Here is a 247,624-nt window from a genome sequence, read left to right as displayed (position 1 = left end):
GAGGGAGGCTGCAGGAACACACACAAAGACACGATAACATGTCAGTGTTGCTAATTTGTGAAAAGAGGAAAAAACCAAAGACGCCAGTACAGCATTTTACAAGCTTTTGAATTTAAAGAAAATGTTTCTTTGCTGAGCTCGTGTTTCTTTTGTCCATTTTGCCATTTTTGGCTTAGTTTTTATACTATTCAATAGTAGCATAGATTTTCCATTATCTAGTTCAAATTGACTGTGAATAGACTCTCAGTAAATATTCTTAAAAGATTCTCCTTTAAAGAACTAAATCTTTGGTGGTGCATTGGTTAGCACTGCCACGTTAGTGCAAAGAGGTCATGGGTTTGAATCCACCAACAAGCAGGGGCCTTTTTGTGTACAGAGCCTTGCATATTCTACCAATGTCTGCCTGAGTTTCCTTCATTTGCTGTCATTAGTTACTCAAGCCGTCTGAGGGGTAGGGGTGAAAAAAATAAAACGGTCAGCTTTATGTGGTGGGGCACCACCACGCTTAAAGTTGTGATGCACTTTATTACATTTTGTCCAGTGGCAGGGCACTCTAGGGGGCATTTGATCGTGTTTTCTCCACTGAAAGACACCCTCAAGGGCACTTTATCATGTTGTCTTGGACACTGGACCACCCTAAAGACACTATATCATGCTTTTTCCACTGGGAGGGCACCCTGGCAGGCACCTCATCATGTTGTCTTGGACACTGGTCCACTCTAGACCGCATTTTATCATATTTTCTTCTGCTAGAAAGCCACTGTAAAGGACACGTTATCATATTTTCTCCACTGGAAGGGAGAAAAATGCAATATTAATCCATAAAAATTATTTTAATTATCCTTTAAAACCTGTTAATGCAGTCAACTCAGTAATCATGTTCAGCTTTTTAAAAGGGTTGATGCAGTATTTCCATAGCTCAACTGTTCCTCTTACTTTTTGACTACAGACACAGTCAAAGAGTACCCCTGTGTTTGTTTACTTTGTCAATTTTCATATCTGTTCCCAAGCAGTTTTTGGATTGGGTAAGAACGTGCGTGCTGTGTTCTTGTCCTCCAGACGAACGTTTCACAAGCCCTGGTAAATACCAGGACAATGTCATTACAGCTATACAGACGGCTCCAGCAGGAACGCGCTGCTGAGCACTGCTGACCTCGGCCACTGACCAACAAGTGTGCTGCATGCTGTCTACAGATGGCCAGTCATGCAAGAACACAACAACAAGATAATTACAAATAGCATGTCTTACTCTAAGGCATGCTGCTGTTTCTGCTGCAGTAAAAAATGTCACACCACGCATTGTTGGGTAGCAGTGGGATCAATTAAGCAGAGAAAATGACTGACTATTGCTTTATTGAGTGTGTAATGATGTCCTCGGGCAGCGGGGCTGCTGCAGTTTGGTTGGTGGAAGGATGGGACTGAGGACATGATTCAGGTAAAGGCTGCCCTCTAGTGGAAAATTGTTAGTGTAATCACTGACTTCGTCCAGTGGACCCACCTTCTGTGAGCATTTTAAAAATAAATCTGTTCCTCCACCTGAAATGCCCCAATTTAAAACCTTATTATACTGAATTATATAAGCCTGAAAATGGTGGATAAATTGAACTTTTGTATATCTGGTGGAGATGATGAAGAAAACCATGTCTGCAGTCAAAAAGTAAGAGGAACAATTGAGCTCTGGAATTACTGCATCAACCCTTTTGAAAAGCTGAACATGATTACTGAGTTGACTGCATTCACAGGTTTTAAATGAGAATTCAAATAATTTTTATGGATTAATATTGCATTTTACTCAGAAAATAAATCCTCTGCCCTAATTATACCTCACCTCAGGATGAAGAGAGAAGTAGACCGCTGCTGAAAGCACATGTGAAACTATGAAAGCAGTACTGGACAACAAATGATATAATATAGATTGCAAATCAGAAACCACAAACCAGAGTAAGATCAAAGATTTTGTAAAATGAAACAGTACAGTAACAAGGATGTTGAATTTAAAAAAACAAAGGCTAGACTAATTGTCAAATTGTCTTTGATGCCAGCCAGAAACAGTGAAAGATCAAATCATTAAAGCAATAGTTTAACACTTGGGGAAAACTCTTTCTTGCCAAGCCTTACATGAGAAGATCAATACCACTCTCATATCTGTGTGTTAACTATAAGGATTGAGCCAGCAGCCAGTTAGCGGAGACTGCAGGCAGTTATTGCTACAGCCAAGATATAGTACGGAACATTATCCCTTGTAAATCTGCAGATTGTTGTTTTAACATTTAAGATTTTCTACAGATTAAACAAACATGATATAAAGTGATACTTTGTGAACTGACAGAGCCAGGCTAGATTTGCTGCCCTGTTTACAGTCTTTGTGCTAAGCTAACCTAACAGCACCTGGCTCTAACTTCACTGCTACATCTTAAATCAGATACCTAGAACGTGTATTATCACTCAACAAACTCTTCTGTAAATAAACGTGTATTTTTTCAGATGCTCTGCTCAGCCCATATCACATAATTTCTAGAAATTTCTTCTAGAAACTTGTTTCTTTTTCCTCTATGTATCAAACATTAGGAGGGGATTTTTGGGGGGAATTTGAACTGTTAGCAACAAAACTGGGGAGAAAAATGAAAAGAAAAATAAATAAAAAATAGTAAGAATAAGAATAAGAATAATATATGTGAGAAATACGGCCCGACCCGACCCAAACCCATCAGTTCCTCTCGGGTTCGGGCACAGACCTCAAGCTCTAATCACTTCCTGAAAGCCTACTCGCCAGTTGAGGACACATAACTTGTTGCAATGACAAACAAATTTTAAAAAGTGAAACCTTACTTACATTTAAATTGAAGCGTAACAGGTGTTACCCCAGAGCTGACTTGCTCGCTGCCTTTGTCTGATGTGTTACTGTTTGTTGTCATCACTTCTGCATTGCACTGTGGGCCATTTGTGCTGGTGTAGTGTCCAGTGCTTGCATACTGTAATATTTCCCTTCAATTAATTAGAACATTACTACTACTGTTTTAGTGTACTACACAGCATGTTACTATGCAATTTCAGACTTTGCCCATAGTTTCAACATAAAGGTATAAAATCTTTTCATCTCTGCCAGAAACTGAATGAACATTATTTCTCAAAATGTCAAACTATTCAAACATACATGTCGAGCCCACAGGAGCAAAAGTAAAAGGAGTAAAATATATAGAATGTATTAGAATGTTGTATTAGCAACACATTTGCCTCAATCAGCTTGTATAACAGCTAGCTTGGTTGGCAGAAAAATACAAAATCAACAGCCACCTAAGGACTATAATTTTAAAAAAAAGTAGGCTATCCACAACTTATGGTCCAACAGGAGGATTTGGAGAGTAGATAAAAGATTCTTGACCAAAAGAAAAAAGGCATGATGTCAGTTAAACTGTAACTGATATGGAACTGTGCCAGGTTGCTACTAGCGACAGAACAATCAATCAACTGAAACCAACTGCTAGTGGTGGCAGGAGAGTCACAGTCGTGAGGACACGTCAACATTGCAGGGTCGTGGTCCAGTGGAGGAAGCAATTCAAGTGAGTCAGCTTATCACACAGGTTGTAAAATAAATTCCCAGTGTAAACATATTATCTACACTACTATTTGATATTGAAACCAAAGGTCAGTGCCCCTGAAATGTCAGCTGATATCATCCATTGCAAAGAAAAACTGTGAGTGCAAAAACTGTGGTATACCTCAAAATTGAACTTCCAAAAAGACAACACAGAGAATAATTTAATTTTTGGCCTCAGTTTGTCTTGGAAATAAGTATCACGAAATTTTGACCACTGGTGTTGCTTACCTTTACTAATGAATTTCATTATGGCAAATGTTGTTGCTGTTTTCCAATTTACTTGTGATTAATTCTGTGAGAATTCTGATTACTAGGACTGGGTGTTGTTTATAAAATACAATACCAGTACTGATCTTGATACCAATAGAATTCTTCATTTGACACTTTTTTTTCTACTTCCATACTTTCAAATGCTTCAGTGGCATCTTGGCACACTAAACTCTGCCAAATACGCTCGACTTCACCACCACAGACTGTATCTGCTAGCTGTTGGCTGTAACTGCAGAAGTGGGCCAATCACACGTCGCATCAAATTGAATGCTTGTTATGACTGGCTGCGAGCAAAACCATACAACAAATTGTCTTTTGTGCAGTATAGGTCATAAATCCCACCCTCCCCGTGTTAGCGGAATGGACATTAGTCAAACTAAAATAAATCAAACTACAGGTCAAGACAAGTTTTCCAAAGATTGTTACCTGCTCGTGATTGAGTCGGCCAGATATATGGGCGAGACCTCGGTACTGCAGCTCCACTATCACCACCGATCACTACTGCTCAGACATCACCAGTGGAAGATGACAGCACTGCATCTTCCATGGCTTCATTTTTGTTCAGTGGGAGGAAGTGTAGATGCGTCGCCCATCTTTATTTTATAATCAGTGGGTCAGTGGTGCAAAATGCTTGAAAGTTTCACACCATGGAGAACTGTGTAGCAGCATAATTTAAACCCTGTGTGGTTTCCTTTTAACTCTAAAAGGCATAAAAACTGATTTCATGCATACATATTCAGATTCAAACTTACTGGCAGCTGCAAATGTGTAACAGCCTACATACTGGTCATGGTCCTCTGGTGGGCTGCTTGTTTTGGGTGAACATTTTTGTCTCCAGAAACACAGACCGCACTGAGCTAAATGATGTGGACAGTCAATATAAATTATTAATTTTGAGGAGGATTGCCTCTTACAGACAGACTCCCACAGCTGTCTAAACTAGGTCAGTGAAACTAGGATAGTGAAAGCTCATTGCTATCAGTGGCACATTCCTAAAATCTGTCCAAATAACACCAGTGAGTTCAGTCAGGCCACGAGATACATTACCACATTTTACTCTGATGTAGCTTTTAGCAGGCAAACAAGTGATAAAGGACATGTGTTGCTGGTATTGTAATAATTATTTATTCATATAAATGAATGATGATTCTGAGCAAAAAATAATAATAATGAATGGCTGCAGCATAGTCGTATAAAATAGCTTATCACTATAATTACAATTTCTTTTTTCCATAAAATGAGCAGTCATATGTGCAGTCTCTAATGTGTTCTTACAAGGAATTCTTATGAACTTCTAAACTAAAATGAGTCATATTAAATCATAAATCAAGATTAACTGCTCTGCTTTAACTGTTTAAGCAAGTCTTTTATTCTTGGCATTAATATTGTGGGTTTATATAAGTATATAAACATTGAAAAAAAGATTAATCCCAATGCTATAATGAACTATTGTCCAGAAAAACAAAATGATTATTTGCATAAACAGCTATTTGGTTTCTGAAATAAGCATGACACTCAAAAAATCAAAACACTGACTTCAGTTAAATTTATTTTGTCAGCAATTTCCACAGATTTGTATTAGGTTAGGTAAGGTCATCTAACCTAACAGACTTGTGTTGTAGTAACACAATGCTTGTGAATTGAGCCAACTAAAAAAGATACTTCAGATAAACAAGATACATTTAAGCTTAAATTAAGTTAATTATATCATATGGAGTCAATATTTTTAAATTCATGTAACTAAAACATTATTTTTTCATCCAATTTATGAATAACTTTTACATAATTCTAGTTTGTCAACAGGTTCCACTCGTATATTTATATTATTGTATAAAGTCCTTTTTCAGTGTCATGCCAAGCTACCATGCCTCTGCTTGGCTACCCCATGGAGTTTGAAAAGGACAACATGAGTGTGTATGGGTTGGCACTGAAGTGGTACAGGTGAACTCACACCTTCAGTCTGCAGCACTGGGACAAAGTTGTATTTGGTTCATTTCCCAGCCCCCAGTAACTTATGAGAAGTGGAATTATTGATGGCTTGTTTATTGGAATGAGTTTTTATAGGCTGCCAGTTACCAAGTCTGGCAAGAGTGAGTCAAAACAAAACTGATTTATGTCCAATACTATAATTTTAGCTGAATATGATGGATTTTCCCGTATTTTTGTGTCCCCAAACGTGGCACAAGAAAGACTAATATGGGCATTACTCCACACTTTCCTGGCATTCAGAACTGGTGTCCTTTAGATGTCAAGGCAAAAAATTACATTCTCATTTCTGACCCAGTCTGGGGGGAAGAAAATGCAATAGCATCCCACAGAGCTCACAAGTTGTGTCCTAGTTTAGATGATACCAAAGGTAAGTCTCTCCAACCACGACCTAGACTGAACTGGTTCAGCACTGCCTCTGTAGCAGATGCTGCTCCTGAACATCAAACATTTCCTATAGCTTATCACCACAATGTTCCAACTTTATCACCTGAATGTCGTTCTCAAACAGCTGACAAATTGCAAACATCTGTGAGAAACTGGGTCAAATTTCCTTGATACACAAGTTTAGAGTATAGGTCATGGTGTCAGCATATTACAGACAGCTGGAAAATAGTGCCCTAGTGTTTATACTTGCCTAGCAGTATTTATATCCTGCTTTTGCAATTTGGTTTGTTCAGTTAACATACTTATCTTGCTATATTGCAGGTTTTATATGACATTACCAGAGGAAATAGTTGGAAACTACTGAGGTAGTATTCAGTATGGCTTGATAAACTGAGGAGAATCACCTGAATGCTTCAATTAACTGACAAATATGCAGCAGATTACACTGAGATTTGCAAAGAAAACAGCTGCATTATCTGACAAATTCAGGCCTAGCATGACATATTCAGTGTAAAATTGCATATTTCATAGAATCCAGGGTTGGTTGCATAAAGCTAGTTAGGCAAAGGTTGCCCTTAAATCTTTATCTAAGGATGCCCTAGAAAAAAACAGTGTTGCATAAAATCACCTAAAGGGTTTCTTGAGGATGTTGTAAGGGAAAACACTTTGATTTCTAAGTGTTCGCCCTTAGCTGCTTCAGAATTCCCTAAAGCAGAGGGTCCTATAGTCACCATGTTTCTAACTTGTAGAACAATGACTGAATTAATGGCAAATGAAGTGGAGGAGAAGACACATTTTTCAGGACAGGAAAAACCTGTTAGAGAAAATAGATTTGATGTTAACACTGTCCACTTTATAACTAGTTAGTCATGTTAACTGTTAACATAACACTGTTTCATCTAACAATGTTAGCAATATCATTTTATTTACACTAACAATTTTTGTCGACTCCTAATAATGTTTAAAGTGATAGTTCACCCAAAAATGACACTTCACTGAATATCTACGCACCCCTGTGCTGATGTGAGGATGGGTGAAGATCTCCAGTTCACAAAACACTCCCATAGCTTCAGCGGAAAACAGCGTTGCAGCCAAATCCAGTACAGTTGAAGTGAACGGTGACCAGTTTTAAAATGTAAAAAAAAAAAGAACACAAAAATACACAAACTGTCTACATACTGCATGTGTGGTGTAATCCACTTGTCCGTAAGAAATGACAATTTGAACCAAAAAGATGCCATTTACAAGGCATCTTTTGATTTTCCGGCCGCGGCTGTCCAATAAAGTTCTAAAATTCAAAATAACTTCCTGGTAGCAACCAGCGCCGTAGCAACGTCCAAATGAATTGTGGGAGTACGAGGCAAGCGCAACACGGCGGAGCCAGGTGATTATCAAAAGCAAGTGATTAAAAACGCACCTAGTGTTTTAAAAATAGATCTCTGGGCACATTTCAGATTGTAAGAACTTGCTGGGAAGCACGAACTGAACACGACACATGTTGTGTGTTAAGTCTGTCACATAAAAATCAAACACCTTGAAAATACCACTAACTTGAGAAACCATGTTAGCCGTTTTCACTCTGAGAAGCTAACGCCCGGTGCGACTAAGAAAACAGTGGACTCAGTCCAGTCAAGAATTGAGGAGACGCTGTCAACTTTGCCGCCCAACTCTAAGAAAGGGAAGAGAATTACCCTGTCTTTCCCTGTCGATTAAACATAAAATTTAATTAATACTAGTCGACTAGTCTATCAGTAAGAAAATACTCGAAAAGCAGTTAAAATTGAACACAGCTTACTAATTGATAATGTTAAAACAGTCTGAAAAATACTGTGCATTATGAGCCATTTGAAGCAGTTGATAACAGTCTGCAGTCGCCGAATCGTATATTAAATGCACTGTGGAATATGTACATTGCACAATAACTTGCAAAACATGACGATATCTCACTAAATGCGACACCTTTTCAGCATCGTTTACCTGGAGCTGACGTTAGCTGCCACACTGTGGCTAATAGTATCAGAAGCTAGCGGCAACAGGTGCTCTGTCTGTAGATTAATGTCAGTGTCTGTGCTTAATGCGGGCACACATCACTCCAGTCGACTGGTTATGTATCAGATTATTCTGTCACAGCCTACATTCAACTTTATTTCCATTTCACGAGCTGTCATCTGTCCGACTATGCTAATTAAAATCAATATTTATATATGAGAAGCTAAAATTAGAAGATTTGGACACTTTATGATTTTAAAAAATGACTCAAAACCATTAATCGATTATCAGAATAGTTGATGATTAATTTAATAATGGAGTAATAATTGATTAATTGTTGCAGCTTTATTAGCAATAACTTGAGCAGAAGAGGGTTGCTAGAAGCTGCAGTTAGACTGCAGAAGTATTATTTTTGTTTTTGAGGATGGAATAATTTCACACAAATACAGGGAGGCTAGACCTATACAATTTATTTATTTATAATGTTAAGACTTTCATGTTACTGATTTCTGAAGCACTTTCTAAACAGTAAAAAAGGGAGTTCATATTTATCTGACTGCTTGTATTCATTGATGAAAAAAGTAGCCATATGCAGTAATACAGAAAATTGAGGATGCAATGCATCATGATGCATCATGAAAACGAATCGAATTGAATCGTTGACAGGATAATTGTAATCGAATCATGTGATCAGTGAAGATGCACAGTCCTACCATTTAAATGGCGTCTTTTTGGGTCAAATTTTAAAGTCGCAGCTTATGGACACTTGGATTACATCACACAAGCAGTATGGAGTCATTTTGTGTTTTTTTTTTTTGTGTGTGTGTTCTTTTTTTACATTTTAAAACTGGTCATCGTTCACTTCAGCTGTACTGGTTTTGGCTGCAACGCTGTTTTCTGCTGAAGCTCCGGGAGTGTTTTGTGAACTGGAGATCTTCACCCATCCTCACATCAGCACAGGGGTGAGTAGATATTGAGTGAAATTTCATTTTTGGGTGAACTGTCGCTTTAACTGTCCTTTCTTGCTATTACAGTAATATTTTCATATTTTATTATTACTTCAATTCTTTTCAGAACAGATTTCTTTGTTAGTTAGCCTAGTTCTTGTCACATCTTCTGTGTAGCCTGTTTGGTATGACTAGCTAAGCTAGCTAACACTGACTAATGCTGTCTAGTTACATAAAAGAATGATGTGAGTGAAGCATATTCATGGTAACTGAAGTGCACATGTGCTGTATTATGACAGTCACTGCCATGAAAGCTCTACACCATCTTAGTGAGTGAATGAACTCAATTCGATGCCAAATGGAGAGTAAAAAGTTACCCGGTGCTGTGTGAATGTGAACGCTGGACACTTCTTACCCTCAACATGAAGTCCAGCTGCAAATGTACACTGCTATGTGCAGATGGACATTTTCACGTAGTGTTGTGAGACAGATCCTCAACATGGCTGTGTGAACTTATCACATCTATCTGTCAGTTAAAGTAAGGTCGATGGAGAAGTTATGTGAGCAACCTTAAAAGCTCCCACAGAGTTCATTGTAAAAACACTGGACTGGTCAGTCACTGACTTCAGTCAAAGCAAGACAGTCCTGCAAAATAGAAATTTGTGTAGTCTTTAAAAGAATTTTAAAGCTTTTACTAAACACATTTTCAAAAAGAAAAAGGCTTCTTAAGCTGCAAGATCATTAAGATCATTTCACTTGTCTGTGCACAATACATATATATTTATATGCAAGACAATATTCCAAAGAATTGCACTTTAAAGACAGAACTTTCTGCAAACCAGTGAAAGATGTATCTCCTGCAAAGTGCATGCATTTATTAAAGTTTACTTTGCTGGAAAGCAGAAAGTTGACCCAGTTAAGTGAGGACAAAGTTCAACTGTGTCCAAGTGTACAGAACGAGTATACTCAAACTATACGAACTTTGATTTGTCTGTATTGGTGTTATCTTATCGCAGGCATTACAGATTTGATTTTCTTTATCAATTCAGCTGTAGAGTCATTATGATTATAACCCAGTGTTCAAGCCAAAGTTGCCAGACATGTGTCTCATGCTGCCCCTCTTTGGCAGGCATTGAAACAACATTAATGATCAGTGTGTTGAGAAATGAAACATGCAGGATATGTGGGTCAGGTTGGGATGCATTAGAGACGGGCAAAGGTTTATTTTGTTGACACTGGTACATTAACATATATAGGTCTGTCACATTTAAAGGGCAGGGCAAACAGTACAAATGGACAGAACGTACAGTACACAGAAGATTGTACGATATCTGATTATGAATGGATGTATATGATTAAAGGGGCAGTAACCAATTCTGGAGACAGATGGCTCATTGTTGAGTCCCATTCCCAGGTCATGAAATACTAACATTTTGTGAATGAGCTGTGATTGGCTAAATTTTCTAAAACCTGAAAGTGTGACAAGTTAAAAAATCAATAATGCACTCACAGTCTGGAACAAGTTAAAACTACAGTAACTCCATGCTCTGTCATAAAGCTGTGGTGAAGTTAAAAAGATAAGCATTCTTGAGGGTTGATTAAAACATTAAAGTCATTCAAAATAGTTAGAATCTGTCAAACATATTTTAAGAAAGGATAGAATTCTATAATTCTTCATTATTTTGCACAGTTTACATTATTTTTATTGTTTAATTCAAGCTGTAATAATATTAAATTGTGATCTACAGAGGGCTCTTAACCTGATCTTAATAAGATTAATTGCTTCTGTCTCCAGAACCAGCCATGTACATACTTATCAACCTCGAGACCTCGAAAATAGTAGGATTTCAAAACCAAAAAATATAAGTTTCAAATACTTTGTGTTTCAGTGACTTTTATAGCATGAATATAACAAACTAATACATACACTCCAACAGCCTTTTTATGTTAAATACTTTTAATTTTACTTTTAATTCTCAGGAAAGAACACAGAATAAGTTACCAAAGGCAATATTCATTAGTCTGCTTTCATTCGTTTATTTTTTGCCCTGCCCCTAAAAGAAATCTGACATTGCAGATTTTACAAAATGCGCGCCCTCCTTTCTCCTTTCCAGGAAGTCTGATTTGGTGTAGCTGTATTGTTCTCCAGGTGGATACAATAGATGACTGGAGTCATGTTATCTTCCTCATTGGAGTGAAGTTCTTGGAGAGGAAACACCACAATATCACCCTTGTGCTTATTTCTCCCCATTCAGGGCCGTAAAAAAAAAGAGCCAAGAGGAGGCCAAGAAGTCTAGTTTTCTCTCAGACCACTTGAATTACATTATTACATTATTAATGAACTTTCGCTCATACAGCGACATCAAGAATAAACTTTCTCCCCCAGATTTAAATGAATGTATGCACGCTGTAAGAAAAAATATCAAATGTTTTGTTGCTGGGTTTCCATGGAACAACATAAAACCAGCAAACCCCATAATAATGTGCTGTATAGGTTGTCACAGTGAATCATGTTCATTAGACTTTGTTTGAGTAACACCAGTGTACCGGCACTAGAGGGCAGTGAAAGCAAACAGAAGATTCTTACACGCCTCAGTATCACACAGCTACAGCTGCATGAGAATTTGAATTTGTATCCGTCTGTGTGAACACAGTGTTAGGGTGAGAGGCCCCCCGTCCCATTTTTATTGTTTGTAACACATGCTGGAGTGTGCTTGTGTTTGTGTGCGTATTAGTGTGTAGGAGTTGCTCAGGGTGCTGCAGCTTGATTACAGCTTTTTCTACGAGTGTGAAAATATCTTGTTTTTCCTCTACATGTCCCACTGTGGTGGCAGCAAACAATTTGTGCCCATCATCGTGCTCAACCAAGCTTAGCGTTTCTGTTTACGATTTGGTTGTTTTGGTGCATTGCAATACAAATGAGAGCAATGTAGGTGGAGGGAATAATGAAGATGCACTGCGAAACGAGAAAAGGAAAAGGAATACATACAAATGCAAAAAAGAAAAATATCTTTTGAGGTTTTCATACCAGGAAAATGTGATTTATTTAACTAATTTACATTTGTTTTTCAAGTGTTAGAACAAGCCTAACAGATGAAAGCCATTATGCATTCATGCACAGCATTGATTTGACAGACGTTTGCTGGGGAACTAAATGTAAACAAGCACAAAATGTTCTGAATATGACGTAAATATTTGATCAAATTTAATATGAACAGCTTTGAAAAGTTACAGCTAAACAGACTGTGGTAAATATCTATCAAAATCATTGCTGGGTGTTCCAGTACACCTATCATTTTACAATGAGACAGCCAAATAACATACACAATTTACAAAATTCACACTATTTTTTCTTCTTTTATATTTTGTATTTTAGTGTTCTGCAGATGAGTAAAGAGCCAGTCTTTCACACTGTGGCTATCATTGTGCATCATTTCTTCACTGCTGCTCTCTCCCATGTGTATTTGATCCTCTGCCTCAGGCTGTGATTGGCCGAGACATTGGGGCCAGGCAGGCCCAAATCCTCCCATTGGCTGGCAAGATATGGCACATAATCCTAAGCCTCTCTCTCACCCTCTGAGGATTAAATTTGCTGTCCAGTCATCTTTAAGAAGTTTGCCCCGCTGGATTGTGAAAAAGTGAAGCACAAACTCTTTACAGGCAATCTCTCATCACAGGAACATGCAGCGCCGAGCTCCAAGTGGTGAGCATTAGTTGGCTGTGAAGGAGATTCAGGCCACGAGTTAAGCCAGGGAAGTAATTACCGTTGTCAGGAAACAGAGGTCTGAACTGTCAAGGCTTGGGCTCATGCACTCCAGCACTTTCCCGTACCATCTCCTTTGCTATTCAACTTCTAACCAAGGCTTTCACTCTTTTTTCTTTTTTTTCTTGAACATATCTTCCGTTCTGCCTCTGTCTGTCTTCCTGGCTGAGGAAACCTGTATTGACTCAGTGTCAGTACCTACCACTGTTTGCCCTCAGCTTTGTTTTAGCTTGCTTTCTATCAGAACCCAGGGTTTATTCACCATGTCTCTCTCATTACTTTCAGTGGAATGGCCATGTCTAATTTTATGGTGGCTCATATGAAAAATGTTGTTTGTGGGCCCCTGTTTTGTGAAACTTCAGCAGGCAGGATTCCAGACTAGTTCATTTACTATTTAAATGTGTCAGTCACTTTCAGAGGGAAAAAGGCTGTAACTCTTTTTTTTTTTTTTTTTTTTCTCAAATTCAAATCAAACATCTCAAGTTGACCCCAGCAACTTAAACCCGCAGAAAACTGTAGGAAACACTGGGGCTCCCGTTCATCAAAACACTTTACAGAATCTGCAATATCACATCTGCCAAATCTGCATAGATGAGACAGATGTAACGTTTCCTTAAAATGTTTATTTTAATTAGTTTTTAACTGGTTATGAAGCAGTTTTTATTTAATACTGATGCCTCTTTATGACTTACATAAGAAAATAAGACCCATAAGTGAAAAGATTGGTCTCTTAATGCTCACCAAGTCAGATTCTCTGTGTAATCAGATGAAATGAGCCTGTGTTTACATTTTACCAGGCAAAGTTACAATAAGTAGTACTTTAGCCAGTTAAAAAGAAGCAGGAGGATATTTTAATTTAGAACATTTTATTTTTATGTGATATTTGCTACTGCTTTTGTCCACGGGGGCCTCCAAAATTAACACAATATGAAAACTGGTAAGACTTTCAATTATTTACGACACAATACGATACGATTTTATACAATACAATATAACATGACACAACACTGTACAACACATTCAGCACAACATGATATAATATGACACAATACAGCTTTATTGTCAGTATACACTGAAATACATTTTGCATCCCTGGGCATCCCGTTCAGAAGATTACACACTAATTCAGTTCACACATGACACTTTGCACAAACATACAAAAACTCAACAAACAACTCAACAGATCTTAGTGAGTTGCACACTGAGTTTAGCAGTGTTCTGCCACTTGTTCATAGAAATGTAGAGGAACTGTCTTTGTCTGCTGCTGCTGCCCCCTTATTAGACCTGAAGTGATTAAATTATATTACTAGATATCCTTTGATGCTTTTTTGCAAACTCTGGATTTAGAAAAAGCTTCTCAGTGACAGATGCTGTAGAAGCCTTTGAGCTCAGGTTAAATACAGCATTTGGACCAAACATGGGAACGAGTTATATAAAATAGGACTCATGGAGGATTGCTGATGTAATAGACTGATTGCTGTGAATGAAGCACGATCTCCATAAATCCATAATGTAGGCGTGGAATATATTTTCAGAGCCTTACATGAATAAAACATGATAAAATATGAAATACGAGAAGCCAAAAGTCTTAAGAACCTGATCGAAATTCTGGCCCAAAAAAAGAAAAAAAAAAAAGAAAGAAAGTATTTAAGCGTTCCTATTTATGATTCACTTGTCCCTGCAGTCGGTGTTTGAAGTGCTGCTTCTTTGATTTATATGCTTGATCTCCTCACTACATTTGTCTCCAGCTTATTTGAAGTTCAAACAGATCAGTGCTTAGCAGCCAATGTACTTTCAACAGCAGCACTTAGGTACTGCTTATAACAATCTCATAGTGAGGACATTATTTCATTATATGGTCTTGTTATTTTTTGGGGGGGTGGGGGTTTACAAGTAAATATGAACTTGTGTTGCAGCCGAACGGTAATTAATAATGTGCTTGACACTAAATGAGGACATGTTTTACCAGGCTGATATTTTTTTTGGAAAAGTATTCTGAGTGGGAAGAAATAAATTAAGGAAGACTGATCTTGTTGTTGGTGCCAGTGGAACTTCTTAAAGTCAGAGCTATACAGGGACTCCTCTCACCTTGTCTGGATAACACCTCTTTAACTTCAAACTGCCTGCAAATCCAATTATGGAAGTTTTATTAGTATGCATGACACCTTGATTGGAGGGCTTTAGGCATTTCTGAGAATAAAACTTGAGGTGTTGATTAATATGAAAACGCTTTAACAACATTCATATCGGCATATGCTCGTAATCATCCTGCTGTGCCTGTGTGCAGGAATGTATCACGAAATGGAGCAAAATGGGAATAGCAATCAATAAAATATTGATTATCTTTAATGGAGGCAAAATAAATGAAGCAGCTGCAGCCAAAAGCATGCAATGAAAGATCTGCCACATCTTGTATTTGTCTAATTTTACGCAGTCTAGAGAGATCAGTTCCATACCGTGCATAAGAGTCCTGATATCTGATCCATTTTATCATCTTATCCAAACAAGCCTTAAACAGGCACACACAAAAACACATTAAAATTGTCTTCTGAAATCTGTTGTGGGCATAAATTATAAAGCTACTGTATATACTGTGTTTCAGAGGCTCAATAAATACCAGCTGGTTACTTTCAGTTATAATCACAGCGTATGAACATGTTAGAATGCACCTATGATCCCCCAAAACTTGATGAATTAATAAATCCTGAGAGAGTTGATCAGTTTACTGCTCTAGTAGATATGCTGTTTTTATGTTTTGTCAGATCAAAATATTATCAGTCATATTACCAGTCTACCAGTCAGTGGAGTTTAGGCAAGGAAGAAAGGTAGGATTAGTTTTAGACAGTTAAATCTTTGGTTATGTTTAGGTTTGACTTGAAAATTAAGGCTTAGACCTGTTTGCAGCAATAAAGATTAATTTAATCTCAGATTACTTCTAATCAGAGTTTAATCTAGGTTTAAAATGATTGAATGTATATTCAAAATAAAGATGAGCTCTGTTGCATAATTAAAAACATTTAATAAATCCAGGTTTATTGATGTATTCCAAAATTAAATAGAATTTAATCAATATGGAGATACCTACTTACCCAAATTAAAATAAACAGATAACATTGTGTGCTGTCAGGATGTAGTAAGTGGAAGGGGGTAGGGTGGGGAGCGGGGACTTTCAGGAACTTTCAGCTGCTCTGTATTCCTTAACAAAATGTTACAATGTTTGCTAGCTAGCTGAAGTATGTAAAAAAAAAATTTACGTTGTTCATTTCCTAGCTATAAAGTTAGCTAGCCTAGTTAGACAATTCATGGCCGGCAGAGAAGCTCCCATTAATCTTCCTGTCTTGATTAATTTAGCAATATGGCCAAATATTTGAAGATTAAACAGATTAAACAGAACATAAATGAACATAGAGATTGCCTGGCATCAACTGGGAGACTTAAATGGATCAACTAGAGAAACTTGGGACAGACAGTTGGGTTTAGTGTGCCCCTTAACTTTCTACGAGGAACTTGATAATTTTGCACAGTCCATCCCAAAAAGGAAGCCATTTTAAAAGTTAAACCTGTAAAGTTTAAAGTCAATACTGGGCTAATTAGGTTTATAAATGAATCCTTGTTAGCGCAGCCCAGCCTAGACTTAAAGTTTTGGTCATGTTTCAATAAGAAAGAAAAATACCTACTCATAGAAGATCTATTATGAGTTGGGGAATTAAAACTTGGCCACCAGAGTCAGAGACCACTCCCACCCATTTATGTGTGACTGCATTTAAAATGGAAATGGCAGGAGCACTTTCCCTGATTGACCAGCGTTAGTGGCCTGCTTGAGAGGAGGGTTCTGCCGCTCACTGTTGTCCTTGTGGATCAGTATTGATTGGTCCTGTCTGGCTTTTTAAAGCCCACCTCCTCTGGGTTAATTATAGCCGTCACTAGAGAATTAGAACAATGGGCATGTTTATTTACAACTTTACAAATTCATTTGTTTTCTACGTGAGCGATGAGGGAGATGTGGGTAAAAATGGATTTAAAAACAATCCGGGCGGCCTGAAACAGCAGCTCTGCCTCTGGAAGCTGCCGTGTTGTCACAGTGTAGTGACTGATTGACGCTGCTGATGAATGCGCATTTACTTGCTCCTGGCTAGTTGTGGCACTCAGCATTTGTTTGGCCAGTCAGAGAGGATGTGTGTCCCTAGTGGCTGGTTGAGAGGGAACATACCAGCAATCAATGTCCATTGCTCAGTCATTATTTCTTTTTAGGTCATTAATATGGTGATGCATCAACATTTTAGAGTAATTAAGGCATGAAGAATTTGGTGCCACTGACTAAGCCCCTCACAGTGGAAGCACTAATCCAGGGTTTGCAGCTACGTCTACTTGGCCACATTCTCTGACACTGAAATACTTGAGTAATTAAGATTGGGCTGTGTCTTGCATTTCAATTTTTACACACACACACAAAAAAATCCTCCCTAGAGTAATTCCCTCAAGCCCACAACTGAAATGTAACCTTCTGCTCTACGCAGCAGAATTGTATCTATGTGACAGGATAAAAAAAGATGCTGGAGAACACAACGCAGCTACAGGGCCCTGTCACTCACTGTTAATTAAATCCCATCGGTTGTTCCGTGGAGAGGTCCTTATCTTTTTTGGACAAACACCATTAGACCAAGCGCGCCGGTAACAGCAGGTGGCCTCAAGTCCATCTACTTGCACAGTCACTCAGTATTTTCCAAAGGAATCCTCACAATTAAATTTTGTTTTTCTCATTTGCTTTGGTGTCTAATGAATCGTCAGGTCATCGAAAGACGAGAGGCAGCCTGCCCGCAGCTGTTGTTAATAGAAACAGAGTTTTGTATAATTCCTCTGCCTTTTAAACTATATTTGGACAACATTAATTGTGAAGGGCTTTTGTACTTTGTGTGTGTGTGTGTGTGTGTGTGTATTGCACATTTGAAGGGAGCGAGTTCTCATTGTTCAGTTCATCCAGAGAAAAAAAATATATTGTTTAATCTCACAGCCGAAAGAACATAAAGGAAAATACAATTAAGCTTTATAGGGGAACTGTATTCAGTAACACAGTGAAGGCTTTAGGGGCCCATTAAGGATTCTTTTTGTATTTTGCAAAGTCCAAATGTTAAGAATAAAGTTTGAATATCATGCAGTGAATAAAGACAAAATGGTTTTTTAACTTTATTCTCAACATTTTGATTTTACTCTCAAAATGCAAAAAAAAAAAAAAAAAAATCTTTCAGTAATTTTTGCCTTTTATGCCCAGCCCTAAATCTTTCCTGCACATTTTACAATAGCCCACAGTAGTGTCTTGGAAACCAATGACTCATAACTTCCTTTGACTTGAGCCTTTTGACTTGAAAACACTGGTACCTTGCACCAAGCCCAAAGAATAAAGAAGTACACTATTTAAAAAGTATTTTCCCTTCATTTGCTGGATCAACAAATGTTAACACTATTCATTCTCAGCAGTCAGTACAGATCCACTCTGTTTGAATCAATCTGACAGCATCCAATAGTGGCAGGAGAGAACGATGAAGAACTTATGTTACATTTCTGAGACCAAATATAATTTCACTTGCTTAAAAAAACCTGCCAAGTGGTTAACAAAAACTAAGTGCAGCATGCAAAACATGGTTGAAAATTAAAGACACAGATGCATCCACTTCCAACTTCGCTTGACATTTAATGTTACACAAAGAATGGTAAATCAAGGCTCTGTTGTTAAAGTGGTATTTAATTTATTGAAGGGCAGATTATTTGTTTAGGACTTGCAGCTCAGAGTTTGGGACTTGGGGACTTTACTTGGAACTTGTCAGTGATGACTTGGGATTGGAAGAGTAAAGACCTGAGACTTGTGACCTCTGCTTTTTTGTGTACCATATTAACCTTATATTATATACTGTCAGAATGCCTTAGTTTTTAAAAGTGTTCAGACATTAAAACTTAGGAAACTTAGGAAAAGGAAATAGTGACTTGATTTTTAGTCATTACTTGGAAGGACTAGTGAAACACTGACCAGACATCAGTCTCTGTGTATCTCTCTTTTCCTGTATACTGGAAGTCTCCCTTGAGTCTGATTGCTAAAATAACCGGCTCCTCTAATCAAATCCTGCCCTGGATAATTTACTTCAATTTGTAATTCACTAAGTGAATTTGGAGAAGAAATATTGTGATAGGAAGGAGCAGCCTGAACATGCTCTCTGGGGTAATCTAGCTTGTATAGTGGCTATTGCTTCTAGGCCTCAAGTGGTAAAAACACACTTTGATTTTTCTTTTACACGTTTATTCATCACAGTGCATCATCAAAATGTCTCTGTAAGATTCTCCTAAAGATTCAAGACACATGGGACTTGTTTTCAATTAGTAGTTCAGTTTGAGTTTTTCAGTGAAGTCATGCATCACATCAGAGTAGGATATGCATCCTGATAGGTGTCAGAAACAAATTATGCACTTTCCTTGGATGAGCTGTGAGTTTACATGCACTGAATGCATTATGTAGGATGTTTTTCAGGATTCTTTCATTTTCTTGTAAGTTGACACCAGGACAACTTCTACTTTGTTTCTCATCCCTCAAGTGATATGGAATTTTCCGTAACTTCCATATGCTGCAAGTTAAACATGTCAGTGAAATGTTATATGTCCTTAGAGGAGCCAGAATCCCTTTGAAAGGCCGAGCATGAAAATCCCAATACTGTATAAGTGTGACAACATCCTCACCTCTCACCTGTCTCCCTGTGTGGCTCGACTTCTACCAGGCTAACTTTAGTAACTGAACTGGTGTATGTTTCCACAGATGCCACTTCCGGAGGGGCTGTATGGGGGGGGGTTGGTGGGAGAGGGTGTCTTAGAGATCAAAGGTCAAGACAACTGTGACGGGCTGCCAACTGTGAAACTGTGTCTGGGTGCTGGGTTAGTTGACTTTGAAAGCAAATAAAATGTCATATCTAAAAAAGCAGGATCATACAGATAGTTTAGCTAGTGAATAAGGCTGCATGATTAGTGCATTCGAAAGAGTATGTCCATGAGTATTAGAGTACATGCATGGGTTTTATGGATTTGGCTTCTCTGTGTACATATGGAGGAAGAGAAGTGCTGCTGGGTCACCCAGTGTGACAGAGAAACTATTTGAGGCCTCAGCCTTTGATGTCTGTCCAGCAACACAGCGTGATCTTCTTCTGTGGGCTGTTGGTTTGCTGGTGGTGTGCTGGCAAACAACATTTCTGTGCAGCCCTCTCATTTCCAATCACATTCAAACTGAAGCTCGCAAAGAATTTCTGCTCTTTTCGTGTTTCATTTTCTCTGCCAGTAAGTTGCTGGCACTCACGAAGAAATCTCATTGAAGTCACACTTCATTTACTGTAAATTGATGAGAAGCTTACAAAAGCCGAACATCTTTCTAAAAATGTAACTGTCTCTTCTTTTACTTTGTTTGTTGAAGCCCTTTTTTATTTCAAAACTTTAAAGGCATCTTCCATCTTTTTAAAAAATATTATTTGCTAAATTGTGATCCCTTACAACAATTACGTGTCCAAAAAAAGGGGGGGGGGAGTATCATACTGCTTAAGAATATTTTCATTATATCTGCTTGCAGTTATTATCTCTGCCAGGCCTCGGGGAGATCATGTGATAGGTTGTGTGTGTGTGTCTGTGCGTGTGTGACCAACAGGGCTGGATCTACTGTCCATGTCTGCAGCTAATCTCACATATTAGTGGACCAATCGGCCTAATAGTTTTACTGGAGCATTCAAGGTCTGCTAGTAAATCAATGCAATGTCTTCAAAATCCACTATTACTCACTTCTGAACACTGAACCAATTGTCATGACATTTGGTTTGTTATAAAAGTGAGAAATAGAACATGATAGTGTGGTGGCATTGCAGTAGGTGCTTCACCACCTGTTTCCAGGCAAAGATCTGTACTGACCTGTTCTAGTTTGTTCATGTGCTTTACAGATTGACTCTTGTGATAAAGATGTACCTCTGCTTACCCTTCGTATCTCCCTCTGAGCCTTGTCTCCTGGTCATGCCCCAGGCCAGCTGATCCTGTGGCCAGCTGGAGGCAGGCAGTCCCTCTTGGAGGACTGACAGTTTGGGAGATTGTTTGGGAGTCATGACAACGAGCGGCCATGACCCTCAGGTTTGGGCAGTGAGAGATGGTCTCCATTAAAAGCCTGTGGGTCCACTAAGTGGGAATGGTGTGGGAAAGAGAAGGTTGGGCAGTCCAGGGCAGACGAGGCGAGCCGCCAGGGAGTTCAAGTTAATGTGCTGTCACTTTGTACCTGCCTCTCTGAGCTCTCACAACCAAACCACTAACAACCAGTGCTCTTTTCCAGCACTGGGCTAAACACCCTGCTGCAGCATTGACTGTTCCAGTCCACATACACACTGCATCTTTTCGCAAGCACCTTATCGCTTGCAGCATAATCTGGGTGTATTGATATCCTATAGGCTCTATGCTTCACTGGAAATGAGTGTACAGCACAATTGAGTGCATTTTCCCACATCCATTTCCTTTCCCCACACCATATACTCTTTCAGCTTGATGATAGCACGGCACACAAAAGCACAGATGTCACATTGGCCATTGTTTTGTCCACATTGATGACCACTCTAATGTACACTGCCTGCCAAGGAGCCATGCAGTCAGAAATTTGTATGAAATAGGATTGTCGCACTACATCAAAAGCATGCAGCTGTATTGTATTTTCAGCTTTTTCTCTGTGTTTTTGGAGAGGAGACCAGGTTTGTTTGAGAACAGAGAGCAAAATGAAAGAGACACACACAGCAGACGCCAAAGTTGATCTTAAATCAAGCAGCACAATATTGCAACACTTGCTTTTCTTTTCAGATTAGGTTGCAGGAACTGGCAAGTTTGCCATCTAAAATGTAAACACACTGAAGAAATATTACGGGTTCATGTGGAAGTGAACATGACTTTTCCTTTTCTTTTTGCTGCAGAGCCACTGCCTCATTTTTGCATTAGAACTGATATAGTATATTTCTGAGGCTGACATTTGTTTTTCCTTAATTTGAAGAGAGCGCTTCACTCACACTTTCCCCTAAAGTGATTTTTACACACGCATCATTTCAGAAATTACCAGTCAGTCATTTTCCTTTCCTCTGTGGGGTCTAGGTTTTCATGTGGATTTACTTTTCTTTTTCTCTGTGTCAGATGTGCGGCAAAAAACATGCATATTCAGTGGATGAAATTGCTCATGTTGATTAAATTCCTCCCAGGAGAGAACGTCCTGGAGTTCAATCGAACAAAAAAATGTGTTTTTATATTAGATAACCTTCATGTTCAGCGTTTAATGTTGAATTCCATACACATGTACACATGAAGGACATGATTAAACTTGCTATTTCAGTCACTGGAGCTTCATCCATTCTCATTGTCAATGATAATGGAAACAACATGAATATATTCAGACTCTCCCATCTGCTGTGAAGCAGCGTGCCCCATCAACAGTGTGGTAGATGTCTGAATATCAGTTTATACGATTCGTGACTGTAAGCGTTCGTAAAAACGACCCTTTCTAAGTACATCCCCTTTTGGAACCTCGTTCAACTTTCTAATTTCCTATTTCATGTATTTAGATATGCAATGTGCTAAGCCTGTCTGTGTTTAAAAGAAAACCAAATTTTGAAGTTGGTGCTAGGGGGACTTGTAAAAGTGATATCTACTATGATTAACTGTCTAATCCTAAAGCTACAATTTTTAGGGAAAGCTACTCTATGTAACATTTCTGAGTTAAAATATATTAAAAAAAATAGTGACATGTTATATATTTTGTCGTGTACTTACATTATCTCAAATGTTTCCAATATTGTTCAAACAGAGAAATATGTTATTTATTCCAGGTAGCAGTGCATTTCCTGCTAGCTGTTGCTAGCTAGTCTCTGGTTGCTATACCTTCAAAGGGAGTGGGCTTAAGGAAGGAACTCGGGTACACGTGACTAAATGTAACACAAAATTTTAATATTACCTTGTCCATGAACAGTCATGTCAGATAGATTTTCAGCCATGGTTGTTGTTTGAAAGTAAAGATAACAACTCTCATAATCCCAGGTCACTTCACTTATCAAACTACATCTTTTTTATTGTTTTAATGAGAGCACGACCCCAAGCAGCAGAATTTGCATACCTGTTTAAGTTAATATTAGAAAAAAAACATACTTACTTATTTTGCTACATCAATCGTTACCGAACTAGTTACATCTGATAGGTAATGTTATCTAATGTTATCTAATCTACAGCTGTGCATCAGTAGTTAGCTTGCTAGTAAGTTAGGTGGTTAACTAGCTTTTTGCTGACATTAGCTAACTTAAGATGTGGCTATATGTCACTTTACCCAGAAACATATACCTTTTGTAAAAGAAATTATTATCATTCAACATATTTTGGCCCAAAGCATATATTATCCAAGTACAGTAAACGGGAAAAGGGGAAAGCTGACTGAAGTTCCACCATCCAAGTTAGCTCACCTGTTACTGGAGCACAGAGCAAAAAGGGTCAGTTGAAGCCACACAGACACCAATGTGAAATGGTCTGTACTTAATCAAGAAAATCACCTTCTTCCCATCAGTTTGTCTCCAATTCTTTGTCCCTATCTCTCCGTCTTTGTCGCTTGGTGCTCCAGCCGTCGCTTCTGTCTGTCACAACTTGCTGGCATTTTCACCCCTATCTGATTCCATCACACTGAGAGCCAAAGCCTTTAAACCCATTAAATCCCTCCCAATTCAATTTCAGGATGGCGACACTGCCTTGTGGGCCACTGCCAACCCGGACTGTGTTGTAGACAGGGCCCCAAGATAATCACAGACCCCTCCAGGTTCCCCTAATCTGGCGATGCTTCCTGGGCAGGCAGGAGCAGATGCTTGGATATTCTGACATGAGACCACCCCCTCAGGCCTCTGCAGATGGGCAAAGTTTTATCTCGTCCTTATGAGGCTGCTGTCTGTCAGGTGCCTTTATGGAGCGATGGCCTGGGACATTTAATTGGTTTGAGAATTAAATGGAAACACTCTGATCTATAACTACCTCTATGGTTTTCATTCTTCAGATGTAAACAAAACACTTACTTGCTTACTTTACTTGGTACAGGGAGATCTGGCTCCCTGAAATCCTAAAATAACCCTTGGATAGAATGGGATACAATGCTGCAGGCTCAACATGTGAGTGTTTATAGAGATATTATTTTATTATTACTTATTATTTTATAGAGATTTATATATTTTAATTGTTCACTTGGGATACAAGGACACAACATAAAGTACTTGTGTAGAAATGCCACATAATCCAAAGCCTACATCAATTCTCACCAAAAATTGTAAACAAAAAATGTGCAAACACCATTTCCTAGATGTGTGTACATGAAAATAAGATTACACAATTGACCCATCCTAAGTCCCACTCTTTTTTCATTAATGTTAGTAATGTTGGTAACTAGCTAGCAAGTTACATCTGATAGTTAATGTTAGCAAAACCGTAGCTAGTTAGCTAGCGTTTTAACTTAAGATGTGACTAAATTCAACATCAAAAGGGACAAAATGAAGACAAAGCGGAAAGTGCTGTAAAGGGGGCAAAAAAAATAGTATTGGTAATGCAGAAGATGAAACAATCTGGTGGTTGTCAAGGATGGGGCCAAAGATTAGACACAGTTAAGAGAAATAATGACTGTTCAACTTACTGACAACAAAAGTATAAAGTAATGGATGGTAATCAGGATTGATCTGAGGGATAAATCTCTGATCTGATGATAAATTTAAAAATCCTTCATTAAATCATGGGTATGCCAATGCATTTTGACTCAACTGAGTTTTCATCAGCACATGCCATATACATATATATGTACTTTATGTCCTGTATATCAGTGAGATGGTTTGTTTCTTTGCCTTTATGTACATTAAGTTGTGTGGTAAAGAGAAATGAGCAGCCTGTAGTCCTGAAATATATCCACCTTCACAAGATTAAACTGAGGAAACCACAGCTGTGGAGTTGTGTCTGAAGCAAATTCAAAACTGAGAAAAGCCTCCAACTCTATTAAGCAGGGACAGATATTTCACACTGATTTTTACCACAAAACTTTACTTTTGCAGAGATGCTATTACTGCTCATGCATTCCTTTCATGGCTGGTGAATCAAAAAATGAATTAAGTTCATTATTTCACAGTTTCCTATGTTTACTTCCAAGTTCAGAGAAGTTAAGGCCGCATCTTCCCAGAACCGCGAACTAGTGGGTTGATCTCTTCCCACCATCTTGTTCCATCCTCACTCACATGCAACACTTTCCCTCCTTCGCTTATTCTTTTTCTTACTTTCGTCTTGTTAGCAGATTATTTTTTCCCTGAGCTACTTTAACTATGCCAGGGTTTTCACGGTTTTTGAGCTTGGTGTACCACCTGCCGAGCACTGCCTTTATCTATCCCACCTCATGTCTCTCTAAATTGTAAGAAACATCCAAATTCCTGTCTGTGCCATATCAGCTTGCAGTTGAACAGGACCATGGTGTATGTCTACAGAAAGCAAGATAACCTTTTCCCAGCTGATGAACCTCCGGGCTAATCTGATTGCAATCTGTGACTAAACAATCCACTTTTTCAACCTTAGTGTTTTTGTGATTTTGTGTATGAGAATTCCCTCCAGTAATGCACATGATAAGACATCTGACCCAAATCTGCAACCATTACAGCAGAAATTCATGTACGTTCCGGGTGAAGGGAGACATTAAATGACTCACATGCTTCAAAGAAGAGCAAGGTGGCAAACATTCTGAGAAAATTCATTGTTCAGTTGGTGCATAAAACAACACACACAAAAAAACCCATAAAATTTAGCATGTAGAGGGGGCCAGGGAGTGTTGTAACAGCGGGCTAGTTGTAACACTGCCAGTCTGACCCAGCACTTTTCTGATGGATCATCAATATCCTACACTCCCATTTTCTTTTTGAACTCACAGAATTGGCATCTTTCTGTAAGCAACATTGTGGATTTTTTGACCCATAAAAAAAAAAAAAAAGATTTTCAGCTCAAAAACATTTTTGTCAAGATTTTGTGCTTAGCATTCATTGTACTGTAGCTGCTATGTATCGACTTACATCATCTAAAGAAGAGGTTTCTCTTGTTTAATTTAATGCTTTGTCTTCATGCTACCTTCGAGCCCACATGATAAATCAGCTATGTAATGGCTGTTTGGGGTGGAGACAGTTCTGCACTGTTTGCATGGAACAGGTTACAAACTCAAGGTCAAAAGAAGTGAGTGAAGTGCGTACGTTGTCAATTAGGGGCCCAAAAAGCCTGCACTCCATGAAACAGCCATCTACATTTGACATAACTGTGACTGTTGGTTAGTATGGATTTTAAGTCGGCAAACAAGCAAACAACTCACCTCAGTGGGACCGGTGAAACAACAGGCTCTTTGTATTTGACATGAACTCATGTGATCTGTGATTGTGTAGTAGACGTCCATGTGAGTTTTATTTGTAGTAGGCACCATTTATCAAAGGTTGAGAGATCTACAATGAATAACCACTTACTGAATTACTGAAGCTCAACCAAAACGTTTTACTACCATCCTTGATTATCCTTTACTTTAGATGTGAAACTGCAGCTCTGTGGCTCCTGGCAGCTCTAAGATGATTTGTTTAACCTGTTAAAATACACTTAGGGACTTCAGTCACAAGTCCTTTTAGTCACTGGCCTTGGGCTTTTCCAGCACTTTTTCTAAAGATGGTTGTCATGTGTATTCTATAGGAATAACTCAACTTGCACCTTAACCTTTTTTTTTATTACATTAGTTTTACAGGCAAAAAAGTGAAGACTTATTGAAAGAGGGGTGAGAGGTCAGGTTTGCAAAACTTCATTTAAAAGACTGTAATTCTTTTTTTTTTTTTTGTCTTCTCCTGTTTCTTTGGCTGACCTGCAGAGTTTCACAGCTGAGGAATCCAAACAGATAAAAAAAAAAAAAAACAGCCCCTGTGGTGCAATAGCTCGGTCTACAGCCACCTGCAAGCAGACGTCTTCCTGTTCAGGCATTCATGAGCTGGTGCGATTGTAGGATTTTATTTGTGGCTGGCTCAGTGTCTGAGAGAAGCGGCTGGACAGCGAGCTGAAACACAGCAGCTGGCAGCAGCTACTTATATTGACACTGATCCTGAAAAACCCCAGACATACATACAGACAGACAGACAACAAACACACGCAAATCCTCAGAGCTGCTTAACAAAGGAATGTTTTTAAAACTTCAACTGCTCAAACATGCACAGATGGAGAGAAAAGATTCAGCCGCTAAGATATTTACATAATGCATGATATACGGTATTATGCGGTTCTTGGAAGCTTCCAATGCGTGTGATGTTGTTACTTTTGTGACTCTTAATTGCTGCTACTTTTCTGAAACTAGGAGCTAACAACTGTCCTCATTTTAAATAAGAATATGTTCACATTTCTCACACAAAAACATATTACATTTTGTCAGTTTAAAAGCTTAAAATGTACAGCATATATGTCCATGCAACATCATGGAATTAACATGTTTTTTTTTCTTTTAATTGACTTTAAACTTACTCATACTCCAAACAACTTCAAAAATGGGTCATTCCCAGTGCCAAAATTTAATAAAGTATCCCATACTGTCCCAACTGCACCCAGCCTCATTAATTATTACTTTTCCCAGCCTCAGTTACCCCTCTCCAATTAACTATTCATGAGCCCTGTAATGATTAACAATATGTTTTGGGCTAATCTGTATGTAAATTAAGCAAGCTTTGTAAGAGATAGTGCAAATTGCCACTTATCTGCATTACTAAATACTCTTTATCAACCTCAAAGGGTTTAGTATTGGTGAAAGTTTGTGTTTTACTGGAAGAACTATATCTGTTTTTTTCTTTTTTACTGTTAAGTGTAAAACTTTAAAGCTACCAGTCAGTGATAGCCTGAGAGAAAGAAAGGTAGGCCTGTGGATAAAGGTTTTTGTGATTCCTTCTGCTGCCTCTAGCGTACCTTACAAGTTTCCTTGGGCAAAGCACAAAACTTGCAACTCCATGCTTAACACAGGGAATATGAAAGTTATGTTTACAGTCAGTATTTTGTCACCAAAACATATTCTGTGCATCTCTTAGCTCTAATAAATGTGTTGAATTCATTTCCCTCCTCATAAAACATTTGGAAAGCTATCTTTTGAATATATTTAACCATGTATTCTTCACACCCACATTTACATGCTATCAGCCTTCTTCTCCACCTGCACAGACTCCTTGCTCTGCTCATTGTACGTTACCATGGATAGATTACTAAACGGGCCTTCTGGGCACAGGCCCAGGGGCCCAAAGGGTTAGGGGTCCCTCTCAGCTTAATCTCCAAAACGTAAAATGGCTATAAAGAGATACAAACTGACTAAGAGACACAAAATGACCCAATTTACCACAAAGACATCAAAATTTACTACACAGAGAAAGAAAACAACCACAAAGAGAAATAATACAACCAGCACAAAATGACCACAGAGATACAAAGTACTCCATAACAAAAACAAAAAGACACAAGAGGACCATAAAGAAGAATAAAACATTTATAAAGAGGCATTTAATGACAAATAGGCACAAAATGACTACAGATGATGCAAAGTGACTTCAAAAAGAGGCAAAACAAATGTGTCGCCTGTGTGTGTGTGTGTGTTCTCTGCGATAAAACTGTTAAAACCAGGAGCAGCAGGAGATGTCATGATAAAGAAGGCAGCAGACTGACAGCTGTGCAACACAATATGATGACCGTAGCTTCGTCAGCAGGGAAAAAAAGAGCGGTGCAGCATTTTCCCTTAATTGTGGCCTTGAGTTTGATAAGATGCTCAATGCTAGAAGGCTGACTTTTTTATTTTTAACATAAAAAAAGCCACCATTCATCACTGTCAAGTTCAGGCTTTTGTAATGATACAAAGTGAGTGAAGCACTGGAGAGGCATGTCTAACAGAGTGTAAGTAACCCTAATCAGGTTCATTGTTTTTGTTGTTGTAGATTAGGAAGATAAAATGTCTCAATTCTGTTTTGTGCCAAAAGACATTCATTATAAAAGGGCACCATCAAATGTTATCCATGTCTATCTTCACACAAGCAAGATAAAGAAGGACATCTCATTCTGAATTGTTTGAAAGGATGAATGCATTTCTTTGACAGTCTTTCAACTGTAGAAAATGTGCTACTGAGGGATGCTGGGATGTGAGAGAGCAGCTCTGCACAGCAGAGTGACATTGTAAGTCAGTGTGGGCTCAGATTTAAAATATTTATTCTTGAAAGCCTCTACGGTATCTTGCTTTGTTGGCATGTATCGCTGAGACATTTAAGACAATGAGATCACAAAATTGGACTCCAAACAGCAGCAAAGCCATTATCAGGTCAGGGGTGCTTTCTCCATCCGACACTGTGTGATGATGTGACTCTTTCCTTGACAGAGATGAATCCCACCTAGCTAGCGATGACATGTCATCAAGGGAATGACCAGTTTGGCAGTCTTCACACGCCGGCGCAAAGATCCACCTGCCAGCTTTGATATTCAGTCCTGCGGGCACGCTCAACCCGGGGGATCTAGTTTATCAACTTCCTGCAGAGACATAAATGCAAGGTGGGAAGGAGTCGCAGCCCCCACCCCCCCACCCCCATGCCCTCATCATCTGCTTTGCCACACGTAATACAGAGTGGTCCCATTTCACAGATCATATGCAAATATTCATATATGCTCTCCGGGCAAGCTGTGAGGAAGATTACTGGGTTTCCCTTTAGCCTCTTTTCACTGCTGTTTCCCAGTGTGGACCACTCCACTGGGGATTTCCTTTATACACCATCTATCTTCCACACCTTTAGAAATAAGGGTTCAAAAAGGGTTCTTCCTAAAGGTCAGAGGTTCTATCCAGAACCATTTGCTTCTGAAGACCCCCATTTTTGAAGAAAGGGTTCTTTGTAAGATCACAGGTTCCATTGAGAACCCTTCTCATTCAAAGAACCATTTTAGGAAGAAAGAGTTTCTTCAAATATTGCAGAAATCCTTTAAGAATTCTTTAATGAAGGGTTGTTTGTACCTTAAAGGTTCTTGGTAGAACCCCCTAGGTGGGTTTTACATAAAACTCTTGGAATATAGGTTCCATACAAACCCTTTCAGTTTTATTTTGTTTTATCCATGGTGTATTTCCCAGGGACGATGCAGAATACATGTATTGTACCAAATATAGTTAAAACCTTTCCGCTGCAGTCCCTGGGTGGAATGAAATATGTATAACAGCAAAACAAAACAACCACCCCAACATAATAACTGTAGCATAGCAAAAATAAATTCCCACTCATCCAAAAAACCCTGTTTGTAAGAAAAAGTTTTTCAAGGACTGCAACAATCCTTGAAAAAACTCTTTAATCATAGGCTTTATTGAACCTCCTGGATGTTTTCTTGTTAGCACCCTTAGAAGGTGGAAAGATTCTGGTCTTGGGTGGAATCATTACACCATGGATGAGTTTTCCTTTAGAATCTCATGTGAGGTTCTTTAAACCTTTCTTTAAACCTTCTAGCTATAACCCTTTATGTTAGGTTCTAGTTAGAACTCTCTGAAGGACTTCCAACTTTTACCTTTACCAGGAACCAAAAAAGGTTTTTCTATGGAGAGAAGTGAAATAATCCTTCATGGTTCTGGCTAACACCTTTATTTCTATGAGTGTAGGATGCTTTTACTGGCCAAATGGAGATTGATCCTTCAGTAGGCCAAATTGAAAAGGCATGTTGGGAAACACTGCAATGTGCACTGAACATGGCACATTCAGTGTATAACAAAATCTAATCAATAAAGATGTGTTAGGGAAAAGGCGACTGGCAGCATGTGTAGGATGGGAGCGGGTGGATGTGACAGAGAGAGACAGACAAAGACCACCAATCAGCTTTGCCTCCAGCATTAAGTTGTCCTTCTCGTCTCCGCTGAATGAGCACCTTGTCACAGAGGAGCTAATTAAGATGGTAACTTGGACGACTGTACAGCTCCGCTACTATTTAACATCTGTCACATTTGCATGTGAGAGCTGTTTGAAGGCAGCAATTCAGTAGACAAATCCTTGTTTCTCAGCAGCACACCCACGTTAGCTCACCTACAGGCCCGAAAAGACAGCTCCTCTCATCTTCATCTTCAGGCCCGTAACCTCGTTTCCAAAGTGCTTCCACACAAACTGAATTAAATGACAGAAAAATTAAGGATGCACACATTTTCCAGCCCCTTTCATGTGGCACTTAAGCACTGATTTGTCTGATCAGTGCTGCCTGGAACAGTAATCACTTTATCCACCTGCAAACACTATGTTGTCATAGAAGGAAATGCTTGACTGGACTCCAGTTTTCAAGCATCTATTCCAGGCCTCCCATCGTCAACACATGTTGGACCTGACAGTTATCATCTTATTATACCAGAGATCCTAGGTTTCCATCACAGAGGCAAGTTGTTCCCATTGTGAGTACAGAGCAGCCGTCGGCAGCGATGCTGTGACAGACGTCTCCTTGCCTGCATGTGCACAGCAGGCTAATGATCCCACATTAGTCCGCTGTTTCCATTTGCCCACCTTCAAAATGTGACCACGGGTACCTGAGGAGACAGGTTTGGCCTAAAGGGTCTCAGGTTGATGCTCTGCTTCATTTGCATTAACCTGCATCTTGTTTGATGTCAGAGTGAAACCTGGTGCGTGTCACACACTGTCAAGCACAGGCAAAATGCAAAATTAATAAGAGGGGTGAACTTTCAACAATTTGACAGCAACGTTTGTTGTGTTGAGAGCTGCTCTGCTAATTGCATTTTCAATTCCTGTTAAGTATATCTGTACTTTTTCTGTTCTTTTTGTTTGTTAGTCTTGGTCAAGACTTTTCTAGCATTTCTGAATATCCTCCAGTTAGCTAGGGCTGGGTACTGAAGTTCAGTGCTTTTATAGCGCCGATCAAATTACTCCAGTCCTATCAAGTATTGAAAATCACCTTGTCATTCTGGAGAAAATTTCGATACCTAAGGAGTGCATCTCATCACTGTCAGTGAGCCATCAAGCACACAGCATGCTCATACCATGTTCATAATGCTGGTGATTTGTACGTTACAGGCTGTAGAGGCATGCAGGAAAAACAAGACGTTAGATGGGGATCATTGTTGGATTTTTACTGCCAGCTTCTTGTAGTATCTGCACCAAATTAATGGAACTTTGTGCTGCTTATTAACTACACAGTGCAGCCTGTTAGCTCGACTGTGAGTCTGTTCATGTATATGTCCACTCAGATGGAAGTCCTGGCACATCCTGGGATAGAGAACCTTGAGGGGAAAAAAATGCTTTAAGTTAATGGTCAGACTTGGGCTAGCTGCTCTTTAGCACTCTGCCACTATTTTCCAGGAACTCAAACATTACCTACACAGCCAATCCCTTCTTCTTCTTCTTCTTCTTCTTCTTCTTCTTCTTCTTCTTCTTCTTCTTCTTCTTCTTCTTCTTCTTTGGATTAGGCAGACCGGTGTTTATTCTTAATGTTCTTTTCAACAGTTCTATATATTTTTATATAGTCCAATACCGTTCAGATATTCCATCAGCTTCTTTATTTTAGTTCAGTTATTAGGTTGAGCGTGTGGTCTTTGCAGAGTAAAATGTTTTTTCCTGCTCTCAGGTTTTTGTGCAGCTTCCTCCTCTGAAGACAGTAATTGCAGTGTAATGTGCAACGTAATTTTCCTTTTGTTAAAATTGATTTTATAAAATGAGTATAGAAAAAGTAGTGTTCAGGAACTGGTATTGAAGTCAAAATATTGGCACTGAAAAACTGACCCATACCCAACTATAGTCATGACTAAAGCCTGGAACAGCATCTGCAAACTGGCACACAGGTAGTGGGAACCCAAAATATGAGACAAATACTTTTTTAAAAAAGAACAAAAAATGATTCTCAATGTTAGTGGATTTTTTTCTATTTGTTTAGCTGTTAGCCAAACTGTATCACTAATGACGCTCAGCATAAGTTCAATCAAGAAGACTATCTTTATGCCTCATTCACCCTAACTGTCTTTCTCTCCTCCTCTCTCTTTCCCCACTTATCCTCAATCAGCTATCTATGGGAGTTCACTCTTTAAGTTAACCAACCAGATTTAGCCACAGTCTCCATCAGCCAATCATGTCAATGTGTCAAGACTTCAAATTTGTTCTCCTTTCTGCTGCTTTCAGACGTCATTTCTGCACAGAATTGTTGCAACCCTCCTCCACCCCATTCTCCTCCAGTTCTTCTAATCCAGTGGCCAGTCTAACTGCCAAATACTTTTCACATTTTCAATCAATTTTACACATGTCAAATGTTCTCTCTAAACCAATCAGCATTTGATGCAAAGGACCACAGGGATTTTGTTCACATCAGCTCCTCTGGAAACATGCCATGCTTTCTGAGGAGCCTAAACTCTGCATCCCTTCTTAGGGTTGTTTACATACTGTTTATCTTTAAAGAATGTGCCGTCCCTCAAAATGCTGCAATTTTGCATGCTGATATATGAGATATTTAGCCAACGGATTATGGTCACCTCCAATGTCAAATGGAAGAGGAAGCCATACTCTCTCACTGGATGCTGCAACATATTGACGTTTCACTTTCGGCGATTCAATACTGTATGTGGACGTGGACAATTAGAGTCAACCTCAACAACAGTGTCCAGTGTTTGTTCTAGATTTATTCTGGGTTGGTTACCCAAGAGATCTTGTTTATGGTTAAACTTAAAAGAGTTTACAGTTGTACTGCTGAAAATCCTTTAATGCTGCTTGACAAGCAGGTTTCTCCATCTGTCTGCTGGTCTAAATTGTGTTAGTCAGCCACAAATATGTGTAGTAAGTCCAGTTTAACCTACAGGGGTTTCTGCTGACTCATGATCTGCCATCACAGAGAAAACCACAAGTGCAAAGAAGGGAGGAGCATCTCCTTATGCAGACATGGACCAGCAGAGGTATCATCCTGTGGCCAAAGATGAGGTGCCATGCAGGCTAATTCCATCTTAGAGGTTCATGTGACCCCAAAAAAACAACTATGGCCACAAAAAACATCAATGTCTGCTTCCAACAGGAGTGTGTGGGAGTATTAGGGCTGAATGATTAAAAAAAAGACATATTGTGATTATTTTGACAGATGTTGTGATTGCAATTAAAGTCACGATTTTAGTGGGAATTATATTGTTTTGCATTTAATTTTCACAGAAAAATAAAAATAAACATGTTGATGTGATTTTTGCTTTGGTGTGAAACAAACATGTTTCTTCATGCCTGTGGAATATGATTTGTAGGCTGAGGCACAATGCTTCATTTATAATGATACGTTGTCACACATTTTACCTTTATGAAAAAATGCTGCTCCTGTGATTTGAATATTGCACCTGGCCATTTTGAGATTTGGATAATATTAAAATAGTTGCTCAGCCCCAGTGAATATGTGACTGAAAAGCAAAATGATGCCTTTTAAGCCAACTTGAAATAATATCATTGGACAAGCCACAGACAAGTTAATTTTATACTCTATTCAAAGTGTTTTTAAACACTGTTTAAATAAAGAGTGGAGCAACCCGACACACCACTAGAGTAAACTGGGTGTTAGACAGGAGTTAGTCCAGCCTTTATATCAGATGATTGTTTTTTAAAGCCCCTGAAAACTTGGTTTCAAGTCTCATGTATTATAACATCAAATATTTCTGGAAACATCTTTAAGCACTATTTATCAAGAGTTAAATACTGAAAATCTCAGTTAATCTGGTTTATCAGGACCTGTAAATTGGTTAAGAATGATCAAATTTGATTTGATTGACAGAGGCCTGGCAACATAACACCAGGTGCAGACTGCACAATATTTTTGAGATTTTTTAGACAGTTATACAGAAGATTTCGCTGTGTCTTGGCAGAGAGACATGGCAGACTCCATGTTACTCTCTGACCTGTCATCACTAGCTCATGATGTGTGTGATATCACTGGGAAGCAGGTGGCAGGGACTGACTTCTAGGAACTACTTTGTAAACAAACAGTGGAGGTGCGTATGATACTGGTTGCCTCGTGTTTGGAAAAGGCTAAAAAACAAAGAGAAGGTGACAGAGACCTTTCTGCTGTTTCACAGTTCCTCCTCGCAGCACCGCTGACATCGTTCCTCATTAGCTTTGCCATGTTTACAGCTCTGCACAGAGGAGCTTCTGTGCTCCTGTCGGTCCATGTTTGGAACATGTTGGGGAATTCATTATGGATGGCAAAATATTTTTAACATGCTAGTCTTTTTGTTGCAACATTAGGTGTCTTAGATGCAGCCATGGTTGTCACACTACACAGGGTAAAATAATCAGTTGTCGCACCTGATGACAATAATCATTCCCGATCAATTGTCCTTTACGTCGGCCATATTGGCCTATAACGGGGCTGACATCATGTTGTTTGAATTAAGCATTAGAAAATAAATGTCACATAAATGTTCACATTATGATTGAAATGTTACAAAACTGCAAAACTGCACTGGAAACACATGACATCGCATTTTGGTTTGATATTTATTTATTTATATATTTTTATATATATAAAATGCTATATGTACATAGAAGGAGTCAGCCAAAGTGTTTTCTATTTAAAATTACTTTTATAATAATTTAATAGTTTTATTATACTAACGATTTTATGAGTCGAGAAAGGTATTTTCACACAAATCTTGTGGATCTTAATGACAGCGACACCATGAGGCCACAGGGGATGATGGGAGGGCGGGAGGAGGGTGGAGGAGGAGTATGGGTGCGCACAGCTCGGGTTTGTTACGCGGGCACTGGAGCAGCGGTGTAACCGATCCCAGCTGCTGCTGCCGTGGGGGGGAATAAGAGCTATTCCCGTCCCCCGTGGGTTGGTCACATGTCCTTGGGGAGCGTTCAGATTGGGGACCGCGTTAGTCAGTTGGAGCGCGCCGTTGCGCACAGCCGAGTTGGACAGCAGCAACATCTTTACCACGCGTTAACGATCGGCGGCGAATCAAGCAGATCAGTTTTGTTTAGGGGCGTTGTCATATATCCACTTCACAGCGGTGTGTGTGTGTGATACACAGATCTGTCAGGCGCTGACAGCTCGTGTGTGTGTGGTTGTGATCCGTCCGTCACTGACTCGTCAAAACTTCTGCGCTCACCAACTGTGATCTGTACTGCCGCTGCTAGAAGTCGACACACGGAGCTGTCACGGCGGACGGAGGTAGGCTGAGCTTCTTTCCTCTGGTTTATAGAAGGAATACAGAGTAATGTGCACACGGGCTAAATAAAAACACTGTTAGTTTGTGCGCTGCGCAGGCTGATCAATGTCAGGCACTGGATAACTGCGCTGCCAGCGGATAATCAACCGTCTCAGCTGTTTACCAGTGTGTGAGAAGCTTTCCTTCATGCCGGATGAAAACAAAGAGTGTGTGACTGATCTGGTGATTTGGAAAAGCGAGGGAGCAAAGGTGCCCTCGCAGATCTGGTGCGTCAGCATTACATCATGGACTTAATATTTATGCAGTTATGTTTATTTCAAAAGGGCCTACACATGCACCATCAGAGCTGTGAAGGAGTGCTGAAACTACACTTTAAGTGTGAGACGAACAGCTTCTCTCTCCTCTCTGGATGATGCTGCCATGAGGCGTTTTTGCTGAGTGAGATCTTGTCATGGCTCGCTGAGCGTCACTGGGTGATTTTGAGGTTTGCTGAAACTATTTTCACGCCTCCTACAACCATAATAGTGTAGTACTACTATAGGATCATAAGACTGACCTGAGCTGACTCCCAGCCACGCCCCTGATGATAGCCAGAGCAACAGTAAGACACACTGTAGATTCTGTAGGTTAAGTATGTTCCTCATCCATGAGTGACAGTTAGGTTATTAATTCATGTTGTTTTTTACATTCTGGGTGGTGTGGCTTATGAATAATATCTCAATATTTTTAATATATACATATATTTAACATATATATCTACATAAACAAATTTTCTCTAAAACAACATACCATAAATGATCAAATACTGCAACGACATGATGATCTTATTGAATTACGTACCGGTGATATGGATAAAATGAATTTCACAATATTTTTTACCAAATACCCTAATACTGTGACAATATTTTAGGGATGACCATTAGTGCTTTGACAAAAGTATTATACATGCAATAAAAATAAAACAAGTTTTTTGTCAAACAGCCAAAACAGTCTTGTAAGTTCAGGAAATGACATCACTTTCCTGTAATGCAGCCTTTAAGTGCAGGAAAAGACAACACATATACCATAACAACAATAAACAAGATTCAAAATGATATTGTCATATCTCAGTATCAGTATAATATTGATGTATCGCCCAGCCCTAATATGCTATAAAGAAAATACAATATCAGTGCTATAGTAGTGCTGAAGAAGACAGAATAGAGTGAAAGCACATCACCATAAACTCACTAACAAACACAATAGGATCTCCACACAGTGCCCATGGGGAAGTCACATCATTTTGTGGCTCTGACAGTGTGTCACCGTGAGTATTGTGGAGACAGTGCTGCAGGTGACAGTGGAGGCACTGTGGCTGTGGAGTGTAAAATGTCAGCTCCACATCAATAATGCACAACACCAAAACAATAGGAACCAAGAGAGTGGGGCCCAGCGTCGGCAAGTGTCAGCACCTCCCTGTCCCTTTTCTCCAAATGTGCATTCTAACTAGCAGGGCTGTGTGATGGCAAGAATCTGGTGATGTGATATGTATCACCATACAAGAGTTGCAATGTGTTGCAATATACTGTGATACTGTAAATGAGGTGATATACTGCTATTTTTAAATCTAAGTTTAGGAAAACTTTAATAAACGACATTACACCATAGGTATAAAATCTGAGTTCAAAAGTTTACTTTTATATGCAAACAGAACAGTGAAAATAGATAACACTGCTTTCTAGCAGTTGGGGGTTTAAACAAAACACAACATGAACTACATCCATGTTTTTTTTCCTAGTATCACAACATCACGACACATTCATCAGTACGATATCACAAAATATAATATCATAATAATAGTGAATTGATATTTTCTTACACCAATATTAACTAGAACCAGAAAGATATATCAGCTGACTGTTATTGGCTCTATATTGGCCTGGCACAGATACAGCGGTTTAAAGTGGTTTGTGAATTTTATAGGCAGCATCTTATGTATATCTGATCCTTTCTCTTAATTCAAGTTATTTTATTTTGTGTTTAATTTCTTGTTATCGATAATTATTAAAAACACAGGTGAAAGTTTACTGTATCAGTGCCCTGATATCACTTTGGATTTTATACATATGAATAAAGAATATTGGCCCATATGTCAATATTGGAATTTTAAATTTATTTTTAAAAATGTACTTAAAAATCCAAATATTATGTTCTAAGGTTGATATACATCAAACAGTGTGCCAGTACATGTGCTCCTGTCAGATTCATGTTGACCGGCAGTGAAACTACATTTGATGCACAGAGAGGAATATTATACTTTGAAAAACTGGTGGTTCTTCCATCTTATAGAAAATGATTTATTGTCCCCCTCTCTCTCTCTCTCTGTCGCTCTCTTGTTAATGCATGATCACTGTGGTTAATGAGACAGGTCTCAGCGCATGGGGCCCGACCCTCTCTGAGACAGCGCTGCTAGTTGGGTGAATACAGCTGACACCCTCATTCATCATGCATCTACAGGGTGCTGCCTGCTCTCGCAGTCTGCCCATACCCGCCTCTCTCTGTCTCTCTCTTTCTCGTCCTAACCCCCCGGTTGCAGCCTTCGATGATAATTATTAAGACATTATAATGACAAGAGCGTGCCTTTTTCTCAGTGAAAGACAAGGCGTCAGCTTCTGCGTGCTGGGATGATTATAGCTGTGACTGAGGGTTAGCATTCTGTGTTGCAGCTGCGATGATTTCCCAGAATAGATGTGAACACCTACTGTACACAGCGGTATACCTGGTTTATTGTCTGCAGTTTGAAGTTTACGTCTTTACTAAAATATTATAGGAGCTGTTGCTCCTTCAAGTCAAAAACAGGCCAACTGATGACTTTACTTTGGAGCAGTTTCACGAGCGCATTTATATTTTGCTGTTTTTCATGCATTTATAACCATCAAGTGAAATGAAAACAAATCAAACTAGATACTCTACTGCTGCTATAACATCTCAGAGCTTTAAGTATCCTGCCTGAAGATTTAACTCTTTTTCGGATTGTACCAAAACTTTAAATCTCACTATTGCGTGCCATAGCAAAGCCACCATGCAATATTAAAATGTTTGCTGACCTACATATAGTGAAAATTAACACCCATGCATAATTGGCTTCTCTTTGGATTTACTCTGTTAAATGTTCTCTGTCAAATATTGATGAGCAAGTTGTAGAGATCATTTACTCTCTGATAGAAACAGGAAGTATCTTAATACTAGTTTTGCTGTGACTGTCTAGAACAACAAAGTAAATCCTTAAAAAGATATTGGTTTGTTCTTTGTTTTGCTTAGAGAGTTTCTCTGTACATTTTAATGACTTTATCTTCACAGATCAGTGTAGGCCAGAAAGGATACCCATCACAGGGATGTTTTTATTCTGGGCTGTCTGTCAACAGCTGATGCCAGTTTGAGTCTGAATGAGGCATTTCTCTAAGAGTCAGCCTCTTGGCTTTCACAGGGAGGCTCTTGAAACAGCGGGGGGGTTGGCATGTTGTTTCAGCTTCGATAAAGTTGGGTGAAGGGTAGAACTCCAACTTCCTGTGGGGAAAAAAAGCACTTTTTTTCTTGTCATGGACGTTGTGGTGTGATTTGTTTTGAGTACACATTTTTATGATAGCCTTAATTAGGTGCAGTGTTGGTGCAAACATGATGAATTGGCTTGTGATTGTTGATAGATTGTGTCAAATCATTAAAGGGCAACTTTGGTATTTTATAACCAACCCTTTCCTATGTTTTTGTGCCTGAGTGACTAGTGAGGACATCATTTTTTGAAATTGGTCCAGTATTGAGAGAGAGCACTGCAGCTGTCACAGGCGAAACTGAGCTGCAACATAATCCCTCTGGGCAACTGCAAACCATCAAAATAAGCCCACTAACAGGCTCAGGCTGTTATTGTAAGTGTCTGACAACAGGAACTGCCCTCTGATGGTCAACTAAACCATTAGTCAGTGAGAAGAGTCTTTCTTTACCAAGTTTTAATTTATTGGTTAGTCGCAGAAAAAAAAACCCACCTCCAACTCCATTTGGGAGCTTCTCCTTGCTGTTCATTGGATAGTAAGCTCAGTTAGCAGTCAGTGATACAGCCTGGTGGAGGCCAATCTGAAGACTTGGAATACAGCACTGAGGTGATTGACAGTGGCTCCGACCAGGACTGTTGGTGCTTTTCATTCAATAAATACATTTCCTCCACTCACTTCCTCTCCTCGTGTCTTAGCTCCACTCAGCGAGGACATGAGAGAGAGATGCAAGGAAGAGAGGACAGAGGAGACAAAGTCGTGAAATGAAAGATGCTTGGCTCCTTTTAGCGTCAGTCTGAAGCTACGTCAGTTAATGTTGACGTGCTGACTGGCATGAATGTCTGCAGAAACACTTATTTAATAACAATTCCAACATCTGACGGTATTCATTTAGATCTGTAAACTGTTTAATATAGCCTATTATTAGTAGTATTCTTTCTGATGTTGATTTAGTCATCATTTAATAATCCTTTTAAATCCCCAAATTTATATAGATCAGTGTTATTTGTTTACTTAGCCATCATTATTTACTTACATCATTGCTAAATGCACAATAATACACACAGCTGTGTAAGAGTGTGTGACAAAATGCTGCTTTCTGTGATGCCACAACTCTTCACTATGAAATTATCTCATTATAAAGTGTTAGATGCCGACACATGATGGTGCATTATACCGCATCTCATCATGTAGCTGTGTTTTACTATCTGTACATCCTGTACTTGACACTACAAAGTAAACACGCCACTGCAAGTATTTTCCCTGATTAGTCCATTAAAAAGTGTGTGACAGTGATTCCACACTAATAATCTCTGAATCATCACTGTACCAGATGCATTTTAATCGTGTTTCTACTTTGTGTCATTTTTCAGAACATGCGGCAATTTGCAGTCTAATAATACTAATAACGCTTTCAATCACTGATTTCTTCATGAGCTCTTTGTGACACCAAAGGACAAAAATATTCAGAGTCATCAATGTTGCTGTTATTCAGAATTTGATTTCCCTGCATGCCCTGATGATGCAGGATGACAATCGCCGAAAGTGTCCGATCAGCATCACTCCTCACGTCTCTCTGAGCTCCTCCAGGAGCGTCCTCTCTCCTCACTCCTCGTCTCCTCCAGGTGCATTTAAGCAATTGGAAGATCCTTCATCGTGGCGGAGGGGAAACAACATCCAGGTTGAAGGAGGAGAGGGGAGACGAGGAGGCATAATTCAATGTAATGAAAAGCACCATGTGACTCCACTGATGATGAAAGTATGGTGGGTTCAGGCAGGAACAGGAATCGTGAGCCTGGTGAGGAGTGAGATTGTAGCAAGTTCATTTATGAGTATATATCATACACCGTGTTGATTAATCTGTATTAGTTTTTTGTCTTGGCAGTTATTTATTACTGTCTTGAACACTGAGCCTTTTTTTATTTTAAGATAATTTTGGGGTATTTTTGCCTTTAGGGACAGCTGAAGATATGACAGGAATGGGGGTAGAGAGAGAGAGAGAGGGAATGACACGCAGCAAATGGGCCGCTGGTGGGAGTCAAACCAACAGCCTCTGCAGATGACTGACAGTCTCAGCACACGCTCTACCAACTGAGCTGCAGGGACGCCCCTTGAACAATGAGACTTGTGTGAAGTTACAGTGCTGAAATAAATTACTAAAATGTTCAGTCTCTTTGGTGGTTGTTTAGACACATTAAGCATCATTACAGCTTTTGTCATCAATACAGGTGGCTGGCTTCATGCCATATATATGTATATATATATTTATTTATTTAATTTAGTCTCAGGTGGTATAAAGGTATTACAGTGTACCAGGGTATAAAGAAATCCTGACTATGGTGGCAGAGGGTGATGGTGAATGCATGCTCTGTGGAGAGGAAGGTGAGCAGTGCAGTTGTCAGTCTGGCAGTAAACGTACAGTTTAGATTTGAGTTTCTCGGTGAAGAAAAGCTGCAGCTTCTCAAGAGAGAAGCAGAGAACTGTGTGTGTGTGTGTGTGTTATTTCCCAGCTGTGGGAATGGTGTTGCCATGACGATCAACCCCATGTACGCTTAGCAAGGACGGTGGCAGTGGAGTACAGTCAAGTAATTGAATTGATGTCATTGAGACAACTGGTCAACTAATGACTTGCAATAATGACTACTGGTCAACAAGGAAAATCTTTTGGTGGCGGCAGCCCTACTTACAGCATTATGGAAAAGATCACTGCACTCTAAACTAGATCTTTAAAGAATAAGAACTTTTTGTTGAATGAGAAACCGGCACTATATCGCTCTGTTCAAAGTCACCAGACTCCATTAACAGAATGAGTAATTTTACGTCTCTGATCTATCGCTGTCTCAATCAGTCAGTTTGTGTTATTGTGTGGCTTTTGTTTTTTTTTTAGTTGTAACAAACACTGTTTGTTCTCCAGAAACACAGTGGCTGCATCTCTGGTGCTGAATCTGTTTTTACTTTCAGAGAATCCAAATTTGTAACAGTACACAAAGCATCCTTTGAACTTTTCAAGAGTGCCTCCCCACATCGTGTTTCGCCTCAGCATCCATTTCATACATCAGATTATGTGGGCAAGACACCAGAAAAATACAATTTCCTTCTTAACTCCATGTGTCTCCTCACCATTTTGCTTTTATGCCTCTGAGAAACACAATTAAATTTGCACTGCAGAGTCACGGGTTGCTCCTTAATCTTCAGTCTGATCTGTTGCTGTCTAAAGATTCCTTCCTGCCTGTTATAACTCAGCATGCTGCTTTAAACAAGGACCAAAATGAAAAAAAACAAATTCATTTCTCCACTTAACTAAATAAAAGGCACATGTCTACAGCTTCCCTGCACTGCCGCCATTGATTTAAAGCAAGCTGTGTTTATGTATGTGTGTGCCAAGTACATTTATGCCTGTGTGCATCTGTGGACCCCTGTGTGAGTGTGAGTGTGGATGTCTGTCTGTAGATACATTTCTTATCCAAAAGATTGAAATTATGACAGTGTGACAGAATAACCGCGGGGCAGGCACGATGCGACTGACACCACACGTATCTGTGCCAGCACAACGACAGCAACACATCACAGCCTCCGGTCGGTATCGCAGTAGCTCTCCTTGCCACTCATCGGGGGTCTAATATTCAATTATGAGGGTCCTCTAGTTCAAGCTGCGTTGGATGGCTTGTGGAACAGCCCCACTGATTGATGAGTGGGCATCTAAGCTAAACAGACTCACAGTTTGCCCCTGAAGGAGGAGGAAAACATGGCAGATGGCTTGTGGGGGTGTTTTTTTACTGACGTGGCTGGAGTTTCGTGTACTTTTGCCTTATTAGTGGTATACACAGTAACAGGAGCATGGCAGTGACTCAGTCTTCAGGCGGATCAAGCATTAGTGAAATGGATTTAAAGTGTAATTCTGTTGATTTATTCTGCTTTTACAGTGTAAACATACTGGCTTTTTCTGAAATTGTGAACCTTTTTCTCTTCCCCTGCTGCTCCTTTTGAGTTAATGCAAAACAAAAACATTTAAAGCTGGAGCAGGCAGTATATATTTGGTGTCAGTGGGCAAAAGTTCCAGAATAACCATTACGGTTTATGTCACTGAAGTTGTTTGAGAGAAAACTAGACTTTTACTCCTCTTCTTGGCTTTTGTTTTTTTCAGGCTGAAGAAAATATAGCCCATGACAGGAGACTTTGGCCAATCACAGCCTCAGTAAGATGGTTGATTGTTGAGTCTTATTCCTGAAACCAGTTTGTCTAGAAGGGAACCCCAGAACTGTGAAAGAGCTCACATACAACAGTCTGAACAGAAGCAGGTACAAATCTGGCAAGAGTTTAATAAATCAAGGCTCTCCTTGTAGACATGACCACTTTTCACTCCTGATATTAAGTTATTTATGCACGAAATCTAGTGACACTTTTCAACAACAAATATAAACAAGACAAAAATGTTAGGAAGGGACGAGCAGAATCTGATATGACTTGGGGTGTTTATTTTTCCAAAAGCTCTATTTAGCATCTCAGCAGTTCTGCGGCTGTCTGTGGGTGAGTGTCCCTCTGCTTTTCCCTGAAAAACAACGTAGAATATTTTCAATTTTTTTCAGCTTGTGCTTAATACACTGCCACCTGCAACATTACATCTATAATCTACAGTTATTTCGGGTTCTCGTTTTGGTGCTTTTTAATAGCTAAAGTGCACAGCAGTAGCTACATGTCACTTGTCTGGCTCTGTAGTGTCAGTCAGAACGTCCACTGTAAATTTAGAGACTGTAATAGTGCGCATAATGCCTCAAAAAGTGACTGGGTTACTAGAGTAATGTTTTAGTGTAAATGGCCTGTTGGTAGAATCTTGGTTTGTAGTTGGAACTATTCACAGAGTAAATACGTGGGCATTGTGTATAGCAGGTCTACAATATATTAACATTTGACCCAATAAATATACCATATATTAGCAGTTTGCCCTCATATGTATGAAACAAATATGTCACAAAATGAAGAATGCATGTTTGAAGAAATGTAATGAACACTTGACCTGTTAATGAGACCCAACAATGAACCATCTTTGAGCCAAAAGCATTAGAAATATGACAACCTGGTAATGAGACTCAACAATTATCTTTCTCCAAAACTGCAACTGCACCTTCAGTATAGATGTATGTACAGTATGCATACAAAAATGAAACATCAAGCGTGAAGCTTTAAAGGTGTCCTTTCAGAATGCCTGCAGAAGGGTAATATGACAGTGTCATCAACCCGCTGCCTTTTAGTTTGCTGCTGTGACAGCCTGTCAAGCTGTCACATCCAGCTGAGTCCGGAGAAGTGCAGGGTCTTACAGTGTTGTGCTGACAAACAACAAGCAGGCAGACAAAGAGGCGGAGAGTGAGACAGGCGGCTCAGCATTTGCTTGGGAACAGTGTGGGGAGAGCAGCTTCCCCTCTGTCATCTCATGGCAGATAAGATTCTTCAGCAGGTATTTGGACCTTGCTGGTGGGCTGTTTTCTGGCTGAAAGCTGGACCAAGCTGTCATTCAGATTAGCGCTATGAGCCATCGGTGGGAGTACAGTCCTATCCTCGGGGGGGACAGCCGTTAGAAAGATCTGCAAATCCCCAATGCTGAGCATGCACACACACACAGACACACACATACAGTGTATGCGCACACAACCCCCACCGAAGAATGAAGGGAAGAGATCAAGCCAGGTCATGGGAGGCTCTTTTCAAATAAATTCCTCCTTCGGGAGACTGCTGCCTCCTCCGTGCCCTTCATGCACATGTGCATGCATTTACCCCCAAACATACACACACGCTCTCAGATATCCTGTCCCCTCCTCCGAAGAGTGACAGCAAAAACACTGACAAATGGTTGGCTGTCCAATGTTTAGGGGTCACTGATTCTAACTGCAGTTGGTATGGACTGTAGTGCGGTGCTGCCTCTGTAGAAAAATACTTTTAAGTAAGTTATATTTCATATCAAAAAGCACAATCTCCATCCAAAACACCAAACTATACAAAACACAGGACTTGACCATGCAACTAATGATTATCATTATAATCAATCTGTTACTTCCAGTCTAATGTGATGTCATCAAATTTAAAAAATGTATTCATTAATCAATTAACAAAACAGTTACTTTCTAGTCACTTAACTTTTTAGTTGATTGGCTAATTAATAAGTCAAGTAATCATTGCATTATCAGTCCCACAATAATTTGCAGTCATTTGCAATATGTTATATGTTTGCAAGGGTTATGAATTATAATTAATAATTAATAAGTTAATCATATTTTCTTTGGGTTCATTTACACTGGTGATGTTTTTAAAGTCTAGATTTTCAAATCTTTTGAGAAACAAAATGTTAATATTTCACTGGTACATCAAACAATACACTGTGTATGTGAATATATTAGTGATGTACATCTCCATCACTGAGGTCGGTGTGATACACATCTCCATTCCTTATCAACAATCCAGTTCATTAAAGATACATATGAAGCAACTACAGCACCAATATAATACAATACAATTCAGCCCTATTGTGATGCAGTATGATCTGACACTATTTAATACAATCTGAAATGACGCAATGCAAAACAATCTGATGCTATGCAGTTCAATTTTATTTTCTTTGTTTCCTATGTTAGATCAGCTGCTAGGGGTCTCTCTTACATTAAAACAATACCAAATGACGTAGTTTGTTTACATCTGAAGTAGTGTGGGATCATGGGAATTGTTTTCTTCAGTGTTAAACAACCACCATTGCAGATGAAAATCTATCTGACGTGACTCAGGCAGAAACTGTGTTCACAGACAAGGCAAAATGAAAGTGTTATTACACTATGTTCATCCTACGTCTCCTCTGTTTTTCCAGAAGTTATCAGTTATTATCTCGCAGCTAGTAAGGACATGCACAGCTACCTTGAATAAATGTACAGATTTGTGTGGGTCTAAACATTGTTGGAAACATTTGGGATAATGTGAATACACAACTCAATAAAATATGTGGCATATGTTAAGTGTTTTTAAACATTTAATGCTAAAAAAAAGTTTCATATAGCAATAGCTTTAACTAAAAAGCACCATTTTTTACATCAAATATGTTTTTCTCTAGCACTGTTGGTAAGAAAGCATCTAATTTCTGCTGTTCCTTTTTGACCTCTAAAAACACTTGGCCCTTTCACAAACAGCTGTTTTCACAAGTCCTTTGTAGTGCAAAAAAAAAGTCTCAGACAAAAGATCAAATAAAACCAGGCCTGAGCCTTGCCTTAAACCAGTCCTTCTTTCACAAACATGTCTTTCATAACTGCTTTCAAAAGAAAAAAGCTTAACTGTCACAGGATGCCGGAAATGCCTGTCTCACCGTCATAACACAGCACACGCTAAATTTAAGTCTTAGGTCCTACTAACAAATGTCCACTTCTGATGACTTTTTAAGACTGTGTACTCTTCCTCTTCCATGTCAAAATTTAATGTGACTCGCCTGGTCTGCCTGCGGCCTCTGTAGTATAGTCTGCCAGTGACAGCAGTGGAGATGAGAGAAAATTAACCACAAATTATTGGTTACATGTCTGAATAACAAGGGTGTAGGCCCTCTACAAATGTTCTACAAATAAATTGGATTTGACCAATGCAAAGTTGGTAGAAACAAATCATCACAAGTTCATCTTAAACTGTATCTGATGCACACTTTTTAAATCACATCGGGGCAGTCACATCGTTAACTTTTATGCTGGTGCACGGATGCAAATCAGCGAATCTCACCATCCCTAGAGAATAATGTAATAATGGTACCTTCATTATTGTCTTGGTTTCTATTATCTCTGTTGCCTTCACAGAAGCAGCTCAATGACACAAAGTCAGGCCCCGTGATATTATCGCCCTAACTCCCTTGGCGTAATTTTATTAGAGGCAGATTGCATGACCGAGGCGACATGTCCTGCATGTAGAACAGGGAGGGTGAGGCTTTGTATGACCGTGTGATCCATCCAACACAGGGGACAGAGATGTTGACTGTTGTGATGCTCAGCAGGGACCGACTTGAAATAATCCGGTGTTTACCCATGGGAGGAAAACAGCTGTCAGACATTTTTGGCATAAATACCCTGTGGCCTTTAACTGTATAATATTGAGAAATGAAAAGGTTTCATTTCCAACTGCTTCTCCGCCTGGTGATTGCTTTACTTAAAGGGACAGTTATTTGATGTGGGGTTGTATGAGGTACTTATCAATAGTCAGTGTATAACTTGCAAGTTGACTCATCTTAATCAGGAGAAACAGCGGACTGTGGACAGAGTCAGCAATAAATAAAATAATAAAATTGCTGACCAAATATCCCTTTAATTCTACAACAAGTCATCTACACATTACTGTGAAATACCAGGATCATGTGGCTAGATTCCATCTCGATTATAGGCCTTTTGATTCTGACAGTGCACAGATGTGGAGAAAAAAAAAACAATGCAGCCTGCTTGGATTAAGCTTAATCCAATTTTTACACCCTCCCTTTACTTAAACCTGTCTGCAGTGCAAGTTGAGTTTGTTTGTGAAGCCATCACTTATGTATGGCATAATATATTTAAGATATGTGAAATGCTTGGACCTTCTTTTTATATCATCCTGGTGGTAATTGTAAAACTTTTAATTTCAATTTGATGCAGGGTAGTTCTTTATTCTCTTGCTATGCAGTACTATCTTATCACTGGGTGATCACATACTGTATTAGTGGCGCTGTGCAGAGGTTGTAGAGGCTGTAGTAGTTGGAGTGGAAGCTGAATCGAAGATGACAGCGACCTCCGGTTGTCCTCTGTCACCACTTGTTCTATCACAGCAGGGGAGGAGGAGGCACTGCAACCGTGAGATCTTCTTTACTTAATTCGCTGTGATAAATTACTCCTAACCTCTCAGTGTCTGGCTGACCTCTGCTGCCAAACTGCAATGTAAGGATTTCCACATACATGCATAAGCATACTCAATTCCCTTTCCTGCTCCTCTCTCCTTTCCTTTGTATCCCCCTCCCCTCTGCCTTTCCCTCTTATTGTGCACCTCGCTTTCAGATTCAGATTCATTCGACACACACACACACGCACGGACACGCAGACACGTACACACACACTGCCTACAAACACGATCTAAATCTTTCCTTTGTAGTTTCTAATCACCTCCCTAGCAGCCCCACATCCGTTCTCCATGCACTATTGCCAGTCTCCAGCCAGATTATCTGTTACGTGTCCTCTGCTGTGTTGATAGGAATGTTAATTATTAGGTTTATAGGGAGAAGAAACAATTTGTCACAAGCATATGGTGCCAAATTAGAAGGTCACGTATGTTTTTTTCACTGACCCCTGCTAATTGCTTCACCTCATAGTCAGCCAATTCAGCTGCCAGAACAGCTGACCAACCAGTCGTCCTCATTTTAACTGGCACTCCTCTGAATCTGAAGCGAGGGTGGCTGTAATCAACTTATGTCTTATACATTTACATTAATGAATAATGGCCTATGTTCTACAGTTTCACAGAAAATCGAGCCATAAGTAACGTGATAAACTGAGCTGTTTATGAGCTGCTATCTGATTTTCTCTGTCTGCGTTCCACGTCGTCAAATACTTGCATAATGATAGTTGCATGAATGCATTTGGAGGGACTCACATTCCACACTCACCGCTTTGTAATTTTGAGACGTAAAGATGCTCGTTTAGTGAAGCTGTGTCATCAGCATCATAAATCAGTGTATGTTATCTTCTTACACATTGTAAAAATTAGAGTACTTGTTTTAACTTTAAAAAAGATAGCGTCCAGGCAGCCTTAAAATTTTAAGTTTCCCGAATTTGAATAAGGTAATTAAAAACAAATAAACTTTTCTTGTCAATAAAACTTGATATTAATTCAAACAAGAAACCATGACTCATCTTCAAATATATTAGAGACACACAGCAAGTTTTTATGATATGCTTTCTTTAAGCTTAAAAAAAGAAGGGTCTCAAGAGAGTTTTAACTGTGCATGCTGGGAAATCTGCTAATACGATGCATTTCTTTAGAAATTTAATTTAATGAGGTGATTGAACTTTCTACAGTACATTCATTCAACTCATAATTTCAAGCCAAAAGCCTTTAAAAGAACTCATATAGGTTCTGAAAGTAAATACTAGAAATGTATCATTTTTATTTTAAAAAAAGATTAAATTAAATTTTTAATTAAAAGGTTTAATTAATTTCAGTAAATAAAACATTATTTGCATTACGTTGACGAGAAAACAGTTGATTCCACTAAATTTCTGTATTATTTTTAAAGGAGAAATCTGTAATATATTTTCTTAATAATTCATAAAATGACCATGATATGTCATCAGAGAATAAGGAAACATGTTAAGTTGAAATTCTTGCTTCTCTGTCGACGGCGCTACAACTGCAGCGTCCTCCTATGAAATTTCTGTTTCGGCCTGTGACTTGTATTATTGTTTCATGTTATTCAGAGTTTAAATTAATGTCAAATGTTTGCAGAATAAGTAAGTATCTGTGTTAATATACAGTCTATGGCTCCAATTTGCTATTTGGACTGTAGTAGTCTTTTTGTGAACATGCTTATTGTTACGTATTGCACCTTTAAGGCCAGGATGAGAAATTATCGGGCTGCAAGGAATAATACCTCTCCTACACTTTGTATGGGGAGCGAGTTGGCATGGCGTGACTTGATGACAGAAATAGAACTTTTACTTTAAAAATACAGAGCAAGAGAGTCTCCCTCTCTAACCTGATGTGACATCTTTTCACAGTGATTGCCAAGCTAAACCTGAGAGTGCTGAAAGCTTTAATGCTGAGCCGTAGGATCATATGATCTGGTCAGATACAGTAACTCCATAAAACTCAATAGGACTCAGGGGCTGTACAAGTCAGATTATCACTTTTATTTTAAGGATCCCGTCACTCTGAGATTAAGGAGCTGACCTCTTGATCAAAAATAAATTACGGAAAGACTAGTGAAAAGTGTTAATGGAAAAAAGTTGTTTCTTTTGTACAATATTGGATATGAAACTCTGTTCTGTGTTTAAAACTTTCAAACTCTGACTGAATGTTATAAATCAAAGATGACAGTACTTCATAAAGAAAGGCTCTGGGTGATCTAGTGGAGTCACTGCCAAAGACTGGTCAGGTCAGCTGCAGGCTTTGACAATGGTCTTGCTCTCGGAGGCTGGACAAGCTCCAGCATTCTTGCCCTCCTCCTCCGCCGCCGCCACCATTTGGATTTTTCACATACAAAGTAACAACTCACTGTTGCATCATATCTTTTTTTCAGATCCCATGGTAAAATGCCTTGACTAATGAGAGAGGAAAACCTATCCTCAAAAAACCCTTTAACAAAGCAAAGTCGCATAACCCGCACAGCCTAGGCATCCTGGGAAAATGCAGCCTGCATACCCCACCTCCTCTCCACCGCCCCCTGGCATTCTACAGTCGAGATGAGGATGTGATCTAAGATAACAACAACAAAAATATGCTTTCATTCTGGCAGTGTGTTTGTTTAGTTATCAGAAAACTGCCATACAGCAGTCTGAATGTGGCAGGGTGTTGTCTGTCTTTCATATGTGCTGAAATACAAATCTATGGTGACAATGATGGTGTTTGAATGGGCCGAGATAATGAAATGGAGCCTTTATGTTAAATTTTTTATCACAGCACCGTTGCCTGTGTGACTACATAATCTCACCCTTTACACATTTGAGAGACCCAGGTGGATTGGTTCAAGGCTATTTTCCTTGTGATAGTCTTTGATATCCATATAGATTTTACGCAGTTCTGCTCATCTCATCTCCTGCAGGCAACGGGATAGAAAAGCTATTTTCATTTTGCTCAAAGCGGTTTGAACTGAATCTTTCTGGATCTAACACACACTTTACTCTGTGGACGGAGACATTTTTGACAAAACATTGCATCAACATCTAACACATTTTTACTTGATGTTAACCTTAATATTGGTGGCTGTAACTTTGGCTGTATATATTACAGATTATATAAATTAAAGTGGCAATAAATCCCCAATAACTGTCAGAGAATATTGGATTGGTCAGTAAAAAGTACTTAGCACTATTTCTCATTGTGATTTTACACTGACTCTACTCTCATAAGCCAGTATTCATATATTGTATGCCTGGGGCAATTCTGTGTAATTTGCACTGTGTTATGTTTTAGAATTAGAGCTGCAAATATTTAATTCTGTCAATTAATGTCAGAATAATTGAATCTTGAAATTACTTTTTTGATTCATTGTTTAATCAAAACAATGTCAGGAAATGATCAAAACTGCTCAGCACCCAAGAAGTTGTCTTCAGCTTCAGCGTCATGCTTGTGTTGTCCAACCAACAAGTCAAACCTCCAAAATATGAAATTTCCATTTACAGAAAAACTACGTCTGAGTAGCTGGAAACAGCATTTGTTCAGAGTTTTTGCTTGATGAATTACCTCAATTATTAATCAGTTATCAAATTTGTTTAATCAATCAACTGATTACATAAGAGATTAAGTATTTCAGCACAGGAACCCCAGAACCTATTATAGTGTGCATTGGACCTTTGCAGAATTGACAAAGAGACAATTATAGTGCTTAGTCGGATCCTTTCTGGTATGAAGTGCTGCTTTTGCTCATGAATATATTGAGGAAATTCTCAAAGGAAGTGTTATTGTGTTAGTTTGTATTGATCTCTGGTAACATCAGTTTTGCTCAACAATTTCCCTGTTTCATTTGTGAGAAACCTAATCAGATTTTTTTTCTTCTTTTATTATCTGTAATGGAGCACCATAAATGAGAAAATCTAGGGACAACAATATTCACGTTCTATGCAGAATTTAAGCAAGTGTGCATCACTAAGTTCGTGAGTCGTTACTCGATCACTGTATCAAGCCATCAGTTCTCCTTGACAGGAAGTCTCTTTAGAATGACAGCGTTTGAAAGAGGAGTGGACAGCATATTGAGCCCGAGTTTCTCTTGTCATTCCCAAGGGATCTCGTCCGCGCCTCCGATTGGAGCCTGGCATACAGTATCCAGCCCCGCTCTGCCTCGTAATTAGATCCTTACTGCTTTGAATTAAACTGCGGTCCAGAGGCGGCGTGATCTATCTGCCCCCTCACAGAGCGCTGGTGGTACATTTCTCACAGAGGCTTCACTTTGTCCTCAAAGACATGTTCCCTTTCTGTCCGTACTGGTCATATACTGTATCTCTTTCTTGCTGAAAGCTAGATGAGAAGTGTAATACCACTTTTGACTATATGATAAATATAAAGCTATTGACAGCAGCTTGTTAGCTTAGCTTAGCACAAAGACTGGAAACGGAAAAACAGATTGCTAAACTATTGTGTTTTATCTTGTTTGTTTAATTTGTGCAAAAACTCACCAGTAAAACAAGAAGCTGCAGTTTTATGAGAAGTTATGTGACTATTTCTTGGCTGGCAGCAATGACTTCTTGCCATCATTATGAGGTTGCCCAGCAACCAGTGGAAACTCTATGGAGTTAGTGTGTTTATGGTTTGTTTTTCTGCAGATTAAACATGGGCTTTGGAGGTTCTGGTAGGTGGCTTTTGTTACAGTTAGACACAAAAAGACTGGCTGTGTCCCTCTGTTTCTGTTCTTTATGCTAAACTAAGCTAACGGTCTCCTGGAAATAGCTCAATTTTTATCATACAGATTTGAGAGTGGTATCAATCTTCTCATTTATCTCTCAGCAAGAAAGTGAAAAAGTGTATATCCCAAAATGTTGGCTTGTTTGTTAAGATTCTCAGTCACTCAGGTCATGGCATTCACAGAGAATAGACCACATATAGTGAATCAAGCTTTCTCCAGGTTGAGGAGTCATTGTTGGATTTTCACTTTAAAGGGAAAATTCAGCACTTTTCATGTGGATGTCCAGTCTCTGTTGATTATAAATGTGATCATTTGAAGCAATGCATTTCTCAGTCGCGCTGAATTTGTCCTGCATACAGAGCCACGCTGGCAGTGCCTATATGTACAAGGGTGCACTGCATGCAAGCTTCTGACCATCCTGTCAATGTTGTTGTTCATCACTACCCTAAAGCTACTGTTTCGTAGACCAAAACATAGCGTTAGGTGACAAAAATACTGATCTAACACACCTCTTGGCTACCTAGAGGCTCGGATTAGAATCTAGTTCTTCCTCATCACCAATGACATCACTGTGACATCACTGAATACAGGAAGAAGAATAGATTTTGCAGCAAGAGAACTGCAGACCAACATCCTTATGAAAAGTGCCAAATTTGCCCTTTAAGGTTAAACTAATGAGTGATTGAGATGGTTTTTGTAGCAGTGACCATGTCTGGCCATGAAATTTGCCTAACTGAATTAAGTATGGAAAAACTAATTAACTAAAACTGTTCACATCAAAGAGAACAGGCCTCAAAGGGTGCATGATTAATTCCCTTTGCTAGGCAACTATCCGACAGCTTTAGCTAACCTTAGGTAACAATGGAGATAACACTGCTGGGAAAAAAAACTACCTAGAATATGCAGGTTTTGTACTCTGGAGTTAGACTATGGGGAGCCCATTTCCAAAGCCACATATATAGCCCAAACTAGAATTACTCAATTAATCTTATGCCTCATTTTGTGTGTCACTGTGTGTGTGTGTGTGTGTGTGTGACCTTGTAGGAGGACTGTGCTATCACTACTTCATCAGCCAACCAGGTGCTCTAGTAACAACAGAGTGCATATGAAAAAAACTGCTCTGCAACACTGTTATTAACTGGAAGAATCTTTTACAGAAGGTGCAGAACACAGCGTACATACAGCAAACGCTACAAGAAAGCTGAATGTTTCTCTGTGATCCAGTAAGCGAGAATTACAGTTTGTCTTTATTGGGAACAAAATAGTGAAATGAGTTTCTTGTCACTGAGGATTTAACAGTTTGAAGTTTCAGTACTGATCAAGGTGAATCAACCTGAATGGATCCAAACAGATTTCCCTCCCAGTGTTTGCTTCTACTGTAATATCTTGCACTTGTTCACAGCGTCCCTTGGCATATAACATTTTGATTTAATAATCAGATAATGTTTTCACACATTTCTTCACCAGCCTCCTTTTGAAGCATGTTTTTGCCTCAGTTTCTTGCAGTGACAGACTGAAATATCCCCTGGTGTGTCGAGTTCCTTTATTCTTGAATTAGGGTAGAGTTTTTTTTGTTGTTTACCAATCACTGCTGGCCCACAAGAGATGCAGACCTATTCTCTATCTCTCACACTGAAGTCTGCTGACAAGGGAGATGCTAATAATTAATGACATTTTTTGAAATCTCTTTCAAGATGCTCTAGGAAACTGCACAACGGGGAAAAGGCAGAACATAAAAATGGTGTGGAGCTTGAAGCAAAAATACAAATTCAGCCAGAGAATCAAATGGGAGGTTTTTTAGCAAGAGAATCAAATTGGAGGGTTTATTCCAATAAAATATATTTGTGACCCATATTGGGTTCCAGCTATGATTGAACAGACACCAGTATAAAAAGAAATCCATGAAAGATGTGATTACAGGAAAAGGTAATGACACAAAATCTAATTAAAAGAATTCAAACATCTTATGCAAAAGATAAGGAAGACAAATTTAGCTGCTTACTGATGAAAGCCAAAAATCTTATCCACTGAACCCGCAATCATTATGAGCCTCATGTCAGAGCTAATGGCATGGTTAACCTGCAGTGTATTACAGTGTGTGCTGTTTGTCTGTTTGTTAGTAGATTTATGGAACTACTGGCACGATTTTCATGGAAATTGGTGGAAGGGTGTAACATAGGCCAAGGAAGAACCCATTAAATCTTGGATTTTGGATTCAAGGGGGATACACAAATATCCAGTAGATAGTAGTAACGATCAGTAGTTACAAATCATACCCAACTGACCCTCTCCAAGTCCCGCCCCTTTTGCTCCAATAGCAGTTGAGCAAGCAGTCAAATTTTTCCTTTCCTGCAAAAGACACATATAATCACATATGTTAGCAAAATGCTAGCTAATTCACCAGATAACAATTTATGCAGATTAACTAGCTAGCTAGCTAGCATTTTGCTAACATGAGCTAACTTAACATATGGGACTTTTACAGGTCCTCCAGGAACATCTTTTAACCATCCTCAAAATTTGTTTTCTTTTCATCATTGACATATCTATGTAGGAAACAGAAAGGAGAAAGTTGACTGAGGTACCAAGCATGATCAACTGTTGAGCCACGGAGTAAAAAGAGGTAGGAATTATGAATGGACAGTTGCAGAGGTGGGGTACTTGAGTAACATATTTTGACTTAAGTCAGACTTAATTAATCAATTTGAGGACTTGAAACTTCCTTGACTAACATCATTAAAAGACTCGACTTAACTTCGACCTGGTTTTTAATGACTTGAGACCTGACTTAGGCTTGAGACAAAAATAAATTTAAATAAAAATTAAATGTTTGCATTTTTCTAGGCAGACCAGCAAAGACATTTATCATGGGGTGGCTAGTCCAAAAATAATTTGAATTCAAAGGATTATGTTGTCAATGCCAGTAGTAAGAAGAGAACAGTGGTGTGCAGTGTTATGTGAGAAGCACCAGACAGATGTGGTAAATAGGCCACAGAGAAATGGTGTGATCCTCCTGAAAAAGACCCAGAACCATTTCTGTTTTTTTTACTTTAGAGCCCTTTAGGGCTGTAGAGCTTTTCTCCATTGTTGTTCATTAAAGGGGGCTTGTTATTGATCGGCACAAAATATCAAATATCACAAAAATTTATAAGGTATGAGCAGGATGCATTAGTTTTCATTGAGAGACTTGAGACTTAAGCATTAGTGACTTATTCCCACCTCTTGTCAGTTGTAGCAATACAACAACTCCACATGACAATCCATATTCAGAGATACCAGTAATACGAAGGGGTAGCATGTAGTTGGAATGGAAAGATAAATGCACATATCATGAAACTAATTATATTCTTACTCATATCCAAGTGTGACTAGTCTGCAATAAACTCTACAAGAGATATTAAAGAAAAATGTTCAAACTTTGCACTTCTCCATAACAAGCAACACTGATTGTGAAGTATGCAAATGCAGATTTGCATATTATAAAAGACTGGACTGCTGGCCTTGAGGGAGGTCTGCGCTCTCCGAGTGCCCTTCTAGTTAAGTATATATTCAAGGCTAAATACTGTAATTAACAGCGATAGGTTCATTGAAGAAGTGTGACGTTTTATACCAGAAAAGATCAGAGACAACTTCAATCCCGTGCAGGTCAGACAGTATGTGCAGGAAGCATTTAATTTAGCTGAAAACAGCGCAGCCATCGAAGTCATTTAAATCCTGGAGGGAGTGATGAAGTAGAGTGGAGTGGACACTGGAGAGTGATGCAGCCTGGAGGACAGTGGAGAGATGAAACAGATGGAAGGAGAACCAGACGAGCAGGGACGACGCTGATAGGAAGACAGAGGGAGGGCTGGGGAGTAAGGGGCAGTTTGGTACACAGTGGGTGACCCCCATGAGCCCAATGTCCTCAGCAGCAATTTCACTGAATACACACACACACACACATACACACACGCACGCACATACACACACGCACGCACATGCATACACACACATATGCAAAGCTGTGGCCTTTGTACTCCTAAGTAGAAACCTGGTTCATAATGGATTTCATAGGTTCCTGCAACCGAGGTATATTGAATTTCAGCAGCAACAGCAACAACAGCTCCTATAGCCCCGCTATTCAATACTGCAGTGGAACAGAGCCGAATGTGGCTCATTTTATCGGTTTCTCTGCTCCATCAGTATAGTGTAATTTCTTTTCCTGCTGTTATAGCTGCTATAGCAGTGCTGTAGGTGGCATGTTTAGGAAGCTTCCTGTTTAGTATACATTGCAGCAAGCCTGTGTGGGCATGCATGTTGGTATGTGAGTGCAGCATTACATGAGATGTTCTATTTTAGCTTGTAGGTTGACAGGAATATTCTTGTCAATGTCAGAAAAATATTTTAACAATTAGGAATATCTGACAGAATCACGACCAAATGTAATTGGAAATTAATTTTTCATGGTCTCTGTGTAGCTAGAAACCTTTCCTCTGTCTCATGGTGTTTTAATTAGGGAGGGATTAAAATTTATTTCTGTACATATGTGAAAGGTTAATTTTTACAGTCACTACAAGAAAACGGTAAAACAGTATGAACCTGAAAAAGACATAAACTGTTGTTCAGGCATTCACACATCTTTTCTGTTCCTGTCAGGGTGTTAAAAGAATGAAAGTTGTCACAAATAAATATGTTTTGCTGCTTTCTGTTTTTACTTTTACCTGACTTTATTTGTTTATTTGATTAAAAAAAATGAGGGACAGCACACATGAATGAACGCTATAAAATTACAAGATATAAACATGATGGCAAAATATTGCAAAAATGCTCGTTTTCATCTGAAGTCCCTAGGTAGGTCACAAAAGACAGAGCCATTACTGCTCTTAAAATCTATTAGAACACCTGTATTTTATGACATTAAGAGCAAATTTATCAACTAATGTGTAATGTGATTACACATTTTTCTACTTTTGCTGGAATTCTATTTAAGGCAGACGTGTTTAATATTTAAACAATGCCCCTAACTAACTGTAATAAATTATTAGTGTAATTATAATCATGACACACAGAGATCAAATAACAAGACATAATAACTTACATAATGAGTCACATTATGTAAGTTATGAATCATTTACTAATATGATGATGTTAATTATTTCTGTTAATATGTGGTTAATCTCTTATGAGGACTGTCGATGGTTCTTCTTCTTTGAAGTCATTACAGCTGCTCTCCATAACTGTTTCTCATGTCTGCTTCTTTAATTTGCCCCTCTTTTTTTTTGTGGATACACACACTTTAAGTGGCCTTTTAACATATTATGTTGTTCCATACTTAATACGTTTTGTTCGTCAGCTTCCATGAAGACTTAACCATAGAAACAGTCCACTGTCTGGGGCATAATCACAGCTGGAATCTCGTGTGTGTTTGTGTGTGTTTTTCCAGGAGACACTAGATGGCACTATGGATATACAATCCTTGGGAAATCTTATTGCCTCTCTCTCTCACACACACAATCACAATGGTTTTGTTGTCTCATGTATAAAGAGGACAATTAGAAAGCATTTTCATATGTTTTATAGAGGGAAATTAGAATCTGTAACTGCCATCTGTCTGTGTGAGTGTCTGTGTGTGTGTGTGTGTGTGTGTGTGTGTGTGTGTGTTTGTTTCCCATCTAGCACCCAATTTCTGTATTTGATTTATTCTGCAATAGACTGAACATAACCGCATCGTCATGTAATACTCATAATACACCTACTCTTTTATTAGATGTTTGATTTGCAGCAAGAACTTTGTAAATTTTACAAATGAATGTTTTACTTGGTTATGACATTACCAAAGGTTGTGTGTGTGTGTGTGTGCTAGGTGTTCATAACATTACTGGGACAAAATATATGTGTGTGTTTGTCTGCTCTCGATCCCTTTAAGCAGATTGTTCCTCAGCGAAGGGATGTGCCTCATAAACATGCGTTTTGTGTCATGCACTTAATCTGCTCCATGTTTGGGATTAGCCTTCCCATCCACAGAGAGGAGGCTGCCCTCTCCTCTCCTCTCATTTCCCCTGCATGTATCTCCTTTCTCTCACCCTCCTGAGTTTTTCTTCTTTCCATATAAATCTCACTTTCATGCCCAGTGCTGTCCTCATCTATGACCCCCCTCTCCTCCTCTATTTTCTCTTTTTCCCTCTTGCTCTCCTCTCCTCTCTTCCATATGGTTCCCCTCAGTAATAATCAATGCAATCTAGCATGCCCTGCCTTGATGCAGCTGTAAGCATTCTGAACTCCAATATATTACAATATAAATAGTGCCCAGCCAAATTGTTAAATGCACTGAAAAATCTATCTGATGAGCAATTGTGCTGGAATATGATAAAAAGTGAATCTCTGATGGGCTCGTGGCTTATTTTTCAGATAAACATTCCTGACTCTTGGCTAAGCATTTTCCCAACAAGCTTAATTTTTGATAGTTTAGAGGATTTAATCGCATGAAAATTGCACCACCTGCAGTTTCAGTAAAATTTCACACAATGAAACTTTTATACTCTGATAGAGCAATTAAAGTTTTTCTTCAGACAGCAAAAAATCTGATGCAGGCAGACTTTAAAGGAAACATCGATCAAGGCCATGACCAGGGGAAAAGCACTGCATCCTTTTGCTAATGATCCAATTGTTATCCTATTGCTTATCCTCTTGTGATGTGTTCAGGGACTGCATGTTTTCATTCACACGGCACAGGAAGACCTGTGGCTTAGTGAAGTCGATGAGGTATGCGTAATGTGACAACCTCGTTTGGTTTTTGTGTTGTCTGTTCCATCTTGTCCCGTTCTCCTGAATGTAATATCTCAGGGATGCCTTCAGGGAATTTCTTCAAATTTGGCACAAATGTCCGCTCGGACTCAAGGATGGACATATTAGAATTTAGTGTCAAAAGTCACTGTGGCCTCACAAACACATTGACTGAGCAAACAGAGCAGCTGCACCCCCCAGCTAATTATTAACTAATTCTACTCAGTTTCATATGGCAGTATGAGGTAAATGGTTATCCTTTCTGTCTGTTTATCTGCCACTCACTACTGCAACTACAGAACATGATGAAAAACTAATATTTTTATACATAATAGTACACAATAACCTGAGCTGTACAATGAAAGAGCAGCTTTGTTGGTCATGATTAAAGGCTGTATATTCCAAGACATTGCATTTCAGGCGTTGATGAAAATCTTCCTGCCATCCTAATCTTGCACTCCCACTTGTATCTAACACCAGGCACCAATGGAAGTGATGACATTTTATATCCAAAATGTCAACTTCACTATGATATCATGTTTTTCTGCAAGCTGTTCAGTAGCTTGGGTGCCCAGCTTGAAAATGTGATGATTGTATAGATCTTCTTTGCTGTTGGGTTGAAGATGAGTGTGAAGCATCTGTGTTTTAGAAGTTGTAGCTTCTTTGCAGCACCATATTTGAATAACTGTAGTCAACCTCAAGCTAATTAGTCTTGCTAATATTGAGGTTCTTTTGTTGTTCCACCACTTGATGAAGCTTTTTACCTCTGTAAAAATAGTCTCTACAAGACCTTAATTCCATCAAAGTCTTCTCTACATGAAGTATATTCTATGAGTCTGGACAGACGTGTAAAAATGCATGTAAAATTCAGCTTTACTAGTTGGTGACAGCATACAACTGTAAGGCAGTTCTAGTTTTGGCAGGGTCTTTTTGTTTTAGACCCCAAGAGATCATTATGAAATATATAACTACGGATGTGCTGATCTGATACTGTAGTATACTAGGCAAAAGACATCAGAAATAATGTACAAATAGACATAAACTACTAGCAAATATGCATTGAAATGTCGTGTAAGTGGCAACAAACCACGAGAGCTGCCAGCCGACATCCTGTCAAATGTGTGGCTGTATTTTCTGTTACATATAGTAATAAAGCCAAATAGCATTTTGGGATTGCTGGGATGATTGTCGGAAGCTTCAACACCACAAATTTGATAAACACTTCAAAATCAAATCTCATGCAAAGGATTATGACACACTCCTTCAAGCAACTAGTGTGATCTTTGTGCCAAAGCAAAACTGTTTGAGACACTGAAGAAGTGAGAAACTTCCTCCAGACAGCAACAAAACAAAAACGATAACAAAGAAAATGGTGAAATTTTGTGTGGATGACCAACCCTTTTCCTCGGTTGAAATTGTTGTGTTTCAACTTTTAATTGAACATCTCCAGCCTCGCTAAAAGCTGCCAAACCGACAGGAAACGGTCGGCTCACATCTGTGCACGCTAGTTTGTGGATCCCTTTTAAATCACTGTTGGTGAATTTAACATCTGACATATGGACCTCAAACATGCTTCACATGACATTATATATAGTCTGATAGCTCACTGTACACTGTGTGTATTGCAAAAATCAACTATAGAGACTAAGCGTGTTTTTCCCTTATCATCTCAATTGTCTGTACGTTTTAGCCAGCAGTGTGGCTCGAGGCAGTATCTGTCAGCAGACCAGTCACTTTGGTCCAGACTCAGATTTCTCAGCAACTATTGAATGGACTGCCTTAAAAGTTTGTATAGACACTCGAGGGCCCCAGAGGAGGAGGCCTCCTGACGTTGGTGATCCCCTGACCTTTTCTCTAGCTCTTTCAGGAGGTTGGCATTTCTACTTTTTAGTGAAATGTCTTGATAGCTACTGGATGGATTGGCATGCATACATTTTATTCCAACTGCAAATACAGCTTGGTTCCCAATGCATTATAGTAAACAAGCAATGATCACACTGTGCCATCTAGGATCATGCATGTTTTTTACATTTGCAGTGACTATATAGTTCTATATCTTCATTTGCTGTTGCAACATTATTCCCTTCTTTCTTATCCTCATCCTCCATCATACAAAAGTTACTAAACTATATCAGATATTGCCATGTTGTGCCAAATACTTTCAGTACACTAACCTTGAAACCTGAAACTCACATGTACCTAGACCTGGTTTGCGTTTCCACTGCAGATTTTTTTTTTTCTCAAATGGAGGCAGGGTCGTTGCAGACGCTTCACTTCTCCAGCAGATAAGAAACAACAGGCATGACTTTTTGAGTCTTTAGAAGCTGAAGCATTTATAAAGTGACTCTCTGTAGGCAACATTTCCTGCCAGATTGACAACCAACCGCTAACCTTTTCCTCTGCTCCACTCACATGCGTTTTATTTTTCTGTCACTTGCTCAGATTCATTGGACTTTTAATGCAGGCATAAGTTACACTCAAAAGTTTTTTGAATTAACTTTATTAAATCGTGGCACATATTTCAATATGTTTAAATAGCTTTTCTACTTCAGGTGAACCAACTTCATTTAGTGGTATTTATTACTTTAAAATTATTTCAGTTCTATCTCAGTTCTATCAAATTTAGTCAGACCCAACCATAGTAAATTTAATTAAAGTTGAATTAACCGTAATAAAGTTGAATAAGTTGAACCTACCCAAGAAAAATGAGGTTGGATTACAGAATTGAGTATTTATTTCATTTAATGTCCATTTAATTTTTTTCTTTTTTTTTTTTCTTTAAGCTTTTTGGAGCAGCACTCACTATGAAACACACGGAGAGTTTGGTCAGTACTACAGCAGAATGCAGATGATGAGACAACTCTGTTTTTACAGTTTTCTCTGACCAAGTGGTCTGCAGTGTTTGAACTCCACCTTTATAGTATTGGTCCAGCTCGCCTTGACCCTTGACCTTACTGGGGGTAATGGAAAAACAATAAGGAATGGAGTGGTTTCATTGGCACCACCGACAATGGAAAAAAACAAAAATACTCATTCTAATGTGTGACCAACTGAATTGAACTGGACTACTTAAAGGAGACAAAGGTTTATGTGCCTAATTTGTGATTGACGTATTGTTTTATATTGCATCCAAAGTGATCATACATACAACACTTGCCAAAACTGTTGTTTTTTTTGCCTCTCTGTGACCTTTTCTCAAACAAAGCTAACAGATCAATGGCAGAGGAAGCTCTGTTAGCTTTAGCAAGCACAGTGTTATCAACTCCAGTGTTTATTCACACTAATTAGAGCACTTCATAGTCAAGAGAGTTGTCTGGCAGTGTCTATGTCTGCATGCGTGTGTGTGTGTAGATTGATGATGCCCGTTAAGCCCACAACAAGGCCACTAGAACTGACACAACAACAGAGGAATAGCTTATCCACTCGCCACAGAAAGAGAAGAAAAATCAGTAATTGATTTTATTTCAGTCAATGATGACTCACAAGAAGGAACTTTATACTCCGATTAGTGACAGAGCGGCTTGTTGTAAGTGATTTATAAAGTCTCATACAGATGGCTATTAGAAGTGTGCTTGAGGCAGCTGCACTCTTCAAGGTGTCTTGGAGTAAAGTTGCCAGCACAGCGATATTTTAAAGATGGGAGTATTGGGAAAAAGGCCTTGGAGAAAAACTATGACATGGCAACTTCTCCCCCCTCTAACAAGGAATGAAAATTGCACCTAATGTAGTGTAAGGCTTCACCAGACTTTTAATGCAAGCACAGAATTCAATCCCCCAGTTGAAAAGACAGAGATTAGATGTGGTTAATGGAAAAGTGAATTTAAAAAGCAGAGAATGCTCAACAGCAATAATGGCTGAACCCTTTCATCATATTCACCCTCTCCAGAAAGCAAGATGAATACATTTACTGCAGGTATCAGGGGTGTGCAGTTTACTCATATTCAAGTCCTGACTTTTAGAATTCACAGCGCTCCTCTGATGGTCTAGGACTGTCCAATCAATAATTGTGATCATGAACAAATCTCTTTCAAATCCAGACACTAGAGAACCAAGATTAGACTCTGTGATCCAATCATTCTGTCTCTGAGATAGAGATATGCATGGTCACAAATGGTAATTAGACCATTCTAGAAGAGGTAACCCTACCCAGTATTATTTTATATGTTCATAGTTTGAGTGCAAGTCATGGGGGTAACAAAGGAGGTGTGTTACTGGTGACACCCACACTCACCCACAACACAGATTTTGCATGTTTGTTGCATGTTTTAGCAAATTAAAATGAACATGCTTTCCTGTGGCCTGCAGGTAGAGGGTTATACAGTAGGGATCAATATTCTTCACAAAAATGAGAAATTTTCTAATCCTGAACAGAAGCAGAGTTAAGGGTAAAACCTTAGTTGCCCACTTGAAACACAGCTGGGTATTATAACACTAAAACCTCACCAGCACAAGCTGGTGCTCTAATAATGAACTTAGTAAACAACATGAAGTAACGAAGCGAATGGGGCTAATAGCTTGTAGTAAAAGTTCACGTAATAGGCAAAAACTGCAATCCACTTCACCAGGGCTGAAGTTCATAACTGTCCCTCCCTAAATTTGCACCCTAGGTCATAGGGGCTATGAATTTTAATGATTGCAAGGTGTATATTATCATATTCTTCATGTACTGCTGTCAGAGTCTAATTTTAGTTGTAAGTTTTAACCAGAAAGATGCATTCCATTGCTGTTTCTTTGTGAAGTTAGCCTAGTCGGTGCCTGTGGGACTTTGAGTGGTGATTACTCTCACATAATCATAGTTTTATGGCACCCTAGAGGCACTGTGTCACAGAAAATCTTAAGATGGCTGTAAGTAGAAGTAAGCCAAAACCATTGCACCCAGAAATGCTTTACTGTTCCATTGCGTGATGTGGATGCTTGGTCAGGCTCTATGAAGATGCATCAGTATTAATGTGGAGTAATGGCTTCAACATTTCCAACATGCTTGTCAGCACTATTGGCATGTTAAAACTAACAGGCCAATGTGAGCCTTTCATCCATTGTGTAGCCTATACACAATTCAGTTTCTCACTTTAAGCATTTAAGTCAAAGTGGACAGATGGTTCCAGCGATATGTTCCTTTCTAGACATACAAGACAGCACTTTCTAAAAAGCAGCAGCGTTTTAATCAAATATTAATTTTCAGTTCTGGAAGACCACTTTTCAATATCTCTCCATGGCCTGGGTCTTCAGTAGTGTCCGTTTGGTTTGCTGGTAGTTCGGATGGGCGGAGTAGAGTTTTTTTGTTGGAATGTGTCCGTCTGTCTGTGTGTGTATAGTACTGGACTGTGCGTGCATTCACCACATGCTTGTGCAAATACATGTGGGCTCGGCTTTGCGTGTGTGTAACCACCATTTCAAAAGAGTCGTAGTTGTAGCTGTGGCCTTTTTTTCAAAAGGCCCTTTGATAATAGATGTAAGATCTCCTGCTCGGGCTGTTTGGCTGCTCTCCTCATGCTGCTATGAAGGACAGTCCATTTATTCATGTCCGTTCCCAGAGCCCCAGCAGCCTGGCTCCCCAACGCTCCCTCAAAGAACATGAACAAAGGGCATATTCTGTCACAAGAGAGTGAAGGGGAGAGAAAAAAAAAGTGTGTGCGTGTGCATGTGAGTGAGAGAACATTAAATATGAAGTGTGGAGACACTCTATGCATGCATCCAGTTGAATGGGCCTTGTGTGTTAGCATCTTTTTGTCCATCTATGTGTGTGTTTGTGTCTGTGTGTGTGTCATGTGCATATGTGGCTTCCCCTAACTCAAGGGGAATACCCACCAGATATTACGCCACTGTTCTCTGTAAAACTTTGTTCTACACAAAGGGCCCGTTTCATGCTTGGCTCTTTAGAAACTTCTACATCAAAAATGCGACTGGGTGGGTAATAGATTGCATTGTGACAGATTCGCTTGGGGCTTTTGTCCTTGGTTTGACTCATGGGAACCAGGTACTGTTGTGACTTGTGAGTCTCATGTTTCTGGTGTCAGTCATATCATAGTGTATAATCCCACATTATGAACAGACAGCATATGTGTGAAGTCATTGCAGGTCATTTAAGCATCAGTCTTGATTGCTTCATGTCCCAAAGGAGGAGATTTCTATTGCACTCAGTTCAGATATTTAAGATGGATCTCTTTCCCATTAAGTAGATGACGTAGTCCCATGTGGCGAAACCGTGCCAAGACCACTAACCTCTTAATACAGGAGCAAAACGGGTACATATTTTATTAAATGTAAAATATGAACTGTCATGTTCACCTCCAGAGGTCCCCTCCCAGAGGGTGTCCCTATAGTTTGATGTGAACACTGATGATAGATTTTGAAATGACTTCGATCTTTGCACGCATGCCCATATCTGTTTTCCAACCTTTTAAGATTATTGGAACAAAAGTAAAAATAAGACTCCAACGGTGACTAAATTCCCTTCAAAATATTCCTTTCATCAAATGAAAACAGCGAAGAATGATGATAGCCCCGTAACCAGACATGAGGATGAGCCGCAACATTTTTTTCACTATTAATTTGCCAATTATTTTCTCTTTTAATAGATTAACTGACTTGTCCACAGAATGTCAGAAAATAGTAAAAAAAAAAATGCTGTCACAGTTTCCCAAAGCCCAAGATAATGTGTTCAAATAGCACCTTTTGATCAGCCAACAGTCCAAAACCCACAGATATTCAGTTTAGGCACTATCATAGAAGACTGTAAAGCCAGCAAAAACAAAAAAAATCATCACATTTTTAAATGTTTAAGCAATGAAATTTTGTAATTGACTCACAATGTAGGTGCTGTTGCAGCTATAGTGATAACATCCAGAATTGTGAATGGCCAGTTTGGGATTTTTTTTTTCTTGAGTGTTAATAGTGAAGAGAAAATGAAGTAAATAAAAACCTTTGTGATCTACCAAAGCATATCCCACTACAAACTATTTTCTAGCTTCAATAGTTGCTATCACAAAGTGAATAAAAGAATGTCAACATGATTACTTCTGCTTTTGATCATTAGTAGGTCAACAAGGCACGTAATTGTTTCTTTGGGATGTGTAATCAGATCTTATAACTTAAATCATCTTGTGTTGGTGCTATGATAATCAGTGGGTCAAATCCTACACTGAATTATAAATCATTTTCTATGCTGGAGGCATCTTTGGTTGGACCTCTCTGCACTTTGATGCAGAATCAGGAATCTGGCTTATATCTCAGTGGAATCAGCCTTGACTCCACCACATTGTCCCAAAAGTCTGTCTTCATCTATTGTTAATAGAACAACTCTGTGCTTAACCTCATGGGGACATCACAAAAAAAAAAGAGTTTAAACTCTACTTGAGGCCTCTTGAGAGGCATGTTCATGTTTCAAAATCTAGACTGAACCTGAAATTGCAGTGAAAACATGAAGTCTGTAAAAAGAGAAGATTTTAACTTTCTCCTGCTGGGATCTCAACTCTACTGGGCCAATTTCAACTGAACTTCTGTTAACACATTTTAAGAAATGGGACACTAGTTAAAAATAGCTTGTCCCTACAATTTATGCCCATTTTGAAGGCGACATTATACCACCACTTTCCAATTTCTCAGTCCATTTACTGGATCCCATCCTTTTTTCCTTTTTTAAAATTTAATTTTGGTACGCTCTTTGGTATTTGGCACTCCCTCTTTATCTGTACCATGGCAGAATTGAAATTAAAGCCTGTTCTGAGTTTATGTCATAAATCCTAAAACCGTGACTCATTACAGCTACTTTCAAAGTCCAGCAATTTTCAGTCTAGTGGAGAAATTCACGTTGCATTCGCAGTTTAGATCAAATTACCCAAAGCATTGTGTTGTGCATCATTGGCAGTGCATGCATGCATGCTCCAGCATCACTCAGTCTCATTTTTGCTGAACCTCATCACGTCTTCTTTCTGCCTACATGTCCGCTCTGCTTGGCCCTCCTCTCCATCCACCACATGGCTCCATGCCTCATTCTGACCCTTCACAGGCTGCGTGCCCATGGATAAAGGGAGAAAATTACACTGAAATGAGCCTGAAAACATGCTCAAGCACCCCTACACAAAGCCAGCCATCTGTAATCTTCTACTTGGCATTGTTCGCCACTGTTGCACCCTCTCTTTTTCATCTCTCCTTTTTTTTCATCTCCCTTGTGCTGTTTTTGCAACACCACACTAAGTAAATTTAAAGGTGTGCCACTCGTGACTGTTTCACATGAGTCGTTTTTTTTGCTGGAGGTTGGAGTAAGTCGTTTGAATAGCTGTCGTGTTCCGGAAGAAGTGCAGAAAATGTTCACATCAGTCCCTGCGCCCCAGCGAGTGACTGTAAATTGGGGGATTTTTCAAGGACACGCAGAACAGCATTCGTATTCATGCATGGTGATCAAATGTAAACGATTACCCATAGGATTATGGCAGCAGCGACGTTTCCTCTTACTCCTAGATTTTAGGACCCGTTTTTAGAACACTTTTTTTTTTTCCTGGCTGTGCAGGACTGCAGTTTCAACATCAAAGCCAGAGCGACAGTGGGTTTCGGCTCAGTTAATGCAACAAGAGCTGATGTGATTTTGTAGTATACAGCTCATCTTCTCTGACTCAGAACACTGTCCTTCTGTAATTGCTGCTGCATTTGTTGTTAGATGTTTAGCACTTTCAAGATTTACAATGCAGAATGTTGAACTTAAAGGGGCAGTTCAGCCCAAAATCAGAACTTTATATTTTTTGTATATATCTTTCCTGTAGTGCTGTTTATCCATCTACATTTTTTATATGTGAGTTGCAGAGTTTTGTCGATATCAACCACAGAGATGTCTGACTTTTCTCCAATATAATGGGACCAAATGGCAGTTGGCTTGTGGTGCTCAAAGTACCAAAAAATAAATTTGAAAGATTCTGACAAATTTGGACTTGATGAAGCTCAGACAGACGCACTGCAGGAGCATAAGATGAGCGCAAGCTTGTACTTGGACAATAACAAGTGACAACAAGTCCTACACTGTTAGTTGATCAGCTGTTACTAACTGTCAGTACGTCAATGTAAAGTTCAGCCTGTTATCCTGAAAACAAAAGTCCACTGCTCTGCAAATACACTTTCTGCAGTTTGAGTTCAATGACTGCCAGACTCCATTAACATGTTGCTCGATTTAACCGTTACAAATGTTTACTCATTCTAAGAGATTATTAATTATTTCACACAACTCATAAACAGACACTTACTCATTTGGCAAACATTCAGCATTAATTTTAAATCCAATTAAAATTAAAGTGAGTAAATCATAACACAAGTTATGGGATGGAATAGGAAAGGAGGGCACCATGGCTGCAGCGTTGTTGTTGAAGAAGCTGGTATTTCAACACAGCTCTTTTCCTTAATCTCTGGTGACATATCCTGGTCATTTTATGATTCAGTACAATATATTGCAGATTTCTCCTTTAACTATAAAAGCAGTATATTTATATATTCAGTGCATGTACAGACAAGAAGCTATTTACAGCAACGCAGCTTTCAAGTTGGTTTGAAACTGGAACACCAGTTACAATATCATGTACTCACAAATTGGTTGCATTTTACTGGTGGCACAGTATGTGATGGTGGGATGGCACTGTATTGGCCCCTTAATGATTGATAAAACAGCAGAAGACAAGCTGATGATGCATTATTTATTGATTTGTCTTTGTTCACTGAGCCTGTCTTCATTGCCTCTTCCTCTGTGATGAAACAGTCAATGCTTTACTCTGCTCCAGCAACAAATCAATGACAAGTCTTCCTGATCAAAGAGTGGGACACATCCCTAACACAACATCAGGCTACATATAAAATATTTAGATGGCGCAGAGGAAGACAGTAGAGCGAGAACAGAGCAAAACGGGAGCCGCAGGAAGCGCTGCAGAAGAGGAACGAGATGACTCCCACTCAGCAAACCTTCCCCTCCTGGTGGTGCTTTTTTTGATGTGGGCTCTTATACACTGTTTAAATAGGTTTCTTTTAATGTCTATTTCTCCCCTTTTCCTTTTGAGCCTATTTCTTAGTATTTATCTCCATCCTCTTATACTTACTCTTCATCTCTCTCATTAATGTTAGACATCTGTCTATCCCATAAGTCATATTGGCCCAAATACGACTCTAATGTTCAGTGTGATGGCTCACAAATCCATGTGTTCTCTCCCTTCTTTCCTTTTTTAGGTCTAGTCCTGTGCTATTTTTTAAATAGCACACTCACATTGGAGTTTTTTCAGAAGATGAGAAACTAGTTGGACTTATTTTGCTGCACAAAGTCTGGTTTGCACATCAAAAAAGGAGGGCTATTAGATGTTCTTTACAAATAAGAAGCTTATTAATAATGGAATAGAACTGAGCCAATGTTAGCATGTTGCATTCAGGCTATGCTTTCATCTGTTATGAGATACTGTTCACTAGAGCTGTTTGCTCCCTCACCAAGGAAATAAACAATGATTCATTTCAAAGTCACACTAAATTTACATGAAATTAACATTGCATTGTAAAACAAAGTGTGAAACATGAATCTTATGTGTTTTGGACAATATGGTGACATTATTAGATTTGTGTGAAATCTGATTGTGAGATGAAGAAACCATTTTTGTAGCATCTCATGTACTTTGACTTCATCAGAAGAAGAGAAACTCTTTTCTTCATTAGAGGAAGAGAAACTCCAAACGAAGTAGCAGGATGTAATCATGAACTGGAGCACGCTGAGAACATGTGTTTAATTTAAAAGATCCAGCAGTTGAAGATGAGCCGATGGCGTTTCTTTTGAGAAAGATCCTGTTTGAAAGATCCTATGTGAAAAGATTCCAGTTCTGCAGCCCAGCAGCTAACAAGGCTCAGCTCCGAGTGACACCTGACTAGCTGAGCTCCGGCTTAATGATTATCTGACACAGCGGTAGAGGGAAGAACAGCCAATGGCTCGAAGATGCCGATCCAGCTGGGTTACCTGCTTAATAAAACATCGACTGACCCAGCAAGATTATCTGCCAAACTCGCTGTGCTGCCATACTGGTTCAGCAGCTCCCCCAAAAACCTGTGCTGTGTTTCCAGAACACCAGTGACCCAATTAGTAAAGTTTAGTTTGGTAAGTGAGTGCAGATGAAGATTTTGAGGGGTTTTTTGTTTTTCAATATGCAATGGAGACAAAAAATGACATTTTTTAGGGGACCTCATTCTCTCCACAAACTCTGAAAGTGATTAAACTAGCTTCAGGAGCAGCCTGAGAGAAATGCTGGGCTTATGATCTAGTGGTTATTAAGTATTAGAGACTAACTGAATGAAATGTTGAGAGACATGTTTACTTTGTCAATCAGTCTCAATGTCTGATTGAGAGTAAAATGTTAAAGAAATGCAGGATGGTGGAAAAAAAGTGATTTAGCTACCTGATTGTCACCAGAGTGGATCTACTTTTTCTGTCATTTATAGGAATAGTTTGGATTATTTAATGAGGGGTTATATTATGAACTTGTCTGTTGTCAGTGTATTACCAGACGGCACGTCCCCCGTGAGGACAGTACCAGCATGGAAGCTAAGCAATGAATTGTGTGGACAGCACATATTTTAGTCACTTAAAAAAGGTCCACCTAAAAAAATCTGTCACTGCTTTTCCTTGCTGTCAGACAACCTTTTTCCAACAGATAACTGCTGTTATACAAGCCAAATATCGTTCTCTCAAACTCCATAGGTGAAATCAGTCATTTTGCTGACCCTGGCCTCAGCAGTACATTGCTTTCTTTATGTGGTGCTACTTCTCTCTGCTTCTCCTTCGCGATATTTACAGATCATGTATACCACGAAGTGTTTTTGTGAGAAAAAATTATATGTAACGTATATATTTTCATAAATCCTTAATGATTAATCATTTGTGTTGTATTTAAACAAGATATTTTTGTGTATTTACATAGCATGACAGTTGAAATTAGACTCATTTGAGAAGCTCTTCTATAAACTGATGCTTCATTCAGAAGCTGATGAAAGAAAATGTGCTCTGCAATAATGATGCCCCAGTGAGAGTTGCAGCAGGGAGAGAGGAACAGCTGTTTGGTAGAAAGCCATTGTTGCTGTGTGTTTGGGTGAAGCACAGAAATAGGCAAAATATGCACAATCTGCAGCGGGCTACCAGCAGCATTCTGTTTGTGCAGCCTAATTAGGCCTCCGTTTGTCTCAAGGAAGTCCTCTGCACATGACTGACACATCAGATCCTGATAAAAATCTGTCGCATGTAGTATTATCTCATTGTTGGCTAGAAGGACGTGTGCCTATGCGCTAAGATTACAAATTCCAGGAGAGTCTGTGATGTAGGTACAGTGTGTTTCGAGAGGCTGATGCTGAAATAATTTATTTTTGGGGGGCAATTTAGCATTAAAGCTGCTCTCCCAACCAACCCCTCAAGGTCATACTGCTCTAAGACAGAATAACAAATTTGGCAGAGGCTTTTCTCATTAGTATTAAAAATGTGTGTACAGACACCTAAACTGGAAGCATTTCTCCTCAAATTTAGATCAAGGCTGTCATTACTTGTCACAGGTCATTTGTCATAGTCGCTGGCTTTCTCAGGACACACTGCTGCTCATAGAATAAACACCAGCTCAGCAACTGTCCTATTAGTTTAGCAGCCAGACTAAAGATGACACCACCATGAAAGGGTTACTGCGGTCCTGCTGCTGCATGGCTGAATTCAGCAATGCTAACAGATTTTGAGCCTGACTTTGAGCCAACTCTGTAAAGTTGGAGGTTCTTAGTTAAAAGGCAAGCTCCGTCCTCTGAGTACAGATGCTATGGAGAGCCTTGGAGCTGATAATTAAAAGTGCATCCGACTGAGGAAAAAAGTCGACAGTCATTAAGGTGAGAGCTTCAGCTGCATTGAAGAGTCTACATAGGGACTGAGACCCGGACATAGCTGGCGCCTCCTTACAAAGAAGGCTGGTTATGAGCCACGAGTGCACACCACAGTCCAGGTTCATTAAATCACTGAGTCCCTCTCAGTAGTTTCACAATGCTGAACTTGTAATGTGATTTTGTTTATATGTCAAACTGAAGTGCTGTGTAGCCGCCACTCATTCATTAATTCGTTCAGGGACAAAAATGCACAGGATGAGACAGGGTGGGTGTTACTACATTTACTGTTCAGCTCTTTTTTCATGCATGCTGACGCTTGAGAATAAATCTCTCAAAAACCTCTATTCACATCCAAAGAAAAAAAATCTTTGTAAGCTTTTAAGTCAGACTGTGAAGGTGATCCATCAGTGTGAATGAGTGAGCACTCAATCCGATTTCACCATGTTGCATCTTGTCAAAGTAGGGCTAGACTAAAGCAACTGACCACAAAGCAATGGCAGAAATGTCTTTTACATGCAAAGGTGAAAGACTTCACCAGCAGCAGGACACCAGGGACACATGAAGGGTTGAGCTGTTGAGAGTGAGCAGAACTTTTTAAGCAGAGATTATTCTTCTTCTCCTTCTCCTTTAGTGCGCCACACTTTCTCCCCATTTTAGAAACAGACAGAATTCGGAGCTAGCTCACACACTACACAAGTCAAAGAAATGACATGCTGCACCTGCACTGCAGAGACAGGCAGGCTGACATTGTAACGATGATGTCATGTCAGTTCTTGATTGTTTCAGAAACACTCTGATCCAGACCTTTTTTGAACACTGTTTTCTTATGAAAAACAGACAACTTTAAAACAAAGTCGCAAAGTCAAATTACTACTGCTAAGGTGCCAAGGGGGTGAAATCAGTGACAACACGAACAAGCCACAGTGCCCCATTGCTGTTTTTTGCTGCATAAGCAGAAACAAACACAGACGTGCTCTGAGTCTGACTTTTTGTTTCTTGCCACGATCAAGACACACAAACCAACTTTATTCAACTAAACAAAATTGCAGGTTCAGTCAGGCAGATTTGGTGGGCCCCTTTAGCGCAATAGGTCTGAGGTGAACACTCCCTCTGCCCCCCTCCCACTTGCTCCACTACAGGTGATAATGTTAATTATACCCACAGTGCAGCTACAACAAGAGGTGCATATGCCCCTGTGCCCGCAAACTGTGCACACATGGTGTAAAATGAGTTGACTGATAATTAACTTTTACATATTTCCTCATTTAAAAATAAAAACTAAAATACTTGAAGGGGTTTATGCAGGTTTGTGCCCCGGTATGGCGCCATGCCTGATAAATTAACTCAAAGTGAGTAGCAAAATAGTTGGCAATTAATTTAATAGTTTACAACTAATCAATTAATTGTTGCAGCTAATCATTAAATTCTACTTGACTATTTCCATTGTGCACAACCTAATACTTAAACCAGAAATATTGTCATGTTTACTCTATTTACTACATTTGTCTGACAGCTTCAGTTTCATACCCTTCCTGATCAGTGATGTATTGAACGATGTATCTCCAAATTTGGTTACTTTGAATCAGTTTTTTTTCTGATAAACCGAATGATTAAGTTTTTGTTTATGGTTTGATAAAATTATCCTGCTGTTTAAGCTGAATAAACTATTAAACGTTGAAAATAAACTATGAAAAGTTGACCTTTAAGAGAAACATGATTCTTATGGGACAGTGACGCTACAAACACAGGATGGTTAAAATGATGAACTGCTGTAGGTTAAACTTCCCAACAGTATATACGATAAAAAAAGAAGGCAAAAAAAGCCCTTTAAACTTTGATTTAAGGTCCTGTTGAAACCTGCAGTGGTCAAAACATGTTGGCATTTTAAATGGTTTCAGTACAACAAGAAATACTTTTATTCATTTTTTTTCCTTTTTCATTGTTTACTTTTTGGAGCGCCTGGATTGCCTTCGTGTCCAGTAAATAGTAAAGGATCTGAATACGTCTTCCATTCTTAGTGTTTTGACAAGACAGCAGGAAATGTCTTGTACTTGTGTTTAAGCATTTTCCTAAAATACCGCTTAATGTCAGTCATAATTCACTCACACAGCAGAAAAATACAGGACAATTCCACCTGATAGTTTCTGATATAGTCTGTAGTGGCCGAGGGTGTTGGAAAACAGTGAGGGGATGATCTGAATGAGCAAAATGAATGATTGGAAACATAACAGTCCAGAACAGTGTTGCTCAGAAAAGACCTATTAGTGCTTTCCTCACGCTGGGAAAAATGCTGAAGGTTGACGCACAATGTTTGTATTCTGCTCTGTGAGTGAGGTCATACCAGGAAACGCGGCGAGGATGTGTGAGTTTCCCTGGCGATACAAAGTGGCTCCTGTGTGTTGTGGTGTAGCTGATAATGAGCGCAGATGTGTGTGCTGAGCTAATTCTGGAAGAGGCAACCAACGCCCTTTTTCATAAAACGCTCGCCCCAAGACATGAAAAGTTTTGTGTTTCCTAAAAAGTTCCCACCAAAACTATATTTAACTGCACTCTTTTGACACTGTGTCCAAACAAAACATAGATGAAGCGAACTGTTTTTGTGATTTGTGTAACACCAGCAGTATCATCTGATATCAACCATGTGTAAAGCTGATGAACTAAAGAAAAAAACTGACACAATCTTGAGGAATATTGATAATGTTTGTTAGCTTTTGGTCTGTCCTGTGCCATCAAAGCCTTGACAGTTAATTTACTCTCTTTATTTGAGAATGAATGAGTTGACCGAGCACAGCAGCAGCTCCTGTTCAAGCAGGATAATTGAATATAGTGAACTAGTCATCACTCTTGTCCTTTGTGTTTTATTTGAGCCAAACTGTGTCAACGGTGTTCAAAACTCATTAGCCTGTGTACATTGCACCACTGACATTTATCTGCGTGTGATGCTCCCTTCTGGCATATTAATAGTCGATTTGCGATGGCCTAGAAAAAGGAGTCATTTTAATTTGATCAAGATAGATAGGCTGTTGGTGGAATATTTAATGGTATTTGTCAGGTATTAAGTGGGTTTGTGACCAGAGAGTGGTCACCTCCGGCCCTTAGATCAGCTAGAAGAACGCAGGCAGGAAGATGAAGGATGGCTAATGTCAAAGCGCTTTTGTGAGATTTGCACTGCTGCTGAGGAGGCAACAGTAGAGGACTGTGGTTGTACTGGGCGGATCCCAGTGGCCAACAGTAGGAAACTGTGGTTCTGAGTGCTAGAGAAGGAGTGCTGTGCTGACTTTTCTTTAAGATAAAAATTAATATATGTCACACAGTCAGGGCTATTAATTATAATGGGTAGGTATGTTTTTTGTTAAACGTTTGGTGACTAGTCTCTGTAAATTGATTAGGCTGTGCTTAGTCTTTTAAAGGGATAGTTTGGCTTTTCTGAAGTTGGGTCATCCAGTGTATTACCTACAGCAGATGGCGGTTGGCATGCCCCCAGGGGATCAGCAACAAAACAATCAATATCACTTTAAATGTAATCTTACTTCATTCAATATATTAACTTTACTTTTCCGACAGACAGCATTTTCTGGTGGGAAAGCGCAATTATGCTTATTATTCTCCAAACCAGCCAAACCCATCCATCCATTTTCTGTAACCGCTCATTCCTGAAGGGTTGCGGGCTGCTGGAGCCTATCCCAGCTGACACTGGGCGAGAGGCGGGGTTCACCCTGAACAAGTCGCCAGTTCATCGCAGGGCTGACACATAGAGACAGACAACTACTCACACTCACATTCACACCTACGGGCAATTTAGAGTCACCAGTTAACCTAGCATGCATGTCTTGGACTGTGGGAGGAAGCCGGAGAACCCGGAGAGAACCCATGCGGACACGGGGAGAACATGCAAACTCCGCACAGAAAGGTCCTGCCCCAACCAGCTGGGGGATTTGAACTCAGGACCTTCTTGCTCTGAGGCGGCCGCCCCCAGCCAAACCCCATAGTCGAAATCAGTCATTTTACCTCATGTAACACAGGAGTTGCTGGTCTACTGCTGCCTCGATCAGGTAGTTCGTTTGTGTTATTGTGTGACTTTGGTGAATCCAAATGAATCCTTTAAAACAAAGAAGTCACACAATAACACAAACAAACACATCTAGGCAGCAGGAAAGAAGAAACCCCTGTGTTCTGCAAGGGAGAGGGCGATATTATATAACGGTGGTTTCTCCTTGGTGAAGGCTGTCCGACAGCAAGGTGAAGCTGTAAAAATATTCTAAATATAGCGTGTACATTGACTGTTTTAAGATTGTTAAGGTAGACCTTGTGCTGCTGATCCTGTCAACAGAAGCACATTGCTTTGCTTACTTCACCAGTACTCCTGCTGCCTCTCCAAAGTGAGGGTGTGGTGGCCACCGTCTATTGTAGAACCACTACCATCGATTAGTCCCTCATACAACCCTACGTGAAAAAAAATCTGACTCTCTCTCTTTAAGATATACTTGAATAATTGACTTTCTAAATAAACCTGACTTTACTTGATAAAAATGTTGACATGCTCACAGCAATGGGGTCAGACAGATCTAATTCACAAACACTCTGTTGAAATTTTATGGTAACGTCTTATCTGTTTGCCAAACCAGTTTGTGGTCATGAAAGGCCTTTTATCCACATCAAAGGCTTGTTGTTGTTCAGCACATGTTGCTCACACAAGGTTGGCTTTATTTTCTCACAATAATCACCGGCTGATGTGGAAAAAAAAAAAAAACATCAGTTTTCTGACACCAATTTAGCGTTTTCCTTTTGAAGCAGTGCTTCTGCAAGAAGTGAAGTCGGAGAATTTAAAGTGTAACCTGTGGGCAAATGACAGAAAACAAAACAAGATGATTTGTGAACCACTCGTATTACATCTGAGCTTTTAACCACATGAATCCCTTCACACTTGGTCTCATGCTGCGTTCCCAATTATCCCAGTCACCTTCCGATGTCTGGGTTTTTTTCAGCGGGGAAAGTGACAGAAGCATATCAACATGCTGAAATTTGATGCTTGGATTCTTATTTAAATTCACACACAGGTTGGATATTTTCTCAGGGTGTCGTCCTGATTACGCTCCTTTTCTGATTCCCCCTGGAAGAGAATTACAGACTGATAAATGAAGTGAAAGAGAAAGAGAAAAGCACATCGGAAAAAGGGAGAGATGAACGAATGAGGAAGCCACATTGTTATTTCGTTCACAGGTCGATGACAAACCTGTTTCCTAGTTACAGGCAGTATTTCCCTATGAAGAGAGAGGGACCTCTTTGGCATCACCAGCCCTATAATGTATGAATGTACTGGCCCCAGGTTTTCACTGCTGCACCTGTTTCTATTCAGAGGATCCAAATGTTCCACTCAGAGTTTCCTTTTGTAAAAACGTTGTGACGAATAATGGACAGAGCCACTGTTTACAATGTTAGGTAGATGTCATCAATCTATCCATTTTACATGTGTTTTAGAGTCTTGAAGTAGGCTTATGTCTAGGATTGCCCAGATCTATAATCCATCACTGGCCGATATTCAGTCAAAAAATAAGTGATTGGGAGATCTGGATTATTATTTCTATGTGGTAGGTTCGTCTATGTTGAAAAGATGGATGGTTTAAAGATGTTGCTGGAGGACCTGTAAAAACAACATACATTCACATCTTAAGTTAGCTAATGTACTAGCTAGCTAACTAGCTAACTAGCTAGCTAATCTACATCAATCATTAGGTAGCTAGTAAGTGTTTTGCTAACATTATCTAGCTCGGTAGTTTGCATCTTGTTGACATTAGCAAACTTTAGATGTTACTTTTACCGGAAAAAGACAAAGCTGACTGAGGTACCAAGTTTGCTCAATTGTTACTGGAGCACAGAGCGAAAAAGGGTGGGACTTAGGAAGAGTTAATTCTCAGCTGAGTTGGTGTCATTGCCACATGCTAACCAACCAAAAGGAGCATCTCACCCCCAACATGATTTGTACATCAGCTGCTCACCCCATGTTGTCTTGAGTTACCTCCTCAGGAATGTAGAATGAATCCTAAACATGCTATCCAGACTTGCTGAAGGTGACACACCCCATCATTGCCCCTTTCACCATAACATATATATATATGTAACCCTTTCCCTTATAACCATTATCACATCTGTTTGCCATATTATCGAGGCAGCTACACTTTGTCAGTATGGTAACTTAGCAGAAGCACAAAACCTTAGTTTGAGCCCTTCACTTGTCCTGTTAAAATTACTGCATTAAGACAAACTCAGCATTTCCTAAATCTGTTTCAAATTAAAACCCCTCTATCATTTCAGTGGAAAGCCTTAAATTTCTTAGCAAGGTTTTTATTGTGAGACATCTGCAGGAACATGTTGTGGAAAACTCACTGACATTCTCGTCACATGCTGAGTCACTTGCGATACCTAGTGGCTTAATATCAAACTGACCTACAATACTGCTATACCACCTGCTGTAACAAAACAAAAAACTGTTATTGGCTGTGTAGTCACCAGTTTGGCTTATAGCCGATTGGCAGCTGTGATCAGCTACAAAAAAAATGAGATGCCTATTTACAACCCTGTCTGTCTGACATTGCCATATACAATTCGGCTAATATATAATTGGAGTGAGAGGTGGGTCTGTATTCCCAGGAGGAAGTCATGCATGTTTTCAGTGGCTGTTGGACTCAGGATGCCAGGGTTGCCACATCTCACAGGTCTTCTGTGTGGTCTTCATGGATCTGAAGGTGCAGTTCAGGTCTCTAGAGTGCCCAGTTTGGGGACCTAAGAATCACTTCGACACTCTCTACACATGATGTGGTGCTCTTATATTTATTAGACCATGACAAGCAAGCAGTGAGCCAGTTTGCAGCCATGTGTGAAGCAGATGGGGTGAGAGACAGTGTCTCTGAGTGTGAGGCCATGGTCGTCTACCAGAAAGCATAATGTGGGTGTTGCACTGGACCTTTGAGCTGAAGAGGGGGCTGAGCCTGAAGGCAAAGCTCTGGATTTATGGGTCAGTCTACTTTCAGGCACTCACCTGTGGTCATGAGCTTTGGGTAATGACTGAAAGAATGAGATTGTGAAAACAAGCAGATGAAGTAAGTTTCTTCTGTAGAGTGGCTGGGCTCACCCTGACAGAAACAGTTTAGACATCCGGAGGGACCTCAGAGTAAAGCTGCTGCTCCTTCGCATGAAAAGGAGCCAGCTGGTTTGGGGCTCTGATAAGGATCCCTCCTGGGTGCCTTCTGGAGGTTTTCCTGGACTAACTGGTAGGAGACCCTGGGAAGGACCCAGAACACACTAGAGGAATTATATATCTCATCTGGCTTGGGAATACCTGAGGATTCCCCAGGAGGAGCTGGAAGACGTTGCTGGGGTGAAGGATATTTACACGACCTTGCTTAGCCTGTTGCCATCACAACCCAGCTCCACATAAACTGCGGAATATAGAGGGATGCCAGTCATCATCCAGTGATGCATTCTACGAGTTATTTTGAAATCATATGAATTATCATATAGATTGTATAGCAGAGAGAGTTTCTCATAAATAATTTTATCCTGACACTGAACCAACCACTTTAACCTGGGTCCAGTTCTGTCATTGCTGTGATGGCTATCTTTGATCAGATTGACATGTGGTGGTGTAAACATGCTTATGTCTTTTTTGAATTTTCTTCTTGTCAACCTACTTGCATCTGTTTTAGTCTACACCGTCCAAAATGCCTTTCTACAGCTCCTAGTGAATGATAGCTTAACACTTTTAGGTATAAATATAACTCCTTAGGTAGATATATTAGTGAACAATCTGGCATTTTGATGATCACAGGCACCCCCCTAATTAAACACATCTGGTTGGATTTCATTCTGTTCTGTTGAGGGAGGTGATGATGGCGTTTCCTTACATCGGCGTAGGTGCAAATTGGCTGCACTGCAAAGGCAGAAACTTAAATTTTACCTTTGATTTTTTGCTGAAAAATATTCGACTAACAAAGTCTAACAAAGCAAAGTATCACATTGTCTTGGATTGACTAGGGAACATGGAAAACATATCACTAAACTAAAAATGTGCCTAGAAATGCAAAATCTATTGTCAGAATGTATTCACAAGAGGGTAAAAGAGTTTGGATTTGTGCTTTAAACATGAACTCCAAATGTCTTTTGACCTCGTTGCTTTAGTTTAACATCAGAACATTTAGGTGGTTTCTTATAAGATATTAAATAGCAATGCAGCCTGACTACATCTGTCATAATTCTCAAAGCCAAAACTAAAAATATACTATATGCTGTCACAGGGTGGTATGGGCTGAAAATGTTTGCAGGGTGGAAAAACATATGGCATTCCTTTAATCCGTATCATCTGTGTAAGGCTGTAAGATTTGTTGTTCATTACTGCATGATTGCATTTTCTTTTTATAGCTGCTAATTGATATTACAGCTCAAATAGGCCATTCTCTGTGGTCATCATTTAGCAGTAGGAGATGGTTAATTTATGCTGGTCTAGACACTAATCTCACATTTACATTTGGATATTAGAAACACTAACATCCAGAGAGGGTGAAAATGAGTATGGTGCAATTGATTATGTATCAGAATGAAACGTAGAGCTCTGGAAACAAAATATGTTTTAAAGACGCCATAAACACCAGACATTATGTGTGTGCATTTTGAATTTAAATCAGTTTAGACCTCTCTTAACAATCATAAAACATGTTTCTCATATTTACTACATGCTTTATAATTTAATGTTTTTGTCAGGGTTTTGACTGTTCATTCCTACAAAATTTAAATTGGTTTTCTCAAAGTGCATACTAGCGATATAACAATACCAAAAATTCAAGGTATGATAATACCACAAAAAAGGCACATCTCCACTCTGGTGTCCTTATGCTGCTTTCAGGTTTCCTTGAAAATAATTGTCTTCCCAACTCATTACTGTATTCCCTTTCGTCAACTGGCCTTAATACATTTCATGGCTTCTTCATGACAAGCCCAAATCATACCCCTCTCTTCTTCCTGTCACCTGTGTGTACATGAGGACAGTATTGGACCGATACCTGATGCTGTTATCTGTAATGGCTCATGCGTCTTGTAAACAGCCTGAACAATGTGCTTCATGTGGGGTATGATATTTATAACAATATTGAAAAACAAAGGAAAATGACAACTTGAAAAAAAAATATCCCTTTTTAAATAATAAATCTGATGGGATGGAATTTTTGCTTGCATTTTAAATTTTTCCTTTCAACTGCTTTCCTTCATGCATGTGCAAAAAATTGCCCTGGATTGTCTTGGTAATGAATGTTTGAATTATGTGTGTATGACTGCAAAACTAAAACAATGCAGCACTCAGCAGCAGTCTTTTTATAAGATAAAACAAAAAATAAAATGATTCACATTAAATATTACAGTAGATATGGCCAGTATGGTGCCGTATCAGGACTTTTCATTGTGATATTGCAATGTTTGATATATTGTTACATCTACAGTAAGTATGTCTCAGTAGACGGTTAAGTAAACTAAAAATGGATTTGAATTAATAGGTTTTGCTTTTGGGTGACAACTTACTTTATTGGCATTCAGAGGAGCTAAAAACTTGTTGACACCACTTTGTCATTCATTGACAGGCCTTTTCTCCTCTTATTGTCTCTTATTAGGCAATCATTATGGTGAACTGTGGCACATTGATGCACATCAGTGATTAAGAGACGGTGATGGTGGACGACAGAAGGGGGAGAGATTGGCAGCATGCAGACACTTTGTTCATAATTAACCATGGTTTTGTTAGCACACCTCATGTGAATTAGTTAATATGCTAAATAATGAGCTGTGTTGAAAATTAATGAACACTTTCAGAATGATTTATAACCATAATTCATTATACAGTGTGCAGCAAATAAACCTAATTGAAAAATGTGAATTAAGTGATCACACAAATGTAGCCAGTTTATTGTTAGAATAGCTTGTAACTCTGATTCTCATTATTTTAGTGCCACAGAGACCATGAAATCAATTCAAAACTCACCATAAAATTCAAATCATGGGGCGTCATAAATAATAGTAGAACAGACATATTATAATAAACCAGACCAGTGAGTGTTATTGGTTTTTATCATGTTTCCTTTGTGTATTTAACTGCATTCAGGTCATTGAGTTATTTTTGAGAAACTATAGACTATCAACAAGATCAAAGTAATGCCAAAGCAAAGAAAAAATTGATATGCATGAGCATGAAAAGGCTCAAGTGTAGCAAACATTTTCTTAAATTTTAGTGAATGCTACAAAATCCCCAGTATCCAGGTATTAAGCTTCAGGATCTGGAGGTATTTTCAATACAGCTGCTCGGCACAGTCTCTCTTGCCAAGACTTCGTCTCTGATGGTTGCGAATGACTCATTGGAATCCCTCCTGAACCGGCTGGGAACAATAGCTTATTAGCAACCAAATGATGGGCCATGTGTTCTGTTTTCTGAGATTATTTAACGCTGACAAAAAGTAACACTGCACCTGTCTGGCCCTCGAGTAAACAATGCCCTGATTGTCCAAGGCAGGGCTTACTCTGTTGATTGCCGCCTGTTGCCTCTGCTTAGCTGCATTCTGGTGAAAATACTTAACATTACTCTGTCCGAGGCCAGATCTCACTTGATTTGCTTTTATTCCTAATATAAAATATGAGCGAGAGGTCTGAGAAAAAAAGAGTTTGCATCATATTCAAAAATATGTATTTTTACTTTTACCTGTAGTGCTATTCATCCATCTAGATTGTTTTGGTGTGAGTTTTGCAGGATGCCTGCCTTCTCTCAAATATGGAACTAAATGGCTCTCAGCTGGTGCTCAAAGCACAAAAACAAAAACATTTGTAAAACTTAAAAGCGATGTGTCTTTTCAGAAAATCATGACCCGATTATGGAAGATAATTTGCAGACTTTGTTGTGAACAGTTTCAGCTTCTCTCCTCTGCCTCTTGCGCTATTTTACTGCTTCGTGTTTGCTTCCAGCTGGACAGGAGTTGTGTTAAGTTACTGTTAATGAAAACCAATTTGCTGATTTTGCTCCTTCATAATAAAAACTTTAAATAACAAAATAATGAGGGACTTTTATTGTGAAGAAGCTGGAACTAGTTGACTAGTTCTCAGCCATGACATGACCTAATACGTTATTCCATATGGCTGTTTTGTCTCTACCTAGGCTTAGCTTTTGTAAGGATTATTTATGAAGCCCCCACCTCTGGCACCTACAGTATGACAATGTAACACCCTGTATGTGTGTTTGTGTGTGTGTAAGAGACATTTGTACGTTCAGCATGTGCATCTGTCGCGGACTATTGCTAGTCATTGTTTTCATCCGCAGCCTACTGTGAAATTATTGTCTGTTTTCGACTCAAACATGGGGTTTCACGGTAGTCTGACTTGTTCTCTCATTATCCCCCCACCCAACCAACCCCAACCCCCTCAAGCCTTCCCCTCTCTGCCTTTTGGCTCATTATATGTCGTCTGGTTGGTTTTTGCCTCACTTTATCCTCATTTTTTCTCTCATTTGTCTCCACCCCCTCTTTCTTTCTTTCCTTCTCTCTCTCTGTCTTCCTCTCCAGCCCATCGTCGTCCACACTGGTGCTGCTCGTTGCTAAATAGGCTGCCTCCAAGCCCACAGGTACGTCCCCCTCCCACTCCTCTTCCTCCCCCTCCTCCACTTCATGCTCTATTTTTAACTCCACTCTGCAGGATCCTTCCCCATGATTCTCCCTCTTCAACCCAAACTCACAACTCCATCAGCACCTCTTCACCATTCCAGCCAAGTGGTGGAAGACTGTACACCAGTACCTCTGTATTCATTTATGCCCATGCTTACTCTTCTATTTTTTTTGTTGACAAAGCACCGCCTCAACTTCATTTTTACTCTGAAAAGTGAATGACAAGGCATAATCTTTGTTTCCTTAACAACATCAGATGCTCTTTTCAGCTCTTTTTTTCCCCAAGATATTATTCACATAAATTAAAGGGATAGTTCAGATTATTTAATGTGGGACTGTATGAGATATTTATCAGTTATCAGTGTGTTACCTACAGTAGATGGTGGTTGGCAAGCCACCAGTTTGGAAAAGCAGAGAGGAGCACCAGCAGAGAAGCTAAGCAATTTCCTGCTGTGGACAGGGTCAGCAGCAAAAAGGTAATTTAGCCACTTAAAAAGTTGTTAAAGTGTACGCCATATTTAGAATATTTTCACCACTTTCTGACAGGAAACTGCTGTTATATAAGTCAAATCTCGCTTTCTCCAAATCAACCAAACTCCATAGGTGAAATCAGTCATTTTACCTTAGTTTGTGTTATTGTGTGATTTGAGTGACTTTCAAACTATGCTTTTAAAATAATGTAGTCACACAATAACACAAACAAACAGTTGGCAGTTCTCCATCAGAAAAGATGTCTGACAACAAAGCAAAGCTGAAAATATGCTTGTATTACTGAAAATATTTTTAAAGTGACCTCTTGACCCCGTTCACAGCAGTGTATTGCTTAGCTTCTATGCTGGTGCCGCTCTCTTCTCCAAAAAAGAGGGCGTGTCAACCGGCATCTACAGTAGGTTTTACACTGACTATGAAGAAGTACCCCATACAACCCCACATCAAAGATCCAAACTATCCCTTTAAAGTCCATGTAATACATCAAAACCTGCTGAGAGCCACACTGATTTAAATTACTGGCCAACACCAATGTTTGTTTTCACTGGATATGTTCATTCAGTTCTAAAATGTTTTGCTTTGTTAAGCTGCCACTTTGCCTCACGTGGAGCCTGGCAGTCATCTCAGCCGCCCCACTGAGAGGAAACATAATGCACTTGTTGGACTGTATAGCTGAAGTCCGGGGCCTTGTCAGCCTCTTGTCTTTTAAGACTGCTCAACTGGCTTTTTCCCCATGCATATCCTCCTCACAAGAGCTTACAGCACATAACCTCCTCCAGCGGATGAGCACCACGTTCACGAAGCTGTGTGTGTGTGCGTGTGTGTGTGTGTGTAGAAAGCACGATGACTTTATTATGTACAGGCTGAGTGGGTGTGCAGATCTCTCATGTAAACAATTGTTGTTATTTACGCTCCTGTGGTAGTGAGAAAGAGCTTTAAATGTACTGAACTCTGAGCATAGCCCTGGTAGCTAGACTTTTCATTAGCATTGGCTGTCTTATTGTAGAGACTTGTGTAAATATATATATATTTTTAAAGATTCACTCGTAAAAATGGGTCAAAGGATCTTCATTGTAGAAAATAAATGTATTTCCATTGCAACCATCACTACAATACAGCTTACAGATACAGGTGGTTTGAGCCATCACAATGGATGCTGTAATGGACATAATATAAGTCAGTTCATGCAGCATTGATCCACAGTGATATACTTTGTATTTAGTGTAGCCTTGAGGCTTAATGGAGGACGACAGACAAAAAAACAATCTATTTTTCTTATGAACTCAGGATTTGGTTCCCATGGTTACATTTGTCTTTGATGTGAAGCATTTACATCTAATATGAACTTGATCAAGGTTGTCTTTGATACAAAAGGGAGGAGGGACAGACAGAGAGAGAAAAAGAGCATAAACAAGGCTAGATTGAGGCTCATTTAAAAGTCATTGAAGCCAGGCTTTCACCTTTTGAAGAGCATTGTTTGCTTTTAACGTTGGCCTCTCAGGAGCAGATTGCACTTTAAATACCTGCTGACTTAAACGATGAATTTCCATTTTTCTGTTGTGTGATACAGACATTTGAGAGGGCTGGCCATGACTGAGATAAACAACACTTTGTCAGGCTTAACCACACGGTCTGACTCGATAATGATCCTCGTCTATGTTCCCAGACATGGCATTTAGGACTAAGGACAGACCTGCCTTGCAGCATTCCTCCCTGATTTTCCCATGCAGAACCTGCGCAGGTAGACAGCTATGAGACAATCCATTTGTCAAACTCACAGTCCTTCACGGCTATAGACAGCCGCTGTCAATGGCAGGCTTTTGAATTATTATGTGCCTTAGTAAAAGAAGCATGCAACCTGTTTTTAGAGAGAGGTTTCAGAGGGATTTAGTGCACATAGATACTCAAAAGCACACACACACACACACACTTTCCCTTCTTCTCGTCTGCCTCCTGTCGAGGCACATCACACACTCTTGAAGTACTCAGTCTTTGCCTGTCAAGGAGGCACACTCTGCAGCAGATGCAATAGGCCAAGCAGTGGCATGCTGAGATAATGTACACAGTAACACTGCCAAAGTTGCGATGTTCCATGCAGCACTGAGTCTCTGCTTTGAATGAGAAGCAATCATTTCAGTGCGCTCCCATGCTTTTGGCTTTCAAATTTTAAAAACTGCTCAGTTGGAGCATGCCGCATAAACATGCCCTTTAATAATCCAGTGTAGGATGTTTTTAGCATGTCAACTACCTCTCATTTCCCTGTGCTGCTTCGTTATGCTTATTAATCAATACAGCAGAAATGCCACTTTTAATCAGACATAATCAGTTTCAGTAGGATTGGGAATGACCAGTGGCCCCATGATATCATGATACTTGAGTCCCCATATGATATTATTGTAATTTTGCAGTAGCATTTGTGACCTAAATTGCGAACATCTTGAAAGCCTGTTTAGTGTTTATGTTGCTAAACTGATGCCCCAAAGCCTTAAAGTTGTGGAATGGTATCTAACCATTGTGCGGCTCTGTGGTGATATTCACATGTCCTGCAGAAAAAAATTCTCTTAAATATGATTCTTTTTTTTTTTTTTTTTACAATTCCTGAATTGATTTTTTTTATATAGATTTTATGTATATAGTGTATATAAAACAGCATGTGTGCTCATACATTTTGTTAGTAGCTGCTGATTTTATATTATCAACTCAGTCTGTTACTCTGGCTCCAGCTACAGCAACCTCAAAAGATAAAAACTCAGACTCAAAATTCACAGTTTAAAAATTCAATTTTACATGTGAAGGATGTTCATTTAAAGGCTCACATTTGTGCTGTGAGCAGTTTTCAGAGTTCTACTCATTTTGACTTAACATCTTATTTTATTTATTAATTTCTCATGGCACCAGCTTGATGAGCAGAAGCAGCTAAATTTTACTTTGAAAAGTATTTCACTTACTACTTTTATGTGCAGCATAGCAATGATGTTGCTAAAATAAAACTCATAGACTGACTGATATGTGATATGCATTGTTTTCAGAATTATGACTCATGATAAACAGTCTCTACACATATGATTCAACTTTTGTCCCATGGTCTAGTTTTAAAAAACATTATATGATGCTGTATCATTTTTCCATCGACCCCTAATTTTATGTTTTGACTGATTTTATCTTGAACATATTTTTGGTAAATGCATGAGACCCAAGTGGCTGCATTAGGAGGAGCTTTATAAATTGGCTCTCCTCTATGAGCCACAAGGGTCCCTGTCTCTCATCTTTCTGCTCCACTTCTGTTTCCCCCTTCTCTGCTCTCCATCTTTTTCCTCTGATGTGTTTCTCACTCATCTTCATTTACTCCCTCTTATTTGGGCCTGGCAAAAGCATAAATAGATTATTAATACTGGAGAGGCACTTTTTTTTTTTGCCTTTTTCTCTTTCCTGTTCATTGCATTTCATTTCCCTACCTCTTCTCTAGTCTCAGCCCTCCTCCCTCCTCTGGCGTATGCCTTCTGACAGCCGAGCAACCCTGTAGCCTGCCTTGGCCAGGTATATAGCACTAGATGAAAGATCTCCATGGGCACTCGGTTGTCCCTGCCAGGCAGATGGAGAGAAAGAGGACAAGGGAAAGAGACTAAGGAGAGACGTAAGGGGAAAGAGTGAAGGAATGATTACTCGAGACAAGCAGCAACAGAAATCTTGAGGCATGCCTTACTCCAGATCCGGAAGTTGCACCTGGCCTCTGTAGATGATCAAAGAAGCACAGCATCCAGGTGCGTGCAGCCAAGGGAAGTGCTGTGCCCCTGTTTTCACTTCACTTCCAGTTTGAAGCTCCTCTTATTTATGCTTACTCAGTCTGGAGGCTGCCACAGGACATGAGGGGGGTTTTTGAAAGTGTTCCCTGACATGTTTTCATCATCCAATGTCTTGGAGTCACACTGAGGCCTGAGTTCAGATGAAGAAGTAACATCTTGTGCCTTCAACGAAATCCATGGAACTTCATCCCCTCAAGGTGAAATTTAAATAGCTTGTTCATCCTCGGTGCCCATTCAAGTCAGAATTAATGTTCCTTGTATATTTAGTCTGGATTTTAGTTTACCAGTTTGCTTCAATGTGAGCAAGTTGTTCTCTTGTCAGGCCTGGTTGTATGAGGGTAAATAAGCATACATTGAATCCTCAGTGTAATATTTTGCACCATAAGTTGAAATTTGAATAATAAATGCAAAGTGCAAGGTGCAACATGGACAGACTAGGTGCAGATGAATATAGATCAGGGAGTGTGGTGATTAAATACTCTGTCCACCAGTCACATCACTGGTCTCATAGCACAGAAACAGCTGTGCTAATCAATCACAGTTAAACGTGTTAACAACAGCTGACCAAACAGAAAATGTCTGGATGGTTCAGTGTCACAACATGAACACACATAACCACAAATCTGCACCCAAAGGCAGTTGGAGTATTCAGTAGTCATAATCACAGTAGGAATACAAAAATAGAGAAAATAAAGTGACTGGTTGCTCCCTGATGATGACCAATAGCCGGCACAATGGCACTGACTTAGGTGTGTCAAGCGAAATGCCCATGCAGCAGGTACACCTGCCTACAGTTACATCTGGTGATGATTTTGTTGGACAGATGCTGTTTCAACAATAATTCTAATGTATCTTACTTCATACATGGTCATATAGTTTAGTAATTAATGTTACTCAACAGTGTTTGTACTGCAGCATATTTCAAGGATAACACATGAGCTACTTTTGCTCAAAAGAACAAAATGGAATTCGATCCCATGGAGGTGTTGGTCGAAGAGGCAAATAAACATACTGTTGAGCTACAGCAAAAAAAAAGTCAAGAACAACAGATGAAATTAAGGAAGGATTACAAGATACAAGGTGAAGAACAAAGGGAAAATTGGCTCATAATAAAAACTTCTTCAACTATTTTCAATAAATAAATAATAATAATAAATAAATAAGCAAATCTGTTGCACTGGAGGTGCGAGCTGTGTCCTCTGTGGCCTGAGCGCTCAAGTGGGACGCTCAGGCCACTGTCGCGCACACCAGGCAGCTGGTCAGTGCTGTGTCTGGTCTGACAACAGCTGTAAATGACTTGGCAAGAGGGATCGTAGACAGGTTACAGGAAGTAAGTCTTTCAATGCAAGTGTGCACCGCTTGGAGAGGAGTGCAGTGGATGACAGGAGTGCGCTGGGGCAGAGACGCACAATGTGCCACAAAACACCAGTTGAAAAATTGGCAAAGATAAAGAAATAGGAAGATATAATAAAGGTCAGTGTTAATTTTCTTTAGGATACAGTAGCTGTGAATGGTCAGTTTTGTTTGGCTGCAGTAAATTTATTTTTAATAATTGTGCTTTTCTGCATTAAAGATTATTGAATGGAAATAAAAATAAATGCGTACCTCAAACATCTGATGAGAAATTACTTTAAATCGGAGTGTTCCCTCCTTGTCACAGTAAGTCATCTGTGTGCACCGCTGGGCTGATAGCACCTTCTTTTCAAACGTATTAAATTCAGACGCAGTCACAGCAAATTATTTCCAGATTTGGTAAATCACAGTGCATCTGCTAAATTAACCTTTTAGTATTTTCTCCTCCTAGTATTTTGCACACTAGGGTAGAAACACGCCATACTGCATATTCATCAAGGCAAATGTACTAAATGGACAGTATATGCTGTCTTGCACAATTGAAAGATGCAATCCTCAGTGCTCACCATTAGAAGATCAGCTTGCACATTTGTTGGCAGTTGATATCAGGTTAGCACGTTTCTGCACACACAGACCTACCAAAGTAAATCAGGCCCACAAATAGAAAAACACAACCTTTTTGTCTCTGTCAAAGAGAAGTTTGATTTTGATAAAAAACACTTCTTTCAAAAAAAGAACACATGGAGATGGCATTCACTTGTTGTAACATGTTGTTCTGAGATCAGTTCTAAATCCTGTCTTTTCAAACTAATCAATAGGACATGCCGAGGCCCTACTTATGATGATATTGGCTTGCCGCACAGGAAATATGTTTTGCCAGTATTCTGTTATGTGGGCAGAGCTCGAGAGTTACCATTTCATTCTACTCAAAATAGTTTGCTGCCTCAGCTCCCAAACTGTTTTACAAGCCGTTACCAGACCGGATCAAAACACAGCATCGTGCTCGAAAGTCCAAACAGACATTTATTAACTTCTGTCAGAAAAGTCATTGCCTGAGAATAATTGAAAACTTTAAGCGTAAAAGAGATATTGCGTTTGCCTTCAGAATATAAACAATTTCTTTCTTTAGAACAACCCTCCTTGATACCATTCCCCTCTGTGATTGGACAGAGGACAGGCTCTGACTCTATGGTATACCTACATAAATCTTATCTGAAGACAAGCTAGATAATGCACTGTAGGTCTGAGCGGAGAGATTTAGCTCCTGGATGCTGCAGTGACAGGAGATACTGAGGGGAGGCAGTGCGGGCAGTAAAACAACTGACAGTTGGTCATTACGAAAGACGCAGGTGGGCAAAAAAATCAATCACACCGAGACTGGCCTGGACTCTGACAGATGCCTGACGTCTGCCTGATGAAGAGCTCTCCTGTTCCTCTGAGTGATGAGGAGGAGCAGAAGAGGGGAATAGAAGGGGAATGGGGGCGAGTGAATTAGGATGAGCTGGATGATAAGGAAGAGGAAGAGCTGCAGAGGAGGAGGTGCGAAGACAGTAATGAACCACTGAATCAGAGAATCAGCAGGAAAGAACCAAAAGAGTTGAGGTGTTGTATATGTTGATGAAGAGATACGGGGGGAAAAGTTGAGGAAACAGGAGGTGGTCAGCATTTCATAGAAGGGAAAAGAAGATAAAGACAAAAAGGGGAAGAAAAGATAAGACAAGGAGAACAAGGCTCAAGACACCTGATGTCAAACTGTCATTTGATGTGGCCACAGTTACCGTAACAGCACTTTAACAACACTGCACGCAGGTTTTAGAGCCAGCCAGAGCTCCTGTTTTGACAACACCTTTATAGGCTATTTCATGGTGTCTGCTCAAACTGTATGAGAAAGTATCTCAAGTGTGAAATGCCACTGCATTATTGGCCCACACTCAATAACTGGGAGCACTTGATTTAATTTTTTTGGTCAATTTTCTGCTCATTTTAAAAAAAAATGTATATATCAAGGGAAATTTTCTACTTCAGAATTACATCTGGGTTGTAGTTTTAAAGGCTGGCCAAAGTCCAATACGATTCATTTCAAACAAGCTCTGCTGCGACAGTTTCCAAAGCATTTACTGAGAAATAACTGGGGCTTTTTATCATACATATAGCAGCCTGCTCAACAGATGTCATCTTTATGGCTTATGTGTGAAATGAAGGGGTCAGAAAGTGGTAGCGTACACCTGTTTTTGCAGTCCACAAACCACTGTGTCTAGCACAATACAAAACATACCCTTGCTTATGCTAATATCCTCTGTTGCAATCTGTCTCAGCAGATGGAGAATCTTTATAATATACAGAATGCATTGTTGAGCTCATATCTGTGTGGGAACCCCTTTCCTCTTCTGTAGCAGAATGAAATGAAACTGCAGCAAATGGAGGGAAATGAAGTGTAGCAGCAAGCGACACTCCTGTCGCATGTTTACAGAGCATTAAGAGTACTTATCCATTGCATCAGTGTCAGCCTAAGGATTTCACAGCAAGCTCAGCTGACAACATATGAACAAACAACTAGTTTCAGATTAGTGTCTGGGCTGTCAGGGTAGAACAGAAAAGGACTTAAGCCTTGTTACTCCCTGTGGACTTGGCCACATGGCATTGAGTCACAAATCTGAAGACTTGTATGTTATCTTAAGAGTACGCCACAAAACAATTAATTTCGCTTTTCCCATTTCCTGAATCAACTAACAACAACCCTTGATCCCCAGATTGACGTTTTTTAAACCAATACGAGCAATCAATCAAGCTGCCAGAGAGAATCATGAAGAACTAACGTTACATTATTGGGTTCCAGTTGAAAAAAAATATATATACCAAAGATCACACAGAAAAACTACAATGTGACCAACAAAAAAAATGAAAAGTATGCACTATGTGCAGGTTGAAAATTACCATCAGGCATGCAATAAGTTCCAACTTTATCTGACATTTGAAACAGTAAGCCGAAGTTAATATCAACATAGATAGCAAGCTGATGCTAATCTAACATCAGCTTAATAACTAAAAGCTCATTTATGCTCAACATTAGAAACGCGTATGGATATGGATGGAGCTTTCTGTCTGTATTATATGCTCATTTCATACATTTGTGCATGTACAGTAGTCAGCAGTCAGGAGGGCACTGTAGACAATACCTCAAGCGACAGGTCACAATGAAAACGTTCACATCAAAGTTTATGACACCACAGACCATCTACAGTGCTCCCTCTGCTTATGCCTCCTTCTCAAGAAGCATATTATTACAGCCTCCTTCACTGTCGACATGTTTGTTGTTATCAGAAACGTTTGACTCTTCTTCTTCCCTCAGGCAACTTTGGACTCTGAACGGGAGCCTCTAATGAATATGTTGCTTAACGTACATACCAACGTAAAGCAGACCTGGAAGTATGTGGACAGTGACAGTTACATCTTTGTGCATAAAGGGGGGCATAAATGAGCCTTGAGTAACTTTGTAAATCAATGAGGCTGTAGCCTCACTGTTACATTATAACTTGTTTAAGACTCAAAACTCAAAGTTTGGGACTTGGGACTAGCTTGTCTTGACTTGGAACTTGACTTGGAGCTTGAATGCAAAGACTTGAGACTTAACAAAACAAAACGATGACTTGGTCCCACCTCTAGCTGCTTGTGCACAGTCATGGTGCTGCTGTCCTGAAACACCACTCCACCATACAGGTTAACTAACAGCTTCTTTGTCTTCATACTTCAGAGTTGCCCCATGCGTGCACAGGAACATTAGCAGTTCATTTTCAGAATTATTGATTTTGACAGTCTTTGTCACGCCTTCCTGTCAAAGCTCCTTAATCTCTAGTAAATAGGCGGGACCACACCCCACCCTGGCAGGTGCTCAGGACTCCCAAAAGGGAGATGTTCAGGTCAAGCAGAATTATTATTGGCTTCTCACACACCACACAAACAGCACGACGTGCATGTCAAAAGAAAATGCCTCAAACCCAGAGCTGCCTAACATCTCTTTAAAAAGTCATGAGGTCATTTGCTGCTGAACCAAGAATTATGCAATTTAAAGAAAGTGAGTAGGACATGCAATCAGAGCTTAACATGAATAATAAATTGGGGGAAAGATTGTGGAGGTTTTGAGCTGCTTATCCCTGTGGTTTAAAGTATGCATAAATCATCCTTTTACTACTACTACTACTGCTACTGTATGTTACAGTTGATACTTTCTTATTGGCACTTTTCTCCTTACAGAAAATGACAAGTAAAACTTAACTTTACATGAGCTGATTACCGTCACTTTGATCTTAAACCCTCACTGATCATATCAGACAGTCCTGAGCTGAAAGAGAGACGGGAAAGGCAGGAGTAAGAGAGGATGGATGAAGTGCAGGTTCCACTCTGATTTGGATATATCCATTATATTCTTGGCTTATTCTCAAGACTTTACCAATTATACCTGGTTATGGTTTTTCTTAAATTGATTTCTACCAGTTGTTCCCATTATGCAGTCACAGTGCTGTTTTATAGAAATCATTTTGACAAAGTTAACATGATTTTTTTATGCTTATAGTCCATTTGTTTAAGAAAAAGTATGATCACACATGATTAATACTCACGTCCACATAGAGGAGCCCACATGTACTTCAGTAGTCTCACATATGAAAATGTAATTCAAGTAAGGTATTATGTGCTATGCAGTTTAACATAAGCTCTGTATTTGGTTTCAATATGCTGCAGATACTTTTTCATTTTGTTTATGTTAATGAGTGCTGCACAGCTCTTACACCGTGTAGAGGCTTTACAGCACATGTTACCTGCTGCATACTATCTCTTAATCTGTTTATTTCTTCTCTATAGCATACTCAATCCATCCTGTATCTCCTATCCCTGCCTCTTACCTCTGTCTCTGTCCTCTACCGCTCTTCTTTTATCTCTTGCTTTAATCAAGCATCTGATCACAGGCCCAGGAGGACAAGGAATAATTAGATTAGGCCCGTACATGTTTACACATTCTGATTTACACTGAGCCTTCCCTGTCTTTCTCTGTCTGACCCATATTTTCTCTCTGTGCCTCCTCCGTATTTTTGCTTTTTATGTCTTCCTCTCAGGCTCCGTCTCTCTTTCTTTCCCACTTCTGTTGGCTGCCTCTTGCTGCAGTAGCAGTGTGGATGCAGGCTTTGTTCACCACCAACAACCAGTAATGTCATCCACCCGACACCAGTGAGGTTTTAATTCCAACACCACCGTGTCAGATCTGATTATTTCAGTTCAGTTGATGGTTTCGTGCATAATCTGTGCGTCTCTTTGTTTTGCTTGTTTTGCAGGGGCTGCGTTGTGGGTTATGTAAGAAACATTCACAGGGCGACTTTCATGGTAGAGCCAATGCCATTAGACAAGCGCGCGCGTGTGTGTGATATATACAGTGACTGATCATGTTGAGCACTGCTCCTCCAGTCATCTGTCATCGAAACTGTCCTTCGTGCAGCCTCCCTTCATGTCACCTGATAGTCTGAGAACCACTCAATTGCACAGTGGAGCTATTCAAACGGAGGAAAAAAATGTTACTGAGGCTACAACTAATAAGAGTCCTGAGTTGTAGCAGCAAGGCCTTGAGAGGAAGCATAAGGTCTTTGCAATAGGGGAAATGAAATTTTAAGTGCTTAGCAGGAGGGCCCTATTGATCCACTGTGACAGAGATAAGGTGAGCGAGCCAGTTCCAGATGTCTGTAATCCTAAACGACTTCTGCAGTACCCAGGGGAGGTGAGATACTCATTTTACATAATTGACCATATCTGCATAATTGACCAACACTAAGCAGTGCTCTAATTTAGAATGTCTTCCAAAGGCCTGATCCGTGATCCAAATATAATCAAAAGTGACGCGCCGACGCCACACATCAAAGCACTGAAACCTGTTACCGCCCTCAGATTGACTGAACTTTTAATCAAGTTTTTGAGTTCTCTTATGCTAGTTTGTTTACCTCAGTAATATTTGTAAAGATGGAAGTAAAGCTGAATCAGCTGCATAACAAAAAAAAAAAAAAAAGATTTTCCATCTATGTAGAACTAAAACACCTGAATTATGAATGTGAATCTGAGTGTAGATAACAAAGTATGTCCTGTAAAATGGCTCTAAGCGACAAGTGGTAGTTTCATTCAGCGGGAGGTATTATAAAATCTCAACCATTTCTTCTGTTTTCTTATAAATAACAGGAATGTGCTTGTTCACCAAATCTTGTAATTTGGTTTGGATTTTAGATACAATTTAGATGGACTTTTTTAGTGGTGGAAGAAGTATTTAGATCCTTTACTTAAGTAAGAAATCAATACCACACTGTCAGAATACTACACTGAAGAATGAAGTATAAGTTGAATAAAAAGGAAATACTCAAGTAAAATACCACTACCTGAAATTTGTTTAAAGTGCTGTACTTGACTAAATGAATTTATTTGCATTCCACCACTGTTTGGAGGAAGACTGACTATCAGTAATGATGTAGTAATGTTTGCTGGCTGCCATCAAATAATCTAGTGCTGTACAAAACTCCCCTTGCCTTTTAAGTGTGGTTCACAGACATTAATAGGTTGTTTTCTGTACCATTACTTCACACTGTGTTTCAGTGAGCCCTTTTAAATCCGCCTTTGCAGTTCATCAGGGTCACTATAAAGTAAAAAACATAGCATTAATGGTTCTGTGACAGACAGCAGCAGCAGAGTAATGTAGCAGCAGTGTGGGATCCATTAACTGTTAGGAACTAATGTGTATGTGTCCCAGTTGGGCTGTTTTTGAAACTAACTGCAACACACACAGACACGTCATCCCCCGGCCTCTGGAAACAAACCACTCTGCTAACTGTGATACCGTCTGGTGTAGTAAACCAAAACTCAACTTGTTGCATCATTAGAGAAGAAAAAAAGCGGCTCTCCGTGATCGTACAGATTCTGACAGCTGACAACGAGCTGCGTGTTCCCATGCCGGGCAGCTACTCGAGCAGAAAACACGAACGTGACATTATGGAAGTTGTATTTGACTCCAGATTCCTTTTAGAGTTTTCAGACAGCCATGCTGATATGGAAGCCTATCAGATGAAGTTACATAAGTGTTGCAGTGTTGTCATGAAACATTGGTTTGGCTTACAAAGATAAAGCTTGGTGTTGGACAGCCTTGCTGGATTTCTTCTGAATTCTTTTAGCAAATAAGTTTGTCCATCTGCTCTTTTTTTATTTTTATTGTTTAACTTCTCTTTTATGGCTCTATTGACCCTTTTAATTTACATGCACAATGATTCAAATTTCAAGGTTGCATCAGTGACACATTACAGCATATTTCAGTATTTACCATAAAGTACATGTGTGGAATGGTAAGGTCATCCCAAAATGTACAGACTGACTTTATGTTTCAAGCTTGAGTCTCCATCAGACAGCCAACTATTTTTGTCAAATTGGTTGTGCACGGTTTTAGTCTGCTAATCCTAATGAGGTGCCCCAAAGCCCCTAATTGCGTCTGAGTTCTATAATGTCCCAATATTATCTAATATAAATTATGGCGTGGATACGACACTGGGTAGATAAGCTCTGCAATTATGATAAATAGTGTTAAGGGGCTATGAAAGCTATTACAATATCTGTTTATATTCGTCAATGGGCCTTTTCTCACCAGAAAGTCCAAACCAAGGTTCACATGTTTTGTTGTATTGTATACATGTGATCTGATTAGTTTTGGTTTCACACTGTAATTATGAAAGTAAAGTAAAGAACTATTCATGACATACCTAAATTCTTGGTTGCTGGTTTATAGATGGGCATGGATCTGATGTCAGTGTTATCAAATCCATTTTTCTCGCTCTGATGATAGCCTGATATTAGCGATCAGATGTACCTAGCTAGCTAACTATTGATGTAGATTAGTTAGTTAGGAAACAATAGATGTAGATAGCATAATTAGCATATTAGCTACAGTTTGGCTAAGATTAGCACCGTAAGATGTCACTATACTTACAGGTCCCCCTGCAACACGTTTTAACCATCTTCAACATTCGGTTTTCTTTTCAACATAGTCTAGTACGTAGCATATTTTAAATACAGGAAACAGGAAAGTTGACCAAAGCTCTGCCAGGTACCAAGCTTGCTGTTATTGGAGCATAGAGCCAAGAGGGGTGGGACTTAGGAAGGGTGAACTAGTCTGGAAGTTCAAACCATCCACAACAAAAAAAAAAGTTTCCACACAAGAAACAAACCAAACAATGGTTCAATTTGACCATGGAGACCAATTTTGGTTGGATCAAGGTTCAGCTGTTTGGTCTGGACAATGGTCTCGGGGAGGTTTCACATCTGTAATTTTGGTTTGGAACAAACTGAAAGTCTTGACTAAATGAGATAGGCGTGAAAGGGCCCAATGTGTAGCCTACTATAAAGTCCAGGCTCACAATTCAGCTGCAAGGTCAAGTGCGGTTAGAGGTATCGTTTGTGTATTCTAATCCTTTTAAGTGAAATTCTTTGTGTCGAACGGTGAGATGCATTTATTTCAAAATCTGATTAAAATGGAAATGGGTTTTACGGATGAAAACACTGTTACGGTTCGTGCTTCCAAATGACCTTATAAAGAATGGGTGAACAGGTGGAAAGCGGACATTTTGTTGTCAGTATATTTTGGTTTGTTTTTTTCTCTCTCTCTCTGTTGGTACAAACAAACACTGTAGTAGTCACTCCTCAGACTTGGCTCGGTGTCTGTGGACAGCCTGCGTTCGGCTCCAGCCTGTCTTGGTGTGGAGCCAGAGGGTGAAGAAGGCAATGTGACTATGATAAGAAAGTCTGGGCATTCCCTCTGCGGAGCACGCATTCACACACACACACACACACACACACACACACACACACACACACACACACACGCAGACACACATGCGCACACACACACACCATTACCATTCAAAGGACACAGTGTTATTTCATCAGACAGAGGTCACCATGTCTTCAGTTTGGTTTACACTGCCAGCCCCAATCTAGTTTTCTCATACCAACTATATATCTGAACCTGTCGCCACTGCGACACCGACCTGACCTGCTCACCGTCTAAATATATGCACCTCTACACAGTTAAGCTTCCCTTCAATATCTGTGTCAAGCTAAGTCCGGGAGGAAGCAGAAATGTCTGCACTCAGCCATTAAAGCAGTAACAGAGCTCACAGTTTGGGCACCAGTAGCTACAGTAGATAGTTGAAATTCAGCTACGTGACCACGTAGAATTCTGCACATGTTTAAAGGGATAGTTCAGGTCTTTTGAAGTGGGTTTATATGAGTTACTTATTCAGAGTCGGTGTAGAAGGCAGTTGGCATGTCTCCAGAAGCAGAGAGGAGTACCATAAGAAAAGCTAAGCAATGAACTGCTGTGGACAGGGTCAGTAAGTAAAACATGTTAAAAAATCAATATCACTTCAACTGTATACTATATATAGAATGTTTTTGCTGCTTTACCTTGCCATCAGACAATTGTCTCTGATGGGAATCTGCTGTTTTACACGTCAAATGTCACTTTATCTACACCAACCAGACTGCATGACAGAAATGAGTAATTTTACCTTGCAGTACACAGGAGTTGCAGATCTACCGTTGCCTTGATCTGTTAGTTTGTTTGTGTTATTGAGTTACTGCTTTATTTAAAAAAAAAAAACAGCTTGGATTCACCAAAGTCACACAATAGCACAGAGATCAGCAGCACACATGTTCTGCAAGGTAAAATGACTAATTTTGTCCATGGACTTTGGTTGGTTTGCAGAGTGATATCTGGCTTATATAAAAGGGGTTTCCATTGAAAAAAGGGTGTCTGATGTCAAAATAAAGCAGTGCTAAATATTCTAAAGATATATGTAGTGTACACTTAAACAGCTTGTCAATTGGCATCTATTGTGGGTAATATATTATTATCATATTGGGTACACTCACTATGTGACACCCGCACATCAAATTATCTGAACTATCCCTTTGAGTGTGACTTTCAGGACTTCAGAGGGAAAACACACCCCCCTGGTTGTATAAAGGTGAACATGCCAACATTCAACAACCCACAGTGCCCTCAATTCTCCACTTGAATCAGTTTTGAAGATCTGAACCGGTCTATTTCAAAATATAAAAAAACAAAACAGAAATCTTTCTCAACTGTATTGGTGAAAAATATCAGCTTTGAGGTGGCGAGACTAATGGAAAGCTGATGGAGCGACACCACACCCAGCAACTTTATGTCCTCTGAGTGTTTTATTGATCTGTTTATGAGGGCATCAATTTTAAATGAAGAAAAGGGATGGCCCGGAGGATGTCATCTTAAACTACATTACAAAATGTTTATTACTACCAACCTGTGGCATTTTAACACACTGAAATAATGGGGAAATATACATACTTTATTTGAGTTACAAGGGTATTATTGTTCTGCTTGGTGAAGCGCTGTTCGATTACTGGCACATTTGTTGCCAAATGAAATGAAAGGGAATGACAATGTTCACAGTAGCATATTACATCTTACAGCTATCTCGCTAGGTTAACAACGGCTGATTGTAATCAAAGAAATGATGATTACAATGCAGTAAGACTGGAGTGAAATAAATTTACCGCCACAGCTACTGAGTAGGGTATATATTAGCACACAACAATGGTAGGAAACACACACAGGCGCAGAATATTAACAACACCAGATCACTCTCTGGAGGTTTCTGCACCCGGCCACAAAATTTTCATGTTCTGAAGGGAACAAAGGTTTTTTTTATGTTTCTGCAACGAGTGGTTTTTCCCGATCACTTCATGTTGCTGCAGTACACAGACAGACTGCTGCTGTACAATAAGTCCCTGATGATCCGTGGGCTGCGAGAGGAAAGAGGAAGAGAAGAGCTGATGTGTTTCCTCTGCGCACACACTGTTTGGTGGTGTCGGTGATTTGTCATGCAAGTGTGTTTTTTCCAAGTGCATGCACACAGACATTGTTAAGTAGTGGCACTGATGGTAATTTGATATGTAATAAGCCCCACGTCTGGGCCACAGTAACACAATAGTGAGGCCAAGTCTCCAGTGGCCAATGTGTTTACTGTCCACAGCAGCCTCAGTCTGCCAGCCTGTCCTCATTCTGTCACAGGCCCTTTGTCTTTCATATGTATTCATCACACTTTTCATCATGTCTTCTATTTTCTGAGGCAGCAGCCTTTTTTATTTCAATACTGTCAGACAAATGCTGCTTCAGTATGGTTTTACCATACCATACAGTAATGTGAGTAACATAAGGCTAACATAAAATTATTGACCATTAGCATCTCTGCTAACTCCCAGCAACATGTGCCAAAATACATATGTTCCCCAAGTAACTTTTTATTGAAAAATCATTTCAAGTGCTTTGACAGTTGAAGCTACGGTATGCAAAATTGATATCCCCAACCTTAGTCTGCTTCATTCAGACAATCAAATATTATATTAGTCAGACAGCTCACAAGGAATTGTTTATTATATATATGTAGACTATCTATCGCTTATATATTTGGCTTCTAAGCTCTCACCTCTTCACTCTCCTCAAAGAAATGTCAAAATTTGCACAGCAGGGAGTGAGAGTTAAGATAATAACTTTCCCCTCAAAGGGAAACATGGACTCAGCAGTTTGCTGGGATGGATGTGGACCTTTGAAATGCTGTGTGAAAAGGAGCAGCAGAAGCAGTAAGTGATAGCGTAGCTTTCAGGTGAGCTGTGTTGCAGAGAGAGAGACTTACCAAAGCACTAACCATAGATATAGAGACATAGATACCTCATTAGATATTGCTGTATGTCTCTGCAATGCGTCTGTGTCGAGGTCAAGATCTGCTAGTAAGCAATGCAGTGTGTATTGACAGATGCAGATTTCACAACAAATTGACGGTTTGTTATAGACGTGAGAAATTAAACAAAATAGTGATTATTTTTTGCAACTGAATTCAGTTACTGGGAGCAATCTAATAAGCTCAATACCAAAACATTAACCTTCTGAATAGCCACAACTTCCACTGCAACATACTGTTGTAAAGCCTTGTTATTGTATTAATAATTGAATTAATTTATTAATAAAATAAATAAGACTTTTTTTGTTCCCCAGGCACTTAAGAGAAGTACAAACAGTTCACCCATATACTCTGAGACACATATGGAAACTCCACCTCTGTATGCCATTACAGAAATAAAGCAACAAATATTATAAATCTCATTTTTTTTCTTCATTTATTCACTTTAGATACTAACACATAGTCACAAAAGCTGAAATTCTAAATGATTTACACTTGATGGTGCCTCCCATAGATCAAATCCTTATTTACAACCACAATAATGTTAATTTTTCACATTTATGACAAATGTAATCGCATGAAAATCGATTCAGGATTAAATGAGCTCAGGTTTTGCAGTGAAATCTGTATCTTTCCATGTACATTGTATAGTTTTCTTAACCACTCAAACCTGGCGGAGATAGACTCAAGTTCACTACCTGAACTTGTTCACTGGTTTTGCTTTATTAATGAAATGTTCCAACTGTAATCAGTTTGTATCAGTTGTATATTTGCTTTTGCTTGTTATTGCATGGGAGTGGTGTTATACCCTGCTAATACTGCAGTCTCAGTGGCTGAAGAGTGAGACTGAAAAAGAATGAAATGGGCTCCTATCAAAATGTCAATAGCAGTCCTATGACCAATCACACCACAGCAGCAAGTGGCTGCTCTGCAAGCTATGAGTACACACACGTTAGTACTATCCAGCCCACAAATTGCTGAGTTCATGCAGAGTGCTGGAAGCTGAAGCTGCCTTCAGAGGAGACGACTGCTGCCAGTCACAGAACTCAATGTCCACGTGGTCAGTGGGGATATCTGAGTGGAGACGACAGCACTGACGGGTGCCTGGGGCTGGATCCAGGCTAAGTCTGTGCAGTCAATCAGTACCACCATTCTGTCAGGCTCAAAGGGTAAAAGACCTATTAAAATCCAAAATACGCCTGCTGGGAATTAAACTTTAATATGCACTTGTGGCTAACCATGTACTAAAGAAAATGTGTTTCTTTAATAAATTCTAATCGTATACAGAAAATATGTGGGAATTCAGTTATCCAATAATTCAAAGCATATTATTAAAATTAATGTTTATTAAGACTTAAAAAAATAACAAGTGATCCTATATATTTGAGTCAACAGGCACAAGAGAAAACCAAGAGAAAACCAAGATCAGCCTTGCCAAATTATTGCTATTTGTCTGTAAAATGATATTATCTTTCCATACTAATACCCTCTATCTACAAAGCTATAATTATGATCCACACAGCGATGTGTGTTATTTCTGCAACTGTACAGAAATACCATTCAACCTGCTTGTCTGGTAACACCACTGTGGCTTCACAGTGGCAAGATTTTCCAGTATCTTGGTGGAAAAACAACCACAGCAGAAAGCAGATCTCTATCGTATGGTGCAGAACAGATCAGCTGAACAATTTTCACACCGGGAGACCGACATTAATGCAGACAGGAAGATCGAGTTTGGCAATGAGGACGTCTACAAACAGTTATCAAGACAAGAAAAGGCACGGCTGTGTTTATAGATACATTCAGTACAGACAGACGAGTAAATATAGTCAACAGTAAGAGTAAAGCAACAGACACGCTCTCAGACGATTTGCGGCGGCTCTTGTTGACAGACGTAGAGCACACCTGCTTGTCAGGACACACCTTGTCTGCCACTGTTGACCCACAGCAGCAGATCTGCTGTGTTACGCCCCCATGTCGATGATTCTTCCCACACTGTAGGTTCATTTGACTGTGGATGGTAAAGCATTAGAAGATATGTGTTTCTGGCATGTCAGAAGTCTGTCGGACATGACCTCAGTGCCAGTCAATAATCCTGCCTACTGTACTTTGGATCTCTTACAACCATCAATGACACATTAAAATGGATGGAAATATGTATTTAGAGCATAGGATCTCAGTTTTTGTCAGCCAAGGACCCCTTAGAGAACTTAAACTTACTTACTTTTATACTTAAAGTGTAGAAAATATTAAAAGAAAGAAAAGAAAAGAGCTAATCTGAAGTGCATTTCAGGACATGCTACACAAATACAGATATCAAGAGTAAGAGCTTCACTCTTTGTGTACACGTGAACTAAATAAAACACAATTTGGCAGGCTTTATCACTTCATTGGCTCAACACTGCAGGCATAGAAAACATTGGCACTCCCGTCCAATTCAGTAAAGCCGTATTGGAGGTACTCGTCATTGTATTTCCTTACTGTTGTTTTTTATTTTTCATTTACTTAAAGTTACTACAAGGAACTTTGTTGATTTCGGAGGCTCCTGTGGACAAAATTGGTGGTGTTTCCATGGTAATAACCACAAAATTTGACATCAAAAAGAAAAGTCTCCTCCTGCTTTTTTTTAAACTGACTAACGTACTACTCACTGTATACTTGCCTGGAAAAATGTTAACAATGGCTTGTTTAATCTGATTTCAAGGAAAATCTGACCAGGTGCAGGCATTAAGAATAACCTCATAGAAATAGCCAATCTTCTCACTGATGCTCTCATTTGTTTCTGTAAGTCAAATAGAGGCATCAGTATTATACTGAGACTGTTTCATGACCAGGTATAGTATGCAGGTAGTAGGTATAGTACCTTTAAGTTGTTGTTGTAGCTGGTTGTTTAAAAAGTCTGCCCATCTTCTTCACTACTGATCTCTGACTGACCGCACTGTTGTAAAGCAATGATTTTAAAAACTTTAAATTCATTTGATTAGAATGTTATCTTTGAATCATTTTAGATCTAAAAAACAGGAAACAATATTTGTTGTACTACAAAGCCTTTTGTAAACAAGAAAGAAATAACTTTTTTTTTGAATATCATGACAGTTGAAATGAATGAATCTGAAAACTTTTCACAGACGGTTTGGCAGAGTGCCACGGACCCCCGGGAGTCTCTGGACTCCACTTTGAGAATCACTGATGTAGAGTACTGCCTTTGGTACCAGAGGAAAAATATTTAGTATTTGACATGACCAGTGCTTTTTGAGGGCAACAGTCGGAAATAACTCTTCAAATAATCCTTTGAACTTGTTTTTAAAACACTATTTGTACACTAAGAGTTTTTTTTAAATGTCACATACACTTTTCTAAAATCTGTAGCAGCCTAAAGCAGTGTGTGATCAGTTCTGAGTTCACATCAATACTATATTACTTTTACTACTGTTTTCTTTGCCTTATTGTGAGGCATGTGGCCCAATGCAGAGAGCAATGCACCCAGAGGAAATGGTATTACAAGCAGTGTTTGTTTGGTCACACAGGTGCAGTCTGGGAGGAAAGCCCTGCAAAACCCTTTTAACCTCTGCAGTGTTTCCAAGCACACACACACACATGCAGACACAGACAGCATCCAGACCCCCTCAGAACAAAGTTACAGTGATTCCTCTGACATATTTTTGGAGGATATGTCTCCAGTATATCATATCCTGTATAAATACATGATGGGGGACATTAAAACCAAACTGTTTCATATAGGACTGTTACACACAAAGAATACACAGGCATTACTTTCCACACAGACACATACACACGCATAGAATCAAGTAATTAATCCAGGAAATTAAAGTGTGATATCGCCATTATTATAAACCACTTTTGCCCAAGTTTAGATCTATGAATATTCTAATTGCCGCCTTTGGGCCTGTTTTTTTGCAGTTGAACATGGTGTTACCTCCCTGTTTTACTTATTGATAGTAATGAACAACGCAGGACTTTTAATATCTGAAGCCCACTGCCTTATTACACAGCATTGCATCATGTTCCAGGATAAGAAAAATGAAGAGCGATTGTGACCATTAATTCATTCATCATCCACGCTGGAAAAAACTGCCATCATCTATTCTTAACTGCTCCTGTACGAGGCAAATTAATCTGTTTGTGACCTTGTTGTCCAACCCTGGTTACTGGGCAGCAGTGTCGATTGCTATGGTAACAAGATGTCACCCACTTTATGCCCTCAGATTTAAATGTGATTTTAAGGATCTGTTTTTAAACTCAATTATATCATGATTTCACTTTAAAGTATGTTGCACCAAACTTTAAAACTAGTTTAAAAAGAAGGATTAAATTTAAACCTCAGTTGACTTCCTACCCTAAACCTAGATTAATTCTATTGCACCAAAACTTAAAAATCCTATTTTAAAAATATGATCCAGTATTAACCTGAAACTTACACTTCAGGAAGTTTAATTTTAAAAATGGCTGCTTTTTGATATAGGCTGAGCAAAATAGTGAAGTTCCTCCATGTTAAGTGTTCTTTCTTTCACTCCAGGTGATGCATTAAAACAGCCAACCAACAACTCTATTTAATTTAAGTTTTCAACAGTAAACTTGTATTTATGAAACACAGATTCGTATTTAATTGTGCAACAGTGACATTTTAAATATGAATCACTAACTTGAAACCTAGTTTTGGTAAACTCAGGTCAGAGCTATTCTTAGATTGGATTCATTTGTGTCGGTGTGACTCAGTCTGTGGTTGTGACGTGTAGTCTGCGCATATTAAACGAGTTATTGGCAACAGTAACAGCAGTAACGTGCCCTGCTCCGCTCAGTTGAACGCGCTGAAGCCTCTCTATCTGCTGGCTTTTGCTTTTTGTATTGTGTGGAGAGGAGGAGCCGCTTTCCTGTGATTGTCTGGCTGCTCTCTCTCTCTCTCTCTTCCTCCCTCCCTCCCTCTCTCTCTCGCTCAGTGTGTCTCTTTCCCTCTCTCATTTTTCCAAAGTTGAATATTCCGCTTGCCTGGGAGCTGTCGCCAGCGGAGCGGTGCAGCCCACTCACTGAACGCACTGAACGGGCTGATATTTTGCGTTGCGCCGCGCTGCTGCTGCTGCTGCTGCGCCTTGTGGAGCAGACTTGGGGAGACGGAGTCATCCACAGTATCCCGGCTCGGTTCGCGTCCACCCGCTCCTGTGTTTCTTCCAACTTCATTTCGGGCTACTTTCAAGATGACAGAAGAAAAGAGTGTTCGGCATGTAAAGCTGGTAGGTGTCTGAAAGCCCTCCCCTCCGCGCACAGAGGTGTCTGGCTCTGGCTCGGTCTGCCTGCTGCTGTGTGGGGTTCAGCGCGCAGACAGACACGCCGGGCGCCCGGGAATAGAAACGAGAACCAGTGGTTATCTTTTTTTTCCCACCATCCGTTGGGGATTTTCTTGATGTGTGCTCCGTAAGATTTTTCTTGAATGGATCCGTCTGAAGCAGGCTGCTGGTGTAATGGTCAAACTTAGACACTCTGTGCGTTATGGACAGGGTTCCTCCTGTGTTGACATGTCTAGAGACACGCTGACCCAATCTTGATGTTCTGCCATATAAGGACAGATTTGTGTTGTTGGTTTAATGTGTGTGTGACGACAGCAGTCTGTGGCATAAGATTAAGACGGTGCGTTTTTCTCAATGTGAGCATTTCAGTGAAATTAGATATTTTTTGGTTTAAAGTCCCCTGTAACTCCCACAAGGCCATAAACCGGCCACAGACCCTACTTTGGGCACCCCTGCTGCGCAGAGGATCGCAGACTCTTGTTATTAGAATGATTCAGCACAGAGATTCATGTGTTGCTGTCATGCAAAGAATGTGGAACAGTTTAAACAAGCATGTGTCCCTCTGCTTATGTCAGGATCTTTACAGGCTCACTGTGCTCTCTGTGCCATGAAACACACTGGGGTTATTAATAGTTACATTTTAGCTAATTTTTGTCAGCAGATATATACACAAGGGTCCTTATGGCATCCTCATGCTTTTTTTCTGTGTTTTTCCACCAGAAAAAAACAGGAACCTGAACTGTTCTAGTGACATTTCTGTGGAATTTGAGGATGTGAGGTCGTGAGTTTTGGAGTAATTGTTGTGCAGTATTTTTTTAAACATTAATTAAATGGTAATGCATGTTTCACTTGTGGCATTTTATGGCTGTTGAAGAGATGACAGTCCCATTCAATAATTATAGGCTGACAGAAGCAAATATGTCATTTTTATATAGATAGATGAAGCCAAAGCCCTTCCCTTCTGATCCGGAGCAATGGATACTGACTTGCAAATCAAAAACAAATCTGCCTCTGGGTAGCGTTGAAGTGAGCCGGTGCCCCAGAAATGAATACCCTGTCAAATAGTGATGAAATGCGGAAAGTTGTCAGGAGAGTGCTGAAGTGTCACCACACATAATTCAGCTCATGCGGTGCAGAATGCCAAACATCGAACTCCACTATGTGCTGGTGATCCTGCTGAGCTCAGCTGACAGTATGAGGGAACGTGTTTGTTGTTAGGCTGCTTTGAATACCTCTGTGTGCTGTAGTGTTGGGGGGCATTAACAGGGAAGGTCACCACTGGTGCTATGAGACGAAGTGCATCTTGAGTAGTTTGCTGCTTTTTATTTAGCACTAACCTGTACTTCAATTCAGATTTAGGCACTGCCTCTTTTTGTCTGTGTATCTGTTTGAGCGAAGCTAACCATGAAAATCTGGACAAACCAAGAGCACACACCAATCAGCCCCGTGCACGTCCTTTAAGTGCACAGTAGTTGTAGTTTACCCATCTTTTTGTCATAAAGCCTCAGAGCTGCCCTGTCTCATACCATTACACAACACAACTCATCAGGCCGATTACACATCAGCACACTCGTATCCTTCCATCTCAAATAGTCGGTGCTCTAGGCTGCCACTTATACCTTCAAAAGCCATACTGTACATCCTCTTTCCTGACTATCTTTAGGGTTGTTTTGCTGTGGTCTCTGTCTCTCTTATCCTCCCTCTCATTCTGAGTGTCTCTCATTTCTCTCTCTCTTGGTTTATCCATGCATCAATCATCCATGTCGGTCCTCTCTGCTTCCATCCAAATCTCTGACTTTCATGGGTGCTGTTCCCTGTCTAAGGCGCATTGCGAAGCTCGCTGATTTTTGTTTTCTGCTTTACCTGCTATGTTTTGTCCAACTGTATTCATGTGTGGTGATGATAGTCCTCGTAATAGCCATTTCAATGTAGTGCGTCTATTTTTTGAAACTTGATCTCACAGTATAAAATGACCTGTGATCTTGAGGACAGTCACAGCCTCTTGTAACTCCAAAAGCACAAAACAGACACCAGAAGTGTTCAAACATCTTCTCACGCTAACTCATCACGTACGGACAAATTTTCCCCGCCCCTCAGCGTCTCATACTGAAGCACAAGGTACCCTTTACCTGTTGTATCTGAGCAGCCCGAAAGCCTTAGCCAAGTTTTTAATACGTCAATAGCGCTGTGAAACCGTCAGTTCGGGTAGGTTTAGGCACAAAAACTCATTGGTTAGGTTTAGGATAAGACTATGTTTAGGGCTACAATAACTATATGCAGACTTTCTCCCTCTATATATTAAGTCAGCAGCCCTGGGCGTCTTATACAGCCGTAGACGGGTTTACAGTTAGCCACTTGAAAAGCCTGGTGAGTCATTTTCAGCCATGAACGGGTACCGTCCATGTCTGTATGAGTCGCAGAGGGGCAGTGACAAATTGTCAGGATGTGACAAGTTGGGAATGAGACAGAGCTGGGCATTAAGAAGATGTATAGCTTTTCTGGGTATATGGACAACAAGGAGTCTGAGCAATCCCCAGAAACAAAGTGCTCACCATCCAATCACCAAAAAATGCAGGTCTTACAGAAATCTCTGTCTGAATTTATCTGTGGTGTTCCTCAAGGTCTTGTTGTCTTAATGTGACATTTGGGAAGGATTTTTTGACCATTTCCTTCTATTCTCGAGTGGAAAAGAGTGTTATATTGTGCACCAAATCTGTGTAATAAACTGTATCAACCCATAAAACTGCTTCAACAACTGAGGAGACATGATAGAAGATGGAAAATGGCCATCATATACTTAAATCATAATGTTCATAATGTGTATAAATGTCTTTTTGCCTTTATTCGATAGGGACAGCTGATGATATGACAGGAAAGGGCTGCAGGCAGGAGTCAAACCAGCAGCCAATGCAGAGGATTAATAGTCTCATTATATCGTGCACATGCTCTACCACCTGAGCTACAGGGGTGCCCCGCCCCTTATACACTCTGAACTTTCAAAATATCAATAGGTGTCTAATGAAAGCACAATTTTTATCACAGATTTAGGACTAGAAAAACTCGACACATCTTAAATTAATCTTCAGGTGCCTAGCTTTCAGATGATAATACCAATTATGTGTGGTATACACCATTGGTGAAAAATGACAAAAAATAAGTGTATGGTAGGGAGAGGTCAAGTTTTATTGCTTGATGTCTTATAACAGTCATGGGTTGCAGTTTTGTGTGTGCATGTTGCAAGTTAGTGAGGAAAAAAAAGCTGCCATTAGAAGCTTTCTATTTAACACAGAGTTCTGAAAATGAGCTATAAAATAATGCTGATGATAATTATTACTTTGAATCCTTTGACTTTTTGTGCAGCGAGTGCAACAATCCATCTGTAAGAGGGTGTTAATAACAAAGCACAAGAGTTCACTAAACAGAAGAAAACAGCAGCAGACATGTAATTGCTCTAATTTTGTCCTTATTTCCCACAGTGCTGATTGTCTAGAAAATATGTCTGATTGCCCTCCGGCCATTTTTACATTAAGTGACTTGACATTTAGCTGATTTATCAAGGTGTCTGTGAGTGCTTAACAGATCATAAATTATATTGTGTTCCTCACCTTTACTCGAGTCCCCAGAAGTCCTTGAAGACTTTTAAATAAAGTCTAGTGTTCGGGAGCTCAGGAATAAGCCCAGTTAGGCAGAGCTGTACTCTGAGAAGACTTTATTTCATCTTCATTTCAGAGGTGACATAAGTCATACATCTAATTCCGTGTGGCATTAAAAGGTCCTGAAAGTCTTCCATTTTCCTTGATGAAACTTTGAAACAGACACTCTGAAGTGCTGCCGGTAATATTCGTATTAGTACTAAACATCATTCGACCCACATGACAGGAGCGACCTCCCGGTGCGTGTTCATTGAGGTGGTCAGTTTCATGCAGCTGACGCACATACCAGGAGCAGCCATGAATCTGCACCCCTGATGTTTTAAAATCTCTGCCCTCTGCTCCGTGACTTAACCATTCGTCACAGTGTCCTGGCTTTCTGCAACAAATCGAGACCACAGCGATTCCACAAATTCTACTTAACGGTTCGAATAAATCATCTCAGCGAGCAAACAAGGCCTCTTTAATAAACCTCCGGAGTTTTCACCCTCGGCCAAATTGTTTGTGCACATATGGATAGTAAATGAGCTGAAGAAGCCCTTCTGTATTAGCAAATGTTGGACCTAAATCAGTGGAAGAAGGCTTAGGTTTAAATATGTTGTTTGGTTTCAGTGTTTGTGTTCTTGTGGTGGGATGAAATGCCACTATTTGTCTCCTTTGTAATCGCAATAATACCCAAGAGGACATGCTTTTATGGTGGGTACATAGCATAATCACAGTATCGGATACCCGTCTTTCTGTTGTGAAAGCAGCTGACAATGTTTTCGTACTGATAGAAAGCACTTTTTCAAAAGATAGAAAATATAAAAAGTGCAACAGCATCACAGGGATTTATGCTTCATGTTAACTACAAAAGTTGTCACGGCAAAGAAGAAAGCATGGCAAGTTATTTTAAATGTTAAATGTGTCAAAACAGGTGGAACTGCAGTTACATTCCTGGGCCCTAACCAGTAACAGACACTTCCTGTTGAAAATCAAATGTTAAAGGAACAGTTCAAAATTCATATTCTTCCTCTGGTCTGGAGTGCTATTTATCCATCTAGATTGTTTGGTCAGTAGTGATGGTTCAGTACCAACACTGATACTTCTACTTTGAGTATCTACTGATACAGATACCAATCCAGTACCATCTTTCTCCCTTCAACAACTAAGCTGTCAGTGCATTTAAAATAACTCCACACAGCTGACATGATGACAGCGCTGCTGACAGGCCTCACTCATCCTCGCAACTGTTCATGTACTGCTCCTCTGTGTTATTCTTGACACATCTTTCTTTACGACATGTCGCTCAAAGTTAAGTTAAGCATTTATCTGATCAGTTTAGGCTAATGGATCGTATCGGATTGCCCCCCAGCAGCAGATGTGCAGTTCTTTCTGTTTGGGGATATGGTTGATGGGTATATTTGGTAGAAAGAATATAGTTCCTATAAGAAACTGGTCACAGCAACGTTTGTGGATTATCTCGAGTAACTGTGTCATGAATTTTGGAAAGAGACTGATGTTTTTTAAATGTATTTTTTCTGCACACCACAGCCACAGTGTCATCTAGTCCCATTCTATTCTAGAGAGAGCAGACATCTCTATGGCACACCAAAACAACCTAGATGGCTAAATAGCACAAGAGGTGTAAGGGAAAATGTCCATTTTTTTATTTTGGGATGAACTCGTTCCCACTTCTACTTGAAGACTAACTTTCCTTTATTAACTGGAGGAACTGAGGTTACTGACAATCCACGTAGATCATGTTTGCACTGAAAAAGTCACAGTCATGATCAGTGCGATGGAGGTGAAATTATGCATGAAATGTATATGTGAAAGCTGTAGTGATTTGTCATGGAATGTACAAAAACTAAATGCAACCACCAGATTGCCAAGTCTTGCCGGAGAGCGTTCATTAAATAGAGGAAATGGTTTCTGTGTGATATAGAATTGATCAAGGGAATGAATGCGGGAGTGGAGGCAGACCTAGCATGGATGGATGTTTGGTGTGACAGATTGCCTCCTGTTTTTGTCTCCAGACTCCTTTGATCTCTTCATTGCTCTGAGTGCAATGAAGGTCCCTGCCAAGAGAGGCATAGCCTGTCTCTCAGATACGTTTCGTGCTGCATGTAGATCAGCAATAAGTAGTCATGCACGACACCATAGTGCTTAACTCTCTCCTTCTGGCCAAAAAAACAATATTGAGGTGATTTATGGTTATGCTGGTTGGGCGTTAAATATCTACCTTACTGCTGTTTGAACTCAAGTTCAGACTGAGGCTGAGTTGTTGCACCCAGCTGGTCATCTGGCATGCAATTCTGTCTGAGCAGAACAGAGCATAAAGAAGAAATAGTGAATACATTTGAGGGGAAAAAAGCTTATCTCATACCAAAGATGACTATATTTTGGAGTTTCTCAATCTTGTAAAGATATAAAGACTTGTACACTAACCTGTTGGCCCTCTAAAGTCAGCCTATAAGGTTCATTTTGCTGACTGTGGTCTGGGGTCTGGCAAAGATCAACAGACATTTGCTTTGGCTAGAGGGATCATAGACCTAAATTACTTTGCATTCCATTTGGCCCGTATTTAACCAGTCAGAGCTGCAAACAAATTTGCTCGTTCCCATCATCATCTAATTCACAACCCATAGTTTGCTGATTAGTCTGGCTTCCAACTGTTTCTCTCAATCAATACTTAGTGGATGTCGTCCAGACTGATATTTCAGAACTGAACCTGAGCTTGCAAGGTTTTTAACCCATCTAAGCTATTATGTTAAGAACAAAATGGATTGCAAGCCTACTTTAGAAGAATACTTGAGAAATTAACAGCCTCACTGCAGTACCACATTTGGCCAATAGTAGGATATAAACATCAGGTTGCTTACTAATGCGTTAGAAACTAAGTAACCACAGGTATTTGGTACAACTTCATCTACTTCCAAGCTGCATAGAAAAGGAGAAAAGAGCTTTTAAGAGATAAATTCTAGCAACAGTTGTACTTCATCGGGGTCATCACTGGCAATGTGTTTCCTGATGACCCCGATGAACACCAAAGCTGAAATGCATTGGTCTGAAAATAAATTTGTTTGACATTCTACAAGTGTTGCTGGAGTTTTACCTCCTGGTTACTAATGCAAAACATATTTTAGGTCAGAAATTCTATACGTTGCCTGTGCCAGGATTGTATCATATGATACGGACCACAGCTTATTGGGTTATAACTTTACATGCGTGGAGGCAGGGACATAGCTCAGATGACAAACTGGTACTGGCAGAGAACATGTCATGGTCCAGTGTCTAAAGGTAAACCAGTGAAAGCCAATAAGCTGCAGGCAGAGGCCCAGGTTTCAGTTCGGGGCTGCAGGCACCACTGATTCCAGATTCAACAACCCACTTACCCAAGAAAGATACGAATGGAAACCAATAATCTGAAACACATGAAGACTCATGTATAGTAAAAGTATCACAATCGCTTATTTCACTCTCGTCTTTGTATTTCTCCATCTTCTGGCAGTTCCTTTCCTTTCTTACCTCTGTGTGTCTCCTTGTCTCTCAGTGTCATCTAACTCAAGTGTAGACTTTCTCAGTTGACATTAACGACACTGTCATATAGGCAAGTGTTGTATACATGGATGACAGATTACACACACAGTTCAAGAATGGTAAATTATTGAGGATATCTGCGACAGACTACAAGCTTTACTCTGTCACAAAGATGTGTCACAATGGGAACTGAATTGTTTACACATTTTTACTTCATTAAGGGGGTATTGGCTGTGATTCCCTGGGGTAAAGGCTGAATGTCCAGGGAGTCTGGATAACATTAACACAGCATCAGTTTGCACTGGAATCCCACGAGGCAAAAATCGAATTGTCTGCCATTGCTTCTGCTGCGGCTTAAGTCTATTGGCTTGAGAGTGGTGCCATTTTAAACTTAATTGGGCAGGGAACTCTCTAGATTGCACCTTATTGGACAGATACATCAGCCACAATAACAATCTCTTATTTTAAAGCCGCATTCACACCAAGAGGATTTGAAGATGTTGATTCTGAGGTGTCTCCTCCGCTGTTTCAGTTTGTTTTGGGAGGTGAGGAAAACGTAATTTGAATGCAGATGACGCTGAATGTGCTCAAATGCCTCAAAATGTGAGTCTCAGTCAGTAAGCAGGAGGGCACATTCTGGAAAGGAGTGCAGATGCTTAGCTCAATAAGGAGCCGTCAATTTGAAATGAATATTAATATTTGCGGTGAATTAGACTCCATTAACAGATTCAATCAGTCGTTTACTTGGATGCTGTTGTAGGGAACGTGTGAGGAGGAGCTTTGAAAGCATGTCAAAACAGAGGTGAATGAAAATATATTTGTGATTGAAGTCTAACAAAGGTGTGAAGATTGAAATTTGTCTGTAGAACATTAAAATTATAAACATTGTTGAGCTTTACTTAAGTTTTCTGTAAATGTGGATATTTATTTTGACCTCCTGGCTGCCAATAATTATAACCTTACAAAATGATGTCTAATGATCAAACTGCTTTTGTTTGTAAAAAAAATACTCACTTGTAACACAAGCCATGCACTCATGTTACTGTATCATTTTGAGTAATTTGCTACTATCGTAGGGGGAACCGTGAAACTGTGAGTAAAACAAATAAGTATCCGCTTAAATTAAAAGCAGAACAACTTACCAAAGACAGTGATCTGTGGACATTGACATGTGGCCTGGAATCAGGTTTCTTGACATTTTGATTTAGACTCAGAGGAAATACATAAAGCAAAGCCTGAAGGCATACAAAAAAATGATGCTTGGTATCTTTAAGGCAACATTTCTTGTAAAAAATTACGTGACGAGGACACCAAAGAATATTCTGGTTTTGTTTTACTGCATTATTGGAAAGACGTGTTGGCATGCAGCAGTGCTGATAACTGCAGTTACATGACTCATGCAGAAATCATGTTCACAGACAAGGTAATATATTGACGTTTATTTTTAGTTTTTCTTATTTTATTTTATTTATTTATTTTACCAAAATATCCAACATACTTAGCACAAAGTGGTATCTGCAAATTCAAGTTTCACAGCCTAAATTTCAATTTCTTGTTGAATCCTTTTATACAGTCAATCGCACAAAAGCTCTTCCACTTAAGATGTGTTTTTTGTGTTAGAAGTGTTTCTTGTGTTCAAGCTGATTGCTGCTGTCTTGTCAGTGACTTCTACATATTGTGATGTCACATGCGTAGCTTCTATTGGACAGCTTGAATCTAAATAAGCAAATACTAAAACAGGTCACAGTAATATTTGGATTGTGGTTTAAACTGAAAAAGCACTGTGTGTGAGATCCTGGCCTTGTTCTGCTGCTCTGACATGCGAAAAACAAAGTAACCCTCAGAACACTGGGGTCCAAATCCTAAGAATCCGCCCAGACGGACAGGAAGAGAGAGGAGGCTTTTCCATCCCAGCCCAACAGCAGCAGCTGAGCTGAGGAGGCGTCCAGCTTCCCAACACGCGAGCTAACAGCCAGCTGCGTGTGGATACTCCTACAGCGACGCATGTGTTTCCCATGATCTCACCTGCTGGCACCAGTGGCTGGGATCACGCCCAGTTGTGCTGTAATGCTGCCCACCCCAGAAGCTTCTCTGTTGGTGAGAGTGTACCACACCTCCTGGGATACAAGAGCTGTGGAGGTGGGGAGCTCTGTCCTGGGAACGACGATGTGATTATTGATTTTCAACATGTAATAGATTATTTGAGGATGTTATGGATGATTGTACACAATGCATAGCAGAAGCACTGGTTCCCAACCTAGGCGTCCCGACCCTTACTTGGGGTCACCAAAACTTCATTAGGGGTCATAAGGCCTTTTACAGGAGTGCAAGAAAACTTCTGAACTTGTGTCCTAACGTATGAATTTTGTCTAGCCCTTATTTTGCACTTTAATTGACATTTTAAGAATGAACAAACATGCTGTGATATATACCTTTTCCATTCATGGTTCAAATGACTGTGATAAATTTTAGGCCATATGTCCCAACCCTACCTATAGCTCTGCATTTGTTTTGGTGAAGAAAATTAAATGAAGTTGTTATTTTTAAAGTTGAGATTATTCTTTAAGATATAAACTCTATTTAAAAAAAATCTCACAGAGCCTTCACTCTTTGCCCATTAACTTCATCCTGCATTAAAAATATGCACTTAAAACAACCAAATAACAATGGCTAAATCTCAGAGAGGAGACAAAAAAGGCCTCTTAAGTATTATTTAAATATTGTTGATTGTCAAACAAATATTAAAATACATAATTCAGACAGAATTGTATAAAAATTTCTTTAAAATATCAGGAATACTCATCTCTGATCCAATATTCACAGGAAATTTCTACTCAGAATTCATACAAATAATTCCTGCAGTTATTGCCTTCATTATTAGGGTTAACTGTAGAGTTTATCAGTTTTTCTGTGCTGTTATTGTTATGCATTTGTCAGGAGTCATAAGTTTACGTAATGATAGAAAAGGGGTCCCTTAAGGAAAAGGTTGCACTAACATAAAGCAGTGTACACGAATAAAATTTCCAACCTGTTCCACACATCGCTGCATCAGAAGATTGTTTTCATAAAGATTTCTAACTATAGTGGAAAGCCGTTACTCGCCTTCACTCTCATTATTTCTGGGCCATTTAACAGAGAGTAGCTTGCTATAATGAACATCTCTATACTAATGCCAGCACAGGCTAGGATGCAGTCGTGATAAATATAAGTGGGATTGGGCACGGGAAACCGGTGGCAGAGAGAGCGAAATAACTATAAAGAGACAGATCGAGAGGGTAGGTGTAAACAGGAGGAGGCGTGAAAGAAGATTTTTGAGCTTCAAGGATGTTTGGAAGATGTTGCGGAGGGTTAATAGCCACACACGGCAAAACGCAAAGACAAAAAGTCACAGAGGTAAAGGAGTCAAAAAAAAAACGTGGCTCATTCCTCGACTTACTCATGCACTCACATACAAACTACATGCTTTGATCGTGCACACTCATCCACCCAGCAGGCATTTTTGAAGGAACACCTCTCTAAAAGCAGCTCTTTTCCTCTCTCGCTTAGTTACAGCGATCTCTAAGAATCTCCGATAGACTCTGAGGACCTTCTGCTAAACATAGATCATCTGTCAGTGCCTGTAGGTGGTTATATTGTAACATTATTAGTTCCTTAAAAATATGAAATTGCTCCTCTGAACTTGACCATTTCATCCAACCCGTCATTACTGTGAGTGGGAGTTCTTGTGAACTTGCCTCCAGCAAAAAGCCCTTGAACTGAGCCCTTATTTTTTTTTTTTTCAGTCTCCAGGCCACCGGTTCAGTTCAATATTGATATAGCAGTAGGCATTGTTAACCTTCACAATTATTCTCTTTGGTTTTGCTGTGCCCTGGGGACTGGCTATTTTTAAAATGCTTGCAATGTTGGACAGCTATTGTTTAACTAACAACCTATTGATTTGTGTCAGCTTCAGTTGCAGGGCTACAGCGAAGGAGGGGAGTGTTTTTGTTTTCTCAGTTCACAAACACATTATTCAAAAAGTGATAACTCCATCTTAGTCTGAGCAAATGAGCCCCCCCCTTTTTATAGGCTTTCATGTTAGAATTTTAGAAGCATATATTTACATTATTCTGTGATATTATATTGCCTGTGTTCCTCTGTGTTGCTCGGCACTGCAAATGACTGTGTTTGCAATCGTTATTTGTTTATTGCAACATCATGGTTGCTGCAGCAGCAATCAGCAAGCCCAGATCTGCCTTTGGACAGTTCTGCTTCTCCCAGGATGCACCAGCAACCCACAACATGCCTCATATTAAAGTGTAACTGCACCCTCAGGTCGGAGCCTAACTGCACCCACTGCATAATTTTGAAAAATGCTGAAATGTGGCAAGGGACTGAATGGGTGGGGGGTGGGAGGGCGGGGGGGGGGGTGGCATTGGCCATGCAAGTTTCAGCCTGATTTAAAACAGTAAGTGGCTTTTTCAGCTCATGAATGTAGATTTTTATTAATTTATTGAGAAATGTCAATATTAACACCAGCATTGATGTGTTTCACCACAGTAGAGTAATATAATTTAGTTTGCAGCTCTTAAAATATTTTTCAGTGTGAAGTACCTCTTATATATTTCCGAAAGGGTGTAGAAAAAAGCCAGATCCATCAAACATCTGTCTGCGCTCATCCAATGAGTCATTTCACTGCAGATGATAACAAGATCCCGCATCTCAAGATGGAACATCGATGACTGGTTATCAGCGATAAATAAAACTAATCGAACAAATAGACCTACAAGCAGCTGACATTTCAATGCATGGAGGCTGCTGAGCCAATCGAACAGCAGCCAACGAAAACAATGGCTCACACACTCCCCCCTTGAAGGAAATGCCAAACATTACAGTGCTGTATAAATAGAAAGCTCTGACTTTGTAGAGCCAGAGCGTGAGATAGAGGACAGGAACCCCCTCCCTGGGGTCACACTGATGGCAAGGTCTCCCACCTCTCCACTTTATTGCTCTTTTTGTTTTCTCTCTCTGGGTGTGTGATCTATTTTTGAGTTGATTTCTCCCAGCCTCTGTGTTTTTTCATCTTCCTTCATTTACTGTGTTTTTTTTTTCACTCTCTCTCCTACACTGTCCCTGTCACCCGGTCATAATGAATAACTGAAGAGCCTAGTAGCACATCACAAACACCTCCTGCTTTATTAATGGCACCATCCACTACAGTTGAAGTGGCAAATGGCCCTCCTGGATGTATTATGTCGGTGGCAAGTGTACGGACTTTGGCCCAAGGTGAAGACTGTACTTAGAGCAGGAAAGATTGTGTTTAATGGCTTTTGGTCAAGCAGCCTGACAGTTCAGTGCAGTTCAGTTTAATGTAACGGTTATGAGAAATTTCCCATTCCATCTGGATAAATGCAGGCCTTGTGCATCCCGGCGCACATGGTCCCACAACGTGCAGCATGAGGTGTGGCAGCAAGGCCTTGTGCACTGAGGGCACCGGTGCTGGAATGGAAAATCTATCCAGGGTTTAAAGTATTGAATCGTCGATTTCATTTTGTCATTTCACAGTTTTTTTTTCTCCTCTATTGAGGAAGGGAGGGAGGGAGGCAGAGTCGTCCCCAAAAAACGAGGTTAGTTGCTCCGACTGTGTGTAATGAGGTTATGGATGATTCAGCCGAGACAACTCCAACAAGTCTTTCATCTGTACTATCTTTTGTATCAGGCGTATAAATGTATTTCCCTCGGCTCGCAGGCTGTGCAGACAGTTTGGAAGATTGAACCCCAGCTGCCAATGTATTTAGGAAACAGCATGCACATGAGGACACATACATTCACCACCAAGACATTCTCTCTTTGACTCTTTGTCTTCCTTTATCTCGATCTTATCAATACCAGCAGAAAAGTATAGGTTTTTGGATTTATCTTACAAAACAACTGCAACGAGGAGAAAAAAATGTCCAAACTCCTGTCAGTTTTAAGTAGACAAATCCATCTCTAGGCTCTGTTTTTTTCTCCAACATGTTTCTTAATAAGGACATCTGTCATTCAAGCAGTCAGGACTCTTGATGCTCGTCAGGCCTTCGTATTGACCTAGGTATCTGCTTCCTCTTGAATCAATAGCACAAGCATCATTTGCTAATACGGTTTGGCAAGCAACTGATGAAGTGACTGCAACTGTATGGATCAGTTAGCCTGCTCATTTAAAGCACAGATACAATGCATTTAAAGCTGTCAGCTGTTTTTTGCGATGGGGAAACTTTTCTGGAATATATCGTCAATCTTCATACAGTGGGCTATTGTTTTCTTGACAGTCTTTCCAAGCTAATATAGGTGTACATGGGCCGGGAATGCAATTTCCTACTGAAAAGAAGCTCCTTTTGGAAGCTGAAAGTACCGTTTATGCTGTGCATAGATTGCTTTTTCACACGATGTGGAGTAAATTTGCATATATATAGAAAATACCAGTAAAAGGTAAGCCATTAACTTGGCTCCATGCTCTTGTACACATACATACACACACAGTCACATGAAAATGTAGAAAAATGAAGCTGAATTGGTCTCAACTGTCAATATAAGCACATTTGTTCACTAGATGTAAAGACAATAGATTTCTCAAGTTCTGCAGTATGTGCTTTTGCACTCTCATATCATTTTAGTTTCATCAGTGCATTTTGTTCCAAAATATTAGTCAACACAGAGTTCTGCTGAGCTTAGTCAGAGAAAGTACAACAGAATCAATGTTGTATCTCTTGGACAATGTTCAAGGTGAACTGGCTTTGAAAATGGTCATCAATATTCTTTTTGTATGAGAACAAACTTGGCAAGTAAAAGTAAAGCATATCAGAAAATTAAACTGCAGACAGCGAAGTAAAAGTGACAGAGGAACAAAATATTGAGATTGAGGGAGAGATTGAACATGAAAAAGCTGATTTTTCATAAGAACATATGATTCTGGATCCATTCTGCTTGCCCTGGTCAATTTTAATATTTAACAACTGTTTGTCTAAAATGAGGACTATAGTCCAAGTAGCAAGTTGGAGCCATAGAAGGTATATTAAATAAGTTGAAGTCATATTTAATATACAATCTATGGTTGAATGGAGTTGTTTCCCTCCGCCCCCTCCTCCTTGAGGAAACTCAGGCAGGCAGCAGAAACACTGCATGGCAGAGCAGGACGAGCAAAGCATAGTAATTTTACAATAACAAACATTGAGTCCTACACTGTTAGTTGATCAGCTGTTTATACCTGTCATTTGTCTGTCAATGTAAAGCTAAGCCTGTTATCCTGAAAACAAAAGCCCACTGCTACAAAAATACACGCTCTGGAGTTTGAGTTCACTGTCTTACTGCCTGGCAGACTCCATTAACATATTGCTTAATTTAACTGTAATAAACATCTATACCTGCTCAGAGGTTGTTAATGATTTGTTATGATTCGTAAACAGGCACCAACTCCTTTCACAAATATTCACTTCTAATTTGAACTTAAATTAACATGAAACCGGCAAGCATTAACACAAGTTTGGTGCATAATAGAAATTTCGAAGGAGGACGCTGCGGCTGTTGCGCTGTTGTCAGAGGAGTGAGTATTTCAAGCTGTTTCTCTGATGACATATCATGGTCATTTTATGATTTTATTACAGTAAATATATTAGAAATTTCTCTTAAAACTACTAGTGGATCTAAGTCCTCCAAGCATGCGAAAGAAAAGTAAATATTTGAAGAGAGGAATTACATGGTACTGTCTGCTTGACCACAGTCGATCTACAGGCCTGATTTCCAGGGACAGCAGTTCACAACCCTCAGACTAGCCACCAGGCTGTAAGCCCGCTTATCGATGACATTAATGCCTTTGTTGACAGTGAGTGATAGCTCTGTTCTGTCTCGTTCTTCATCCTCTCCACCCTCCAGCATGCTCAGCCGCGTCTAAATATCTAATAAGCTGTTCTGCCAACTTCTGATCCTGGGTTTGTTCTCACCTGGGCAAATGCACATGAATAATGGAAGCGGCGTGAAGTGAGGCAGTGGCATGGTTGCTTCTCAGTGTTGTGTTGAGGCTTGATAAGGCTCTCCACCACAGCAAAAGCGCCTCAGAGAGCTGATGAGACGACGTCTGACAGTATTAACTTTATTACCCACAGGCTGCCAAGCTGTAACAGGCAGAAGTATTAAGTGGAGGGTAAAAGAGAGGAGGTGTGTTCCACTCACTGTCACAACCCTGTGAAAATCTCATTTCATTCTGCTTTCATGTATAAATGTATTAAACCAATTAGCAAGTCTGGCTTGGCCTTGCACTTGACAAGAATTGATTGTTTATTTTATTTTCAGTGTCTTGCATCAGCAAATGTCCTTCACACAATACAGCCCTCATCAGCACTGCTGACAGGCTGCGCAAAGAATACAGGAAACAAATACGGCTGTGAAAATGAGTGTGGGTGTATCCAACCACGCACACCCGGCTGCTCCTACAGCAACAAGCCTGAACAGTCATATGGTCTGTGATGCTGTGAGACACCTGCATGTGAACATATAGACAAAACAAACACTGGCCATGTGTATGTATCAGAAGAAGCCTCCAATACTCCCTCAAATGCTTCTGTCAGTGATACCATGTCCATGTCATTTATTATCCTTGCTACTTCCCAGTAGCATCTCATGTTCCATTTGTTTCCCAGAATGGCAAAGTTATGTTCATTCACATTCATTCTCTGTGTGTATTCGTTCAAGTTTTACAAAGTGTTTAAGCTGAGACAGACAATGCAAAGATGATAGTAATGATACCACGTCCATACAGGATGAGCAGCAGACTGGTGTTAAATTAGTTTTTGTTTTTTGTTGTTTTTCACACATACTCAGTTCAGTACTCCGTGTTAGCAGAGTTCAGGTATCAAAATCATTATTGGGAAAGAAAAAATGGTATTGGAACATCTCAAATACACACCATAAAACTACATGGCAGTGTGCCAGCCTGTATTATATACAACAGTACAACAACAATAGCAAATATGTTTTGACAGAAACGTAATGCTGACCAAAATATGAGTATATTACCATAATGGAGAAATTATATTGATTAACGTATCTGGCAAGTCACAGAAATACTGAACTTATCAGTAAACATGGCACTGACAACATATTTAATTTGTTTTCCACCAAAACAGGCAAACTTGGCAAACACTATCAAGTTGTAATGACTACAGCATTATTTAAAAGTCAGCAGTGTGTGTGTGACACGAGATTCTCTTTATTAATATTTAACTAAAATAACAATCTATACCCTTAACCAAATTGCTTTTTTGCCAAAACCTACCCAAAATCGCAATATTTCCACACCTTTCCCAAACCGAAGTGCTTTTGTTGCCAGAGTTTGGACACAAACTCCGCACTGTGGTATTTAAGTCCCACTTTTTATACACCCACCATCCACCCAAATCACCTCCTTGTAAATCCAACACGTTATATAAATGCATTGTTTCCATGAAACATTGTCTATGAACATAATCTAGGCAGAAATTACTTCTGCTATCATAATTTAACTATTAAAACAACACAGTAAAATATAAATGTAATTTCTAGGACACAGGGTTGCACTGTGCACATGCTTGCTTTTTTTTTAAAAATGCAGTAGGTGTGTGTAAGAGACAGACAGAGAAAAGCAAAGCAAACACATTTTCCCAAATGCACAAGCGCAGCTGATTTTATATAGAATGCGGTCATAGTGGGAGTCTTCAAAATCCTATTTACATATATGGAAACAGAAGAAAACAAAGCTCCTCAAACACTAGATTCAGTAGCAGACACGTACCACCTCCTCCTCTGTTTCATAGATGGCTTATATGAACACATTTTCAAATCATGTTAAATTGTGAGAAATCATTTTTAATTACTCTGTAATGAGTATAAAACACATTTAGCAAACAAGGGTTAAATTGTATAGAAAAATCTCCACTTTATGTGACACTGTAGAAATCCTTTCATTGGCTCTATTTGTCATATATTTTCAGCATCCAATCTGTCATTTATATACAAAGAAAAATTACAATATCAGTATATTATTGCTATATGAATATATTTACTAACATATAAATCATACCAGTGCCAAAACTAACTTTGGATGACATCCAGTACATCAATAAGTGGACCAACACACCAGCTTCCTCCTCTGCCAGCATCATTCATGCAGAATTTCTTTCTGTTACGTGTTACATAATAGAGGGTGTTTCTGTGAGATCAACTGAGGCACAATGAGGTGAACTGAGATAACTTGTCCCCAGAGTCCCAGCCCATGTTTTCCCCATCAAGAGCGAGCACTGGTAACCAGGGAATGGGAGCGCTAACTGGTGCAGCGAGTCACAGCTCTGCGTGCCGCCTTTGTCACGTCCCACTGATGTTTTGGAAGAGAGCAGGCTGACCTTGAAGCATGACAGATGCTCGCAAGGCAATTGAAAAAGTGGCTTTTGTTGGAAATCTTTTAGCAGCTCATGCAGGCTGAGACTAAATAATTTGAAAGTAATGTATAAACTAAATTAGTTTGGGGATTAATTTCCAGTGCAGTGTTTGTGGATGCACTGATGTAACATATTGTAGATTTGTGTTGAAATTGGTTTTGTAATAGGAGCTGTCTCCGGTGCAGCAGTTAGAGGGTTAAACATAAGCCAGCCTGCTCAGCTGCACTGAATGTGAAATGGAAACACCGGCTTGGCTGCATTACTGTTTACATTCTATGAATAGGAATCACATGTTTGGTGAAACCAGCCCGCTCTGAGGGCTGCTGGCAAGAAAGAGGAAAAAAGAGGAAGAAAGACATGAAAAGAGGGAGAAAGACAGAGAGAGAGAGAAGGGAAAGACTGGGCAAGTGGAGGCAGGAGGAAGAGTGAGAGTAAAGGAAGAGGAGAGGAAAAGATGAAGGGAGAACAGTGAGAATGAAGGGGGGTGGCCGAGGGAACCCTGGCCAGTTTCTCATATGCTGAAGTATTCCTTTTTATCCCGTGAAGCAGCTGTGTTGAGACACATGGCTCCTGTCAAAAACTGCACGGAAATGTAACACAGCCAGTTTAATGTGCTGCTTGATCCCACTTATATAATTGTATGTACAGTTTGGTGCGTTCCGGTCAGCTGGAGGGCTCTCTTTTTTTCCAAAAACCAAAGATGTAAATACCTGCATTGCTCTCGGTGTCTGGCAAAACTCAGCAGTGCCTGGTCCTGACATGTCTCTTATGCCCGTAGGTATTTTTAACCCCAATTGCTAAAATAAATTGCCCTCCGGAAAATGCCAGCATTTTAATCCACTCATGTGAGTGAATGCCACTGAATCGAGTCAAACAATGTCCCGTTTCTTTCTGTTTTAAAAGCTCCGCTGAGGTGATTAGGCTAAATGGCATATTTAGGGCCAGGGCTTGAGAGTTATGTTTGCTAACACAGTCACTAATGAAAGCATTCATACAGTAGTGCTGCATTAAGGTGTTTTTATCCGTCCTATTAATGTGTGTACCATTGATTATAATGTGTGAAGGTCTGTGACTTACCAGCATCGCACAAACAGGCCAGCCAGTCTCTGTGGAAAGGCACGTGTTGGCTGGAGGTATTTGGTTACCTCATAAAGTGCTGAATAAACGCACCTTGTTTTGGAAAAGTCAGGGTGCGATGTAGAGAGAGAAACCACCATCTTGCTGTGTCTTGTTTGAACATTTTCTTCGCTCCGTAAAAGTTCCAAGCTCCATTTTTCTGTTTCCTCTCAGGCAGGTTTTTAATTAGTAATGTGTTACTGTTTCACATGAGCAAGCAAGCAGAGAAAGACTTTAATTTGTTATTAGCATCTTTAACCTTTTGCCTGTATAGAGTTGTGGAATGCTCGCTGCAAAACAACAGGTCCACAGCAGCAGATTGAGGTCACAGACTACAGACTGGGCTTGTCAGTTGAATAGCATCTGTCTTTGTTCAGCCCTAAACCACGGTAGAGAATCAACATGATGGCTTCTATGAATGCAGTTGGCCTCTAGCGAACAATTATTGTACTAGTTCACACTGGAATTAACACTGAAGCAACTGTTGACCCAAAATGTTTTATGTTACCACCCTGGTGTCAGTTGAAACACCAGTGAATTGAAGTTAGGAATGTTTACTTTCAGCTTTTTTCCCAGAACAAGGAGAAAGAGGAATACAAAAAAGAGAAAAGGAAAAGAGAAAAACAAAGGAATAGTTCAACATTTTGGAAAACAGGCCCACTAGGACCACTCTCATGTTTACATTCAGTTAGTAACAGCTAGCAGTTTGTTAGCTTAGCTTAAGTTAAAGACTGGAAATAGAAAAATAATTTGCCTGGTTCTGTCCAAAGCTAATTAACCTGTCATATCTAATGTTTTTTAATTCATACAAAACTTTACCATAAAAACAACACATGCTAGCATCCTGTCTTCATTGTGAGGTTGCCAGGCAACCAGAGAAGCCAAAACATATTCCTGCACATGAAACTATAATGTGTAATTTTTTACACTTTGTTTTTTGTAGAACATGTAACAAGCACATATATTGTTTTAATTTGAGAGCTTTGGAGAAGCTGGCAGGTGGATTTTTTGCCTTTAGAAAGATCCAGGCTAGCTGAGCTAAGCTAACTGTTTCCTGTCCCTAGTTTCATAATAGCGTACATGCAGACATGAGGGTGGTATCGACCTGATCTTATCAAAAGTCTCTCAACAACAAAGCTGAAAGAAAGGAGAACCTCCTCTATCTGTCTATCTTTGTAAGCTGAACCATCAGTGAACTTTGTGTGCTTTGACATGCAGGCTGGTAAACTGAAGGTCCTGTTTGTTAGCTTTCTCTTGAACAATAGTGTTTGGTCACACTTGTCATGTTTAAACTGTTTGTCAGTCTTATAATATATTTTTGTGGATATTTCTTGAATATTTGAGGACATGTTGTGACTTTTAAACACAATAGTACGAGGAGTGCCTCTAACTTACTGTAGATATCCTCTCTCCATTTTGAGGTCATTTTTCAAGTTTTGCACTTATTTAAATTTTTCTATCACCTGCAGTATACAGGATTAGAGGACAAAATAATTACTTCACTGTTTGGGGCTTCAATTAACTTTTTTTCCCCAAAAATTTGTCTCATAAGTAACATCTCACTTATTTTTATCCCAGTCCCATATACCAAAAAACATTTAGCTACAAAGAACAGTCGAGACAAGCGGTTATGTTATGTCATTTTCCCATAACGAGAATACAAATGTTATTTTTTCCCCAGCTTTAACGCCCCGCAGGTATAAACATGGCAATGTCTCAGGGTGTGTTTTCTAAAGCCCCTGCAAAAGAAGATCTCCAACCCCCTGCTGCTCTTGTTTACAGTTGTCTTGGTCTCTGGGGCCTTTAAACCTCAACTATGTGATTTTCTGCTCTTCTTCCTCCACCGTGATAAGCTTGTGATTGACAGCTTCCCATGAGATGGATGGATTCCAGGTATACTGAGGGAAGACTGAGTACTGGGACTGCAGGCGGAGGGATTGGGTCGGGGTCTGGGTGGATGAGGGGGCGTTGATCTGACAATGAAAAGTGATAATGCACTGTAGATCCTCATAGAGTCAGTTGCCACTGATGAAGGCCGCAGATACTAGAGAAGTGTCCAAGTACAAGTCAGCGTGTGTGTGTCAGTTTGTTTGTTCAGGTTAGGGATCCACATATGGATGCATGTACATGCCTTGTTAATACCCATATAATCCACCTTGCACTGAAGCAGAGCATTTCCTGGAAGTAACCTTTTATTCTGCTTTCCACCAGGGGAACAAGTCTGTGTGATAGATGTTTAACATCTGGCTCTGGTTGCACCTCAGCACGTCCTACAAATCTTTGAAGTGAAATGCTTTCAGGAAAGAAAGTAGGATTTAGTGGTTACGTCCAGACAATATTAGGACATTATGCATTCTGTATTTTCAACCTCTCAAGGTTTGAAAGGAAAAAATCTTGTTTTGTATGGATTTGATTAGTTTAGATTAGATTAGATTAATATTTTTGGTGGGGTTTGAACAAACATTCTATCAGTTGCAAGACAATGCCCCTTTGAACACATAAATATATGCTACTGCTGTACAGGGAATGCACTTGTATATGTGGTTCAGAGGTCTAGGTGTGGTGATTTGTTTCAACTATTGCGCCTTCATCCCAACGTCATCAAGTGTCCATTAAGCTCTCGTTTTGGCTGTGCAGCTGGGCCTCTGCAATTCAGGGGGGAGCAATTTGGTTTTTACAAGTAGATTGTTTATACAAGGATAATCATCTTTGTTCCACAAATGCCTTTTCTGTAGACTGATGCATGCGTCAACAGAGTGAATTCACGCACATGCAATCACACACCCAGGGGACTGTGACTGTGCTTTTAAACAAACAGCCTCTTTTATTGTTTTGATGTTTGCTGCATTATGAAATGACAGAAACCGTGACATCAGTTCTATTTCTATTTTGAGGAACCCCCCAAGGTCATGTCTCATAAACCGGTGCTGGAATTCATTACTACTGCAGCATTTTATTGGATCTAATTGAAGCATAAAAATACCTTGGTGCACATGTACAGATACAAACGCAGTCACAACAAACACAGTTGCTGGGTTACACTCTGGGTCCTTTCATTTGAATTACATTGGATGGGTATTTTCCATTTATACACAATACTATACCATGTAGCCATAAATATTTACATACATATTTATACTTATAAAATGTTTCTAGGACAGTAATTTGTAAGCACCCTTCACCTTTAAACTTATGACCTCCACAGTTACAAGATATAGCAGCTTGATTGCCATTTCACTATTTCCTATCAAACTCCATCTGCCCCAGCTGATGTGTTTAAGACCTGGACAAGCCTCAGACGTGTGATTGCAGGACTGTTGCTGGACATTTGGGTGCCCGAAGCATAATTGCTTTGTGGTACCCACACACAATATGTATGTAAAGAGCTTCTATGAACCAGATCTAGATAAAATGTCCTTAATTCTGACCTTATAATTAAGCAATTATTTATATATTTTATTGCGTAAAATGGTCTAATAGTGCATGTCTATTGTAAGTGTGCTTCATCTTAAATTTAAATAATTCATCATTAGGATTATTATGATTGATGATCATCATCAGCAGGGACACTGGAAGTTAGTTGAGTGCTGACAGAGTGTCAGCCTATATAAAGACATCAGAATAAATGGTGCCAAATATTCATATTTTATTATTCATTTTAATGGCTGTGATAACTTTTATCTATAGTGATTAAAAACAGTTTATTTAAAAAGTAGTATCTCAAAATGATGACTTACTTAGCCTATCTCGAAACAATGATTTAGTATCTCAAAATGTTTAGTTAGGATTTTGTAATGATATGGAATTTTCAGAAGATATTAATTAACATTGCAAAATAAGCTATTTTGAGAAGGTTTCTCATTATTATGAGATACATAATAATTATTTCAAGAATGTTTCTCATTATGTGGATTTACAGGATCTCCTTTATTCCATCACATTGGCAGAAAAAGGCTTCCATAGACACAGATGTTTCTGAGAGGAGCGTATAACCATGTTATTATTATTATTATTATTATTATTATACTTACCATGTCTATGATTGGACTGTTCTGGTGCCCACTCCTGCACTTGGTGTCCTGCACACAGCATATACATAGTGGTAGTGCTGAATAATTGTATATTGTGCTACTGCATACCTGTAAAGCTCATACAGGTCTCTATTAGATCCCTAAAACACTAAAAAAGGATTTTTACATAATCAAATAAAGGAGCCTGTTGTGTGCGACAAACAACAACATCAAGCTCCCATCTAAGTCTATCTAAAGTATCAAAGCCATTTACAATAGCAGCAGGTCTGAGATGTCTTTCTTCTTTTGGATGTGTCCTCTTCCCTGTTGAAAGGATGTCAGAAACAAATGTATAAAGTATAAGCAGGTTAAATTTCACAGTCTGAACATGTGTGCTAAAGAAAATTATTTATCTAGCTGTGCTTCTTCAGACAGGACTAATGAATCATCAATGATGTCCCTGTTTTTGTTTTTGTTTTCCAAATGTTCTGCGAAAAGCTCTGAGTGAGACCTAAAAATCTTGCTACATTAATCAGAGCAACAATATATCAGAGTTGGTGCCTTACAGATTTGTGTCTGTGTGTGTGTGTGTGTGTGTGTGTGTGTGTGTGTGTGGTGTATTTGTGTGACTGTGAGTGTTTTTCCTCAAGCACCAGCTCAAGCTGTTCTCTGTCCAGATGGGACACTTCACCTTAACAAGAATGGCAGATGTAGAGAGACAACGAGACAGAAAGATTTTGCACTTGCAAATGCGGTGCAGCTCTAGCTGTGTGTATCTCTGTGTGTGTCTGTGTGTGTATCAATATATTGTGACTGTCTGCAGAACAAACCTTGCCTTTACCATGAAGCCAGCGACTCGTCCCTAAGTGGCTCCCATCATAGCCAGCACAGTTTCCCCAGAGTGACATAGCTAAAGCTTAATGGGCCTGGTGATGGTGTGTTAAAGCTTGGTGTTAATTATAACGCCATGCTCCGTTAAGCACAGTCACATTAACATCAGCATAAGCAGCACTGTTGAGCTCCGTCCTCAGGAATAAAGGAAGACTGCTGAGTCAGTCAACATTTGAATTGGACAGTTGCACATATCCACGACACGGATCATGCACTCAGCTCTATTGATATGATGCTTAATAATTGATTCTGTTTCAGTGTCTGTACATGTGGCGGATTGTTTTCTAGTTATGATTCTGCTGTCTTGACAGATGTACAATCCCACAGTATATTTGTTGTGATGACATATGGTTTATTTCTCTGAGGAAGAAGTAAACTGAGGGATTTGTGTAACTTCCTGTGTTTTTATTTGTCAAATACTGCTGAACAGAGAGGCGGGATTTAAAGAAAATCATCTCCTGGAGTGCAATAACTAAGTATTGATTGGCATATATTTTCTTCTTTTATTTGTGGTGCTTTAATGAAAAGACATTGTTGTTCTTTGTTGAATCCAGAGCAGAGTTCACATGGCCGTACAGCGACCTGATGATCTTGAATCAATGTGTATCCTGAGAGGCTTAATGAATGTGTGCCTTGTTTCCTGTTGTTGACAGATTTCACCACTGAAACAGCGGCTATGTGGAGCTGAACTGTTGGTCAGCCTGAAGCCGCTCTCAGTGACACACAACTTCATCAACACAATGCATTTGTTTCATTTTGTTTTAGAAAGTAGGACGATTTAACTCTTTTTAAAATGGGTCTCTCACGGGCTGAACCAAAGTGGCTGCAGGAGATCGATGTTTGCATAATCCTGTTTTAATTTGATTATATAAAAAAGAAAAAAACATAATAGATGAAAATAAAACACTGTCTTCATCAGGGCAAAGCTACGCCCTGATGAAGACTTTGTGAGTCGAAACAAATAAAGATTTTTCAAGTGCCTTGAATCTTTCCAGACTGCCAAATATTAATGACACTTTCTTTTTCAATAAGCTGAACAATCATGGTTGGTTTTATTTTCATCTAATTACTGCCCCTATTCTGATTTTTCATCTTCCTACATTACCAAGACTACTTTTTTGACCCAGTTCAGTACTCCCTATTTTCCTTTCTTAAAACCCATAATAGCTTGATCATTCACTTCGTGTTCAGCTGAAAACTGAGGCTTCTGTCTTTCACATCAGCACGTTGTAAACTAGTATCATGAGGCGATGACACCATTATGTTATGTCATGGTGCAGTTTTATTTGTGGTGCAGTGGTGGCGGCAGCACAGTGAACTGGTGCCAGAGGAGTAGAGAAGCAGGTAAATAGTTCATGTCATAAAATAAGCATATCTCAAAAACTGAAAAAGGTTTAGCTGTGTTTAGAAATATTTTGTTCATGTCTCTAAATTCAGTCCTAAGTTCTGCCCCTTTTTGCTCTGTGCTCCAGTAACGCCTGAGAAAGCAAATAAGGATAGATACCAGTGACACAGGGGAAGTATTTCTATTGCAGATTAAACTATCAAAACGCCTCTGACCTGTGCTCATAAAAATGAGTAATAGTACCTAACTGAATAACTAACTGGCACTTGTGAACTATATCTGTATGCAAAGTTCAAAAAGTTAAAGTATTAAAAAACTGTTTCTCTTACCCACATCTGTCTTATTCTTTTTTTTTTAAATCTAATAAGTGGAATATCCACCATAAAGTTTTAAGGCTAGAGGTTTTTCAGGGGAAATTATGTCATATTTGTACCTCGAGTCCACAGACTGGAGGGAACAGTGGCCTTGCTTGTCATGAAAAGGTCTTGATGGTTGTCCTTGCCTCCCCACATCACCACCTTCCCCCTGCATCCTGTTTCCACTGGTCTGCCCCTGGTTGTCCGCTGTCTGATACAGTAGAGATAAATTAGGCCTATTGTTGGTGTGATGAAGCAGAACCCCACACTCGCTCACTCTGGTTTTCTTCTGAACTCTCGGTCTCCCTCTTTATCCCGTACACGGCCAGCCTGTGTGATAACAACCATATAAAGCATCTGATAAATAGCAACCAAGGTGAATATTGGAGGAGGACATTATGGACACGCTACTTAAAATGTATACTCATATACAGCCTCTCTTTCTCTCTCTCTCTCTCTCTCTCTCTCTCTCTCACACACACACACACATTTATTTGCACACAAGCACAATGCCCATTGCCTTTTATCAGCGTAATATCTGCTTGAGTGGCTGCGAGCGGTTATTTATTTCTTTTCCAGATAATGAATTTTGTAACAAAAGCCACTGCCTGCATATAACTACTTTCTTCAGTTGAGTGCCTTTCCCAAGCACTTAGCTGCTGCTCAAATCATGTTTGCTTTGAACACAGCTCAGTGTCTAGGCATGGTTTCTGGTGCAGCAGGAGGGAGGAGACTTTTGTTAGTGCAAATGAGTTTGAGCCTCTGAGCTCTGCTTCTGTCTTTATACAGTCCTGTCTCCAGCATGTCCTTAGATTATGGCTGGTTGTGCAATGCTGAGTTTTCAATGCAGCCGAATTCGCACCACTGAGTCAGGAGAGTGTCACAGCACAATTAAGTTACAAATGGGCTGTGGATGGCAGAGCTAACTCGGTATAACTTAATATGGACAATTAAATCAATTCAGTAGCAAGACAAGGGCGTACTTAAGCATGTTTTGACAAGTTGTGAATTTTATTATTCATCTAGAGTTAGACTGAAGTGATTAAGGTAATAACCTCAACATATCTTAGCTGCAAAATAGTTAGTAGCGCTGCAACAAATGCTGGGCAATGTGGACAAAATCAGGTTTCACAATATATTTGAGCAAATACACCTCTAGCAATAGTTATCGCTGTCAGATAGATAAATAGATTGCTTATGACAACACTGTTGGGATGTCTATTGGTGCATTCACAAAATATTAATACAATGACATTTTTGATAAATAATCGTCAGTAACGTGGATATAATGACTAGAACAGTCTGGTAAGTTCAGGAAATTACATCACTTTACAGTGATGTCGCCTTTAAAACCAGGAGAAGACAACACTTGCAAAATCATGAATAATATCTAAAATCTATAGTGATATCTAGTCTTCCTAAATTTTTCAGCAAAATCAACAACATTGATAAAATATTGATATACTGCTCAGCCCTAGCTGATTAGTTAATAAAGCAATTAGTTTACACAACAGTAATACAACTATTTTGATATTATATTTTGAATTGACAAGTCATTTAAGTCATTTTTCGAGCGGAAGTGCCACATATACTCATGTTATACCTTTTCAAATGTAAGGATACTTTTCCATGTCATGTGACAGTAAATTAAAAATCTTCTGCTTTTTGACTGTTGGTCAGTAAAAACAAGCCAACTGAAGACGCTGTGGATTCTGAGAAATGGTGAATCCTACTTTTTTCAATTCTCATTTTTCAGAATTTTATTTAATAAAAATCTGATCAATAAAATAATCAGCAGATTAAGATGAACTCAAAGCAGTCTTTTGGGACTATCAAATATCTTTCACTTGAATTGGGTTGGCTTGATTGGAATGACTGCACATAATACAGTATTGTCAAAGCATCTTAATACTATTATCTGATTGTATGAGGCACAGATAAACCAAATAAACAATAACAATACAAAGGGCATGGAGAATAAATGGGGCTGTGGAATTTAGGTGAAAGTAATATATGAGACAAACCTTCAACAAATTAATTATTCATTAATAAACAACATTAATTATTAGACATGCAGAACAGGGAGCTCAGATAGTTGCCGACCTCATGGCTTTCTCCCAGTAGGACCGGAAGTCTTTCTAAGTTTCTCTGGAATTTTCTATTTCTTGGACAAAGCAGTGTCTGTACTGACGAGAGCCAGCCAGGCAAAAAAAACCAAAACTGGGATCTTGTACAGGAATGAAATTCCAGATTGGACAGGCTGTTCAACATGTTCAACATTTTATGTTGAGTAATAGGCGTTAAACATGCAGTAATTTGGAAAACCAGGCTGCTGAACTTACTGATATGCAGTTTCCAGTGATGCTCAGTCATTCCACGCTCAGCACATCCTCACTTTGAAATTGTACCTTTAAACCTCTGAGGAAGCCAAAGACCAGCTTAAGCCTTTTTTCTTGATAACACGTTTCCACCTGCGAGTTCGATGTTTTTTCAGTGTCAGAACACAGTCATCTTTATGTCCGCAATGATCTAAGCTTCAAACACGTCATTCACAGGAGTTTAAACCCTGTCCCAAAGGTGAAAGGTACTTTTTGATTAGTCATAACCAATAAAAGCCAGTCATCAGTAAATCCTGCATGACTCGCACAGAGGCAGATGAGGGCAGTCTTTCAGCATCACCTAATGAAATTGTCACTGTCAGCTATCTGAGGTCGTCCACTTTAATACTGTAGTTTCACGGTGTCTGCTTTGTTTCTTTTAAAGGATAGAGAGCCACTGCGAGCTGCGCTGCTACGCCACTGAATCAGCACGGATGTGTGTGTGTGTGTGTGTGTGTGTGTGGGAGAAGGGGGCTGGTGATTTCTCATGTCAGTGGTTTTAAGGCCGCCCAGGGGAGACAGCTTGATATGCGGCCGGTGAGGTGCTGAGATTTGAAGGGCTTGGAGAAAGATGGGGAGGATCTGAAATCAATTTTCTTGTTTAGCTCAGGCTGTGTTCTCACTGTCTCTCTTCAAATTGTTGTTGGGGATCATACTTTAAAAGTTGAAATGTCCTTGTGGTTAGGTGTTTATTGCTTGATAAGTGAAGCTGATCTCACCATAAAAAACATTAAAAACAGGCAGTCAGTGGTTAGCCGGAGAATGAAAGATGGAAAAAAAATGTATGAAGATGAATGAAGAGTTGAAGCGCGTAGGGGTCTGTCAGTGAGAAATACAGAGGTCCTCTGTTTTACAAGTTCCTCTTGCTCTGTCCTCTTCTGCTGCTGTTCATCTGTCTCCTCGTCTCTTCACTCCATTGATTTTTACTTCTGCCCTACCAGTCAGCCAACGTCCATTTATCGTCGTCCCTGTTCGTGCAGTCATTCCTCTCCTTCTCATACAGCTCTGAAGGAGGAACCATTTGTTAAAGGTTGCAATAAGGAGGTCTTTATGACAGTTGTGCAAGCTGAGCAGCTGATATATAATAGAGCAAGAAATTTTGTATGTTAGTAAAAGCTGCATTAATGATTATTTTCATTGTTGATGAATCTGTAGATCAATTTCCAGGATTCAGCGTCAACTTTTTTTGTTCACTTGACAATCAAGTGCTTCAGAAACCAAAGTCAGTCTTTACTGCTACTGTCCAATTTGATTATCAATTATTTTTAAATACAACAAAGACTAAATCAAATTGTCATGTTTAATCTAGGGCTGCAACATCTATAAAATGTCAGAAAATAGTGAAGTATGTCCATCCCTGTCTCAAAGGCCTTAGTGATGTCTTTAAATGTCTTGCTTTGTCAGTCCAGAACCCAAAGTTTAATTAAACAAAGAAATGAAGAAATCTCTATATTTGATAGGGTGAAAACAGCATTTTCTGCCATGAAGAATTACTTTAACTACTTAATTAATTATCCAAATAGTTTAATTCTTTTTTTCTCACTTCTCAGTTGGGCAAGTGAGTCACTAGATTTTCTAAGCCAACATGCCATTTTACTTGCCCTGAGCCAGCAAGCAATCCTTATTGTTGAGCCTTGTTTTCTTGATTAATCAAGAAAGTTGTTTGGTCCATAAAATGTCAGAAAATAGTGAAAAATATTTATCAGAGTTTCCCAAAGTCCAAGGTGACTCCTCAAATGACTTGTTTTGTCTACAATACAAAGATCAGTTTTCTAGGACTGAAGGAACAAGTAAAAAAAAAATCACATTTGAGAAGCTGAAATCAGAGAATTTGGGCAATGCATTCTCTCTTTAAAAACTTGACTCAAGTCCGTCTAACAGGAAGCCAACATCTCATGACTGATCACAAGATCAGAAAGAACAAAAGTAAAGTGAGATTTGCTAATTAGAGGCCTGTTTATTTTGTAACTGTAACTACTCATACATAAAACACTTTTACTCATCTTTTTCTTTGTGTGTGCAAGCTGAGCAGCTGATATATAATAGTTAAAGAAAATGTGTGTTTGTCTGTTGAATCTGTGTTGGTCTGGCCTGTCTAAGCTGAAGTCAATATCTCATGACCAATTCGGTTAAGATCAGAAGTGGGTGAACGGGCAAATTGATGAATTGTTCAGACTTTCTGCTGTTCTATTCAACTGTAAATACTCATATGTATATTTTCTTCATCTTGCAGGTAATTGGCCAGCTTCCGTGGGATTTGATGTCACCTTTAGATTGGTTCAACTGAAGATGGAAACACTGGAGTCTGAGCTGACCTGCCCGATCTGTCTGGAGTTGTTTGAAGACCCCCTGCTCTTGCCCTGTGCCCACAGCCTGTGCTTTAATTGTGCCCACCGCATCCTGGTGTCCCACTGCTCCACCAGCAAGCCCCTCGAGTCCATCTCGGCCTTTCAGTGCCCCACCTGTCGCTACGTCATCACGCTGAATCACCGCGGCCTGGAGGGCCTTAAGCGCAATGTGACGCTGCAGAACATCATTGACCGCTTTCAAAAGGCCTCCCTCAGCGGCCCCAACTCCCCCACCGAGAGCCGGCGCCTGCAGCCGCAGCGGCCCTACACCGCCACCATTAGCGGGACAATAGCTGGAACGATTGGCGGCGGCGGCGGTGGTGGCACAAGTGGAAGTAGCGCCCGCGGCAGCCCGGCCACTTCCAGCCACTCCCACCCGCACGCCAATCACACCAATCACGCTAACCACACCAACGCAAACCACAGCCCTGCTGTCGTTGCCAAAATGGATCCACGCATCAGCTGCCAGTTCTGCGAGCAGGATCCGCCGCGTGAGGCCGTCAAGACGTGTGTCACGTGCGAGGTGTCGTACTGTGACCGATGCCTGCGTGCAACACACCCTAACAAGAAGCCGTTCACCAGCCACCGTCTGGTGGAACCGGTACCTGACACACACATCCGTGGCCTGACCTGCCTGGAGCACGAGAACGAGAAGGTCAACATGTACTGCCTGGTGGACGACCAGCTCATCTGTGCCCTCTGCAAGCTGGTGGGGCGCCACCGAGAGCACCAGGTGTCCTCGCTCACCGAACGCTTTGATAAACTAAAGGTGAGTCCTTCATGTCCTTTTCAGTTTACAACGCATGCGATAAGGTCATATCAGCAACAAGTTCTGTGTACTGCTCCTTTTTTATGTTGTTTGACTTCTGTGTGACTGAAGGAAGGTAAGTCACCATCTGGAAGATTTAACTGAAAAAGACTGAAATTATTTACTGTTGAGCTTTGAAGCCATTCACACAAAGAGTTCTTCATATTATAGCCTGCGACATTCATTATGATATCTTTGTTTGCAGTTTGCCAAACAGCAAAATCTTTAATCCATCCATTCCCACCTTGGGGATGTTCATTCTGTGTGTTTCTGTTGACTATGAACTTTCAGCGCTGCCACAGTTGCATCACACACACTCACACCAGCCTTTGTGCAGCTGGAAGAACAGAACGACAGCTCGCCAACAGAAAGAGTGACACAGAGGGAGACAATTGGGATGGTGTGCTGGTGAGAAGGGCAGAGAGAGGCGGAGAGCAATAGGGAGGCCGTCATTATAATAGTCGATGAGCTGGCATTCCCTGTGGCCACTGAGCTTTCAGTGGCTCTGCGTAAAGTCCAGGACTGCTGAATCAGGGTGAAAAACAACAGAGAGAGGCACGAGCTGCAGCTAATTCCACCACTAAAGACCAAAAGTAGCTGGCCACATCTGCTGGCCTGAAAACTTTGATCATGAGTGTGTCTGTCTTTTGTCTATTTATATACCTCTTCAATGGACACTTTCCTGAAAAAAAGAAAATGAAACATAAACACACAGAAGTTTGCAGTGTGACATATTTTACAGAATGTTTCTGTTGAATTATCATTGCATTGCATCATATTATGTCTTTACTGGCATAGAGCTATCTAGTTATTGGTTGAGGCCTTATGATGGTTAGTAGAGGTGCACAGAGACATGATTATTTGTATCTGTATCTGTTCACCTAACAAAATTATCTGCTTCTGTGCCTATAATTGGATAGAAGATGGTTTATGGATGCTCTGAAAAATGTTTTAGAAAATGAAAGACTCTGTTTTACATTGGAATTAGGAATTCAACAGTAAAAATGGGCAAGTATAAGAATATCCTTCAGTTGAAACAAATAATCTTGGTGCATTAAATGTGTAAATTATTAAGGTAGGTGCTGCCTTTTTTTAAAATTCTGCTGAGACAATCACAGGGCTGAATTTTTCCAAATAATACTGAGGAACTTTGGATGAAGAAATATCTGTTTCCATCACATTATTTATGCTTTCTGGAATGACAATAATGTGGATTCAAATGGTTACCCAGAGAATGAGCTGAGCCCATTAACAGAATAAGATACAATGCTTGAGCAGAGTTAGTATTGCACACACTGGTATACTTCAATATATAAAGCACTTCTTGGGCTGCTCCCATCCTATTTATGTATTTATATTTCACTTTAGAGTTATAGGCAATAGTCTGTGCAGTCACAGGATTTTATATGTTGTTCGTCCCAAATGTTCATTTAAGGAAAAAGGCTTTCAATTACCTTGGTTCAGTAAAGGTTAGCATTTTTAGCTTAGAGTTCAAATTAAAGCTGAATGTTTCACCAATGTAGTAAGTGTCTGTTTATAAGTCATAAGAAATCACTGATGATCTTTTAGAAGGAGTAGATGTTTAGAACGGTTAAACTGAGAAATACATATATATTCTTTGTTTTCTGTAATGGTGCGCAAATATATATATGTGTGTGTGTGTGTGTGTGTGTGTGTCTGCACTGACTGTGAAAACAATAGTAAAAGCAGTAAAGTATTCAGCTGTGCTTGTTAAGATGCTAAAATTCACATATTGCCCAGACATGAACTGCAGACGTATGGTATTTGCCCTGTAGTCTGCTAGAGATAACTTTATTGGTAGTATCTGAAGATATAATGCTTGAAAGCTACAGTTGCTCTGTTTTCACTGACACAGCACTCTGCAAAAAGAATCGCTACATAGGCTTCTTGATATACTGCACCATTATGTAAATTATCCCCTTTTTAAAAAGTAAATCTCCTAGTTGAAGACATGATCCTATCTACTTCATACTGTAAAATCTTCAAAGTGATCTAGATTAAGGAAGTGACAGTGATGTTTTCTGTCCTCGGGGCATGAAAGTGTCACCACAGTTTGATTGTGTCAAATGAATGGCATTGTGCTACACATACTACTGCAAAATTACACATATATACGGATTTAAAGGCCGATTAACCTGCGAAGAACAGGTGATCCCTAAGACCCGTTTGCCTGTCTGTTTTTGTTGGTGATATGGTCTCGAAAGCCAAAACTCACCTCTTGTGCATGCAGGAGAACAGCTCTGTGTGTTCAGCTGTGTGCCCTCAGCTCATTTGTAGTTTACAACTGAATCTCTGTGGTTTGAAGTTTAGTTTTAGTTTAGTGTCTGCATATTTTATAGTTTACAGATTCGTGTTTGCTTTAGGCTGGATTGTAATCGTATTAAGTTAATGCTGATGAAAACGCCACATTTCCTGACTTTGCTGCTTCACAATATAAGCTTTTAGATAAAAGTAATAAAAGATAAAAGAGGACATTCATTATGAAGAATTTATGGAAAAGAAAATGTGCCTATCCACTGTTTAGATGCTCAACTACAGACAAGGGGTTATCTGTTTACACAAACCTTCAAGCAGGTTCAAACTATGCTGGAGATGATAAATACCTGTGACTAATGCAGAGTTATTTGTGACCCAGGACTGAATCCCAATTGTACCCTTTCCTAATGAAAGCAAAAGCCAGATGTTAATGGAGTTTTTTGCCCAGTGTGAAATGGGCCATAGAGAGAAATAAACACCCAAGAAAGCACTGCATTGGCAGTTTTTATCTGTCGGAAGGTGCATGTTTGTAGGTTTGTGCTCTCCTTCTCAAAGAAAGTGCATTTTAATGGTTTCACATTTGGGCTTTTTTGTCACTCTACATTACAAAAGTCTGGGTGAGAGCGGGAGACGTTGTTAACATTCAGTGTGCAGCAAAAGCTCCATCTCATTGGGTCTCAAGGTGAACACAACAACAGCCGGGATGTTCTCAGCAGCATAAAACATCAGTTTTTATTCCAGTTAAAATGCAATCCCACATTCTGTATTATTGATGATTTTTGCTACCAAAACTGTAGCTCCCGCTTCAAGCTTTTCACCAACATGTCAGCAAAATTCCACCTGCTCAGCACCTCGCATCGACTTAACCCACAGGAGTCCACACTTTATTTTCACTAGCATGTACCCTTTTTACATACACCCCCCACACCCCCACACCCCCCTCCTCTTTCTGCCACCACATTCCCTGCTGCAGACTGTGGGAGAGTTTACTGTAAGTAGCTCACTCTGCCCCCCTCCTTTCCTCTCCACTTCATGGCTGGCTGTGGTTCTTTTGAACGTTCCCCAGCCAAGGCTTTGAACGTTCTTGACTTTGAAATCCCCAATCTACCCCAAATCTGGGAGGAGACCAGGCCCAGTCCAAGCTCCAGCTCAGCTCACCAGTGGCAGTGGCAGCTAACTTCTAATCTTCTTCTCACTCATGGTGAGGCGGAGGAGAGGAAGTCCTATTTGTGCATAGCTAATCATGGGAGATGTAGGTCAAAAAGGTGTGTGTATGTGTGTGTTACACTGCATTCCCCTCTGTTTCTTTTTCTGTGTATTCATTGAAACCCTCTGGGTTGAGTTTCCATTCATATGTGACTGATCAGTCACATATTGGCAGTACCATAATAATAATTGCTTTGAATTGCCTCAGTTTGACCCCTGCCTCTCTCTGTTTGACCTCTGTATTACCCTTCACATTATTTTCTCTGTCTGCTGTGTACGCTGGGAGCTACTCTGTCACTAAATGATTTCTCACACATTAAGGGAAAGGTAAGCTTCCCCTGGGTGAGGAAGGTGGATATTTCAGCAGAGAAAATGCCAACAAGTGCCAGAGCTGTAAAAGACAGAATGTGGCACAGCTGAAACTGCAGGGAAGTGAGTTAATTCCCCAGGCAGCTGTTAAGCAGAGCTCTTTGCTCAGAAGCAAAGAAATTTGTGTCTTATAATTGGCAGACCTTGGTAATAGTGTTTCACTTTGATATTCTTAAAAGACTGCAGCTTAAAGGTACTACACTCTAGATTTGTATTTGTTTTTACACAATCGGATTCACTGAAACCACTTACAACTAGGATACATACTGTTGTAGCCGTGAATGTTTCATCACCTGCTGCTTTGGAAGCGTGTATTTCAGGATCACTGGAGTGTAATTTAGGTAAATTTTGTGGCCGCCTAACATACCCTTGCAGAGGCTGAGTAGATAAAATTAAGAAGCTGAAGTGTGTGTTGTGAGCTCTCAGCACAGGATTTTGGTCTTGCATGTGTGATGCAACACTGGAAGATGAACTAGTTTAACACCAGTCATGACTGACTTGATGAGATGAATGGGTTTGCTTTGATACAGTATGCAGATATGCTAAATCTACAAGAGGGGAGAAATGTGAGTTTGCTGTCTTAAAGGAACAGTGTGTAGGGTTTAGTGGCACCTAACAATAAGCTCACCCTCCCCTTCCAAGTATGTAGTATAGAAACTATGGTGGACATGGAACTCATAAAAAACGTGAAGAGCCAGTGTTTGGTTTGTCCCTTCTGGGTCAACAACAATATCAACTTGGATATACAACATGGCAGCCTCCATGGAAGTAGTCTGACTCACTGGATGTCAACCATAGAGCATGGGAAACAACAACCACCTCTGACCTAGCAGCTTACACTCAAGTTAGCAAATGTTCCATCATAACAACCCCCCCGACACTATTTAACAGAGACACCATCGCTGTGTCCTGGGCTAAACGCTGCCTAAAAATGATTGTGATTGGCTTAAAGAAATACAAACCAGGCGGGGCCTTTTTCCACTATAGCAAAATGATTATGTGTGGAACCAGACCTTGTTGAGTGCTGTGGGCATTGGTCTTATACGAGGACCCACTCCTTCTGTTGATAAAAAGAACTGGAATATTTGCAAGCCCTGGCATATAGTCAGGTAACTTGCCATTTTTAACCCGCAGGTTGAAGCTACGAGGTTGTTGTTGTTTCAAGTAACAACGGATATTTTAAGTGGTAACACACAGATTGTGTAAGGAGGAGAATGTCAACTGAAAGAATGGCAGGCTTATATCAACAGCCTACTTCCTGTGAGTCAGACAAGCTGCTAGGCAACCAGCATCGACCAGAAATGGTTGTTTCTACACTGACTGTACGAACTGACCAAATGACATAATGTTTTATTAGTGAGCTTAAGCAGCCATGCTAGCTGTTTCCCCCTGTTTCCCATTCTTCTTTCTGCAGGCAAAGCTAAGCTAACCTGCTGCTGGCTCCAGCTTCATATTTACCATACAGCTGTAAGAGTGGTATTGATCTTCTCACCTAACTCTTGGCAGGAAAGTGAACAAATTAGTTTTAAAATGCTGAATTATTTCTTTAATAATAAACTGCTGAAGAGAGCAGATGTTTGAACACCTGGACCAGAGGTGTGCTAGCCAGCAAAACAAGTTGTAATCTCTTTATGGCTTATCAAGATCATTTACATATCATCTTTGCAATTTTGCTTAAATGTATAGTTTACTGTGCGTGTCTGGCAGAGTTTTCCACAGGTCTGCTTTGTCATGTCAGGTTTTCATCACTTTGCAGCCCTTGCATCTACATGTTTGTGTTCTCGTGTATGTTCCTGTGCTCCCCGGCACCTGAAGAGCACACAGTAGTCAATATTTGATTAAAGAAAGACACCTGAATAAAAAAAAAAGTGGTAAGGGAGAAGTTAACAAGAAGACGAAAGACAGAGCAAGGACAAAGACTGAAGGAAACTGAGAAATGGTGATAAATGGATCACATCACAAGGATAAGAAGTCTTTCTGTTCTCTTCTGCATTACTGGCAGTTAATTTACTGACTCTCGGGCTCTGGAGGGTTTGAAGTGTGTGTGCTTTATAGCGTCAAGTGCTAATGAGCTGACATGGAGGCAAAGCCTATAGCAGAGCTGCTGACATTTGTGACACTCAGAGCGACACTTGAAATAAGCGGCAGATAAACTTAAAGACTCTGATTCTCCGACTCTCAGTGGCATCACATGTGCACTAACCCCACAGCGATGGGATTTGTCCTTGCATGTGTGTGTGTGTGTGTCTCCGAGGTCTTGACAGGTCTCACACATACTTGCACCAGATGATGGTCTGTTATGTGCATGAGAAGAATGAAGAAATATGCAAAACGTTTCCAAGCGATTATTGGATTAATTCCTGTTTTGGAAGAGGCAAGTCATAGCACACTGACACCCCCCCCACTTCCCCTCTCCTCTCTGCCTTTTTGCTCTCTAACTCTCCCCTCTCTTCATTTCCTTCGGTCCCTGTAGCCCTGCTTCTTTCCCTTTATCCCCACCGATTTCTTTCTTCACCCCCCTCACCCCTCGTATCTCCTACTTCTCCCCCATCTAAGCTCCTTAAGGCACTGTCTAACTCTTTTCTGTGCGATGTGTGCATCACGTCTGCTCCTGCTGCTGACTCCACTCCTGCTGTATTTACACCCATTTGCTTTGCTAAATCCAGAGGCGAGCTCATGCACGAGCACAGACACAGACACACAAGTATATGTGCGTTTAATCACATCCACACCAATAAAAACTCACTTGTACTTACTGACTCTCTTCTCACACAGGCACATACAGGCAAAATAGAGAACACAGAGTTCAGTTCACCTAATCTGATTGTACGTCAAACACAGACAGCAATGATTTTAAGAGGAAATTAAAAGGCTACAATGTCTCAACCAAGCTGAATTTTTCATGCACTACCAAGTCTTTCTTTCTCGTGCATTCATATTTTTTGGCACTGGCACTTTTTGACAGGATTTGCATAAGACTGTCATTACTGGTTATTGTCATACCCATGTCATTGTACCTGTCATAAACATGAGGGAATATTTATGAATGTTTATAACTGTTGATAGTGTCATTCAGTCAGTTTTGCCAATTTTAAAGCAAAGTGGACATTGTTTGACATGTCTTCATTATGACAACTTGACATTCACCAAGACAACATAACCTGATAATGTCTTTGTTATGACACTGACATTATCAGACTTTGAGAACATGTTTAGTTTTATGTTTTAACGCTGTGTCATTCTGTCATATGTGAGTGATTTTGATATTAACAATCACAAGATCATTATAAGTATGTGTGAATATTTTCTTTGACCTCAGGAAAAGTGACACATTTTGGACTTGTCTCTAAGTTGTATTATACTGGCCTCCGAGGCTGATGGTGACCAGTTTGATGACAGCAAATAGAGTACCGAGGTGGTTCTGTTGCCGGATTTGGCTCCCGGCACCACAGGGCTGAGTCAGCTAATTAGGCAGCTAACTCCACAGCTAACTGGGCTGACTATCTAACACTAGCTAGATAACAGCACACAGTGGTTTGCTTGTTATCTTGTGATCTACCTAACCGCCATCTTTCAATCAGCTAACTCCGTAAGCTAAATCACCTTGATACCGCACTCTGTTGTCAAACTGGCCTAAATAACGTTTTATGATGTGGTACCACTTTAGCTGAGGTGAAGGAAAATATTAATTACCAATTCATAATGGTCTGACAGCCAATTTCAAAACCAACCACACATGACAGTTTAATGTAAAGTTGAAACATGAAACTTCTTTAAGTTTGATAATGTCAAGTTGTCATAACAAAGCCATCTGAAACAATCACATTTGCTAAATGACTTAATTGACCAAAAGGCACCTAATAACAACAGTTATAAACATAAAAACTCCTTCATGTTTATAACAGGTGTCATGACCTGGTCATGACAGTGTAATGTGATGTTAAAACATAAAGCTAAATAGTTTCTGTAAGCTTGATAATTTCAAGTTGTCGTGACAAAGATATTAACATGTTATATCATCTTGGTTGCATTAAAAATGACTGACTTACACTTAATGACAATGGTCATAAACACTCCTAAACACTGGTTATGACAGATGCAATGACATGGTTATGACAGCGTAATGTCTTATGCACACCCCCTCAAATAATTTCCTCTCAGGCTCCCACTATCCTCCCTCTCTGTCACTATATTCCTCTCACTTTCTGTGTTTTGCATGCAGGCACCCTGGCGTCATCCTCCCCACCTGCTTTCTGTCATTCTGTTTCTCCCTCTCCTCCCTCTCCACCCTCTCCTCGTTTGGCTGCTGGCCAGTCTGTCTTGTTTTTAGGTAACACCTCTCCTTTCCGCCTGCAGTCGCCCACAAACCCACATCCACTGCAGCAGCATATTGCCGGTGAGAGGGAGACTCACAGCCCTCCAGTGTGTTTGTGTGTAGGAGGGTATATGATTGCCTTCAAATATGTGTGCCTCTGTGCAGTATTTACAGGTGTGTGTGTGTGTGTGGGCGTGCATGTGTGTCGGAGCAGATGCTATTAGGTCTGACATGTGTGGAGTGATTGGGAGCTGAGTGTGTGATGCCAGGGGAAATCATGGCTCTATCTGGAGAACAGTGTGAGATGTAGCACACTTAGTCATGCTGACGGAACCACCAAAGGATGCAGAAAGCTTTTAGTGTCTGTGTGCATCTCTGTGCGCCACTTCTCTGCCTACGTGCGCTAACGTGCCTATCAAGAACTCTGCATGAATGTGTGTGTTTGTGCATAAGCGAGTGCGTGTACTTGCCCTGTCAATGCATCATGCATGTGTTGTGAAAATATGTCACGCCAGCCCATCATAAAATTTAGTGGGTCATGAAAAAAAAAAAAAAAAGCTTATCAAATCACTCCCGGCTCTGCATCATGCATATGCACAATTTATGCAGAAAGAAAATGGAAAGCTTTTAAGAGCTTTGGTGTCAGCGGTGATACAATGCGACGCGGAAAGAGGGATATAACCGACATTATTCATCTCTGAGTTTTGTGTGTATGTTGGAGAGCGATGTACAAATGTATCCTTTCCCATTTATTCATTATCCATTGATGCCTTCCTCACTTTTCTTCCATAAAATGAGAGCAGGGTTCACTTGTGGAGCTGAATGCTTGTTATTCTCAGTTCAGGCTGTAATAGCGTGATATTCACTGCTATAGAATGGACTATAGTACATTCTAAGGCCGTAGCAGACGGCCGCTGTAAATAGGGTTGTTCACATTCCAATACTAAAATGTAGCATCGGGTGAGGGCAAGTATGCCAGTCTGTGCACCAATCCAATACCGCCTAATGTATTAGCCCTGAAACAAGACCCTGCAGTGTCCTGTTGGCCAAATTTTCTGGTCAGTGGAGGAAAGAAATGCCAGCCTTACCTGAGCATTAGATCCAGCTGCAAAGTCCACATTATTTTAGCCAGCTCATATCCAGCAGAAGGTCTCTGGATTTTGTATTTCCCAGTCAAAGTTTCTCTATGAGTTGCCAGTACTTTAGCGCAGTGATTCTCAGACCTGGGGGGTTGTAATGATTGCAACACAAAAATAACAAAACAATATAAAACAAACAAAACAAAAATAACAACCTGCACAGTTCAACAAATGTGAGGGAAACGAGGGCCATATTTTAGAGTGGGGAATGGGTTGAACCCGTGATATAATTTGCCTTAGAATAGACTTTATTGAGTCTGTTTGTGACAGTAAAATTCTACGTGCAATTTGAATTTTTTGTGGAGGTCCCAAACACTAACTTGATTATTATGGGGGGGTCGTGGCTCAAAAAGTTTGAGAACCACTGATTTAGCGGAGCTGCCACTGTAAACCTGGCTAAGTTACTGATTGACTGACGATAGGTACTATGAGTACTAGTTGTATGTATTGTGCATAATCTCTGCTGTTGAACTGCAAATATAGATGTTGTTTCTTCAGTCTTCATTTCCAGATTTGGTTTGTTTTTGAGGGGATCTGCGGTAAAACCTGGAGTGGACTTTTGGAAATTTCTTTCTCTTGTAATTGTAAACTGAATTGGAGTGAACTATTGTGGGGTTGTGGGGAAAACAACAGAGTCTTTACAGAGTGGGTTGAAATCTGAGAGATTTTTTTAAACTATGCAAAAAATATGCAAAGTTCAGGTATCAGAAGGAACAAATGGTACAGGAACATAACTGTAAATCAGTGTGATTCAACATGGTTCATGGCTCAGCACAGCTACAGAAGAAAAGTATTCTGGTACCTTTGTAATTTATACTGTAATAATTTACTCATTTAATAAAAATTATTTTTAATAAATCTATCATTTCCAATTTATCCCACGGTCTTTCCTGCTACTAAATATATATGTGCTGCTTAGTCTGCAAACCTTGAAGAATGTCCTTATCTTGGCAGTTTTAGTGTCCCATGGACTAAATATTGTTTCAGGGGATTTTTCACGCTCCCAAGGATAAAAATTCTTGTGTAATCTCTGCTTGGAGTTTTTTTTTTTTTAGCATGAAAATGGTGAACTTCAAAAACACTGAATATCAGCAGAAAATACTTAGGACCATCATCCTCAGCCTGTATCCCAATATTTGCCTTCTAAATCCATGTGGGTTGAACCCGGCTAGATTTTCCATCCTGTCTTTTTTTTTTTTTTTTCTTCTTTTTTGCCACCTCTTTTTTTTTTTCATTTTTACAAGGCTTAAAACGGGAATTCAGGCACTTGAAGGCTTGTGCTGTGTGTATTTTAGCGTAAAGCTGTAAGAAGCTGCCAACATAGCAAAGCTCTGCTGAGCCTCTGACACTTTTGACACTCAAGGAAAATCATTTTAACTAAGCAGCTGATAAAGACAAGTATGGGGTCTCTGTGGCGTCTATCATACAAACATAGATATGTGCACTTACAATGCATTCATGTGTCTGTTCTTGTGTGATATACTTTCTATTTTTTACAGTAGCTGTGTTTGTGTATATACAACATGTTGTGTTCCTAATGCATGGCAGATCATAAAGTCATTACTATTTATGTATTTTCGTCAGATGGCTGGCAGCGACACACCACAACATAAGAGGATTTACACATTAATCAAGAGTGGAAACTCATCTTGCTATACTGATGTTATTTTCCACTGGCTTCCAAGCATCTTGATTCAAACCTTTCATACAGTTCCACATTAGCGACTGCAATATTTGATGAGTAAGCACTTCCTAGTATTAATCTGCAACAATCCGTGGCACAGATCACATTTATATGAGGGGAAGGGAGGGGCTCTGTTTGAGGAAACTGATGACACACGCAGTCTATGAACATTACTATGAGCCTTGATTTAGAAATTACATTTCAGTGTCTCCTTGGGGCATTTGTAAAAGAAAAAAAAATGTAAAGACTCTATAAAATCCAGAAATTTTAATCACAGAGGAGATTTTTTTTTCGGTCAGAAGGATAAATCACAGGTGCCTATGTCTTTCAGAAGCTATTTCGGGTTGTGGTTCAGGGACAGTGGTCAAGACAATGAAGCATAACAGGAATATTTATTCTGTCTGGAATGTCAGTCGGCCTCCAGCTTCTGCATTTCTTGATCCCATGCACACTCATACCGAGAAGTTTGTACGTGTGCGTGTGCGTAAACACGAAGGCTGAAGGCAGAGTGATTGACTGTCTATTTTCTTGGTGTCAGTGCGTGCGCTTCCTTTGTGTGTGTGTGCTGTGTGCGTGATGAGTCCTTCGTCCTGTTGTGAGGCTGCCAGGCAGGAACAGTGTGTCGCCACTGGGAAGATACTTAGTTTGAACTAATGACACCAGTGTGAGATGAACAGCACGTCTCTGCTGGCTTGAGGACAACAGGGACCTCTGATTCATCCACAAACTCAAAATAGCCCAGTGGTTCTCTGAGCTGCACCCAGGGAACAATAACCAGAGTTTAATAATAGTTTTGAGCACTGAATCATCTGTATTTTCTAAATGATGGAGTGAATTACAAGCTATTCTACTGGATACAGTGCCTACAACCACCGAGTTGGTTTGATAAAAAAAATTATTTATTCTTAGTGTCTTTTTTTGCCAGAATTCTTAAATAAAATATGCACCTCTTGGCTTTTAAAGTGTACCTTCAGAGCTGCTTAAATCAATGTTTTTTTACATTAACAATGGATGAAATTATTATGTATAATTTAAAAAAGTGTCTGTCATAGAGCAAAGCAACAGAAACCTGACTTTGAAACTCCCCTCAGCTCTATGGAGGGTCTCATTGTTTTGGTTTTATGGCCCAAAGTTTGTTTTGATTCACTCTCACTGCTCTCTTCTTTTTCATTTTTGTCTATACAGGTCAACTTTTTAGTGAAAACACAACCTGTTCATCACCAAGCATTCAAAGTTAACGACTAGCTTATGAACATAATGGCACATTGAGTAGCAAAACAGATATTTATTTTGTGGAGACCAAAACAGAGCTAAAAGGGGATCCATAGGAACTTCATGAAGTGATAAGGACATAAGTAATAGATAGATATTTGCCTCAGGAGTTAGTGGACACCAAATCAAAGCTAAAAGGTTTCAAAATTAGAGCTAATGTTGCTCTAAGATCCATAAATGTGCGCCTGTTTATAAATACAGTCCCCATCGAACTTTGTGAGGTGGTAAAGAATGAAGATTTAGGGATTTAGCTCCTTTGCCTTGTTCATCTATTGATGTGAAGTCAAATTAAGTTTTCTTAGTTTCATATCAGGTGTTTTAAATTCAGGACTGACCTATAGACCTATAGTATCTGATAGCTGGAAGCAAAACAAGCCTCACTGGCATCATTTCGTCTGATCTTTCAGAAACACTGTGTTGATAGTCACTTTTTGTGGTACATTCTCAATATGTGAGTGCTTTTCATTTTCAGTGGCTCTGTCCACTTTGGTTTTGGCTCCAAGACTGCTGGTTTCTTTTTCGGCAGCTTCGCTGTTGCAACTGCTTGAAATGTAAAACATATCATCTCCATTTCAACACAGATGGGAGAAGAAGTCAGTGACAGTGGGTGTTAAGAGCAGCAAATGACCAAAACTGGATGTAGGCCATGATATTCACAGCCACTTAAGTCAGTGAGAGACCAGTCTGTTTATAATTACTCTTGGTTGTACATCATCCCGTAAATTCTGTTGTGTTTTTTCAATTCAAGCCTTCACGTCTCTGAACCTTTATTTCTTCTTTAACAAGACTGAAGATTTCAACTAGCTCAGGCAATCCCATTACAGTAACTTTGAAAAATAACTCCTCTGTGAAGGCCAGTCAGTCAAGAATCAGGTTAGTTAAAAATAACAAGAGTTAGGAGAGAAAAACAAGTGAAATATGGGAGAGGAGTTGATCAAAAAGGAACATTGGCAGGTAAACTGATGAATGTCTCTGAAAAAGCCCCAACTGTTTCCACTGTTATCTGAAGATGTCTCCATGGACTCTCATTATTTTATAATTTGATTCTTTTCCAGTTGTATAACAGCAGCAAATGGGTAAAAAGATGAGAAGGGAGAAAATAGTGGGAAAAGTGGTCAAAGTTTTCTTACAGTTCAAAGTTCAATCATTAATGTTTTCCAGCAGTTGCTATAGGATTGCAAAATAGAAAGAAACCTGACATTTAATTTTGATGGATTTGTGTTTTAGAAAAGTTTATTGAAATTAATGATAAGGATAAGTTGGTTTATCACACTATGAAGTTATTCACGTTTACTTTTTTTCACTGTCCCAGAATCAGCTCCTGTGGTCACCTTGAGAGGAAGAGAAGGCCTAGAAATGAATTTCTAAGCACGTGTGTGTTGTTTTGGCTGGCTGAGGAGAATTTCAGTCTCCCACACTGTTCCCAACCATCTCATTCTGTCTCAGACGCAGCTGCCTTGGACAGAAATGTTCCTCAGTGCATTCCGTTCCCATGAATCTCTTGCATCCTGAAACATGCACATCCACTTTCAAAACACAGACATACACAATTAACATATATGTAGCATATGAAGCTATAGTCTGGACATAAGACACTGACAGATCTAAAACAAGTGACTGTTTGTAATTCATATAACATGTTGTACTGGAGATTTCATGATTTCTTAGTGAGCATTCAGTTGCAGAGCTCAACAAGGGCCCAGTTTTTCAAACCCCCACCCACAAATCTGAGTAGCAGAACTGACCCATTACCTGCAATTAACTCCAAGTCAACTCTGGACCCACTTTTAATCATTAATGTAAGTCCAACTTCGATTACACACACAGTCACTCACTTGTGTTCGTCACTGGTGCAGCTCCTGTCCTGTGCTCCTGCAGCTGTCGATGTATTTCCTCAGCACTAACTTGCCTAGCTTGTGGCCATCAAAAGCTAATACTTTTTGGCTTTGCAAGCAGCAAATCCACTGACAGCATTATTCCCACAGTCTCTGATCACACCTCTTTCTCCCAAACATCCAACTTGGCTGTCAATGATGTTTTGTCCACAATTTGGTATTCTGCACAGGCTACTTTTGCTTTTAGCAGCTGGTCTGTTTTGCTGTCAGTAATGTCCCGTTATTTGGCTGAATGTGGGGTCAAAGGCTGTGTTTTAGGCTTTCACAATAAAATAAATCATGGCAGCTGATTAGGCTTGGCATTGTTAGCAGATTTAAATGTCATTTCCTATTCATCATTTATTATTTCTCCAGGAACAAAAACATTATTGCACTGTATGTGCTATATTATTGTTCTCAACTGCCGACCACCACAATTAGTTCAATTTTACCCGTGCTGTGATTTTGTTGAGCTGTTGGTGCTCTGATAGTATAGTATAGTAAACTTTAAAACATATTTTGAATAGATGTATATTTTAAGCAGTTATGTTTTTATTGTATGTATAATTACGTATTAATTTAAGCAGCAGGAGAAAAGTTGGAATGTTTGTTTTCTGAATGTCCTTTCAGTTCTAATTACTCAACTACTGTGATTATTTTGTTCCAAAAATGTTCATATCGGTGCTGCACCAGAAAATAAGACTCAGTCTGTCTATAATATACAACCATTGTTTTTTCCACAAAATCCAAAATGGATTTGTTTCACTTATACATGTAAAAAGTAGTCTCTGCCTCCGTTGTTTTCAGCAGTGCAGGGCTTTGTTTCTCCACAGTATGAACTTTTGACCACAAGTATACCTGCGTCTGCCGTGCGGGGCATTGACATCCAGCAGTCAGCCAGAGCTGGAGTGTTAGTCCAAGAAGTCATTTAGGTTTACAAGATTTTGGACAGGATTCTCCCCCGGGAGATGACAGGAGAGGAGCAGCAGGACAATATGACCGTGAATTGACTTTGCAAACTTGAGCTACCTGGGAGCTTGTTCATTTCATGTGACAGAGAGATTGAGAACACAGGTTAACGGCTCCGTGCTCCAGTGTCCCCCTCTTAAAGCCGATGAAAAAAGGGGTGTGCTGATGCATGCTTAATAGCACGCAGGGCTTCTTTTATGGTTTCTAAAAAAAGGGACACATCACCTATCGTCTCTGGCCAGCGTGGTGGTGACAGCAGCAGCAAGCACCCTGTCCACTAAAGCTCTATGGAGAAACTCTCAGCCACGTGTACATATGAGATCATGCATACAGTACAAACATGGAGACGCTATCTATGTATCCTTATAGAATCTATGACATAAATATGACTTTTTCTCATTGAATTTTCATATGCATGCCAGAAACACAGATCATAGTCAAAAATGGCCTTTTCCTGAATTTAAATATTTTCTTAATTGACCTGTCAGCTTTAATATATATTAAAATAATGAACAAAAGTCCTTCCACATACAGTATATACACATACAAACAGCCTTATCAGTATTTGATAGAACTGGGTGTTTTCCAGGCAGCGCTGTACACCTCCTTCATAGATTTCCCTTTGGATTACTGTAGCCAAGAGTGCTCGTAAAAGCCATCAAGCTAATGCAATTACTTTTTTATTACCAAGTCCTTCATTGTCCTGTAACCCAACCTCAGAGAGGGGATGTCAGAGAGAAAATACATGCTGTGTGGTTTTATTTCTTCCATTTTGCAGGCGGCTGCTTAATTTAGATTATGAATGACTTCAGAATTTTAACAAAATTGAGCAAATATTTTTTTTGACATGTGGGCCTTGTGAGTCAAGGCACTGGTGGTGGTGGTGATGATGAGATGAAGAGAACTCTGAAAATCAGGATATGATAAGGAGCAGAGATCAAGATAGAAGCACCATACAAATAAACTTATTAACAGCAGCGGGGGGGAGAGCAGATTTAAAGTTTAATAGCAACAATATACACTGAATATGGTCCCAAAAGCATAAAGTGTTTTGGAGATATGACTTTGAAAGCCAGCTATAATAAAACTGTATAGATATCATAAGTCCAAAAAAGTAGCTTTTTCCAGCTTAGTCAAGAGATGTTTTGTGCTAAATTTGGTGAGAATTGCTCAAAGTCACATAAAAATGGCAGAAAATTTATCTTGATGCAGATGGCCGTATGTATAAATTAGTCTGGAATCACAGAATTCACAAAAAATTAAGAATTTAAGGACACCCTTTGCTCCTCAGCAATACACCTGGCAAGTGCAAAGTAGATCAGATTAACGGTTCTCAAGTTATGCAAAGTATCTATAGACAGACAGACAGACAGATAGACGGGGTTTCTTTCCTTTACTGAACTTCATCCTTCTGATTCTGACTATCAGTGACTTGCAGGACATCCCTGGAAGTTTCTGTTTAGCTCGGGTTACGCAGAGGAAGTTCAGCTCCCCGGGGAGTCATGCAGTCAGGAATGTCTGTTCCAGATATCGACGCCAGAAAGTCAACCAAGAACAACCGTAGGAACGCTGGGAATGTGTCTTTCCTATTTGCGGCAAGCCCTGTTACCATTGCAGAGACACTATCCAGAGTGGTTCCCTGCACTTACTACTCCAGTAGCAGGAACACACATTAGCGAAGCCGGGCCTCGGCTGGTGTCTGAGTCTGAGGATGTCATATTTATCTGCGCAGTCATAATCACAATTTTAGTTCCTGTTATCATGGTTCGCTTCCTCTCTGTCTCCTCTGTCTGCGGTGTCCATCTCATTTTTTGGGCACCCTGCCAGCAGCTGGCACGGTAACAGGTGTCATATATAGATGTTATGTAGCTGCCATCAGCACTAGTGTTACATGACCTCATCTATAAATACATGATAGTGACATGATTTACTGGCCTGCTTCCTGGGCACGGTCGGTCCAATTAGATAAGGCAAAGTACAGTGAAGATGGAGTAAATCACTTCGCCCACCTTGGGGGAAGCAGACCCATCTGTTAGGGTGGACAGAGCCACTTTGATACTAATAGAGACACTCTGTCTTGTCACTGACCACTGCCACCATGTGTGAAAGTAAGGAGGGGAGGGTTTTTTCTTGTTATTGTGTGTTTTGTGTGTGTTGTGTGTACACATTTTGTTTGATTTGTTGTGCGAGTGTTGCCTGATGCAGCTGGAGAGTCTGGGTCTTTTTGTGTTCTACATCTGAATGCCTGCAGAGCCCAGTAGGGGGTCACACTGGGGTGGGCAAGATAAATCGCTTCAGGGTGGAAATCTCACTGTTCCTCTCAAACGGGTCTCTGTACAGCATTATCTTGTACCACATTCAATACCGCTGAAACAGCAGCAAACATAAAGCTGCTGTTTCCCTTTATAACTCCAATTCTGCTGCTGTTTTTCTTCCACTTGCCCTTTATGTGCTGCAAGTAAATTTCAAATATTTATTCCCTGAGGCACAGACCTCAGGGAACCCAGCTTATAAGTTACATGGCTATCAAATCATGCTACACTGTAAAAACAAACTAGTTGTTTTACCTTTTTGCCTTAAAATTTTAAGTGGACTGAATTTGAAAAGACAAGTTGACGTAGTTTTGAAATGAACAAATTAACTTTTCTTGTCAAAGAAACTTGAGATGGTTGGCTAGTTCTGCGTAGATGCCTGCCACCAGGTCAGATTCTCCTTGAAATCAAATTTAACAAGCCTGAGTTTACATTTTCCCAGAAAAAGTTACACTGAGTATGTTGGCCAGTTAAAAAGAAGTAGGAGGTGAGCTGGTAGCTCACTTGGTAGAGCATTTGCGCCACGTACTGAGGCTGTGAGTCTTCTGCAGTGGCTGTTTGTTCGAGTCCTGCCTGTGGTCCTTTGCTGCATGTCATTATTTTCGACCGTGCCAAAAATAAAAGGCATAAAAGCCAAAAAAAATTTTGTTTTGTTTTTTGGCAACATTTTGTGTTGCAGAAGCACATTGAGCACAGCAAAAGAGAAAATAAGAAAATACATGCAGAGGGCAGAGTCTCTATAGATACTGTCACCACCATGTGTTCACACCAAGTGATTATTCAAGGGGATTATGGTTATATGTTTTTTCGTTTGTTTGTTTGTTTTAGGAAATTGTTGTATAGTTTGGCTTTGACTTGAGTAAAAGAAATCTTGCACATTTAAACTAAGGTGATGAGAAAAGAGTATGTTTTTATAGTGTATTACCTACTGAAAAAAAACAGATTTGGTCAAAAGCAAAGCTGTTAATCTGAACGGCAAGGAAATGGAGAAGTGTATTTGTGGTAGACTGAGTTAAAACCATGCTGAGATCTGTCAAGATATGCAAAGTCTTAGAGAGTCGTTTATATTTTTGGAAGCTAAATTTGAGACTGCAGTAAAAGCAGCTTGGAATCACAGTTGCTTTACGTCAGAGCCTTCTGTGCTTCTTTTTTCCCACAAATCATGAGTCGGTTGTGATACATTATTTTGCATTAAGACGCCCTTGAGCAGGCGGCGGCGCCTCAAGTTAAATTCTGACACACATCATGACATGTGCTCCTCTGTGTCTTTTAAAGTGTGTTTACCCTCCTGCTGGGTAGCACCATCCTCATTTGCTCGCAGAAACGAGGCGTTCGCTGCCTCCGAACCCCGTCACCCCAAAAGAAATCGACTAACTGTGTTGCTCATAACCTTATCACACTCTCGCAGAACCCGGCCCCAATTTCCGTAGTCCATGAGCTCAGATGAACTTCTCTGGAGGTTTTACGAGAAGCTGACAAGTGTAAAGCTTTTAGCTTTGGAAAGTGTCAATCACACCAGATTATTGTTCCTGTTATGTGGCTGAAGGTTTAAAAAGATGATGTGTTCAGCAGCATCAGGCTACGAGATGACAAAAAGAGTCCAAAGAGAGGGGAGATTCGTTTGCAGAACTTCAATTATTTAAGATCAGATAAAACATGTCATTTCCAGCTGGGCTGCTACTTGCAGTGGTAGCCAAAGCTGTTCTGTTATGTCTGCTCTGTATTTTTAGGCAACTGTCCCAATAAAACATAATAAATTTAAACTGACAAGTAGCAATAGCAGTAAGTCTTCGAGACAGGACCCTTATTGTCACAGTTATTTAGTTTTTACAGTTAAAAAGGCAGAAAGAAAGAAGTGGAGGACAAGAAGAAGAAGGTCAGGGTTGGGGAAGAAACGCGGAGAGGGCGACAGCTGACACTGTAGAGAAGCGTGAATGAGAGATCAGAAGTGGCAGGGAAGCAGAAGAAAAAAACAGTGGAGGCGGGAAAGAGAAAGAGAAGCTATTGGGATTCCATGATGTCGACGTTCAGGGTGATTCACTCATCATCGCTCAAGGTTTAAATGACAAGCCCTCGCTTCTACCCAACCTGCCTCCAGCACACCCACAGGTGAGGCTGCAGCTGTCAACACAGTCAATTTAACAGGAAATAGGTGAACGTCAGGTTCTTTTTTTTTCCATTTTACTAGATGTATGGTACTTTCTTAGGGTTTTAGGAGGAATAATCTTGCATGCTCCACTTTTGAGGTATTTATGACACTCGTGTCTAGAGTAACAATGATGCAAACAGTGGTGAGAAATGAAAGCAGAGATTTGAACAGCAAGATACTGCTTTACATTTTGGAGAAATGTGTTCCTTCTCTCTTTCTCACTGAGAGTTACATAAGAAAATGATCTCTCCGTACCATCTGTATGGTAAATATTCATAGTGAGTCAGTAAGTAGGGTTATTTTTTGTTTGTTTTTGGGTTTTTTTTACTTATTTTGACAGGTAATCTCCTTGAATCTCATTTTTAAGAGAGGCCTGGTCAAAACACAACAGCAATGCAGTCAGAGTTAAAGACAGGCTACTCAATACAGAGACAAATAAAAAACAAACATAAAATGATACAGAGTACAAAAGTGCCAAAACGATCGGAATTAAGTAATAATAACAGCAAACCCCGACTCCATAACTCGTAAAAGTACTTAAAAATCCCTGAGAGGAGTCATGCTAGACGGTTTTAGTTCCTGCTGCTGTGTTCCTGGCAGAGAGGGCAGAGTAGGAGAATGTTTTTCCCCAAATTCTGTATAGACTGAGTGAATACAGAGAGTAATAGAGTTATGGTAACATTGGTTATGACAAGACTGTTGACAAGACATATATATATATATATGTGAAGGTGAAGTGAAGGTATACCACTGCATGTCTAACAATGATGACCAGTTGACTAAAGAATACAGAGTTAAATGATGTGTAAGGTATTTATCATATGTATCGCAATAGTCATGTCATCAATAGCAAATAGATAGTAGTTTAATAAAACATTCAATAGTTTCTCTTAACCAACATGAAAGCACATCATAAATACACTGAGGCTTAGAAACAGCATGTCATATGCCTTGATACTGGAGGGTGCTATGAGTGACACACAAACACTCAGTTTTTCATTCCACAGTGTGGAGTGACATGACAACAACAGAAACAGCATGGAGCAACAAAATGAATGCATATGCAAAAAGGACAAGAGCTGAGGCAGAGGAGCTGGAAAGCATTGCTGGGATGGATGGATGGATGGATGGATGGATGGATGGATGGATGGATGGATGGATGGATGGATGGATGGATAAATAAACCAATGGATATTGTTTCATACAAAAACTGAAGTGTAAAAAGATGACCAACAAGTAGCAGATTAGGGCTATTAAGAGATCTTTCTGGGCAGTTTGTGTTACCTTTGGACAGAGTTTTGTTAGCTGTTTCCCACTGCTTCCAGTCTAAGCTCCTGGCTAAGCTACATACTTGTTATACCAACGTCAAAGTGGTATTGATATTCTCATCTAATTCTCACTGAGAGAGTGAATAAGCATATTTCCCTAAACTGTCAAACTGTTGCTTTAAACAGCAATATGTTTGCAGAAATGAAATTATCTGTAGTCTACTGTGGAATTCAAAACCCATTATTTTTCCAGTTCGATCTTTATGTGGTTTCAGACAGGCTAATTTAGTTCATTATCAGCATCAAATGTTATGGAGGATTATAGCATAAAACTAAGAGGAATGAGTCTCAAAAGAGCAATAACAAGTACAGTTTACTCCCATTAAATTGCGATGTAGGGGAGGAGACAGAGAAACAGAGAGAGGAGCTGACAGTCTTAGTGTACATGTCGATGCAGGCATCCAGATGCACATACAGAGTGATGATAATGATGATGATAGTGATGCCATTCCTAGAAAATCACATCTTCTCTCTGAATCAGTCGCCTCTTCCAGGAAGCTGGCTCTCAGAGGGGAAAAGTGGGTTTAAAGAGCATCTACCAGCGCAACCAGAAAGCCCTGCATACCCAGTGGTTGCAAAGTGCACATGAATTTTCCACAAGCGCAAATGTGCTGCGGTCCATGAGTCGGAAGTGAGATTATTTGGTGTGTCACTTTGCCACGAGTCATATGGCAAAATACCGTCAAGGACTCTTAAAGCTGTGGGGCCGTGATGAAAACTTCACAACTGTCATGTCAGTTATTCATTGTGATTTCACAGGCAAACTGTATCCAGCTCTGCATCTCAGTATCTTGAGGGAATAAAACACCAACCGTTCTCTATCAGTCTTTCCCAGTGGCTTTATGTTTTCTTCAAAGATAAAATCTAATGAGAGACTGCAAACATAATATGGAGGTGACAAACCAGACAGTGCCAAGCTAGATGTTAAGCCAACGTGACATAAAATGTTCTCAGTATGTGAAAAAAATTAGCTCTCACGTATTGTTTGTGGCATCATCATCTCTGCCAGGCCTGAGTGTGGAGGGGATCATGGGTTTGTTTGTGAGTGAGTGTGTGACATTTACATCTGTCAGCTAAATTTGGTAATAGAAAAACTGGCACGACCGTTTTTAAAGGGTTCCCTTCATCTCTCACCTCTCGATACCTGAATGAAAATGAGTTCTGTGGGTACCCAAGAATCTCACCTTTAGCAGACATGTTCATGTCATGCTAATCCCATGTAGAGATGTTCCAATATTGATTCTGATACCAGAACATTGCATACTGGTCGATACACTTATAGTACAGATTTAATATCAGTGTGTTAAAAATATATAATTTTTTAACAGCTGTGAAATGATAAAGAAATTGTATTTGGGATGGTTTTAGGTAGTATTGGAGGTGTTTTTGGAACTACCCTGATCCCATGCAATTTTGGGCCAGAACTATGCAATTTTTTGCATGTAGTATGAAAGTCTTAATTTTGCCTATTTTATAAATGGTGTATCTGAATAATTCTGCTGCTGTCATGTCTAAACTGTATTGGTATTATATGAATTTTGTATGACTGGAAAGCTCTTGATTCTTGTGGATTCAATGACATTGGACAGATGTTGAGCTGTTGAGACAGATGTGAAGTGTATTCATACGTGGTAATATTAGTCCCCATATTAGTCATTTCATTGTAATGAGACCATTTTTTGAAACATGAACATTAGGCTACTTGGAGAAATTAAATTCAGTTACTGGGTTCAGACCTAATCAGCTCTATGCCAAAATATTAACCTTCTGAATAGCCATGACTTCAGCAGTGGGACATGCAGGCTCTGAGCTATGAATAGGCAACACCATATGTCAATTATTCAGAATTTCAGCTTCAGTGAGTTTCTCCAAAAATGTTATACTAACTATGTTAAATTGAGAAGTTTGGACTTCTTGTCCTGTTTATTTTTTAATCATTAAGTTTATACACCCAGGACATTCGGTTAAAATACCTCCACACAATTCTGCGTAACACTATATGCACTAACTGCATAAGAAAACGTGCACTATACTGTGCAAAAAACTTTGCAAATCTCCTCTGGTTGCATCTCCTCTGGCTGTTTTGGTGTCATTGCAGTAGGTGCTTCACCACGTGCTGCCTGGCAGAGATCACTCTTCTAGTTTCTGTCCAGTGTCAAATTGTCAACTAAGAGAAACTGATAGTAAACCTATGTATAATAGTAGAACCCATTGGTATTTATTTGAGTCTGAGAATGTAAAAATCCACACTTTGTCTCTGTGCTTCGCCACAGATTTCTATCAGCTGACTAACAAAGACAAAGTCCCCAGTCGACATTTGTCACCTCTACATAAAAGTGACCTCCTTGAGGTCCCCGGAACTCTTTCCCTCTTCCTCACGTTCGATGGTGCTTAAAAGTTTAAGGGGAGGCTTAGTGAGAACAACACCTAGATTTCAACAAAGTATTCTTTTAGGATCAACTAACCAGGCACCACTGACAGCTCTGCTTATCTCACCTCTGTGGTAACCTTTTGCACAATGCTGGGTGCGGTTGAAATCAAAAAGGATTATAGTATTTAATCAGCAGCATGCCTTGACTGTGGTTATTAAAGTAAAAGATGTCTGTATGTGATTCATGCAGCCAGTGTACGGTTGCAAAGCTGATATGAAATTGCCTCTGAAGACTCTGGCTCCAGTGAGCGAAAACCAACATGAGGTAGTTTTATGCTTGTGCACACTTCCGCATTATTTACAAATACAAAACATACAAAACCTTCACACTTCATCTTGGGATTTTCTACACTCTTGGCACCCAGCTATCCAATCAGGTTGCCTGCTTGGCAAACATCTCCTGCAGCAGCCACGGTTCTCATTATGCTGTTATGTTTGTGTACACAGCACGTCCCTGCGACCTCCTCTGGGTGCTTCCAACCTGGCTTTGCGGCTATGCACCTCCACTGAAATATAATCTTTTTTTCACTTTTTGACTAATCACACAGATCAGCCAGATTAATGTCACATTAAAAACAGAATGCAATGATTTGCAAAAACATTTTGATCCATATTCAATTGCATACAGTACAAAGGAAAGATATTTAGTGTTCAAACTGATTAACTTTATCGTTTGCTGTAAATATTTACTCATTCTGAATTTGATATGTGTTTGTGCAACATGTTCCAAAAAACTTGGGACATTTGGGAACTGAGGACACAAATTTGTGGAAGATTTAAAAGTGAAATTCCCATTCTTGCCTGATATACGACTTCAGGTGCTTAACAGTCAATGGTCTCTGTTGTCGTATTTCTTTGCTTCATAATGCACCACCCGTCTTCAATAGCAGACAGGTCTGGACTACAGGCAGCCAGTACTGAACTCTTCTACTACAAAACCACACTGTCACATCACATGAAGAATGTGTCTTGGCATTATCTTCCATCTCAGATGAGCTCAGGCCGCTGCACTGTTTTCAATTGAATACAAGTCAAGAAGTATTGGCGAGTCATTACATTCTGTTTTTATTTATGTTTTACACAGGATCTCTATTTGTATCACTGTTTATTCTTAACATGCTCTGTTTTGTGTATCACACATCTCATTTGATTTTATTTAACACCATGTTTGCACGTGTTTATGAAACATTTCATGCAGTGAAAATATTTTTTTAAAAATTGTCTCCAAGAACCTTGGACCAAAGTAAATGAAAGTATGAAGTGTCCACTGCGTACATTCATTCTTCTGGCTACATAACTGGTAGAAATTCATAGCAGCACTTTGCTGGAAAGATGCTGGTATTTTGCCGAACATTTTTTACTGTAGCAATGAGTCAGAAGATTTTAGAAACACAGAGCCAAGCAACGGCCTCTGGGTTCCCATCAGTCAGAATGACTCAGACCCAACACACTGCTCTCTCTGTTATTGCATTTTAGAAAATAAGGCAAAATGAATAACCGTGTCATATGAATATACCAACAAGCCGGCAGCTAGATAATTGTATTACAGCCAATGAAATGTGGATGTGCGCTGTCTGGCTGTTTGTATGCACGGCTCTCTCCTGCTGTTAGGCATTCTTTCTTTCTATCTCGGTCTCTTTCTGTCCCTCATCTGGTTTTTCATACAGGAGCTAAGCAGGCATTTTGGCCAAATTAATTTGTGAATATAAAATCCATTTGCAACGGAAACCAATCAGGAGGAGGACAGGACAGCGAAGCCCATCGTGCTGCAGGCTGCCACTTGGAGCTGTTGCCGTGGGAGGTGAACGTAGAGGACAGGTGGTTTGTAACAAGCTATGGAAATCCTGCCTAATGAGCTGGGCCGTTTCCTCACTGTCCCGCACCTATTCCAGCTCCAAATACTGTATTTTCAAAATACCTACAATACATGGCATTTATTTATTTAGATGTGTACATTAATAAAACATATTTAAAATTTGCAAAACTTTTTCGAAAGACTTGTTTCCGTGCCCGAAAATAAGTAAAGGCTGCTGAGGAAAATCAGAATCATGTGGGTTATATGAGACTGTCAACAGTAGAACAATGTCCTGTTGTATACTGCAGAACCAATTTGCCTGACATTGCAAAATAACAAGCCAGGTTTTTGTAGATAATGCTGTGGGAGCTGAACTCTTTCCGTTCTGCAAATGGTGCCAAGGCTGCTGATTTTTATTAAAGAAAGAGAGAAAGAAAGTCAAGTCAAGAGTCAGTTCAAGTCCATTTTATTTACATTGAGCCAAAAAATAACATAAGTTATATCATGGCACTTTTCATATGAAGCAGGTTTAGACTCGAGAGTGTCAAGGAAAAGCGAAAGAAACTCCATAGGATTTTCTGTTACAGTTTCATGGAGTGGTAAGACGTAAAGGTCGATCACAGCACCGTGTCTTTGGAGGCAGCAGGGTCTCACTGTGTTGCTGAAGGACACTTCAGTGGGGATGCTGATTGACACAAGAGATTTAACCTGAATTATCTGGTTAGAGGGCAGCCTTCCTGCTGTTTAGGGCACTCTGCTAATCAAAGCCTATACTTGAAGATGTGAATCTGGTGTAACCCCTTTGAGCCCTTAATGGAATTCTCCAACGTTTTGGGAAATTCATTTATTTGTCTTCTCATATATATATATATACACAGAAAGTGGGGGGATGATGTGCTGCAAAGGGCTGTAGGTGAGAGCTGGATCCCTTGGCTGCTGCAGAGAACATTAGTGCATGGGGGCAAACGCTCTACCAAGTGAGCTAACAGGCTACCACTTATTTCCCATTTTTGTCCAGGTTAGAAAATAGACCAATATCCATTTTACATTTGTAGGTAATACACTGACTGTGGATAAGTACCTAATACAGCCCCACTTCAAATAATCCAAACTATCACTTTAAGATGTGAAACTAATGTCGCTCTTTTAAGCCTTAAAGGAATTCTCCAACATTTTGGAAATTCACTTCTTTATCTGAGAGGTAGAAGAGTAGATCAGTATCAGTTTCACATCTCTGCATTCAATATGGACAAAGAGCTGTGACTAGTTAGGCCTAGCTTAGGACAATGACCAGAACCAGAGGAGCTGTTTGCATCTGCTGCCTCTGTAACTTTTTCTTGTGTTTTGTTCACTTCTGTCACATTATAATGTATAGACATTATCAGTAGTGCCTTTGAAACTGAATACAGATATATTAAGCCTGCTAAATTGTACCTCTAATGCAAATATCTTTGATTCAACATCATTTTTCGGACATCTGTGGGTAAGGCATACCAAGCAACAAATCACACCCAGAGCTGTAAGGCTCATCTTGAGCAGTTGTTTATGACCGTATTCATTTTAGTGGTATCTTGCAATCTCAGCCCCTCTCAGAGCTACAGGCTGCATACATCAGATGTCACTTTCAGATTAACAGAAACACATTTACTTACATGGCCTGCGTAGCTAATTTAGGTGAGCTACAGAGCTGCGCTGTGTTCCTCTGGACTTTACTATCACTATACTCAATATGTATAACTCTAAATATTGATGTTTTATTCAGAACCCGTTGTTAATCCATCAAAGCTCTGCCATATCCTCTCTCTGCACAAAGCAGTCAAAGCAAGCCACCATGATGATAATGTCTTTAGTCAGGAATCTCACTGCTCGAGTCTTGAGGACAGAAATATTCCTTATCTAGCCCCCAGCCAGTAGCACCAACCTAATGATATCATCTTCTGTGGATACGGCTGGACCTGGATAACAAGGATTTGTTATGAGCTGCGCAGCGTGCAACTGATGATGAAATCATTTTACAGATCCACTCATACCTCCTTATAGGGATAGAAATAGTTCACAAATCAATGAACAGATGAAAATTGCATGTAGAAACTGTCCTCAAATAAGAGTTGCAACGGCTTCAGACAGAAATGAAAGACACAATATCTGTTGCATCAGTAAAATCTCTATAAATGATATCGCATCTGACAAGCGGATGATATACAGTATGTTTTAAATTCCATTTTCAAATGATAATCCATAAATACACTTTACCTGAAATACACACTACATTTTTTTTGCACGTGCCTACACAGGTATTAGCACACTTACACATAATTCTAATTTATCATTTAATTTTAATATTATCTCTTACTGATTGTTGTCCTTCAGCAGTATACTGTATAGAGTATTTAAACTCAATACTGTATGAATAAGGACACTTTAGTTAATTTACAGCAAATGATGAGATCATGAAGAAATTTTAAAATCTAATAGAGTACAAACATTTGCATTTACAGTTATGTACATAATACATTGCCAGAATCTTTGAAGTCTTTAATCCCATGTGAAATAGTTATATTTCAGTGCCTAATAAATGTTGTTTTTCAAGATGAAGCTTTTAGAGTGGCCCCTGAATGTGACCAATCCAAGGTACACCTGTGCAATAATCCTGCTGTTTAATAATCCATCACCTGTCAGGTGACTAACACAACACAAATATTAAGAAATGTGTGACTACAGTTTGGGAGAAATGAAAAGTCTTTTACTTCAATTCATAAAAAATGGGAGCATTTGCGATTATATTTTTGTTGAGTGTTCATAGAGTTCATGAGCGAATGTGAGTGTGGCTTCCATGCTGTCCGTCTCCTAAATATTTGAAAACTTTTTGACCCAAATAAACTTTCCTAGCCATTTCTTTTACTCGAATGTCCGGCCAAAACCAATAATTACAATATTTATGAGAGCATTTAAATCTAGTCTTAAACCACAATAAAACAGCAGCCACAGTCATGTTTTTAGCAGCAGAAGGCACTTTTTTTTCCTGAATAAATTCCATTTGGTTTGTGCACTGCATGTGAGCTATGGTTGCCATCCGCTACAACCACACAGTGTTTCAGACAGAAATTACTATGACATAAAATCATCAGTCTTAAAAGGAAATATAGAAGGGTACTTGGGGTTTTGGCTAATGTGTTCATCATTTACTGCATTTTGGATTGTTATCAAGTGACTGCCAGCTAATTCTTTGTTTTTGCAAGCAAGAAAATACCTACAGCATTCAGTGTGAATGTACCGAAGTGTGTTTAAAAGAAAAGATAAAGGACGCTCTCTGGTTCCAGAGCTTGGACTCCTTTGACAGATGCTTTTAATTAATATACTGGATAGCAAAGTAATGATTTTAAAGCTGTTAACAGAAGTGATATTTGCAAGCACCAATGTTTCTCTCTCTCTCTTTTTTTTTTATTAAAGTGTCTTTTTTTCCCTTGATTTCTTAACCCCATTTTGTTTATTGCTCTGCTCTTTCTCCATGCCCATTTGTAAGATGTACTCAGTTACAACAGCTCGATTAGTGTATCACTGCTGGCTCAAAAAGCAAAGGAAAGAAACACTTTGCTCTCTATATTAAGCAGGGATATTGATCATATTGAATAACAGCCAAAGACTGTATGTGTTATTTTACTGTCTCAGTGTTAATCCATGCAACTGAATTTCACTGCTCCAACAAGAATCCAGTGTAGGCCGACTGAAATGAAAAAGAAAGATCCTTTAAGCCCATTCAACCATATCACTGTTTTCTACTAACCCCACTTCATCTCAGTCCAGGCCCCCTTAATCCTTAGCATTAAATTCCCATCTCTTTGCATTCAAATATCACAATATCCTCAGTCAGTAATCTGATGTTTAATAAAGGCGTCTAGAAAGTTGGGAAATTATCCGTGATGTGGCTTTGCTTCGTGTAGCATGTATTTCTGCGTTTGCCTTTTTTTGTTCATTCTCATTCTCTCCATCTTTTCTTCTTGTTTTTCATACTCCTGGGTCAGTCTGTCTCTGACCCACGCAAATAATTGGGAAGCTAAAAGCACACTCAGGCTCATGGGATATCCAAGAGTCTTATAAACAAAATCAAATGCCAGCATGTGTCTGGCCTCCTCGCTGCTGTTCAGTAGTCATGACGATTCATTATTCCCTTTCAAAACCTACAGAGAAATTTCTTGATACTAATCCCCTCATGTGGCTAAAAACTTGAATTACTATTGGATTTGTGTCCATTTAAGATGGCTTTTTCTCATAATAAGGCTTAAGGGAAAAAGGCAATTGGGATTCATAAAGCTGAGTCCTAAGAGTGGTTGACTACGGCAGTAGACTTGTCCTTCTGTACCCTTCCCTTTCCTCCTTTTCCTGCTTTCTCCCGGCAACTTTATTTAAATTCCCCCCACAAGACTTGTAAATGAAAGCAAGCATCTTTTAGCTGTCTGCTCCCATTTATCGCCGCACCCCCACCGTTTCGAGATCCCTTGAATGTTCATACAGTCGCTTATAGCTTGAAGGTCAAAGGAGTTCATTCAGAGTTGAAACGTGAATTTTTTTTCTAATATTTTTATGCTGAATTGGTAGTAGGGGAACACGCTTGCCCAGACAAATGCACAAATGGACTGCTTTTGGTCGTGAGATGCAAACAAAAAGTGTTAACATTTTATAGTTTTAAGCATCCCCTATTGGTCTCATTAATTGGGCCCCAGCCAGTGGGTTATGAGACAAGCGTGACTCCCCGTTTGTTATACCCCGCTCCAATTCTTTGGCCTCAAGAGTTCTGCCCTATGGAATATTATCCTCAGACAAAAACCCGGTTTCCCAGAAGGCTTGAGTTACTGACACGTCCAGACTCTGAAAAGGCTCTTGTTAACAACAGCTGTAAAGTGAGCTTGTTCTATTCTGTTGCTCTTTCTCGAGTTTAATCTCTTTCCCTTTTTCTCTTGCTTTCATTTCTGTTTCTCTTACTGTCTCCATGTTCCTCTTGTGCATGGGGGAGGATCCCGAATTAATTAAAATAAAAAGACTTTGAAGTTGGATACTTCGCCTCTGGGTATTCTGCTCCATTTTTGTTGTGGTGGCGGTTGAATTCTTGTTGTTACATTGTCGTAACGACCTGGAGATTCAGCTGCTGGACAATGTCATCTAATTAGGCAACTGATGCATAAAAACCCTGTGTACACTTTTTCCCTATGGCCAGACACTTATTAATGTTTAGAGAACAGTCATCTCCTATCTGTCATGCAGAAGCTCATAACACTTGCGGCCTTTTCTCTTACTGTTTCTACTTTTTTTTTTTTGCTGAGGTGGGAGGTAACAAAGTCCAAATATTTCGTTAGTGTGCTCAAGTAAAGTTTTCATGTGGCTGTACTTTATTTTATTTATTTTGTTTATTTATTTTTCTGACAACATATATAATATATATATATAATAGAGAAAAATGTCCATTCCATTTTTTTCCCCTTTTTGAGAGGACAAGCTTAAAATGTCTTGTTTTGTCATTCCAAAAACCAAAGATATTCAGTTTAATATGATAATTAACAGATAAAAGCAGGAAATTGACATATTTGAAAGGCTGAAAACAGCATTTTCTGCCATTTTCGCATGAAATATTACATAAATAATTAATATATGATCAAAATAGTTCATTTAGTTTAATTCTTTTTTATCACTTGCCCAGTCAAGCAAGGGAGTTGCTAGATTTACTTTCCCGACCTGGCATTTTACTTGCGGGAAATTCTTATTGTTGAGGACTAGAAAAGATGATTCCTTGGTGTATCCATCAGTGCATATCATGCACAACAGACATAACTCGACAAAAACAACTTAAAAGACATATAAAGACAAATCAGACAACAAAGGGAGACCGGTTCAGCCAGCAGGAACAGAGCAAGTATCTGTACTTCTGCTTGTGTAAAGAATGTGTGTAGTTTGGCCACCTCTGCTTCTTTGTGATTACATTCTTGAACTTGAATTTGACCTCAAATAAAAGTCCTTTATTGTTCCTGTAGCAAAGCAACAATGAGCTCAGCCAGCGCCTCAGGTTGGGGAGTAACACATTACAGTGTAATTGGATTACCGCAATATGATTTCAGAAACTGCAAACTGTTAATTTGTCACAGTTAGTACTGAAGCACAGCACATACACCTTTGTAGAAATGAGTGATTGGCTTGTTGTTTTCTCAGAAACATGAGTATTTCAATTGTCACCTTGTAGACATAAATCATATTATTTCTTCTTTTTTGTGATGTAATTCCATGTAATGCCATGCTTTAGCAGCTACTGTTGCAGACTCTGAACAGTGATGGCTATAGAGATTAAACTGTGACAGCAGTCTCAAACTTAAGTCGTGTGCTCACTAAACCCTTCATCATATGCAAGTCTCCTGTAAGAAAGGTACCTTTTTTTTTTCTCCTGCAATCCCTCTCTCCTATCTCTGTAGCTACTGTAATATAAATAGGGAGCTGTCCTTCTATTGTTTCAAAGAGAAATGGGATCATCTGTAAAGGAATGAGACCCAGGAGCCCCTCAACACAATGAAGTCATATGAGGGGGTGGTGATCTAACCCAAGATGATGGGCTGTCAGCAGCTGCAGTTGTAACTGTGCCGAGACGGACAGAATAAGGACTGAAGTAGTGAGACACAGAGCGAGGGAGGAGACAGAAAGTCAGGTTATGGGGAGAGGAGACGTACTGTAGAAAAGACAGAAAGGTAGAGAATGACAGAAAGACGGATAACAAGGGAATAGAGAGCAGCGGAAGAGGCAGAAGCCTGAATTAGAGGGCAGGCCAGACTGTAGCCACTCTGCCAAGCTGCCCCTCTCAGCACGGGACTCGTGCCTATTTCCATCCCATCAACCCCCTCCATCTCTGGCGCACTCTCTCTGTTCACTCTCATGACATGCCACGTCCAAAGCTGAATCAGTGAATGAATGATATTACCTTATGCTAATAACCCTGCCTACCCCAGCAAGCCTCGTCGTGTGCCTGAAGCGACTGAAATGCAATTCGTCACTCATTTCTGCTTGGCTTTTATTTTCTGCTCCCACCATTCTAACATGTCTTCCACCCTTCTGCCACTTACCATATATAACTTTGTCTGTGTAATTATTCTTTTGGTATTCATCTATTAGAATTCCTACATTTGTCATACAACATATAGGCTATGTGGAACAGTCAATGGATTCCAAAAATTAGGGCTGCACCCTAAAAGTCAACTAAATTGTAGTTGAGTCTTAAACAAAAAACAAAGAAAAAAACTAAAAAAGCACCCCAAACTCCAATCAGGCCCAGTGGATTGTTGCAACACAGACCTTTTCTTTGTAACACTGTAGTCACTGTTGCTAACTGTGCTGTAACTCGTTAGCTCAGTTTTAAGACTTAGCGGCCCAGTCAGGACTGTGACTCAAGGGACGGTGAAGACACAGCAGGAACAGGAGGTGTTAGCAAAGTTACTTAGCGAGTTAATTTGTAAATATACATTAGGGCTGCAACTTATTAACCTGTTGATTATTTTCTCAATTAATTGATTAGTTTGGTTTAGAAAACGTCAGAGAATGGGGGAAAAATGTTGATCAGTGTTTCCTAAAGCCCAAGATGACGTCCTCAAATGTCTTGTTTCGTCCACAGCCCAAACTTTTTCAGTTTACTGTCATAGACAAGTAGAGAAACCAGAAATTTGAGAAGAATTGTTTTCTTAAAAAGTTACTCAAACCAATTAATCAGTTATCAAAATATTTCGTGAAGAATTTAATAATTGATTAATAATCGGTTACTCGATTAATTGTTGCAGCTCTAGCGTACATCTTCCATCATGGTGATAAGTCTGTGTGTCTTCGTTTTTGTGAAGCTGAAAGTTATTTATTCCTGTGTTTTGAACAAGATGATACTGTGTTGAAATAAATTAACAAAATGTTCATATTGCTGGTTGTTCCAACACATTCAGAATCATTACCATTTTTTCCATTAGCCAAAATCTATATTTAAATAATGAAATTATTATAAACGTGGGAAGAGCAGTCGACTCATGGCTTGAACTGACGACTACTAATCAATAGGAAAATCCTTAGCTGAGGGCAGCTCTACCAAAAATAGAGCATTAACATGCCCATTTACAGTGCAGAGTAAAAAACCTCCAGTTATATCTGCCTCATAGCAAACTGAAGCAAGTGTCAAAACTATTGTGATCTTACTAACACAGTGAAGAGTTAAAAACAAATGCTACGTAGCTAACTGAGCCATTCCACAAAAAGATTGCTTGCTAATGACCCATTTACAGTGAACACTAAATACTGCCAGTTATAACTGCTAGCTAACTGAACTAACTGAAGTAAAGTTAGCTTGCTAATTATAATGTAGGCTATAGTGATAAATATGTTTGTATCCTACTATAATATATCAAGTATAGTCAACATATCTGACGTGATGCTTGCTGTTTTAACAGTGATGTAAAGTGGGAAGATTTCAAAAGACATGTCATAATCCTACACAACTTAAATTAAAACATTATGACACAGCATAATTGGATATGTCTTATTAATTATATGTCTTATTATTGTTGCAGTTCATTGTGCTACAGCGACTGTCTGTTTACATGGTTTGGTTCAGACTGCTTTATCAGTGAAACCCAGTTTGGTAAATCACTAGTTTGAAACTAGCTAGTAATTACAAAGAGTTAAGGAGGATTTAACTTAGTGATGGATTTACAAACTGGTGCAACCCAGCATCAATGTCTTTTCAAGTTCCAAACACCCTTAGCAGCTCTGATAATGACAGAATAAACCATCATATCATATTATAAAAATGTTATCCTAGTTTGGTTTTGACATTTAATTTTCCCCCGCATGCCAGTGATACTTGCTGGCACCTTTTCCCGCTCATCACGTCCTTTTCTGCCTTCATTCCTCCCTTTATCCATGTTTTTCTCTGCTCCTGCTCTCTATCTCTGAGTGGTTCTCACCGTCTTTGATGTCTGTTGTGTGTTTTAATGAGTTTGTTGTTGACGGTTCCTCTGCTTCCCCCCTCTCTCTCTCTCTCTCTCTCTTGCTGCCGCTCATCCTGCCTGCTGGGCTGAAGCCACAGGAGTGCCAACACAAGTCAGGCAGCACCCTAAATACACACAAACACACAGCAGACTTTGCGTGGTCACTTATGGAGGGGGCAGAGGTATTAGCAGATGTCATCTACATACAAAGAGGCATAAGTGCGTCTTTGACAACATGCATGCTCAGATGTGTTGGAAATGTATATGCAACACAGAGAGACGGACGGAAACACACACACATAGATGTATGTAGAGGACAGAGGAGTTTGTTACACTGCGGTCTCATGGGAGGCAGCTGTGTTCTGATGTATTAATCATCTTCGTCTCCAGCTTGCTAATTAATGACCCATCTGTCCCCTCTCACTGATGTTCCACTTCAAACTCCCTCATACAAAAACACACTCGCACAGGGCTGTGACACAACAACCAAACGCTCGTTCCAGTGATGTAACTCCAGCGGCAGCTTTAGGGAAACAAGACGCCTTGAGCCACACTGTCTAATATCCATTCAAGACCATGTAAAAGACCATAAGAACAGTGTTTTGTGGCAACTTGATCAGGAAGGAGCTCTCTCCTTCAGTTGCTGTGCGTTTAGGTGGCAGACGTTGTGCGACTAGACTTGTCTGTGTGTGCGTTTATGTGTGCACTTATGTGGGTGTATGTGTGTGTGTGTGTTCGTAGGCTTATCAGGTGAGCCCGGGCAGAGTGTCAGATGCGGTAATGGAGGCTTCAAAGACAAGCGCTGCGGTGAGTTCCCTGGCTGCCTTTTACCAACCCCCCCTCCCACCCCGACCCTCCTCCCCCCTCATCCTCCCCTGATCCCTGCTGCTTGGACGCAGAGGCACACAGGTAGACACCTGAACGGATAAGGAAGGGATGCAGGGAGGGAGATAAGCAGACAGATAAATAATTAAGCGGGTGCAAAGTCAAACAGACAAAAGGCAGACAGAGTGAATCAGGCTGAGCGACAGGCAGAGGAGATATTGTCCTGTCTTGACTGACAGGACAGGCAAATACAGAGGTACAGTCAGACAGTCAGAGTCGTGGCCAGGTGCTCGTCCAGCCCACCCCCCTTTCACTTGCATGAGTAGAGCTACTTCAAACACCCGCCGCTTGTCTGCTGCTTTGTTCTGCTCTCCTCTTTGCAGCTGTGATTGTTGTTGTTGTTGTTTTGATGCTCATCGTCGCCGCCGCCATCGTTGATTTGCTTCCTTTTGAACGGCAGTTCTATTCCTGGCTCGCTATTTGCTTGTTTCCATTTTCATCTTTTGTATCGTATATGTGTTTTATTTGTGTGTGTGTGTGTGTGTGTGTGTGTGTGTGTGTGTGTGTGTGTGTGTGTGTGTGTGTCTTTTGTTTTGCATTTGACAAGCAGTCACAGTTAAGGGATAGTAATTGAGTGTTTGATCATTACATTTGCCACTGGAGGTTGATTGATTTAGTTTTTCATGAATCCTATGGTTGCTTTTGTGGCTTTAAAGTAAAGGATGTCAAGGTCAGACAGTTAAATCATCTCGTTTCAGACTAGATGATTGTAGGTAAAACTGCTATATGAGCATTTGATATTGTTTTAAAGAATTTAATTACAGAATGAGATTGAATTTTTAATTTGTTTTCATACTGGCAGCAATAAATAGTATATTTTCTTTTAAATGCTGACTTGAAGGTATTTAGGTTTCTTTGTAAACCTGATATTTACACAGCTATATAATTTTAAAATTATCATCAAAGTCCATACAGGTGTGGGTTATAAAAAAAGACCCTTTCAACACAGAAAACCTTTGAGAAAAAACCTGTGTTTTGTTTTAAATAAACAGTCAGTGAGGCTTTCTCTTTCCCTTTTTGATTATGCCTTAGTTTATACTGTATGTGCCATTGTACAAAAAGTGTCACTCTGTATTTCAAAACGCTTTCAATTCAGAAGAAAAAATATAGTATCCAATTTTTACAGCATTCTTTCATGACCACTGTGGTAGAAATGCTCCATCCTGCACCCATCCTGCATAATTATTACCAGGACTACACCTTTTCTGTCTCACAGACCTTTATACCATTTGGACCCATTTACTGAACTAATTTTAAATGACTATTTCTGAACAACAGCAGTAATACATTTCTAAAGAAACTGTTTTGACTGACTTCCATGTGTTTTAAAGCAACCCTCAGGAAATTAAGTCAAGGGAAAAAGGAACAGAGAAGAGCGTCAGTATGGAACAACAGAAAGCAAATAAAAATACCTCTTGTATTACCAGTAATATCTCCTGTTGTTACAGAAAGCAATTTTAATAATGATCATTTATTCAATATCACTCATACAGTTGATCATTTATCTGTTGAAGGTGACCCCAAAAAGTTACTAGCTCATATCATTAGTAAGATGAGTAAGAAGAAGTATCAGAATACCACCGAGGTTAGGTGCAACCTTACAGTGCAGATCTTTAACAGTTGCGATCCTTGCTTACACTTTCAGTATAAATACAATTATGTATGGGTATGAACATAGGAACTACGAAAAATTTCATCATCGATTAATCTTCACAATTAATCGTTTAGTCTATAAAATGAAAAAAAAAAAAAAAAAAAAACTTCTCTTCACAAATTCCCTCAGCCCAACATGGTGTCTTCAAATTGCGTCTTTTGTCAAACCAAGACTCCTCATTTGCTGTTAGAAATTACAAAGAAAAGCAGCAAGTCCTGACATATAAAATGCTAATATCAGAAAATGTTTGACATTTTTGCTTGGAAAAAGATTGAGATGATTAATTGATCATCAAAATAGTCTGCAATTCATTTTCTTTCTTGAATCAACTAACCGTTGCAGCTCTAGTATGAACCAGTACTTAGTGGGTTGATGATGGGGTATGAGATGTCACCAAAAATGTTATGTGAAAGACATCATGTTACACAGCTTTGTTAAATTCTTGATTCTGATTGGTCAGTTTTGGCACTCAATTGCTGGTTCAAAATTATGATAAGTAATCAACCAGGTTTGGGCCAGAGTGTGGCGAGCTGAATGTTTAAAATTTAAATACACAATAAATCTGTGTCATCAATGAACACTCTGACGTATATGCTAATGTTCTGTCTTGTCTCCTTGTCCCCGCTCCTTCGTCCTTCTCCTTCCCAACAGCAAACCTTGGAGAACAACCTGACCAACCTGGTAAAGAGAAACAGTGAACTGGAGAACCAAATGGCCAAGCTGATACAGATCTGTCAGCAGGTGGAGGTAGGCAACATGTTTTATGCTTTGTGTCATTAGGTGACTCTGAAAGTTATTAAATTTTGTTGGATTTCCACGGGGATCTTAAGCTGGGTGGAATTTGGCACGTGACCGAGCCCCAAGTAGTTGGTCAACTTAACTTATCTCCCCCTGTCACACCACTAAAGCTACCCTGGATTTTAGTTAAAGCCCCTGCAGTCCCTCATTCAGCTCTTCCAATGCGTCAAGCTTCAGAAACAATCTCATAAGAAGCCAGGGTTTCACTTTTTTGGTTCCAGGCCTTTGAACAACTCAGAACAGAAAGGGTTCAGAGGGTTTGGTTAAGGCCTCAGCCCGCATGAATCTTCTTTCTGTCTCTCTCAGAGACATATTCACACCCAAGTCTGTCACTGTTATTGATCGTGTGCTGTTTACTGCCTTCGCTATCGGTGACTGCTCTGATGCTGCGCTCCTCACACTTTGTCTCTCACTCTGAAACAATCCGATTGAAGGAGTACAGTGATATAAATTGGACCTTCATCCCTGTCTGTCTTGCTTTCATTGTTTTTTAATGTCTCACTTCACCTGGATCATGATTGTGGCTGGGCTAGCAATGAAATCAGCACTCCAGCTGCCCCCACTGGCTGAATCAAATATTGATAACTCTCAACATTGAAAGTGAATTTCAGTTCCAGATTTGTGGGTTCATAAAAGATCAGCATTGAACACTGTTTTCTTACATTTCATACTGAAGAATTACTTTGAAGCCAAAGACATGGAGAAACCAAAGAAATGGAGGAGATACATTAATGATGACTTCTCAAAAATTAAATTTAATCTCTTTGTTTGAATATATTTGTGCAGAATGATCTCGTTATCTGTGATTTGATCCAGTGACTGATGGAATATGAGAACGCCATATACCAGTTAGCATCTCAGTGACCTCTTGTACTTTGCCGATGGTTGCTCTCCAAGCAATGTGACTCAAATCATGACTCAAGAACAAAAGATGAGCTGTGGTAGCTCTTAGCAACCTTTCACTCTCAAACTGTTGAAAGGGGCAGTTATGTAATTCAGACAACTTCAAACATCTAAATGACCACTTCACTGTGGACAAAGCTAACGCCAAAAGCTCTTGTACAATTGTCCCTACCTTCAAGATGCTGTAATGCTTTTAGTGTGTCATAAGATCAGATATCGTCCCACGTCTAGATCACTGTTTCAACCAAACCTTGTAAACAAGGTAGGTTTGGTCCTCATCGATGGGAAAGTCAGCCAGTGTGGTACTCTGTATCGCTAAAAGATTCAGTATACACTACTGTGGAGAGGGGACAGCAGCTGCCTAGCAAAACTGCCATACAACAACCCATCACAATCGCATTTCCCCCCAAAAAACACCTCTGATAATGTTGGGTCAACATAAACAACAGTTAGTTTTCTTATAAATTGCTTCAGAATTTCTCCAGTGTGTTTGTGTCCAACCCAGACCTGTGGGTTTTTAATCTGTGCTAGAGGGAACCCCGCTGCTGGAGGGAACCCCACTGCCTTTCCAAAATGGGTTAGTTGCTGCTAGAGTGAATCAGAACAACACTCCACAACTTTTTTTCACCAAGTGAGGAAATAGAATATTTGCAGTTTTTAAGGGCTTGAAGATCCAATCATCAATAAAGCATATGGCCTCAATTAGAGCACAGTTTTTGCAGTGAGAGGTGTCTTTTTCCAGTTGTTTTCTACAAGGAGTAAGACTTTACCAATAGACACTGTATGCCTCACATTCAGAGACACAGGAGCCAATAAAAGCGATTAGAATGGCCAAAGTTTTTGTATTGATATTTAATGAATGAGAAAAGTTTGATGCACCCTCACAGTCACAGCAAAGAGAGGGAGACAGCTGTGTAATATCCTCAAAATGATAAAACTATTCAGAAAGTCAGTCTAATATTTAATTGTGTGCTCAGCTATAGTTTTGTAATGTATGTAAACTTGCCACTGTAGGAGCAGTGGTTGAATAACCTGAAATGTGCATACCTGTGTGTGTCATAGGCGCACAAATAAATAGGACTACACCTACAGCTGGCTGTGGGTTTTTGGCAGGCAGTTGCTTCTTGCAAAAATGCCCCAAATAAAATGACAAACAAAATAAGTGGTGACATTTTAAAATGATCAGTTTTATTCCAACAAGGACAGCGAGTTAAACATATGCAACTTCCGTGGGCTGCTCTGTTAGTCTGGCATAATAACAATGTGGGTGCAGATCTTTACTTCCTGAACACACAGTGCTTGGAAGGGTGCGTTTTATTTTATTGTTCCTATCCTTTCAATTTTTTCATGACCGAACCAACAAACAATGAATTTTTTGTTCCATAACTGTAAGAGATTTGGGCACATTTTTGCTACTCATCATCATCTTGTGTTTCATTTACGTACCAGATGTTCTGAAAATTCAAAGACCGAGACTTGTAAACAGTTTTTACTGTTTTTGTTGTAATTTAAAACAAAACAAATAGTTAAATTTTGTTGAAATTTTGTTGAAATTTTGTCAACATTCAGAAATGATTCTTTACCCCTTTTAAATAAATCATATGCTACACGATAATTAGCTGTTTCTAATTTCTTTCTACACCATACAGATTTTAAAAAAATTAAATGAGCATGTTAAGAGATATATGAAGCTGGAGGCGGGACAAGAACAATATAAAGCGATGAAGGTTGGGGTAGTACCAGCAAAATCTTCAATCTACTGGTCCTCATGCATTTTATTGTGCTGAATATAATTTTAAGGATGAATTATTGTTGCAAGACTCAACAGTTTAATTCCCAGTGGTACCACCCATACAAGAAATATTATGCTGCCAAGTCAAAGAAGATAAGATTATCTGTCAAATGATATATATCTTCTGAGTGGAAACTTTGTTTGACTTGTCACAAGCCTGTAATTTTTCACCGTTCACCTGGTTTGATCTAGTGACAACCTTGGAGGAGTGTTTGCACTCTGGTATCCTAGCGTGAACCCCTACCTGTCTGCAGATTACACCTCAGCTTGTCTTGTCACTGTTGACCTCTTCCATTTGGACTCATGCTGTGATTTAATGGAGGAAGTGTGTGAATCCAGCCAGAGAGTACTAATGCTTAGTGTTGCCTGCGCTGAATCGCTAACATGCACACAAACACACACATACTTTCTGTCTAAACGCACTCACTCTTAATAAACACCCCATCATTTCTCCGTGAGATTTGACATTAATGGCCACAGAGGACAAATGCACTTTGGTGCCGCCATCACTCTGTTTTGCAGTTCATTTCTTATTAGCTGGGCCTGACTCCATTTTCTCTGAGCCACTCTGAGGTCCATGAAACATAACTCTTGCAGCCGCTCACCCAATCAAAATTAAATGATCGCTGCGTGATTCATTAAGTACAGACAAACTGTTCGCTGACAGCGCACGCACGCAGAGAAAAAAAAAAAGTCTGTCTTCTTTTGTCTCTGTCTGCATACCAATGTTGTGCCACCGCCAAACAACAACAGCAGAATCTCATCACTTATTCATCAAGAAGAAATGAGGAGCGATAGCATGGGGGGTGGAAACATGCTCCATTGACTCTTAAGCAAATTATCAAAAGAAACTATGTGTTTTCCCACCCTGTATCTACCCATTCAGAGCTATTTTTTCCTGTGCAATGTCAGTGTCAAAAAGCTAGATTAATTGTTGACGTGTGTGAGGAGTGAGGGAGTGTAATCATTTCGCATTCACGGGCAGTGGCTGTGGCAGGAGGTAAGGTGGGGTGAGAGGACAAATGAGGAGAAGGAAGATGGAGAAAGATGGAAATGTTAGGAAAGTAATTGTGGAGCCATTCAGCAAAGAGAAAAAGAAAAGGGCACCGGTGGACTCAGTTGCCCCCATGTTCAAAAAATGCTGTGAAAGTGCCCTCTTGGATGCCCGTATTGTAAATGAAACATGAAAAACTGCCCTTTAGGGTGCCTTCCTTCCAGAAAACATGATGAAGTGATCCCTATGGTGCCCCTCCAGTTGAGAAAGTGTGATAAAGTGCCCTCTAGTGTGCCGTCCAACGCAAAAAACCTGATGAAGTGGTCCCTAGGGTGCCCTGCCAGTTGAGGAAACATGATAAAGTGTCCTTTAGGGTGTCCTTTCAGTTGAGAAAACATGATGACGTGCCCTGTAGGATGCCTTCCTGTGCAGAAATCATGCTGAAGTGCTCCTTAGTGTACCCTCCTAGTGGAGAAAACATGATAAAGTGCCCTCTGGGGTGACCTTCCAGTTGAGAAAACACGGTGAAGTGCCAGCTAGGCTGTCTTTCCAGTTGAGAAAATGTGATGAAATGGACCCCAGGGTGCCCTTCTAGTTGAGAAAACATGATGCAGTGCCCTGTATGGTGCCCCTCCAATTGAGAACACATGGATAAATGGCCCTTCCAGTGGAGAAAACATGGAGAAGTGCCCTCCAAGGTGACCAGTGTGCCTTCCAATTCAGTATATAAGTCACAAAATAAAGCCATCACAACTTTTGGTGCGCTGGTCCCCACCTGCATTTGGATTTGGATTTTTCCCCCCTGCCCCTCAGACAGCCTGAATACACCACTGGGAAAAGGTAAAAGAAAAGGAAGAGAAAGAACAGGGTTTGGAGGGCAAGCGGAGGAAGAGGAGAAGAGGATGTGAGTTTTAGCATGACAACCAGTGATCTTTTGACCGAAACAGATACAGGCATTGCACGGAAGAAAACGCTCAGCAATAACGCAATATAACACAGACTGGGGATAACAAAAAAAAAAGAGAGAGGTTTGGTGTAGTGAGAGAAGTTTGTGCAAAGTAAAAAATCTCTGAAGGGTTTTGAGCATGACCTGGATTCCTTCTCCTCCTTGTTTGCATCATATTGTATTGGTGCCAAAGATATGATCAAACACAGTGTGAATCAGCTTTCAGTGTGTCAGCACACACAGCGGCGGTGCAGGCCTGTTCTCCTGGGGTTCTCTTTGGGGAGTTATCTTCTCCTCGGTCTTAGAAAAGATGCATTCACTTGATGATGTGTAGGATGTTTCTTTCTTGCGAGGCCTCTCTCCTTATCGCAATATTTGGTGTAGGATTGTTAAAATCCGTTGCTGTGCTTAGTGACATTCAGAATAATTTTCAGCATTGAAAATGTTGAGCGAATGGCGTGACTGTTGAGCATTTGCGGTGATTGTTAAGGAGCTAACACACATCAGCGTTATCCATTCAGTGCCAGGTAGTTGGCTGGATATTAAAAGGCAGCGGAGAAGAGACTCAGTGAGGCTGTTTGGCAAAGAACATTTCCCAACAAAACACTTTCATACTGAATAGATGCTGATACAATGGCAACTGAAATTGAAAGCAGAGCCAAAGTAAAAGCTGAGATGATACTCATAGTTCAGGTTATCTGCATATTGTTTGTCTGCATTTTAAAATATGTTTAAGATGGTTTAGGATACTAAAATATGTTCAGATAATTTAATTAGTTAAAATCATTGAAAGTTAAGTGGATGGTGGAGTCTGAACTGCAGCTTTATAGTTATGGTGTGAACTCCTCCGTCCACTTCAGTGATTGTAGGACTATATTTTTTCTAGTTTTAGTTCTCGGAGTGGCTGGTCCTGTGTATAATGGAAACAGCGACAGTAATTGTGTCTGTCCAGGTCAAATTTATCACTATAAGCAGATGACTCTTATGACATTTTGGTTTGCTTGTTTGTTTATTTCCCATACAGATCACCATCTAATTGACATTTTTATATTTATTACAGTGGTGGCAAAAGTACACACAGTCTTTACTCAAGGAGAGGCACAGATAGTTGTGTAAAAGTTCTCTGGTAAAAGCAGAAGTACTGATTCAACTTCTTCAGTCAAGTGAAAGTTAAAAAGTAAGAACGGGCTTTGAAATGTCCTCAAAGTATAAAAATAAAAAGTAGCCCTCTGAAGGACATTTGTACCAGATATTTCTGTGCAAAGACAACTGAACCTCACATTTTCTCCGCAGCCTCTGTGTCTGTTGTCTCGTTGCACCTTTTTCTTGTGTCTTTTTTCATCTTGTTACATCAGTCATGCGTAAAATGCACTGATGGAGAGACGAAGGAATCATTTATGTGTTACTGTTGCATCCATTTAGACTGAAATTGATCTTGATGTTGGGAAGCTGGTGCGCAATGACACAAAATAAAAATAATCAATAATTCCCCTCAAAAGCATTAAAACTAAATTAACAAGCCCCTTTAAAAAGTGTAAGTAACAGAAGGTATAGATATTTGTGTTAAAATGTAGGGAGTAAAATTAACAGAAAAAATATGCATCTCTACTGTACTCTACTTAAGTACAGTAACAAAGTATTTATATTTAGTCTCTGCCCACCTCTGATTTATTACAGCAAAAATAATAATATAAAATTCAAATAATAATAATAAAAAGCTAGTACAGTTGTTTCAAATGCCGTGTCAGCCTCAGCAGCCATGCAGTTTCTTAAACACAATGTTCTGTTTGTCTAAATTGCTCAAACCAGTCTATGGAAATTTTGAAATTGTTCTCTCGCTGCCAGTTCTTCTGCTCTCTCTCTCTCTCACCAAGAGCCTGCTCAAGAGGGCATTACATGACCAGGCATCATCAGTCCCTGGACAAGGGCAGCTTCAACCACAGGCGCATTTGTTTTCCGTCTCCATCACCAGCAGACGAGTTCTCGTTGTTTGACTAGACAACACAAGGTAGCCTCAGAAACTCCAAGTTTGGCTGCTGCACCTCGTTGGCTTGTTTTTGGCAGTTTGTCATAAGCTTCGAGGAAGCTACGATTTTCATTGAGAGAAAAAGTCATCATTTCAATGTGCAAACGTTGGCAGCAGCAGAGGCAGGTGTGTTATCGCAAGGCATGGGGGTTTAATCTCTAGGAGCCTGGAGTCATAGGCAACTGCACTTTGCTTGAGGCTTAGAAGTGAAAACAAAACAGAATTAACCTACTGTAGTTAATTTTTTTTTTTCATATGTATGAAAAGACTCATAATGAACACTATGAGTGGACTATTTGGTTACTGTAAGCGAAACAGCAGTACAGGAATGTATTATATTACACCAGGGTGTAATGCAGACAATATGAGTTCCATAACCATCAAAAACACAGACACCTATCTTTCTTTTAAACTGATGTGAAGATGGTGTATTGAGGCGATGTACTGTAGTTCACAGTATGCAGCACCAGAGGTCAGTCTCTCTCCTGGTGGACAAGGCAGCTGCAGGTGAGCTGAGAAACATGGTGTCTGGAAGATTAAGTTACAAGGCCAACTACTGAAAATGAAAAATGCCTCTGTCCCTATTTGAGGCTGAGCAGAGGAAAAGGTGAGCATCGAAGTTGTCGGTCTAGCGGTAAATGTACAGTTGTTGTTTCGCAGCTGCAGGAATAGTGTTATAGTGATAAACTAGTAGTACTGTTTGCAGTGGATTTTACACAAATACTTTGATAATACCATATTCCCCAGTAAAATGTCAGAAAGGTCAGGAGATCTGAAAAAAACAGATACCACCAAAGTCTAGTTCTGTCCCAAGCTTTGGGATCCGTATAAGCATGTGACAACTGTATATACTTCATGCACATCACTGTCTGCAAAATCCTTCTCTCATTTTCTTCTTTCCGCTCTCACAACAATCAGTCAGTCTTTATTAATGTGCATCTGTTGCCTCATTGCTTATACTTTCAAAAATATGTGTTACCCACTTTATAAGCAAAATCCCTGCTGTGGTTTGTAAAGTTTGATAATGTGTCCCGAATTCATGCCGAGCACCATTTTGTAGCAGCACGAGTTTTTCCCTTCTTGTTCCAGTGGACATCTCAAAGGATGCATGCACACTTTTTTTGTTAACAACGTACAAATTTTAAGCAGATTTTCATGTAATTCCCAGGGAGCGTCGTCTTTTATTCTTACATAATACCCCCTTAAAGGCTGATGCACTTGAGACTGGAAACTTTGTCAGGGTTGTGAAGTTCTTGATTTTGCGTTTAACATCGCTCTCCTCTGAATTCATTTTGCAGCTTGACAGTTGATCAGATTCTCTGTCTTTCCATCGTGCTCTGCCCCACTTACCTCACTCTTAACTCTGTGTGTTTGTGCTTTCTCAGGCAGTGGTTCAGCTAACCCTCCTGAAACAGAGATCGTGTTGTGACGAGGCGTGTGCGCTCGCGGCTTTTTAATAAGGGCACTCCTTAATAAGGCCTAGGTTGCCTAACTCAGACGCTGTCTCACGGTGGGGCACACATCATCTAGACACAGCTAATGTAAAGTAAGCATTGTTTGAGGAAGCAGTAAAGCAACAGCCAGTTTCCCAACCCCTGGAATTGTGTTGCCAGGTGGGCGGAAACTAAATTAGCTCCCTGTTAAGGTTGTGAGCATGTGTGTATTAGGACTGATGGAAAAAGGAAAGAATCACATCAGACAGAAGCCCAGTGGGTTTTAATCTTCAGACATGTATGTATACTGATTAAACAATGAGCTTTAAGTCATTAGCCAAGACCTGTCTAGGTTTATGTACACTGAAGCTGATCCCACAGTGTGCAGAATATGAATCAGCTGTGTGGAGATGACTGTAATGCTGCATAATCCTCTGTATCAGGTCTCATCTCGCCTCTCTTTACCTTTCTGCCGGAGCATCAGTGAGATCAACTGGCTGCTGGTGTTGTTTGTCTTTGCTAGATTTTTAAAGCCATTTGTGGTTCCACTCTCAGGCGAAGATGAGGACATCAATGTGGTGGGATAATGGCATGTAATGAAATAAAATTATCGCTTTTCAAAGCGTAAAGTTTTTATGGCATTGTTATTCTTCCCATCTGTCGAGTCCATTCTTTTATATTTACAATGTTTTACCTACAGTGAAAGCGAAGACGATCTGTCAAGGACGCGGGCCATGGGCCCATGGCAGCCCTCAGACATAGATTGCGGTCCCCGAATCTGACACAAAGTATGTACATTATACAGTGTTTGAATTCCATCTCAATATTTTAACTTTAAATAGCATACATTTTATACACTACTTGGCTACTGCATCAAACTGTCCCTCCCTATCGAGCGTCAGGTTAGGAACATCAGCTGGAAAAGGCTACTGGTTGCAAACAGCTAGTGGCACCTTGTGAATGTAATGTGAATTATAAACATTTAAAAGATGGTGAATGTACATGTTTTTTCAGGCTGTTGAAACAAACAAGTGTTCTGCTCACCATATATATTTCACAGTGTTTAGTTGGGGTTTTTTGGTCTTAGACAGCTGCAACTAGTTGCACTGAAACTATATGTCAGCACTCACCATGCAAGTTTGGTACAACTCCGCATTTGCGTGTGATTCTGAAAAGGATTATGAAAAACAACCCCAAGTTTCCATCTGCAAAAGTTCTTCTTCTGTACACTATGGTTCATAGAAATATCCTCTTGTCTTTACAGTGAACAGCATTTTGTTGTCACTGTCATAATCACTCATATTTATTTTCTTGTATTTGTTGTTTCTTCCATAAACTTCTGTAACTCTGACCCAAACAGCTGATCTGCGGTGTAGCATGCGACACAGGCAGGTAGGAATACAGAAGTATTACAGTTAGAAAATGTAGTACCACTGTAAAGGGCTGTCTGACAGCAAGGTAGAGTGGTGGAAATATTCTAAATATTGCGTACACTTGAAAAGATATAGATTTTTTTAAGATTACATTTTTCTGCTGACCATGTCTGTTGTAGTACAATACTCAGCCTCCATGCTGGAACTTTTCTCTGCTTCTCCAGACTGGAGGTGTGCTGACCAGCATTTACTGCAGCTAATACACTGACCATAAGTACCTTATACAACCCCACTTCAAATAATCTGAACCTTTAAATGCCATTAAGAGACCAATCATAAATCATATAACATTTTTGTGAGCTTTCCTGTGCATCCGTCCGTCATATAGTGGCTCGATAAAGTGGCACTCAGTCATCAAAACTTTGAGAATCTCTGATGTGTGTGTTGTACGCACAGTAGTGCTTTAAGCCAAATGCTAACACCAGCATGCTAACATGTTCATATGCTCAGGTTATTTACCATGTTCATCATGTTAGTTTAGCATTTTAGTTTGCTAACATTTGATATTTAGCACTGAACGCAAAGTACAAGGGATGCTGAGGGAATTAGTTTTGCAGGAGTTTATCCACTGGGAACCATGCGTTCAAAATTTAAAGGTAATCCAGCTAATAGCTATTGGTATATTTCAGGCTGGATCAAAGCAGTTGACCTGCTGATGACAGACTGATGCTGCAATCAGTGGATCTTCTATGATAATATCCTTGATGATTTATCAGTGATTGATGTTATGTAAGTAAATCTGGTTAGCATATAAAAAGCCGGTCTTCAAATTCATCGGCAGTGAAGTACTTCCAATGATCACCTCTCTCTGACATAACATCCGTGATATATGCATCGCCATTGCATTTTCTTTTACTCTATTGCATCCATAAAGCCATTCTTCCTTGTTTTAGAGCGAGGTACCACTCGGGTGTCATAAATCTCTGGGAACTATCCCCGAATTTGTGGACAGCATCAGAGATAAAGCTGTCACACTGAATCCTTGCATCTGTTTGAGAAGATCACGTCTGAGAGAAAGAGCAAAAGGGGGGGGTCAGTGAGAAGCAGACAGAATGGGGACCAGGCAGACAAGAGTAGAATAGAAAAAAGAAGAAAAAGTACAGGGGTATAGGAGGCAGGAGAGGCTGATGGGAGTGGAATGAGCACAGAATTGATTCAAGATGTGAAGGTTTTGGTGTCAGCAAGAGGTTAACAGCTGTTCTAAACCTGGCCCAGTCTTCATTAAGTTGAATAGGAACCATTTTGGCTGGAGTAGGTCATTTTGGGAGCCATACATTGTTCAATTGTCGGTTCTTATTGCCTGCAGTTTGAACCCCAGGTGTCCACATCTTGGAGTTGGTGGGAGTGCTGTTAGGCTGTTTGCAAAATATGGCAAATGTGTGCATAAGCAAATCTAAAAGAATAATGTTCAGTGCATTAATGAGGTTGCACAAATGCACAAATGAGTTTTAACTAGTTTTTACTCTAGTTTTTAACTGCAGTTTGCTTATTAACATTAAATTACGATTTTTATGTCTCCATGCTGGTGGCAGCCTTTGCCAGAAGTATTATGTTTTCATCTGTCCATATGCAACACAATATCTCCAGAATGTCTTGAGCGAATTTCTTCAAACTTGTGCAGCCACAACTGGTGTAAAAAATATACTTAAGTAAAAGTACAAAGCATTTGTTGCAAAAACTACCCAGAGTATTAGTTACTGTTAACCCTTTATGTCACAAACACCTCTCCAATCTAGGGTTGCAAATTTTGTGTGTTTTTCTCAACCATTGGTTGAAAACAATTGGTAATCAAGTAATATAATTCTCTCTATATAAATACATATATCTCTGTGTGTTTGTGTTCTTTTTCCCATTTTTAGTCTTAGTTTAATTTTCCTTATTCAACAAATGAGGTTCAATTCCTGCCCTGATTAAATATCCGTGAATACATTTTTATTGGTTAAATTCTTAATGGCAGTTAATTGATTGATCATTAATTAATCATTAACATCCTTACATCAACTGTGTGCTGCCACAGCATTTTGTTTTGTTTTCAATCCAAATCTCCTGGTTTTCATTGGCCCATTTGTGATCAGATCACCTGATTGGTTACTAAAATGCAGATTAAAGGTTTGGATATAAATTCAAATTGTCCTCAGTATCTTGTAATGCATACTTAAGTTCAAGTAAAAGTACAGACTTGAAAATCTACTCACAAAAGTACAAGTACCCCTGCAAACTTGGCACGAATTTCTACTTGGACTCAAGAATAAACAGATTAGAATTTGGTGGTCAGAGGTCGCTGTGAGCTCACAAAACAAGTTTTTAGCCTTAACTCAAGATTTCATACGGTACTTATGACAAAGTTCTCACAAATGTTTCACAGGATAAAATGATGAAATGATGAAATTTTATGTACAAAAGGTCTAAAGCCAACTTCGCAGGAACTTCAAAATGTTCTGCATAAAAACTTGTGAGTGATGACATCTTGTTTCTCACTGGAAATTATTCACTGGAATCTTATCATATCAATAAAGCCAAAAAACTTTAACTGAATTCCTTTGAAATCTTAACTACATACATATGAGTCTGGACAGACATGCATGTTAATGCCAACTTAGCTGGTTGGCAGATGCATACAATGTCAATGCAGTAATTCTAGTTTTATTTTGTGATTTATTAATTTATGAACATTAAACTGTATTTTTTTTACAGTATTTTGTAAGACCCTATATGATCATGTTATTAAGACACAAGTCCACTGACAATCAGTAGCTGCTAATCTTTAGATATCTCCTAGCCCTATCATGACTAAAGATTGGACTGTGCGATTTAATAAAAATGATAATGTGCCCTGATGGCCTTCGGGTTAAGGTGTCAGCCACACCATCCCTGCTGGGATGGTGTGGCTGACACACATCATTAATGACATCATTTCCCATCTTTCTTTCAGTCATTTCCTGTCATCTTACCACTTTAAACTGTCTCACAAAGACGTGAAATGGCCCAAAAGATAATAATTATTAAAATCAATTATCTTTGGATGTAACGAGTCTTGTGCAAATGCAAAGTGTTGGAACGCTGGGGGGTCATCTTGAAAACCACGATATCTCAGACAGCAGGGGTCTGATTTTGTTGAAAGCCCAACTTATAATCAAACTTCTTAGAAAGAATAACTAAACCACAACTGAATAGATGTCTCATCTTATGTGATCTTGTCTGATTGGCTCAGAGTTGCCGTCTGCCTGTTGCGAGATTTATGGCAACAGCCTTTCACAATGTGTTTTTCTTACACTAATCTAGTACAACATTAGGCAGCCGTTAACCCCTCAAACTCTTTCTCTTTCATTAAAATCTCCTCTTAGGTCCCTTCGCCTTTATTAACACTGTGAGAGTATTTGCATATATATTCTGTATCTATTCATTCAATCACTTCCTACCATGAATTATTCAAATCCAAGGATTTTTTTTTCTTGGTTCACTGTTATGTCAAATTTTAGCCAAGACATCCTGTGAATCACTTTATACACCTGCCACAGTGGATGACTTGATTGATTTTTAAAATAAAGTTGTGTGGGTTTGAACAATGCAGTTCACACAAGATTCACAGTTTAAGAGTATAAATTGGGATTTGTTGTGTCAGAGTGGGAGGGTAATTTATCAGCGTTTGCCAGGTCTTGTGATGTTATTGTGGTGCTGCAGCTCTGACAGTTCTTGTGACAAATACACATGACGTTATCATCGTTAAAACTCACACACACTGTTCATTTATCTGGTGTTAACAGATTTTCTCAAAATCACAGCGTAGTGAGAGATTATGTTGTAATGTGAAATTACAATATCAGGGGAGTTTAAGACTTTCTCCTCATTTTGAGTCGAGCTCACCTCGGTGTGATTGACAGCACCTGAGTGACTGGCACTCTGCTTGGCAACACACATCAGCGCCGTCATTATTTGCTGAAACAGCACAGTGTGGGTGGTGAATGGTGACTGTCAGTCACTTGAAGCCAGAGGAAAAACTGCGGCTGCATAGCTCATTTTTATTTCATTTTGGCGTGTAAGTAATACAGTGCTCATTTCCGCAGTATAAAAATATGGCTGAATAAATTGAAACCTGACATAATGCGGGAGCTGAACTCGGCTTAATGATGTATGGGAGCACGTGCTCGATGTAACCCTCCAATAAGAGAACCAGAGGTGGAAGTTATTCTTCCTGAATCAGGTTTGTAATGGACAAATGTTTTGATTTAATGATTCTGCTGACACTCGGCACTCTGTGGGCATCATAATGATCTATTAGATGGGCTTATTCAATACTATTCAGTTGGTAATTATGTCTGCATTTCATCTCCTCACCTAATAGAGTGTAATTATGGCTGGTGGTGCCAACATGTGGCTGTGATATTTGTTATTTTATATTATTTCATTTGTCTTCATGAGATAATGAGTGGATGCACTGAATGGGGTGCACTTAAATGTCAGCTGCATAACATAATATAATCCCAATTAGTTTGTGAAATAATGTAATTATAAATATTACTGGCCATTATTGTTGAGAAATTGGAAAATAAGATCATTTTATTAAACTTTCCAGCATCTTAAAGTGATAGTTCTAATTATTTGAAGCGGGTTTGTATGAGATACTTTTCAATAGTGTGTGTGATGGCAGCCCCCCATTTGGAGAAACAGAGAGGAGTACCAGGACGGACATTAAACAGTGAAGTGATGTGGACAGGCTCAGCAGCAAAACCTATTTCAGCTGTTTAAAAAAAAGGTCCAACTAGAAGAATCAAAGCCAGTTTAAGTGTACACTATGTTTAGACTATTTTTACCGCTTTACCTTCCCATCAGTCAGCCTTTTCTGACAGAAGTTGAGAGAGCTGCTTGACTATTCCTGTTTCACCAAGGTCACACAATAACACAAACAAACTAACCGATTGTGGGAGCAGTCTTGGTTATTTGGAGAAAGCAATATTAAGCTTACATAACAGCGATTTCCAATTGGAAAAAGGCCGACTGAAACTAAGGTAAAACAGTAAGAATATTCTAAATATAGCATGCACTCAAACTGATATTAATTTTTGGTCGGATCTTTTTCAAGTGGCTAAAATACATGTTTCTGCTGATTTCGTCCTGCTCAGTCTCTATGCTGGTATTCCTGTCAGCTCTCCTAACTGGAGGTGTGCTGACCACCATCTGCTGTAACTAATACACTGACTATTGATGAGTCACACAACCCCACTTCAAATCCACACTATCCCTCTACATTAGCTTCAAGACTGTTTGTAGCTTATCTGTCCGTCTGTCCGTCTCAGACAGTGTTTTCATAGTCTTTTGGATAGCAGTCGGAAAGTCTCTGTAGATGTTCTTCACATAGTCCAATAATAGACCTATACTTTAACATGGGGTTGGCACTGTGATTTCAGTGCACCTGCAGAGGAGCCTGATGAATAGGGAGATGCGCAGCAGGTGACAGTGTTTGTGTAGCAGGGACTGGATAATAATGTCAGGAGCTGGCAGAGGAGCAGGAGGAGGTGAAAGAGTAGGAGGACGGAGATGAACGTTGTTTCTGTAACTCTTAGCTGCCAAGTTGTAGTTGTAATTCACAGCGATTCTGGGGGGCTGCATTTATCCTGCTTAATTACTAACCTGCAGTCATAAGATGCCTCTTTACAATTAATTGTGTGTTTGCGTGTGTGTGTGTCTGCGTGCATGTGTGCTCATGTGTGTGAATTATGAGTCTTAAGTGGATCTGTGTGTTGTAATGAGCTTTTGGAGTGATGAGTGGAACTTTGTTGTGGGGATAAGTAGATTGATCGTCTGCAGCACGACACAAAGTCACAACTCTGTAACATTTAGGGATGGAGAACTAATAAAGAGAATGTCAGTAAGACAATGTGCTGCCATCTTTCAAAGCAGGGGTGCCTACACTTTTTTCTTGAAGTGCCAAAGCTGAAACTTTATGGTGAGTCATAGGCCAAAAGCATAAACCTATCATACTGTAATGTTAACAAGAATGCCAAGTTCCCTTGAATGACTGACTTACTGCACAAAGTGTCAAACTGGTTGCCTTATTAATATTTAACGAGGCTCCACATATTTAAGAAGCATTTTACCTCACAGAATAAAACAGAATATCACAATTTGTATTGGAATTTTAAAATTTTTATTTGTTTCTCACTAAAAACATCTGGTTGACCAAAAATGAACCTTCGGTGAGCCAACTTTAGCCCACAGGCTCCACTTTGGCCAGCCCGTTTTTAAGATATCAAATGACATTATTTTTATTCGTAAAAAGTACAGAGACAAATTGTGCAGGTTTTAGTCTTGTTCACTTTTTCATCATTCAAATGAGCATATAAGTGTTTTTGTTCGTGCTTGAGGGCATACTAATGTAGGATTTTCCTCAGAAACAATTTATTGACTCATAAAAATAATACCAATTGTCAACCATCACCCACCAAGAATATGTGGTGCCATCTGTACCATCAGAGACACTGTATTTTCTTGTATTTTGCTGTGTTTGGGACGTTTGTAGGCTTCAGCCAGTTTGACAGTGGTTTGTAGCCCCCAGCCAATACAAATTATGAGGTCGAAGTTCTGTAAAACATAGCGACCAAGAGTTACTTTAAGAGTTATTTTTTTGTAAACATTAAAAACTTGTGTGTTGTATTCTCTTCCATCTAAAAGAAACAGTCCAGATGTTTGTATTGTAACCTTAGCCTTAACCTTGTATTACCTTTGTATTGAATTAATAATAAATATGTCTTCATAGTTCCGGGTTACCTGTTGTTCAGGGGGGACTTTAATTATTGACACACACAACACACATTGGCGATGTAGCTGCAAACTCCAGGCAAAGCATTGATAGCTTTTGTGCAGGGGACTGAGGGAGGGCCTGCCACTGTGGGTGTGTATTGACTGTGCCCTGTTTTAGTCTGTATAGAGAATAAATGTGCAGATCCTCATTCCTGGTGTGAGGGGTGTTCTTCAGTCTATGAGCAACCATTCTGCACAGGATGAAGGTTCGCCTCGGCTGTTAACACAAAAGTCAGCAATGTGCGGAGGTGTCGGTGTGTTTACTTGCGCTTTTGAATGTAACTGCTGTGAAACAATCAGAAAATAACATTTTATTTCTCGTATTGTTCCCGCTAATGGCATCCCTTATTTCGTTCGCTCACTACCTCACTTGTTCATTGAGCCAAACGAGGCATTTCAGGCAGCTCAGGAACAGTGTTTTCTGTAGGAGTGAGTAACTCCCTTTGGCGAGGGCTTTGGTCTCTGTGACTCTGCAGACCTTTTACATGCACAAAAAGCTATATAACACGTGTAACACAAAGGAGAAGCCAGAAAGGGTAATATGGCCACTTTAAAGTAATCTTTGCATCACTTCAAGTTTGACACAGCCAGTCAGAGCAGTAAGAGGGTCCTTCCTCACAGTGCATTCTCTGGTGCATTACAGTATGAGGGTTGCCTGCTCAGCAGTACTCTTGCTACAGTCGGTGCACTGCAGAAAACACTCACCAGCACTTTTGTGACAACAAACACCACAGCAGCTAGTGAAGCAGTTAAAGCAGCAGTGTTGTTTGTGATTTTTGTGGCCTTAGAGGCTATCCTTGACGGTTGGTGGAATTCCTCCTCTCCACTGCGGCTTTTCTGGATTGTTCTGAAGCTGCCAGTTTGAGTGAAAACTTCCCACAGTCATCACACTGGGTTGTTTTCTTTCGAGTATGTTCTGGAGTAAATCTGTAATTTCTTTGGTTTAGTCTGAATTGGCTTCTGTGAACAAAATAGTGGAGACTCCTGTCATCACTGTGGAGGAGTTCCACTCACAGCACAACTTTGTGGCAACTTTATCTGAGATGGAACAGGGGAACTTTGTACATCCTTATGTCAGTGCACAGCAAAACTTCTTGGAGCAGACAGAGCAGTGATAAGGTTTCTCTCTGTGCAGCCAATCATAGCACCAAGTGAAGTTTCTGCCTCATTCACAGCAGCTACACGGTTTCTAACTCACATACTTGTGTTTGCAGACCTTTAGATTAAATTTACTGGTGGAATAGGAATCACAGCCAACTGAGTGGTAAACAAAACAAAACGTTTATGTATTTATTTTTTCATTTGAACCCCTGCCTTCTCTGTAGGTGTAGGTGTAATCATAATTGCATTTTACAACTGGGAAACCTGTTGGTAGTGGTTCAGCATTTCAATTCAGCAAACACCAATAATGTGTCTGAGTAACACCCCTCCACCCACACAAGTTTGAAGTTGGCTGTGCATTTAGTGTTGGCCTGAGACAGTGAACTGATGAGTTGCCTTGGCAACTTTGGTCCTAAAATAATCACAGAATCTATTAAATTGGCATGGTGTAAGCAAATTCAGTCTTTGAATTAATGAGTGTCTACACAGACTCTTTTTTGGGAGATTTTTAATTAAGACTTGAATATTCCAGCAATCTTCGACCCATTTTTGGCTCATAATGAATGAAATAAACATGTTTTAGAAAAGAGGTGTAACTATGAATTTCATGCAGCAGTTTCTCAGTATATGATAGCGTTTCCTGTATAATAAAATATCACTGTAACATACAAGAATGAGAGGTGGTTTTAATAAAGCAGCAATGTACCCATTTTTATGAGCCGTGATAGACTTTCCCTCCAGCAAGGGAGAGAAATTTTTAAGAGTAAGAAAAATGAAATTACAACTACTTCCTACTTTTTTGCTCTTTTCTTATCACCCACAATGCCTAATCTATGTTTCTTTACCCCTAAATGAATGTATGCTTTGTAACAGAAAATGATTTATTGTCTTTTCCATAATATAATGAAGGGTGGTAAATCATTTACTCATCACAAATTAATCCTAATCCAGGTGCACATTTTTGTGGTTTTCCTCACATGTAGAATGCATAATGAAAGAGTGAATAGAAAAACAAATGACGTGCTTTGTCTGTAGGTGATATGACTCATCAAGGCTGACAATCCAGAAATCTCCCTACAAACAAAGAAGAAGAAGGTTTAGCTCATATTGTTTTTTTTTTACACAGGCATAATAAAATGTAACATATGGCCAAGTTGATTTAGTGTGTGCTTGTGCAAATGTGTGCTTGCCTAAGCAGCCCTTTTTTTGGCCTGACACGAGACATCTTGTGGGATCTCGCAGTCATGTTCTGATGTGTCCCTCCTTCTGTCTCCAGGTGAACACAGCCATGCATGAAGCCAAGCTGGTGGAAGAGTGTGACGAGCTGGTGGAAATTATCCGTCAGAGAAAACAGGTCATCGCTGTGAAGATCAAAGAGTCAAAGGTAAAGAATTCCCTTTATACTTTTTCAGTTTCAGGTCTACCTCAAGAAAGATTTACATTCAGTTGAAGCCATGGAAATCTATAGATCCAGCACGTTTGAAGCTATATTGACTGATTTATGGCCATTAAAGGGAAAAAGTGTGTAGGATTTAGTGGCATCTAGTGGGCTTTTAACACTGTGCTTAGACCCTGGCTAAGAGATCTGTTAACCCCAGGCTAAGATAGCTTTCACACTTGCACAAACCTGGAACATTCCAGAGTTGGCTAATCCTGACTTTAGCTGAGGGCTTGCTGGCTCTGCTCCAGAGCAGGATTAGCCCTGAGTTTTTCAGATTATCACCTGAAAATCATCTAAACCCAGGCCTAAAAAGTGCCAGTGTGAAACAGGGCTATAAGAGCGCAGCACTCACAGAATATTGTAAAATGTTCACATCAGTTGCTGTACCAACAGACACATACAGTGACCCAAGGCTAGTAGAAGTGCAGAGTGAATCATATGGCCCTGTGCTTAGCTTAACCCCAGTTTAACAATCTGTGTGTGAAAATGGGTTTAGCCCAAGTTTAACTCTTAGCCCAGGGCTTAGAAAATGCAGCGTGAAAAGCCTTTAGCAATGAGCTTGCGTATTGCAAACACCCTGTCTCCCCCACCCCCTCTCCCTTCCTAGCATGTAGGAGAACCTAGGGTAACCTTAAAAAAGCCCTCAGTATTTGGTTTGTCTGTTCTGAGCTACTGTAGAAACATGGCAATGCAAAGCAGACTTGTGGATGAGGACTGGTGCCCTCTGTAGAGATAAAGCGATTCATTCTAGGGTACCAAAAACACAGTTACTCTTATTCTCAGGTGATTACACACTAATGAAAACAAACTTGTGAATATTATATTTCATTTCTGCTCTAATCTGCCAATAATCCCACTAAATGTTATACAGTGAAACTTTAAGGGGAAGAAAGACAAATCACAGAAAACAAGAATGCACACAAAAAGTGTTAACATTACATACTACACTATCATCCTCTTAGAGTTTCTTGTCACCTAATGAATATAAATCAGGTACAGTAATTTACCAAACTTTTGGCTCTGTTTGTTGGTCCCCCTATTGCACATTTTGGTAGCAAATGCGCTCCTAGTTCATCAGTCACCAAAACAGGAAGAGAAAACATTTTTAACCACACATACAATGACATTAGTCCAGGTGACAGCGTCCACTACCCCTTTGAGGTGTACCACAGAGCAGATGTTCGGTCGGCACCAGAGTTCAAGACCAGCAGTCACACCAACCCAAACAAACTGCGCCAAGGGGTTCAACGCTCCGGGGTTCGGTTCAACTGGACTAAATAATCCTGATGTGGACCCACTCAGAGGTTTATAACAGGCAGAAGTGAAGTTGAATTTCACATTACATTGTTTAATTTATTGTACATCAATTCAGTTACGTCTCCCTGCCATCTGAAGCTGTCAAATCACCAAATGCATCTTTAAGAAACTCAGCTCTGGGTCACAGTCCACTGGGAGAGAGAAATAGCACTTTTTTTACAAGAGAATGAATTTGAGAGTAGTGGTGCTGTAGACTGAATATACCCTCCCGCCCCCTTGTTTACCCAAACACACATCATATGGATGCTGTAGGAGAAATGGAAAAGACAAGTGTGGAAAAAGAGAGAACGGCGACAGCCTCTCCCGCATGTGGGCAGCCAACCTGAATGTGTGTGGAAAGAATCTGAGATGGCAGCAGAAGACTGTCCTGCTGCTGTTTCAAGGAGAGTTCAGGACTTACTGTACAGACGTGTGTGTGCTTGGGGTTTCGGGACAGAGGTGAACTCTGAATCTCACCCAACCAGAGGTGAAATTTTAAGTGCTTGTGGAAGATCCTCTAAGGCAGCAAAAGAGCTTTGTCGAGACATGAAAGATTTCCAAACACTGAACACAAGGACCGAAGTACGTATGTGCGTGTGTGTGTGTGTGTGTGTGTGAGAGAGAGAGAGAGAGAGAGAGTGTGTGTCCACAGTGATTGCAGACAAAAAGCAAGGCTTGTTCTCCTGAGAGTCTGGGTCTGTAAAAGGCTGTCTAGCAGAGGCTAGAGGAGTGAAATGCAGGAGACGGAGGTAAGGTGGAAGAACACATAAAAAACACCAGAGGAGCGCTTGATTGATGTCAGCCTGCAGGTGATGTGTTCATATTTGAGGCTGTTTACGGGTCAAGAAAGATTAATGAAATGCACCTTGAGTAATTCAAATAATCATGGGTGTGTTAAAATGGATTTTTGCCTGAGAGGAGAGGAGACCGTTAAAGGTCAGGTAAACGCACGTCGTTTCAGGCATTTCAAAAAACGAGTCATGCTGTGGTTTTTCTGGTAAGGACAGCGAAGGGAAGCGAAATGCTCAGAGGTGACTCTGCAACAGAATAACAGGATTATGCAGACATGATCATGGTGAGCAGAGCCGTGCAAGGTGCTCCCATCCCCTCTCGTTCTCTCTCACACCTCCTTTTAATGAGCTCTGCCTCTCTCTGAGGAGACTCTGCTGTCATGCCTAATCTCTTCCGGCCCAAACAAAACACGCAGTATTCCCACATGTTGTGGTGTGTGCAAGTGCGTTTTTATCATGTGTTTATGTGTGACGCTGCCTGTCTTACATCCTTCCTTTCCTCTCTTTGTCATTCTGAAAACAATTTTAACTCCTTTTAGGGCAGTAATGATTAACAACTCCAATCTGTTAGAAGTTGTGAAAAAAATCTCTTCATTTCTAAAAAGTAGCCAGTATGTCATTTTTATCCTCAGTTTAGAGATTAATGGCTGGTAAAGACTGTCCTCACCAGACAAACAGCATTAAGGCATGCTGTTTGCATTGACCTGACAGTGATCTCTTGTTGTTATGACCATTATGGCTGCTGTCTCTCAGAAGGAATGGCAGAAATATATGACATCGTTAAACCTCTTAGGGTGGAGATCAGGGTAGACAGTATGGTGTGCAAAGCATGTGGCTCTGTACACATTCAGTTTCCTGCTTACAGTCAAAGTTGGTTTCTATTAACCATAATCATTTAAAATCACTTGGGGAATATGTTTATTTGCTTATGAGAGATGAGAGTTACATGAGGAGATTGATGCTACTTCCATGTCAGCACATAAAATCAATTTATATAGCTGGATTCTGGTTAGCTTAGCTTAGCATAAAGACTTGAAACTGGGAAACAGCTAGCCACGTTCTATTTAAGATAACAAAATCCACTAACCAGCATTGTTTAACACTTTATACTGTGACTTGTTTGATTAATCCGTACAGAAACTCTAGTGTAAAAACAGCAATTTGCTGTTTAACAGGGGGCTATTTCTTGGCACACCAAAATCAAAAAATATTTTTTTCCCTCCTATCTATAGTGCTATTTGTCAATCTGGATTGTTTCTACTCAGGATGAGAGGCTCGTGCTCTTGACAGCATGGGATGTAGGCATTTATGCCATCATTAGCTGAGCTGTAACGTTCGTATCTATGAGCTTGCCGGTATGGTTTGTGGGTGTAGTTCAGCAGAAACAAAATAGTTCCTACATGAAACTGCTCACAGCAAGTTCTGTGGATTATTTTGAGTAACCGGGTCATGATTTCTGAAAGCAGACATTGCTGTTGAGTTTTTGAAATAGATTTTTTTTTTTGAGCACCACAAGTCGAGTGCCATCTAGTTCCATTATATTGGTGAGGGAGACATTTCTATAGCTGATTTCTCCAAAAATCTGCAACTCACACTAAAACAATCAAGATGGATAAATTATAGAAAAGGTAAGAGGAAAAACTGTATTTTTTATTTGGGGGTGAAATTAATTAACTACTGCTTATCTGACAGAAGTGAGGTCAGTGGTTATCTATGAAGGCAGCTAGTTTTCAACTTAAGGAAGTACGTACTAATTAACAAACTTAATTTCATAAAGCCAAAACAATAAACAAAAAACAAGACAAGATTTTATGATGTGTGACTTTATCTGCTATTGGATTATGAGAGAAAGATTAATCAGATTTGTCACATAGTGTAACACTATTTCAGGTTTAGCTGCCAACTTGAGAGCACTTGTAGCAGAGATGTTAAGAGAGGGCAAATGAGTGAAATTGAGTGAGTGAGTTGTCATTGTGCTCTTGTGTGGATAATAGCAAGCACACATAAACGATTCACAAAATAATGCTCTAAGTTTGTAATTCAGTAGTGCTTTAGGTTTAGTACACCTCAGCAACCTTAAAACCAAGTGTTTAAAGGGAGTCATGCAGCCTCAGCAGAGTGTTTCAGCCTTGTTTCGTGAGCATAGAGCACTGAGGACCAAACTACTGCATATTACTAATGGACTTGTATTACTATATTTACATTATGATTGAATAGACTGTTATATTTCAGCTTTAAAGGAGGCAGGTATTCAGACGAGGCCAGAAGCCCACGCACACACACACACACAACACACACACACACCACACCACGTTGTCCATTATTCTGAGAGAGAGGGAATAATCATCTCTAAAATTGTTGTTTGCGGCATATGTTGCCAAATAATAACCCATCCATTAAACCCGTCTCGCTTGTACTCTGTGTGCGGTCAACAACCTGCTCAAATGTCGCTTACAGTGACAACAGATTATGGTGGACTTGGTGGACGAGCAGCTAAGACGTCAATTGAAAACTCCATTAAGTCGCCAGCTTAGAGCGGTTTTCTAAGCAGGAGCAGCTTTCCCAGCAGTGGAAGCGAGTGCACATTAGATACTGTTTTGATTCTTTGAGAGCTTTTGATGACAAGCTCTTAACCGATTGCCACCCAGTATGTTTTTTTTTTTCTCTCTTTCTCTTATTTGCATAATTCAAGCCCTGCAAGCACCAATGTGTTGCTGAAAATATAGATGACTAATCCTTTAAGGGCACTCATCATTTCAAATGTTTCTGCTCTTTTTTAGTTTTATTTAGTGTTTAGAGATTCAAGTTGTCAGCTGTTGCTGAAAGTACGCTGATTTCAGGCAAAGAAGTGGCTTTACTTTGCTGTTTGCCATTTAAAAGTTCACTGAGGTTTCATTTAATCATCATTGCTGAGGCACACTCGCCACTAAAGCCCGTATTTTATTCTGCAGCTCACCTTTCGCTGACAGTCTTGAGGCTCATGAGCAGCCTGTGTTATTTCCTGTGGAGAGTTTCATCACACTAAGTTCATTTGAGGAATCAGGATGTGAGCGGTAATGATGATAAATGGATTACTTTAATTTTAAATTAGCATAGAATGGCTTCCTTATGGTCAGTCGGAAATTATATTACAGCACACCCACTGACAAACTGCAGTCAAACAGATTTAAGCACAAAACCTTGTGTGTTTGTGTTTGTGTGTCAAGAGTCTGAACCCTTGATCTGACTGACTGACCTGTTTCTTGATCTGCACAGCATGACTGTTTGTAATAAAGTTCAGTCAGTCAATTAATATGGGGATTATGGGCTGTTCCTTTCTTGCTTTGTTTTTTAGGGAGTGGTATCCCTCCAGCTGCCTGTGCTGGTACATCTGAAACAAGGGCTACAAGCAAATATTGATCATTGACTAAATTATTTGTGTAATGACTGAAAAATCTGAAGGCCATCAGTCATTTTGACAGTTTAATCTACCATAACGTTCAGTAATTCACACACATCACTGTCAAACAGAGTGCATCACAGAGGTAACTAAATCTATCATGAAAAGATTCCCCTCAGAGCATGTGGGCATCATCGCTGACCTCGACGGTGCTTAAAACACAATCTCATAATCTGTGTGCTGGCAGCACAGTGAAGAGTTTCACGCTGGAGGCACTGGAGCATGTCTGTGGCCACTACAGGTCATGGAGGGGTGCCGCTGGTGAAGTGAGTGCTTGCAGGATCAGGAAATCCCACGTTCAGAGAGTCATTGTGAGATACATCTTTCATATTTGCCTGTTTAGGCACAGTGGCTGCTGTGCTTTAGTGCCTTCCGCTGTCATTGTAAAAAAAAAAAAAAAAAAAAAAAGATTTTTCTACTTCGTGTGGTGTTGACATGAAAGTGGCTGCATGGTCGATGTCTCTTTTCATATTTTCTCTCCATGCCCTTATAAATAATAATCTATTGTGAACAAGTTTTGAAAATTACATTTCTCAATATCATTAAAGGTTGAAAGCTGAAAATTACGGACAAAATTAGGGGTTTAAGAAGATATTGATCAACATGAGCATTGCATTATGATGTATTGTGATACCATATCAATTCTCAAGAACCCTGTATTGAGATATTGTCATACATGCAAAGATTATTGGCAGTGGTTTAAAACTGACAGCTAGATAGCAGTGTTGTTATCTAGCTTCACTATTCTGATTGCTTAAAATGGTAAAGTTTTTAAACGTGGTGGTTTACCGAATCGCAATATATTCCATTATATTGAAACGTTAACCCCTGTATCATATAGTCAGATTGTTGCTAATACACAGCTCTAGTAATAATGGGTCATAACAGACCTTTTCAGACCTTGCCCTAATGGACAAGCAAAAAGTCTCACCCAGTGGTTCCCAGACTGAGGGGCGGGCACCCCAGGGTGGCACAGAGTTACTGCAGGGGGGTCGTGAATGACCAGAGCTGAATGAATATGATCCTTTAATTCAAAACTTCAACTTGTATCACTTTTTTTTATCAGTTGCATCCACAATTATTGTTAATGCTTGATAATAATTGTGACATGAGGGGGGCATGAAAGCTTTTAGCTTCTGAAGGGGGGTAAGAAAAAGTCTGAGAACCACTGGTCTAATGCAACCTCTGATCTGAAACATGCACCACTGAGTGTATGGAGATTTCTTTACTAGGCAGCAGCAGTGTGACTGTGGTTTGGTTTGCAGCAGTCTTCCATCCATTTTGCTCATCTTTTTCTCAGTGTTTTGCTTTTTAATAGACAAACATGGACACTACAAATGTACAAATGTATGACAGAGAAGCATCCTGTACCCCCTGCCCTGACTGCAACAATGTAATATGTTGTTCACCTCTGCCCTGCCATTATGCAACGTGCTCATGAGGTCAGTCTCAGAATAAGGATTCAGTGAGTTTGTTTCAACTCTGACCCCGTGACCAGGACTTTGTCCTCTCTGCTGCATTCTTGGTGTCTTCCTGTCTCTGTGTTTTCCTGTCAATATGTCTGTGGAATCTAGAGTGTGTGACAGCTGTCACGCACAAGCTGACAGAAAAGACTGTGAGGAGCTTTTCTGGAGTTTGGGTTGTGTTTTTGGCTAAACTCAATGTAGAATGACATCCTAATGCAGATTTTTCATCTTCCTTTCATCAGGTCCACACATAAGCTGTGATAATGTCCTCTGGTCACTGTTTCTGCAAGTTAAATTAATTTTGCATAATTCAAAGACTCCACTGACAAGATAATATTTGATCAGTGTCCAAAGCATTCACCATTCATCCAAGAATCTCACTGAGGGTTTGTGTTTGTTTTAGTGTTGTGTTTCTCTTACAATAATAAAACTTCAGCTGTATCGATACTCTGCCATATGGCAACTTATTGTTTCACCTAGCAGGAATCATCTCAGGGGGCGCTACCAACACTGACTATTTTAGAGCAATTTGGCAGCAAAGCTTAATTATATTTTCTGGAAGTGTTTAACGTGTTTGTGGATCAGTGGCTGTCACAATAATGAATACCTCAGACTGAAATCACTGTAGCATATTTGAGATGCTTTTTTTGAGGTGTATTGAGCTCTGAAGCGCTTTTTCTTGAATTTGTGCAGTGGAGGGAATGTGAGTTGCCATGAGGAAAGTTATTTTCAGCCACAGAAGATGAGCATAAAAGATCAATAACGCCAGAAAACTGCTTCACTCTGAGTTTGTGAAGTGGTGATGAAAAGTGTGTATTCATGCATAATGAAAGAATGTAGTTGTTGAATTTGACTATTAGGTTGGTATTGTTGTGTGTCCTCATTAAGACAAAAATTGAACAGTATAGTCGCCAAAACAGCGTTGTCTTCCTTCACAGCTCAGATTTAAAGAATGAATATGAATCACTGTGTAGCAACTCAGCAACATGTCCTGCATCTGTGTGTGTTCCAGGTGATGAAACTGCGTAAACTGGCTCAGCAGATTGCAAACTGTCGCCAGTGTCTGGAGCGCTCCAGCGCCCTCATCACACAGGCTGAACAGAGCCTGAAGGAGAACGACCACGCTCGCTTCCTCCAGACCGCCCGAAATGTAGCAGAAAGGTGAGTGACATACACACATGTACACACACTGAGCGAGGTAGGACATCGTTTGTACCTGGCATTGAAATCTGATCTCTAATGGGACATGTTATCCAGATAATAAACAATCTGATCTTGCCTTTGCACTTACACCTGCTATTTTTAATGCACTCTTGTTATCTTCACTGAGATCAGATCTCTGTCCTCCAGTACAAAACAGGCTTGTGAGTAGGGCTGGTATCTGTACTCAGTACCTTTAAGGTATCGATTGATATAACCCAGCACCAAGTAGTATTGAAACCCTTCAAGTCAAGCCATACCTGCATTCAATCCTTTTCGTACCCAGATCTAGAAAAAAATTACTATTTTCTGTATGATTTTTCTCGCAGCCAGTCGCCACTACATTTAATTTAATGTGATGTGTGACTGACCCACTACTGCAGCTATTTACAAGTAATCTACTGTGAGCAATATGAGTTGGTGGCAAAAAGGGTTTCATGAGTTGTTGAGAGAGGAAACTTTATAAACTTGAACGTGAAACGTTGTTTATGACATAAACATTGTCCCCTCTTGTAAATTCGGCACATGTAATACATAAAATTATTAATTTTTTTGTATAAAAAAATATGGCGTCACTTTGTCCCATGGTGTTGTAGTACCAGCATGGCTAATCTGTGGCCACTTTAGATACATTATCTACCTTGTTAACAGCAGATCAGCAGCAGATAAGCGCAACGTGCACCGTCGCACACACTGTTATTACATACTGTATATCATTCATTTCCAAGCTTTCCAAGTATTGCTTTCATTTTTCACGCAGTTCTGTTGAGTAAAACATCTTTTGGCACTTTCATTGGACAGAATAGAAATATGATGAGTAATTAGAGTTGTGTCTCTTTCAGCCCTGTCACATACTCGCTCTAAATTTGAACAGCAGCCTATTTTGTGGTAGCTAAAAACAAAAAGGTTATTTACCCCCACCTAAGATCCGTACAAAATCCGAGGCAGACTTCCTCCAGATGTGATCAAGCAGATCTGATTACATTCTGATCATAATATATTTACGCCTTCATTAACATGCGTTGTTCATTATCTGGATAACGTGTCCGGATACAGATCAGATTTTAAAAACAAGGTGTAAAAGGGGTCACAGTGATGTAGTGGAAGAAAAGCTTTGCTGACAGTAGTGGTGGTTTGTGGAAGTAGTGGTTTGGAGGTAATATTGTAGTTTTACTGTTTTACATATGCACTTCAACAGGCTACTGGAGACACACATGTATATACACTCAAGGACGGTCAGTGGTAAGACAGGCCTAGCTCTTTCATTGTGTTTGCCCTCAGTGGCTTGTCATCCCTCTGGCTCTCTCTGTAGTATTTCTTGTAATTACAGTGTACTTTGAACCCATGTGTTGCAGAAAAGACTGATTTTACTTTAATTAATTAGATGTACAGATAAAAAGAAAGTGTACAAAATGAAACTGACTGATTATAGCTGTCACCTGTCTTTATCTGTCTTTTTCAAGGGTATTTGATGCTACAAAAATCCTTTCCTACAATAAGTTTGCCTGTATTAACTTTTCTCCTCCTATGAAATCCAATCTTAGAGTTATTCTGCTGGTGAAATCAGCATTATATCAAACCTCTCCAGCTCCTGCGATCAATGTCAGGCCTGTGTTGAAAATCATCTATCATTTAAAGGGCCGGCACTGCAGTTTCTCTTTTCACCTGCATACTCCTCTAATACCTTAATCCCTTCCTCCCACGACCAGCCGGCAGCTTTCTAACTTGTTCTCTTGCACATACAAAGGTCTGTTCAAAATATGCAGCTAGCGTAGCACCTTTTATGCTGCTTTTTTTTTTTACAGCACTTGGCCCGGTGCTTTATTGACTGACTGGTTTCTCTTCAGTGAGGAACAAAAGTCTTAAGGACTCGCGCCAGTCTGTGCTCAGCTCTGCACTGCTCAGTCACCCTGCCAGCACTGTGGTTCAGGCTGGCTCCTGCCACAGACGGCTCACTGATGCTCAAAGCAGAAGTGGATGCAAGTTTCCACAAAGCTGCACAGGCCAAGGAGTCAGTGTGTCAATTTGTGTCTGGTTTGTCCATATTTTTGATGGGACGGCTTGCAGACATATTGTATTTGTATTTGTATTTGTATCCTCAATTTTCTTTCCCTCCCTCTGTCTCTCAACTTTGTCTTGTTGTACAAACTACTACTGTCCGCCACCTGCTCCCGGTTGTCCCCTCACTTCCTACACTTCTTTCCGTCTCTTCATCGCCTTTCATATTTCCTTTCTCCTCCCCACTTTAACTCTCACCGCCTCACTCTGTGTCACCTCTCTACCGTTCTGACATTTACTTTTCCTCGCCCCAATGTCCTGACTGCTCTAAAAGGGTTGCCATGGCGACGGCCTCCTCCCAAGTACTCATCCCTGACGTCAACCTGAATGAGGCGTTTGACAACTTTGCCCTGGACTTTTCCCGAGAGAAGAAGATTTTGGAGGGACTAGATTACTTAACAGGTGCGTGTCCGCCAGCTCTACAATGGACATTATAATACAGTTTTTACAATAGATACTGCTTTTGTCATGGGGAAACCTTAAAACCTTGTGATATATTATTTTATGAGACAAAATAGTTCTCTCTGGGTCGAAATTCTCAGACCTTTTGACGTCTAAAACCCTTTAGATACCCTTACATACATGTATCCATGTGAGCTAAAACACACATTTTCTTAGCTTTTACATATCAATATACTGGCCACAAGCTGATATAAATTTTATGTTACCTTTGAGGAGATATTTAATTTGATTTATTTGTTTCTCCTTTTCTGCATTTGGAGAGTTATTTTACATTACACTTGAGTTTTAAATTTATTTTATAGGAAGTTAATTATGATCATTTATAACAAGAGATGCATGATATGTATTTTTGTCAATATTCAATATGCTAATTTATGCATATTTCTTTCCACGTAATTGCAGAGAAGATCAAGTCTCTCTTGAATTAACATATTATTACGCCTGCCCACTTACAGGTGCAGACATAAAATACAATGCTTTTCAAAATGCACACATTTACTGGGCAAAATACCGTGCCAAAAGCGTCATGCATCCCAATGTATACCTTGTGTTTTGAATTAAATTGCTGTTTCCTCCACATGTACGCAGCTCCCAACCCGCCATCCATAAGAGACGAGTTGTGCACCGCCTCCCATGACACCATCACCGTTCACTGGACGTCAGAGGACGAGTTCAGCGTCACTTCCTACGAGCTGCAGTACACCATCTACACTGGCCAGACAAATTTCATCAGTGAGTCACGACCACGCAAACACACACAATCACACACTAACACACAGGTAAGATAATACAGAAAATCAGTTCTGTAGCTGTGGCACTGTTTATCTGAGCCCAGAGGGAAGTTTATGTTCACACAGTTGTGTTTCAGCAATAGCTAGGGGCAAAGCTGGAATTGCTTCACTCAAGGTTTGGCCAAGAGAGATCAAATACTTTGTTGATGTGTGTTTAAATACCTTAAAAAAAAAAATGAAATTAATATTTTATTTGTTTTGGAGGTGGTTCAGAACAGAAATAATGAATGCAAAAATAGCTATTTGGACCTTCCAAAGAAACATGACGTGACTCAGGGCCACTAACATGGAGTCTCCTGCTAAATCATTAGAGCAAAATACCTGCACCGTGTAATAACATCAAAGACTGCAGATCAATGGATCTGTCTGACATCAATAGTGTTTTAATCATCATGAGTGTTTTTCGTAACCGTCCAATTTAGTGAGACTATGTAACCTTTGACAGAAAAAAATAACACATTCCTTAACACTTAAATGTTTTCAACCTGGACCACATTATCATATGTTTTTGTGTCTAAGTCACTAATGGGGACAGTTCAGGACAGATTGGTTGTTCTGCTCGTGTTATTTTGGTCAGAAACTGATTGAGGCAGCAGTAGACTATGGACTGTTTTTGTCAACAGAGTCTAGTCACTTTACACAGAGCTGTATAGTGTCTGTTTGTGGTTAAGTGGAAAGGATCTTGCTGTTTATAATAAGGTCTGTCTGTAGTGATCATTTCCACAATGCTTCATACATTTATAATAACAATCCGAGCCTGTCAGGGGCTGAAACGAGCACTTTTAGTGGATGTACTTTGTACAGTTGTCTGGAGGGATTAGCTCAGTTTTGCTGTTGCCGGCTGCAGTGCTCTCATTCTATACATTTTCCAAAAATTGTTATACATTTCCTTTAGGTGGAAAAATACTGAAGTCACCCTTCAATTCAAATCAAATACAGCATCGGGCAGTGTTTTACTAGTCTTCACCACCACAGCCACGATAGAGTTACGTATCTGCACCTAAACACAGACTCATGCACAAGTACAAAAGCAACACAAAGAAACACTCGTCGACATTCGTGCTGACCCTTCTGCAGTTACAAAGAGAAATAAACTGGAGCACCACAAGACTTTCAGTATTACTCAGTCTTATTTTCATATGTTCAATATTTTATCCCCACTGTGTTGTATAACCTAGATTTTCTGTCCAGCTTTAGTCTTTGTTGTCCTCCGTGCTTGTATTTATAGAGAGATAGAGCTGAGTTATCAAGACTACTTGTTATAAAAATAGGACATAAAGTACATATCATGAGGGGGTGCCACAAAAAAAGATTCATTATTTAGCGTGTGGTGTGTGAAAACTGCAGAAACAAGGGATGAGAATGCAAAATCACTCCTGCCCTCTTTCAGACTCATCCCATTTCTACATACACAAAAATTATTTCATAGGTGTTTTTATTTAGTGCTTCTCTTGTTACATTTGCACTTCACAGAGCTGCAGTCTTTAGGTTTTTAGTTTTTTCAGACAGATTTTGGACCTAATAGCCCCTCCATGTATCTCTTAATGGTCCATTGTGTGAGACATACAGGGATTTCTTGGCAGAATTGGAATTTAATTTTCATATGAATGTTTCCATAGTGTATAATCACTTGAAAATAAGAATGGTTGTGTTTCCGTTGCCTTAGAATGAGACGTGTATGTCCACAGTGGTCCTCGTTCACAGAGGTTGCCGTTTCACCGCTATTAGTAGGAGTTTCGCAGCCACCATAGTTTCTCCTATACACTTGGAACAGAAGGGAGAGATCCTCAATGCCATTAAATCCTACACACTGGTCCTTTAATGTTTTGGTGCTTAACTGCTGAACATGTGGCTCAGGACATGTCCTAAACTCCTTGCTTTAAGTCAAAACTCGCCACCATGGCCATGAATAGTTTTGGCTAAATAGATTTTTGTCAGTCTTGAAATTTTTGTCTCTGAAATCACTGGTTTTCTGTCACTCGTTGAAAGTTTACCCCGTATTCTGTATATTAAATGAGCCATATTTGTTTTCCCATAAGTGTAGTTACATTTAGTTGACACACGCCACTTAGTATAGCTGAACAATAGACCTTTTTCACAAACACATGCGTTATCAATGATGCTAATTAAAGTCCCATTCCTTTTAGTATAGCAAAGCAAATTTTCAATGAGCCAGTAGCATTTGAGCACTGACTGACCTGCAGGGAACAGAATCTTTATTATCCTTGGCAACACTGGTGTTATCCTTATACTTTATATTAATAAGTCTTAAAAAATTATAACATGATTATGATACTGTGCATTAAATGACCTCAGTAGAGGGAAAATTGTTTTTTTCAGGTCTGTGACAAATTCTACAGATATAGACGTTGAATCTATAAACACTGGTGAAGATTATGTTGCTCAACAAAAGTCGGTAGTCAGTATCATAAACTTGTTTTAGCACCAGGGCTTATTTGCTCCACTAATCCGAAATGCAATAGAAACATCCCATCGGCTTTTTGTAGATTTGAACCAGACCGATGCTAACATCCGGGTTGGCCTATAAACACACATCTTTCCTGCAACACTCTATGTTGTAAAATCCAGACTTGTTCAAAGTTGTAATATTCCTGGACATGATTCATACATTTACCAAACATCTGGCCTCCACTGGCTGATTGTCTGTTACTACATAAATGAAGGGAAAGATAGATGACTGTGGAGGAGGAGAACAGGTGAAAATCAGAGTGGATAATGGTTACATAGGGGAGGTGAAAATTACCACTTACCGATGTGAGGAGGATATGATTAATGTACATAATCGTGCACATTCAAGCATGTGCGCACACACCTGTGCCTCTCTCCACTTTCCCTCCTCTCTGTGATCCTTTCATCATCTCCTCTCCTCTGTCTAGCCTGACATTTCTCCATCTAACCATGCAACTCGAGTGCCCCAGCCATTTGAAACATCGGGATACATTTCAGCTGTGATAGACTGAGTGACTCAGATATTCAGCGGCGTGCTGCCACAGAGTCCTCCGAGATTCACAGGAGAAACCGAGAAAGAGAGAAACCCATTTAGCCCGCCACGCCACTCGAGTTTTTACCATAGCATTTTTCTCTAACTTTCCAAGTGGCTAAATGCTCCCACTTGAGCACCATCCTGTCTGTCTCTTTTTCTCTCGCCTGGCCTCATCCTCAGCCTTGGCCTCCCTGTGAGGAGGAGAGGAGGGAGGGGTTCGTGGGGTCCTGCCTCTGCAGGATCATCCAAGCACAGCAGCAGAAAATAGAATCAGCAAGTGAAACCAAATACCATGCAGAAATGTAAGCAGTGTCAAAAAGGCTAAAGTTACTGATGTCTGGCCCTATACAAGTTACAAGTGTCGAGTGTCGTTGACCCATTTGTTTTTCTGCCAACTGACATCCCAGACTACTCCACTTATAGTGTGCATCCACTCCTCTGTAAATATGTGTTTTTTTTCCTACTGTAATAACCTGCATCCTCTACTTAACATGCACGCAGGAATGTTATAGCATCTCAACTTTTCACTCTAATTTGTGATCTTTAGTCCTGGGATGAAGGGGTCGAGACAACGAGAGAAATTAAAACATAAAAGTCAGGTGTAATTACCGATTGATTGATCTAGAAAATAAAATAGTAAAGGATTTCCATTTGAGCTTTCAGTGTTTGATTCATACTCTCTTAAGGGTTGTTCTTTCCTGTCAGACAGTAACGCTGATGTAAACACTATCCATATCCTTGTTAATTAAGTGCTACGTCCTAATTGTTTCATCAATAACGCAACACTAAGATATGATGGTGGCTGTAAATTGTACGTCACTTTTTGCTGATACAGAGTCAATACAATGCAGGAATTGACTGAATTGTCAGGGTTACTTTGCATCACATGTTTTTTTAATGCTGTTAATATACACTGTGCATTTAAAATCAGAATTTTATAGGGAATAGTTTGACATTTTGGGTAATATACTAATAGTGGTTACCTGGCAACCTCACAGTGAAGTTATAGCACCCAGACCAGAAATAATCCTGCACATAACCCCTGTAACTTTTTATCTCTCTTTAGTTTTAGTGCAGATTAAGCCACTGTTTCTCAAACGTCTTACACCATGTACCACCACAGAAAATATTAGACTCTGCAAGTACCACTGTTATGACCAATGTTGAAATACAGAAATGTAGGCCTATCAGTGTTAAGCTGCAGACAGTTAACGCATGACGCAGGTTTTTTTCCTGATAAGATTATTTATTGTTGACTATACAAATTGTTAACACAACTGGCACTTACACTCTTCCACAGAGCTCCCATACACCATAAGGACCAGCCTCTCATACAAACACACACAACTCTTCATTTTAATTCAGTTTACTATATTGCCTATCACAGTTTAGTTTGTAACTAAACTTGTATGCGTGTTACCTGCATGAATGTCACCACTGTGTAGTATTTTGATACATATTTTCTTATTTCAGAGACTCCATATTCCACTAGAGGGAGCTTGCATTACCACAGTTTTTGAATCTAGGGATTAAACTAATTTAAAAATAAACCAGGGAGCTTTACGGGTGCTCATGGCTGGATTTGTTCCCTTTGGTCAGAGGCAGGCCAGCTGTTTCTCCCTGCTTCCGTCATTATGCTAAGCTAAGATAATCATCACTCAGCTGTAGCTTTGTATTTATGCTTGTATTTATGTGCATGCAAGAAGCTGTAAAATATTAGCTGAGCATATTCCCAAAAATGTCAAACTATTGTTTTAAATTATTTGACAAAAATCTGAATAATAACTTTAGATTATTGAATAAATACAGTTTTTGACATTTTGACTGGAATAGAGAAGCAATTCAAATTGTAACAGCATCATGATCATGTCCTCCAGTTAGTTCTTCCCTCTCTCCACCTCATGGCCCACAGCTATTACAGTGATGACTTTTACCCTATAAAACTAACAAGGTTTAGAAGCTGAATAGCTTTGCCACAGTTCCATATGCATCAGTGTTCCTGCGTCGCTCAGCTGAAGTCAATTTGCCAAATCTGTCCGAACTAATACAAGTCCACCCCTGCTCCCACCTCCACATGACTTCAACCACTTTTTTACACATTTTACTGCCAATTTGTACATTTTCCTGGGAGGCCTGCGTGTTAACCACACTAGCAGGACCTCTACCTGCTGACTCCATCTGACAGCTTCATCTGTCTTTCATGTGTATTCATAAGCACTGGCCTGCGGTGAAGTATTAATATGATTATCACAGGTAAAAAGCAGAATCGCAGTGGGCGTCGGGACGGCCCAGAGTTTTGGTAACATCTCTCGTCTGTATCAGGAAAGGACATCTTTCGAGAGCATCAGCAGGATCTGTCTTTGATCAGTGTTTGATGAAATGTTAATAAGGCTTCGGTCATTATAGGAAACTAGGCTGCCAACAATACACCTACTAAAGTAATGTAGCGGCATCAAGAGATGGATGCAGGTGAAACTTGAAGGAATAGTTTGGATTATTTGGTGTGGGGTTGTATGATGTACCTGTCAACCTCCATATACTGTTGATAATAGACTGACTATTGATAAGGACCTCGTACAACCCCACTTCAGATAATCCGAACTTGCAAAATTGCTTATGCACAAATACAACACATACACATGCAGACGCACACACATACACACACACACACACACACACACACTCACACACACACACACACACACACACACATACACACACACCATTAACTCTATATTGCATCATCAAAGACAGACCCTCTTCCATTTCCAGGATACTTTGTTTTTCCTTTCTCATCTGTCTGCTTCTGAGTACCAGCAAGACACAAGCAGGCATACACACAAACACACAAACACACTGTACACACACACACATACTTGATGTCTGGATGCAAGACACAAGCCGATCTATTTCTTCTACATTTCCTTTTCCTTTCTTTTTCTGCAGTGGCATATCCAGTTACTGTTGCTCACTTTGAAGTCACAATGCTCTCCAAAGCAGCTTGGCTAGTGTCAGAAAGCCCCTTTTCAGTGGCAAAAGTAGCAATAGCGTATTGCTGTGTACTGACCTAATTTGATTTAGCGAAAAGGGAGAGGTGCTATGGAGATCAAAAGCTTTAAAAATGGAAAGCAGCGTGAAGTCCTTCAATCTCGTCTTTCCCCTCTATCTCTTTTTGAAAGCCCGCATAACACTGGAGCCTTCCTAATTTCTACAGGATGCGGCTGAAACGACAGGTGGGAGGCATAATTTTCACAACGACAAGGGACAGCTGTCTCGGTAGAACACCGTGCTCACTTTTTTTGTGAGGGAAAACAGCAGTTGGATTTCATTGTTGACAGTGGATGTGTATTTGTAAGACAAGGCTGAAATAAAATGCAGATGAATCTGCCGGCTGCTTCTGCATACAAATGGATTGTGCACATGCAAGGTGTAAAGAAAACTGTCTCTCTCATCTTAAAGGAAGATGAAAGCTCTCTACAGTGTTGTCTTTGTCTGAGAAAAGCTTGTGGAAGTCGGCAGATATGTAAAGACGCAGCCTTCACTCTAACTTTAAGAGTCTCCTCCCCTCATTCATTCTTAAAGCTGCCTCACTTTTAAAGGCCTTATTTGCGTCCTGTGAAGTATTTATATTTACAAGCAGACTCCTGCCTATTACTTATGCATGCTGTTGCCATCTTGTTCAATAATTCACAGCGCATCCTCACCAGAAGGGACAAGGCAGGCATGGCCCTGAGAGCTCTCCCCCTTTCAGGATTTTTATTTCCCTGCAATCCTGCAGGGGGAGGAAGGAGACGAGACAATGAAAAAGATTGTTATTCTCCCTTCAACTCTATGAACATTAACTTCAGCTGTAGTGCTACTAAACCAAATGTTGTGTTTGTTTTGGCAAGAGTTTATTTGAATGTGTTCAGAATTTTATAAGTGGGTAAAAAAAAATGTTATAAGCCAAGTTTCTTTGTGCTTTCATTTTGGTCCGGTCTTCTTTTGGCACTATGGGTGTAAGAAAAAATCAACACACTTGAATTTCAAGATATGATTTTATGACACGCAGAACAACAAAAGCACAGATCTTTAATTATTCCTTTACATGCAAACATATGGGCCAAAGTTGTAATCTATCTTCAGCCATTTTGCATCTAAGAATTATTTTCAGTCAATCAATCTGTTGATAATTTTCTCAATTAATGAGTTAGTTGTTTGGTCCAAAGCCCAAGATGATGTCCCCATCATTTGTCCACAACCCAAAGATATTCAGTTTATTGTCATAGAGGAGTAAAGAAAGCAGAAAATATTCACATCTGAAAAGCTAGAAACAGACAGTTTTGAGTTTTTTAGTGCTGTTTCATGTTTAATGCTATTTTGTTGGATTTTTCAGAGACTGTGATACGTACAAATGAAGTTCCCACTGTTCTGTTTTTTGCATAAAAAAAAGTTTTAAACAGACTTCATGCATATAGTGGCATGTTTATTATGCTATTTGTATTATACTGCAGGATATCGAATCATAGCCTCCATATGGTTTGATTCTTGTCAATCCACTGCCCTAGCTAGTACATCATGGTGGTATTACTCATCCTCTTAATGAAGTTTAACTAGCAGTGCATTTAATAACTCAATGAAGGTGGATTAAACAATTCTGGAAAAAGGTGGTTGATTGTTGAGTCTCATTCCCAGGTGGTCAGATCCCGACATTTTGGGTTGGTAGCTCGGACCGAGCAGCTCAACTCAACAATCAACCCAACAAAAAGCATCAGCTGCTAAGAATCAGTTTTCCTCACCTGTCCTCTATGACAATGCCAAAAAATGTCCGTGCAAAACACAGCCAGTGCACTAAAAGTGGCAAATTTCACACCATGTTTGTTTTTTCACACATCAACCAGAAGCATAAGTGCAGTAGCACCACACTTAGAGTAGCTATCTGTCAAGTTCTCCATGTTTTGCAGTGTCTGATTCAAATAAACAGCTATCCTGCCACCACAACCCTGCCATGTTTAATTCACACTTATCACTTTGTGTTCAAGAACAGCCATTTCACTTTTAAAACTGCGTGTAACATGCTACACCGTCGAATAAAAACATATGTGGTGGGGCAGTTGAGGTGAAAATAGCAGTGGTAATGTTAATGTGTAAAATTCACCCGTTATTTCACACAAGACTAGAGGCCAAAAGAGCACCCCCTTGTAGCCGATCCTCTCCCCAGCCCTGAACTGAGATTTCCTTTTTATCCTTCACAGTCGGCTGCGGCTGAGAGACTGAAAAGACTGTGTTTAGAAGCAGGTGACTGCAGAGCCAACCCAGCCATTACTAACCCTCCACTGCATGGAGCTGTGAATCAAAGCGCCCACCAACCGGGTCATGTTGCTATTGCCCACGTCTCCATACATTTGAACATTAAAGGCTATCGCAGTCTTTTGCCCTCGGGCGTTTACTACAGACGTCCACTTGTCATATTGTGTACACACCTTGTTCTTAATGGGTTATGGATTCGGCTTAGCGAGCACATACTATCGCCTTAGGGCAGCATGCCGTGATAAACCTGATGGAAAGGTGATGGGATGGATCGGCATGTACACGTAAATGTTGCATAACGTATGATCTCTGAGTTCCTTACTGTGTGATGACTCACTTGAGGTTTGAAGAAAAAATAACACACTGCTCTGGTCAGATTTCGGGGTTGAATTGTTTTTGCTCTTGAAGATTCTCAGCAGGACTCACTTTAGCTCTGCTTACCCTGAAAACATCAAAAGAGATTGGTTACTCATGCTATGTGTATGTGTGTGTGTGTGTGTGTGTGTGTGTGTGTGTGTGTGTGTGTGTGTGTGTGTGTTTCTGGATCTGCCAGGTTTGTACAACTCGGCAGACAGCTGGATGATCGTACCAAACATCAAGCAGAACCACTACACGGTGCACGGCTTGCAGAGTGGCACCCGTTATATCTTCTTTGTCAAGGCTATCAACCAAGCAGGAAGCCGCAACAGTGAGCCAGCCCGCCTCAAAACCAACAGTAAGTGAAAAAGGCTCCTGTGACAGTTCTGCCCCTGCTTTTCTATGAATATTTACAAGTTTTGTTAACTTTTTTTTTTGGTATTCAATACAAATTAAAATGTTCCTCTTTCTGTTATCATTATGCAACACAAGTTACAAGCTGTCATTGTTCCAAGCTTTTCCCAGCAGGTTGTCTTTCATTTATAAATGAGTGAGGGATGAGTAGCAGATTTAGAACTCATTAGATAAGATTTTAATCAGTATGAAAATATTTATTCATTGCTTTTGGTTTCGAGTACTGACTGTTTCTGTCCAGAAGGCAACAAGGTGTAAACAAAAGGAGAAGCCTGACAGACAGACACTCAAAAACATTTCTTTTTTCATGTTCCATGACAGCTTCCCTGAATGATTTCAGTTTATTAGTAAATAAGTATTACTTTTAAAGACATGTAATATTACACCATTTCCTTTTATGCCTGTAATGTGTCATTGTCTACTGTGTGATGTACTGAATCAGGAAGCTGCCAGTTTGTCAGATCCATCTTCCACAATGAGAACAGAGAATCAGGATGTAAACGCACTTTCTCGTCAAAGACTTAAATATTTCCCAAGAAGTCTTTGTACATTATTATGGCTAAGTATAAACATAAACTATACATATACATAGACATAAACATAGATATATTCATATTCAGTTTAGCCACAGGTTCAGTGTTCTTGCAGAACGATCTTAGGGTGAGATATAATGGCATCAAACCATACCTGAGTACATTTGCCCCCTTACCCACCTCCAGTCCATTCCCTCTGCTGCTCAGCTTTCACATTAGTAATGTTGCCAAGTACACGACTCGTACTCAGGATAATCTTTTCAAGTGGATCTGGCCTTGGTCCCTGATGTGAAAACTTTAATTGCTTAACGTGTATTGTTACCAGTTGCCAGTGGTGGAATGTAATGAAGTATATCTGATTACCCTGATCAAGTGCAAATTTGAGGTATTTTACTTTACTTGAGTATTTCCATCTGGCAAATATTGCACTTTTTCTCCAACTTTGTCTGACAGCTTTAGTTACTAGTTACTTCACAGATTACAGTATTTCATACCATCCCTGTCCAGTGAAAACCAGGTATCTCCAAATTTTGAATTTCTTGATAAACTGAAGGATCAAGTGTTCCTTTGATGGGTAGAGAAAAATTATCCCACTTATTTATTTATTACATTGTGCCGAAGGTGAAAACAGGCCTGTTTTTCCGAGCTCATGAAAAGTTGTCCTTTGAGAAACACATATTTCTGCAAAGTCAGAGATGCTACAAACATATACTGATCTCACAGAACCTGATGCATTACTGTAGATTAAACTGCTACTTAAAAAACTACTGCTTAAAAAACAATGTATTTTTTTACAGTGTGCTATTAGTACATTTACTCAAGTAAAGGATGTGAATACTTCTTCCACCACTGCCAGGCAGGTTGTTTAAGGTCTCCTCTTATTTAGTTTTAAGCTTTCCATAATACAGTTGTAATTCTATTATGAATATTAAATCATGCAGCGTAGGATTTTAGCTAAATTAACTCACCAAGTACATTGAGATATAATCAGTGGTTCTTACACTATGGAGTGGGCCCCCCTGGTGGGGCATAGAGCCACAGCAGGGGGGTGTTAATGACCAGGGGGAAAATATGGAGTGAAACTAAGCTATGATTAATGTAGAGAAAATAAACAAACAAGAGTTTGCTCTTGCTATCATTCTGACCTTTCACTAAAATTCAACTTGGATCTTTTTTTTATTAATCACTTCCCCAATCATTACTAATGATTGCTAAAAAAAAAAAAAATATGGGGCACAAGCTTTTTTGGGGCCTCTGAAGGAGGACATGCCAGAAAAAGAGAACCACCCATACTTTAATCCCCCTTAGGTTACGCATGAGGCCTCATTGGCTCAAATCATGTGATACGACGGAATACGAGTGACAAAATTATGGTCGTATTCATGAAGAGCTAATTGCAGAAATCAGTAAACAGTGTATACAAGACCTTCCTCGTCTTTATTTTCCTCCCCTGCACACCTGTCAGGCTGTATTAAGTAGTTAAAAAAAAAAAAAAACAGCTTCCCTTTTAGACTTGTGCTGCTGCAGATGTTACAGGGATTAAACCTGCACCTCTCCAAACACCAGCACCTCTGTTGCTTAGCTTTTAGAGAACTCCAGGCTGTTTCCCCCAGACTGAAAGGACTTAAGTTTTCATGGTGTGTTGCACCAGAACAAGTGGAGAATCCTGATAGGGAGCATTACATTCCCCCTTTATCACTTACTTCTCTTTTTTTGCTTGTTTTTGGTTATTTATGCCTCTCTCTCTCTCTCTCTCTCTCTCTCTCTCTCTCTCTCTCTCTCTCTCTCTCTCTCTCTCTCTCTCTCTCTCTCTCTCACTCTCTCTCTCTCAACTAAATTTCTTAGTTGCTTGTTTAGCTGTGAGTTTCTTGTCTTTTTGACCTCTTCTCTTCTTAGATTATATTTAATTGACACCTTCTCTGACCTGTTTCTGTCTGTTTTTATTTCTTACTTTTCTCTTTTCCTCTGTCCTATTCTTGAACTCTGTTTTTATGCCTCTCCTTTCCTGTAACACTACACAGTAAATATAAATAAAGACAACAACTCAATAAGGCAAAAGTGTACAAAATGTAAGTAAATAAACACTGACGCTGTTTGGGGCATGTGAGGTTACAGTGAACTCAATATGCATTTCAATAAAAAAAAACATATACAGTAAAAAATGGTAAACAAATGTACAGATGCACAGCATAACAAATAGTTCAAGTAAAAGACAAACTATTTGTGCTTTTTTTAATGAGTGAAGAGAGGTCAGATCACAGTCCACTCTCAAGCTCAGCTGTGGTGCATAAAGAGTTAAAACCTCAGAGATATAGCTAATTTAGGATATGCCTTGAGGGTGCTCAATAAAATTTTAAAATCAGCCTTAAATTGCAGCAGTAGTGCAGTGAAGCTAAAATGGAGTTGATATGCCAGCTCCTCTCAGCTGCTGTCAGGAGTCTGGCTGTGGCGTTCAGGATTAGCTGTAATCTGGATACACTCTGCTGGGTGAAATAGGTGTGTGGGGAAAGTGCAGTAGTCAGGGGATGATCTCTCGTTCTCTTAGTCACACAAACACACACCCTCTCTCTCACACACACACACTTCTCCCTTGTGAGCTGGGGTGACGGTCCAGGGGTGGCACTGTTTCCTGATCAAATCTGATGTGCCAGCCTACCAGAATCTGAAAATAATATACTTGTTGGCAGATGGGGAGGCAAAGAAATTGACCAACCAAGGATGTGACTATTTTAGCATATATTTCCATTTAAAAGACCTGTGTGTTGCTCTTTGTAATGACTTAATCTATATTTTCTCATCTGGACAATACCAGTGTAAACTTGTCAGCGCCAGCTTTACTCTGAACAACCAAAATTAATTCTACATTTGAGCCAACCACTGTCAAGAACTGGGCAGTAGGCAATTGGAGGGGGAATACCATCCCCCTTACTAGCAAAATGACCAAAATGCATCATCCTAGTTAACCTGCCACCCCCCTTCTCCATCTTCTAGCCACAGGCAGAGTGCAGGGACAGAGGGGTTGTTTAGTTGAATGAATTATTCTAGTCTGCCCATTATCTGACTGATGTTTGTGCAAATTAAATCGGACTATCTGACCATGGCTCTGAAATATAACTAACTTTACTGTGCTGTGTATCAATAAATCCATGGTGCTGTCCATGGTGCTGAAGCTACAGACAGATTTGTAATTAGACATTTTTCTTTCAGTCTCATCTTTATGCCAGTTTCATCTTGGATCCATATCTAAACTATATAGCTATTTATTTAAAATAAATAACTAAATGATTAAGCCAAAACAGTCATCTATGAGTCAGTCCACTAGTCGCAGGTGAACATAATGAACCGGGTCACAAGACCTGTTCTTCTCATCACTGGTGTGCTCCCGTTGGTCCATCCCTCCTGTTTAACCCCGGTGCCTTTTTCAGTGTGACAGATGAGAGAAACAAGACGGTGGAGACGTCCCAGCTGCCTGTTTCTAGCTGGAAAATTGTTTTGTGTTCCTTAAAGTGACTATAACTAATATCTTTATGATAACAATGATTCACTGTGTGAAAACAGTGTGACAGTGTTCAAGATGTAGCGCGTAGTAATGATCTGAACTCAATTCAGTACAACTTTATTAATGCTGCTAGAGGCAATTTGTTGGAAAAGCTTGTCATACATTAAAACACATGGAATAAAATCTATAAATAGTACTTATCACCTGAATCTGCAGCTTTTCTCCACTTTATGGAACTTTATAGCAAATTTTATTGTTCTGGTTCACTCTCATCACTCTACGCTACCTGCTACACTCCAGACAGCAGGCAGACACAGTTAGCAACTAGCTGGTGAACATAGTGGAGCATTTAGCAACCCTCAGGAATTTGTAGAGACCAAAACAAAGCTAAGAAGAGAGTGAATATTGGACTTAAATTCATCAGGTGGACACAGACTTGACTCCAAATGAGTGATAACGTTGCTCCATAACTGCTTGACGTGCAAATAAGCAACTGTTTGCTAACCGTGCTTCAACTTCGCTGCTCCCAAGTGGCCAAAATAAAAATCTGTTTTTGCAGACTGCACAGATGCTGATTTGCTTAATGCTTAATGGGACACAGTTTACTTAGACCCATGCACCTGCTGGTGTTACAAAGTTTAAATTAAAGTGTTCAAGGATCAGTTCGGTAAAGTGTGGATCCACAGCAGCCTGTACTCTTATATAATGTTACTGTGCCTTTGTGTGCATGTAATAAAGTCTGTGTTTTTATTAGTCCCAGTGTGGACAGCAAGCTGTGGCAAATAGTTCCTAAAAGTCCTTAAAAGTGCTGTTGCTGGTGGGAATGTCCTCTCCTTAAATAACTTAAAGCAGAATGTTCCCTGCTAATAGGACACCCAGGCGTACTCCAGACTTTGTCCTCTTTTTATGTTCATATGACCAATTAAAATATTTTATAGTTAATAATGTTAAGGGGCCTCTAAAGAGAGCGCTGCCCCCTCCATTTGATATTGCCATCTGGCACTTTGAAGTGAACCCTTTATCCATCAGATATCAGCAGGCCCTCTCATCTGGATCTGCACCCCCCCTCCAAGTCAAAATCCTGCAGACTCACTCTGCCTCTGGGACGCGGCGCATGTCAGTGCTTTAACTCTTTTCTTATGGCATTAGAGTGGATTACTGCCTCAGCGTGATGTGGGCACGACACGCAGCCGTGGAGCGTTTGGAGGTGAAGTGCAGGGTATCATCCCGCTGTCACTGATGCTTTTGACTCTCACTGTGCGCAATATAAATAACACTCAGTGGCACTTCAATTTATAATGTCCTCCCTTGTCAGAGATAAGTGGGATGAGTCTGTATAGGTGTCATTTTTCATCATCAATACCACTCCTGTCCCTCTGTGTGTCTCTGGCTCTCACTTCAGTTCACTGATATGCACTGCTTTTATTGGCATTTTAAGTTTAAGAAATTTGGTGCCAGAGCATATAAAAATGTGATTAAAGTGATTAATATTGTATCCTGTCCTACTCTTAATTGAATTATCTGCATATGTTCTGTCTGACTGCAACTTTCATTTTGTTGTGCAGCGTTGTGTTATATAATAATAAATACATTACCTTGATAACCTGAATAATAGTGTAGTGACATACATTATATGAAATTTAGAATTGAAATATAAATAATATTAGATGTTCCAATATCATTTTTCCTTTCTCAGTACAGATTCCCATACCTGAACTTGCTGCGTAGACTTTTCTCTTCTAAATACAATAAGTTACCATGTATTTACTGTGTAATGTCAGATAACCTGCTGCTGTTACACAGAAATTTAACAGTATGAGATGAATAAAATATATCTTGCTGTTGAGAACTTACTTGCTGATACCTGATGCGGCTCTGTCCGAGGAATTTCCAGTGAAGGTGTCGGTGCGAGCCAAAATGAAATAAAATTTCTTCTAGATATTCTTCTTTTCTTCTACCTATTAATACCTACATAATAAAATAGTGGATAAAGGAGAAAAAACAATGGTGAATACGATAAAAGCTGGATATAAAAGAAAATAATTATGAAGCGTAGGCAAAAAAAAAAAACAACTTGCATGTATGTACTGTGTCGTTATTAAATTTTTATTTTCTGGGTGGCACAACTGGTCAGTGGATTCTAAATCTAAATCCACAGCCTGAAATTGGGCAACAAAATCATCCATCCTCTACTCTGTCGTTCATCCATCCATATTAGCACAGAACAGTGTGTAATGTCCAGTGTTAATGTAGTACAATGCTTAAATATAATCCTCCCCCCTCTCCCTCCTCTTCCACTCCCACATTTCTGTCATTCCTCCTCTTCTCTGGCAGCCAGTGCATCATGGGGGAAGCTTGTCCACCCACAGTCAAGGTTTGGTTGAGATTCTGAGTCTGTGATTGGCAGCCAGCATTTCTCTCTGCTGTAATAATTCAGACAAGCCATCAAAATAACAAAAAAACACCAAATATTTTTATCCATGATTGAGGTTTTGTAGTTTTCATCACGGCACCTGAATCATGTGTGTTTGTGCATGTGTCTGTCAGTCTGTTCGCACGTCTTTGTCCTTCTTTCTTTCTCTTTATCTCCCACTCTCTCCTCCCTCTTTTACTCAGAGGAATTGTTCTTCAGATTAAAGTGCCTCACTCATGTTGTTGGATTAAAATGGGTCACAACAAAACTGATCACAAATATCTCACTTTGACAGGCTTATTAGCTTTCTCTCTCGACTCGGCTGCTGTACGAGTTCTAGTAGCAAGCTTTTGAGCTGGGAACCACGAGTTCTCTCCTCGCACTTGAAGTCTCTCTTTCTGTCTGTGGCTAGATTGGAGGGTTTAGCTGTCACATTTTTTAAGATGAGAGGCTCTGGAGGCTTTTAGCCTAAGCTCATCATATTTCAGGCAGAGGCTTGCAAAGCAAAGAACACAGTGACAAGTTGCACAGATACTGGAAAGTCACGCATCACAACTCTGTCTGTTCAAAAGAGTAACTCCTAAGTATGCTGCACTTTATATGTATAAAACAAATCTGAATGCAGTAAAGTGTGGCAGTATGGCACTGTAAAGGAAAGCACATGTGCTCTGCCAATCGTTTTTCCATCTGTAAAATGTTGCACTGCAACTTGTGAACACAGGGTGCAGCAATTTCACAAAACAAATCTGAACAGTTTTCTCTGTAATCACTGATGTGAGTGATTAAATAGTTTAACCTCAGAGGACATCATTTGCAATAGAAAACAGAGCAGTTTATTCAAGCACCTGAAGTTGTGCACACACGTGTCCAGCTCTGTTTATAAGTATATTTCAGATTATTTTAAGTCGGGTTGTATGATGTACTTACTTATGCGCAAAAACAGGAGTTGCAGGTCTTCCGCTGCCCTGATCTGTGAAGTGATTGTCTTATTGTGTGACTTGGGTGAATCCAAACTTATCTCTTTTAAAGAAAACATACAATGATTTAAAGCACACAATAGACAAACTAAAACAAACTAACAGACCATGGCAGTGATAGACCAGCATGTCCTATGGTCTGCAAGGTAAAATTATTGATTTTGCTTATGTAACAGCAGTTCCACATCAGAAAAGGCTGTCTGACGAAAAGGTACAGCAGTGAATGTATTCTAAATATTGCATACCCTTAAACTGATGCTGATTTTTTTTTTTTTTAGTAGGGCGTATTTTGTGGCTGCTGACCCTTTTCTTCTCATAATGGGGCTTCCTAACCAGCATCTTCTGGACCTAATACACTAACTACTGATAAGTACCTCATACAGTACAAAGACACTTAAAATAATCCAAACTATCCCTTTAAGAAATACTATGTCTGTGGAAACTAGACGTTGGAACAAAATGAAGAAATTTCATGCAGGCATGTTTTTTCGTCCTGGACTTGAAGAGGCATTGTTAAAGTCTGTTCTCTTATGCAATGTCTTTTCTTGGCCTCAGACTCTCTGTGTTTCTCTTTTATGTCCCTGTCTAACCCCTCTCTTGGCACGCTGTCCTCCGTTACCCCTAGCTATGGCATATGAGCTCGTCTTCTGGTGCCCTTTCCTCAGTCTCTATGCCATCTGTCGATTCATCTTAAGATGCCGCAACTTTTAGTCTCATAGCAAAGGACAGGCCAGACATGCTTACTGTAATCCCACACAGATGTACACAAACCCAGAGTGTGTCTACATATTTGTGTGTGTGTGTGTACATATGTGTCTGTTTGTCTGAGGCAGACAGAAGAAGGAAAAGGAGAGACAAAACAGTGTTTTCTGCCTTCAAGGACCCTGCAAAGCATCACTATGAAGACACCTAGAATAACTTTTGCTTGAAGCAATTTGCGTAAATGTTTGAGAAAAGGTCAAATGCAGCAGTTTATTCCAGATTCAAGATCCAATAATTTTATTGTCATTGTGCAAGTACAACAGAATTGCAATTTATATGGAGCTGATTAGATTTCACAACAATGAGACAAGCAAAATAACTCAGACGACCTCTGTTCTCATTATCAAATGGTGTCTAAACAACACACCATCTACACTGGTCCTTTAATAATCTTTATTAACAGATATATGCATATGATTGCAAAATCTTTAGACAAATGGTAAGGTTTTTATATCGGAAGTTAGTTTCTGTTTGTAGTCCGATTGACAAATCATGCTTTGGTTGCATGCAGGTGTCTGTGTGGTGAGCAAAAGAGGTGGAATGCATTGGCTGAAGTGCAATCTAGCTTTTTAAAAATTGTATCTGCGTTCATATGCAGATACATTTTTATAGAGTTTTACAAAGATGAGTCTCCAACTCTATTCTCACATCTCAAATTGCTAATAAGACTGTAAACTAAGTTTGACCAATCTTACAAATTGTATTCCTCAGAAGTAACGGAACATGAAATGCCAAAATAACTATTCCTACTAAAATCGTGACCAATATTGCAATATCTCTAAAGAATAACCAGCACATGGAAGAGGAAGCCTTGGCCTGAGTATCCATTATCTGGATATCCACTGACTACAGCGAGAGCCCTGAAACACTGGCCGTTGCCCACAGTCGGTGAAATCGTCTTCATATGAGAGCCAATGGATTCCAGGATTGCACTTTTACTTCACACCTCTGCTGCGGTTCTGTTTCGTGCAGTTGAGTTGACTTGATGGAAACAACATTTAAAACTATGCTGTGAAGTCTGAAAGCTTTTAGGGGCTCTTTGGGTCACTCTAATCTCACTCCTCATCGAACCCTGAGCGGCGCAAAGTGAATAGTGGCTCTAAAGCTGTAATAGACGTATCACTGTTAGACGCTCACAGCAAACATGTGAAGTAACTCACGGCTTCTTGAAACAGGTATGAATTAAGTATGATGAAGAAGAAGGCAGTTAAGATAAGAGTAAGTGTGCATGCACGTGTGAGTGACCTTTTATTACTACCGTATGACCATACCTCTGCATTTGCCTGAGAGCGACTGTGACCAGGTTTCTACACGACTGTCTCCTGCAGAGAGAGACAGTATGAAGGTAAATGAAAAGTGACAGGTTTAGAGTGAGAGAGTTAGAGTGTTGAGCGAATAGAAGACACCAAATAGCTCTTTGCAGGGATGAGTGTCTGCAGACATGAGTGCCCTCAATCCACTGCTTTTTACCCATTAATACAGTCCAGGCCTGAGCGATGCACAAAGATGGGAAAGTTACATTGTGCCAGTCCAGTTACAGTCTCTAAGTCGCAAATAAATGGGAAAACTGGTGCTCGAAAATACAGAATAAAAGCCTTTGTTGGTAACACTTTTTATTAATCATCCATAGGTAATAAAGTCCCTTTAACAAATTAATAGGCTTTACTAAGACTATATATGTGTTAATAATAACATAATAAACATGTTTAGTGTTAGACTATAAGACATTTAGAAGTATGTTATAAAAACATGTTATCTGTTTATAACTTAATAAGTGCATGATAAAGAATTAATAACCTGAATGTTAACGTTAACAGGACCTGTCTAGGGCTGCAACTACTGATTATTTTTACTGCTGATTAATTTGTTGATTATTTGCTCAATTAATTGATTAGCTGTTTGTCCATAAAATGACAGAAAATGGACTGAGAAATGCTGATCAGTGTTTCCCAAAGTCCAAGATGACGTCCTCAAATGTCTTATTTTTCCCAGAACTGAAAGATCTTCAGATTACTGTCAGAGAAGACTGAAGAAACCAGAAAATATTCACACTGAAGATACTGAAATCAGAGAATTTTGACTTTTTTTCTCTAAAAAGTTACTTGACTGATTAATCGATTAACAAAACAGTTGAAGATTGATTTATTAATTGATTCAGAATTGATTAATCATTGCAGCTTTATCAACTGTCAACAAGTTTCATATGTGTTAATGTCTTATAAATGCCATACAATCTAACAATAAACATTTTTATTATAGTATTATTAACACCTATATAGCATTATTAACCCATATTAAGGGCCTTATTACCTGTTAGCTAATAATTTGTTTTCTCTTCATAAGGTGTTTCACACATTTTTTTCTCACTGACTTCAGATTTCCATCCATCTTTAACATTTTCAGAAAATATAGATACATTTCTAGATTCTGCTGATATGAAAAACAAAAATAATGAAGCGTATCTAATTAATTCAATTCCAAGCGTGTATCCAGACATTTTAACATTAAAAAGTCAAAGCCGCATCTTCTGGCTGACAACATAATCATCATTATCTTTGTGTTTAAAGCACCATATTTTTAGGCATCCATAAGCATGAAATTGTATTAAGGTTGCATCTGAGTTTGGTCCCAACTTATTAGAGTGTCGGCTGACAGAACAACAACCCACATTAATTTAGACAGCTTTTATTAGACTGTGCTCTGTTTCTGCTTTTTAATTGGCTGTCTGTCTCAGTAATGAATTCACACCAACAAGAAACAAAGTTGCTGTAGATGAGTTTGTTAATGTAGGACAGAGGAGAGGGTTCAGATTCAGAGTAATATCAGCAGCTTATGTAAGCCAATGACTGTTACAGTGGTCTTACAGTATCATGCAGGATGTTTCTGTATCTGAGCTGTCTCTTCTCCATGCTTAGTATTCCAGGCTGCATAGAGTCGGTCAGACGCAGCCGTCTGTACTGTTCATGGTGTCTGATTTGATAGCGCGCACAGGTGGAGGTCAACTACAAGATGTGATTTCCACAGCTAAAAAATTCAGCACATGAACCCAGGCCAAAAAACAAGCCTTTTAAAGATGTTTTTAAAGCTGTTGGATGTGGAATTTTTTTTTTTGCTTGCATCTTGTGTGCCCTGATTTTTGCTTTCCTCAAGCGTTATTAAATGTCAGCGAGGTAAAACATGATTAATCTACCTGATTTTAAAAATGTAAATGGTGCATTTGAAGATGGGCCAACTCTGGTTATTAAATCCTAGTTTCCAAAAATATTCCCACACACCCTGACAGGTGATAAACTGCTCGGCTGCGGTAGGTATTGTGCACTTCCACAATGACCAGCCGCAGCGGTGGAGAAAGTTTTCAGATTCTTTACTTAACAAAGTGGTTCCTAAACTTTTTCTGGCATGTCCCCCTTCAAAGCCAAAAAAAAGTTCACACCACCAGTCCCACAGTTATTATCACTTATTAATAATGATTGAGGAAACAACAAGAAAAGTTTAAGAAAAGTACAATATTTCCTTCACAAGAAGAAAAGACTCAAATAAAGTACAAGTCCCTCAAATTTGTTCGTAAGTACAGTACTTGAGTAAATGTACTTAGTTACATTCATCCACTGACCAGCTGTATTGAGAGTCCAGCCTCCTGGTTTGACATCTGCACCCGTCCCATAGGCCTCCAAACACAAACATCCGCTTCTGTCATTTGGAGTACAAAGCTGAAAGATGAAATAAGACATGAATCGAGGCTTAAATACGTCTGCGTGTAGCAGCTCTATTGTGTACATGTAAAGGCGAGGCTCTATTTTTGAGTTAGCATATTGCCTGTGTGAAAAGCTCATCTGAATGCACACTGGCCTTCCTTTAGGCAGCTGCTGTGCTGACAGTCAAACACTGGACTGTTGACTTTACCATGTGCGCCATTCTGTTTGTAAACTATTCTGGGTGTCCATATTGTGTGCACAAAGCAAGGAGTTGGCAAATACCCCAGAATGTGTTTTTGTATATACAGTATACTGCATATATGTTCATGTGTGTGTGTACAGTATATGTGTATTTAAAGTCCCTGTGTACAGTACATAAGCACCTAAAACCCAGGCTGGAAATATCACATGTCAAGGTGCCCCAGGGGTACATGTACCTCTTTGCTATCTGTTAAAGGACCTGTAATAATATTTACCCAGCATGCATCTCTGATGACAGGCCTCAAGCTGCCACACAGCCCCTAAAGTAAACAGTAAGAGGTGGACATTAGAGGAGGGAAAAATAGGAGATGACAGGAGAGAGGAGAGAAATAGAGAAAGAGAGTAGAATAGAAAAGGAGGAGAGAGGGGTGCCACTGTGAAAAAGTGGTATATGATGCAAACTGTGCGACTAAAATGCCCCTGGTTTGATTCCAGCAGAGAGACCTTTATTGCATGTCAGTCCCTTTGCTTTCTCCCCACATTCCCTGTCTGTCTCTACTGTGAACTGTCAAATGAAGACAGAAAAAGGCTAAAATACATCTTCAAAAAGGAACAGGAGAGGAGACCCACAAACAACTGGTTCTGAAATATTTCTGTGTCAAGGAGAGCAAGGTCCTGCTTTAAACTAGAGTAACATAACAATGGGTTAGAGAAGCACCTTTGTGGTGTCAGAATGAAGGCACATTAAGTAATCTTAATAATTTAGGAACTTCTCTCCAACTTAGCAAGCAGTAGGAATTGCAATAAAATGGACACCATCTCCCTTAAAGGATAAAGTTGGCAATATTCTATTTTTTCTAGTTTTTTTTCCCTTTTGCCAAAGTGTGATGAAGCTTATTCTTCTGTGCCATACATATCCAGTTCACATGGCCTGGCTAGTGTAGGAAATTACATGTCAGTTTTTAAAAATGAAACTACATACTTTTGACTCATTTTTGTTAGCTTTGACCCAAACTTCTTGACATGTGGGACAGGAAGCATAATAGCCTCATACTTATTGGGGCATGAATTATGCTTATTTACAGGTCTCATGCACCTGCACTCAAGTAGGCACAGGGAAATTATTTTCACAGTTCTCTGAAGTTAGGAGCTTTTGCTGAATCTGAGCTGGCATGTTTCTAACTGTATGTTCACATTACGGGAGACACAGCTACAAAATATGGAAACGTGGTCAACTACGTTGTTGCTGAGAAAAGATGAGGCCAGCTCAGTTTTTATGTGTAGCGTATCCCGCCTGACACACGACGACAAGTGTTGGATGTCAGTTTCTGGCTTCGTGTCGCCAAATTCCACTGAATAGTGAAGAATAGAAAAATGTTCTTGCATGACGCCCAGTGGCCACAAGTTTAAGGAAGGTCTGATGGTTTGTGCTGTAAGCTTCACATATTCACAGTTAATTCTCACTGAAGCTCCAAAGCCGCACAGAGTAGAACAGACAGGTTACAGCAGTAGTAAAATATGAAGAGATAACATTTGGTCTTTTCAAGGGATTTGATGACAGTGCAGTTGTGAAAATAGAGAATAAGTCCACCCTTCCACAGATTGTCAACCTTAAAGTACCAGAAGGATAGCTGATATCTAACCATCTTAGTTAAAAGCACTGAACCTCTAGCTGTATGAGCAGCAGAGTATGTTTGCTTATTAGAACTGCAAGCCAGGACGTGCAAACTGACAACACAATCAGTCTTTCTCATTAGCAGAATATGTAGCAGCAACACCCTGTTGTAATGTTACACCATGCTCCCATCTCAGAAGGGTATATTAATTTTAAAACATACATATTTCAGCCTTTAAGTGGTCTGTCATTGGTGCAAAAATTAATTATTTTTTTCATTATGGAGAGAAGAGAACAAGCTAATCAGAGATGATAGTTAACATTAATATTAGCTGAGTGATTTAAAATGCTAGTTGGCTGCGAGTTTTCTTTTTCTCCGAGGCAGATAACAGTCTGAATTCAAGCTCTGAAAGCCAGGGAGCACAGCACCTCACCATGGAAATCTTGATAATGATCTACGGTGCTTTCAAGCCCTCCTAGCAGCCCTTCTGATACATTTGGGCCTTTTTCTGAAATGCTTTAAGTATAAGAAGACTTGTTTTATTAAGACAGGAGCTGAGTTTTAATGAATGATTGCATTTTACACACACAAGCAATTCTACAGTGACTCTTTCACTTGCTTTTACTCCAGCAAACCATCACAGAAACTTTCTTTCCAAATACAGCTCCTTAATCACAGTGAAATTCTGAGCACACCCAGAAGCCTTACTGAAATTATTTTTCTAGCACTGGTCTCTGAAGACTGAGTTCATTAAAGGGTGAAGCTGGAGAACATCAGTGACTTCTGTTTGTCTTTGCTCGTCACTACGCAAAGACAGTTCCAGGTTTTGCAGAAGTTAAGCAGAAAGAGACATAAATTGCCCAGTAAGAGCTGAGAAAATGAGACATGATGCACGTGAACTCACGTTGCAGGAATCCCCGCTGTGCTCCTTATACGCCTGCTGTGCTGCTGGGTGTCCCCGGCCTTGTTACAGGAGTGATGCATCTTTAATCTCACCGACGTTAATCTTGTGTTTTAGCCGCCTCATGAAAGTCGTCAGCGCTGTTGGATTACATACCACATTGCATATGGATCAGTCAATTAGAAACCAAGTGGCATGCAGCCATACATTTTAATGATTTGAAAAGATATAAGGTCTGATGTGTCTAGAGAGCTCTCTGTGTCCCTGATGCTGCTGTTTCTACTGCGGTAATTGTTTAGTTATGCAGTAAAATAGATCTTTTTTCAATCTGCCTCATTACAGAGGCAGCTCAATCTATCCCTCAGCAAAAATGTGAGCCAGGAAAAAAAAAAAAAAAAAAAAAAAAAGGAGCGTGAGTGAAATTGACTGAATTGAAATAAAGTCGATTACCCAGATGCTATCCCACTGCAAGTATTTCAACAAGGACTCAGCGAAATGAAGTTGGAATGAAATTGCTTTTCATAAATGCTCCCCCAACAGTAGCTCCTTTTTATTTCTCTCCTCTCTTTCCCCTTTATGCTGTTTCTTTTTTTGTGTTTTACAAGTTTCCATTTAAGACTTCCCAGTTCTTAACAATGCACAGCTTGAAGGCAGTCAAACAGAGAGCGGTTATCACCTCGGTAGACAGTTGGTAACATCTCTAATTACTTCTGTATTACAGAGAGGGAGCACACTAATCACACACACTGCTAAGAAACCCAGTCTGTGGGACACACTCCATCAGTCCATTATCCTGACCTGCCTGACAGCACAAGAGTTTGTGTGTTAGGGTACGTGTGTGCACAACAAAACAGGATCTCTAGTAACAGTATCATCACTGTTTTTTTATTTAATGTGCATTTAAATTTGAGAAACATTAACCTTGTTAGACATATACGTCTACTTTCTAAATGTGAACTTGTCTTCTTGCTGATATACTGGTTGTTTTAGCTTCCAGGCCAGCAGTGTAGTACTGCTGAATAAAATCAAATTTAGTGTGTTCTGTTAGCAAGACCACTGTAACCACTGTGAAATCGGGTCTGTTCGTTTCATGAATGAGGTTCAGTGCAAACAAAATAATAAACGTTAAACATGTATACGCCCAGGAAATAATTCAGTAGTGCATTTTTTTAATTTGCGTCAGTTTTAATGTAAAGCCATCAGCAAGATAGTGATGATAATATGGTCAACATTGTTACACTAACTTTACATATATTTATCTTATCCATTTAATGTGACTGGTTTTGTGCACAAAGCACCATTGATGTAAACACAAAGTGTATTTTTGTCAGAGGAGATGCATGTTTCAGAAATAAAGCTGAAAAGAATAACAGATTAAATGAGAAAAGTAGCAAAATTTGAAGGAGATTTATTCAAATTAATGCCGAGTCTTGTATGTTTCGTCCTGTCGGTTTGCTCATCAAGTGCAACACCTTGATCCGGGATGCTGTTCTGGAGCAGGTGAAGTTGTGGGCACAGCAGTCTCAGCGTGGCTAGCTGAGTCCCATTTCATCTCCTTTCATTTTCCTGACTGGACATTTAGCCAGGAACGGCCTTAGTGCCCGCTCACCTGCTCCTCACCGCTCCTCGGTGGTCTGCAGTGATGCTTCCAGCTAATTTGTATCTCAGCATCCACTGCTTTTAAATACCAACCTCATGCATCCTTTTTCAGTGCCTACAAGTGTATTTCTGTCATAGGCGATACATATTTCAGCAAGAAGTTGAAAAAAAAAAAGATTAAATAACATTGATTGAATTATTTAATATTTAAAATGATTAAATAAGAAAAGCAGCAAACAGCTTTATCAAAATTAATGCGAAGTCTTGCATGTTACGTCCTGTCAGCTCAGAACTGGTCCACTCATCAAGTGCAACACCTTCATCCAAGACATTATTTTGGAGCAGGTCTCTGTAAGCTGTGGTCACAACAGTCTCCGGTTTCTCTGGAGTCCCATTTCATCTCTTTCATTTTCCTGACTGAACACATTCTGTGTTCACTGTTGATCGTCTCAGGGTCCAGTGCTCTTTAATCCAAACCTCATGCTTCTTTTTCCAATGCCTACCAGTGTATTTCTGTCATGGTTGATATGTGTTTCGGCAATAAAGCTGAAAAAAAAAAAAACTGATTAAATTAAAAAAAAGTAGTGAAGCTTGAAGGAGCTTCATCAAAAGTAATGTGGCATAACTACATCTTTCATAATGTTGTATTATTTATTTTCACCGCTTTACCTTGCTGTCACACACACTTTTTCTGATGGGAAACTGCTGGAAAGGCAGGAAGTTTCTCATATTACAGCTAAACAGCGCACTAAACATTTTAGGCAAGAAATAAGCATTTCAGTAACAGAATCTTGATCTATATATGATCAGCACCACCTACTTTTACAGTTCGATCTGAGTTTTTTGAGTAAAGTATATTTAGATGTTTTTTCAAGTTTATGGTGGAAACAAAGCACCTATTTCTTTCGTTTGAGATGTTAGTGGTCTGCTGCGACCTCGTGGCAGTGTGTGTCGCCTACAGCACTTTTAAGGGTTAGTGCAGACTCCCCAAAATCACCCACATTTAGCAAATAAATGATTCACAATATTTCATGACAGTGTTGACCTGTTGCAGACAGTGATGCATTGGAGTTTGTGGGAAAATTGGGAACAGTTCACTTTTCCAGCCTGCCAACACCAAGGCAATAAAACCCAGTGGAACCTCTTTTTTTAATGGCACACCTGCCCTTTCCCTGTGCAAACCTCCAAATTCAGTTTATTTTTTTAGCATCCTACCTACACATTTATTCTCACATAGAAAGAATTCTCTGTTTTAACCCAAGCTTATTATGCACGACTTTTTCCATTTTCAAGAATCCTGTTGGCATTGGTTCAAAACATTTCCACTTGGCCATACTTACTGTATGTCTGCTTGTGTGGAGGCCGGAGTCGACGCTCCGTGTGTGTGTGTCTGCTTGTCCTCTACCATCACGTGTGTCTCCCCTTCCCCAACCTCGGGCCTAGCCTGGCTCTCAGGAGTCATCCCCTGGAAAGGCATGACAGAGCCCCAGTGTTTGGAAATGGCTGCGCTGGCAGCGATAAGCAGTTCAAAGAAGAGAGCGCATTAATGTAATTGGCTGCCAGCAGCACATTGGCCTCATCGTCTCATATCCACACGCAGTAACACACACTCACCACGCGGATTATTGGAGGGGAGAGAGTGTGAGAGAGGAGAGAGGATAGAGAGGATGAGAATGAGAGAATGGGAGAAGAGAGATGAAGGAAAGGACAGATAGAGAGAGGGGAGGAGGTCCTCATTGTGTTGCTCATTAAGCTGTGGGAGGCTCAGGGAGGCTGAGAGATGAGATGAGAGGTGTCAGAGTTAAATGTCAGGTCTGGGAGGGATGTGGCTGACCTCCATGAAGCCTACACACACACATGCATGGACACAGAGAGGTGGAGAGGGGATCCTGGGCCCGAATATTCAGCCTCACATTATCCCCTCAACTTCTCTTCTCCTCCTCACTCCTTAACTCCTCTTTCTCTCTCTGCCACTCACCTACTTTTACCCTCTCAATTTTCCACCCATTACACCCAAATTACTGGTGTCAGTGCAAATTGAATTGTTGCAACCGGATAGCAGCATTTCCACCGAGTAGCCCCGACCGCTACCTACTGCAGTGGAAGTGAAGGCTATTTCCTTCAGCTAATTTCCAAGTCTGTGTGATGGGAGGCAAAGACGAGAGAATGCCGGGTGGCTTCCTCCACTGTTATGAAATGTTTTCACCAAAGGCTGTGAGAAGCTTTGAAGTTTAGACTCTCGCCCTTGTATTTCAAACATTCTCCTCTTCTGTCTCTCCCTGTGAATTCTCTCCGCGCATACTTCTCAACCCGGCTTTCTATTTATTTTCTTCTTTTGCTGCTGCTCTGAGTTGAAATCTTGCTCTAATTTTTATTCTTTCTCGCAGCTCTTTCACCTTCTGATCTTGTGGTATATTCTGTCTTTTTCCATTCGAAACACAAAAAAGCAAGAAAACATAGTTAGAGTGTGTTGTGTGTGTGTTCTCTAAATTTTCCGACAAAAAGAAGACAACAAGATGAACAACATCAACAAACATACATGATCTGAACAATTGCAATGCAGAGCAATGCAGTTAACACAGTAAAAAGTCAAAGTAGGGAAAAAAGGAAAATAAGAAATATAAAAACAAATAGATCAGTTTATTGTTCCATCCACGCAGAGAGTTGTCATCCAACTCTGCCGTTTCCCTCAACTCTTCAGAGCACATGAGAATCTTTCAGCTCATTGTTTTACGGCCCACAACTTTGTTTTGATTTACTCTCAAGGCAGCTGTAATCAGTGAAAAAGCTCTGACAAACACTACATGTGTGGAAGAAAATCACTGACAGACAGAGGCAGTGACTTGCTGATGGCAAAAGTGGAGCATTTAGCAGCTAAATATTCGGATATGTCCCTCAGGAGTTGGTGGAGACCAAAACAGAGTTAAAAGAAGAGTGGGGGCACTATGATGCAACACTTTAAAAGACGAGTCTCCTTGTTTTTGAGGTTTTTATGTTGATCTGTGGCTTCCCAACAGTGTATTCAATCAAGAGCATCTGATCTTTTGTTCAAAGTACCTGTGTTTTAATGTCCAAATGCTGTTTTCCCAACCCCTTCAAAACATGTTTTCCCACATGACCTCATGTAGGTTTCTATATGATGACATGATGACATCAGTGGTTGAGGGTGGGGATGGGAGGGGACGGCGTCAGCACTCTAACCTATGCGACTGCTTTTTACTAACAGCTGAGGGTGTGTTTCCATTTGAAAAGTCTGTTAAAGAATGCAGATGGATTTGCCTTTTAACGACCAATAGCAGCATGATTTTGAAAATGTTTTAGTTCAGTTAAGAACTTCATCACTGTGACTGAGAAGCCAGCATTTTCATTTTGTCTAAGATTTGTAAGCAAAAAATAAACTTTGGCATTTTGTAGTGTGTGGCGACGCCTTCTTTTGTAGACCACTCTGGACTTCAGTGCAGAGTTCATGCCTTGGCAGATTCCAGACATTTTCTGCATTGGATTTGTGATTAATAGAGAAAGAAGCTCTTTAGCCAACAGATATTTTTGTTCAACAAGATCATCTACAGAAGGCAACATCGATCAGTACACGAGCTGGGCAGCACAATTCCAGCAGCTATAGTCTGTAAAACAAACAATCAAAACAGGACTTAAAGCTAAAAATTACAGAAGGAATGCTGTCAGCTGCTGACCTCCACTATATTGGCAGTTTGTCTTAATATTCAGACATAAACAAGGAGAAAACTGTCTCATAGTATGGTAGAGAAGACTGGAAACTTTGCTTATGATCAACAATGATTGCATTGCAGGGAATATAGGGAATTTTATCAGCCTTGCTTTTATGTAACTGATTTCTATTTGATGTTCTATTTGTGTTGCATCACGTTTTAGGGGTGCTATGTCAGCAAAAGACGACGACGATGATGATGATGATGACAACGATGATGATGATGATAATGATAATGATGATGTTAGTGATAATGATGATGATTATGTGATCATTATCATTATCATTTAGCGACATTAGCTGCTAAAACATAGTAAAAAACATTTCAAAGCACAAAATTCTGTCTCTTCACAGGTCAACCCTTCAAGTTGGACCCAAAGACCGCCCACAAGAAGCTGCGTCTGTCCAACGATTGTCTGACCATGGAGAAGGACGAGAGCTCGCTGAAGAAGAGCCACACCCCCGAGAGGTTCAGCGGAACGGGCTCCTATGGCGCAGCTGGTAATGTCTTCATTGACAGCGGTTGCCACTACTGGGAGGTTCTGCTGGGAGCATCCACATGGTAAGAAACACACATGCACATGAGTACTTTATATAAGCCTGCAAGGAAGCCTGATAAACCGAAATATCCTTCTTTAGGGAGTTTAAATCTAGGCTGTTATGCAAACCCACATACACACAACAGACACACATACCACACACAGCGTATACTCTTATCCTATTTATATTCTTTTCACTAATTGGCTCTGAAGTAGACCTCTTCATGCAGGAAAGACCCAAAGGGCCCATGTCTGTCTTGTGTGTCCTCAGTATGAGGTAGCTTGACTGTGCAAGTAAAGTCATTAAGGAGGACACTAGTTTCGGATCACTAATGCATTCCAAAATGTTCCCTCCCTACAGGTATGCCATCGGCGTGGCTTACAAATCAGCCCCGAAAAACGAATGGAGCGGCAAGAATTCATCCTCATGGGTGTTCTCACGCTGCAACAACAACTTTATGGTGCGCCACGATGGCAAGGAGATGCTGGTGGAGGCGAGCCTGCAGCTCAGGCGGCTGGGTGTCCTGCTGGACTATGACAACAATTCACTGTCCTTCTATGACGCCATGAACTCCCAGCACATTCACACCTTTGAAATCTCCTTCCTCCTGCCCGTTGTACCCACTTTCATGATCTGGAACAAGTCGGTCATGATACTCTCAGGGCTGCCCGTCCCCGACTTTGTTGATGGTGTGGCCCCAGATCTTCAAGAGCAGCAACAGCAGCAGATGGGCCTGTGCCGGCAAGAGTCACCATACTTGACAGGGATGAAGACCTGCCACTGAGAAAGGCCTAGTGATGGCCTAGTAGAGTCCATTCAGGCCCGGGGACTGAAAGGTTGATTGGAAACTGAAAGACATTGACAATGTGACTGAATTCTGCTCTCTCCTCTGCATTAAAGAGCGGACCAGTTACTTTCTTATGGGTTTAGAAAGTGTTGGAAATATGCACACCAGTCTGGAAAAATGCCAGTCCTGTTAGTTTGTAGCCACCCAATGCTTTGCAAATCCGTCAGTGAATGGAAACAAGGTCTGATGTCTGCAAATGACAATAGACCTAAAATTCATCTGAAGGCAGGGCTGGACATCTGGTTTTCTTGACCATATAAGGTCTTCCTTTTCGAGTTATTTTCCTCCTGATTTGACCATAGACAGAAGACCAAGGAGGGAATGTTCTCGTCGGCTGTTTACAGTCTGAAGTTACAACGTGTGAACAGTGACATTACTTAATGCAAAATGAACAGGCGGCAAAACAATCCAGTGAAAGATCCGGTGACTACAAACATTTCAACTTTATTTTAAATGTTAATATTTCTGTCTTATTGAGGTTAATGGATATGTCAAGCAAAAGGAACTAAATTTGACACATTTTAGATTTTATAAAAATTTGCAGTTAGAGGAATAACTTGCTTTCTTGGTTAGATGAGAAGATCAATACAACTCTCATGTCTGTTTGCAGTATTGACCGCCTCCTAATTCCTGTCCCTTTTTGCTTTGAGTTCCAGTAACAGTTAAACAAGCCAGCAACAACAGGCTAGCTGTTTCCCTTGTATCAGTGTTTGTTCTAAGCTAAGCTAACTGCTTAGTGGCTGTGACATTGATCTTCTCATCTAACTCTCCATGAGAAAGTGAATAAGCTTATGTCCCAAAACATGTATTCCTCTCAGTGTGACTTTGTCTTCTTTGCATCCGCTTTATTGTGTGAGCTGGATGCTACCGTCTTGCTAACGCAAAACTAAGCTAGCTGAGGAGTTTTTGTGTCGCATCGCTACTGGGTGTGTTTAAAATCCCACATTGTCACTGTTCATGTGTTGTACCCTCAACGGCTGTAAGCAGCTGTTACTTAAGTCTTTGACACAGCAGTCCTGTTTGTATTGCCGTGTCGTAGCTTCCAAGTTTCAGGAAGCGTTAACGTTGCTCCCAGATATGAACAAGATCACGGGGGGTAGATTTGCATCATGTGACTACTCGACTTGTATAATAAGAGGTTTATTGAATATTCGAGGAAAAACTGTTATTTATGACTAAAAAAGATGGTTTACTTTTATTATTAATCTCAACATATTCATGATGCACTTTTTGATTAACACTATTTCCCCTCTATGAGTATGTAAACAGATGGAGTGAGGTGGCAGGGATGTAATGGGGAGGGAAAGTGACATCTAGCACTACTGCTGGTTGTGTTCACTATTCTAATATTTTCCTACTTATATTCAGAGAATGATTTATGGTCCATAATTAATCATGGTTAACTGATATTAACCATTGTAAAGAGTATTGCAATAAAACAGTAAAAATGTTTTGTTTGTTTTGCTAACACCTCATCAATGTATTTTGCAATAAAAAAAAGACGCCCCTGCTGTAAAGTTAAACCTTTTTTTTCTTACTGTGCTTTGAACACAACCAGTGACTTTCCCTCCCCATGGCTCTTTTCTGATAGCTATTATTAACTTTATCTTGTTTAGAAAAGGGATATGATTATGATGATGTTTATGCGATTTTTATCATGATGAAATGGTGATAAACTTATAGCTGTTTTACAAAAAAAAAGTTCACTCTGTTGTCGACTATTCAGGGAAAGAGGGGGATAACACTTTAACTTGCTGTCTGTCGCAATGTCATGGCATGATTGTGTTTTCCTCTGTGATTTGTTAACACACACACGTGCACATACACAAACACAAACCCACACACACGTCATGTTTTTGTTTAGGTTGGCCTTGTCGTGATAAATGCATGAAACATTGTAGGATCCTACACCGGTTCACTGGGTAATTTTTTAATGGCTCACCAAATCTTGTTTTACATCAGATTCTGACTGAACTCCACATTTGCTTACAACAGACGTGACCTCAAACTTTTTTTTTTGTCACCCATCACTATTCAAACGACAGTTGCAGCTGGATCCATTGTTTGCTTTGGATTTGGATGTGAAGGCCGCATGTAGGTGACATTGTCTCTCCAGATTGATATTCAGGTAGCGGCTCTGATTCAGACAATCAAATATGTATCATAGTTTATGCAGATTTAAGAGGTTGTGTAGCAGGAAATAGTAGGGAGGGATTGTGACAAAAGTGGTGCCTGAGGTTGTGTTTGAGAAAAGCTGAAGTTTTACATACCATCTTGTTGAATAATCCCACACCTCACTTCACTCACCATTTCTCACACATCAGCAGGTATGTACTTAATGTTGAATGTCATGTAACATTTGTATTGACAAGGTATGATTTGCTTGAACACACACTGATTTCATCATTTGCTCAAAAATATGGTTGATGAGCAGCGTAGGGCAGCCGTGTGATGCGTCAGTCGTGATCGTCTGATGGAGGTATTGATTGCCTGAGTGCTACAGACAGGAGATAATCCAGCGGTCAAAGGTAACGCAGGAGGACCCCCGATATGAGGGGAGGCTTATTTTATTTCTGTCAGGGAGATTAGTGAATGTTACCTGACTTCCAGATATCCACCCATCTTGTTGAATAATGTCGGTCACAGGCTCGAAACGGCCATGTGTTGATTTGTGATCCAGACTGACAAGCTCAATTCATCTGTGCAAGTGTGCTTGGCTGGGTCACTGCATGATTACGTGACCTTGCTGCAGGTTCATAACTCTTTCCTCGTCTTCACGATGAGGTTTCTTATCTTGTGTCAAACATAGTCTCGCTTTTTTCCCCTTTTTTGCAAAAAAATAAACCATGACAAGAACAGTCAGACACGAAATGTTCATTGCCATGCATATCAGATAGTTTGCAGTGTTCTTTCTTTCTTTGTGTCACAAGTCAATACAGTAAAATATATACAGTGAATGATTTTCAATAGCTACCCACTCCTTGTAGTGCAGTGAAATACCCTAGAGACAATGCAATAGATTCTCCTTTTTGCTTTTTCTGTTTGTGTAAACTTGGGAAATTATTTTTTACAACTCATGAGAAATACGCTCCTCTCCTTTCGGCATTTGGACCTTGATAAACAGCACAAAAAGAGCAGCGTTGCATTCATGCAAGGCTTTCTGTTTCCATAGATATGAGAGATAATTTTAGCCAGAGAGGAATGTAAATCATAGGGGGAAATATATATTATATAAAGTTGTATAATAAACAAAATATATATGAACCAATGTTATTTATGTGAATTTAAGTCCAATTAAAAGTCTGATCCCAAATGTGTTGGACTCATGATTCTTTATCGCAGCTGCATTGGCTTGGAACTCTTTTATTTTTATTTTATTAAAGAAAAATAGAGAAAAGACGCGTGGAAGGTTCTGTATATGACATTAAGTGACACTAGATGTTGTACTAACACACCAGAATCTCACTTCAGAACAAAACAAATGGATGTTCGGGCCAACCAGACTCCTTTGACAAAAACAAACATGCAGATCATCATAAAACACATCTTGGTTAGTCTTTCTACTATTACTAGAACAACTAATATTGTATTGCTGGGCCAATCGATATACATCTGTGGAAAACGCTCCATCCATCATAGGACAGTTAATGATGTTACTGAGTAAATGACTTGTGCAGATTATGTCTGTAGATCAAAGCAAATCAGAAAATAGTGTATCTAAAGTTTTTAGTTTTAGTTTAAAAATATGTCCTACCATAAAACACCTGCTTTTAAAATGGAGATTGGTTTAACAGCCTCTCTGCTTGAAAGACCGCCAGAAGCAGATTGTATTTTATTCTAATAGTGAACTCTCTACACAGCATAAAGTAACGTAGGAAATGGAGCTAAAACTGGCCCGTTTTTTACTTCTCTCAGTTCGCAGTAAAAGGTCACATAAGAAGCACAAACAGCAATCAAAATACAAGTCCAGGGCTGAACATCACCCACTCGAATTTGTAATGAGATCTGTGCCCTTGCGTATCAAATAGTTGTTTGCTGCTATATTAATGTTCAAAATATCATCATGTTTCATCATATATAACCTTTACATTCTTTGTTTAATCTGCACAAAAACTAAACACAGCCAAGAAAGCCATTTCAGGAATAAATATATTTGTCAAAATACTGAACTTTTCCTTAAATATACTGATGTTTCAATGCCCCTAATCTTGCAATGTGCTCATGAAAAAAATAAAGATGCATAATGAATCTCCTTTTGAGAGGCATATCATTCACAAACAGTGCTTTGAACCGCTCACTGTGCATCTGAACTCTGGGGTTTGTGGCTCTGAGACCAATTTAAAATTTAGCCCAGAGACCCCAAAAGGGCTGAGCCTCGGCGTAACACTGGCAGGCTGGCAGGTCATCCAGAGCTCAGGGTGGAGTTAGTAGAGCTATGCCCTTTTAGCCCTCATCTGTCATCACTGGCACGAGTGGCTCATTACTACAACATAGAACTGTAGTTCATGGGTCCCAACACTGCCTGCGAGCATGGCACACACACACTGACCCTGAAACGATGAACAATATGCTCACTTATTTGTAGCTTGTTTCCTGTGAGGTGGGACTGTTCTCACAATGTCATGATGGAACCAAGGGAATATCAGTCACTAAAACCCTACAAAGTCAATTTATCGCCATATAAAATGATAAGAAGTGTGTGAGTATTGAAGCATACAAATAAAACTGTGGTATCATGCGTATTATTTGGACGTTTGACCCTGTGTTTGCCCTGCAATATCCTAGAGCAAGGCAGTGAAATCACAGCAGCTCCAAGGTTACCGTTGTGCACCTGACCCTACACTCACACCCCTGCTGGAAAGATGAATCATCTCCCTCAGGGATCAATATGGCATCACACACATACATCATACTCAATGACCTTGGAGAGTCTGGACCACATTTGTACAACCTAAAGCTAAAAATGCTAGAAAACAAACTGTTTGTCTCAAATCAGTTCAGTACCACAGTAAAGTTTATTGAGTTTCAGGTTTTCCGTGGTCTGCTGATTAATGATATTCGAAAGAGCACTGTAGCTGTACTACACCCTTTGGCCCTTTCCCCCAAAGAGACGGGAAACTTCGATGTTACCTGTGGCAGAAGGAGTTTCTTTATGGTTCATCATTGTTGAGATAATTGTCAACATACAATATAAAAATTATTAGACTTGCACCGATTTCAACTTTCTTAGCCGATTCCAATTTCTGATTTTTGAGGGGTCTGACCTACCGATTCCGATTTTGGCCGGTTCCGATTTTCAGTCTTTCTAAGAACTGTAATTGACAGCATTCACAAACATTTTTGCAACTTTTCTTGTAAATATGTTCATAATAAGACACTGACTATTAAATATTCATTTAATACTTTCTCCAAAATCATCCAGATTACAACCAGGCCTTGTTATTATTTTATATTAAGATTATGAATTGGGTGAACGTGATCTCGCGATATCATCTCGCGGGATTTCGTGGGACGCGATTTCACGTGATCTTTTGTGGAAGCGGATGTAAACAAAACGGAGACTAACGCGGTGCAGCAGTTTGAAGTAAAACTTTGCCGTGAGAAAAACAAACACAGAAGTTAAAGGAGTCTGGATGAGAAAATGTTTGAGGAGACATATCAACACAGGTTGTTTATTCTTCAGCCAGAACAGGAGGTGAGATTTTAACTGTCCCTCTGTGAACAGCAGTCTGCTGCTAGCTTGCTAGCATTAGCCTGAAGTGCGAGAGAGTTTACGGCTGTTTTGCGACATTGTCAGCTGCTCTGTCTCGTTGTGAACTGTCTTCTCTTTATTCTGTTCTTGGAATCTGTCTCTGACACCAGCTTCAAGCAGACGTGTCAGAGTGTGTAGCTGTTATCAGCGCTGTGTTGACGTCACGGTCAGTTTGTCTGCTGCGCGCATGACGTGACCATCGTGCAGAACATGTGTGTGACAATGACGGGCACAGAACCGGATTTGTGACACTGACCAGCCGGTCACCGGTCAAGGCCAGTCACGTGAAAACCGGACGATTCCGAGCATTACCGATTAATCGGTGCAAGTCTAAAAATTATACTGCAATTTAGTGGAATAAACTAATCTGTTCTTACTAATTTAACATACAAGTTTTATTTATTCAAGTTAATTAAACTTAAAAGTTCTAGTATTTGATTTCTGAACACTGAGTTCCTCTAACTAGAATCTTATGACCTGAAACGATAAGTTGCAGTCATCAGTCTTCCAGTTTTGGTGCAACTTGATATCTTAAGCTTATTGAACATGTTTTCTCAAGTACACCTGAATGATGTCAAGTTTATTTGACTAGAAAGGATTGTTCGTTTTGAAATATTACGAAATTACTTGAACTTGTCTTTTCAAATTCAGTCAACTTCAAATTTTATGGCAGTTAAAAAACAAATTGTTTCTATTTATTGTAATGTCAGACGATTCTGCCTCTTAAAGTTTATGTAGATTGTGTGTACAGAACTTTGATGGCACATGCAATTTAGCATATAAAATTATTTTTAAAAGATGGTAAATAAACAATAAAAACTCATTACATCTGCACACACTGTTGGGTTGTTTACTGTATGATTCAGTGTCTTGTCACAGTGTATACCAGGAAAACATGGCGTTTTGTTTTATGGGTGTAATTTTGATCTAATTACAACATAAATATGGACTGAGTTTAATTTGCACATTTCCAACTCATAAATTCCAACAAATTCAAAAATAGCTTAACCTTGAGTCTGTTAGTCAGTGAACAGCAGGTCAGCTGAACTCGTGAAATGTGAAAATTGTCCACAGACGAATATAATTCAACATAATTAATGAATTCATATTGGACAAAATTCAAAAGTTGCAAACACTTTTCAATTCAATATAAGTAAATCAATTAAAATAACAGACCTTCTCTGTGATTTGCACCAAATTACAGTTCTTTTTATGTAACCTTCAAGAAATGGCCTGTAATGTTTTAAAAATCATTTAAAGTGCCCATCATCATAAACAGCCTTCTGTTTATCTGTGTACAAACAGTAACAACATTGACATATGACTCAAAACTTTGTTCTGTCTGCAAACATCTAACATATTCAGGGGAGGTTTTATAATTTTTGTGTCAATCAAGCAAAACACTCAGCTCATACTGAATGAATAAATTGCTGCTGCTGGACAGGTTAACCACAACTCTCAGTTCTGTGGCATAAAAATATTGGTTTTAGATATAATCATAATAGTCTGTTCTCTTCAGATGACTGGTGCTCATCATGTATTGATGACTGTACATTTGCTAAGCAATCTAATAACTACTAATTTAACGATGAAAGGCTGCAGTGCCGTCCTCTAGAACAACACTTTACAAGTGATTACTCGCTGAATGGTATTTTGTGCCTCTTGTTTCCATTGTGGGTTCACAATGATGGATTACAAACCTCAGTGCCTTAACTCCGTCCAATTCAGCCCACAAGTTTGTGATTGGAGGCCTATCTACCTTTCCATGTGTGACAGATTAGCTGGCGGTTAAATGTGATGCTCGCTCTGTCTCTGCTCCCTCACACTGCTAGCCAGCTAGCAAGCAAGCCGATGGAGCAACCCATAATTACATTTCTAATTGCAGAATAATTAGGACTCCCTGTGTAGCTCGTTAAGTCATTTGTCACCGAAGCCTCTAATGTGGCGCACAACAACTCTCTAATTACACTGAATGAAAAGTCTACATGGTGGGGAGCATTTCACCAACGCCACTGGCCTGAGTTTCGCCTGATAAATCATTTTGCATTAATTCACATCCTTATCATCATTATTATTATTATTGATATTGTTGTTGTTGTTGTTGTTGTTGTTGTTGTTGTTGTTATCACCTGAATGAGTTGTTGCTTTGTCCACTGTGGATATCTAGCAGTAAAGTTTCAGTCATAACCCTCTAAGCAGCGTATAAACTTGTGTTGGTCTCAGCTTAAATTAGAGTGCTAAGTCAAACTGCTCTCTTTCACCTTTGAAATATGGCAAGGTCAGATAATTTCTCTCTCCAGAGATCGGTGAAAGACTAATGTACGCTTTTATCACCAGCAGGCAAGAGATTGCACTTCCCAGTGGTCTCCCAAAAAAGACAGTAGCTACAATTCAATTTTAATAAACTTCCTCACTTCATAAACTTGAATATTCAGAATGAGCCTCACAGACACAACCGAGCACTCGGGTCCTCTGAGGACTCCTTTTACCACCCAGAGACTGTCTTTATGTCCAGTGTGGCTGATGAAAAGGCCCCCAAAGGACCTGTGAGAGTTAAAATTAATAATTAAAATGAAGTAACTACTTTGTTCATCCGTTTAACTTTGCTCTTATGTTTTCTGCTTTATTGTTTGGCTCATGTTTTCCTGCTCCAATTTAAATTTTACTTCCAAGGCCTGTTCACTCCATCAACTAAGGGAGCAAAATTTCAGTTAAACTTGCCATGATCAACTCAACCACTTCCAGAGGCAAAGTGAATTTTTGCAGAGTTTTCTTAATACAGAGTTCACCTCGACATCTAAACTTGTGTGTGTAATAATTACAAATCATCTTGATGGCGCTGATCTTTGACAGAACAGACACCAGAAGAAGACTGATGATAGCTCCCTAAAAGTGCAGCCAAAATGTTTAAATCGCCCCCTGGTGGCTGGCCGCAGTACAGGTCAGGACTCCCGCCACCTCCATAGGACACAGACAAATGGACAAATCAGTATGTATCAATATGGACCTAAAGCATCAAAGTACACATGAAATCATTTTGATTGACAGATGAGTTCTGCTCCAATTGAGAAGACTGGGTTTATGGGCAAGAACTCAACACCAACCCACTGTGCAGACTGTGGCTATTTTTACATAGTGGGATGGACTGGAGACACATTATTTACCTTTACCCAATCTGTGGACACGCTGAAATTTTATGTAACCTGTGGTGTTTAAAAGAAAAATGTGTAAACATGCTTAAGATGAGAGGCATGTAGTGTTATACTGCTGGTACTGAGTTAAGGCGCTAGGGCTGTTGTTTGTTGCTGCCTATAGGAGGCACTAGAGTGCTTTTTCATTGCGGCATGCAGCAGGAGCTGCTCAAGGGCAGACGCCGTTTTACCTGCTCCTAAAACAGAAGCCATTATGTTGTGCCAAGTCCTTCCCTCTGTCGTTTTTCACCGGAGACATATTTTTCCCACTATAGTCTGAGACACAACATAACTGTTGAATGTTGAATGAATTAATGTTTACTTACTGTCTATCCAGCAGTCAAGCCCGCTAGCCAGATGACCTATATACAGTGGTGGAAAGTAACAAAGTACATTTACTTGAGTACTATATTTAAATACATTTTTTTAGTATCTGTACTTTACTTGAGTATTTGTTTTTTTTTTTTGGAAACTTCTGACTTTCACTCCACTACATTTCAAAGACAAATATTGTACTTTTGTCTCCACTACATTTCTCAGAAGGTTGTTGTTACTTTTTGACTGAGCACATCGTTGAAGTCAGCTGTTTTTTCTTTTCTAAAATGGAATTGGTCACATGACGTGTTCCTTGCAGAAAGAAACCAATCACAGTATCTCCTCTCAAATGGGACTGATGTTAAAGCAGAAATACGTCCAGGCGCTCTCTGTAACAAGCACAAGCAAGCTCTCCCTCTTTCATTCAAACAAAAAGCAATAATGGTGACGGCAGGAGAAAGACAAAATTAAATCTCAAGATGTTATTATAATTATTCATTATTCCATGTAGCTTTTAAAGTTGGATTGTTTTTATCGGGGTGAAAAATACAGCATAATTCATGTATATATACTGCCTCTGAAGACAGAAAGAAATCTCAGTTATTTAACAGACTTGGAGAACTCTTTACAGTTATCTTCAATCTGCTTTTATGCAGTGATTTTAATACAGTTACATCTGAAAATGACAATAGCTGTCCTTTTTTTGTTTTTGATTGCATTTCTATGTTGAAGTTTTTATAGGTGTTTCTATAGACTTTGTGTAGCAGAGTGGTTCTACAAGCAGGTCAGTGCATCATTAGATGGTTTCAGAGAGTTACAAGCTTCTGTAAATGCATCATGAAAACAATACAGCATGTATTGATATTAGAAAATGTACTTTGTAATTTGTACTTTTGAATACATAAGTATTTTTCAAAACATGTACTTTTGAATACTTAAGTATTTTTAAAACCAAGTACTCTAGTACTTTAACTCAAGTAACATTTTGACTGAGCAACTTTCACTTGTAGTTGAGTAATATTTGACCAGGAGTATCTATACTTTCACTCAAGTACTGGGGTTGAGTACTTAAATCTAATACTTTCCAGATTCCAGCTGTGACATCATCGATGATGTCACAAACCAAATATGGTATATATTGTGTTACTAGTATTTGTCTGTTTTTGGTAGAGCTATACCTACCTCTAGTCCTTGTGCCAGGCCAACATGGCCAGGACCATACTCTCCACTGACTATACACAAATGTATGTTAACACTTTATCAAAGTACTTCTGATGACACAGCAAACCAGCCCAAACACCCCAAAATGTTGCAGGAACTATGACATACCACTGAATTAAAAATTGTAATCCATTATATCATTTGTTAGAGAATCACATGTAACATGTTGCTGTGTAAAGCATTACTTCTGAACACTGACCACCAACACCACCTGTTTAGTCAGGATGCACAAATGAGACCCTCAGCCACTTTCTGTTCTGACCAGGGCTTTATGCCGTTTGATGTTTACTTCAATTAATTATGAAGCACAATGAAACATTAAATTACCATTCTTGATGTTGTTGTTCTTGCTGCTGCAGTTTCTCGGGCACAGTTGATACACAATGATGTACTTTTGATGGTTTTTCAATGCAGTAAATTTGACAGCTCAACAAATAGCATCTGCAAATCAGTAAGTACACACAGACTGCCCTCCCCAACAGAGTCTGTCTCGTACAATATGTCCACAACATTAAGTTTAATAGCATCTCCTCTGAACTCATCAATAACCTAATAAATTGTGCAAACAATTATTGGCAAGGCAATACACAGCCACCCTCCATTAGCATATTTTACTACTTCATTGTCTTTTCAATACATAACTTCTTATGTGGAGAAAAAAAGTTGTATTTAATTTAAGCCTTGGGTTAATTATTGTTACATTTATGCAACAAGCCAGGATTTTCTCCTCAGCATAAGCTACAGTTGGTGACTTCAGTAATAACTAGAAAAGGGCAGTCA

At 39.7% G+C, this 247,624-nt stretch overlaps 1 protein-coding gene across 5 annotated transcripts; it reads left to right on the top strand.

Annotated features, from left to right (window-relative positions):
- Positions 1-9,088: 9,088 nt before the first annotated feature.
- mid2 (midline 2) lies at positions 9,089-239,678 on the top strand. 5 transcript variants are annotated; one of them, XM_084719044.1, is made up of 12 exons: positions 9,089-9,192; positions 84,485-84,543; positions 137,246-138,129; positions 173,026-173,091; positions 175,475-175,570; positions 194,324-194,431; positions 202,493-202,641; positions 205,013-205,140; positions 205,789-205,932; positions 214,838-214,999; positions 235,333-235,540; positions 235,879-239,678. In XM_084719044.1, exons 3-12 carry the CDS (start codon positions 137,302-137,304, stop codon positions 236,300-236,302), a joined length of 2,313 nt encoding a protein of 770 aa, XP_084575170.1. In that variant the 5' UTR covers positions 9,089-9,192; positions 84,485-84,543; positions 137,246-137,301; the 3' UTR covers positions 236,303-239,678. The 5 variants fall into 5 exon arrangements, with proteins under 5 accessions (XP_084575170.1, XP_084575169.1, XP_084575171.1 ...); XM_084719043.1 differs by lacking the exon at positions 9,089-9,192 and adding an exon at positions 35,774-36,166; XM_084719045.1 differs by lacking the exons at positions 9,089-9,192; positions 84,485-84,543 and adding an exon at positions 35,774-36,166.
- The last annotated feature ends 7,946 nt before the right edge of the window (positions 239,679-247,624 follow it).

This window comes from Lutjanus erythropterus, chromosome 5 (assembly GCF_056507025.1).
Source record: "Lutjanus erythropterus isolate fLutEry1 chromosome 5, fLutEry1.hap2, whole genome shotgun sequence".
Taxonomy (NCBI): Eukaryota; Metazoa; Chordata; class Actinopteri; order Lutjaniformes; family Lutjanidae; genus Lutjanus; species Lutjanus erythropterus.
This window is presented reverse-complemented; position numbering and strand designations above follow the sequence as displayed.

Excerpts from the sequence above, each read along its gene's own strand:
- mid2 (XM_084719044.1), top strand. The coding sequence starts at position 137,302 with ATGGAAACACTGGAGTCTGAGCTGACCTGCCCGATCTGTCTGGAGTTG. Across the intron at positions 138,130-173,025 it reads AACGCTTTGATAAACTAAAG|GCTTATCAGGTGAGCCCGGG; the intron begins GTGAGTCCTTCA and ends GTGTGTTCGTAG. Across the intron at positions 235,541-235,878 it reads CTGCTGGGAGCATCCACATG|GTATGCCATCGGCGTGGCTT; the intron begins GTAAGAAACACA and ends CCCTCCCTACAG.